This window comes from Natator depressus, chromosome 5 (assembly GCF_965152275.1).
Source record: "Natator depressus isolate rNatDep1 chromosome 5, rNatDep2.hap1, whole genome shotgun sequence".
NCBI classification, from domain to species: Eukaryota; Metazoa; Chordata; order Testudines; family Cheloniidae; genus Natator; species Natator depressus.
The window spans coordinates 98,742,595-98,960,042 of NC_134238.1; the positions used below are offsets into that span (position 1 = coordinate 98,742,595).

Sequence of the window (217,448 nt, forward strand, 5' to 3'; positions counted from 1 at the left end):
AGGGGCATCTCCCTAGGCCAGACTGGCACTGATGGAAAGATTCACTCCTACTGCCTGCTCTCCTTCTTTCAGCTAGTGTGAGGCATCCTTAAGTTCTGCTGGGAGACCCAAAGGATTGCTCCCTGCAGAAATGGCTGAGGGAACATGGCAAATTGGACCTTTCCCACTTGCCTTGGCCGTACCATCTGCCCAGGCATTCCACCTGCCTTCATTTGGGTGGGGCCGGTGCCTGGCAGATTTCCAGCAGGAGAGAGGACGTTGTGGCAATTTTCTACCAGTGTAATCGTCTCCCATGCAGACTTCCTGCTGCTGGGGGATTCCACCAGGGTTTATGTCAGCTCTTAAAAACATAAGACTTAACAGACTGGTTCATTCCCGTGATCCATCTAGTGCAGTTCCTGTCTCTGAGGGTGACCAGCACCAGAAGCTTCACAGGAAAGCGCAGGAACCCCACATGAGGCAAATGTGGCCTAAGCTGCCCCTTCTCACCCTCATCCACACAATGCTGCTGTAGATCTCACAGTGATCTGTGGGGCACAAGCTTCTCGTACTTCAGAGCTAATCTAGTGGCAGCTTCTTTCAGGGCAGGTTCCCACAGATCTACGGAAAAAAGGAAATGAGGAATCTATTCTTTTCTTGATTGGTTTTTTTGTTTTGGACTTTGGTCAGAGGTTAGAACTGAATCTTCATGATTGAATCCTAATTACCCAATATAGGGTTCCTTATTTATTGAGCCTGTAGTGGAAATCAATCAGTAGGAAAGAAAAATGAACAGCTGGCCTAGCCCAATGCACCACCCTTTTAATTAGTTTTTTTCTTCAAGAAAGGCCTTCTCACCTACTGATATGTAATGAAAGAAATGTTCTGATGTAGTGTTATCAGAGTCCACTTGTGGACATAAAGCTGGGATAAAGTTTGGGAAATCCTGTTCTAGAAAGATGAACAACAGCTTGATGAGCATGATGGATTAATTGTCCTTAGTGAAGCCAACTTATCAGTTATACAAACTCAACATGTCTATGCACAAAGATCCCTGCCAGCTTGGGGTCTGGGTGAAAATGTGCATTTTAATCTGAGAATTCCAAAATACCGATATTTGCTAAAGAGCAAGAATGGTAGGAATGGTAGGAAAAAGATCAAGGTGATGGTGAACTTTTTCACAGCTTGATAGTGAAAAGAAACAGTGAATATGAAAACAGGAGTAAAATACTGGGAAAAAAACACAAATCCTGTGAAGATTCTAACTATTGTTACAGAGTTAATTCCTGGGATAAGAACTTATTGTACATTCAGAGCAAATGTGAGGAGGGCTTTAAACTAGGGTCACCGGGGGAAGGAGACCAAAGCCCTGAGGTAAGTAGGGAAGTAGGATACCAGGAGGAAGCACGAGCAGGAGAGCGCAAGAGGTGAGGGCTCCTGCCTCATACTGAGAAAGCAGGAGGATCAGCGAGTTATCTTAAGTGCCTATACACAAATGCAAGCAGGGAAACAAGCAGGGAGAACTGGAAGTCCTGGCACAGTCAAGGAATTACGATGTCATTGGAATAACAGAGACTTGGTGGGATAACTCACATGACTGGAGTACTGTCATGGATGGATATAAACTGTTCAGGAAGGACAGGCAGGACAGAAAAGGTGGGGGAGTTGCATTGTATGTAAGAGAGCAGTAGGATTGCTCAGAGCTCCAGTATGAAACTGCAGAAAAACCTGAAAGTCTCTGGATTAAGTTTAGAAGGGTGAGCAACAAGGGTGATGTTGTGGTGGGAGTCTGCTATAGACCACCAGACCAGGGGATGAGGTGGACGAGGCTTTCTTCTGGTAACTAATGGAAGTTACTAGATTGCAGGCCCTGGTTCTCCTGGGAGACTTCAATCACGCTGATATCTGCTGGGAGAGCAATACAGCGGTGCATAGACAATCCAGGAAGTTTTTGGAAAGTGTAGGGGACAATTTCCTGGTGCAAGTGCTGGAGGAACCAACTAGGAGCAGAGCTCTTCTTGACCTGCTGCTCACAAACTGGGAAGAATTAGTAGCGGAAGCAAAAGTGGATAGGAACCTGGGAGCCAGCGACCATGAGATGGTCGAGTTCAGGATCCTGACACAAGGAAGAAAGGAGAGCAGCAGAATACGGACCCTGGACTTCAGAAAAGCAGACTGACTAGCTCAGGGAACTGATGGGCAGAATCCCCTGGGAGAATAATATGAAGGGGAAAGAAGTCCAGGAGAGCTGGCTGTATTTTAAAGAATCCTTATTGAGGTTACAGGAACAAACCATCCCGATGTGTAGAAAGAATAGTAAATATGGCAGACGACCAGCTTGGCTTAACAGTGACATCCTTGCTGATCTTAAACACAAAAAAGAAGCTTACAAGAAGTGGAAGATTGGATAAATGACCAGGGAGGAGTATAAAAATATTGCTCAGGCATGCAGGAGTGAAATCAGGAAGGCCAAATCACACTTGGAGTTGCAGCTAGCAAGGGAAGTTAAGAGTAACAAGAAGGGTTTCTTCAGGTATGTTAGCAACAAGAAGAAGATCAAGGAAAGTGTGGGCCCCCTACTGAATAAGGGAGGCAACCTAGTGACAGAGGATGTGGAAAAAGCTAATGTACTGAATGCTTTTTTTGCCTCTGTCTTCAAGAACAAGGTCAGCTCCCAGACTATTTCACTGGGCAGCACAGCATGGGGAGGAGGTGACCAGCCCTCTGTGGAGAAAGAAGTGGTTCGGGACTATTTAGAAAAGCTGGACGAGCACAAGTCCATGGGGCCGGATGCGCTGCATCCCTTGGGGGAGGGATAGCTCAGGGGTTTGAGCATTGGCCTGCGAAACCCAGGATTGTGAGTTCAATCCTTGAGGGGGCCATTTAGGAATCTGGGGCAAAAATTGGGGATTGGGCCTGCTTTCAGCAGGGGGTTGGACTAGATGACCTCCTGTGGTCCCTTCCAACCCTGATATTCTATGATTCTAAAGGAGCTGGCCGATATGATTGCTGAGCCATTGGCCATTATCTTTGAAAACTCATGGCGATTGGGAGAGGTCTGAGATGACTGCTAATGTAGTGCCCATCTTTAAAAAAAGGAAGGAGGAGGATCCGGGTAACCACAGGCCAGTCAGCCTCACCTCAGTCCTGGAAAAATCATGGAGCAGGTCCTCAAGGAATCAATTCTGAACCACTTAGAGGAGAGGAAAGTGATCAGGAACAGTCAGCATGGATTCACCAAGGGCAAGTCATGCCTGACTAACCTAATTGCCTTCTATGTTGAGATAACTGGGTCTGTGGATGAGGGGAAAGCAGTGGATGTGTTATTCCTTGACTTTAGCAAAGCTTTTGATACGGTTTCCCACAGTATTCTTGCCAGCAAATTAAAGAAGTATGGGCTGGATGAATGGACTATAAGGTGGATAGAAAGCTGGCTAGATCATTGGGCTCAACGGGTAGTGATCAATGGCTCTATGTCTAGTTGGCAGCCGGTATCAAGCAGAGTGCCCCAAAGGTCGGTCCTGGGGCCGGTTTTGTTCAATATCTTCATTAATGATCTGGAGGATGGCGTGGATTGCACCCTCAGCAAGTTTGCAGACAACACAAAACAGGGAGGAGTGGTAGGGATAGGATACAGAGGGACCTAGACAAATTAGAGGATTGGGCCAAAAGAAATCTGATGAGGTTCAACAAGGACAAGTGCAGAGTCCTGCACTTAGGACGGAAGAATGCCAAGCACTGCTACAGACTAGGGACCGAGTGGCTAAGCAGCAGTTCTTCAGAAAAGGACCTAGGGGGTACAGTGGACGAGAAGCTGGATATGAGTCAACAGTGTGCCCTTGTTGCCAAGAAGGCTAACAGCATTTTGGGTTGTATAAGTAGGGGCATTGCCAGCAGATTGAGGGACGTGATCATTCCCCTCTATTCGGCATTGGTGAGGCCTCATCTGGAGTAGTGTGTCCACTTTTGGGCCCCACACTACAAGAAGGGTGTGGAAAAATTGGAGAGTCCAGCGGAGGGCAACAAAAATGATTAGGGGGCTGGAGCACATGACTTATGAGGAGAGGCTGAGGGAACTGGGATTATTTAGTCTGCAGAAGAGGAGAATGAGGGGGGATTTGATAGCTGCTTTCAACTACCTGAAAGGGGGTTCCAAAGAGGATGGATCTAGACTGTTCTCAGTGGTAGCAGATGACAGAACAAGGAGTAATGGTCTCAAGTTGCAGTGGGGGAGGTTTAGATTATATTAGGAAAACCTTTTTCACTAGGAGGGTGGTGAAACACTGGAATGGGTTACCTAAGGAGGTGGTGGAATCTCCTTCCTTAGAGATTTTTAAGGTCAGGCTTGACAAAGGCCTGGCTGGGATGAATTAGTTGGGGATTAGTCCTGCTTTGAGCAGGGGGTTGGACTAGATGACCTCCTGAGGTCCCTTCCAACCCTGATATTCTATGATTCTATGAAATGCAGAGTTCTTCTTAAAATGTTACAAAACAATTTAAAGGGAAAGAATACATGGCCATCTTAATTTCCAGAGTCCAGTGAATATACACATAGTTTTAGAAATAACTGCATCCCTACTAAATCAAACCCTCTGCAAATCACAGTCTGGGTTTTGATAGGATTCCTTAAAATCACATTGTCCTGTGCACACTAAAACAAAAAATGTTAGAATGCAGATGCTCCTATTGTCAGACAACTGACAAGAGATGCCAAGCAAAAGTGGAACTTTATGTAGGGACTGAACCTTTCCATACAGCTAAATGCACACTGATTATAAAGTTTAGTGTTTGATGGGTTTTTCACCCTTCTAGGGGCTTGGAGCCCTGGGGAGTGAAATTTTCTCTTCAGTGTTTCAATAGTGAGTTGTAGATTAAATCTAGATCATAAGAATCTGGAGGACTTTCCTCCAGAACTTTATAGTAGTCAAACTTTATTTTGCAGGGCAGGGGGAGGGGAGCTAAAATATTGATAGTACTCTTTTAAAGACAGGAAGACAGACAGGAATTACATTCCACCTAGTAAATAATTTCTGGAGTTGCATTCCTGTGCACTCATGCAAAAATCAAGTACAATGTAGAGTCACGAATGTGCATAAGCCTAATGGTGAGATCTGAGATAGGATCTGGCAAACTGCACAATTTACCCTGAAGCACTGAAAACCCAGGTACTAGAAAGCCAGCCATATACTAAATTTCACGTCCTTTTGGATTGAATGACAGGCACACACATGCAGCTCTTTAAAGCTAGCCACAGATATAAACATTGAAACAGTGTTCAGGGAATGCATTGGCTTCTTTTGTGCTTGTGAAATCCCTCCTATTAAATTTACATGCAGAAACATGAACCTTGCAGTGTACTTTACCAGTGGAGTGCGGTACTGGGGCTGGAATATAAAAGAAGATTAAGTATACTTTCAGAAATAACTGCATCCTTAAAAAGCAAGCAAGCACAATAGGAAAATGACCAAAGCTGGGCTTAGAGGCTCTTAGCTTTGGAACTATCCTATTGTTAAGGTTCTCCACCACTGCCCTACACATTGTGCAGTCTTTTACACCTGTGCAAAGTGAATGTAAAATAAGACACCTCATTTGCGCAGGTGCAAATGACTACACCTCATTCAGGGTGATGACGAGTCAGCCCCTTAGCTTAGTTGCTGTCATTAATGGCAATACTGATGTAATGCCAGATCTTCCCCTGGTGCTAATGGAGTGACAGCCATTTCCAGCAGCTGAAGAGCTGAATCCTAATTTCCACAGTGCACCTCCTGTCTACCTCCTCCATAGGCACAGAAAGCCCAATAAGCAGCAAAACAGGTAGAAGCAGTACACACAAGGCAACCGTGATTAGGAGATCTGTGACTAAATGAAATCTTGGGCCAAATCCCTGTATAGGGGATGGTGCAGGTGCAATCTGAGGCTGCAATCGCAGCCATTGAGTACTGCAGCTTGTGGTGGAGACGTGCAACGCACGATTATATTAATACTTACGCAAGCCTGCTAGGTGAATGCTAAGATATTTATTAGCAGCCAAAGATACTTAGGGACCCGTTCCCACTTACCCCTTCCCTGTGCTTGTGGCACAGGCTAAGGAGGCTTCAAGCAATCTTTTTATTCCCTAAGCCAGGCTCTCAGCCCCAGCTACAGCTGCTTAGCACTGCAAAGCAACCACAAAGCTGCCATAAGGAGCATCTGAGGAGTCTCCTGACCAAAGCCATCTGCTGGTAGTATAGTCCTGTCCGACCCAGTCCCCACATAGAGGGAGTGCCATGGCAGGAGAGGGTGGGGGTGGAGTGGACTGCAATCTGCTTCACCTGATCCCTGGCAGCTGCAGTGATCTCTGCGGCACTGTTACAGCTGGTGGACTTAAAGTAAGCCAGGACTGGGGGAGAAAAAGGATGGTTTAGACTCCCCTTTACTCTCCTCAGCTGTCCTGGGGATCTGCCCAGGCCAACTGTTACTTTGGAGGCCGGAGAGGCATCCCCTCGGTGTAAGTTAGAGAAGTCTTAAGGCTGCTGTAAATTGTTTGTTGTTTCTCAGTCCCTTAGGGTTTGGGAAAGCAAAGAATAGCCATAGCACAGTGTGCTCTAGCTCTACCCCTGCCCTGACTGTGCCCCACCCCTCGCTTCTACTCTTTGCCCTTAGGCCATTCTGAACACTGCCCCCTGGTATTGGCTGGGAGCAGGGCCCTTCTACCACCTCTATGCTAGCCAAGGAGGTCCTTTGCACACGGGCCATTTCCACTCCTTTGTGTTGCCACAGTGGCATAAAAGGGCCCGAGGGTGACTAAGACTCAGGCCCTCACACTTCAAGCAGCATCACTTAACAATGCCTTCATGTAAACTGTATGGACTATTCAGCAAGAAATTGCATTCAAATCAAGTTAACATTAGAACATAAAGCAACAGAGGCCTGGAAAGTGCTAAAGACAAAAGAGCACTTTTGAAATTAAAGTAAATTAACTCCTGAAGTCCCATTTTTTATAGCTAATCTCATCTGTCTCTTTCACTTTCTTCAGTAAAACAACACACCAAAAGGTAAATAAAAATAAGTCTTTCATAGCGATCATAAAACACACGGTTTATCTAACATCCTCTCTAGTTTCTAAGATAAACATTGTGTGTGTTTAGACTTTTATGTGTATTGTTTGTAACTTATACTTTAAAACTAACACAAAACTTTGCCAAACCATACATAATATTTACATGGATCTGATCCAGTTTATGGGGAACTATATAGTCTCTATTTTCAGCATTAGATTCACTTACTTCTGCAACTGCATAGAATATCAATTACTGTTATTGATTATCTGGTCTACCCAGCTGTCTAGTGTCTACCCATATTAGACACAGGGCATGCGTGTGTGCCATCTAACTGTTTGAACCCTGAATGGGTCATTAAAAAGGACTGGCTGACCCTCTATCAATGGCAAATTGGAGAAGACCCAATGGAAAATCCAGTCACCAGGATATTGACACCTACCAGCCAATGACCCAGAGGGAGATGGATTTCCCCACCTCTCCTCAGGGAAAGACCCCATCTTGAGAACAAAGGACTGGAAGGTGTGAGGTGGGGCCGGGTAAGTGTTGGCTTCTGGAGGAAGCTGGGAGTGCTCTCAACTGAGAACTAAGGCAGAGAGATTAAGGTCTGGTCTACTCTAGAAAATTGTCATCTTAATTACATTGCCCAGTGGTGTGCATAATCCTCAACCCTGAGTGGCGTCGTTAAGAAGACCTAACCCCCTATGTAGACAATGCTAGGCTGATGGAGAACTCTTCCAACGACCTAGCTACCGCCTCTCAGGGAGGTGAATTACCTATGCTGATGGGAGACCCCCTCCGGTTGCCACAGGTAGTGTCTATTGCTGAAGAGCTACTGTACTGCTGTAGCATTTTAAGTGTAGACATACCTGAGAGACACACACAGCGCCTGCAGATGAGGTTCACTACAGCTTGGCTGGGGCTCTGGGCTGACTAGAATGGGCTACATTTTAACCTTCATTTCTCTATGCTAACCTAAGGCTTCCAAAGTTGTGCTCCAGCTGATTAATAACCCGCTGGTTTTGAAAACGCTGAGTGTCACTGTACATGCTTGGTGTGGTGCTCTAATCCCTGGAAAGTGTACGAGCCTTTACCAGGAATCTGGTTCAGTTGGATTTGCTGAACAGAGCTCATAGTGTGAAGCAGGTGTGCTGAAGCCCAGAGATTCAGTCACAGGAAGCGGTGAGGCCATGTGACCTACCCTGAAGGAACAGCCAGACCCCTTGGGGGTCTGGCACATCACAGGGTTCCTCCAAGAGACTTTTCCAATGCTGGGAGCGTAGCTCTGATCATGTGGAGCTGTGACACCAGCATCCTGGTCCATAGGGGAAACGTATTTTATCTATCTTCCTTTCTAGCATGCCAATGGTGTGCTCAGTCCTGTAAAGATTAGAGAGGAAGATAGGGTCCCAGCCCCAATGAGCTTATACTTTCTAAAGGCCTGATCCAACTCTTGCTGGAGTCAGTGGACACACTCCCATTAACTGCAGTGGGACTTGGCTGGAGCCCCAAATTAGCCATACAAAACAGTACAGACACATAAACACCAGGTGCAAAGCCTGCTGGTTTTGCTCATACAAGCAGTGATTGCTGAAAGATGACAGGATTTGACCTTACAAGACCGAATGCACTTTAGTGCAACCTGCATGGGGCATCTGAGGGTGGAAAAAGAATAAATGAACAAGTACTTATTTCTTTGGGCGATCACGGAAAGGTGCCCAGGAGAAGGGAGGTTTTTAAGAAGTAATTTGGAGAGAGGGCAGTGGTTTGTATAGATAGAATATGACTAGTGTCTGTCAGTGGTCGTTAGTTCTCAAAATAAGCAGTGGGGCTGCAAGTAGCAACTCCTTGGATCATATTTTACAACTGAAAGCTGGGACCCTGTGGCGAATGTGTTGTAGGAAAGTGTTTGCCTGGGGAATACGGGAGATTGGTGGGAAGAAAAGGTTCCTTTTTCCCTCTCCTGCACACTTTCAGTATGAAAAAGTAGTACACTCCCAGTAAAGTGAGGGGGAGTGGGGGAGGGAAGAAATAAGTATTTATCCGTGTCACCTCTTTGCTGTTTTTTCCAAGTCCCAACCTCTACCAGCTACTCCCCCTCCACACCCCCAACTAGGGTGACCAGACAGCAAATGTGAAAAATTGGGACAGGGGGTGGAGGGGTAATAGGAGCCTATATAAGAAAAAGACCCCAAAATTGGGACTGTCCCTATAAAATCGGGACATCTGGTCACCTTACCCCCAACCAATGTGCCCACCAACTCTTTCACCAATTGGTTGCTCCCCCTTGACAAGCCAACATATTCCCTTGGCTTAGCTCAGAAGGTGCCCAGACCTTATCATTTCCCTCCAACCCAATCCAAACCCAACTGTCATCTTAGATCTCCTCCTCCTCCTCATACGTCTGCTGAGACCCTCCCTCTTCCTACCTATCCCCGCCCCAACAGAGAACTCTCCTCAGCTCTGAACCTCTCTCACCCAACACTCCTAGTCCAGGAACATCTCTCCCTTATGTACATGCCACATGCACGCCAGGCTCCGAGACCATGTTTATACATTGTTAAATGAGCAAACAGAACAAAACAAATGCAAGTGCAATAGAGACTCTCACAAATAATTCATAGCAAGATAATTCATCTTGTGTAGCCCTCCCCACCTCTTCAGGCTGCTTGCAGCCCATGTTGCAGAGCCAGGAGTCCCCTGCTGGCCCTTAGATGAACTGCAACTTGTAGTTCCAGCCCCTCCCCCTACCCAGAGTCTCCCAGTGCCAAGGGTAACTCAACTACATTACTCTGCTGTGATATTGGTGAGGCTTAGCCTCATTAGCCTCTAATGACCAGCCCGGCCCTGATATGCATCAATGATTTAAGAATACATATTGTCCCTAATGCTTGGGGCTAGCCTTGTTCTACCTTGTGTCTGGGAACTAAAGAAGCTGTGCTTCCCTATGCCCCAGAGGCCAGTTCAGGCCCAGGTGTAAATTAGATCAGCTTCACAGCTGCTCCATGCTGGTAAGGAATCATTAGTGTAGCTCTTACCACATGTCCCCTCATGTCTCTGCTATCCCCCACATATCCCCTCTGCCCAGGAGCTGGGATGAGTGGAATAGAGCGGGCTCTGCTATACTGGTGCTTCCTCAGATGAGGATTCCCCCATGTCAGGGAAATCCTCAGCTTCCTGTTTCATGCACTTTACAAGCCCTGTGTGCTGCCATAGTGGTGCAAAGGGGCTCTGGGGTGGGCCAGAATCTGGTCCATTATACTCAGATGCAGAAAAAGAACAGCACTGTCTATTATATGAGTCTGTTCCTGAGCTCTTGTGAAGGCAATGCTCCAACTGACTTCTTAAATTTCATTCATTTAAACTGTCACCTGCTGACAGCTTCTGAAAGAAAGGATTGAAAAGCAGAAGAAGGAGGAGGGTGTCGTATCTGCCTGCTCTGCTCCTTGCTCCAACAAAGGATAAAATTAGATTGTAAACTCTTTGGGGCAGGGACTGTAGGTTTGTTCTGTGTTTGTACAGTGCCTAGCACAATGGGGTCCTGCTCCATGACTTGGGCTACCATCATACAAATAATAAATAACGTTAAGATTCAGTTCATTCATTAAACTTAAGGCCTGACCCTGCCACTCTTACTCATGTGAGTAGTCCGTTAACAGGTGAGTAGCCCATTGACTTCTTCTGGGTTACATGAGTAAGGCCTGGAGGATCAGGCCTGTGTTTAGCTATTATTTGGGTTGAACAGTTGATGTTAAGGAGCTGGCTGTTGCTCTGAATATATGTTTCTGTTAGCAGTGGATTTGCAGTGCAGGCTGATCATACTTATGTCAGCATTTCTTTTCTTAAGCTCCAGTTTTTCAGGGGTTGATAACTCATCCATAAAAAGGTGTCCTGGGCTGAAGCATGGCACAGAGATTACTCATGTAAGTAAGAACTGCAGGATCCAAACAAAGTGTCAGCCTGGAAGTGTTCTAAAAATAGGTGCTGCTGATTTAAAATGTATAATGTATTTAAGTAGGGTTTTTCTTGTTTTTTTTTTTTTAAATAAAAGCTTAATGGTTTGCGAGATGACTTGTGCCTGTACAACGTCACACCAGCTTTACCTATTAAAAATAAACACTGGTGTGGTATCTAACGTCTAAAAATAGTCTAATGGGTTTGGGGAGTTTGAAAACAAAACTGAAAATGATTTAGATGGAAATACTTTCATTTCGGTTCTGTAAAGCCCCCCTTTTATAAAACCAACAACCAATTTAAATTTGGAGCTTACAGTAGTGAAGTGTAAAATGAGTGAGAGTGTAGACTTACTCAGATCCTTTCTGCTACATTCTGGAATGAATGTTAATTGAAACAATCCAAACCACTCTCAATTCAAAGGCTGCATTAGTTTTCAGGTATTACAGGTGCAAAAACAGCTGAAAAATTGCAGGATTTCCAGTGAATCCTCAGAAGAAAGGTAGAAATAAAATAGAGAGCAAGAGAATGAAACAACCAGGGAAGGTCATGAGGTGTCAAACACTGAGACTGAAGCAGAGAGAGAAGCCCAGGAAGCCCAAAGAGATTATATGTGCAGTGCAACAGTTGTGTCTTTGTGTGTTGTGAAATAACACACCATGGCTGATCAATGAGCAACATTATGTGTCCAAATCTGGAAGGAAAGACCAAGTGTCCTCAAATTGTTGGCATTTGTTGAGTCTATTGTGTGCCACTTGTTCCAGGCCTGTGAATTCACTTGTTAACCACTCCTTAATTCAAAGAGATTGTGGAATCAGAGCTATAAAATCAGTCTCTCAGCTATCAGAAAGGCACTCTGAAGCTATTGCTCTGAGGAGCTGAGAGGCACAGCATAATACAGAAGCAGTGAAAGGAACTATGGCATCCATCCACACTGAAATTTCAGGTTGGCTACCAAAACACTGAAGAATACAAAATAAGTGAATGCTTTTAAAACTGGTTTCAGAGTAACAGCCGTGTTAGTCTGTATTCGCAAAAAGAAAAGGAGTACTTGTGGCACCTTAGAGACTAACCAATTTATTTGAGCATAAGCTTTCGTGAGCTACAGCTCACTTCATCGGAGGCATACTGTGGAAAGTGTAGAAGATCTTTTTATATACACACAAAGCATGAAAAAATACCTCCTCCCACCCCACTCTCCTACTGGTAATAGCTTATCTAAAGTGATCACTCTCCTTACAATGTGTATGATAATCAAGGTGGGCCATTTCCAGCACAAATCCAGGGTTTAACAAGAACGTCGGGGGAGGGAGGGGTGTAAGGAAAAAACAAGGGGAAATAGGTTACCTTGCATAATGGCTTAGCCACTCCCAGTCTCTATTCAAGCCTAAGTTAATTGTATCCAATTTGCAAATGAATTCCAATTCAACAGTTTCTCACTGGAGTCTGGAATTGAAGTTTTTTTGTTGTAATATAGCAACTTTCATGTCACCTACTACAGGACAGGCCTAACAAAGAAAATAACAGAACGCCACTAGCCGTCACCTTCAGCCCCCAACTAAAACCCCTCCAACGTATTATTAAGGATCTACAACCTATCCTGAAGGATGACCCAACACTCTCACAAATCTTGGGAGACAGGCCAGTCCTTGCCTACAGACAGCCCCCCAACCTGAAGCAAATACTCACCAGCAACCACATACCACACAACAGAACCACTAACCCAGGAACGTATCCTTGCAACAAAGCCCGTTGTCAACTGTGCCCACATATCTATTCAGGGGACACCATCACAGGGCCTAATAACATCAGCCACACTATCAGAGGCTCGTTCACCTGCACATCCACCAATGTGATATATGCCATCATGTGCCAGCAATGCCCCTCTGCCATGTACATTGGTCAAACTGGACAGTCTCTACGTAAAAGAATAAATGGACACAAATCAGATGTCAAGAATTATAACATTCATAAACCAGCCGGAGAACACTTCAATCTCTCTGGTCACGCGATTACAGACATGAAAGTTGCTATATTACAACAAAAAAACTTCAAATCCAGACTCCAGCGAGAAACTGTTGAATTGGAATTCATTTGCAAATTGGATACAATTAACTTAGGCTTGAATAGAGACTGGGAGTGGCTAAGCCATTATGCAAGGTAACCTATTTCCCCTTGTTTTTTCCTACCCCCCCCCCAGACGTTCTTGTTAAACCCTGGATTTGTGCTGGAAATGGCCCACCTTGATTATCATACACATTGTAAGGAGAGTGGTCACTTTAGATAAGCTATTACCAATAGGAGAGTGGGGTGGGAGGAGGTATTTTTTCATGCTTTGTGTGTATATAAAAAGATCTTCTACACTTTCCACAGTATGCATCCGATGAAGTGAGCTGTAGCTCACGAAAGCTTATGCTCAAATAAATTGGTTAGTCTCTAAGGTGCCACAAGTACTCCTTTTCTTTTTGCTTTTAAAACTGTGGCCTTATTAGCTGAAAAGGGATTTAAAGACAGTTTTTCTGGCCAACAGAGTTTTGGCAAAACAGTTTTAAGACCATAGTTTTTAGATGTGTTATAGATTGAGATTTTCAAAGCACCGCAGGGGATATAATCACACATTTGCTCTACTTTGAAAATCTCAGCTAAATACTCCATCTACTCCCTGCTGAAAAGGAAATACCAAATACTGTGGTCAACAGCTAGTCCTAGCTGGCAGGGGGGCACTTTGCTTCTGATCTGCAAAAACCCTTGCACTTCACAGCGAGGCCCCCACAGCATGCAGTGAGGAATCCTGCCCTGGCTGACAGGACTCCCTTGGCACAGGGCATGCTCTTGCTGTGCCAGCCATGTCAGGATTTGGAACTTGATCCAAAACCCACTGAAGTCAGTAGACTCCCATTAATTTCAATGGGCTTTGGATCCATCTTTTAGCCCTTTAATGGAGGGAAGACTTCCTTGTCTAGATTACAAATATGTTTTAGACAATTTTTCAAGGATACTGTAGTTTTATTATAAAGATCAGTTTGAACACTCCTTCCCCCTCCACCCCCAAGTTTTAATTTTTATATCCAAATGATCTCTCTACATCCAGTCCATACAGCAGAGAGTCCTAAATCAGACATGCTGAGATTCAGAACCTCCTTGTTGCCAGGGGAGAATGAGTTGTGCTCAGCATTTTAGCCACAATGGCAGGTCAGTCTAGTTAGAATTGTCTCAAGTTAGCACCCCCACAAACTCCAGCATGCTTTATCTGCAGCTGACTCATGGTTCAGCAAAATTCTTTCCTACCTACCCTAAAAAAGAGAGAAAAAAAGAGAAATTATCTGTACAAATGAATGCTTCACTGGCAGAGGCAAACACATCAGCACAGATGGGAAATAGTTTTTAAACAGTCTCTTTTGAGCCTTATGACCAAAAGATCACTACAAAGGAATGATCAGTAAAAAATGAAACCTACTTCATGTGCCACTAATGATAACGGGTTCTAATGCCTCTTGACACGTGTATAGCAGCATTTCTTTCTAGGATCTCAAAGCACTTGACACACGTTCCCAAACTAAGCCCCATAACGCAGCTCAGTACATGCAGCGCCGAGGCTCGTGAGTGGAAATTCTGTCCATTTGTTAATATTGCAAAAAGTAAATTGCAAAACATTTTATTTAAAATGCTTGAAAGAGGCCGAGCACTGGGCATGCTCTGAATAGATATAAACAGTAAAGCAAATAAACATGCCTAGCAGGTGTCATTACCCCATGTTACAGATGGGAACACCAAGGCACAGAGAGAGTGATTTGACCAAAGTCACACAGAAAGTCAGCGGCAGGTCTATATAACTGAGCTGGACGATCAAATCTACCCAAGCAACACCCAGAAGTTCAGTCCTCTGCTTTGTTGGCATCAACATATCGCCCTCGCACTCTTGTGATTGAATGCCCCTGGTCGGAGCTAGCGCTCCCGCTGAGCGACTCTGCCCCTAAGCCAGCGCCCCCCGCTAGGCAGCCAGGTCTTTGCCCCTCCGCGCCGTGCACCGCCAGGCTGTGCGCTCTACGCTCAGCCCCAGAGCCCGGCTCCCCCCGCTGCTCCCCCCGCCCCTCCGGAGCCCCAGCGGGGGAGGAGGGTTGCATTGTTGATTTTGGGCAGCGCGCAGCCGCAGTGCGGGCGGCCGGCTGCGGTGCCTGCTCGCTGGTACAAAGAGACACGAGAGGGGAGTTTGGAGGCTGCCGGGAGGCGGGTGTCGCTGTCGCCGCTGCGGGCCCGGGTGGCGCGCCGCTGGGGGGAAGCCGCGTGCCTGATGCATCCCCTCCTCTCTCCCGTCCCGCCTGGGTAAGGTCCTTGCCGGAGCCGCCTGCCCCGCGGCGCGGGGGATGCGAGCGGAGCGGAGAGGTGAGCGGAGCGGCTCCCTGGGGATCGCTCGTGCCCGTGGGTCTGGGAGCGGGCGGCTGGGAGGGGTCCAGGCTCAGCAGGGCAGCGCTGAGAAGGGGGAGGAAACTTTGTCAGGACCCTTGTCAGTGTCAAGTCTGCTCCCCGCCCCGGGCGCACAGAGTTTTAATCCCCTTCGGGGGGTCCCCAAGCAAACTACTTTCCTCGGGGCTGGGGGCGCCAGGATCGTGCAGCCCCAGCGACTGCTCTGTGGCCGCTGCTTTTTCCCTTGCCCCGGGGCTGGGTGAGGCGGTGGTTTGTGGTGCAGCCGGCTGGCTTCCCCTGCCTGTGCCCTGGCTTGGGAGCAGGGGGAGGAGCGGGAGGAGGGGCGGCGTGGGGTGTCTGAACCATCTCCCTGGGGACATTTCCTTGGGAGGGGGAGGGTGGAGCAGGCCGGGGCTTTAGTTGTGCCGCTGCATGGCCAGCCCCCGGCCACAGCACGTTGCTTCGGGTTCCCCTTCACTTGACATTGCAATGGCCAGGGCTTCCCTCTCCCTCCGCTTCCTGGCGGCTCTCCCCTCCCCACCGGGTGGGGGAGGCTTTGGGTCCTGAAACATCAGTGGTACGAGGAGCTCATCACTGTGAGGCCAAGGTGATGGTCTGTCACCCTGCTGCGGGGGCAGGATCCCTGCTGGGTCCGGTTCAGCCCCTCCTTAGCACACCTCAACCAGCACTTTAGGCATAGTTAGAAGCCGTGTGGGATTATAATGGGAGGTCTGGTATAAAGGACTAGTTGGGAGCCTGTGGAAACATGGCGGTACAAGCGTTAATTTCTGTAGCTGATAATGTAATAACTAAATGCCAGATCACTCGCACATTAGCTTGGGAAGGGCTGTCGGTTGCAGGGAGTCTTGCTTGAATAAGTATAGTGGAGGTGGGCCCTGGTGCTGAGTTTGAAGCAGAGCTGGATGTCCGCCTGGGAGTAAGTCACTGGCAGGGGACTCCTTTTCAACGTGACCCTTGTTGTAGAGTTGATAGGGCATTCAGGCCAAAACTGTATTAGACTCTTACTCCCCCCCACGCCCGAAAATCCTGCCATTGCAACCACCAATGACGCGTTCCAGTGGAGACGGGCCACTGGTGTATGCCAGCAGTCAGCACTATGGGCCAGATTTTCAAAGGAGTTTAGCTCCCATTTAGTCACCTGAATAAGAGCCAGCTTTTCAGAAGAGCTCAACACCCTGCAGAAATTGTGAAATTTACGGCCAGATTTTCAGATGAACATAGCTGAGAGCACTTTTGAAAACTTAGTTCTGCTTGTGGGTGCTGAGCACCCTTGAAAAGCTTGTCCTCCACCCTCTAGTCCAGTGGTTTTCAAACTTTTTTTTTTGGCGACCCAGTTGAAGAAAATAGTTGATGCCCGTGACCCAACGGAGTTGGGGATTTGGGGTGTGGGAGGGGCTCAGGGATGGGGTGTGGAGGTGAGGCCTGCAGGATGGGGCTGGGAATGAGGGGTTCAGGTTGTGGGTGGGGTTCAGGGCTCTGGGCAGGGGGCGCAGGCTCTTGGGAGGGGCTGGGGATGAGGGGTTTGGGGTGCAGGAGGGGGCTCTGGGTTTTGGGGGGGCTCAGGGCTGGGGCAGAGGGTTGGGGTGTGGGAGGGGGTCAGAGCTCTGGGCTGGGGCCGCAGGCTCTGGGTTGGGGATGAAGGGCTTGGGGTGCAGGAACAGGCTCTGGGTTTGGGGGGGCTCAGGGCTGGGGTGTGGGGTTGAGGCATGAGCTTACCTTGGGCGGCTCCCGATCAGCAGCACAGCAGAAGTGTTAAGGCAGGCTTCCTGCCTGTCCTAGTACCACAGATCACGCTGTGCCCTGGAAGCAGCCAGCAGCAGGTTTGGCTCCTAGGGGGAGGCTCGTAAGCAGCTTTGTACTGTTCTCGCCTGCAGGCACTGCCCCCAGCTCCCATTGGCCGGTTCCCAACCAATGGGAGTGCGGAGCTGGTGCTCGGGATGGAGGCAGTGCACAGAGCCCCATGGCACCCCTGCCTAGGAGCTGGACTTGCTGCTGGCCGCTTCCACGGCGTAGCGTAGTGTCAGAATAGGTAGGGACTGGCCTGCCTTAGCCAGGCAGCGCCACCGATGGGACTTTTAATGGCCTGGTCGCTGGTGCTGACCAGAGCCGTTGCGACCCAGTGCTTACATTCCACGACCCAGCACTGGGTCACAACCCGCAGTTTGAAAACCACTGTTCTAGTCCTGCATTGAGCATAGTTAGGTGATGTGGAGTTTGGTCTACACATTATTATTTATTATTATTATTACAGTAGCTCATAGAGGCCAGGAGCCTGTTGTGCCATGCACTGTACAAACTTAAAACAAAGACAGACTATGTGTCAGTGAGCCCTGTTACCACTGCTGCAGCTCAACTGGTGGAAAATTTTAGGGGGAAATGGCTGGTCTCCAATAGCCTTTGGTTGCTGAAAATTAACTTAAAGCCCCATCCTCAGAGGGCGTTTAATTGCACTTAAACTGAAGTCTGAGTTGTTAAATCTTGATTCCAACACAGTTAGACCTGTTCGATGGGTTGTGTGTGTAAAGATGACGTTTTGCCCAGGTAGGCCTGGACCAGAATACTGTTCCTCTTCAGAACAGACTTAATTTTACTTATTTCTGTTTCAGTAACACTCACAATGTGCTAGCCACTCAGAGAGACAGTCCCTGTTCTGAAGTGCTGGCAAAGACAAACACCATTCAAAGGGAGCGGGGGAAAAAGGATACAACATAAAAATGAAAATTATGTATTTAAAAATCAACAAGTCCCAAGTGCCCCTCAACTTACCAATGCTAATTGGTTTCTTGGAGGATTCATGACAGCAGTGACTCTTGAGGGGGAGAGGATAATGGCGTTATGTATCTCTTCAGAATGGGCATTCCATGTGTAAGGGGACGGGGGAAGAAGGTGTGACGCAAGTGAACAAATGGGAGAGCTTGGTCCCACCTACACAGGCTAGGGTGTTCGTCAGCATGGGTATGTTTAAGCCACAGTTAAACTTGTAGGTCCACGTTTTCAAAAGTGATGAGTAACTTTGCCCCCATTTTTGGGTACCCAACCTGAGACACCTTAAATGGGCCTGACTTTCAGAGGGTGGGTGCAGGCTAAAAATCAGGCCCCTTGTTAGGCACCCAGAATCACAAGATACTTTTGAACATAGTGTGTGGGGCTACAGTGTAACAAGTATATATTTAAAAAGTGTTTCAGGTGAGCTTTAAAGCTCTAGTGTAGATGGTGCTTTACTGTGACTGCCATGTTAACAGAAGTTTGACTTTAGATAAAAGCTAACAGTTTTGTTTGTCTCTTGTAAAGCTAAGACCTGTTACGGTTGTGATTTTTATTTAAAATGAGAGCTCTCTTTACATGTTTTAATTAAGAGAATAGCTTGTCTGGCAATTCTTGTGCTTAGTCAATCACCTTGGGTCTTAGCTAGCTGAGAAAGGTGGCATGCCAATTTGCTAATTGAGAAATCAGATTTATCTTTGCCTCTGTAACTCTTATTTCAGCCTCTTCTGACAGGCTCACTTTGGGTGAGATCAAGGGATTGGAGGTGTATGTATGTGAGGAAGGGAATAAGGACAGAGGTAAAGATGATACAGTGTAAAGTGCAGAAGACCAAGCTACAATTATTTAATATGCATGAAAGATATGTAAAGAAGATCCCACTCTTTGCCAGGATGGGGGTGTCTTCCAGTGCCCCGGTCCAAAGACCCGATGACCACTTATGTGGGTCTGTAATGCCTCAAGTAGGTCATCTAGTTCAGGGGTTCTCAAACTTCATTGCACAATGGCCTCCTTCTAACAACAACAATTACTACATGACCTCAGGAAGGGGGACTGAAGCCTGAGCCCAAGGGCTTCAGCCTTAGGCAGTGGGATTTGGCCTGGGCAGTGGGGCTTGGGCTTCAGCCCTGGGCCCCAGAAAGCCTAAGCCAGCCCACTTTGGGGTCCCAACTCACAGTTTGAGAACCGCTGATCTAGTTCCTTCCCTGCATCAGGACAGGATTTGCCAAGTAACCCCTCTCCACTTTGTAAACTGTGTTACACTGCTTAGGCCTGAGGATGGGTGGGACTCAACTGGGAAACATGTCGAAGTTGTCACCAGTAATTTGATGATGACTCTAGACTAAGCATATCGCTTCTGTAGCACTCTAAGCTAAAGTAGGAGACCTGGGGCTGAATTCCATTTTAGTCTAGACACATGTAACTCCTGTTAACTTCCGTGGAGTTATTCTGGATTTATCCTGAGAATAGAATCAGGCCCTTGGACTGGAAATTAAACCGAGGTGTCTCGGGTGGCATGTCAGCAAGCGTGGCTTAGACAGATCACTGTAGATGTTTTATTTGCACTGATGGAAATGGAAACTGCTTTGTTTCTCATATCCAGGAGTGTCCTCTAAATGAGACCAATCCATTACACAACTTCCTTCCCCTACCCCCTTTCTGGCTTCTAAACTCTAATACCTATGTGTGTCTCAATTCCTGCTGTGCATTATATATCTAAATAATAGATGCGGGAAGTGAAATTAAAACTCTCTAATGAAGAATCTGTTTTGTAACTGATGCGGGGTCTCTCTTTGCAACCTAGGAGAAGCTGTCAAAAGTAGGCAGTAGCTTGTGCTTTTTGGTTACAAAAGCACAATCTGTTAAGTGGGCACAGATGCAAATTTGTTATGGTGTCAGCACCCACAGTGACTGTGGAGCAGGGATGAGGCACCTTCTGGTCAGTTAGTAGAATTGAGTAATAGTGAAAGTTTCAAGCATCAACACATGTTCTGATCAGAAGCACATGATCTTATAGAAAACAGACAGTCTCTTGTAGATTGCCCATGTAAATTTGTAAGGAAGCATGTGTATAAATGGTAAACTTGTATATAATACACACATTAGTGTAAATTGTAAATGTATTTGTAAACACTTGTGGGTTGTGGTAAGGTAATCCAGCACATATTAAATAAGTTATTTATTTACCCTGTCCTAATAATTAGCATACTAATTGTTGTGATTCCATGGGTGAATTTAACAAACATTTGTGAGACACTTTGACTGTTTATCCTCTCGGTCATCCAATAAATGTTTCCATGTTACTTAAAATAAAAATGTTTACAATACTGTATAAATAGATGGAGGGCTTCATGGCTGAAAATTTTACTTGTTTTTATTTTGTAAGTAAACCCTGTGAAAATATGACTAATCAAATATTGCTTTTTTTTTTTTTTAATAAATCTCACTTAGCCTTTGAAACTAAAATTTGCCTTAAATAACCATTTAGGTTTGTGATCAGACTTACCATGTACTTGACTCTAATGGGACATAATTCATTTTAAGTATCTTTAATAGTGTCTTTTTGTAGCTGAGTAACTGGCAGTGGTGTAGAAGAGCATTTTAGATTTCTCATGGAATAATCAAGGCAACAACTTAGAGTTGTCAGCACTGGGACTCTGCAGTTCTCTCTTACTCCCATTAGAGATGCTATATATTGAGGTGTGATAACATGCAAATTATATTGTGCCAGCTGTGAGAAAGCCAGGGCCTGAAAAGGAGGGTGATAGTACATGTCAAGAATGAACAATTAACAGAATTCATTACTATAAGCGATTGATGTATACTTATGCAGATTACCTCAAAAATGTTCCTTTCCTATTGCCTATGTGAATTGTATCTTAACTTCCAACTGTTTCTAACAAACTGTAGCACCTAATGTCATGCAAAAATGTACTGCCTTAGGGGAGCTCTACTTGAATTTATGACAATATTGAGATTAAGGCAATGTCAAGTAGCTAAACTCAGATGTCGTGCATTTCAGATTTCTACATTAGGTGGGAATATTTAAACAAACTCAATTAAAAAAAAAAAGTGAATCCCTTCTGCAATGTCAGAAGGAACAACAGGACTGGAGTAGTCATTAGAACCAGACAGTGAAAATAACTATTCTAGTGTTGCAGTACAAGCCTAATGAAAGGTGAGAGAATGTCTCTGAGCTTTACTAGTGAGTCATAGACCAGAATGATAGGATCATCTAGTCTTACCTCCTGTATATCACAGGCAATTACATTTCCCCCCGTGACCCCTGTGTTGAAACCAGTAACTTGTGTTTGATTACAGCATGTCTTCCAGAAAGGCATCCAGTGTAGATCTGAGGACTGCAAGAGAAGGAGAATCCACTCCTTCCCTTGGTTGGTTGTTCCAGTGGTTACTCATCCTCCATTGGTGGTGAGGAAGGGAAATTGTGGCTGTTCTTTAATTTGAATTTGTCTGGCTTCAGCTTCCAACCATTGGCTCTTGTTACGTCTTTCTCCACTTTGTTACAGGTCATGTAATTGGGATTCAGATGTCCCTTTTAATTCCTCGCATACATGAACAGACTAAATGAAAAGTGACTAGACAAAATTGAACTAACTCTGTGTAGGAGCTATTAAGACAAAATTAGCCTTTGGTCTTTTGCCTGTTTTTTGTGTGGATAGTAAAGTAGAATAGCTATCAAACTCCCCACCCCTGGAGATTATTTACTCCGTATAATAGACAGTTTTAAGAATGGCTGCTCTTTGACATCTCCTATGGATACCAAGAGAATTGTCACTTTGCTATGTAAAGAGGGAAGGGAAAGAGAGGTTGGCGTCCTGCACTTTTTCAGACTTTGCCAGTAAGCTTGTGTGAAGATGGTGGGGTGAGGGGAAAGAACTAGGTAAAGTACAGAGTCAATGATTCATTTCACCTACTTAATAGTCAGAGCTATTCTGGAAACCCATGCTTTTTTATTTTTTTAAAATATTTTTCCACTTCCTTCAACATTAGGATTAGATAATTAACCCTATTGACCTATCATGCCCTGCTCAGTGAGAATTATACAGGTATGGCCTGCAGGCTCTCTAGTGTCGGGGTTAGTTTTGAGTAGCTGTTGTGATTTGTTGAGAGTTACAGTAGGATTGTTTCTCATGCTGATGTGAGGTTTCTCTTAATAAAGTATCCTTGTGAAAGTGACTGTATGACAGTGGGATTGAACGAATACCATTGCTTTCTGTTCTTGCAGTGTTTTACATGAGGGTGATAATGGCTGAACATCTGAATGGAGGCTGGTTATTACCCACAGAGAGAGGTTATTCTATTGAAAGGTGTATTAGATGGTTAATAGTGTTACAGAGGGAATAATCGGAGGGATGTGAGAATCTCTGTTACAAGCACCTTCTCAGAGCTGGGACAGTCTCTTGATATTTGGTTGAGTTCACTACTTTTGCACAAAATATCTTCCCCTGACTTCAGTGACTGGAAGTACAGAAGTAGACCCTAAAGCCAGATCCTCCAGCAGCCTGGGATTTAGGAAGACAGCTTTCCCATCAACACAAATATTCCATAATTGTACATCATGGGGTTTCTTGGACTTTCCTGTGAAGCATTTGGTACTGGCCATTGTCTGAGCTAGATGGATGACTACTAGTCTGAACTGGTAGGCCCATAAAAGTTGTCATGTCTCCTAGAGCTTAAATATTAAGAATATATTTACCTACCTCACAGACGTGTGGTAGGGTTCGGTGTTTGTAAGTGCTTTGAGAACCTTGGAAGGAAGGTGCTGAAGGCAATGACAAGTATTGGTGGTAGCCTGTTATCACATAAAGACTAAAACTAAAACTATATTCAGGGAGTTTTTATTAAACAAACACTTCAACTTCTTGGTCCTAACAAAACCCAAGCTCTTTTCTGTCTTCCTTCTCCCTTACTTCTCCCCAGTCCTGAATATGATGAACGGGGTTACTGGAGATGTTGCCACTCTTGAAATAGTAGTGAGAAAGCAAAAGTGGAAAGCTCTGAATGTGCTGAGTTCAGAAGGGGTTTGATATTACATTCTCTGAAGGAACAGAAGAGTGACCATACTGAGAAGCAAATCCATTACTTGTTCTGTAGCAAAACCAGTTCAAGTGAGCTCAGTGGCTCAAGGGGTGTATGCTTGGGCACTCTTTTTCCTGGGGTCTGAATATATTCTTGTCACGTGTGCATAATGAGTTTAGTAGTTTTAGGGCTTGTCTAGACAGCCCTGCAGTGTGGGCTACAGAGGTGTGAGTTACAGCATGCATTAAAGTGTTATGCTGTAACTGATCTGGACCTGTGTAGACCCCCTTTCCGCCAGGACTACATTAATGTGAGCTAGGTACCTTTTAGTTCACGCTAGCAGGGTCAACAAGGAGCAGTTATAGCACAGCACTTCAGTGCGTGCTACAGTTCACGTCCCTGTGATCCACGCTGTGGGGCCATGTAGATAAGCCCTTAGTTTCTTCTCCATTTGTGTGCATCACAGGTACTGCAAACATGGCCACTTCTGTCTGAGGGGCCAGTACTAGAATCAGGGTGGATTAAAATATTGATTATTTTTCTATTTAAAAAAATTGGATTTTTTAAATTTAAATACTCTTTTCTTTTTTTTAAAAAAAGCGGTTTAAAAATAACGTGTTGTCATAATGTCAAATTGAACACCTAAACTTCAAAAGTATATTAAAATTATTTTTTAATTTAAAATTTTTTTAAAAATTGAGCCTCAAAGCCCGCGCCACTTCCTGCAGCTCCCATTGGCCGGGAACAGTGAACTGCGGGCTACTGGGAGCTGTGGGCGGCCATGCAAATGTAAACAAACTGTCTGGCAGCCCGCCAGTGGATTACCCTGACAGGCCGCAGGTTTTTCACCACTGAGTTAAAGGATGCTGCCTTTTTAATTATATACAAAATTAGGGGGAAATAGCATTAACATTTTAGGGCCGCTCAAACTTTATAATGTCACAATGTAATGTAATGCATTAAGTATCTATATTATTTACATTCTTTACAACGGTGTGAGTGCTGGCACTTACATTTTTCCAAATGTAAGTACTTCCAGTTTCTTTCGTGCAGAAAATCTTTTGCCTTAGTTACGTTTGATTTCAGTGTAGCTACCAGATGCAGAAAATGGAGAAACTGATCATGAGTTGAAAAAGCAGGGAAGCTTGTTTTCCTCAGCCAATTTTATGAATAAAAACCAAGTGGAAGAGGGTGAGATCTAGTAACTCTAAAAATCTGAAGGCCATGGGACTGGATTTTCAAAGGCATTTAAGGTGCCTTTAAGATGCAGATAGGCACCTTTTGGGATTTTTTTCAAAAGTGCCTAAGCCGGTTGGGTGTTTAACTCCCACTGAAATGAATGGGAGTTAGGTGCCTATTGCGCTAAGGCACCTTTGAAAAAAATCCCAGTAAGCACCTAAATACTTTTGAAACCCTGGCCCAAGGTGATCAGAAACAATCCACCAGTTCACTAACTACAGATATTTGATTGTTAATAAATCCGTTACTTTTAGATGCAACACATATGTTGATACGTTTTGATAAACATACTGTTTTCCCCTTATGTATCAGCATTTCTAAGGTAAATTTATTTAACTAATAAAAATAAGTTTTTTAAAAATGCTGCAGCTCAATCTATTTTAATTGTTACCAACCAATGGGATTCAGCCTTTCTTTAGGAAAATAACAGAAGTAGAAGTGAAAAACAAGATTTAAAATCAGTGATTTTTAAATCAAAATTTCCTGCTTGCTGCTTTAAATCATGACTAAAATCAGTGTTTTACATTGTTTTGATTTAAATTAGTCTGCCCTGACCAGAATGGGGCAGAGTGTGTCTTGTCAGAACTCTACATAGGAGCACTAGATCACACTATACTTGGATAGAGAATTGACTCTCTCATTTGCAAGAGAACTCTATTGAAACATTGTGGGTGTGATGGGGGTGAGAAGGAAACAAACATGCAAAGTCTTAGGCTATGGCTACGCTACAACTTAGATCGATATAACGTATGTTCAGGGGTGTGAATAAACCACATGACGTAAGTTACACCGACCTAAGCGCTGTTGTGGACAGTGCTGTGTCGGCGGGAGAGCTTCTCCTGCCAACACAGCTACCACCACTTTTTGGGAGGTGGATTAATTAAGTTGACGGGAGAGCACTCTCCCATCAGCTTAGAGCATCTGCATTAGCACGAGCATTGGTGCAGCTGCGCCACTGTAAGCTCTGTAGTGTAGCTATAGCCTTTGTCTCTGGGCCAAATTCTAGCCCTAGGAAAGCTGCTTTATGCTGAACTGATGATGTAAGGCAGCCTTAAAGCTGACTTAAGCAACTTTCTAGGAATTCTTCTGTCATGTGGGGGAGGGAAATCCAGGGCTGGCATAAGAATGTTGTAGCTGGCTCTCTGCACTTCAGCTATGACTTCCACCCCCAACATGGGCACGGCCGGAGAACCAAAACCTCTGGCTCATCTGTCTCTGCTATGGAGCCACAGTCATCTGAGCATAATAGAGGGTGACACTGAGACAACTCTGTTGTGTAAGAGACAAGCCTCTGGAATAGGACACTGCAAAAATGGCTTATCGGCAAAGCCAGCTTTTGCCCCCCTTCCCTAGTTCAGAAGAATAGTCATGCTGGTTCAGACCTGTGGCACATCGTCTCCAATATCCTGTCTCTGACAATTGCCATCACCCGATGCTTCAGAGGAAGATGTAAGAACCTTGCTGTCGGCAGATGTGGGATAATTTGTCCCTTACCATTGGTCTCATACTGATCTCTAATGAGTAGACATTGACTTAAATCCTGAAACGTGAGGTTTAATTCCATTCAACCTTTTTGTTAGCATTAAGTCTGGTTAGCATTTTGTTAGCATTTCTTGTTATCCATGTAAATTGCTAATCCCTTGTTGAATCTTGCTAAATCCTTGGTCTCAATGATTTAATGTGGCAGTGAGTTCCACAGTGTGTGTGTGTGTGTGTGTGTGAAATCCCTATTTCCTCTTCATCAGTTTTGAATTTCCCACCTCTAATTTCATTGACTGTCCCTTGTTTTTGGGTTCTGAGATCTACCTTTTTTATATCATTACTTATTTCATATGCTTTTATCATGTCCGCTTTCTTTTTGTCTCCTAAGAGAACAATCCCAATGTTTTCAATCTATCTCTTCATACAAAAGTTTTCCTATGTCCTGGATCATTCTTGTTGCCTTTCTCTGAACTCCCTTCTAGTTCGACAGTATCCTTTCATAGATGGGGTAGCCAATGCTGCACACGCAATTCCGGATAAGGCTGCATCATTGACTTATATGATGGCATTATAATTGTTTGCATTTTATTCTTCATCCCATTCTTTATGCATCTCATTTATTCTTTTTGACCACAGCTGCACATTGAGCTGTCTACAATTCCTCCACCCCCATGAGCTGTGGGAACCCAGGATTGATCCAGGATTTGGAAACAGTGACCAAAAACACTGTCCTGTTGTTAGAGTTGTGAAAAAGTCTCTCCTTTCAACTTTGTTTTTATATTGATATATATAATATATATATATATATCAATCAATATCATTAACTTTGACATAGCTGCCTCTTCATGTCAAACTCTGGAGCTTGTGGTAGGTTGTGAAGGGAGTGGATAGTTAAAATTCAATTCTCCTTGCTCAGTGTGTTCTATTTATTTTAAACTGCAATTGTTTACCTAACTTAGGGGTCTGGATTCTTCCCACCCACCCCTGGAGTGATGAGGTATTAAAGGTTGGATGTGTATGTAGGTGCATAAACATAGCTATATGACTCCACAGCTTCTGTCAAAGTTCTTTGCCTTAATTTCATGAATTCTTAAATAGGAAAGAAGGATGGAGGCAGAGGACTTCTTTTTGGGGCCAGCTGTGACGAATCCCCTCACCCCCCAGCAGACAATAGTTAACTATATATAAATATTAGCTTTTCTGCTCTGTGTCAGCATATGATAATGCAGAGGCTCTCTAGAAGGAACTCCAAACTCCTCTCTCTGATTTGGAAATAGCAGGAAGGCATTTTGGCTGCCCTTGCTCTTCCAGGTGGGAGTTCTCTTCAGAGCCTTTCAGTGCTGCTCCGAAGAGCATTAGCCTCATAGGAAAATATGTGGGAATCCCTACCTACAAGGAGTATTTATTTTCTCATTTATGTGGGAGCTTTTTAAATAAAATGTTCTCAAATATAATATGAAAATATTAAAGGACAATGAAACGCGTATCTGGATGGTCTGACAATAAGAACATGGACTCAGTTACAGTTAAAAATAATGGAATTGTGAAATTCCATTTTGTGTCTCAATTATTTCCAGGTTTGTGTGGTTTTGTGGGTGTTTTTAATGAAACTGAAGTGAAGAGGTTTGGTAGGTCTGTATTGCTGTCTCCCAACTCTAAAAACTCAACTGGGATTCTGAAGTCCACACTATGTTCTTTCTCATTTGTGCCTCATTACCAGTCCTGATATTCTGCACTCTGTTCCATCTCATTCTCTTCAGTGTCCCTGGAAAGAAAACATCAGTTGACTTGTAAACCAGGATACAATGCACCTCACGCTTCACACAGCTGTGTTTGCTCTGCAGCGCCAATCTGGAATAGAGGTTTGCTCTTCCCTAAACAGATATGACAGAGTAGACACAAGCAGAAGATCTGTTGAGAAAGAAGGTGCTTAATTTAACTTATTTTCTACTCTGAAAAGAGATTGCGTGCTGAGGTAAAGCTTAGTGCATTGTTTGAGCAGAGTGAATAACTGATAATGACTCATTGACTGGAATCTGCTATCTTTCTGAGTTCAGATTATCCCCAAATAAACAAAGATTGGTCATTTTGAAATTTATAGCCTCAGGAGTTTTTTGTTCGGGTTTGATATCTTAATTCTGAAATTTGAGCTGCTGCTTTGTTTTGACTTGTCGCATAGTTGCATGCAGGGTATGTGCACAAGTGTGTGGTGTACCTACTCTGGCTTCCCTTAGGATGAGCTTGCTTTGTAGTTGGGTTTCTGGTGCCAGTATTCACAGGCAGTGAATATAATTTTAAGAGGATGAACTTCTGAACAGACTTAGCTTTTGGTTTTTGGTAGCACAACACAATTACACGAATGTATGCAGAAAGGAAGCCACAATAGTACAAAAATGGCTGGAGTAATTAACAAAATCTTGAATACATTTTAACTTCTGTTTTTCATTATTAGTCCGGCTCTAATCATTAGACACTTCACACTGATTTATTATTAATAAAATTTTAAATTTTTTTTCAAATTCCTCCTCTCTGCCCCCAATAGAACTTCTAAGACAACTTTGCATTCTCCAGCTTCTTATTCATCTGCCGAGTAGCATTTATTTTTCCAGAAACTGTTTGCAAACTGGACTTCTTCCTGGGAAGTAGAGTGGAATAGCAGTTATCTCTGAGGCATGCCAAACCATTCAGTGGTGGGATGTTAATAAAGACGGGTACTTCCGAATGTTTAGGAATTATAATTCCTAGGTAGCAAGGTTGAGAAGGGGTTTTCATTCTTAACTCCAGGCCTTTTCAGTTGGTCATAACTAAGTCCCCTGGAAGCACTGGGATAGCTTTGAGCTTCCATAGAAATTCTTGGAAACTTGCTGACTCTGATTTTTAAGAGTCCAAGACATAGAAACATGCTAATGGTAGTGGGATTTTTATATGTCGGGGTGTATTGACTTCAGTGGGAGACAAATTGGGCTACTGCTGAGCACTTTTGAAATTCCCATTTGTTCAGTAAATAAACGTAACTGTCTTTCACCCAAGCTAATCTTTGGCTTAAAAAAAAAAATCTTCCTTCACCTCCTTTTCTTGAATTTCCATTCCTCCAAGATACTGGTCTGGAACTAATCACTGCACTTTTCCTTTTGAACTTGTGATTTTTATAGTGAGCAACACAAGGTAGCAGGCTGCTTTGGAAGTATGCCAGTCCTATGCCAGCTTAAGTTAGTGGCTGATTCGTGGGAGCCTGGTCTATACTTGTAGTTAAACCATGTTCAGCGGGTAATGGGTCCAGCTAGTAACCTTCCTCGTGTAGACAAGGTTTGGGACTTCCTGTAACGAGGCCATAGGATTGTCTCTGAAGTCAGATAAGAGGAGCTAAAATCCTTATGTATTTTATAATAGTGATAATATGATTACTATAAAACTCAGCAACCTATATTTTTTGTTGTCATGGTGTCATCAGTACACCACAGTTGGCTAGTGTTTCTCTTCTCTGATTTTTAAAAGGACCTAATATGGACCAAGTTTTGGAGTGGAAACTTTTTCAGCCTTCAGTTGAAGGCTGGTGGTGTCTGTCTTTCATAAATATTTCTTGTCTGCCATGAGCTTATTTCTCTTGAAGTGTCCCACCATTGGTTCACTTCCCGCAGCGGTAGCAATGGTGGGAGTGCTAGTATAGCCCAGACTTTGGCAGCCCCTGGCATTTTTAGTTCCATGTTGGATCGGTGGCTCTGCTTGAAACACCCGTGGCTGCTAGGGTTGCCACCTCAGAGATACAGAAAAAATCAGCCACTGGCCACCCCACCATCGAAACCCAGCCATGGTCCACCCTCCCCCCCACACCAGAAATGGTCCTAGTGTTGACTATAGCTAATTATTACTGAAATATTAGAGAGAGTCATTTTACATGCCCACAAAACCCCCACAATACTTTATCCTAACATGGCACCACAGTCCAGACCAGCAGGGGTGTGAATTGTAGAGCACTCTAACGTGTCCCAAGTGGAGATACTCCCCCGCTGTCCCCATCATGTTCCGGCAAGGCAATACAAACCCTCCAGGTGGCTCCCTGCAGCCCTCTCCGTTCTAGCAACAGCGGAGAAACTTAAAAACCAAACGCAATCTGTGTGTACGCACTGGGATTGATTTTTATCATGAAGTTGTAGAAATAAGTGATCACGAGCAATCTGTGCCCCACAGACTGTCTGGGTTAGGGAATGACAGAAACAGCCATAGTCCTGCAGTACACAGCCGTGATCACCCGCTGGTGGACACAGGACTTGATTATGGTCTCATTCAATGACTCCTATTGGCTAGAATAGTGCAGGATCAAGCCTCCTGAGACCACAACATCCTAGGAATGAGAGGAATTTATTTGAGAGCAGTTCTCTTTTTCCTTTTATTTCCAGGATTGTCGTCCTGTCTCCCCCCCCCCCCCCCTTGAGAAGCTGGTGACTGCACAGACTCCATTTGGTGTAGAGAATCCTTTTTTGTATGAAAACAGAAAAATATCTTTAATTACCTTCAAATGTAAGTGCTCTCTGTTAGCTGGAGACTGAAAGGACAGCAGGAGCCGAACAGTAAAACTCTTGGTGCCTAAGCTGTGACAAATGGGCAAAGAAAGGGAAATCCAAGATGCTCCCTTGTCTTATGAGGAGCAAATGTTAGGTGCATGTGGGTCTTCCTGTGAGGCAGTTCTAAACGCCTGCCTTGTCTCTGCTTCATGTGAAGTCGGTGGTAGACTGAAGTAGCTTACAAAATCCTAGTGAGCTGAAGGGGAGGAAGAGTGACAGCCTGGCAGCTGTTGCTGCTTTTGAAGTGAAGGCGCTAGAGGCTTCTGGGGGAGGGGAGTCAGAGAGAATACAATACAAAGCAATATGTTAGAACAGAAATAATGGAAGAGGCCGAGGATTATTTACACTGAGCCCTGGTGTCCTCCAACTATTAGTTGAAAAAAAAAATTGTGAACTTTCTAATGACTATAGATATTTTCCCCCTCCTCCAAACAACTCATTTCTTTACATCAAGCTGTCACTTTACATTACAATGGTCCTGGAGTGGTGTTTATTGAGCAAGTTGCAGAAAATGATAACCTCTCTGCAACCATCTGGGTAAGAAGTGAATAATTGGGGAGTAGTTTTGTATTTACTACGACTTCATACAATTGGCACACCATAGTTATGTTCCACGTTAATGGGACACCAGACATATTTCTCCTTGTGTTAGCATTAACACTGAAGCAGTACTAAAGGGAGTGGTAGGTAGATTCTAGTTCTCTAGTATGGGAGAATTATTTAGGCATCTATAGCCTTGCCTGTCAAAACAGTATTGAGTGCTTATGAAGATGCTCTGTAGAAAGCACCCCACAACTTCTTAAATTGCTTTTAAGCATTCTTCTTAAATTATCTAAAATAATCCTCTATCCAAGATACTTAGTGTCAAGAGGGATAAAGACCATGATTAAAAATAACTTTTAAAAAATTGAAATCAGTGTTTTATTTACAGGTTTCAAGTTCTTTACTTCCTATTTTATAGCCTTAATTTGGTAGAATGGATGTTTTGTATTTGCTTCTCTCATTTGTTTCCCAGTTTCTAGTAGAATTTCAAATTTTTACATAGATCTTCTCTAATAAGAAGTTTCACACTTAGCACGCTCACTTGTACTAAAAATAAGTCCAGGTCTTCATTAGCATCCTTGCTGTGAGAACAACGCAAGCCAAAACACTAAACTGATAAGCAAATAGCCCAGGTTGTAATTGGAATCGGTATCACCTTCTGATATGTTGCACTTCCACAAGTCAGGAAAGCTGAAGTGCTTGGACCAGACTACATTCCAGTAGGGTTTGCTGTTTGAAGTCGGTGGGACTTGTGCTCCAAAGTCATTTAGATGCTTCTGAAAATCCCACCATAGGCTCTTGTGTCTGGGCATAGGCGCCTAATGTTTGGTTAGCGTGACTTCTTACAGGTCAGAGGCAGAAGGCGTGTGGGGTGGAGGGGTGTGTAGTCTTGTTTTATTTTTTGTCTTAAATAGATTTAAAAAACAGCCTCCAAGCCGTTAAGTACAGGGGCCTATTATATTAAGCCCTCAGAGTGTGGGTGGTGGAAGTTCAGACTCTGGTGTTGTGTGATTGGACATACAAACATGAGTCCTACTGGAACGTAATCCACTCTTCCTTCATGCCCTCAACTGAAAAAAGTGTGGGGGGTTTTTTTTTGGGTCAGTTTGCTCAGAAAATGAATAATTTCCCCTTCCCTTCCCCTCCCCCCGAGTTTAAAAATATTTAATTTGGATTGATGCTCCAATACTCAAAACTTCTGTTGCCTTAACTTCAGCAAAATCTGTTCAGTCTCCTTTCAGCCAAAGTTGGGGTCTAATCGAAATAAAGCCTCACATGTGACCAGCCGCCTTTCTAATCCTATTGCTGCCTTAAGAATTCTTTTACTCACTAGGAGAGTTTTCAGTTTGCAAAGCAACATCTGAACCTGGATTCAGCTGAAAATAATTAAGGCAGCAAGCTCACATGTGAAGACTTAACTGCACAACATCCCAGCTCTTGCTAAAGGGAGACGGGTTTTGCTGAAATTGAGAAAACAGAAATTTGAAATATTAACTGGCAGTTTCGTGTCCACCCATGATGGGTGCAGTAGCTTTTTAAAAACCTGCCAAAGACACAGGTCAAATGGCGTTCCACCTGGTCCCACTTACTGATAAGCTTCTGAGTACACCATCCTATCTATCACCTCTCCCTCTCTGTCTTAGTGGTCTCAATCGTGTTTAGTGTGAGCACCATCTTGATTGAAGGGATTAGGGTGTTCTGAATCTTTAACACTAACTTCCTTTATTCCTATTATTAATTGGCTGTTGAAGTTAAATAGGTTTTAAAACCCTTGTTAAATGGTCCGTCAAAAAAACCCCAACCCTCAATTCCTGTGAGGTTGTCATTTCACTAACTCTTAGTGTAGATATCCTAGCTTTCCAGGATAGATGGGCCTGAATTTGAAAACAAGCAGGATTTCATTTTTCAGGTGGTATGTTGGAGGAAGCTTTCAGGCCTTGCTCGTACATAAATAAACAAAAGTGGCATTAGCTCAACTTTTTTTTTTTCTTCACTAAAGTCATCTTTCAAAACCTTCCAAATTTCAGAAATTATGAAAAAGCAGAATCCCTATCCCTATCTGCCATCCGACCCTAGTTAGACTATCCAGATACCTTAACACCATACAGCTTCAACTTCTGCACTATGAGCCACGCTGTGTCTGTACCAATCTACTACATACGTGCTAGTAGCTTGATAGGAAACTAGCCTCCTGTTTACCCTCCCTTGACAAGACAGCAGTTTCCTCTCTCTGGGGAGAGGAAGGATGGCCTTGTGATTAAGGTAGAGCTTGGGAGATGAGAGATCTGGAATTTATCTCCTCGTACTTAGAGATGTATAACTTCATTGTTGTCTATGGTGTCATCTGTGATATACACGAAAACATGGCTGCCAGGTTTCCTTACTTGTGACATGCCTGACTTTGGGCAGGTCACTTTGGCCTCTTTGGCTCCATTTCCTTATCTGTGAAATGGAGAAAATATTCCCCAATGTCTCTTGTAATTTAGTCTCACTAGATCTCTGTGAAGGACATAGACCTTAACAGGAAGGGTGTTCGTATATATGAAGTATTCTTGCTGCAGCATTACTTACACCATTTGACCTTTAGATCCTCTTCAGTGCCAGTTGTTGCAAATTGTACAGCCTTTTAAACTCAGGGTAAGTATGCTCTATGTAAACCAAGACAGGTGTAGTTTAAAGTTGCATGTCCCTTCTCTATGTTCTCTTCCGCCTGGAGGCAATTCCAAAAGAGTTTTTAGTTGTCATGTTAGTTGAGGCAATGTCTGCTTTGTATGGAGAGTGCACCAGGAGCTGAGGACAATGCTAAGGCTGCATAGGTTGCTTGAACTCTCCTTTTCCATACTTCCCAATTTCTGACTTGTGGTTTTATTTGTGAAGTGTAACCCTAAACTTGAATTTCCTAGTTTTTGTGTGTATGTGTGTATACGTGTCCCTTTTCTTCAGTGTTCTATTAAGTCTCTCCTTTTCCCCCTCTCTAAGTTACTTATGTATTTACAACTTTAATTCCAGCTTAAAGGCTTTTGAGTGTCTGGGAATTGTAAATGATTTGCATCACAATACAGGCCCATGAGAGCTTTCAAGAAAATGTTAGAAATGCTAAAGAAATCTACCTGAACTTTACACTGTGTGGTTTTTCTTGTGTGTCTTATTTTAAAACATGGATCCAATTGGACCCTGACAGAAGTTGGCAACACTTTTTGTTGAGCTGGCTACCAAAGATCACTTTAAATTAGAAGTAACTGCAGAGTAGCAAGTGCATCCCCAGTGGGAGTGTAAGGAATTTAGCTCTCTGCAGCCCGCAGTGAGAGAGATTCAAGGACATCCAGAGAACAAATGCTTTACTATTTTGAAGCCTGTGAATAAACACTCTTAGTTTCATAAAGATCTTAGAAACAAAGAGCTTGTTGGGTGAATTTGCCCAAAGGTCAACATAAAGTCTTTAAGGTAGAATGAGAATGGAAACTTGTTTAACAATTGACTTCTGTGGAATATTCCTTTCAACACTCTAAATCAATCAATTGTTGTGTCTTTTAATTATGGGCTCTTCACAGAGGAGAACCACTGTGGATTTCTTAGCTGGTTGTGCTTTAGAAGTCATCCTAGAAGAAATCTGTCTGAATTGTTAAACACTATGCTAATAGACATTAGTACTGTGAACGCGTTAAACTATGAATGCATCTAAGCATAAGAGTGAATGATTAGAGATGCTGACCCCTGAAGCATGTTGAAAGGGGTGTACTTGCATAATATTTTTTTAGTGGGATGGGGATAAGGAAGCAAACACTTTATATTAAAAACAAAAAACACCACCCCTTCCTTTAAACAAATGAATTCAACAGATTCTTCATTCTCTGACATTTAAAAACTTGTTTTACATACTTTTTTAAACCTCTTTGTTTTTTATATATATAACATTTTGGTATTTTACAGAGAGAGATGTAAGTTCAGGATCCTATTGACTGAAAGATGACCAAATTATGAGTTCTGCCGCACCCTTTAGAATTAACTTTGTTTCACCTTTCCCCCTAGACATCAAAAATCGGCTTCTTGTCTGTCACTGGCAAAGTTTCTCAAAATGCATTATTGTATCTAAGTTTGAGGCCTTTAACAAGTAGCTTCAGAATTTTGAAGAACAAAACAAAGAGGGGGGGGGAAGTCTTAATTTTTCTACTATTTTAAAAAGCTATCACTGTAATTCTCTGCTGATGAAAATGTCCTGCAACTGCTTTCCTGCCTGATAATAAACTTCTATCCAGTACCAAGAGAAGAAACAAGTTCTGTAAAACCCTCCTGTTCTGTAAAACTATGCCAGACTGTAGGTGCAAATAGGCTATTTTCTCTTACTCTTCCCCTGCCCTCACCCTGTTTCTCAAGATGTCTGGAATTTAATGCCAATTCCCAATGCAACTGTGACAGCTGCTTGGTGTCCATAGTCCTTGTATGTTTAAACTTTGTATCAGGAAATGATTTGTCAGAATATCAAAGCACTGGTGGGGTGAATGAACTTTTTTGCCAAACCACAGGTTTGGCCTGAATGTAAATATTGTCTGATGTTTAGGAGGACTGCCAGTGCTCTTGATGCGGGAGTGATTTCTGGCTTTCACTCAAATTACGCTCTGGTTTACATGACTAATTTTATACAGCAGTCTGAGTGGACTGTCAGAGCTTGTAATTTGAAGTAAGACTAGATGAATCGGTAGTTGCCTGCAGATTGGCAGAAGGATAATGACATCTCATTTAATTTATCGTCTCTTGAGTGAACTCTTAAAACTCCAGTCCAAGTTTCCTACTGGTGGCAATGCTTTTTATTCTTAAAGCCCCTGCACTTGAGGGTCTCAAAGAGCAGGTAAATAACTTTCATTACATCACCCTTGGGAAGTTCTGTGATCCCCGTTTTACAAGTGGGGAAACAGTTTAGCTCCTGATCCTCCATCAAAGTTTGTGTGGGCACGGCCGCTTGTGAGCACTCCATTCCAGGATGCGAGTATAAGATGGGCATGCACAGAACCCTTGAAAGGCATTGTTGATTTGCACAGAGCATGCATATGCTGAACAATGGGGATGCACAAGCGGGCTGAGTTATGGATGAAACTGGTCAGCATTTTCTTGAATGTGTTAGAAATTTCTAAATTTCAGAATGTGAAAATAAACTTAAAAAATCAGGGTGTTTGAGGGGTGGGAGTACAATTTTTTTCAATCCAAGTCTCTACCTGTGGGCATGGCTCTGTGGCTGAGCACATGCAGATTATCTCCAGAACTGTGTAGGGCCAGCTCAGGCCAAACTAGGAGTGTATATACTAGGGATAGTTGAAGCAAGTGTGAGCCAGGAGGCAAAGGCAAGGGTGTGGTAGTCACTTAACCTCCTTTGGCTGATGCATCAACTACTGGTGTACAAAAGAGAAAGTAGCTAAGTTGGGGACTCTTATAACTAAGGCTGCGAGTCTTCCATGGAGGTCCTGGAAAGACACAGAATCCATGATGTCCGCAGTGGCCAGTGCAGCTGATTCCCAGGGCTGCCCGAGCAGCTGGGGCGGCCCTGGGGCCAGCTGCACTGGCTGCTGCTTGGGCGGCCCCAGGCAGCTGGTCCCTGGTGTTTCCTCAGAGCAGCAGTCCAGGAGCAGCGGTGGGGCCACAGCCACACATGTGCGGGGCCCCCCACCCCCCTCTCCAGCAGCACCTAAGATTTAGTTAGGGGTATTTTTAGTAAAAGTCATAGACAGGTCACAGGCCGTGACTTTTTGGATATTGCCCGTGACTGGTCCATGACTTTTACTAAAAATACCCGTGAGTAAATCGTAGCCTTCCTTCTAACCTTGGAGACTTATTTTGAAGCAGAGGTCTTGAGAGAGGAGATTGGAGATAGCGGCTTGAGAGGCAGGTGCAGCATCAGGTTGGGAGGGACTCTGTGCAGTGGCCCAGTTCCTAGCTGTTCTGGGCCTAGTAAACTGCACCCACAGCACACTCAGAGTGAATAATGTGACTGTTCCAAAACCCCTCCAGCAATACATAAAAGCCAGTTTCATTTTGAACCTGCTGGCTGTATGCCAGGAAGATGCTGAGTGCTGGATGGCCCAGCTCCCCAGAATATTATATCTTAAAATGCGTAGGATGCTGACTCTCATCGGGGAGCGCAGCCTAGCTGAAGAGTGCTGACATAGGCACCTTGCACATACCAGACAATGCCTGAGAGGTCTTATCAAGGCAGAGCCCCTCATTTATAGGAGGCAGAGGCCTCCCCTTGGCTCATGACTTCCTTTCTTCACCCCCAGGCCCTGGTAGAGGAGAACTGTAGACAAGCCTTACAGCCCACCAGATCTCTCAAGGCAGACAAAGGCTCTTTCTACAAGATGCCGTTCAGGTTGCCCTGATCAGTTAGTGAGACTGTTCTCTCAGGCAAGGTGAATAAGCCTCCACAACACTGCCATGCCTCTGGGGCCTGGCACATCTGAGGGCAAGCCCGGATTGAAGTGGCACCGGTGAAGGCGAAAGGCATCAGGAGCCCTGGTTGCTGAGAGGAAGAAGTGGATCTAAGGGTGGATGGAGGCTCACAGAAGAGAACATTTGAGCCTCCATCCAGCCTCCATTAGGTGAGATGCTAGTCACTAATAAGCTGAATCATCCTCCTGCTACTTGTGGTGCAAAACAGAGGCCTGCATTAAAGTAGGAGGGAGTTAATGGTAAGTACAAGCTGGGAAAGGAATAGCCCTAAACAGTGCAAACAGGAAGAAGGGAGACTGAGTGGCCTGTGGTATTTTATTGCTCCTTTGGAAGGAGCAGCAAGTTGCCATGGCAACAGGGAGAAGGGTGGGCTTTTTTGATGCATGTGAAGATTTTTACTGTGGGTCTGGTCTTCCTTCAGTCTGATTCTGTCAAGGGAGCCACATGCTGAGAAAGCCCCTCCTTCAGTTTAGCCAAGAGGGTCCTGTGCAACCCAACCCTATTTACCAGTGTGCCGCTCAAACTGTGGTATTGGTGAGGTCGTTCACTCTTGTGGAGCAACCAGGAAGGCTACAGCTGAGGTTTGTCAGCCTCTGTAGCAACTGTCTCCAAGTTTAGTTAAAATATGGCTCTAGTGATATGTACAATTGCTATGGCTCTTAACTTTGCCCCCAGCCCTTTTGGTTTATATTTTAAAATCTTCTTAGCTTTCTGTTTGTATTACAGTAGTGCCTACGGGCTCTAGCCCCATTGTGCAAACATGTAAGAAAAATATGGTCCCTGCTCTAACGAGCATGTTCCTTAATGTCTAATATTAAAATGGGTTATGTTGGCATCTAAACTTCTAGAGTCCTGTTTGCTTAACTATGCAGTTAATTAACTGATTGTACCTGCAAAATAATTGACAAAGACTTTTGTTTTCTCACTGGGGTGCACAATTGAGAGGGTAGGAATAGAACTTGGGTCTCCGAGATTCTGTGTGTCATTGTGTAACTCATTTTAGGAACAAAGTTTCAAAGAAATTTGTGCATGAAATGGAATTTATACATTGACAGTTCTGTCTCCAGGGGATTCGTGAGATGTACACATGGACCTGGACAGTCTGGAAAGCTAACCTATAATAACTCTGTGCAACTAGTTAGGTCTTTTTCTTTTTCTTCTTTTTCTCTCTTTAAAAAAACAACAACAAAAAAACTTAGCAAAGAGTGCTGCTACTTCCCTCTTACCAGGTCTTGCTCCACAAAAAAGAACAGAAAATAAATGAGTCTTTCCAAATAAGGTTAAAGACAGTTTTGATGGTATTTTCAGAACAAATTGGTTCTCTGTTTCAATATTATCAAACACTTGTTCCCAGATTAATTGGTACTATGCTAGCTTGACATTTAGCAATACTCTGGGGGAGGAGGAAAGATGAGGGAATTAATTGGCAGCCTTCCTGCTAGCTGGTGTTGTCTTTCTTTCTTCTCAAATTACTAAGTGTAGGAGTGATTAGGAAATGTTCATCTGATCATTCTGTATTTGTCATGGCCTGATATTGGCCATCGTGAAACTATTGTACTAAGTGGCATTTATTTAAAGCTTTCATATTTAGTTCTCTTAAATCCCTAATTCTCCCCCAAGAATTTCCACCAGGGAAAGGAAGCTGCAGTGTCCTTTCTTCAGTCTGTTCTGAGGACAGACCCAGGAGCCAGGGAGCATCAAAGACAGTCTCGTCACACAGAATGATTTGTATGCATCTCCCCACTGAAAGATAAGAACAGTTGTTACTTGTCCTTTGTGCTGAAGAAGCTAGGAGCTATAGAAATGAAGTTTGGACACCAGGTTAGCTCTTACTAGTCAGATTCCATCAGTTAGGAGTTGCTGTACTGAGAGAAAATACTGTTTATTCACCATCTGTGCATACCAGTTAGTAACACTCCTCTTTTCTGTGTAAGACCCTTTCTCTAGGCTTGCCTTTTAGTGATACCCTCCTCCTCCCTACAATTATGTGTCTTATTCTTCTTTCAGTTTTGTCTTGGTTCCACAGTGAATCCTTTTCGAGGAAAGGACTCGGGAACTAGAGTCTCGAGGGGCCAAATTTTTCCCTCTTTTAACCCCACTGACATCAATGGGGGCTTTAGTAAGGCAGAACTTGACCCATTTCTTGCTTGCCAGTTCCTTTTTAACTGCACTGTGAAGCAGAATCCTGATGTACAGGCCAACTCCTCCTCTCTGGACACATCTAAAACTATACACTAAAAACAGTAAGCACAAGAGGTATTGGCCTGACATTTTTGGAGATGAGTCTCCTGTCTACTCATAGCTGGTTCAACACAGGCAGTGGTGCTGGAGACAGACTTACCAATGTGCTTGAACTTGGCAGGACAACCAGGAATTGAAAGTTCAGCCTTGCTGGTTTGTGGGGTCACCTGCAAGTACTCAGTTGCTGGAACTTATTGTTGAGAACACAGGAAAAAAATACCTGGCCTGGGAAAGAGATCCATAAACTACCTTGATTTTTTAGCAAATCTGTATAGAAGATTGAATATTTCAACTACCTTGAAAAAGTCCCTTTTACTTTTACTTTTGTGTGTGTGTGTGAGAGAGAGAAATCTTTTTTGTGGCAGTTGAGGAAGGCCCATAGGGTAAGAATATCAGATTTTCTTTCATTACAGGTGTACCTTGACAGCATGGATGATGCAGTAAACCAATATAGAAGTGTTACACTTGAGTCTTGATGTCTTTAGGAAAGTCATCCTACAGAGGCTTGAATTTCTATATTAATCATACTGAAGCAAGGTATCTATATTGGTTTTTCCAAAAGATTAACAGAGTAATATATTGTAGCTTTGAAATCTGAGCTTTAAAGCATTTGACTTTTTAAGACTATTTTGCTACTTTTATGATGATGTATTTTTAAAGTATGACCTGCTTCTGTTTTAAAAACCTTATAATTACTACATGCTGGAATAAAATGCGGATTATGACCTATCAAATCTGTCTGCTGCTGTTTTCCTTGATAACACCAAAAGCTTTAAATAGCTTTTGTGGAACACGGTAGGTGGCAAATAGTGTTTCCATGATTTGTGAAGAACTCTGTCTTGAGCAAGAGTGGAGAATATGTATGCAGTATCTTAGTTCTGTGTATTTCACCAGAGACTGGGTGATGGGTGCCTCCTAGAAACCTAAACCTAAATTAATGAAATAGTTGAATTTGCTAGGGAGAACTTGCGGACTTTTTTTTGCAGTCTACTGTAAAGATGTTGTTAGTGCCATGTGAAGCATTAGGGAGAGTGGGGTGTGCAAACAAGCCTTCACCCAGATTAGCTCCTACTTGCTCAGTTAACATAGCAGGTAGCCTGCTGGCTCTGGTAGAGCTTCATTGTTTTGGGATCTTTGTAAAGCAAATATTTTGATATTAAGCTATCTTTCTTGCAGTATGTTTTGTAATAAACATCTGCTCTGTGGCTGTTAACACTTTTTGGAAAAATGAATTCCAGAACAGTTGATACAGCTTCATGTGTTTGTGATATATTTGTTTTTTTAACTCTTACTCCCCTCAAGAAGTGTGACCTTTATACATTTTTGGTATATTAAAGCTTTTTAGCTTCAGCCAGCCATAAGCACTTGTGAACGTGAGCAGTTCCTATGTCCGCTAAAGACTAGCATAAATACAGTTCAGTGTCCCTCCCTGCAACAGTGGTCTGGTATACAACCTGTAAAACAACTCTCCCCCGCCACTGGTCTTCTTTGCTTATTAATTACGTTGGCATTTCCCCTTCTCCAAGGATAAAACACTGATAAGCAAAGATGGGGAAATTGTTTTTGTAGTTAAATCTGCAAGAAAGAAATGGATAGCATTCCTCTCTCATCTTCATCCTGAATCATCCATGCTATGTTCAATCAAATATTTCAAACCTTAGTACATAGGTGTTTACTGGAGAGCACCAGATAGTTTAGGGAGCAGCAGCATTGGACTGGAAGCCCCTAACAAAGCTTTCTGTTTGCTAGAGAACAGGTTCTGAAACAGTGGCTTGAAGATACCCTTTCAAATTTTTAGTAGATATTGCAGATGTTTATGTAACATGTCTAAGCTTGTACTGGAATACAAAATATTTGTAGAAAGCCCTGAGGTCTAACCACAGGTGAGCTGCTCACGTGGCTTCTCCAAACAAAGCAGAGAACCTTGATAGCTAAGCCAAAAAATACTTCTGCACTATGACTTTTCCTTAGAAACCCTTCAAGTTATTCTCCTACCAAGCAGTTTTCATGCTAGAATTAAAAACCCAGTAGTAACTCAGTAGTTAGAAACCTCTTCACTTGAAATATAAATGCAAGAGATAAGCCTACTGCCCCCCCCCATAACTGCAATTAAAGGGTTACAACTAGAGTTGGTGGGGTAGTATGAATTCCCCTCCCTATAATAATTTCCATAGCCTCTTGTTTGAAAACAAGTACTTCCTACACAAAAAACCAACCAAACAAAAAAATGCATCTAAAATATTGGATGAAAAAGCTTCAAATCATATGGAAGTTGCTCTTTTTTTTTTTTTTTAAATGGAAAGTTTAGACAAGGTTTAAGTGTGGTGACTTTTCAACTTTGGCAGATAATTATGAGAAGTAAAATTCCCCACAGACTTAAGTGAAAAAGGTATGTAAGGTTTTTGTCTCTGGTGAAGAATCGACTCTTTCCAAAACCTAGAAAATGCATGGTGCATCATGCAATTAACATCTTATTAATTAATACCAGTCTGTTTTTACATGCTACCCTGGACAGACCACCTCAGATATACCTTTCCTCCAATCCCACTGATACCATGAATCCTGCAAAAGATCCATCACAACAGGGCTCATCACATCCAACTGGCCATGACAGTTCTTATTCTCAGACCACATGAGGATTTCAACCTGTCTGCCCGTCAACATCTGATTATTTCTGTATCAGCTGACACAACACAACTGTATGATCAGGCACTCCAGCACAGGACTGCTACTACTTCCCCCCTCCCCCTTTCAAAACCTCATGCCTGTGATTAGAAGAGAAGGTTTCACACTCTAGACATCAGATGTGCACTGGCCTTTTATCTACAGAGAACAAAAGCAGTTAGAAAAACACCTAGTTTTTTTTTTATCACCCTGTCTGCACAGAGATTCTCTTTTTCAGGGGATCTCTGGCTGCATCAGTCTTTATTACCAGTTAGCTAACATATCCTTTTTTGCCCCACCCCATCCAGAGGGGTCGAGAGCCCATTCCGCTAGAGTGTAAGCAACCTCTGCAGCATCTCTGTGAGCCATCTCCATACACACCTTTACGAGACATTATGCATTGGTCCAGACTTCTACTGCGGATACAGCTGTAGGGATGGTGGTACTACAGACATCCATGCCATCTGCATTCTCTCATCTGCCTCCTGTTCCTATCAATTCATGTGCCTGAGTCCAGAGATTTTTTTAGTCAGCAGTGTCCATTGGTCCGTGGCTGCGCAGTTGTTATCCTCCATGCTCCAAACTGAGGGCAGGGATATAGAGGGCAGTATGGATCAATGTTTCTCTAGTTATTTTCCTTACCATGAATCTGAGAGATCTACAGCAGAGGGGCTGGAGGTCAGGTAGTGGGATACAGGTAGGGACCACACATCTAGAAGAACCTCCAGTTACAGGTAAGTAACCTCCATTTCTGAGGGAAGTCTAGAGGATTCTGAGTAATTCCAGACCCAGGTGTGAGGCTAGCTAGTTATCACAAGATCAGCTTACTTGAGTTGAATAAACAAGGTAAAGCTTCGCAGATTTTCTGCCCAGCGAGACATAGCAAACTCTGAGTTAGACTAACAGGAGAACTTGTTACAGAGAAAGAAGACTGCACCCAAAGATTTCCCCCATCCCCAGCCAATTCCTTAGGTCAATGGTGGAGCTAAGGAGCTCGATTTAGTCTGCCTCTACTGTGGGAAATCTTTAGATGTGTAGTTTTCCTTCCCTTCCCTTCCCCAAGCCCCACCCAAGAGTATCACGCATGGGTATCTCCTACAGGATAGGTTTCAACTTCACTTGCAAGTTCTCAGCCACTGAGTTAGTGCACATTACTCAATCTCTCTCAGTTGCTAGAAGGACTAGAAGGTCTCATTCCTTGTAAGGACAAATGTTAGGAGTTGCATATTCAAGTGTGAATTAAAGTGTTAAATAAATATAACCAGAAACTTAAGGAAACTCAGTCTGAACTGGTTGCTCATGAATTTGTTAGCAAGTGCTGTGTCTCCTCCAATCTGTCTCATGAGTGCTTCAACAGTATGTTCCCTGTAAGCACAGCAAGACCCAAAGATGGTATTTTTCTCACGTGTTCTTGGCCTCTCTGAGTTGGAATTCTGAATTAAGGAGCAGAACAGGAAGTTGGGCATGAGTGCGCTGAAGAACATGTGTGCCCTCTCAAAAGTGTGGAAGGGCTCAGAGCCACAGAGAGCTGCCCTCGCCACTGCCCAGCAGCTGTAGGAAAGGGTGGACTGGCAGGTTGTCCTTGGCAGTGCTGCATGACTAGGTGCAAAAGCTTCTGTCTCCGTGTGTATTCACGGGAGAACAAAGTGACTGAATTTTGTGTCATGGCAGGAAAGGCTGCAAATCCCTGCTGGAACACAATGCTGGCTCTGTTTGAGCTGACAACACTACAGGGGAAAGTTTAAGTATAAAAGTTCAATGAAACTTTTTTTGAAGGTATGAGAACTTTTCTTTCACATTGAATCACATAAAAGTCCTCTTAACCGATGTTTTGGATGTAATTTGAGTCTGGAGTGTCAAAGTAACTTTTCTATTCATACTGGACTACTTTGTTCATGGATCAAAGAATGTGGCAAATACCCAACCTAATTACGCATAAACTTTCTGATGTTTCAGCTTGTGTAGCACCACCCACCTTCCCAGGCAGGTCAAGTTACTGCTCCAGGCATTATGGTCTAATGATGTACTGTGTGCTAGAGAGGAACTGGATTAGCAGCCATGTAAATTTAGTTTTACTTTTCATGAAATAATGAAATCCTATAGCTTTTTGTATTGGTGGCCATATTGGTATCTTGGAAAGTATTTTTGTATTTAAAGAACATCTAGAAAGAGCTAAATGGACAGAAAATAGTGACTGAGATCATGTTGTTTAAAGGGTAGTGCTCTTTAACACCTTAGAAACCTGTTGTTAATACAGTTGTGAACTTCCTACATCAATATTTCTTTCTTTGGGGAAAATAATGTACAAACTGCTATAGCAAATATGAAAGTTCTGCACAAGTGACTCTGTAATATGACAACGAGTAAGTCATCTGGAATGTCCCTAAGCACTCTGAATCTTCCCATTGATGTGATAAAGCAATATTGCAAAGCTTTACATTGGGTTTCTTGTGCCCTTCCTTTCTGGTGGTTACACTTGTTATGGAACTCTAGCTCTTCAGCCAGAGCTGGTTTACATTGCATTGTTATGTGACCTGCATATGTTATAAACTGTGTACATAAAGGGGCTTTTGCAACTTTAAGTATTTTATTAGAATACTTGTATGTCATTAAGGAAAACCTACTTAACGGGCCATACAGTTTATGGGAAGTTTCCTGTTTGTTTTAGTTCTTTAACTTTCGCTTTTGGGGGTAGCACTTAACCTAGAGCTGCTAACTTTGCTTAGTGTGTTAGAACTGGATCTTGCCGATGGCTATTATGTCTGCATACCATTGTAGCCTCCTGGGTGGCGCATTCACTAATAATGTTTGTGTTTCCCCTAAAACTGTTGATAGCAACCATGTTGGTCCTAGTGTGATCGAGGTGTTGGCAACCACTGGTATTTTAACCATGGTGGTGTCTACTGCTGTTCTTTCCTAGCCTATACAGTAGTTAGAATCTACCTATCCTCTGCTTCCTTGATTGTGGTGGGAGAAGCTAAAGAAGGGAGGCAGGGCAAGAATAGTGTGCAAGTTTGAGAGGAAAGGTGTTTCCCTGGAGAGAGTTAAATTGGGTTGCATAAGAATGGTCTCCTCCCAACAGCCCTAATTTGTGGTGTCCTGCTGACAACCAGACACTGTCCCTGATTCAGCACCTCTGGTGAGCCAGCTATTGTAGTTCTTTTTTTCACAAAGCAGCAGCATTACCACCACTAATAACCATCATCAGTGATACATGCCCCCACTTGCTTGTTCTTACCAGCCTTCTGGAGCAAACAGACAAACATTTTGCAAAATGTTGCAGCCTGGAGCTTATTGAATCCAAAAACTACTAAATTAGTGCAGCTTTAAAATTTGACAAATGAGCAGCCCCGCTCTTTCTGCCTAGGTTCAAGTTTGAGCACTTCCTAGAGCAATGTGGGGGCTGGAGGAAAAAAGGGAAGGTGTGTGTTTGGAGTGGGGGGAATGGAAATGAAATTGGATAAATTTCTGAGAAGCACTCCCAAATTTACCTGTCTTTCGGAGGCTTATTTACCATAATTCTTCAAAACTACCTCAGAGGAAAAGGTGAGATGACGCTCAGACATCACATATTAAAGTTGAAGATCTCAGTGTTTTACAAAGGCAGCTAAGCATCGTTATCCACATTTTACTGATAGGAAATCAGTCACAGAGGCTGAGTGACTTGCCCAAGGCTCCCCTGCAAGTCTGTGCCACAACCAGATGTTGACCTCCGATCATGTGAGTCCCATTTCCCCTGTGCTAACCACTTGAGGGAGGAAGTTTGTTCTAATGGGGTGTGTGTCCTGCAGATCTGAAGTCTTAAAATTCCATTTGTCCTGAAGGAAGGGTGAGGTCTGTCTGTCTCTCCAAGTTCCACTCTCATGTGCCCTGCAGGAAAAGTGAAACTTCAAAGCTCCAGGTCTGAATCTGGAGAGGCTGGTCTTTTGGATATGAATCATCTAGGATGTGATCTTTTTATTCTTGGCACTATTTGTATTGTAATGAAACCAACTGCATATGCAACACTTTATTGTTCAGCCACGTCCAGAAGATGGTGTGTAGGGCTCCCTTTTGCATTTCACACACAGGGGAGAGCGCAAAAACGAAGGCTGGGATTTTCAAAGGAACTTGAGGGAGTTAAGTACACAAATCCCCTTGACTTTCAAGCTCTTAATGTCTTTCTCTCAAAATCCCAGACCAAATGTATTAGGTCACATACATCCCTGAGGTAACACCACTGACTTCCCTTGATTTACACCAGAGATGAATTTAACACACAGTTAGCTCTCCACAGATGTGCTCCACCTTAGTTAAGCTTCAGCAGCCTAGAAGCTTATTTATAGTGCACTTTTTTTTTAACACTTAAGAGACTCTCTAAACTGCTCCACTTACAAAGTTGACTGAAATTCAAGGTTATAAATGGACAATATGGAATTTATGAGGCTAATAATAGTGCATGAACTAGCTATTTATTGCTGCTGCCTTGTGGTCTTGAGGCTTTTTCCATGGTCCAATATGACTGCAGCCAGTGTATTACAGATACTAAACAACTGCTTCTCATCAGAGCTGTTTGCAGTGTTCTAGCTGCATTGGTCTTAGGATATGAGAGAGACAAAGTAGGTGAGGTAATTTTTTTTTTTTTAATTGGGCTAACTTCTGTCGGTGAAAGAGACATGCCTTTGAGCCCCACAGAGCTCTTCTTTAGGTCTGTGGAGCAAATGAAGCGTGTCTCTTTCACCAGCAGAAGTTAGTCCAATTAAAAAAAAAATATTACCTCACCTGCCATGTCACGTTCAGCAGAGCAGCAGTCTGCCTGAAGGTTGCCCACCATAAGTGGGTGAGTGGCCATCTGATCTAGAAATGGAAAGAGCAGAATGAGCTATGGTTCCTCTCCCACCCCCAACCTGATCTCTCTATTTTATTTTAAAAAAATAAAGGCCCTCAATCTGTCACCCTGAAATAGCAGTGAAGAAGTGATGGTGTGTGGACTGTACAGGCCTGCCCATATCCCACCAGATCGGTCTACACTGTTATTTAGTGCAGGTATGCCTACCCAAGCTGCAGTCACACCTTCGATTGCAGTGTAAATCTACCCTTAGTGACAGTGTTGCGTGAGTGGCTGGTTGGAAGGCTGATTGTTTTGGTTCCGTCCTACCTCCAGAGAAACTAGCAAGTATGCTATGAAGCTCAGTCTTAATTTCCAGGTAAGAATTCTGCTTAGCACAATGGTGAGATTGTCTTAATATGTAGCGCGTAACAAAGTGATGTTTGCATGCAATTAGATACCATAAAGGCTCTATCTCAGGCTTAAATGCATAGATTATAGAAGGAGTGAAGTATTTTATAGCCTCTTTTTAAGGCAGCAAATTCCAGGATAGTGAATTGTCAGACTGTCTGTTCAATTTCGGTATTAAAAGAAATGCCAAGTTAGTCCTCCTGATAATTAATGAAACCCTAGTTGCAGTTTATTCTTTGTACAATCTATTGTTTTGACCCAAAAGTTGGAAACTTTTTTCAGGGGTAGAGGAAAAACAAAGGATAGTCTAAGTAAATATTCTAATCCATAAATATAAAGCTAGTTGAACTTATGACATCAAAACTGCAAAAAAAGAGCTGTGTTTTAAAAGGCTATCCACATACACCCGTACCATTTGCCTCTCCTCAACATGTTCTTGCACCAACTTCCATTCAGTAATTGTATACAGATAAAATTTCCTACCCATCTTGAACGGTCATGTATTGAAAGCTTTTGCTTTTGTGAATCCTCCTCCTGTTTCATGAACTGATCCTCTGTGGATCTGAACCTCAGGCAAACTAACTATTTTAACCATAAATAACATTTATTTATTAAATTTCTTGGTGCGGCAGTGACCAAGGACGCAGATGCCTGGTGAATTATATGGTTACATTCTTTTTGACACTCTTCAGAGATTTGCATTCAGGTGTACTGGTATTTGGCAAACCATTTTGTGGTTGGTCTTCATAGCCCTCCCCTGGTGATATTATTGAGTCGATAAGAGGGGCGTTCATGTTGCCTGATAAGGGTGGTCCCTCTTTATATACAAGTAGTGTGGCTACCTGGACTAGAAATGTAACTTAAGTGCCCTTTTCGGTTATTGTTACAGGGATCAGGAAGGTGGCTGACTATTGCTAACCATGTTCCAATGTTAATCCTAAACAAGGTGCAACTGTCTCTTCCCACTCTCTCTCAAACCTCTAAGTAAATGAACTGAAACTTGAGAACTGCCTCTTGTACCCAAGGTCCTACTTGAGTTTGTGTAACCCTTTTACCAGCTCCATTAGTCTTTGCTGCTAAAGTAACTCATGCATTAATTCATGTAGCTGAGCTGTGCAGAGGACGTCAGCTGCACAGCCTTGAGAGAGACCATAATTAAAGTCATGAAGTAATAAGATCTTCCAGGTAAAAGGTTTTCTCAATTTAAATAAGAGGATTTCTGTGGAAAGAAACCATGTTTGCCACTAATATTGTTAACACAATATCTCCGTACAGCCAGTGACTACCCAGCATCTGAAACTGCCTGTTCACAGGGGGCCCAGGCTTGTCACATACACTGGTGTAGTGTGGAGGTAGTCACATTACCATTTTGCTTTGTTAGCCTCTTATAACCACTCTGCACTGGGGGAAACAACTCCCTGTTGTCTTCCACCTTGTGTAATGGGACCTCATGTGTCTGGCTGCAGGTTGTAATAAATACGTATGCAATAAAATTATTCTAACTTTGTACTACGCCACCCCACCGACAACTATTCTTGTTTTAATAGGTGGGTCAGTCAGAAACCAAACATGTTGTTCTTGATCCTGTGCATCCCGTCAAGTCACAAAAAGCTGAAAGTCCATTCGCATCTTGTGAAGATCTTTGTACCAAGAGGCAGCATCAGTGATGGCAGATAAGGTAGCCTTGGCTTTAAGCAAAAAAGATTTGCTTTGTCATTGAAACTTCAAAAAGAAACTTGTCAAGTTACTTTGACCCCAGTTCAATTTGCCTCTTAATAACTGAACACTTATGAAAAAGGGGCTCCACTGCACCTTTTATCTGAAAGTCCTGGAAGGATTTTTTGGGATAACTTAAATAACTCTTCTCCTTCCCTGGTATTTAAGTGCCAGTGTTAAGACCAGAACAAATGGATAGAAACTGGCCATCAATAAACTTAGGCTTGAAATTAGACAAAGGTTTCTAACCATCAGAGAAGTGAAGTTCTGGAACAGCCTTCTCGGGGAGCTGTTGAGTGTAAAAATCCTAACCTGCGCTTGATCAGTTTAAGGAGGGGATGGTGTGACGAGACTGCCTAAAATGGCATGTGGCCCATCTGCGACTGCAAGTAGCAAAAATCTCAATGGCTAGAGATGGTGCACTAGATAGGGAGGGGGCAAGCTCTGAGTTACTGCAGAGTGTTCTTTCCCAGGTGTCTGGTTGATGGGTCTTGCTGACCTGCTCAGGGTTGAACTGATTGCCATATTTGGGGTCAGGAAGGAATTTTTCCACTCAGGTCAGATTGGCAGAGACCCTGATGGGGTTTTTGCCTTCCCCTGCACCATGGGGCATGGGTTACTTGCTGGTTTAAACTAGAATAAATGGGAGATTCTCTGTAACTTGAAGACTTAAAACCAGGATTTAAGTACTTTGGTACTTTGGTAGCTTAGCTGGAGGGTATGGGTGTATTACAGGATGGGGTGGGTGAAGTTCTGCGACGTGTGGGAGGTCAGACTAGATGATCATGATAGCCCCTTCTGGTCTTACTCTATGTGTCTATGAGTTTTGTTTGTATCAAAATGGGGTTAAGATTGGAAAACTGGCTGTGTAAAAATGGCACATTAATCAACAGACATGCTTCCTCTGTATCTAGTATAGTATCTGGACTGTTTTGAGCATGTTTTTGTTTCTGCTACTCTTTATTCCAGGTAGCTGCAGTGGCTCTGAAATGCTATGGTGGAGTGAACTAGGTTCTCCTCTGGTTTGTACATCACTAGTGGACTTGTTAACAAAGGTCTGATCGTAGATTCTGTCACTGGTAGTGTAGTAAGCCAGGCTGAGTGACAAAGCTGGCAGTTCAGAAGTAAAAAGGTGACTTCTTTGACAAATTAACTTTGATGTGGAATTCTCTTCTGTGTAGATTTTTATAACACAGTAGTATCTGAGCACCTTTCAGTAGTACATTAAGGGACATGACTAATATCTGTCAGGTATGATTCATTCTCTCTCTCTCTTTCCCTCATCTTCTCCCCAGGGGGAGAATGATGTGGGTTTTGTTTTTTTTTAAAATACGTATGCACTGTTTGTGTGTTAGAGAAGCCACAGTCCAAGGCGTGTGCCTTGCCCTTGTGATGAGGTTTGTGATGGTCCTTAGTTCCTGTGGGATTTTGCCTTGGACCAGCCCCTGAGAGAGCTCCATCTCTCACACCAACAAACTTTACCTCGATTTTAGAAAGTTCCACTGGGCCAGAGAAGCAGAGTTATGCATCATAGTCCTCATTGCAGAGCTTTAGGCGATCTCTTAGATATACTTTGCCCAGGCAATTGAGTGCTTTGAAGATAAGAACTAAAACCTGGAAAATTGACTTGATATTCTGTGGAAAGCCAGTATAGAGAGCAGAGGACAGGATGCTCTCAGGACTAGAAATATAGAACTTCATAATGCCTCTTTCGGAATATAACCACCTTGTGTCATCTCACTTAGCTCTTCTAAATCACTGAATTTTTTACTTTTTATTTTATTTTTAAGAGGGAGAGAGAGTGACAGAGGAGGGGGATTTTTGAAAACACCCATAAAATCCTTTTGTAAGGGAAAGTAGTTAATGGAGCTACAAAACACCATAGTTCTATAAACCTAAAATCATACAATGGCTTAGATAAAGTTTTGAATGGATGTTATAGTCAAGAGTAACAACACCAAAATAAAACCCCTTTCAAATGTGCTTGACTTGATTGGAAGTGTTTGACAAACTTGAAAATGTGTATGGTACATTTAAATAAATATGCACAGACTTAAAACATGTTCAAATATAAGCCAACATTGGTATAGAGAACGATAAAATGTTTTTTCTCTTTCTAAATATGTTTAGAAAAATAAATATCTGTATTACCTCTGAGCTGAGAAGAAATGCCTTTTAAACCTCTGACGCTGAAAATGGAGTACTTCATCCAGTGTGTCCGTTAGTTCTTGTTACTAATAGATGTACTCCTACTGCTTTCCTTTGTATTTTGAAATCATTTAGAAGCTATCCTGAATAGGTAAATGTGTAATGTAAACAAAGTTCATTATATCTGACAAATTTGAAATGTTTATCAAACCTGAGGGATTGGGGGAGGGAAAGAATCCGCATCTGTGTTTTATTTGTTTCCCAGCTTTGAAACAGTCTTGAAGTTGATTAAAGGCTTTACAGTCACACAAGGGTATAGTTTTGCAAATAGTTTATTTTTTGGTTTTAAACAAATAATGGGGCTACTTCTTGGTCTTTGTTAAATATTGGATCTCCTATATCTTACTAGAACGTGAGGAAAATCAAATGTTATTCTAAGGTATGAAAAGTTGCCTGTCATCGTAGTTTTTTATTTATTTAAAGCAGCGTTTGAGAGGAAAGAACAGTTTTGTAGGTTTTTAATTTTTTTATTATTTATTTTTTAAAGCAACCAGGCTGAAAACAATATGTGCATATTAACAAGAAAATAGCAATTGGGGCATCAGGACGTGACTTAATTTGAGTGCCCATTGATTGTGAAGAGTTTTTAATCTTGCTTGGACTAATTCCCATGTATTCCATGAAGGTTAGATCAGGTGGTTTAGCGACTAGCTAACAATGGCTTTGTGACTTTCCACATGAAAGTATAAATATGTAGTTGATGATGATAAAGCCTTCAAAATTAAAACCTGGATGCAAACAATGTTTCTTCCCCTCAAAATGTTACCCAAAACTCTTGCTTCGTTTTGCTTTGTCTTTTCTTCCCTCTCCTCCTCCGGCACCACCTGCCAAGTGCCCCTAAAGCTGTATCAGATATTCATTCTGCACCTGTATCAGATATTCACTCTGTACTCTTCACTTAGCATGTCCTCAGTAGGCGCTCCAGAATGAAACTGACTACAACTTTGTCCATTTCACTCTGCTGTGGGGACTGGAATTGTGGGTGCCTAGAGCTGCACAGGTCTTTGTGTGACCCTCACTTGCAGGACTGCACCACAGGCAATTTCAAAACTTCAGGGGAAGGTATAGGAGAACATTTTGGATCTCTTAAACTGTACATCAATTTTAACTCCACTCCTGTTCAGTATTAACAGAATAAAACCAGATATCTTAACCTTGGCTGAAAAGGTTACTTTAAAACAAAAAAAAGCTTACAATCCTAAGTGGAGGATTTATTTGTTCAAGGAGTTGAATTTTGTACTTGTAGCAGTGCATCGTTCCAGGATCATCCCCACTTCCTTTTGTCCCACAAATGATCTATAATTGAATAACTGGTATTTGAACATAAATGAGACTATGTTTTAGTCACTGGTATTTTTAGTACAAGCCATGGACAGGTCACTGGCTTTAAACAAAAATTCACGGGCCATGACCTGCCCATGACTTGTACTAAAAATACCCGTTCTGACTAAAACTTGGGTGAGGGGCTGCGCGGGTGAGCATGCCACGGGTGCTGTGGGGGATGTGGCCCAGGACCCCCGCTGGTGCTGGAGGGGGCGGGGTTGGTGGGGCTGGCAGGAGTGTCCTACCCGGCTCTGCGTCCCTGCAGCTCCTAGGCAGCAGAGGCAGGGGTAGGGGCTCTGCTGCTCCTGCCACAAGCACCAGCTACTGCGGCTCCCATTGGCCGGGAACCGCAGCCAGTGGGAGCTGCGGGGGCGGGGCCTGCAGACATGGGCAGCGTGTGGCGCGGAGACAATACCCCCCACGCGGGTCCCTCCACCACCTAGGAGCTGCAGGGGGGGGCATGCCAGTGGGAGCCAGGGAACCCCATATCCCGAGGTAAATGCCCCCCGCCCCTAGCCCTGAGCCCCCTTCTACACACTCAAACTGCTGCTGTTGGCCCAGAGGCTGCCTGGCTCGGGCAGCCCCTGAGCCAGCACCAGCTGCTGCAAAAGTCATGGAGGTCACGGAATCCGTGACTTCCGTGACCTCCTTGACAGACTTGCAGCCTTAAACATAAGTGACCAAATTACTTTTAAAAGCCTTACAGGGAGAGAGCTGTACTACACACTAGGGCTCTGATACTGCAGAGGCTTAGGCGTGTGCTTAACTTCATACATTCTGAGTAGCTCTGTTGACTTGAATGGGAACTACTCATGGTGTGTGTCACAATTCAGAGCAGCTGCTCCTGTATTTCCCATTAGGGGTTCAGCCAGGGCACCCACTCTCAGACTTCTGGCATCCCCAGTTACCTGATCTCTCGGGTGGAGACCTGCTTCTCTCTCTTTTCTGAATGGGTTATTTCCAGGCCTTCACTTGGTTATTCCCAGCAAAAGACTGCCTAAGCAGGCCTGCTTTGCTTCTCTCCTCAGACATGGTACACATTGTGATTGGCACAGTTAAGAACATTGGTCTGTCCTAGTATGGCCATTCTTATCATCCATCTAGCGCAGTATGCTGTCTTCTGACATTGGCCAATGCCAGATGCTTCAAAGGGAGTGAACAGAGCAGGGCAATTATCAAGTGATCTATCCCCTGTCATCTGGTCCCAGCATTTAACAGTCAGAGGTTTAGGGACACCCAGAGCAAGGGGTTGCAGCCCTGACCATCTTGGCTAATAGTCCTTGTTGGACCTATCCTCCATGAACTTATCTAATTCTTTTTTGAACCCAGTTATGGTTTTGCCTTCACAACATCCCCTGGCAATGAGTTCCACAGGCTGACTGTGTAGTGCAAAGTAGTACTTCCTTTTTATTTGTTTTAAACCTGCTGCCTATTAATTTTGTTGCATGACCCCAGGTTCCTGTGGTATGTTACTACACAGCTGTTTCTAAGGTCTAGTCTACTGGAGAAAATTAGGTCGGTTTTAGTACATCAGTCAGGGGTGTGAAAAATCCACCCCTCTGAGTGGCATAGTTAAGCTGACTTAAGTCCCCGTGTAGACAGTGCTAGGTCGGTGGAAGAATTCTTCCATCGACTTAGCTACTGCCTCTCGAAGAGGTGGATTACCTACACCGATGGGAAGCCCTACGGTAGCGTAGGTAATGCCTATGCTGAAGCACTACAGGGGTGCAGCCGCAGTGGCACAGAGGCGCTGTTGTAGCGTTTTAAATGTAGAGAAGCCTTAAGCAAGCAGATGTATTCTTACAGTGAAAGCATCCCGGAGCAAACATATTAAAAACATTAAAAGAACCTACACATCTGACAAAAGCTCTGATTGGCGATTAGTTCTTCAAACCCCACTCAGGAATGGTCCCTGAGGTCATAAATTCATCACAGCTGCAGCTCAGAACAAGCACTCAGTTTTGAGAGGCCTATGTGGGCCAAAGTCCATCCAACCCTTCCCTGAGGATTTGGGCTTCCCTAGGACCAGAAGTCCTGTCCATTTGCTGGAGTGGAAAGGAGGCCCTCAGCCAGTTTAAAGCAAGGCTATTTATCCAAAAATCCTTTCTATGTCTATTGGTCACTGGAGAATCCAGTCTGAATTAGTATATGTGGACCTCTCCGTGTGTCTGTTCCTCTTGAGACATTATAATCTGAATGAATTTACCTACTAAACCCCTGCTGTTCTCCTATTTACCCTTCCCATGGAAATCATAATTAATAGTGTAACACTTCCACCTAATGCTTCTAAATTAATAATCTGGATTGACAAAACAGTAATTTGGGTGAAAGGATACTTTTAGTTTTCCCTAGGTTTTTATTCTTAATGTTGGCAGCATTGATTTAATAGTTGACACATATGGCATCCTTATAACTTTAGTACAAGCTCTCCTTTTTGTTTTGTTTATGTTCATATTGGCTATTGCTTTAACTGAGGTGAGTTAAACTGGGAAACCATGTCCTTACACTCTTATCTTTGTTTGCAGAGATCCTGTAACCAAAAACCTCACAAGCTCCTTCTCACTGACTTTGCTCACTGTTTGTGAGCATGATCATGTTACTTGGTGACAGATGACTTTTAGCCTTTAAAAATAACCGATTGTTTTAAAAAATTTTAGGGTTGTCTAACAAATCTAAACTGTGAAATAATTAGATGATAAATGTATGGTATATTAAGTGCTCAATACTACTCTTGTGGATCATTAACAGATGCTTTGTTTTTTGCCTCCTTCCTTACAGAATGACTTTCAAGGATCTGGATGTACTGTTAGATGCTGAAGTGTTGCACTAGCTGAATCTCCTTTACTTTTATTTCTGATCCTAAAAAACGCCTGGAGGAAACTAGAGGATTGTGTTCGGTACAGATTTTTTGAGGTAAGATTTAAACCACTCTTATTAGATCTTCAATGTCAGTTAAAGCATGGCTAGTTTCACTGAACTAATGAGGCTTTATTTATTTAGCATTTTTTTAGTGGAAAAACTAGGCTTCTTAATCACTAATTCTAGGCTCGGCACTTGTATAGTTCCTTCCATTAGAGTATCCCTAAGTGTTTGTGGGTTTTTTTTTTTTTTAAGCCTCTGTCCCCTTGGGATGTTAAGTATGGGAGATAATATCCCTGTTTTTACAAGAAACTGAGGCATATAGAGGTTAAAGTGCAGTTCTGGTCTGAAAAGTGACTCCCTGTTCTCCAATCTTTGAATAGAGCTGCTACTATTATAATGTACTTGTATTACTGTACCACCTAAAGGCCAAATGAGAGTGGAGCCCCTTGGGGTAGGCACTGTATAAACAAGGTACATCTTCGCTGCAGAGTTAACTTAGGTGATTGACGCCTGGGTTGACCGGGTTTGGGGGTGAATATCCAAAATGCAAAGCCGTATTTTGTATTTTGCAAAGCCATGTGTGTTCTTGGTGCTGCAGTAAGTTGAGCTGCTGTATGCTCGTGAACTGTGGGAGAACCTGCGTGTGCTTCTGGGCGCGCAGGGGGATTGTGGGGAAAGCACTGGACTGTCGGCACTCGACTGGTTTAGTCTGTTCTCACTGCAAAGCAGGCAGGTTACCAGCCTGAGTAAAAGCATCACTCAGGCGTTAGCCTATAGCCCAGCCAAGCCAGCTAGCCTAGGTGTAAAGCATGCACTACACCTGAGTGAGAGGTTTTTGTGTGTGGACGGAAGTTGGCTTAAGGGCAGTGATGAGCTGCCAAAATCTTAACAGTGGGTTCCCTCCTCACCCCACGAGAGGGTCGTTGCCCACCCCTGCCCCCCGGGACTCCTGCCCCATCCAACCGCCCCGCATTCCTTGACGCCCCCCCCAGCCCCATCCACCCCCCTCCCCTGTCCCCGACTGCCCCCAGAACCGGACAGGAGGGTCTCATGGGCCACCGTATTGGGTGCCCACCCCAGCCCTAAGAGCCAGAGGCACCTGCTGGGGGGCGAGGTGGGGAGTCCCGGAGGTGCTTACCTGGGGCAGCTCCCAGGAAGCATCCGGCAGGTCCCCCTGGCTCCTAGGGGTGGGGGGAGTGTAGCTGGGGGGGAGCAGGGGGAGTGGCCGCTCCCCCACTGATCACATCAAAAGTGGCACCTTAGGCGCCGACTCCATGGGTGCTCCAGCCCCGGAGCACCCACGGGGAGAATTTGGTGGGTGCAGAGCACCCACCGGCAGCTCCCCACCCCGCGCCTGGCCCCAGCTCACCTCACCTCCGCTCCGCCTCCTCCCCTGAACACGCCGCCCCGCTCTGCTTCTCTGCCCCCTCCCCCTGGCTTCCCGCGAATCAGCTGTTCGGCGGAAAGCCAGGGAGAGCTGAGAAGCAGGCGGTGGCTTCCTGCTCAGGCCGAGGGTGGCGGAGGTGAGCTGGGGAGAGGAGTGGTTCCCCTGTGTCCCCCCACCCCCCCCGGGTTACCTGCTGCGGTGTGGGCAGCCCTCCTCGCGCCTCCCCCCCGCCCAAGCTCACCTCCACCTTCCTGGGCCTGAGCGGGAAGCCGCGGCCTGCTTCTCAGCCTGCCCCAGCTTCCCGCGTGAGCAGCTGATTCGCGGGAAGCCTGGGGGGGCGGAGAAGCAGAGTGGGACGGCACGTTTAGGGGAGGAAGTGGGGGCGGAGCAGAGGTGAGGTGAGCTGGGGCCGGGCGCGGGGCGGGGAGCTGCTGGTGGGTGCTCTGCACCCACCAAATTTTCCCCTTGGGTGCTGCAGGGCTGGAACACCCATGGAGTCGGCGCCTAAGGCGCCACTTTTGGCCGGTTAAATTTAGAAGCCCTTTTAGAACTGGTTGTCCCTCGCGGAACAACCAGTTCTAAAAGGGCTGCTAAATTTAACAACTGGTTCTAGCGAACTGGTGGGAACCGGCTCCAGCTCACCACTGCTTAAGGGCAATACTTTGCAGTGAAAACAAGCCCATAGAAACAGTCCCTGCCATGAAGAGCTTACAGACAAGACACAGGGTGGGGGAAAGGGATATAACATACAAGTGGCATGAATGGTATGATGGTCTGTAAACGTCATGCTAGAGCTCCAACGCACTCTGCTCTGAGAGACTAAGGTTGGGCCTGGGGAGACAGCCCAGTTTCCCATCTCTTTTTAAAACCAAGCCAAGGGCGTGTGAGGAAAAGAGGCAGGAGGCTAGCAAGCTCTGAGGGCGGGCAGGCAACATCATTGGGCTGGTTTCTGGTTTGACTGCTGGGCCTGCTGATTCTTCCCGCCAGCTATCTGTCTTGCTGTATGTGTTCTTGTTTTTAGGAATACAGTTTTGGTGATGGGGGAGCAACATGGTACAAGAGCCATCCCTCTTCTCCTCCATGCCATAGATCTCCCTAGATGGTGACGGTGGCTACGGTCTGAAACAGCAACTGATCTCAGGCCATTGTTTGCCCACCTTCCCAGAGACCCTAGAAGAAGAAACAGTTAGGATGAGAGTTGCTCACAGCTTAAAACTAAACATGCCTCTTAAATCTGAAAGATGAGTTCTTGCGAACCCTGACAATTGGAGTTTGGTTGCCATGTTTTAAAGTAACGAAGAAGAAATGAGCCACACCTGGTCATAGAGTAAAATCAGTCCAGATGCAGAGGTCCAAACAAGCCATCCATACTGCTTAGGCCCTGTGGTTTCTGTGCTTATCCTGAATTGCCAGCTGCAATGAGTACTGTTGGGATAATCAGGGGCTACTGAATCTAGTGGCCCAAAAACATCACAGGGGCAGCAGCCACTATACCAGCCGCCAAAACTAGTCACTCAGGGTGTGGGGGAGAGATTGTGCTACAGCCATGAGGCCTGGTGTGCAAGTTTGGAGATGCGCGCAGGTTCCATTGGTTCTCTCCCTTTGGAGTTTATTGCACAGAGTTCAGTTCAGGGTTGGTGCAGTGAGAGGTGAACTTCATCCATGCTGAGCAACTGTGACATCCTCCAGAGATGAAAAGGAAACGTTTGCCTGCATTGCCTGTATGCATATTAAACCGATGGGTTGTAGGGATGTATAGGGTGTAGTCTGGGCTACTGATAATCCATGGAGTGCTTCCTTTAGATCTCTTATGATGTCTGGGTTACATAGTAGTGCTGGCTTTCCTCTGTGATAACAGGAGTTCAAGCAGTTTCTGCAGTGAAAAGCATTGGGGCTTGGAAAAGCAGCTGATGGCTGGCTCCTCCTTTGCTGCTAGTAAAGGCTACTACTCAGAGGAGGAAGTGAGGAACATGGAGCTTTCTTTGGGGATCAAAGTTGGGACTGGAGCTGCCAGCCACCAGTGGGAGAGAGAAATGCCCAGGGGAGAAGAGAATAAGGCAGCTGGTTGACTTGTGCAGGGCAGAAGAGGAACTGGTGGCTGGACTGGATGTGCAGGGGAGAACAGAACAAGGAAACATGCACAGAGGGAGGAGAAAGGGATGAATGGAAGAGAAGCAGGGAGACTGGAATGGTTGCTGAGGAGAAGGGGGACATTAAATGAGCAGCAAATGCAGCCTGTGTCTGACTGTTCTTCACAAAAGACAAACTCTTCACACCAGACTGCTAAGAAACAAACAAATGCTAATTCCATATAAGGTGTACGCTATTGCTTTGGTTGCCAGGTGCCACAAGGGTGTTAGCTGAGTGCAAGTAGGTGAGGAGTGAAATGCTCTCTTAAATGTGGCCCCCGCTGGGGAAAGTTTGAGATTCCTGTATTGCACTGCTCCTTGTTAAGTTGCTAAACTGAGTCTTCCCCTTCCTCTCTATCCCACCCTTCCTAAGTGTAGTAAACACTCCTTGCCTTTTGCACCTGAAAGGTGAAAGTAAAACATGTCATAACTAAGTGGCTACTTAATTGCTGGTATGAATAAAGCACTGTAGTAGTAATAGCAGTGTGTATTATTAAGGAGAGTTTTACTAAGAATTAAAATATAGTACAGCAAGACTATTCATTTAGCAGAAACATATTTAAGAATTTTTCTTCTTTTAATGAAATAAGTTTGGAGTACTGTGTATATATGTAACATGTTCAGATCAATACATCTTTATTTCTTTGTTACTTAATTTAAAAGGGTTAGGTGTATATATACAAAAAATATAACAAATCTTTTTTACATGAGCTGTGCTGTATTAAAAGAGTAACTTAAATGCAGAAGAGTGCTCATCACTGTGTAGCAAGAACATAAGAGTGGAAGGGACCACGTCTCATAATAGGGCACAGTGTGCACTCCAGAGCAATGTTCTTCTCTACCTGAAGAATAGAGATCAAGCATATTACGTGTATATTTTTATTTTGTGTTATTTTGTGCAGCTCCTGAAAGAAGAAATGAAAACCTTTCTAATTCCAAAGCAAACTTCTTGGCAGTGCAAGATGAATAATAGGCTTCTTAAAACTGATTCCATTTTTTTAAACAACCAAAGGAAACTGAATCAGAGCGTTCTCATTTTTCAGAGCTCTGTCCTACTGCTTTGATTTAATTGAGGATAATATTTCAGTCTCCACAAATCTTAAATGAGCAGCTGCATGTTCTATAGCAGGAATTCTTGGACCTATTCAAAAAACTTTTTTTTATTTTAGCAAATCAAAATCCAAGCATTCAATAAATGTACTTTTAAAAATCTTACTGCATGAGAAGTGGCTAAGAGACTTTTACATATTCATGGGGAAACTAGATTTATGTAAAGGATGTGGTTGAATTACAGCTGAATCTGAACTGGAATAGCTTTTGCCTCTGAGATAGGAGAGATAATCTCTTAATCCTGTACCAAGTGTACATGTTGACCCCATGACAGAGATGGAAAGAATGTCTGAGGAGGGACTTTGGTTTCGTGGCTTTCTTTTTGATATTGTGGAATAAAACTCTGTCCTGCCACTGCTTTCTGCTCTTTTAGCAGACCAGGGAACTACCCGAGGATGTCTCCTGGAATTTTTTGACTCCATCTATCTGGGGGTGTATCTACACCCACCGTACTGCTTAGCATTGTCTAGTGATCTGAAGAAGAGCTCTGTATAGCTCAAAAGTGTGTCTCTTTCTCCAGCAGAAGTTAGTCCAATAGAAGATAGTACCTCACCCACCTTGTCTCTCTAATATTCTGGGATGAACTCAGCTACAACAACACTGCAAACAACAGTGTTGTCTAAATGCATTCTGGGAAAATCTGCATAGCTGTCCCATACTGCTTCACTGGCGTTCGGGTACTGTTGGACATGCACACAGAGTGGCACCAATAGCATTGCTCTCTGGATGGCATGCCACGAGGCTGAGATGAAGGAGGGCCAGACCAGTTACACTAGGGGTTCTCAAACTGGCAGTCAGGACCCCTCAGGGGGTCGCGAGGTTATTACTTTGGGGGTTGCGAGCTGTCAGCCTCCACCCCAAAGCCCACTTTGCCTCCAACATTTATAATCGTGTTAAATATATATAAAAAAGTGTTTTTAATTTATAAGGGGGATCACACTCAGAGGCTTGCTGTGTGAAAGGGGTCACCAGTACAAAATTTTTGAGAACCACTGAGCTAAACAGACAGTTTGCTGTGCTGACAGCTTATGGAAAGGCAAACATATTGCTAAAAGCAAGGCTTTCACAGAACCATCGGTGTCATTGGTATTTCTTGTAGAGGGACAATGGGTCGGCAGTGACTATACAATGCCAGAAGCAATGAGTTTACAGTGGGGCAGAGAACTACCTTCTTGATGGTACCGCCAACCCTTTCTAAATGACAACACTTAAATCTGTTCACTCTGAAATTGGAACCATAGCAAGAACTATGCTGAAGTGAAGCTTCAACTGCAATGTGGGCAGAGCCTCAATAGAACTGATTCACATGCAAAACTCAGAACTGTAGTGTTCTCACTCTTAAGGGGTGTCTGTTATCACTAACTGCTCCTTGCTTTGTGTTCCTTAATATTTTGAGACCACAGTATGATATCAAAGGATACAACTGACTCTAATCTACTTCTAGAGCACTGGTTCTCAACCAGGAATATATGTACCCCTGGGCGTATGCAGAGGTCTTCCAGGTAGGGTTGCCAATTCTGGTTGGACAAATTCCTGGAGGTTTCGTCACATGACATAATCTTTAATTAAAGATTCATCTTTAATTCCTGGAAACTCCAGCACAATCCTGGAGGGTTGGTAACTCTGCTTCCAGGGGGTTCATCAACTCGTCTAGATTTTGCCTAGTTTTACAACAGGCTACATAAAAAGCACTAGCAAAGTCAGTACAAACTAAAATTTCATGTAGACAATGACTTGTTTATACTGATCTACATACTGTACACTGAAATGTAAGTACAATATTTTATACTCCAGTTGCTTTATTTTATAATTACATGGTCAAAATGAGAAAGTAAGCAATTTTTTAGTCATAGTGTGCTGTGACACTTTTATGTATTTTTATGTCTGATTTTGTAAGCAGGTAGTTTTTTAAGTGAGGTGAAACTTGGGGTTCTTGGGGGTATGCAAGACAAATCAGACTCCTGAAAGGGTACAGTAGTCTGGAAAGGTTGAGAGCCACTGTTCTAGAGTACAAGTATATCATCAGTTGAGCCTGCAGAGTGATGATATAACCTCTGATTTGCTGTTGGCTTTATAAACTCTATAAGGGGATTGCAGTACAGTAATTAGTTTCCTAATTAGATTTGATTTTTATATGTTACTGAAAACCTGGTGTGTGCTTTCTGAAGTGTGTGACCTGAAAATAATGTTTTAAAAATGTCCTTTACTCATTGAACTTAATTTTTTTTGTTTACACCTATTAAACAGTCTAACTAAAACCCCTTTTGTTTCTTGAGTCTGGTGGTGTCATAACTTCATGAGTTTAGCATTCACCATAGAGTTTTTGGAGGTAGGCAACACTTTTTAGTTTGTTGTGTAGAAAAGAAATTTTATTTTCTACATGGGTTTAAATTTTCAAATTTTAAGTCAGACCTTATATATATATATATAGCAATAAATAAATAAAAGGGGCGTAAGTGGAGGCGCAAGACCAACTTTTTTCCTTTTGCTGATCATCTTCAGGAACATGTGTGCGAATGAGTATTTATTTTGTGTGGGTGGGTGGGTGGGTGGGCAGGAATATTCGGTCCATGAGGAGTTGTGTGACCCAATACGCTAATAAAACTCATAAAATGCTTCTAAAATGTTTATTCAAAGTGGCATGTCTGGCTTACAGTAGCTGTGTGGGTGGACTGTCCTTGAATTTTGTAGACTTAATTTAGTACTACATAATACCCAGTGATGGAAAACAGCTATAAATTGTCTGTGCGCAGCCATGCATTATTGATAAAGGGTAGAATAAACTCCACAATTTCTTTATTTGATGTTGTCAGCACAACAGCTGGTTGATTTGTTTAGGTATTTTTCTATATGAAGATTTAAAGTGGCACTGTCAACTTTACCTTTTGGGCCTAAATTTTGCTTTTTTGAAAACAAGTTCTTATAAAACCTAAACAAAATATTTATATAAATTAGATATAACAGTACCATTGAAAACAGCTTGTGTGTGTAGGTTTTTTTAAGCAAACGCTTCCCTGAAGGGTTTGAACCCCAACTATTGCAGTACTAAACTTGACCGTAAACTCAACAGTAAACAGTACTGAAATTGTCTTTAATTGTCCAAACTGATCAGAAGTGCAAAAAGTAAATGGAACAGAGAGTGACACATTAACTGGATTTTTAAAATTCTTCCTTTTAATCATATAAATTGTTTGGAGCATGATTAAATAAACTCCTTCAGAACATATTTCTGAAAATCACTGAATAAATGTTCAAGGATCTGTTCAACAGACTGGAAACTATAAAAACTTGCTAACAGAAAACTTTGCAGGTGCCCAGTCTTACAACAGAAATCCAACTTAAAATATTCTTTTTACACTAAATGTCCTGAAATCATAGTTTTCCTTCCTGATTTCAAATTCCCTTTATCTTGTTAGAATAGTAGTGTATGGTAAACAAACAGAGAGAGACAATCCCATGTTTGGAAAAATAATCTCCCCTCCATATTCTAATATAGGAAACTTCAGAATAGTGTTTTGTAATTGTGGAATCATATGCTGGCTGCTTCTGTCAAAAATGTATAAGGATAGTGAAAGGTGAATTTAAATCCATTTGAGATCTTAATACACTATGCTTTTTTGTGAAGGCTTTCCATCATTGCTTAAAGGAACTGCTGAGTGTTAACTCTTCATTTTAGCTTTCCATATTTTTCTGCCTTTAAGATAAGAAGTCACAAAGCAATTAAATTGGTCGTGTAGTTTCAATCAGGAGGCAGGAAAAGCTAACCAGAGAAAGGGCTAACATGATTGACAGAGGCCTGCAGAAGATTTACATTGAGAATAACTCATTCTTCAAAACTTTTTCATTTTCTGATGGAAATTGTGGGGTAAATCAAGTACAGTGGCTATGAATGATTAAAATGCAGAAGTTATGAATTCTTACTGACTTTGTAACTCCTTCACCTTAACATAACATCATTTCTTTCAAAGGGGGTATTGGGGCTTTGTGGATTTAAATAGAGCATCAATATCTTGAAGTGAACTATTTTAACAATCAAGATTATGAATTTAATGGCAACACTTAATGGAGACAAAGCTAAGGTTGAGAAAGAGAAGGAAGTTTTTCATGGTTTATCCAGTAAGTCTTAAATATCTATTGCCAAGGTATGTAATGTGCCATAATCAACTGTAAACAGCCACACAGTATATATCGCCTCATGCAAGCCAGACTTTCTACTGGCAACTAAAAATTGTGTGTTCATAGAAGCAGAGGGATTTAAATGTGGTCTAACAAAAGAGCAGAAATATTGGTTTATTCATACATTATAAAACAGTTTTGGTTTTTCTTCCAGCAAACCTGAAACTAGTTGGTGCCCCTTTGTAGGACAAAAAGAATCTTAACTGTCTTAGGGTATGTCTACACTATGAAATTAGGTCGATTTTTATAGATTTTTTTTCCTGGGTCACCTGTGCAGACGCCATACCACGGCAAGCATGGAGCCCGCTCAACTCACCGCTGCTGTTGCGAGCATTGTAAACACCTCGCGCATTATCCTGCAGTATGTGCAGAACCTGGCTCGGAGCCGCCAGCACGAGGATGATTGTGAGGAGGACATGGACACAGACATTCCTGAAAGCACAGGATGTGGCAATTGGGACATCATGGCGGCAGTGGGGCTGGTTGATACAGTGGAAGGCTGATTCTGGGCCTGGCAAACAAACACAGACTGGTGGGACCGCATAGTGTTGCGGGTCTGGGATGATTCCTAGTGGCTGCGAAACTTTCGCATGCGTAAGGCCACTTTCTTGGAACTTTGTGAGTTGCTCCCCCCCCCCCCCCCCCCCCGAAGCACAGGAATACCAAGATGAGAGCTGCCCTGACAGTTGAGAAGCGAGTGGCCATAGCCCTGTGGAAGCTTGCAATACCGGTCAGTCGGGAATCAATTTGGATTGGGCAAATCTACTGTGGGGGCTGCTGTGATCCAAGTAGCCAATGCAATCACTGACCTTCTGCTAACAAGGGTAGTGACTCTGGGAAATGTGCAGGTTATAGTGGATGGCTTTGCTGCAATAGGGTTCCCTAACTGTGGTGGGGCGATGACTGAACGCATATCCCTATCTTGGCACCAGACCACCTTGCCAACCAGTACATAAACCACAAGGGGTACTTCTCAGTGGTGTTGCAAGCACTGGTGAATCACAAGGGACGTTTCACTGACATCAGCATGGGGTGGCTGGGAAAGGTGCATGATGCTCGCATCTTTAGGAACTCTGGGCTGTTCGAGCAGCTGCAAGAAGGGACTTACTTCCATCCCCAGACATGTTAACAGACTTTTCCAGTAGCTGTACTGGCCACAGATGCATCCCGATTCTTCAGAGCAAATCAAACATTAAACACAATTGCTTTTAAACCCTGTAGTGTAGATACAAATGTGCACTCACCAGAGGTGACTTGTCCGGCTTCATGGTCCAGGAACCTGCCTTGGGAGGGTATTGGCTCCAGGGTGATGAAAAGGTCCCAGCTGTCGGGGAGAACAGATTCTCTGCTTGCCTGCTGTGCATTCTCCTCCTCCTCCTCCTCTTCCTCATCTACAAAATCCTCCTCCCTGTTGCGTGAGACTCCCCCCTTGCAGGTGTCCACGGACAGTGGTGGGGTAGTGGTAGGGTCCCCCCTTAGAATGCCATGCAGCTGATCATAGAAGCGGCATGTATGGGGCTCTGACCCGGAGTGACTGTTTGCCTCCTTTGTCTTTTGGTAGGCTTGGCTGAGCTCCTTAACTTTCATGCGGCACTGCTGTGTTTCCCTGTTACAGCCTCTCTCCGCCATGCCCTGTGCGATTTTGGCATATATATTAGCATTTCTTCTTTTTGATCGGAGTTCGGCCTGCAGATTCTTCTCCCCATACAGCAATCAGATCCAGTGTCTCCCTTTCGGTCCATGCTGGCGCTCGTTTGCGATTCTGGGAGGACTGCATGGTCACCTGTGCTGCTGAGCTCGCCACACTGACCAAACAGGAAATGAAATTCAAAATTTCCTGGGGCTTTTCCTGTGTACCTGGCTAGTGCATCAGAGTTCAAAGCTCTGTCCAGAGCGGTCACATTAGAGCACTCTGGGATAGCTCCCGGAGGCCAGTGCCGTCGAATTGCGTCTGCACTCGCCCAAATTCAACTCAGCAAGGTCAATTTTAGCATTACTCCCCTCGCTGGTGAGGAGTGCAGCAATCGATTTTAAGAGCCCTTTAGGTTGACGGAATGGGGTTGGTTGTGTAGACGTATTGCTTATAAAATCGACCTAACGCAGCTAAATTCGACCTAACCTCATAGTGTAGACCAGGGCTTAGTATCCTTCTTAACTTGTTACGCTGAAATCTTTGGAATCAAGAGAAATAGTAGAGGAACAATCTCTCAAATAATATGGGAGTCCAGTTCTTTTCCCTTTTCTAAAGATGACTAATTAAATGTTCAGTATAATTCTGGTGAAATATTTTGTTGGCAACAGGACTCATTCCTCCTTTTTATAGCTTAGAGGAAAAATAAGAATTGCCCTCTATGGCCTAAATTGATCCCCTTGTAGCTTATCTTGCAATGTAACTCTTACCTTACAGTTAAATCAATATAAGGATAAACTCATAGTGAGCATGGAACAACCTAAAATACAATGGGCCTGATTCACCTCTCATTTACAGCTATTTAACTCCATTAACGTGAATGGAGTACCTCTGCACTTACCTGTTGTAAGTCAAAGAAGAACCAGGCCTCATTTGTCTTTAAAGTATTGAAGATAGTTTTATGCTTCCTCATGTAACTTATGAAATATTTCCTTCCCAAGTCCAAATGGCTCAGTGGTTATCAAAAATGTGATTAGATGCTCAGTTACATGGCAAATAAAACATGGGTTGGAAATCTCATAGTGAACTGTATGGAGGTCTCATTTTACATCAGTGACAGCAAATGGAAGGGCTTGACAGGCAGTGTAGCGTAGAACCAGCTATCCTGTGTTTGTCAGTGTGATACATGGACATGATGGAGCTGTCAGGCCAGTCTTGTCCCCAGATTTGTTTTGTGAAATTGAAGATTAACTTTTTCATTTAAGTCTATGAATAAATAATACAATACTTATTAAAAAAGTGAAATTCTGCTCTGAAAATGGCATCATGAGGGTTTCGTGTCTGTCTTACTGGTTTCCATACCATACTTGCTCAAGTTACAAATGATGGGTATTTTTTTTTATTTGTTTAAATTCCAAGCCTTGTGAATTCAAGTGGGGAAGCTGAATGTCAAGAACTACCATTGTCTTCAGTGAGATAGAATTTAGGACTGCAGTTAGAACTGGAACAGCATCTGTGCTCTGTCTGCAAAGTTTTCTGTAGTGCTCTAAGTGTAGTTTCTAAGCACAGCAGGTACAGATGTGTTTGGGAACATGGTTACAAAATAGCGTGTGGAAATCAGGTGCAAGGGATCTCAAGTCAAGCATTAAGAATCAGTGACCGCTTCTGAAAATGCTGGCATAAGTGGCTGATCCTGGAAATACATTATTACTAGTGTGTAAAATGTTTTCAGGGTGTAGTCCTATACCTTGATGAGAATATCAGGAAAAGGAGAAAATGATGAGAGATGATAGCATGATTAGCTGTGCACTTGGGAGACCATGTGTGTCTAGAGTTAACTGTGTGGGCAAGCTGTTTTGTAGCTTGCTTCTTTCAATATGGTTGTATCAGAAATGATGTGTCCTTTGTTAACAACTCTGATACGTAAGAGAGAATTTGTTTGTGTCAAAGTGAGCTGTCAAAGTGAGCTAGTTCATATATTTTAAAAGGTACAGCCAAAGCCACATATCCAGTGTACATGGTGTAATGTAAAGAGAAAATACACGTTGAAGAAAATACACGTTGAAGGGGTGATAAGGGATAACAGACCTTCTTCAGAAAATGTTGGGCCAAACTATTGTCCCATTGTGAATGTTCCTCCAAATCAGTGTATGATCTACGATGATGCATAGAAAATAATGGGGATGGAACTAATGTGTTCAGGCTTCTGTTAGATGCTTTGTGTGCGGGAAAAAAAGAAAGGTTTTAGATACCTGGAGCAGAAGTTAGTTTGAAGAAAAACTGAACAGAGTTAATCTAATTGCCTTGAAGCAGAAAGCTTAAATCTGAGGTTCTCAACCAGAGGTCTGGGGCTCCCTCGGGGACCGCGAGCAGGTTTCAGGAGGTCCGCCAAGCATTAGACTTGCTAGGGCCCAGGGAAGAAAGCCGAAGTCCCACCATGTGGGACTGCAGTCCGGGCCCCCGAGCCTCATCACCTCGGGCTGAAGCCGAAGCCTGAGCAACTTAAGTTTGCGTTGCCCCCTGTGGTGTGGGACTCCAGGCAATTGCTCTTCTTGCTACCCCCCTAACACCAGCCTTGGCTTTTATATGCAGAAAAACAGTGGTTGTGGCACAGCTGGGCCGTGGAGTTTTTATAGCCTGGGGGGGGACCTCAGAAAGAAAAAGGTTGAACCCCTGGTTTTAAAGGTAAATTTGAAAACTGAAAGAGACATGGTCAACCTGAAACCTGCTCACTCTCAAAGTGATTCATAGGTAGTTTCTCATACTACACTAATCATCTGCAAGTCTGTGTCCCTGCCAGTTTTTATGGTCTTCTCAATCAAAGTTTATATTTTTTTAAAACACTGTTCTCTCCCCTGTTGCTATGTGGAGGATCCATACAAACAAATGGGGAAGTGAATTGAATGATTACAGGGAAAATGGACAATTCACAATTTGAAAAGAAAGAGACTTTTGCCTCCATTTCTGTTAGTATCTCATAAGACACAATAAAAGGTAAAAAAAAATTTGGACAGCAATGTGACTCTTTTTTTCTAAATTGGAAGTACTCATTTTAAGATGGGAATTACTTTCTCTATGTATGGATCAACAATATTAACAAATCATAGGAAAAAATGTAGCTGCCTTGCTTTTTAGAGTGTAAATTAATGAAGTAGCTTGCCAAATATCTTGTGAACACTGGCTTTGCTTCGGATGCCTGGCAGCACTCTAATTGGTATGACTTTCTGCTGATCAGGTCAGGGCTAGAATTGAAAAAGGAGGAGGGGATGAAAACATGTGAGTCAGTTGGTTAGTCACTGGTATCTTAATCCAAACTTCACAATTTTCTTTTCCTCAAGAAGGGGAAACTTTGAGTCTTTGTAGTAACATTATTATGAAGAAATCTAAAGTAGGTGCAGATGTTTGTGTTTGACTAATCCAGACATGTACTTAGCTTGAAGGTTGGGTTTTTTGGTTTGGGGTTTTTTTTTTTAAAGCCATGAACCTTAGTAACTTCCACAATTACGCTATAAATCCTAGAGATATGTGAATACGTTTGAGAAAGCAAAGAGTTGCTGGGAGAACACAAAAATCATCTATTTTAGGGTGCACCCAGTACATTTGTTTTGATGCAGATGTTTTTGTTTTCTTAGGGGTGAAAATGGAAAATAATTTTTCACAAATACGTCTGTATTTTCACCACCATAAAAGTGTTGTTAAGGTCTTCTAACTCAGTAACTGTATTGTGTCATGGTATTGTTGGAGAGTTGTCAGTGTTTCCTTTTCGAGCAGTCTGCAGCAATGATCCCAAAACAGATTAGCAAATAAGTAGCAAGGCAGTCATTCATAAAGCAGCGTCAGTAAATCCCACACCACTAAATTAATGGAAAAAAAGGATTCTTGAGACACCACTTAGACCTTTCATAAAAGACAAATGCTGTTTCTTGAGTGGTGTGGTGTTTTTCCTTTCTTGCCAAGTATTATTTAATCTGAGACATTTTCCTTCACTGAAAACTCCTGTACTTTCAAGACAGTAAGGAAAACACTGGTCTCAAAGGTCAGCCTTTACTTTAAATTTTTCAGTGGTTGCTTGGATGAGTAATGTTTGGTGATGTTACACAGCAGATACAAAAGAAATACAGTCTGCTTCATGACTGTTCCATGAATTTGGACTGTAAAGAATAATGATACCTAACAGCAGAATGTGCTGCCATTCCGATAACATGGTTATTGGGATGGTAATGAGTGTTTTTTGCTGAACAACTGGTTCTTTAATATTGTTCTCTGTATGAATATTTAGCAAACTAGTGTTTTTAGGTAGAGAAGCTGTTCATACAAATGTTGCTGGTGCACGGTTTTGATAATTGAAATCTAGATTATAATAGAAGCATGCCTTTTAAAATAATAGAATTAACAGCTGTGGGTAGGGTGGGGATGGGACACGTTACCTGAAGTGAAATGGGATTGCCAGAAAACAGTCGGTGGTTAATGAAAATCAAGAGAGGAGGATCTGAGCTTGTCTAACTCCTCAGACGCTTCCTGAAAGACTTGCCGAGTGAGTGAGGAATGTGTTCACGTCTAAATTTAAACTCCAGTCTGTTTCTCACGTTCAATAATTTGTGCTTCCTGCGTTCAAGTCTTTACACGGACAGACCAGTTAAAATAACTGAAAAATATATATGAATGAGGGAGAGGGGGCAGCTATATTGTCATTAGCTCTTTGTTTGCTGATTACTGCTCCTGGTTGTGTTAAAACAAGAGCTTGTACCCCCATATCCTCCTCTTGTTAATCTACAGTAAAGTCATTATGCTAAATTTGTGAATTCACAACTTCCTTGACAACTTGTTTTGGTTCTGTAGTGACAAAAGGAGAAAACTAGTCAGAGGAAGTGGATAGGAGCCATTATTTAACACATGTGTATGATCAATAATTGCAATGGGAAAGTAGAAATACTGGCCAAGTAAATAAAGTATACATCAAGTCTTTATCCCGTTTAATGAAACGTGGTTAAGGTCTATTCTACACTACAAGTTGGATCAGCATTTTGATGAGGTTCTTTGACAACAATGGTATAAATGTCACTGAATCTGTCCTCCAAATGCAGATGGGACCCTTAAAAGAATAGGCTTTCATAGTCTGGTTCTAGAGTGATTGGTCCCACTTACAAAGAAAGGACCAAACCTTTTGTGTAACAAAGTTGGTGTCTTGAGCATGTTAAACAGTGGTGTTATGGCGTGTTTTTTTTGTTTGTTTTGTTTGAACACAGTTTCATAATGTAACTCTATTTGACTGACAAAGGGAATTGCTGTCCAGAGAAGAGTGGTTTAGGGAAAAAACCCAAAATGTAATCGGATAATACCCTCATCCTAGGTTGGTAAACTCTCCTATACCCTTTATGGAAAAGATCTATGCTTTTGACAACTGTGATGGGTGTTTCCTAGTGTCTGAACCTAGATCCTTTAAAACAGTGACTCTCAGCCTTTCCAGACTACTGTACCCCTTTCAGGAGTTTGATTTGTCTTGCGTATCCCCAAGTTTCTCCTCATTTAAAGACTACTTGCTTACAAAATCAGACATAAAAATGCAAAAGTGTCACAGCACACTATTACTGAAAAATTGCTGACTTTCTCATTTTTACCATATAATTATAAAATAAATCAATTGGAATATAAATATTGTACTTACATTTCAGCATATAGTGTATGTAAAGTCGTATGAAATTTTAATTTGTACTGACTTTGCTAGTGTTTTTATGTGGCCTGTTGTAAAACTAGGCAAATATCTAGATGAGTTGATGTACCCCCTGGAAGACCTCTGCGTACCCCCAGGGTAAAAAGACTGATTGCTTTTGAAGAGCTTTTTTATTCAAGCCCATAGGATTTTGGCAGATAGCCAAGCACAGAACACTGCAGATACAAACAAAGCTAAAAATGCTGTCCCGATAAGGAATGTTAACAGAACTTGAGTCGCTGGTACCTTGCACATGTGTTTCCCTGAACGTATGCTTTATACTTTAGAGGAGACCTGAAAAGCTTTTAACCTTGCTCTGACTGATTTGTGAGTTCTGTGCTTTTATTTAACTTTGTTGGAAATCACTAACTCCTAAAGCAGAACAGGTTTCAGAGTAGCAGCCGTGTTAGTCTGTATTCGCAAAAAGAAAAGGAGTACTTGTGGCACCTTAGAGACTAACCAATTTATATGCCCAAATAAATTGGTTAGTCTCTAAGGTGCCACAAGTACTCCTTTTCTTAAAGCAGAACAGAAATGCAAGAGAATGCTGCTTGCTGGGTTTTAGGTACAGTTGCAGGGAAAATACAGAGCAGAATCCTTAGTTCCAGACAAGGCAGATAAGTGAAAAATACTGTAACTTGATTTGCAGAAGCATTAGTAGTTCACGTTTAAACATGTAAATGTAGTCCGTTTAAAAAATACACTGACAGAATGTTCATGTTCTGTGGGTCAGTCCTTTTTCCTGGAACTCAGTGACTGGGGAAGAAGTTGTTGTCTTCCAGCTTGTTCCTGCAGATTTCAAAGTACTTCATGGATTCCAAGGCCAGAAGGGATTGTGATAATCTAGTCTGACCTGTATAACACAGGCCATAGGGCTTCCCTAAATACATTTCTATTTGAACTTTGAAAGAGCATCTCTTTTAGGATTCAGAGTGGTAGCCATGTTAGTCTGTATCAGCAAAAAGAACGAGGAGTACTAGTGGCACCTTAGAGACTAACAAATTTATTTGAGCATAAGCTTTCGTGGGCTAAAACCCACTTCATCAGATGCATGCAGTGGAAAATACAGTAGGAAGATAGATAGATAGACACACACAGAGAACACGAAAAAATGGGTGTTGCCATACCCACTATAACGAGAGTGATCAGTTACGGTGAGCTATTATCAGCAGGAGAAAAAAAACCTTTTGTAGTGATAAAAAGGCCCATTTCCAACAGTTGACAAGAATGTGTGAGTAACAGTAGGGGGAAAAATAAGCATGGGGAAATAGTTTTACTTTGTGTAATGACCCATCCACTCCCAGTCTTTATTCAAGCCTAATTTAATGGTGTCCAGTTTGCAAATTAATTCCAATTCAGCAGTATCTCATTGGAGTCTGTTTTTGAAGTTTTTTTGTTGAAGTATTGCCGCTTTTAGGTCTGTAATCGAGTGACCAGGGAGATTGAAGAGTTCTCCGACTGGTTTTTGAATGTTATAATTCTTGATGTCTGATTTATGTCCATTTATTCTTTTACGTAGAGACTGTCTGGTTTGGCCAATGTACATGGCAGTGGGGCATTCCTGGCACATGATGGCATATATCACATTGGTAGATGTGCAGGTGAACGAGCCTCTGATAGTGTGGCTGATGTGATTAGGTCCTATGATATATGTCCCCTGAATAGATATGTATTATCTAACATAATAAATATCTATATATCTATATCTATCTATAAGATATGTATAGATATCTATTCAGGGGACACCATCATAGGACCTCATCACATCAGCCACACTAAATCTGATTCATACCCATACACTGTGGGAAAAGGTCCAGAGTTTATAGCTCAGCTCCAGTATTCTGTTGGTTATAGCAGAGGTTCTCAAACTGTGGTCCGCAGACCACCAGTGGTCCACGAGCTCCATTCAGGTGGTCCGTGGATAGTTCCTTCTAAGGTGCATGTCTGGGCGGCCGCACACAAGAGAGTGAAGGGTCACCCACCTAATTAGTGGAGCTGCACAGACATGGCTCCACTAATTAGATGCCTGGACCCTGGAGAAGATGCACATGTAAGGTGAGGTGGTGGCCTCAGGGGGAATAGGGATAGGTGGGAGGGTGAGATGGGGGGAAATAGGAGGTGAGGTAGGTGGGGGGGGCAGTGGGGTGAGAAGAGGGGGTGGGGGGAATTTGGGATGTGCAGGGCTGCAGCAGTCAGAGAAAGAGGCCACTTGCTCCAGCTCCAGGGCTGCAGCTGCTGGGAAGAGAACCCCCTCCTTCCCAGCCCCAGCTCAGGAGCTGCCGTGGCGGGGAGAGAGGGAGACACCCCCCCTTCCTTCCCAGCTTGGTGGCTGCCACGGCGAGGGAGAGACTACTGATATTAAAATATGAGTTGTGTGCTTTTATTTGTAGAACAAAAACACGTTAATTATTATTTAGGTTTTTTTATATAGCACTTTTATCCAAAGCGCTTTACAATACTTAGCTAACGGTACAAACAACATTTGGAAAGATCATTAAGTGGTCCGCCGAGACCCTCAGCAATTTTCAAGTGATCTGTGGAAAAAAAAAAGTTTGGGAACCACTGGGTTATAGGAAGCATTTGTTAGAGGTGTGCATCCATAAGTTTGAAAATATACCATTCTAGTGTACATGATTGGTTTGCCTTCCATTGGTTAAACTGTGTGTCTATCACATCAGCACACAGTGTTTTGTATCTTTCCTTGCCTGGCAGCCACGGAATTCAACAAAGAGAATTGGGGCATGAGCAAATTCGTGATTGCCTGGGTCATGAGCCTCATAACAACTCACTTGTGAGAAGATGAGGACTATTCTGTCAGCTAATGTATGTTTCAGCAGAAGTTTTTCCAAGTGACAATATCTGTAATGTTCATTAGGTGGCTCCATGCGTTAGCATTTAGCACACTCTTCTACTAGTGTGTGTGTGTGTGTGTGTTGGGAAATGGAAATGAGCCCAATGGCTACCCCAAGATTCCTGCAAGGAGGGGTCTCTGCCAGATGGGTTGGGCACAAAAATGGGTCAGCTGCCTCTGCAGCCCCCTCCCCTTACCTTTTGGGTCTGGAGATCTGCAAGTTAGAATCATAGAATCATAGAATATCAGGGTTGGAAGGGACCCCAGAAGGTCATCTAGTCCAACCCCCTGTTCGAAGCAGGACCAATTCCCAGTTAAATCATCCCAGCCAGGGCTTTGTCAAGCCTGACCTTAAAAACCTCTAAGGAAGGAGATTCTACCACCTCCCTAGGTAACGCATTCCAGTGTTTCACCACCCTCTTAGTGAAAAAGTTTTTCCTAATATCCAATCTAAACCTCCCCCATTGCAACTTGAGACCATTACTCCTCATTCTGTCATCTGCTACCATTGAGAACAGTCTAGAGCCATCCTCTTTGGAACCCCCTTTCAGGTAGTTGAAAGCAGCTATCAAATCCCCCCTCATTCTTCTCTTCTGCAGACTAAACAATCCCAGCTCCCTCAGCCTCTCCTCATAAGTCATGTGCTCTAGACCCCTAATCATTTTTGTTGCCCTTCGCTGGACTCTCTCCAATTTATCCACATCCTTCTTGTAGTGTGGGGCCCAAAACTGGACACAGTACTCCAGATGAGGCCTCACCAGTGTCGAATAGAGGGGAACGATCACGTCCCTCGATCTGCTCGCTATGCCCCTACTTATACATCCCAAAATGCCATTGGCCTTCTTGGCAACAAGGGCACACTGTTGACTCATATCCAGCTTCTCGTCCACTGTCACCCCTAGGTCCTTTTCCGCAGAACTGCTGCCTAGCCATTCGGTCCCTAGTCTGTAGCGGTGCATTGGATTCTTCCATCCTAAGTGCAGGACCCTGCACTTATCCTTATTGAACCTCATCAGATTTCTTTTGGCCCAATCCTCCAATTTGTCTAGGTCCTTCTGTATCCTATCCCTCCCCTCCAGCGTATCTACCACTCCTCCCAGTTTAGTATCATCAGCAAATTTGCTGAGAGTGCAATCCACACCATCCTCCAGATCATTTATGAAGATATTGAACAAAACCGGCCCCAGGACCGACCCCTGGGGCACTCCACTTGACACTGGCTGCCAACTAGACATGGAGCCATTGATCACTACCCGTTGAGCCCGACAATCTAGCCAGCTTTCTACCCACCTTATAGTGCATTCATCCAGCCCATACTTCCTTAACTTGCTGACAAGAATACTGTGGGAGACCGTGTCAAAAGCTTTGCTAAAGTCAAGAAACAATACATCCACTGCTTTCCCTTCATCCACAGAACCAGTAATCTCATCATAAAAGGCGATTAGATTAGTCAGGCATGACCTTCCCTTGGTGAATCCATGCTGACTGTTCCTGATCACTTTCCTCTCATGTAAGTGCTTCAGGATTGATTCTTTGAGGACCTGCTCCATGATTTTTCCAGGGACTGAGGTGAGGCTGACTGGCCTGTAGTTCCCAGGATCCTCCTTCTTCCCTTTTTTAAAGATTGGCACTACATTAGCCTTTTTCCAGTCATCCGGGACTTCCCCCGTTCGCCACGAGTTTTCAAAGATAATGGCCAAGGGCTCTGCAATCACAGCCGCCAATTCCTTCAGCACTCTCGGATGCAACTCGTCCGGCCCCATGGACTTGTGCACGTCCAGCTTTTCTAAATAGTCCCTAACCACCTCTATCTCCACAGAGGGCTGGCCATCTCTTCCCCATTTTGTGATGCCCAGCGCAGCAGTCTGGGAGCTGACCTTGTTAGTGAAAACAGAGGCAAAAAAAAGCATTGAGTACATTAGCTTTTTCCACATCCTCTGTCACTAGGTTGCCTCCCTCATTCAGTAAGGGGCCCACACTTTCCTTGGCTTTCTTCTTGTTGCCAACATACCTGAAGAAACCCTTCTTGTTACTCTTGACATCTCTTGCTAGCTGCAGCTCCAGGTGCGATTTGGCCCTCCTGATATCTTTCCTACATGCCCGAGCAATATTTTTATACTCTTCCCTGGTCATATGTCCAACCTTCCACTTCTTGTAAGCTTCTTTTTTATGTTTAAGATCCGCTAGGATTTCACCATTAAGCCAAGCTGGTCGCCTGCCATGTTTACTATTCTTTCGACTCATCGGGATGGTTTGTCCCTGTAACCTCAACAGGGATTCCTTGAAATACAGCCAGCTCTCCTGGACTCCCTTCCCCTTCATGTTAGTCCCCCAGGGGATCCTGGCCATCTGTTCCCTGAGGGAGTCGAAGTCTGCTTTCCTGAAGTCCAGGGTCCGTATCCTGCTGCTTACCTTTCTTCCCTGCGTCAGGATCCTGAACTCAACCAACTCATGGTCACTGCCTCCCAGATTCCCATCCACTTTTGCTTCCCCCACTAATTCTACCCGGTTTGTGAGCAGCAGGTCAAGAAAAGCGCCCCCCCTAGTTGGCTCCCCTAGCACTTGCGCCAGGAAATTGTCCCCTACGCTTTCCAAAAACTTCCTGGATTGTCTATGCACCGCTGTATTGCTCTCCCAGCAGATATCAGGAAAATTAAAGTCACCCATGAGAATCAGGGCATGCGATCTAGTAGCTTCCGTGAGTTGCCGGAAGAAAGCCTCGTCCACCTCATCCCCCTGGTCCGGTGGTCTATAGCAGACTCCCACCACTACATCACTCTTGTTGCACACACTTCTAAACTTAATCCAGAGACACTCAGGTTTTTCCACAGTTTCGCACCGGAGCTCTGAGCAGTCATACTGCTCCCTTACATACAGTGCTACTCCCCCACCTTTTCTGCCCTGCCTGTCCTTCCTGAACAGTTTATAACCATCCATGACTGTACTCCAGTCATGTGAGTTATCCCACCAAGTTGGGAGGAAGCAGGCCAGGGACAGACATTGTCTTCTCATTGGCACTGTGGAGATATGGCACAGCCTTTAGATTTTAACTTTCCATGATGGAGATCTCCTTTCAAAGTTGTTCCCTGTAGGACCCACTGCTGAGGAAGTCTTGAAAGCGTAGCTTTAGTGGAAGGCTACAAAGGACCAGGGTGGGGCTTTCTGTGGATATAGAGCTGCTCATTGGCATGGAATTCCTGTGCCTCTGAACTCAGCCCTCCTGCTGGTCCTGCAAATGCTGTGAAGCTTAGGAGTTGTTCTGTGTGTAGGCAACCCCACCCCTCCTTTCCAATAACACAGTCAGGAAGAAGTCTCAGTTAGGAAACCCTTATTGCCACTTCTTCCTCTGGGCCCATTTTATCAAAAGTCTTTTCGGGGAGAGCAGGGGTCCCAACATAGGTCTCTGAAAAGGAGAGGAGATGCTTACGAGGGATTGAAAGATCTCTAGGGTCAGGGAAGAGAATGGGTAAATAGAAGGGTGACTAAACAATGTGAAGATGAAAAAGCTTAAATAGAATGAGTCTGTCTTTTTTTTTTTTTTTTAAATCAAGAAAGCACTTGCTGAACAACTTATTGGTGGGTTATTTAAGTAAATTTGCTTAACAAAGCAAATATTCTAAAATATTTCTGCAGAAAACGTTTCGGACGAACGTGGAGAAGAAAGGCGAGAGTGCGAGAAGAATGGTGGATGTGTTGTGATCGGCGCAGTCTTAATGACAGCTGAAGACCAATTGATCCAGGTGATTTCTTCAGAATCTGGTGTGCGAAATTCTCCACATAATTTCCATGGCATTAGCCATAAATATATATTGTTTTGCAGTATTGTAAGATGCTGTTTACTTACCTGAACTAGTTTGGACTCTAAAACGTAGCTTGTGCAGTGTACGTTTATTTTCCACTTTACCTGAGAGGTGGGTTTGGCTAGGAATAAAATGAGTATCTTAGCTACCAAACTTCAGTCATCACAAATTAGGAATTGGCAACTATTTTACAATTTAATCACGCTGAATAGTGTTTTCCTAGTGATGGTCTAGTTTATGCTTGAATGCATTCTAATGCATATAAGCACCTATCAAGTACATATAAATTACAAAATAGAAATGAAAACCCTTTTGACTGACTATAATCATGGGCAGATTAGCCCAAAGGGTAATTCTTTGAGTGCTGGTCCCTACATTTATTCTGCTGTGGGTATGCATGCACTCCATGCCTCCCCATAATGGGATACATGTAGGGACCACACATCTTTAAGAACATTCAGTGACTAAGGTAAGTAACTGCCTCTTACCTACACATGAAAGATATTTCAGCTGTTTTTATCGTGCTTGGGATGGGATGAAACTCATGGCTTCTTTTTGAAACTTCATACTTGATACACACTCAGTTCTTAAGGAAGGCAGGTGCCTCTGACATGTTACTTTGTCAGAGTAAAGGGATGCATCTTATTAAATCTCATACTGTATACATATGTCGTGTTTTGGTATCATTTTTATAGATCAAAGTACACTTCTTCAAGTTAAGTCATGCAGAGTGTGCATAAGTGGTGCTTTGCACTTTAGCAAGTCCAGCTACCATATCTCCATTTAATTTACCTGCTAGGTCCCATCAGTTCAGTTACACTCTTTTGGCACTCCAGTGGTATTTATGCCCAAAAGCACATCTTGCTTCCAAAAATACCAAAGCTCATGAGACTTGACTGCAGGATTTTAGATGTGTGATTCACTCTAGATTGTAGTTCAGAAGCAGGAGGGAAGCCCCTACTGGGAAGGTTCTTGGGTTGACCACATCACAGGAAGATTTTGTTGGGAGAAGAAGGAGTGGACAGCCCCTAGGATTTCCCTAGGGATCAGACTCAGGTAAACTCACTATAGCCTGAAACAAACATTTGGGGAGTGTGCAGGCTAGCCTTTTCCAAGCTGTTGACTATCTTGAGTTAATTGGCAATCCCTTTAGCTCAAGGTAAAAAGCTCTAGTAGAAACAGGCTCTAAGACTCTTCATTATGAGAAGTGTAATGGAAGGACATTTTATTACACTTGATTTCAGTACGGGGAAGTTAGGGTAAATTCTTACTTAACCTGTACTGGCTTTCACATCGCTGTGGGCCAGTTCTTAACTCTTTCCAACAATCATCCCCAAATTCCTTTGAGCATTCTTTGGTGGAATAAGTTTTAGCACCTCTCCTCTGAAATTAAATTGGTGCAAAACAGCTACTAGAAAAGCAGTTTCAGTTTCACTAGCTTTTTCTTTTTCTGAAGCATCCAGAATTTTGTCTAAAGATTTGTCTCAAATATCCAAAGTAGCTACCGATAGTAATTTTCAATATTCCCTTATTGTAATGTCATCTGGATTCTTCCACTTCCTTGCCCCACCTGCAGAATTGTCTGTGCATGCGACAAGCTTATTTTTTTTTTTTCACAATTGGTGTCCATGTGTGCTTTTTTCTTTCTGTAAAGTTTTGGTTATTATGGCCCTATCCTTTGTTGACAGTCAAGTACACAACCATGTCTTCTGTTGTCTCACTTGCGCATATAATTGGGTCATTACGTGTAATGGTCCACCCCCCAAGATTCATTAATAGATTTTCCCCTCACACCTTAATTTTCTTGTCCTACTGAATCCAACAGCCTCCCAGTGACATCCGCTGAATTGGGTGGTACGTCACCTGGTCATAAAGCCTGAGTAGTCTCAAACTGTTCTGAACAATTTTTGTTGCCTGTGTGAATCAAGTTATTGGTTTTTTTTCTTCTGTGGCATCCCTCTGGAGTTTGAGTCAACCAAAACAGGACTAGCAGAGTTTTGACCTCCATGGAAGAGACTACTCTTAGTTCAAGGCTGTAACACTCCTGTTCTGGATAGCAAAAAACATACAGTAGTATCATTGGACAGAAGTCATTCTGTTGTGACAATAACACTGTATTACATGCAGATGAATGAATTTACTTGTTTAAATTATTGTAATAGTTTTAATCTATAGTATATAGGAATTGGGTAGTATCCTTTTAAATAGTTTGGGAGCCCTCTAGTGGGCTTGTCTATATTCTATAGCAGAAGCTGCCAGAACATAGCAGAGTGGAAGTGTACATCTGCAGCTAGGCCTTGTATGTTTGCATATAGCTAGTAACTTCTGTTGTCTGAAACCCAGCTGTCCCTGCGGCTTCCTTATATTCTTTGTTTTGTGTTGATAGCAAGGATGTGACCGAGTCTAAATTAGAAATGGGAATCATGCCTTGAACTCATGACCCTCAAAAAACAGCCTAGTTTAGGACTAAACTGTCTACTAGATCTCTCTGTATCTGCATGAGAGTGTCCTGAGAGATGTTCTCTTGTTGCAAAGGAGACCTTCCTGCTGAACACAATGTTTCTGTTACATGCCATGCACATATATAAATGTTAATTAAGGTGAGCAGACTTGCTTCCACCAATTTGAAAAGGATGCATTTTCTGGCCAATTGTTGGAGTGCAGAAAGGACGTTTACTTCAGAGTTTTGTTTTCCCTGGATTTGTTCGGGTTCTCGCAGATGTGTGGTTTGATTTGGGCACTTTGCCAAGGAATTCCTTACTCAGGTATATAAGCACATTATCCCCAAACAAGTTCTGTCCTGGGGCACTCCCACATAACGTGAAGGGAAGCTGATCGAATACTCCCACGCTTTGATATTTAGTTGGCAGCTGTGGATATGTTTTGGCACATGCGTATAGGGAGGTGGAATCTGCCATCATTTGAGATATAGTGCCAAATAATTAGCCAACACTAAATGAGGATTAATTCTGATGAGGTTCCCAAGCTGACTGGCCTTTAGACTAATGGTCTGGCATTTCTCTCTCTTTGGTTTGAGGTATTTACCACATATTTGAACATATACAGATTAAGTAACACACTTAAGGGAACACAGGCAGCTTAAAAACACTTTTCACTAATAATGTGGTGCACAAACAATGTAACCTTTCATTTATGGGGTTTTTTTAAGGTGACCTATGAAGATTATTTAAAAAAATTTGGGCTTGTGCCATTTTTAACAGCTTTATGTAGAAAGAAAGTCTGAAATGTGTTGCCTTTTACAATCAGAAATTTCTTTTTAAAGTTTGTATTGAAGTTTGTGTGTGTTTTAAAATTTAAACACCAGGAATAATGTCTGTCTTCCCTGGGTTTGCTACAGGGCCTCTTTGTGGAGCTAGTCAAAGTAGTTTTGGAAGTTATGGAAGTTTTTGTTGAAGTTTTGTCAATTTTGAAATTTTTTTTGTCCAATGGTGAATGTGAGCTCATACACTTTAAATATCCCTAGCTTTTCAATTAATCCTTAACAAAGGCTTCTCTTTTTCCAAATGTTCAGTAGCCATTGGGGTAAATTTGTGTGCATGGGGGTGGAGGGAGATAAGGAGGGAGACATTCTAGAGTTTTAAACAGCCTGATTAAAATTCCCTTCCTTGTGTTATTCAGCTCTCAGTCTTCTAACTCTTGTGATATCATGACACCAATTCTCCCATGACCACAGTGGCTTTCAGAGAAGAAGAGACCTGCCTTTCTAATCTGGGGGAGGGATGGAGGAGAGGAAAAAGTCTAGTCATTTTTTTTATACAGCTGTAAGAGACATAAAAGGGCACAGGCCCAATATGTCTCTCTTCCTTTACAGGTCACCTTTCAACTATAACTTTGGCAGGACAAAATTTCAGATAAAGCTCCCCTTTGTATCGAACAACAGTAAGTACTGCCTGTCTGTTTCCATGAGTTCTGATCAAGTGGTTACCAGCGTAGGCTGGCTCCAGTTAGCCTGAGCTCAAGTACAAGAGAATGGGGGTTGGGAGATAAAAGTAAAGTACTTGTGACTGTGCAAGAGAGACTGTAGAGATTATCATCTGAGCTCCCAAAGCGTAGTGATTAGGAGGCTAGTACTGTACACTCAATAACCTTGTTGTCAGTGGGATTGTACCCTCCACCCCACTTTTCAACACTGTGTGCTGGGCAGAGAGAAGTCGGATTGTCAGTAATGGGTCCCTTCAACTATACAGGGCAGAAAAGGTGAGGGAGTAGCACTGTATGTAAGGGAGCAGTATGACTGCTCAGAGCTCCGGTACGAAACTGTGGAAAAACCTGAGTGTCTCTGGATTAAGTTTAGAAGTGTGTGCAACAAGAGTGATGTAGTGGTGGGAGTCTGCTGTAGACCACCGGACCAGGGGGATGAGGTGGATGAGGCTTTCTTCCGGCAACTCACGGAAGCTACTAGATCGCATGCCCTGATTCTCATGGGTGACTTTAATTTTCCTGATATCTGCTGGGAGAGCAATACAGCGGTGCATAGACAATCCAGGAAGTTTTTGGAAAGCGTAGGGGACAATTTCCTGGCGCAAGTGCTAGGGGAGCCAACTAGGGGGGGCGCTTTTCTTGACCTGCTGCTCACAAACCGGGTAGAATTAGTGGGGGAAGCAAAAGTGGATGGGAATCTGGGAGGCAGTGACCATGAGTTGGTTGAGTTCAGGATCCTGACGCAGGGAAGAAAGGTAAGCAGCAGGATACGGACCCTGGACTTCAGGAAAGCAGACTTCGACTCCCTCAGGGAACAGATGGCCAGGATCCCCTGGGGGACTAACATGAAGGGGAAGGGAGTCCAGGAGAGCTGGCTGTATTTCAAGGAATCCCTGTTGAGGTTACAGGGACAAACCATCCCGATGAGTCGAAAGAATAGTAAACATGGCAGGCGACCAGCTTGGCTTAATGGTGAAATCCTAGCGGATCTTAAACATAAAAAAGAAGCTTACAAGAAGTGGAAGGTTGGACATATGACCAGGGAAGAGTATAAAAATATTGCTCGGGCATGTAGGAAAGATATCAGGAGGGCCAAATCGCACCTGGAGCTGCAGCTAGCAAGAGATGTCAAGAGTAACAAGAAGGGTTTCTTCAGGTATGTTGGCAACAAGAAGAAAGCCAAGGAAAGTGTGGGCCCCTTACTGAATGAGGGAGACAACCTAGTGACAGAGGATGTGGAAAAAGCTAATGTACTCAATGCTTTTTTTGCCTCTGTTTTCACTAACAAGGTCAGCTCCCAGACTGCTGCGCTGGGCATCACAAAATGGGGAAGAGATGGCCAGCCCTCTGTGGAGATAGAGGTGGTTAGGGACTATTTAGAAAAGCTGGACGTGCACAAGTCCATGGGGCCGGACGAGTTGCATCCGAGAGTGCTGAAGGAATTGGCGGCTGTGATTGCAGAGCCCTTGGCCATTATCTTTGAAAACTCGTGGCGAACGGGGGAAGTCCCGGATGACTGGAAAAAGGCTAATGTAGTGCCAATCTTTAAAAAAGGGAAGAAGGAGAATCCTGGGAACTACAGGTCAGTCAGCCTCACCTCAGTCCCTGGAAAAATCATGGAGCAGGTCCTCAAAGAATCAATCCTGAAGCACTTACATGAGAGGAAAGTGATCAGGAACAGTCAGCATGGATTCACCAAGGGAAGGTCATGCCTGACTAATCTAATCGCCTTTTATGATGAGATTACTGGTTCTGTGGATGAAGGGAAAGCAGTGGATGTATTGTTTCTTGACTTTAGCAAAGCTTTTGACACGGTCTCCCACAGTATTCTTGTCAGCAAGTTAAGGAAGTATGGGCTGGATGAATGCACTATAAGGTGGGTAGAAAGCTGGCTAGATTGTCGGGCTCAACGGGTAGTGATCAATGGCTCCATGTCTAGTTGGCAGCCAGTGTCAAGTGGAGTGCCCCAGGGGTCAGTCCTGGGGCCGGTTTTGTTCAATATCTTCATAAATGATCTGGAGGATGGTGTGGATTGCACTCTCAGCAAATTTGCTGATGATACTAAACTGGGAGGAGTGGTAGATACGCTGGAGGGGAGGGATAGGATACAGAAGGACCTAGACAAATTGGAGGATTGGGCCAAAAGAAATCTGATGAGGTTCAATAAGGATAAGTGCAGGGTCCTACACTTAGGATGGAAGAATCCAATGCACCGCTACAGACTAGGGACCGAATGGCTAGGCAGCAGTTCTGCGGAAAAGGACCTAGGGGTGACAGTGGATGAGAAGCTGGATATGAGTCAACAGTGTGCCCTTGTTGCCAAGAAGGCCAATGGCATTTTGGGATGTATAAGTAGGGGCATAGCGAGCAGATCAAGGGACGTGTTCGTTCCCCTCTATTCGACACTGGTGAGGCCTCATCTGGAGTACTGTGTCCAGTTTTGGGCCCCACACTACAAGAAGGATGTGGATAAATTGGAGAGAGTCCAGCGAAGGGCAACAAAAATGATTAGGGGTCTAGAGCACATGACTTATGAGGAGAGGCTGAGGGAGCTGGGATTGTTTAGTCTGCAGAAGAGAAGAATGAGGAGGGATTTGATAGCTGCTTTCAACTACCTGAAAGGGGGTTCCAAAGAGGATGGCTCTAGACTGTTCTCAATGGTAGCAGATGACAGAACGAGGAGTAATGGTCTCTAGTTGCAATGGGGGAGGTTTAGGTTGGATATTAGGAAAAACTTTTTCACTAAGAGGGTGGTGATGGTGAAACACTGGAATGCGTTACCTAGGGAGGTGGTAGAATCTCCTTCCTTAGAGGTTTTTAAGGTCAGGCTTGACAAAGCCCTGGCTGGGATGATTTAACTGGGAATTGGTCCTGCTTCGAGCAGGGGGTTGGACTAGATGACCTTCTGGGGTCCCTTCCAACCCTGATATTCTATGATTCTATGATTCTACAGTCCAGAGCAATTCTGTTGCTGAAGAAAAAGCAGTAGTAAGTTCAAATGATTACAAGCATGCTCTCTTTGTCACAAGGCAGGTGTCAACAGTCTGGGCTACTTTTCAACTTTCTTTTTATAATGCCATCCATCTTCAAAGTGAACGCTCTGCTTTTATCAAGTGAGAGAGGTATTTTTTACTTCCACTTGAAAGCAAGCGCTAGACAGGGATTTGCCCAGGGATCAAACTGGGATGTACCTCTTATCTCTGTTTAAAAGTACAGCCAAAGTTAGGTGACACAGAAAACAGATGTACGGCAAATCACACATTGAGACAGTGTAAAGAGAATGTGTTCAGGCTTTGGTGACTTTCGAAAGCTTTGCAATACATGAAACTCCAAACCTCACAAATCTCCTTGAAGCATGAATTTCTTTCAGATTGTGCCAAAGATTTTGGAGTTTAAAGAACTTCAGGGCCTTTTTTTTGCCAATTTGCAGGTCCCTGACCAGACCATTCTGGTCATTTGAATGGAAGTGGAAAACTTTTTTTTTTTTAATAGATGAAAATTGCCTTTTTCTAGTTAAATAACAAAACCCCTCCATCCCATCCTGTTACGTAAGTTAGCAGAGAATATTGCTGGCTTCCTGCTCTCTCCATCTCCAGACCTGCATATCTAGTAAACTCCGGCAAAAGCTTAATGTGGTTCTCGGGAGCATTGTCTCTTAATAGCAGGCACTATTAAGAGACTATTATCAGTCTGTTGATCTTAAACAAAACAAAAACGAGCCATGTGAGCACAAAACTTGAGGTGCTTCCCTTATAACAAAAAGTCCGTGGGCACAAGATTTCCTTTTACACAATTTTTATGACCCATTTGAAAAGCAGAACAAAAAGTTAGTAAATGATCACCATCTTAAATTTTTTAATACACATGCAGATGTCTCAACATGTACAGGCACAGAATTCTAAAACCATGTGAAGCTTTTACACGAGATAGGTGGGCATATATGCATGTGCCTTTTATCCAGAAGGACCCCAAATTTAACTCTTAAAAACCTATTACAAACTATACAGTATAGCTTCAGTATAGCAGAAGCATAGTTGCATGCTGAGTGAAGTGCAGACTGTAGCACATAGCAAGAGTACACAAGTTTTTTAGGGTGGATAGTGGTCATCTTATCCAGTTGAAACTGTAGGGGGCTTTGTTGCAATGTGATCAGGACAAAGATCTCTTATTAACCTCTATTGACCAAAACTGGTCCAAACGTCTGCTTTAATATCTTCTGTAGCTCAGTGCCCCTTAACACCATGCTATGCTGGAGTATTGGTGCAGTGCTGAATTACCAGTACCACTTTCTGCACTGGCATCTCCTTGGAAATCTCCCATCCAATAACTGTCTAGGTCTGATTCCTATCCAGTTCATCTCGGACAACAATCACAGCCAGAGGTGCTCTGGCTTCAGACTGAGCATAATTATTGGTGTGAGATACAAATGATAGTTTGGTCTTAATGTTTGCTGCCTTGTTGGGGCGAGGTTGCATATTTTCCCTGTGGGCTGACACTTGCTGGATGAGTTTCATTCTGTTCCCAGACACACCTTGGTTTCTGTATAATTAATTGGTGCTTATTAAAAGAAAAAGATATTTAAGTTTCCAATGTCTTAATTTAGGCGAGGGGGGAAGCATTTTTCTTTTAATCCTTTTTCTATCCCTAGCTTTGATCCATGCTGTATTTCAGGACATTGTTGTGTCTGCAGAGTACAATAGAAGGGGTTGCTAATGCAGGATGATCAATAGAGCAGTTGGGAAATGTCCAAGTTTCCTATTTTCCTTATCTGGTATGAAGAAGAGAAACAGGCCTACAGTTCCTTCTCCATTCTTAAGAGCAACTTTGTTCACTAGATGGCAGTATGGACAAGTTATATGAAAAGCTACTTTAATTCTAAAAATCAAAACAATGTAGCTTTCATCATACAGTTATTTCAGCAGTGATTATAGGGTGTGATTGCTGAACACTGCATATCAGGAGAGAGCTTTCGTTTTACACCACCTTCATTTTCAGTTTTTCACAGCCTCTTTTCTGAGTGGCAGTCTGAGAAAAGGACATTCTTCAGACTGAAAAGCATTGGGCCTGGGTGCCTTGCCTCAAAATTGCAAATGGTTAAAGTGTCTTTTTTTTAAAATTCTCTAATAGTGGGTTTGAAGTGTGGCCCTCTTATGCCTTTTAGATACCGAAGTGCTGGAATACATAGCACATACTCACTCTTTGCAGATCTATTGTTATCAGAACTGCCCCTAACACACTGTACTGTTCTTGTGGCTTCTACTGAGAGAATATTGGCAAACGTCAAGGGCTCAGAAAACCCTGTGCATAAATCACTATGGTGAAAAAAATTACTAATGGATTTCTACTTAAAATAGATACTGCCAATCTTCAAAAATTTTGGAGAAACTAGTCCAGTAAATTGAATCTCTCTTCCACAAAAATATGCCAGCATCCTATTACAGGAAAAAAAACAAAATTTCACCAAATAGCTAGAGGTTTCTCATACATTTAGCATTATACCCACGGAGTTCCAGTCCTCGATCTAGAAAGGAATTCAAGCATGTGCATAATTTGGAAGTCAATTGGACTGCTCAGATGTTTAAAGTTAACTGTGTGTTTAAAGTAATCTGCTGGATCAAGGTCTTAATCATTTTCAGATTTTTACTGATTCATTTTTTAACCTTCCTATTACAAAAAATCCCTTCAAATAACAATTGAATTTCTATGAAGCGCAAGATAGAAGCAGAGTTACCCCCAGAAGAAGGTGGTTTCAGAGGGGGACGAGACACGTGATCAAATTGTGAATATCCGTTACATTGAAAAGAGCTGGGAGCATAACCCCTCCTTGATTGTGTTTCACTGCCTACTCCAAATCATTTCATCCCATCCAACATAACCATCTTTGGAGAATACTGGTGCCATGGGGTTTCCAAAGCACCTCAGTGAGCTCATTGCAAGTCTCTACTGACAACAACAGACCACGGTGGAAACCACAAAAGGCGGCGAGTGGTTTCCCACTGGGCAGGGTGTGAAACAAGGGTGCATTCTGTTCCCAAGTTTTTCCAACATGTGTGCAAATGTATTATTAGGCAAGCTGTGGAAGGAGCTGGGATGTCCATTGGTAGAGACCTTTTAAATGACCTTGGATATGCTGATACTCTTCGCTGCAATATCGAGGCAATGCAACCAATGTTGGCATCTGTAAAAACAGTTACTGAGGAATATAGTCTATCCCTGAATGTGGCTCAACCAAAATGTACATACGCTGACATGATCATTAATAACAGGAAGCAAGTGCACACCCTGATTGACAGTCAAGCTGTGGAGACAATACCTGAATTTAGTTACCTGGGATCCATACAGAGCCAACTGAGAAGGCCGCTCCAAAAAAAATTGGAAGAACACTGGGGCTGGCTTGCTTAGCTGTGGCCTCCCTTATGAAAGTGAGGGAAAAACCGTGGCATCTTGAAATGTACAAAGGTTTGGCTGATGAAAAGTGTTATGACTTTTTTAATAGGAACTTATGGATGTGAATCCTGGGAAACTGTGATGCTTCTGACAAGAGGAAAATTAAAGCCTTTGAGAAATGGTGTTGGTGAAGACTTTTGTGTATCTCCTGGGTGGGAAACCAGATGAATGCCTATGTTAGAAATAGTCTTGGAGAGACATGGACTCTGTTGTCAGAAATGAACAGGCCCAAACTTCTGTATTTTGGTCATATAAGGAACAGAGATGGAAATAACCTCAAGAAAGTTATAAGGAATGGTGGCGGGATAAAGTCCATGACTAGAGCTGGTTGAAGAAACTTTTCGATGGAACCATATCCCATCTGTATATGCAGTTCTGTTAAAATCACAATACTTAGCAAAATTTGGTCAGTTTTGCTGGAATTTTGTATCTGAAGAAAACTGGCAAAAAGTTCCAACACATTTGACGTGTCCTGTTTCAACATTTTTCTGAACTAAATGTTTCAATTTTTTGTTGAAATTACTTTTTTTTAAATTTCTTTTTATTTTATTTTATCTTAATTTTGGGTTAATTATAAAACAGTGGAAATTGAAATAGAATGTTTTGATTTTGTGAAAATGAAAATGTTTCAATTTTCTTTTGTGGAGCATTTTGGAATTGTCAGGTTTTTTTTCTGATGTGAAAAAAAAAGCCAAATTTGAATCTCTCAGTCCTTCATGAAACAGAACTTCTGTCCTTTGCACAGTTCTATCCACTACTAGAGCTTGTTAGAAAATGGATTTTCTGTCCAGTGAAAAACCGAGATTTTTTTCATCCTGAATTGGGATGAAAAGACAGTATCAAAACTATTCACAGAACAAAATGCATTTTAGGTCAGTCTAAACAATTTTGACACTTTTTTTAAATTTGTTTTATGTAACGTGGACATTTTAACACTTGCAAAACTTCTTTCCAGTTATTTTCAAAATGAAATTTTGTCAGTGACTTCCCAAAAAGTTTTGATTTCGCTGAAACAACATTTCCAGTGAAAACTTTTCCAACCAACTTTTCCCACTACCTCTACAGTTTCTTCAACTTTAAACTCTCAGGTAGTTTTCCAGTAGGAGAGTTGGATCCAGCTTCCCTTTCTAGCGGCAGCACATTGTACAATCCGTTCCCTGGTCCTTTGTTAATGGATGGTGGGAAGTATAGTAAACTTGTTTCGGGTCAGTGTGTTTATTCCTGTGTGAAGTGCTTTGGGTTTTCTGTTATCATTGTGATAAGTGCCTGGGAGTTGAAACACAGAGAAAGTGACAATATATAGAAAACAGACCAATTCTTAGGTTAGTAATTGGTGCTGCTACCTGCCATTCAGGGACATCGGATCACAACACGCCAATCCTAAATTAGTTGATTTTAGGATGCAGAAAACTAAGGGTGAAATCCTGGTCCCGTTGACGTTAATAGTTTTGTCACGGATTTCCGTGGGATCAGGATTTCACCCTAAGAGTTTCTCACTAATATTCTTTCTGTTTAAATTCACTAGTGGTGGTGTTTTATGTTGAAAGGATTTTAACAGGGGGTGGGGATAGAGGGGAGTCAGAAGTCCCTTTCCAAGTTGGATGGATCTACTGCATGTGTATATAAGCAGTAAGATAACAAATGTCCGTGCCCTCTGACACTGTTAATGCCAGAACATCTTTTAGTGTTTTTATGGGTGCAGCCTAAGGACTTCTTGCCTATCAGCGCTTGTACACCCAAGGAGGGAGAGACAAGAGGTTCCTTTTCATAAAACACGGGGCAGCGAACTATATAACCACTTGCATTTTTGTTCCAAGTTAAAAAAACAAATTACTGGCAGGTGTAACAAATTTGTGCCTAATTACTCAAACATATAGTAGTTTTAGTGGAAAAAAAAAATCACTCAAGCTCTTAAGTGAAAAATAAAATGTGCCTTAAATACTTTAAGCTTAATTTCACTAAACATTTTGTAGTAGTTACTTACTAGGGCCATATACCATAAGCTTTTCTAATTAGTAGTCAATTTTTTTATTAGACATGACACACTCAGAGGTCAGGTTAGTTATACGGAGCAGAACTGATAAATTATGGAAAGCTGTGTTAACTATTTCAGACTGTAATGAAGTTCTTAGAATTCAGGTGTCTTTAACCTAAAGCAGCTGCAGAGAGAATCTATTCTGCACATCTATATGCTTCTAGAAAAACAGGAGACTTAAGTCTTAAAATGTGCCAGGCAACTATCAAAAAAGAATAAACCTTAAGTTTCAAGCTTCACCTTCTCTAACACTGTTAAGACAGTATCTTCAAAGCAAGGGCTAGCTAATAGTACAGCCAATGCAGTATATTTAATGAAAGCTTTTAATTTTTAAAGACACCCTCTTTTATAGTATTAGGTGGAGGTGAAAAAGTGATCTTGGAGAAATAAAATTGGATTTAATTACAAGTGTCCAACTCTTCTGCTCCTGGTTTTGCCAGGTAGCAGTTGTTTAACTGTACAGGGCATATATTAGGTTGAGTACATAGAGAATTCCAAATTTACAGCAAATATTCTCAATGCACTTTAAATAACTACAGTGATCTTTATCTGAGAGCCAGTTAAATAGTACAGAAATCGTCATATTTTCATGGAATAAATCTGGCAAGTTTATTATTTGTGTGTGAGGTTCTTAATTGTTCATGAACATTCAGATGACTGCTGGTTTCTTCATTGAAAAAAAACATGAATTTTATTATAATTGATGATTCATTCACAAATTTATATTGGAAATGTTATTTTCTGTTCATTTGCCTGTTTACAAAGTTTATCACCCCATCAGGTTGCAGAAACAATACAGTATGATTTTGATGGCCAATAACACATAGATGAGCCAGAGACTTCGCTTAAAACAGACAAGTGAAGCATCTCCTGAGTCCTGTTCCCACTCTGGCTTCTGTTTCTGATGATGGACTAGCTCCCTTGTTTGGAGAGCATCTCACTTTTAAAAGCAGGATCTGACACTCTTTTCTGACTGGGATTTTCCATTTTCCATCAGTTGCCGGGGGCAGAGTTGTTAAAAGTCAGCCTCTCTGCCCCTAGGAACCTAGTTTCAGCTTCCCAAACAGTCTTTCTGCTCCTAAATGGAGGTTCCAGTCGACACCAAAAGTTACAATTATAAATGCTGTTCATAAAACAGAATGGAATTCATAAATTGACTTATTCCCCAAACTGTCACAATAGTCTGATAGTCTACTCATGAGTATAACTTGACCAGCTGTAATCAAAACAAAGACAGCTCTATTATTTGTTATCTGAGCATTGTGATTGTGTTTACTCAGTAAAACATGGTGTGATCCCTATCCCAAATATCTCACATTCTAAATTAGACAGGTAAGTGGTTTAGACACAAGGCACCACCTGACCAGATAAACATAAAAACTGAAGATGGTGCAAATTTATTTAAGTGTATACACTTCTTCTGAAATTAATTATTATTGATAGGCTTCAGAGAAGGGAGGGGTCTGAGTAGAGAAGGGGAAGTTTCCTGGTACCCAAAGAAAGGGGGAGAAGTCTAAGATTAGGGGGAGGAATGGACAAAGGCATGAGGATGCAAAGGAAGCATTTAAGAGGACTTCATTTTCTGACTGGCAAGTCAACAGTATTCATAGGCACTAAATTCACTAATACAAACCCAAGCTGGCACATCTTGAGGTCCTTTTTATTATATTATAAAGACACCCCTGGATTTTATATTTCCTGACAGAACTTTAGAGTCTGTTCAGTTTTCACTACTTATGTGGTTTGTTTACTTTCTGCATTTCTCCCAGACCAGACAATAAAAATATACTAGTCAGTTTTCCTTTTGTTTATTATCAATTTCTATTTCATTTCACCTTCAGGTTCTCATCCACTAGCACAGTCTGAAATATCTGAGTTGCAAACACTTCAGGGAAATGTTTGCTTTGAAAAACAACTTTCTCTAGAATGTTTTGTTTTTAAATTGAAAGCACTGCTACTTGTCTCAGATCATAACATTTACAAACCCAAATTTAGAGCCACAATTGACCCTGAAAAGATAATAAAGTTTCAGTGAAAACATTATACTCCACCAAAGATAAATGAAAATATATAAATACTGTAATATAAGTTATTTAGGAAATTGAGTAATAACTAGTTTACATAACTTGTATAACCACTGCACTGTTTGTTCTCTCTAATTTAAGTCAAAGCATTTTATTATGACCAAGAGAAGGGAAGTTTATGGACAGTAACAGCAGTTATACTCAAATCCTTGCAAGAAGCAAAAATAAACTTAATTTGCTGCAGTTTTGACTCACAGTATCTTTTCAGATAGTAGAGTCTCTATAGAAAAATGGTTTGGCCTTTCAAAGACACCTCTGCTCACTTTTTACAGTATAGCATTCAGAAATTCATGTGGGAAGATGGATCAGCCACCAATTGCATGTGAAATTGAAGCTTTTAATTGAAAGGAGCATATGAGTTTCCTTGATGAGGCAGTCATATTGCTGGAATGTGAGACTTGTGATGCTTTACCTGTGTGGCTTGTAAATTATGCAGTTCATACCAGTAAGTGAGCTTTGTGTCAGACCTTACAAGCCAGTTCCTACACTGCTTTAAACATCTACTGGTTCACTTTAAACACCGCTTAAAAATCATTATTTTTCCAAGACTGACCCAGGTACAGGTATGAAAACAAAGGGACCGTTTTGGTTTTCGTTTTTTCAGAAGAGCTGAGCACTTATAATTTGAGTGGGGAGATGCTTGGCACCTCTGAAAATCAACCCTACGTGTCCCCAGTTGGACACCTAAAATTAATGGACAATTCTTTGAAAATGCTGGCCCGGATAATGTGTCCAAGGCCACATGATGAGTCATTAGCAGAGCTTGGATTAGAACTCAATAATTCCCTGTTTCTAATTCTGTACTCAGTCTATCAGGTATGCTGGTTAACACTAGGAAGTTATTTTTCTTAATGTAATCTTGCTAAACTTTAACTTTCCATGGAAATACCAATAAAATGGTTATGAAAACTGAAATATCTTAAGTTCACCAATAAGAAAACTTTAAATAATCAGTTTATTAGGTTGAGTGAGCATAGAAAAAAAAATAGAGAGCTTCCCATTCAATCTAAAGATTTCACCCTGTCCAGAAGGGAAATTAATTTAGAGGGCAGAATGCTTTTGAAAACACTTGTCTACAATTTTCTTTCTACTAAGAAATGTAAGGGAGGTGAGGAGATAAACTATTTGTAACAGATTAGTTAAGTATTTAAAACATTTTAGGAATTAGCTACAAACCGAGAAATAGGCCCATATTAAGTAAGGCAAATAATTCGCCTAAGTACTCAGATCCAGCTGAAATACATGCACAGCAACTGCACTGACCTGAACTAGATTTTATTGTGAATTTCCTGAAGCAGTTGCTTGTTAGCTGGTATGAGTCAGGTTTTCACATTTTCACTGTTAATCCGCAGGAAACTTGGGTGTTCATGCATCCGGTAGTCACCTATTGTTAATGTTCTACACAATATTTCTGTAAGTGATAACTTGGTAATAACAATATGTGGGTGTTTGCAACTGGCTTTTTGTTTTGCCCGATTACTGACATTCACTGACGTAATGTAAAAGAAATAGCTGCACAAGCACTAAGAGCCGGCCCTTAACAGTGGCGTTCGAAACAAGGTGTATGCCGAACCGATGCTTTATTTCAGCAAGACACACTTGTCAACTGGAAAAAACAAAATCTCTGAATCCTTTACTTACTGTTCTTTACTTGTAACACCTGAGAAGGCTGTAACTGAAAGAGATTAGAGAGGAAATGTGTTTCTACACACACACACACACACACGTTAATGTACTCTGTGCATTTGACAGCAATTAATGCCTTTTTTGTGCCTATCACACAGCTCTAGGAGAGGGCACATTTGAAAAAAAGAAAAACATAGTTGTGAAATCACAGAAATTGAAGGTAGGTGTAGTATCTGCAATTGCTTTTTAAGTCATGTTTTGAAATTGGCTAGGTTTCAAGTTGGCGATGTCCATTTCATCTCCTGGCGCTCGCTTGTTTCTCAGGTTCAGTTCATCGGGAATATAGATGAGACTGGTAGCGCCACTTGTAGTTGAGATTGCCCACTGTTTTTTTTAGTTGCCTATAACTCTGCCAGACTTAAACCATTCTGGCTCAGATTTTCCATGCTGTGTATCTGCTTCAAGCCAGATTTTTCTGGAAGGTTTCCGGTAAAATAGTTGAGAACAAACTTGCCCATATTTGTTTTTTAAAAGTGTCACAATTTGTTGAGAAGCTCTAGTACCTCTGTGTTTTGGAGCAGGGACTTCATATTTGGTACAGGGGTCCTCCTGGTGTCAGAGATGTGCCTTATGTTCTCCTGTGAAAATCTATTCCAATTTGGCCCACTTATGAGCCTCTGAAAATTCTTGGTTTGCATTTGCTCGGTAGAGACTTCAGTGTTCTGGCAGTGAAATTCTTTAAGGATTCTGTCTGTACTGAGCGTGCTGCAGCCCAGGGCTGCAGAGGCTGACTAGGATTTTCCTTGCAGTTGCTCCTCCTGGTGCCAGGGGCAGGAACTGCAAGGACATCAGCTGTCACTCCTGTGGTCTCAGTGCTGCCCTTGCTGGTGCCCAGGAGGAGGAAGCATTCAGAGTTGATTGCAGAGGTGAGAGGTATTGGTGTAGGGAGAAGGGTTGCAGGAGCCAGAGCAGAAATGGAAAAAAGGAAGTAGGAGATGTAGGAGGAATGCTAATAGAAACAAAGGGGAATGGGAACAAGCTGTGAGCACAGGGGCAGAAGGGTTCGTAATGACCAGAGAACACACGCTTCTACACCCTGGAATTGAACCAGCAGTCCTGAGTTTCTACATTCTGCTGCTGTCCTCAGTAGCTGAGACACCCTCTGGACAGCGTGGGTGTCTTATCTCTCTCTCTCTCTAGTGCAGTGGTTCCCAAACTTTAACAGCCCGCGAACCCCTTTCACTAAATTGTGAAATCTCGTGACCACCCTCCTAAAAATGAATATTTCAAGGGATTTAAGTTTAAATTTCCTCAGTGTGATGGATGCACTTGCTTTGCTCTGCATAGCTCTTGGAAGTCCAGAACCACTGGAGAAAGATAAAGTCTCAGGTCTGGTTCGGCATCAAGTCTGTTTCTGCATTTGGTTTTCAGATGCGCATACGAGGAAAACGCTTTCTCGCATAAGTATGTTGTTGAAAATAGGAACAGAACTGCAGCTTTTTCTGCCAGAAAGGGGTATTCGTTTCTTAAACTCAGCCAAAAGTTGATCAATGACAGATTTCTGAAAACTCCTTTTCAGTTCGTAATCACAGGAGATCTCAATCAATTTCTTTTTCCCCAGTGTTCAATATCTGTGTTGAGAAAGTGGTATCATCAGAAGGGTTGCAAATCCAGTCATTATTGCCTGACATAGCTGGAAAGTATTCCCTGAAAGTTGTGCAAAGTCCTTTTAGGTGTGCAGTTATATTGGTTTTAGTGCACTGATCCAACTGAAGTTTATGTTCTGCCAGGAAGTCATGAAGATTACAGAAACACTCAGTTTGATTGTTTTCCAAACAACTTTCCCAGAACTGCAACTTCTTTACCATGGATTCAGCTCACTCTTGCACATTGAAAACTGTTATATTGAGGCCTTGAAGAGAGAAATTTAGGTCATTAATTCTTGAGAACATATATGCTAAATAGGCTAGGCTCTGGAGCCAGACATTATTTTCCATATAGCTGGCAAGGTGGAAAGGGTGGCTGTTGGAAAAAAAAAAAACCTAGAATTTCCGTTCTAAGCTCAAACAGGTGCACAAAGATTTTGCCCCCTGAGAGCCATCTAACTTCAGTATGGGTCAACAGACAGTTGTGTATACTACCCATTTCTTCACAAAGTATGTGAAATATTCTGGAATTTGTTGGCCGGGATTTTATGAAATTCTCCATTTTCACTGCATTGTCCAGCACTTCCTTCAGTCCCTCAGGCATGTGTTTTGTTGCGAGGGCTTGTCTATGGATGCTGCAATGAGTCCAAGAGACTTTTGGTGCAACCTTTTTTGTTCGAACTACAAATCCAGTGTACTTCCTCGTCATTGATGTGGCCCCATCAGTGCAAATGTCTAGGCAACGAGACCAATCTATTTCCTTTTCTTGAAAATATGCATCAGTCAGATTGAAGATATCTTCTCCAGTTGTACGTTCTTCCAATGGTCGGCAAAACAACAAGTCGTCTTCAACCATACTTTCATTCACATAATGTACAAACAGTAGCAAAATAGCTAGATTAGCTAAATCAGTTGATTCATCCAATTGCCTAGTATAGTATGGACTATTTTTCACTCTTATGTACAGTTGTGGTCTCTGCATTATTTGACATGTCATTAATTCTTCGTGATACGTGTTATTGGATAAAGGTACCATGTCAATCCTTTTAACAGCCTTTTCTCCGAGCATGCAATGAACTACATCTTCTATACATGGACCAATCAAGCTCTCTGCTATGGCATGGGCTTCTGATGCTTTTGCTACTCGGTAGCTCACGCGGTATGACGCTTCAAGTGCATTTTCATTATCAGCACTTGCTTTGGATATAAAACTGGTAATGTCACTTTTCCTCTCAGCTAATTTTCACTGGAAAAAATCAACAGGCTTGTCGAGTTGTGCAGGACGCCTAGTTTCTAAATGGTGCCGAAGTAGAGAAGGTTTGAGGCTGCTGTTTGCTAGAACGTCACCACAAATCACACTCTGTGGTTTTGGATGTTCTTGATCACCAATGCATGTAAAGCCATATTTTATATAATCATCATCATATTTTCTTTTCTTTCTTTCCAGGACCATCATGATCATTAGACTTAGATTTTCCATAGTGTGGACTTGAGGAAACACTAGCTGATCCTTGCGTCTTTACACTTTTTCCTTTTTCAACCACTTATCCATTGAACTTGTGTACAAAAGTTCTAATAAAAATAACACAGAGAGACTGCTAGCAACCAACAAACTAGAAAACGAGAAGATTCACTCAAGTCTCACTGAGGCAAAATAGCACTTCAGAGAGAATGACAATTACTGAGGCACCTTAACACTGCTACACTGGCTGCAACGTGCTTCCAGCTGGTTTGGCTCGCAAACAGCTTTTCTTCCGCCACGAGGTTTGTCCCTATGAGGGTGCCTGCGAGGGACAAATTAGCTTGGACTATCCCCCACATACAGCATGGCCCCTGCTCACTCTGCCCTCGATGCCAACTTCCCCTGTCTGACAAGGACAGGGGTCTGAGCTGCCACCTGCGCGCCTGGGGTCTCTGCTGCTGCCCCGGTCAACTGAGCTCAGGCTGCAGGTCCTGCTGACCGCCGGGGCTCGGGCTGCCGGCCCCAGCTGCCCAGCCCCACTCTCCCTGGGGCTTGGGCTGTCAGCCCCACGCAGAGCGCTGGGGTTCAGGCTGCCGGATCCCCGGCTGACAGGGGCAGGCCTCGGGCTACCAGCCCAAACTGCCCTGTCCTGCTCTCCCTGGGACTCGGGCTGCCAGCCCCACGCAGAGCGCTGGGGTTCGGACTGCCGGCTCCCCCGCTGATGGGGGCAGGGCTCGGGCTGCCAGCCCAAACTGCCCTGTCCCGCTCTCCCCGGGGCTCGGGCTGCCAGCCCTGCAACTGGGTCCCACCTGCTGCCTCCAGTGCCCGGGGTCCTCTGGCCGCCATGGGTGAAATTTTTCTGGTGAACCCCCTGTAACGTTCTGCGAACCCCCAGGTGTTCGCGAACGCCAGTTTGAGAACCACTGCTCTAGTGGTTGGTGCACACAGAGGATAACAGCCTACTACTGCTACCAGTTTCTCTGTTAGTTCAAGTGGTAGAGGTCTCTTCTATGAATATCAAGGTGTGAACCCCGCTAATGATCCAAGCGGGGGGTCTGTATAGCACCACATGATAGAATTTCTATTTATTCGGGTTGCTTTTAAAGGCCAAAACGATCAAAACATGAATGGGTTTGTTTTGTTTTACTGTGCCAAATGTAAAGGAGTGACATTGCGACCCCATGCACCCAGTCACAGCACTACTCGCTCAACTTTGCCCCGGCTTGCCACGCGCCCCTCCTCCCCCAACCCCCCCGCCATAGATAGACTTGGAAGAATGTTGAAGCTGCTCTGCTTGAAGGCAAGTACAAGCCAGCCTGCTAAGAAATGTCGCAGTCATCAGTTGTTGTGATTACTTTTTCATTTTCCTAATACGAGAAAATCAGCAGTTAAGTTAAGAAAATGGTTGGGGGAAGAATACAGGTGATAATTAGCACGGGAGGAGTTAAAACAAATAAATTAAACCAACTGAGTTAATGAGAGTTACTCTTGCTTATTATGTTGACAGGAAATAATTTAAAAACAGGTTAGATTAGATTGGTGATCTTATAACATTCCTAGTAATCATTACTCCTGCATGTTAACTAGGGTAAACTTACACCCGCATTATAACATGTTTTGCACCAAACCATAAACAGCTTACTACTTTTCAATATTTCATCAGTGAGAAGAGCAGTGGAAGTTTTCATCACACTATCCTGCTAATGTTCCTCAACCATCCTTTAGAATTACCAAGAGAAGTAGGGAGTTCAATCTTTATGCCCTTTAGACATTGGTGCCTCTACTGAGATAGCCAAGAAGTGCCACTTGAGTGTTGACATGACTACCTGTACTAGAAGCTGAATTAGGACCACTTACTCACTTCACATAGGCCACCAAACAGTTAACTGGTAGGCAGTACTTAAATATTATGGCTTGACGTCTATGCAGGTGAATTTTATTACCATTAATCAGTATTCATAAAATGTGTACAGCTCTGTATCTGGGGAATCTGATGAGGTTATTAATGAGGCCACTACTTGGATTTACACAGCAAATGTGATCAAGATCAAGAAACAAGGTTTTCTGTATAAATGATAATTACAGTAACTTGATTTGCTCATAAAGACAGGCTAACTAGACTGCAGTTTTGCAGTTGTTTCTTGTTTTTCACTATCCTGAAGTTTACATAAATCTTCCACTGAATTGCCAACTTCTACACACCTGTCTTGTTTAGGTATTTTTGAATATATAATATAAATATAACTAAACTTTATAACTAACTCAGTATTATTGCCCAGAATTTTAAAGGTCATTATATGTGGAAACCCTATGCAATTTTTGAAGAGGTGATGATGTCCCCTGATCCAAGATGGAAGTGGATAACAGTGGTGCTCTTGACACTGGAAGTCTGTCTCTCCACTGATAAGGCTGGCACTCCCAGATGCCAGAGAGAGGAACTGATAAGTGTGTGGGGGGGTGGGGTGGGGGGGTAATCGTTCACTGAGTAGATAAGATGGGTATTGTCTTATGGGCCAGGCTCTTCTACTGTATTTCTCTCTGGATGACTGTTTGATGGAACTCATGGCGTTTGTGAAGGCACTTCCTAAAACTTCCTGTGCTGCCTGTATAATCTGTTGTTTGTTTTATTTTGTCATCTTTATTAACATTTCATTTCAGATCATTCAAATAACAATCCAACTTCTAAGGCTTATTGTTTTAAATGTAGCTGAAGTCTGTAGCCACTCAAGATTTGAAATTAATTCACCCCTTAGAAATATTAGACAAGCTCAGGCATGAATAAATAATATAATGTTCAATGTTTTTCTGAAATTCTTAAGACAAAATTTGTTGCTATGCTAACTGATAAAATGATTCGCGTGTATTGGGTGGTTACACTGTAATTCTTAAATTATCTCAGATTTTCTTTTTCTTTTTAATTGATTTTGTACTATATTTTATTATTCCAGTAAAATAAATATAATAACCTCTCCAGCTCTCATAGGATATGCTCAGTATGTTCACAAATCTAAAGGAGATGAGAAATGATTCATAGACATTCTGTTCTAATTTTCTGTAATTATCCGTATGCCCAAAGTTAAATTAATTCTACCAGTACTAGTCCTTGCATTGTTGTTTATTTGCTGTTGATCAGTAAAACAAAGTGGAATCCCTCCAGTCTTTTGCACCTTGAATTACTCTTCTTTTGACCTCTGAACAGGTGCAAATTGGCATTGCTTTGCAGTGTTGTTTTCATGTTTGTAGACTTCCTAGGCATGGGACCCAGGTACAGACAGACTGGTCCAGTAGCAGAGGTAATAGAGGGTGAGTGTGGATGTAGTGGACTATGATTTATTGGAGTGTGCAACAAAATATGCAGACCATGTTCTCAAAGCCCTTTCCCAGAATGCGCTTGCATAGCTCAACACACTGAGCTCCCTTTTGGAGTTTGTGATGAAGCACAGGGGTTGTACAGCTGTGTTATGCAGGATGGCCACCTATCTCTCCGTGCACCTGGAGCTCTGTACTGCAAGGAACTGAGTGCCCTTTTCCACTGACTTTAGTGTGAGCTGGGAGCAAGCACCTTGCAAGATCAGGGCATTAGAAAAGTCAGCTGGAACTTGGATCTAGATCTGCAGTTTTCCAGGGCAAATTTTTGTAAAGCCTTCAGATTTTGTTCCAAAGGACTATGTTCTGTTTTAGGTAGAAATCTGATCTGAAGTATAGGGAGATATGCGGGTGTCTCAGATTTCACAATGTGGTGACGAATGAGTTACTTTTTAATAGTACTCTAAAGCACGAATTTAAAAAAAAAATATGCTCGCTACCACAGGGTGGTTTGATTTAAATCAATGTGATTTAATTTGCCAATTTTAATCATTATTTAAATTATCAAACAGGAACCCTTGATTTAAAGAATCAATTTTAATCTTGTTTTCTATTTCCTAAAGAAAGTTTAATTCTCATTGCTTTGGTAACCATTAACATTAAAACATGTTGATTTGCAACTAAATATAGCCTTTACACTACATTTGGTGGTACTTTTAGCTAACCAGGAGGTTATACTATATCTATACACATTTATTTAAGAATTATACAGCTTACCATGCATTGATTCAAATTCTTAATGTTTACTTTTTTGTTACAAAATTGTTCATGATGCATTTCTTATTTACTAGAGGACTAATTTTTTATTTGGGACTTCTGTCAAGCTGTATTTGAAATCTAATTTTCATCCAAATTTAAAATGTTTGTTCATTTTTTGATCTTTATTAGTCAAATAAATCTACCTTAAATGTGCTGGGTACATAAGAAAAAAAGATATGTTTGTGAAAACATATTCTCCATTTGAAACTGGTTTGTTAAACAAAGGAAGTATTGTTTGTGAATAGAACTGATTGTTTCTGGTCACCATGTCCTTTGAGATTTTTTTAAACTAGTAGATCTCATCCTCTCACCCATTTTTATTCAGAGATGAAAAGAGAAAAACAATATTTCCTGCTTTTTCAATTTTGTTTCTCAATTTTGAATGAATTAATCATTGAACTGAATTAGTTGAATAAGGTGAAACAAAGAAAATATTTTCTCTGATCCCGTAGAAGAGGCTACTGTTGTCAAATGCTGGTTTTAGTATTTCTACAGGCTCTGTTTGCAGGTGCTTACCCAACGGCATCTCACAGTTCTGTGCTTTGGCTCTTTTAAAACTTTGGCAGCAAACACGTACTGCTTATTTTTATTTATATATGGAATATTTTAATTTAAATGATTTTAATAGATTATAGTAAGGTTAGGTCTCATCTTATAATTTCAAATTTAATTTTAAATATATTTTTACAAGTATTTTATTTAAATAAAAACACCTTTTTTATCATTTGGTTTTGTGACTTGGGCTCAAAAAGATAAAAATGTGACTGCCATGTCTTTTTAAAAACTAGCTTTATTTTTACCACAGCTCTCCTGACCTGCCTTGCGTTTGTTCAGTCAAAAGTAGGAAGGAAAGGGAGGAGTAGCTGATCTGTCAGGTTTTACGCAGCAGGTACAGTACTTGGGTTAGAAATAAGTATAGATTGTGCTTCTCATATCAATAATTTGCAATTCAGTTGTTGCAAATTGAACTCTTAACTATTAATTGCCACATTCATTTGTAAAAATATGTGCTCCCCTGTAAGGCTGACAAGCAGCTTCGATCTGTACACTTTGACCATCTAAGTATCTTATTATTTTTTGGGAATGGGAATAGTGTAAATTAAAGAGCATTTCCAAATGAGTTTCGTTATTTAAATGCCATCTGCTGTTCCTAAACTTGGCCTCTCAGGAGGTAAATGCATTACTTCATTTCCTTGTGGAAACCGAACTTGTCTGTATCTCCTTTATAGGTCGTGTGGTATAGCTATCATATGATGACTTTTAGCTAAACTTAGACGGGGGTTATCTTTCAGTATTTTAAGAACTTTAGTTTGGTTTGTGATCCTGGTAGCTTTTACTCCTTGCTGATAATTCTCTATTTTTATATGTCAAAATTCAGTATGATGGCAGCAGGTAAGAAACTTAACTGAGGTCTGTTCATGTCTGAGTAACTTTTATGTTTTGTATACAAAGTATTTTTACATTTCCCTTCTCCATCTTTCACGTGCTGTAAAACATTAGTCTGCTGCAAAAGTAAAGACTTAAATTGTAATCTTTCTGCGAAGTATGGTCTACTTAATTATCCGAAGCGTAAAAAATATATTCAGGCAGTAGACTGAGTATTCACAAGTATTAAATATGCTCCGTATTTCCTTCTCCAAAGCAGGACTTGTTGAGTGACTTTTTGAATTTCTTTTCTCCTCTCTACTTTCCTGTTTATCTCAAATGAAACAAATGATGTCGTTCTTACTATTAAAGTTATTTTGGGGAAAATATGTTGTCATATTTACAGACCTACATTGGTGGTACCGTAAAAAAATTTTATGGGTATATATTCCATACCTATTCAACAATAAAAAAAGAGGTACTGCAGGCATCTGGTACTGCAGCCAACATACTGTATTCAAATATTGGAAGAACAATGTAGCAAGAATACAAGCAGCATTTATAATTTAAAGGATATTGCTAATGGAATTCCTTTTTGCTACATTTAGCCAACAAGTATAAAAATACTTAAGAAAAAGGATCGTTATGGTAGTAACAATATGTTAAAAGCTTCTTGTACATATCTTTACACCACCAGAGTGGCATTATTCTTCCTGAAATTAACCAAAGTTGGCTTAGGCACTGTAGTGTTACTTTCTGTATGGCAAAGAAGTCTGTATATTAAATTAAACCCAGCTCCTGCAACCATTTACATGTGCTCAGTTTTTACAGGAGTGAGATCTAAAACAATAAAAGTTTGTAAGGCAAAATAGCTTAAATTAAAAACTGTATATTTGTAAACAAGGTACAACAAATAGCACAGAAGCTCTCAGAGAAACTATACCTAGTAGCTTGGGCAAAACGAACACAGTTTCAACTTTCATTTTCTCTTCCCTTTCTTGTATCCTGGTGGTCCAATCTGTAGGAAAAATTAACTTTCATCCTGTAATAAATACATCTCTTTTTTGCCTGGGCTTGAATCAGCAACATCTGCATTGTAGTGGCAGAAATGTGTAGTTAAAGATAAATATCCGCAATCATGACTTTGGCATTATCTTTAATAAACATAAATAAAATAAATCAACATTTCCCACACTTCCATATTTTATTTTACTGCGTATTTCTTGTATTTGGCATAGGAAATACAACAAACACTGGCAAATCTAAACTACCATGGGAGGTGAATAGCTTTTGTACTTTGCACTTTGTACACAGAGCGTTCTGTGGTTCATCTGTCTCTTGTGTAGGAACAATTCTGAAGAATTCTCAGCTTATGGCTTCATTCCTGAGGTATAAAATAAAATCACTTTTGGGGTGGTAAAATATAGAAAAGCATTAAAATAGTTTGTAATCATGTTAGCTAATCCCTTGTTTATAATGCATAGTGATAGACAGAGGACGGAAAGGTTTGGCTCACATGGGAGACAGACCATCTGTAGCCACAGATGGTAGAACACCTGTACTCTCTTAAAATGGAAGGTAAAAGATTTGTGTCCATACTGCCTTTGAAACTTACACTCTTACTTGTCTGCTTGTTAACTAATACCAATGATTCCTTTGTATTGCACTCTTGAGAAGAATGCTGAATGGCCTTGAACTGTAGTGCAGCCATAGGAATTTTAGAAATAGAGCTAAAATGATTAATAAAGGAATCAATAGAAATTTTTATTAAAACTATTGATTTGGTTTATAAAGGAAGGGCATTATAACTTATTTTTGTCTTGCCATTTTATTAGAAGGAAAAGTGAGAATAATCCCAGTGCAATATGTAGATAGGTGCAAATCAATACTTTCTTTCAGTGCTTGTTACATTTCCAAAGCTATACAAGCATTAAAAGAAAGAAATATGGTAAGGAAAAATCTTAAATTAAGAGGAAAATAGCTAGCCACAAAAGTTTTAAATCCAGCTTGGTGTTATTATCTTGTAACGTTTTTGCCTCTCTTCCTTTCCTCCCCTCCCAGGGAAAATTCACAGAAGTGTAACAAATCCCTTGTGATACCTGCTTTTGGCACTGACTTTATCACACTCAGTAACTGGAGCTTGTGGAAAATACAGCTAGCTCTCAGTAATGCTTGCGCTTCCTTGACAATAGAAACAGAAGTGAAAGCGATGAGTGCTGCCAATCAATGCACTTGCTCCTCCCTGTCGCAGAGCCTTTAAAACCAGAGAATCTCTAACATAAAAACAAACAGAGAAAATAAAAACCCTCATTAAGAGGCAGAAAGCCAGCTAAGAGTCAGCGGCACTAAAAACTGAACCCCTATATGGGAACAGAGGGCCAGATGCAATACAGAATCCTCCTAAATCACCCTACCCAGTGTTACCAATCTTGGTTCAGTGGCTTAGTATCTAAACATTTTCCAAACTTTGTTTCTGTTTGGGGTTGGAGTGGATCAAAGACGTTCCCCTGTTTCATTCCAAACTGCTTTGGTGAGAAGGAAAGGGGGCAAGGTGCTAACGAGTCTGGGATTTTCTTATCCCTGGTTCCTCCAGTAAGTGGACAGAGAGCACTGCTGCTGCCTCCTTTATGAGTTCACTTCCTGCTCCTGTCCTGGACTGTTCTTGGACTGGGTTTCTCTGTAGCAAGCTGTTACTATGGAGTAGTGAGAAGGGCTGTTAGCTTTTCGGGGAGCTAGCTTTTTAGCCTGGAATAAGCACAGCAAAGAAAATATTCTTCTGCTCAGGCATCCTGAATAGTTTGGGAAGAGAGATTACTGACTTATTTTGTCCTGTGGGCAGTGTGACTGTCAGTGAAGCCAACCTCCCTTATAACTAAAAATATCCTATTTATTTTTAGTATTGTACACGATACAAAATTGCCTGCCTACTAGGCAGCCCATACAGAGAAACCAATAATAAATCACATAGCAGATGTTATTGCTTCACAGTTGTAAACAAATACAACTCTGGGAGCATTCTTTTGAAAGAACCCCCCCCCACACTAATTTATTATGTATCTCTAGGGTTTTCCACAGTACCTTTAGTGGAGCATATATGTTACCAGGAGTTTGTATCATACTATGATTAGCACACAAAAACTTTATTTTGCTGATTTTCTTTTAATGTTTTTGTAGCTAAATATTGAATGAGGAAAAAACAAATCAAAGATGGTTAATTAGTCACATTATGGGTCCTTTACTGATGTGTGGGGTTTTGGCAGCAGTTACCTGGATTGGGTTTGGTCCAGTATTTCAGTGTACTGGAATGTGACCTTTAGATCTAAACTTCAGTTAGAAAATAGGAATCTGATGATAGCTTGGAATGCGCAGTGAGATACATAGTGAGCCGTCCAGATAACGTCTGTTTGCTCATGTCAGCATAGAGCTGTAGCCTTGACCCGTACACAGTTTGCATGAAAGTCTAGTTTTCTGGCACTTGAATGCTGACTGCTTGTTAAAAAGAGAGCTGCTGTGCTGTAGACGGGTGGTACTGCAAATGCCGGCGGTACTGCTTGCTTACAATTAAACACCTCTGTGTCAGCTGAAGTAGAAGGTAGCATGTATTTAGCTCACTATTAATTTTTGTTCTCAATAAAGGAACGACTTTTTTTTATAAATGCCTAGCACAATTTAAGTCTATCCACTCCGTGAAAAGGACTGGTCTCTTTGTGGGGACTGCTTCTTTAATAATATGCCGTACAGTGTCATTGTATTTCCCAGCAGTGACTGAGCCTCAGGAGGCAGACTGGGACTGAGAATCTTTAAATACCACTGAAAAACTGGAGCATTTCAAAACTGTTGTAAAACGCAGGCTACAAAAATAATATAATTTAACAATTGCAAACACTCTCTTTTAAAATGCCTAGAGCTTTTCCCAGTCTTTTTCCTGCCTGGCTTCCTGTGACAGCTATAACGAAACAGTACACACCATACTAGGGGCTAGGAAACTCTTTCACAACAGTCATGTAACCCAGAGCTCTAATCTAGGGCTTAGAGATGAAAAATTAGTTCATGAACCTGCTGTGTCTCTCTCAGCTTGTTGTTGTCAGTTTAGTTCTGTATTAGAATTAGGGTTGCCAGGTGTCCGGGTTTTGACCGGAACACCCAGTCAAAAAGGGACCCTGGCAGCTCTGGTCAGCACTGCTAACCGGGCTGTTAGAAGTCCAGATGGCACGGGGCTGGCAGGCTCCCTGCCTGGCTCTGCGCAGCTCCTGGGAAGCTGCAGGCATGTCCCTCCAGTACCTAGACATGGGGTGGCCAGCCATGGGGCTTCCGCGTGCTGCCCCTGCCCCGAGCACCGACTCCGCAGCTCCCATTGGCTGGGAACCATGGTCAATGGGAGCTGCGGGGGCAGCATGCTGAGCCCCCTAGCCCCTCCACTGAGGAGCTGGACATGCCGGCTGCTTCCAGAAGCTGCCTGAGATAAGTTGCCGTCCGAACCCCCTCCCGCACCCCAACACTCTGCCCCAGCCCTGAGCCCCCTGCCCCAGCCTGGAGTCCCCTCCCGCACCCTGAACCCTTCATTTCTGGCCCCACCCTGGAGCCTACACCCCACAGTTAGAGCCCTCACCCCCTCCCACACCTCAATCCCCTGCCTCAACCCAGTGAAAATGAACAAGTGAGTGAGGGTAGGGGAGAGTGAGCGATGGAGGGAGCGAGCGATGGAGGGAGTGGCCTCAGGGCAGCACAGGGGGCGGGGCAAGGGTGTTTGTTTTTGTGCGATTAGAAAGTTGGCAGCCCTAATTAGAATTGAAAAGGGTACATTGGAATTTATAAAAAAACTGCTCTGCCTGTCTCCAAATAGCAGCAGCAAAGGACTGCACCTGTGCCTCTATTGTTTCTGTGCTGAAACTTCTTCGGGAAGCAGAACACTGCTATCATTGTCCGTGTACTGCTGCTCGGTTTTTGACAACAGTAGTGGAGAAGCATGATAGGTAAAAGCAGTGGGACAGGCACAATCCCGAGGGGGATTTAAACACTTGGGGTGTGTAGGGAGTGGGAAGGTAGAGGGTTCCCACAGCCCTGTGCTGAATTTAAACATCTGATTTCTCAGAGGCAAAGTAATTATGCAGTGATGCAGTGTATTCTCATGTGTACAGTAGTGGAGGGTGTGTTGCTAATTTAGCCAGTACCAAGAGGTTAATAGTGCTGCAGCTATTGAAAAGAATGCAGGCATCAACCCTAAGAAAGATCAGCATGCTTCAGACAACTGATACAATTGCTATGTAAATCCCTCTTGGAGAGAGGGGGAGAGCCTGAGCTAGACCTGAGCGTGGCCGCTGCCTTCCAAAACACAGGCCTTTACCACTTGAGCTAAGTGGGAAATTCCACAGCTGGCATTAGAAGCAAGTTCCTTTACCCTCTGTGTGGCCAGCTGCTAGAGAGTAACCTCGCACTCTCCTAAATGGAAAGCCAAGTGCATTATAGCACGCTGCGTCCTACCTGCCTTATCTGGGTCCGTTCTGTTCGTCCCTGTAACCATGCACAGTGATAACGTCACCCATATGTGAGGCTGAGGCGGTGCAGCTTGCAGGAAGTTGCCAACTTTTTAGTGACCCACTAAACATAAAGTATTGAAAATACAGCTGCAGTCTCCTAGCTGTCCTGAGCTGCAGACAGTCTCCTGGTAGCCTGTGTCAGCTCTGGGTCGAAACACTGAGTGAGGCACTGTAACTTGTCACATGTTTTTTCACTGAAGGCAGTTTTGAAAGTGCTGTGTGGGAGCAAACAGGCTCTTCAGTTAAGACTCGATGCACTTGTGGAGCCCCCCTCCCCCCCCAGGAATGTCCACACATGCGTTATAGAGGCTGTGACGCTAGAACAGTTGCTCCACAGGAAGGGCTTGAAAAACCCACTTGTCCAGGATGAGTAGAAATTTTACCTGAGTAGATGGGGCTAGGGAGCTGCTGGCTCCTTCCTTGGTGGGGTGGGGGAAGGCCTGAATTTCATGGTCTCTGAGCCACTTCCTCTTGTTTGGGAAGGGGGAAAAGCTGCACCAGTGTTTTAAGGAAAGGGAGGAGAGGGAGAGCAGCATAGGCGTTGCTTTTCTTGTACAGGGTGGGGAGCAGTGCGTAAAGAAGTCCATGTGGAGAAGAGGTGCTGGAACACTGAGGGTCTCCTCTGTATCCAGGAGAGTGGTAACCTAAGAGCAGGCTGCAAAGAGGTGAGGGGGACCATGTTCATTTGTTTGGGGGATAATGGAGCCCAGTATTCAGTAATGGTGGCAGTGGGGTGTGAGGAGGTGCACTGTTTCTTTAAATGTGTATCAGGAAGCCAGGCGAGGGGTAAGGTGCAGAGTGAGGCTTGGGGAGATTCTGGGCAGGAGCTCTGCAGTGAAGCAGGGAGACAGCAGCTTTAGGGTTAATGCTGTCACTCTGATTCCAATAGTTCCACGTTCAGCGCTGGAAGAAAGCGACTCTTTGTGATATCCTTTATTGCTGCTGCATGACATGAGAGAACCTAGAGTTTGTTGATTTGGTGGAGAGATTAGATCCCCAGTATTAATGGGGAGAGTGTCAGTGTGTATGTTGGAGAGAGCGAACAGAATTTATTTTATCTGATGGGGAGCAGAACTGATGGGGCTGCGGGATGAGGATAAAGATGACTTGGTGCTGAGGAAGTGAAGAAGTAAACTAAAGAGACATGGCTTTAATGGATGTTGCCTTAGGAGTGGTGATGGAGCGAGTACTTCTCACCTGGCCAGGTAGGTTGATCCTTGGGCAAGAAACTGCTGGACATTTTCAAGCCCACAGAGATTAGTCACCAGGAAGAGCTGTTCTGTTAAATTAACTTTGTGACTGTCATGCAGTATTAGGATTAAAGGAAATATGTCACCTTTTTACCAGAATGGATGCATCTGCCACTGCTTTCAGTAGCTTCTCAGGACTCCTTTTCTGTGGCCTAACTTCCTCATCAGATGGATTACAGCTGTAGGCTTCTTTTGAGAAGTTGCTGTCATAAAGGGGGCACCAACTGCAGCATCTCTAACCCATAACCCTTCTCACCAATATGCCATTTTATACCAAGCTTCACCTAAAGTTCAAGGTCCAGGCTCGTTGGAGCTAAATGTCTCTATTTACCCAGGATTGGACTTAAAATTCTTTGACAGTATGTCTGTAAGCAATTGCCAGAGTTGCTTTAATGAGCTTAACACACTGTCCTGACTGCATTTATTGCTACCAACTTATCTTAAACCTTTTGAAGAAAAACAGTTTTGTGTTGGTAAGATCTTGACTTGTGAATGTTATGAATGAACATTTAATTATATGCTGTATTTTGTCCTATCCTGTGGAATGCAAAGCTCTGATTGTCATAGTCTGTTATGTGCTGTGAGAGGGGATGTGTGGAGGTTTGCATTGCTTCTTGTGCCAGGGAGAGCCGTTCCAGGCTTTTCAGTGTTTGCAGGCCAAGGCCAGTGAACGTCTGACCTACATACAGAATCCTGAAAAGGCCTAGTGTGTGATTTGTGTATTGTCTCCTCCCCACCCCTCTCCAGTTAACACCTGCTTTGGGAGACTTTCACTCTGTATTGGTGCTGGGTGATTTTCATCTCAGCTAGCAGCTTTGTCCGGGTGGATGAAAACATTTTTATTAACGTTTTCTTTTGGAGAATTATCAATAGCTTTGCATTTCCTGACATTTAAAAATGCTAAGTAATGGCTGTTTGGCTTCCCATCCCTGACCTTTTACCTGAGTAGAGAACATGATTATATGGCAGTAGTGCACAGAAATGTTTCCTAATTACTGTAGACACTTTGAACAAACCTCAATGAATATTCTTATCCCAGGTAGTTTCTTATCCCAGGTTTTAGCAATTCACTATAAACACAAAAGAGAGCAGGGAAGAAAATGTGAATGGAGGGAATATTTCCTTTTCCTCATAGTTCCTTCATAATGCTGACACTAGGGAGAGATGAGCATTTCCTTTTCTCTACATTTTATATATCCTGGGTGAGAGAATTAATAACTGCTCACAGCTGAGCTGTGGATACTGAATGTAACTAGAGCCTGCTGAGATAATCACAGTTAACACACGGGTCTGTAACCCAGGTCCTAGTCTGAGGCCAGATCCACACTACCAATTTACATAGATATAACTATGTCGCTTTCGGGGGGGGGGGGGTGAAAAATCCACCCCCCTGAGTGATGTAGTTATACCGACCTCACCCCCAGTGTAGACTGCACTATATTGAAGGGAGACAGAGCTACCACCACCTTCCGCAGTGGTGGGTTAACTATGTCGATGGGAAAAGCTCTCCGGTTGGCACAGTAGCGTCTTCACTAAAGTACTACAGTGATGCAGCTGCAGAGCTGTCTGTGCAGACAAGCCCTTAGTGGGAGAATCACGTAATTCCACTCCAAAGGAGGTGATGGCTGGAGGCTCGTTGCCTTTGCAGATGCACTCAGAGTGGACAGTGGTGCAGCTAGCCTGGTAACTGAAGTTAGCTGATGATGAATGACAAAAACGATGCTCAGGGTTTGGGGATACTTAATGGATGAGAAATAGGGTTTCGCAGTGCTGTGCTAAATTCACAGTTAAGCATGGCCTTAGACGAGGCATATAAGGACCATAGCCATGCAGACACACTGTAGGCAGTGTGCTCATAGAGGTATAATTGCCCCTGCACCAGAATCCAACTGCATGATCTACCAAGAGGCAAGACTATGGCAGGTGTGTATGCCCTTTTCTCTCCTCCCACTGTTCCTAAGGTGCAGCCAAAGCATTACTTGATGTGTCCTCTTAACTGCACACAAGAATCATAGGACTGACGGTTTGCAAAAAAATGTAATATATATCTGGTAGATACAGAAAAGAGGACCTTCCGCAGAGCACCTGCCACAGATCTTAAAGGGAGTAAAGCGAGTTTCAATGATAGGCCCTTATGCAATAGGAACTGAAAGAAAAAATGGGGTCACTCCCACCCAGTTATACATAAATGTATTTGGCTGCTCCTTGTAGGTGAACGTCAATTGTTCAGCTTCATAAAGTCTAGCAATAGGCTATGGTGTTCTTGGTATTTTAATTATCGGAATCTAGAATTATGGAATATTTTATCCTCTCTAAGTTCTTCTTCTCATTTGACTCTCACTGACATATCTCTCCTTCCTTTAAATAATTCTTCACAAGATTCTGAGACCCATTCCCTTTGTGGGGTCTCAGAGCCTGGGAGCCAGCCTGAATGTGTACACTGCTATTTTTAGCACGATAGCATTAGGCCAGGTGGGTTGACCCAGGCTCTGAGTCTTGCTGCTGTGTGTCTTTTTTTGTAGTGTAGATGTACCCTATGAGTCCCAGATAAACTGAGTCCCAGCTTGTGAGTTTCCCTGCCTTTGCACAGGAAAATCCCTTCTAAGGCATCTGTCCCTAATTTGCAGATTGGAGATTTATAAATTAAATATGCTAGAGAATATTCATTAACAATCTTAACTGAGAATTTCTGAACTTTAAAAAAAGTAAAAGTGTGCGTACACACTGTGAAGTCTGCACAGCTGTTTTAGCAAGTGAAGAATTAATAACCTTTAATAACCTTTAAGAATTAATAACCGTTAATAACCTTTAGTTAAAGTTAATCAGGCTTTTGGTACCGAATACTTTTGTTGATATTGTAGAAATCTTCTATTCCACTTCTGGAGACCACTTACACAGAAAGGGAGTTGCTTTATTAAGAAGCAGTATTGACCATTTCTATCAAACAACCTGTGCACTATGCATGTTAACCTTTGAACCCGTGAATCTGCATCCCCGCTTCTTCCACCAACTAAGGTGTATGAGCAGTTTTCTAAAATTCTCTCAAAGCTGCCCTATCACCCACACTAATAATGATGGCAGTGCTAAGTAGACAGGCTACCAGATTTTTAACCTTCAATGATCCATATTTACTTTGAACAGCTGCCGATGACATGGTGAAAACGCCAGCAGCTGCTCAACGTGAGCTGTTTCACTATTGGTGGAGCGGCACTAATGCCAGAGCAGTGGTGGGAAAATTTCAGAATATAGCCAGTGTAGGCACACCCTTAACTTACTATGTGAAACACCCTTATTATAAACAGCATCTCCCAAAATACAGGCCAACTGCCAAGAACAGCTTTATGTAAACAGAGCAAATGCTTGTAAAGTACAGCTGAGTCTGGCTTCAGTAACCAGCTCCTCTAAAGGAAACTAAAGCTTTATTTTTATTTGACAGACATTATTCAAACCAGAATTATGTCAGCCAAACTCATCTGCAGTACAGCAAGCAAGTAGTTTCCCCCGAAACAGGCTAAGGTTAAAAACAATCCCTAAAGTGTCATTTAATATACATTAGGATGAGTAAGCAATAACCCTGTAACCTAAGTCTAGCAGGACTAATCAGCAGGGAGAATGCTCTTCAGTGTTGAAGTGTAGCAAGGTCTTTGTCTTTGAAGTGTAGAAATTTCTCTCTAGTAACCAGAAGCTAAGCTTTTATTTAAAAGAAAAAAACGGTTTCTAGAGCTCCTGGCAGTGAAGATATCCTAGTTACGTGAATTAGTGTTACCGTTTGCTTACTTCAGTGTGTTTGCAGACTCAGTAGTATTCACCATGTCTAAGAGTGGGAATTTCACTTAACCCCCTACTCATCTTCATCAGGACCATTTGTATGCTGGTGACACACAGGTCCTAACTGTACCAGGGCCTCACAATTCCTGCAGCCCCCCAGTCAGTTCTGTAGCAAATGGAAAATTCTGAGGCAATATTGATGGCAAAAATCATTCCAAAGCATGTTTTTGTTGGATCAATTTAAAAAGACAATTCTACAAATTGCTCATCGTTATATTTTAGAAACTTTTCCTATTTGCATCGAGGTAGAATAATAACAATCCAGAGTAGGACATGCTATGTTTGACCAGAAATTCCCAGGGAATGATGTGGAAAACACTCCCTTTCATTATGCATTGGCTTGATGAGCCAAAGTCACAGGGAGATGTAGGATTCCTTGCCAGAAGAGTGGTGCTATGAGGAATGCCAGCTGCGACAGGGAGCCCCAAAGGGCACAACTGAGCTATCCACGTTTTTCTTGGTTCTTCGCTCAAATTTTTTTGGGGAGTGGGAGGAGGGTCGAACCAGTGACAAGGGCTTCTACCATTTTAAAAAGTTCTGCTAAACATCAAAACCTGCTAGACTTCCCCTATTAGTGTTTATTGCATGCTCTTACATAGCTTGTTATGGGAAAGTTTGTTTACTGTGTGCTCTTACGCTGTACATAATTTTGCCCTTTTATTATTCTGCCCAGGCTAGTTTTAGCTCCATACTGCAAGCCCCACAACCCCAAGTCAGTTGACACAGGCTCTGAGATTTGCTGCCACAGGTCTCTTTATTTTTTGTCGTATAGACATACTCTTATTTGTGGGGAGGGGTAAAGGATCAATAGGAGCAATAGATGCTGCACCATTGATGTAGCTGGGAGTGTTCCACTCTGAATCTTGCTGAATCCTTTTAGAACCTAGAGGCCTTGGGCCATCTCACTGGCTCCCTGCTTCCAAGCTCAGCTCCTGCAGGGGCCATACTGTAAAGGTCTCCATATAGGCCAGTGCTGTAAGAAGAGGCTGGGAGGAAGGCAGATAAGTTAATGTGACATGATTAGGATCTGCATTTACTTGCCTGAAAAAGCTGAAAGGATTTCCAAGGGAGCTACAAGGCTTCCTTTTTCACCCCTCTTCCCATAAATCCTGCTGAGATGCTTCTGTGGGACTTGTGGGAGGGGGGAAGGTGTCACAGTGGTGGATGACTTTGTTGAAATGTTCAATGTAGTCCCAAAGCAAATACCTGCAGTACAGGATGTGGTTAGCTGCTCATAGGTGACTGTGTAAATCATAAAGGGTCATGTTGTCATCTCTGTACAGGACTGAATCACAGAGGATGCCTCCTTGGGGCAGAGCACATGGGTACAGGCTAGGAGAGTGATGCCATCAGAGGATTGTTTCTTTTGCAATGTGGGATGAGCCAGGCCAGCAACAACTGAGTGAACAGCCACTATCACCAACTTAATTCCCCCAACCAACCAGACTTTAGCAGGGAAATTAATTCACTTATGCATTTTCTTCACCTGCAATGTGGAAAAGCTTAGCAGGATTAAAAAATGAACTGGGTGTTTATATGGAACCTGTGAACATTCACGGTTACATGAGATGGGATTAAAAAGAAATTACAAGGGATATAAACCCTCATTCTCCAGGGAATAAGTCAATCACTAACACGCTGAGTTTAGGAAGAATGGTGCTATCATTAATCTTGCTCTGGATATACATCTCTATGTATCTTAGGCCCGATTCTTCACTGCCATGTACCTGATGTAGTTACCTGCTGTCATGATTACAGGACTAGCTACATCTCTGACTCATTCCCTGGTCTCTGAGTGCACGTTCCAAGCATGTCAGACCTTTCTTAGGATGGAATCCTGCAGTTCTCCCACTCTTACATGACGTCCTAGCCCAGTGTCCTGTGCTTACCTACAACAGGTCCAACTGGGTTCAGGTACCTGTGGTTTTTCCATTCGGGAGCTTGTGACCAGTGGTTAACAGAGTGACCGGGCAGCCTTCTTAGACCAAAGTGTCCTTAATCTTAACAGTAAGAACAATGCATAGTAAAGAACAGTGTTATCAGACACAGAAATGAACACCATTTGTTGGGGAAGAGTCAGCACAGTGTTTGTAAAGGGAAATCATGCCTCACCAATCTACTGGAATTCTTTGAGAGGGGTCAACAAACACGTGGACAAAGGAGATCCGGTAGGTATTGTGTACGTAGACTTTCAGAAAGTCTTTGACAAGGTCTCTCACTAAAGGCTCTTAAGCAAACTAAGCAGTCATGGGATAAGAGGGAAAATCCTCTTAAGGATCAGTAACTGGTAAAAAGATAGGACAGAAAGAGTAACAATCAAAGGTCTGTTTTCAGAATGGAGAGTGATACACAGGGGGATCCCCCCAAGGATCTGTACTGAGATCAGTGCAGTTAAGCATATTCATATATGATCTGGATAAAGGGGGTTAAACAGTGAGGTGGCAAAGTTTGCAGACGATACAAAATTACTCCATGAGAGTTAAGTCCAAAACAGACTGCAAAGAGTTACAAAGGGATCTCACAAAACTGGGTGATGAAGTTCAGCTTTGATAAATGCAAAGTAATGCACATTGGAAAACATAATCACAACTATATATACAAAGTGATTGTGTCTAAATTAGCTGTTAGCACTCAAGAAAGAGATTTTGGAGTCATTGTGGATAGTTCTCTGAAAACATCTGCTCAATGTGCAGCGGCAGTCATAAAAGCTAACAGAATGTTAGGAACCATTAGGAAAGAGAGAGATAATAAGACAGTAAATATCATAATGCCACTATATAAATCCGTGGCCCATACCTAGAATACTGTGTGCAGTTCTGGTTGACCAATCTCAAAAGAGAGAGATTAGAAATGGAAAAAGCACAGAGAAGGGCACAAAAAATGATTAGGGGTATGAAACAGCTTCCATATGAGGAGAGATTAATAAGATTGGGACTTGGAAAAGAGATGAGTAAGAGGGGATATGATATCATAGAGGTCTATAAAATCATGAATGGTGTGGAGAAAGTGAATAAGTAAGTGTTTGTTTTACACCTTCACATAACTCAGGAACCAGAAGTCACCAAATGAAATTAATAGGCAGCAGGTTTAAAACAAACATAAGAAAGTATTTCACACGACTCTCGGACATCGTTGCCATCAGATGTTGTGAAGGCCAAAAGTATAAGTGGACTCAAAAAAGAATGAGGTAAAGTTCCTGGAGGATAGGCCCATCAGTGGCTATTAACCAACATGGTCAGGGATGCAACCCCATACTCTAGGTATCCTTATGCTTCTGACTGCCAGAAGCTGGGACTGGAGGACAGGGGATGGATCATTCGATAATTGCCCTGTTCTGTTCATTCCCTCTGAAGCACCGGGCATTGGCCACTTTTGGAAGACCGGATACTGGGCGAGATGGACCATTGGTTTGGCCCAGTATGACTGTTCTTATGTTCATAAAGTAATAGATAAAGTTTTTTCAAACAACAAATACTCTATATGCATGTCTCTTACCCTATCACCATAGGATGGAAGGTCTAGCTTCAGACCCCTAAGTGCATGGGTGTCTGTCTGTTCCCTGCAAACTGCTCCGAAACAACTGCCTACCTCCTCTGGGCAGACAGAGACCTGAAGGGTTTATAGCCTTTTGATCTGTTGGTTCTCAGCACTGACAAAACAAGCTGTAAAACCTGAATGGGGCCAGGCGAGTAGGATCTTCCCAGTTTATAGCCCAGACATTGTCTCTTAACTCCTGAAGTGTTTATATAGCATTCAGAAACTATTACAGAACACCCCACCTATTTCACATCTACATCTATGCAAAATGTCACCAACAATGTAAGTCAGGGGATAATTCTAACTCGGTAGGGTTTGTCCGGGTATAAATGACCAGGCAAGGTGCAGTGGAGGATTGGGCCCTTTGGTCTTTCGTGACCAGTAAAGATTTTTAGCAAAGCTTTGTGCGTTAGTAAAGAACCCGCTTTCTGAAAAAGGTGCAAAATTGAATCTCGGGGCAGAGGAGAGCATCTAATTCAAAACAATTTAAAAACTGCTTCATTGAGCAATATTACTTTATATAGCTAGTCTCTGCTTGTTTTGCATTTACCCTTAAGACTTTAGTTCATAGTATTCACACGCAGGCATGGGATAAACATGTAAAAACATGGGGCTAGTAAGGGCAGAAACCTTAAGGGTGGGAATGAAAAATGTAAGCTCCTTTTCTAATTCTCTTTTGTACATTCTCTCTATTAGAGGGTATGTGTTGTGTTTTCTTCCTCTTTATGGAGTTGCATTTTTCATTTGAACTCTCCTGTCATCCATAGCTTTGTCCATGTTAGGAAAGCTTCTCACTGACCGTGGTGCAGCTGAACATGGTTTATTTTGGCCTGCATCTCCAAGTAAACCATGTACAGCACTGTTCCAGGAATGGTTAAAACCTAGTACACCACATGTTCTGAATCTGTGCCTGTTAAACACAATTGAGCATCGATTTAGCTGATCTGCACCTATGCAGACAGTACAGTTCAGCATGTATTGTGAAAAGAGAGAGATGTTAAAACATTGTTTTGTAGAATATATTTGGCTTATATCAAGCTAGGCCAGCTTTTTCCATTTTGGGACAGACACTTGACAGTTGCATTCCATTTCAGAAAGTCAAGAATCAATTCTTAGGGCTTGTCTACACTGGCACTATACAGCACTGCAACTTTCTCGCTCAAGGGTGTGAAAAAACACCCCCCTGAGCGCGGCAAGTTTCGGCGCTATAAAGTGCCAGCATAGATAGTGCAGCAGCACTGGGAGCTACTCCCATCGTGGAGGTGGTTTTCTAGAGCCCTGGGACAGCTCTCTCCCAGCGCTCTGCCGCGACGGCAGCGCTTCAATGTTTCCAGTGAAGACGTGCCCTTAGTGTTTTTCCATAGTACCGTGGTTAGGTGTCTGGGTTCTCTTTCCCAGTCACTGTGCTAAATTGCTGCAGTGATTTCTTCTTGCTTCCTAATTCTTATTTTATGCACAGAAGTACACCAGTTTAAAGGTGCAATTTTAAAATGGATTTAGTTAAAACCCTGTGCAACTTTGGAATTGATACATGTGTGGCCATACAGGTTTTGCAGCAGCTCAGCTTGGACATGAGCTACACGTACATTAGGTCAACATAGCTCTGATGGGCAGGGGTATGAAAAAAATCTATGCTGACCTAACTGCCAGAGAAGACGCAGCTCTGTAGATGGAAGAGGGCTGCTGTCGTTTGGGGAGGTGGTCTTTTGTGCAGCAACAGGGGAAAAAAACCTTCTGTCAGTGTAGGCTGTGTCTACATTACAGGGTTATGCCAGCATAGCTACAGTGATGTGGCTATGCTGTTATGGTCTCTCTAGTGTAGACCTACCCAAAGGCCTATGCTGGTGTACTGCCATAGTGTAGACGCTTCAGAGACAGAAGGAGTTTTCCTGCTGGTGTAGTTAATCTGCACCCTCAAGAAGTGGTACTTAGGTTGACGGAAGAATTCTTCCATGGACCTCGTGGTGTCTACACCGGGACTGGGGTCAGTTTAATTAGGTCTGTCTGGGGTGTGACTTTTTCACACCTCTGAGCAATGTAGCTAGGTTCACCTAAGGTTTTTGTTTTGAGCAGGCCCTGGTCTACACTTAAAATTTAGCTCACTGTAGCTGTGGCACTCGGAGGGGGAAGGGAGAGGGAGGGGGTGAGTTTAAAAATCCACACCCCTGACCAACATAGCTAGCCTGACCTAACTCCTGGTATAGACACGGTTAGGTCAATGAAAGAATGTTTCCATTGTGGTGGCTGCTGTCGCTCAGGTAGGTGGTGTTCCTACAACAGAAAACCCCTTCTATCTCCTTATGCTGCAGCTATGCTGTGGGGTTCAGCTACATTTGAAGCTGTGTGTGACAAAGTTCCTGCTCTACCTTGGTGGGTCTTGCGCTTATTGGCGGATTTGCTCGCCTTGGAGCTTCACGATAGCCCTCAGCTTGGCCGTTTTTCTGAACCCACAGTCCAGGTCGATGACTCCTGTGTCTGACCAGGAGTTGGGAGGATTTGGGGGGAACCCAGGCCCGCCCTCTACTCCGGGTTCCAGCCCAGGGCCCTGTGGAATGCAGCTGTCTAGAGTGCCTCCTGGAACAGCTGTGCGACAGCTACAGCTCCCTGGGCTACTTCCCCACGGCCTCCTCCCAACACCTTCTTTATCCTCACCATAGGACCTTCCTCCTGGTGTCTGATAATGCTTGTACACCTCAGTCCTCCAACAGTCCGCGTTCTCACTCTCAGCTCCTAGCGCCTCTTGCTCCCGGCTCCTCACACGCACACCACGAACTGAAGTGAGTTCCTTTTTTAAAAACCCAGGTGCCTTGATTAGCCTGCCTTAATTGATTCTAGCAGGTTCTTGATTGGCTGCAGGTGTTCTAATCAGCCTGTCTTAATTGTCTCCAGAAGGTTCCTGATTGTTCTGGAACCTTCCCTGTTACCTTATCCAGGGAAAAGGGACCTACTTAGCCTGGGGCTAATATATCTGCCTTCTATTACTCTCCTATAGCCATCTGGCCTGGCCCTGTCACATGTGATTTTAGGGTACAACATACAGTTTTTGTATCACTTGAATCATGTATGTTTAAACACCAATGCAGTTCAAGTGGTACAACCCCCAGTGCGGATGCAGTTATACCAGTATAAGTAGAGCTCTGCATGGATACATGTTTATATCTGTGGATGCGGTTATAAATTGGAATCTGCTTAACTGCAGGGCTCTCCCAGGAACCACAGCGGCAAAAGTACCAGAACGTGGGGCCGCCGCTCCCACAAGCCAGTGCCCCGCACCGGAGGAGCTGCTGGCATGGCTGCACCGACCCTAAACAGGAGACGCAGACAGCTGCGTGGAAGGGACAGAAGCAGGGTTGGGAGCGGTACAGCTGCTCCAGGAGAGCTGACGGCACAGGGCGCTGGCTCCTGGGAGCGGCGGCCCCACTTTCTGCTCCTTTCGCTGCTGTGGTTTTTGGGAGAGCCCTGCGGTTCCACGGATATAAATTTGTATCCATGCAGGGCTCTAAGTATAAGGGGAAGGGGAGGAGCGGGCGTGTTATACTTTATAGCTATCTGACTAGACCTGTATAACTGGTAAAACTTTCCTGTCTTACCAGTTATACAGGTGTAGTCAGATAGCTATAAAGTATAACACACCCGCTCCTCCCCTTCCTCTTCCCCCCCCCCCCGACACTTTTTATTCTGATGTAAAAGTGGGGGAGAGCATGGGGGTTGGTTTATCTTAAACCCCTTCCCAAGTAATGTAAACTAAACTGAAAAAGGCCCTTTTTTATACTGGATTAAGACCATCGCCTATGGGGAGAGGAGGGAGTGTTATACCTCAGTAACACTAATTGGCCTAATTTCATGCCTGAGCCTATATCATAAAAGCTTTTCCACATAGAAAAGACCTAAAAGTGTGCTTATATTGTGCATAGACAAGACCGCGCTGATTAGGCCTCAACTGGAGTATTGTGTCCAGTTCTGGGCACCTCATTTCAGGAAAGATGTGAACACATTGGAGAAAGTCCAGAGAAGAGCAACAAAAATTATTAAAGTTCTAGAATACATGACCTATGAAGGAACACTGAAAAAACTGGCTTTGTTTAGTTTGGAAAAGAGAAGACTGAGAGGGGACATAAGTTTTCAAGTACATGAAAGGTTGTTACAAGGAGGCGGGAGAAAACTTGTTCTTAACCTCTGAGGATAGCACAAGAAGCAGTGGGCTTAAATTGCAGCAAGGGAGGTTTAGGTTGGACATTAGGAAAAACTTCCTAACTGTTAGGGTGGGTAAGCACTGGAATAAATTGCCTAGGGAGGTGGTGGAATCTCCATCATTGGAGATTTTTAAGAGCAGGTTAGACAAATACCTGTCAGGGATGATCTAGATGATAGTTAGTCCTGCCATGAGTGCAGGGAACTGGACTAGATCTCTCAAGGTCCCTTCCACTCCTATGATTCTAAGACCTCAGAGCTCCTCAACAGATGTTTGCTTTGGATTTCCTTGATACAGATTCAAACTGAATGGAAAGCTGCAAATTGACATTCTCTGTGTTAACAAAGAACAGGATGCCTGATATTGCAATGGATATATTAGAAGCTGATAACTTTAAGCTTAAACATGCAGCATGGCAAGCTAAAAGTTGTCTTTTTTATTGACAAACTTTTCATGGAGCGTACAGTATCTAAGGTATCCTAAATACAGAGGTGAACGCTGTGCAGTTGGAAGATGGAACAGTGCTCTAGGTTTTGTTCTTTGGGAGGAAAATGGTTATACTTTATTAAAAGCTTTCATATTTTAAACATTGGCTCTCACTGCAAATTTGACAAATTGGATGCATTTTCTTTTGTCTGCTGTGCTTGTTGATTCAGAAATCTGATATCCTGTTATGACTGACATTTAACTGTACAACAGGCCACATCTGGGACCTCAGAAGCTGTGTGTGTTTGCTTTGCAGGCTGTCTAGGATGCTTTCATTATTATTTTGTGATCATAACCTTTGTTCATTTCGCCCATATAACAACTTTTTCACTTCCCTGCTTATTACAGTATTGCCCTAGTCTGTAGTTCCTTCCACAGAGGAGATCATAAATGGTAAACACTTGTTGCAGTGAGGTTCTTTTTCTTTCTCAGAAAATGGATGGCTAAGTCCGTTTATCCCTCTCTTTCTAGGTATGCAACAATAAGATACATAAGCCCTATTGGGAAACAACATACTTGCATGCACATCACAAGGGACAAATAATTGCTAACACAACTGTTGTAATTTTCACTAAATGTAAACAAGTGTGATTTGCCTGTTTCATGCTTCAAATGAGTTTCTAAAGCATCGTCTGATTTTTTGCTTGTTCTGATTAGTGTTCTAAAACTTTACTCATGTAGCAAAGTATTTAAAACAAATGTAACTGGAAACATATGACTAGTTTACAGGGGACCTGTCAGTAGGGGGTCAAGGAAAGGTATTTGTGGGGAAAGTGGTGGTCGTGCTATATCTTGACTTTAGCAAAGCTTTTGATATGGTCTCCCACAGTATTCTTGCCAGCAAGTTAAAGAAGTATGGGTTGGATGAATGGACTATAAGGTGGATAGAAAGCTGGCTAGATTGTCGGGCTCAACGGGTAGTGATCAACGGCTCGATGTCTAGCTGGCAGCCGGTATCAAGCAGAGTGCCCCAGGGGTTAGTCCTGGGGCCGGTTTTGTTCAACATTTTCATTAATGATCTGGATGATGGGATGGATTGCACCCTTAGCAAGTTCGCTGATGACACTAAGCTGTGGGGAGAGGTAAATACTCTGGAGGGTAGGGATAGTGTCCAGAGTGACCTAGACAAATTGGAGGATTGAGCTAAAAGAAATCTGATAGGGTTCAACAAGGACAAGTGCAGAGTCCTGCACTTAGGATGGAAGAATCCCATGTACTGCTACAGACTGGGGAACTACTGGCTAAGCAGCAGTTCTGCAGAAAAGGACCTGGGATTACAGTGGACAAGAAGCTGGATATGAGTCAACAGTGTGCCCTTGTTGCCAAGAAGGCTAACGACCTATGGGGCTGAATTAGTAGGAGCATTGCCAGCAGATCGAGGTGAGGCCACATCTGGAGTATTGCGTCCAGTTTTGGGTCCGCCACTACAGAAAGGATGTGGACAAATTGGAGAGGGTCCAGCAAAGGGCAATGAAAATGATTAGGGGGCTGGGGCACATGACTTATGAGGAGAGGCTGAGGGAACTGGGCTTATATTTAGTCTGCAGAAGAGAAGAGCAAAGGGGGATTTGATAGCAGCCTTCAACTATCTGAAGGGGGGTTCCAAAAAGGATGGAACTAGGCTGTTCTCAGTGGTGGCAGATGACAGAACAAGGAGCAATGATCTCAAGTTGCAGTGGGAGAGGTCTAGGTTGGATATTAAGAAACGCTATTTCACTAGGAGGGTGGTGAAGCACTGGAATGGGTTACCTAGGGAGGTGGTGGAATCTCCATCCTTAGAGGTTTTTAAGGCCCGGCTTGACAAAGCCCTGGCTGGGATGATTTAGTTAGGGTTGGTCCTGCTTTGAGCAGGGGGTTGGACTAAATGACCTCCTAAGGTCTCTTCCAACCCTAATCTTCTATGATTCTACTCCAAACTCCACCCGTTGGAGACGACAAAATGAGATGGCACTCTCAGATTGTGCAGATGTTAAAAATGTGATCACACATGCTGTGCTCTTTTTGGTTTCTCCCCCTTACTGGAGTTCTAATACATCCATTGGCTTTGCTGGGTTCCTCTGTGGGACTCAGTCAGATGCCCTGCTGAACTTCTGCTGGCTTGGCTCCTCCTTAGCTGGGGCCTGGGAGGGAATAAGTGGTGGTACTCTTGCCAAACCTACTCAACTTGTGGGGCCAAAATAACCCTAGCACACAGAGTAAATTGTGTAGATTTTGGTAAGAGTCTCCCCTCTCCTCCCCTTTAATATACCTTGATGAGTAGCAAAATAGCTAACCATGTTGACCTGTAAATTATCATCACTGGCACTTATTGAAGTGAATGGAATACCTCACCTTACAGCTATTGTTCCATGCAGTGGTGTTGTAGCCGTGTGGCTCTCAGGATGTTAGAGATACTACCTCATCCGCCCTGTCTCTCTAGGTGTTGTTTCAGGCTGTCTGCAAACTCCGTTACCTCTATATCAGTGGTTCCCAAACGTGTTCCGCCGCTTGTGCAGGGAAAGCCCCTGGTGGGCCGGCCGGTTTGTTTACCTGCCGCGTCCGCAGGATCAGCCGATGGTGGCTCCCACTGGCTGCGGTTCGCTGCTCCAGGCCAATGGGAGCTGCTGGAAGCGGCATGGGCCGAGGGACGTACTGGCTGCCGCTTCCAGCAGCTCCCATTGGCCTGGAGCAGCGAACCACAGCCAGTGGGAGCCACCATCGGCTGATCAAGCGGACGCGGCAGGTAAACAAACCGGCTGGCTCGCCAGGGGCTTTCCCTGCACAAGTGGTGGAACAAGTTTGGGAACCACTGCTCTATATCACTGGCACTTTGGTCACGTTTTCTTCACAAACATAACAGCTAGAGAGATGTTTCTTACCCTCCCTCCCCCCCCCCCCCCCCCCCCCCGCAAAAAGCTGAAATTATAGAACCAGAAGGCAGTATGGGAGAGGAGACAGTATGCTATTCCAGCCCTGGCCCTCAGGTTAAAATTAATGGCCCAGATCTTCTGCCGCAGCCAAGGAGGGCGTTTGCAACTGAGGGGGGGCCCAGAATGGACAGCCAGCTTTAAGCCACTTTTGCGCTTTATTGAATCTGCTGTGCATTAGGCTGGTCCCTGGTGTAAATCCTTCCTAACTTGGTACATTTACCCAGTACATTTACCCAGGGATCCGTATGGCATGGGTGATTAGCAGTGGGTAGGGGTATCCCTACCTCACATGTCTCCTGGCCACCTCTCCTGTGCTGAGACATGTAGGATCCTCTTTTAGGCTACATCTGCACTGAGAAATTTCAGTCATTCTCCCACAGTTTGTCTAGCACAGGTGCAGCTGCACTGATGCCAGCAACTGGGGGAGCTCTAGCATTCATGTGCTCTAGGTGTTTTTACCACCAGGTTATCTAACCCTGCTTAGACAATGGTGATAAAAATCACCTGCTCGGTCGACACCCTTCCCGCCGTTGCCAGCACTGATGTTGCTGCTCTGGTGCTAGACCAGCATGGGAAAATTGCTAGAAATCCTGTGTAGACAAAGCAGTTAGAAATCCTAATGCTTATATTTTAACCCTGAGTCCACATTGCATAGTGGTCCTGTTTATAGTAGATCATGTGTTGGCAACACCTAGGCTTCGGCCTATCCCACCTGACAAGCCAGCCAACTTTGAATTAAAACACCACCATGCTTGAGATAAGGGTATCTTGGGTGGACTGGACTCCAATCAGGGGCAACACTCAAGTTAACTTTTTAGTGAAGATAAGCCCTCGGACACTCAAAATGATCAGCTATTGGATCTATATACTGAAAAGGAGACTCCATACAGTGCTGTCTAAAACTGTCAAATTTTAACTGCCTTTTTCTTGTTGTTTCAGGTTGCATGTCTGGTTGGACTTGATGCATGAAATTTGCATGACTCCTAACAACATATTTCTGGATTTGTCAGTGAACAAACATGGCCTACCCAGCGAATATTAGTGGCAGTACCTCAGGTAACTAACGTTGGGACGCTTTTCCCTATTGCGTTGTGTTTTTAAACTCTCTTTCTATAAAATTGTGAATCTGTGAGAAAGATCAAGGTGCAAATGACTCTAAACAAATATTTCGAAGTGTTTTCCTGATAGATGAATGTTTGTTTTTTTTCTCCTTAGTTATTTTTGTTTCCTCTTTTGAGGTATTTTGCAAATAGCTCTCCTAGCTTGAACATATGAACTAAGGTTCTAGTGACAGATCCTCACCTGATGTAAATCAGCCTAGCTGCACGGAAGTAACTGCACTGCACTAGTTTGCCCTAGAGATGGATCTGCCTCATAGAGTTTCACTGCAGAAAAACAAATGGATATTATGCTATAGTTGTAGTGGAGTTTTAGGCCTGAAGAGCTCTCATGTGTGACATCGGAAGCCTATGGTGTTAAACATCCCTTATGTGTCTAACTAGTACTTCTTTTGGTTTCCACCATCATTTAGAATAAATTTTAATTATTCATTTTACTTTCCCTTCTTTGGGCTATGAAGATCCATGCACATTTATTTGGGTCTGGGTACTCTTTAAAATTTGAGTCCAAGGGATGTTCAAGGGTTATTGATAAGGTTGATAGATCAGAAGGGGTCAGAGATTAGAGGACAGTTGATAAAAGTGCTACAGCGCTTTTCCTCACTGTTCTGTCAATATTTTCTTGCTCTCTGGAGCATTCCACAAACATGACTTTAGCATACTACGGTCAGGCCTTCAGCACGGACTACATGGAGAATTTCGGGTACAAGGCAGAAACTTTAACACCAGTGCACTAAGTTTTTCTAATGTATGTATGTATGTATGTATGCTTGCAGCATGGGCATGTAAATTGAGGTTTGGGTAGGTGGGAAGGGTGTTACGGTTTTTTCCCATGGCATTCATGTGAAACTGTAAACATCTCTTTCTGGTGAGTCAAAAATCAAGTTCCTCTTATTGTAAAGATCATACAAAGTATTTACTGGACTCACACGTGCTTGCTGAAATGTAGTCTAATAGATATTGACAGGGACAGTATTTGTATTTGATACACATGTTGTTTGGCAATGTCCAACTTTAGAAACTTCTGTTATAGGACTAGTATGAAATCCATAAGGTACTGGCTGCATCAGTTATATTTGCTATAGAATTTTGCTATAGAATTCATCAATACAAAGGACTAGAAAGTTTTTTCTCTGGGCAAAAAGGAGTGCAGTTGTCTTTGGTTGTGCAAAGAGATGAGAAAGGATGGCCCAATCCTAACAGACTGGTAGGATAGATGGAAAACTTTATTGAAAGTGAAGCTATCAGTAATTTCTGATGATTGTTTGTCACTGGTAAACTCAGCCTTAAAACACAGTGATAGCAGAAACTACTTCATTTTAAAAAAATTTTATTTTGAAAAGATTGACCCACATTCAAGATTATCACATGATAAGAGAGGGTTTTCTCTTGTTATATAAAGCAAAAAAGTTATATTGTGTGGGTGGGTAAAATTTTCTAAACATAAATACAAAGTTAATTTTTAAAAAGCTTTATAAAAGTCTTGCATCCTGAATTAGACACAAGAGTACAGGGTTAGCTCCTCACCCTCGCGTGTTTTGGCTTTTTTTTTTTTTTTAAATGCTCTTGATTCAGGCCAGGCAGAATTATTCACTCCTAAAAAATGTTTGGAATGTTCTGTATAGATTCAGTGCATCAGCCTTACTTTTGACTATAGCTAATTGACTTTTTAATTATTTGTATTGTAAAATTGTCTAATAACAGAAAATGGTGATAGTCTGTTGACACTTCAACTTATAAGAAGCTAAATGTTTGAAATGGGGATATATTAGTACAAGAATCTTTAGTTTTGAGACTGGTATGCAAATAGGACTCAATGCAGAGTAGAAACGGTTTGCTCCCTTACTGAGAGCAAGTATGATCAATTGTGTCAAAACAAAAAGTTAGGTTGTATACTGTTCCACTGCTTCATAAAGGACTGTCAGGACTTGTCTGCTTTATAAACCCTTGAGGCCACAATTCTAATGTGTAACACTTAGTTTTGTATGTGCATGCTTCTCCAGTCCTTGAGTATTTCACAATGGGTTAAGCGCTGGACTACAGACATATATGATTTGCTATTCTGCTGTGCTGAGTGAGGGAGATTGCCTTTAACTCCTGCTCATCTGGGCGTTGGACATATTAAAGCAGGTTTCTTAATTGCACAGTGTTCTAAGAGGGAAAAGAAACTTCAGAGGTGGAGATTTTCTGCACACAATACCCTCTGAATCAGTTGTCACCAGGAAAAGAACTAGGTAGATGTGTAATGAGCTTCAGCACTAGATTTATGCTACTTAAATAGTTTGACTGCTTTGAGCTCAAATTCAACCATCATCATCTACAAGGTGATTAAAGAACAGTGCTTTGCTTTAGCTGCTAATTTACCAATGTGAGTACTGAGACTACTAAATGTGTATGCCTATTGTGTCCTTTTGGTTAATTTTCTGAATACTTGAGCCTGTCTGGTATACTACAGATTGGCAACTACAGACAAGATCTTGAGGGAGTTTTCAGGTTTGTTTGTAGGAAAGGTTCACTCTATTTAGCATGTATATACAAGTACTCTGAGAACTTTTTTGAAAAATATGCATTGAAATGAAAATACATTTAGTTATAAATATTTTCTGTTTGTGCATGTGAGGCCATCTACAAAACAAATGATAATTTTATCATGAAAGCTAGCTGTGAGAAAGGTTGTTATTTATAAATTTTAATAGTTCTAGTATATTTCAGCAAAGATGGTGTACTTTAAATATGGCTAATAAATAACTGGCACTGTAATGGAATTCAAACCTGTCTGTCAGTGGTTCAGTTTGCTGATAAATTACTAAAGTCAAGTTTAATTATTCCTCTTTTGGTTTTGTTGCACAGTATTCATCTGCATTACAAAAGATTTTTTGCATGAACAATAAGCTTAGTTTATCATCCTCTGATGTTAAAGGAAATGAGTTTTTAATAGGGATTCGCTTTTAATTCTTGGTTTAGGTCTCACTAACATCAATGTATAGTCTGTTCAGGAGCCTGATTTGCTGCAGATGACCATGAGAGAGATACATGGCTTTCTTTTCTCTTTACAGGAAGTAAGTTGTCTGTTTTGTTTCACTGAGGGTTCATGTGGGGCACTGAGTACTCTCAACTCTTCACTTTGTAGAATCCAGTCCTAAACTGGATTTGGGTTTCTGTGCTGACTGAATAGGTCTCTAAACTCAGTGGGTATGAAGGTGCTGGGGAAGTGCATAGTGGCCTAATGCACTTGTCAGAGCAGCTGCAGCAGGCACTCAGTTGTGAATGTCATGCTTAAGTGGGGAGCTATGTGGAAGTTTGGCCTCAGTCAGTGTCCCTATACCAATCAGTGACTCTAAACAAAGTTCAAGCAACTGAAAGGCAGGACAGTTAAAATGATTATTTGTCAGATTCGTAACAGTGTCTTCACCACCCTCTGGGTTCAGTTTACAGCAAATATTACTTGGTTTATGAATCAGCCTTAATGGACACAGAAGCAATATTGTATGGCCCCACCAGCACTTTTGCAGTTAAGTCTATCAAGGTTTCCACTAAACCCGTTAATGGAATGTCACAACTCATTCTAGACTGAAACTTACAATATGGGGGGTTCCTTGGAAGTAATTCCAGTGCCCCTCACAGAAAAACCTTTAATGCTTTATTTTGAATACAAAAGTCTTGATTCTTTTAGCTGCTTTCTGATCTGTTTTAACTTAAACAAATTAGTTTTGGTTCAGGTACACTGATGAGCAACAAATCCCATAATATGAAAGGGGATTTACTAGTGCAATGAATACCCAAGAAATTACACTATCCCTACAATGCAACAAAGCTAGAAAACACTGCTAGAGAATTGATCAAGGGGATCATGATTCAACCTTGTGCTCTCCTCAAAGACAACGAGCGAAACTAATCATAATTCTTCTTACTGATACCTCTGCAAATTTGCATGTAGAGCTTGCAGAAGCATGCCATGCACCTATGCTTAGCAAGGAAAATATCTTTCCTGCAACCCAAAGTCAATTTGAGAGGAACTGTTAAAATTTTAAAGGCATCCTTGTATTGCTGTGCAATAGGTAAAGCCACAGGAATCTGTATAATAGTATGGTAGCATAGGCTATGGGATATGTACCCCACAAATGCTGTGAATGGTTTAATATGGGCCTGAGAAGCCAATTAACCCACCTGCTTGTGTAACGCCAACAGACCCTGGTTGTCAGCGGGCAGGATCAAACTGGGGTCTCTGAAGCATAGTGCATGAACCTCTACCACATGAGCTAAAAGCCAGTCCCCGTTAGCTAAGGCTGTAGAACAGACTCATTTTATCTCTCTCTCTAAGTGGTCTCAGTGCCACTAGATGGGACAGAACACCAAACTCAGAAGGTGTGTGGGTTACACTTGCACCCGTTTGAAAGGGACAGGCCTACCTAGAGAGAATGCCCAGCTGGAGAACAGCTGGTTTGTTTTCCCCTTAAAGAGCTGGGTGAGCCCAGTTCGAGGAGGAGACCCAGAGGAGAGGAGGTGGAGAGTTCCCTCCCTCTGGGAAGCAGCCCAAAAGAAGGCTGTGAAGCAGAGAAGAACTGACAAGATTCTCAAGCTGGAAGCTTCACTACAGATAAGGGCTTTGGAAAGCTGTAGCCGTTCTGAACCCCTGAGTGAGGGGAGGTATATCCCAGCCACTGGGCTGTGGGCTTGATCCAGGCACAGAAGCCTGTGGTTAGACAGGAGGACAGTCTAGAGCAGCAGAGATTCCTGAGGAGGTGGCTGCCAGCTGTGCCCAGCTGGGCTTAAGGTTTGGTTTGTATACATTTGTTGGACTTTTTAAAGGACTCTGTGGCCTTGGAAGGGGCCTGGTCTGGCTGGAGGGTCAGGACACGCCTATGGCTGGAGCAGGACAGTGGAGGGGCACTGAGGCACAGCTGCCTCAGTGCCACATCCAGCCAGGAGGGGACGTGTTGGGGCAGCAATTTTGCCACAGCCCAAATCAATTTATTCTTTGCTTTTAATCTTTTTTTCTGGGGGGGCTTCAGTGTCTTTAGTTTTTCCATTGTCATATGCAGTGTTGTTCCCAGATAAGTCCCATGATATTAGAGAGACAAGGTGAGTGAGGTAATATCTTTTATTGGACCAACTTCTGTTAGTGAGAGAGACAAGCTTTTGAGCCACTCAGAGCTCTTCCAAGAAAAGATATTACTTCACCTTCCTTGTCTCTCTGTATTTTTTCCTTCAGGCTAAATTTTTTCTATAACTTTTCATTGTTTTTAGAATATTTTTCCTCTAAAAACCCCTTTCCAAAAGATGTGGGGATTTTCCAAACTTATCTGACCTTCTCCCTTGCCTGTTTTACTTTCAGTGCAGGGTTTTCTGTCTCAGGTATTTACAGGGCCCTATTGCTGTAGAATCAGAGTGCCTCAGTCTTAATGTTAGTACTCAGCTCTGTAGTCTGATTTGGAACATCAACATCACTTAAGTGATGTTCCAAATCAGACTACAGAGCTGAGCACTAACAGTGAACCAGAGAAAAAGAAGAAGAAGCTGAAAACATAGCTGCATTCAAGCACCTAATAAATAAATCAGTCTTAATGTAGTTATCTTCACAGCCCCTGGGAGGGAAGGAAGTGCTGTTATCTCCATTTTACAGATAGAAAACTAAGGCACAGGGAGATCAAGTGATATATGCAAGGTCACACAGGAGGCCTGTGGTTAAGCAGGGAATTAAACTTAGATCTCCCATGTCTTGGGCTAGAGCCCTATCCACTGGATCACCTCTTCCTCCTTTCCCTTTCCCCCTCTCCTTTTTCTGCTCCATGCCCACTTTCCAGTCTTCTTGGGATTGGAGCTGGAGCACAGGTGTTGTACACTCTCCTGGGTGTGGTAAATTAATTGGAGGGTTGTCTTCTACATGCAAGTGAGCTGAAAGCTCTGAGAATATGGATTAGATCCTGTATTGAATCTTTTTGGTTGAGTGAAATTTTAAATATAATCCCCCAACTGACTTTCCTCCATACGTAGAGGAATATACCCTTGGAGCATTCAGTGTAATCCAGTGAGAGTTAATGATGGGTAACCTTAAAAAGGTTTGGAGACCTACTTCATATAAGCAACCAAGCCTTTATTTAGAGCTCTAGAGTACAGGCTTCCAAACAGCAGCTTATCCGGTTCCCCTGACTTTATTTGTATTTAATTTTAAATATTGAAATCTGATAGTCAGCTAGCTCTCAAATACAACTGATCGAGGTTCCCGACTCTAAAGGGAAAACAGTAAAAACTACCAGCCCACTTGGCAGTGTTTGTTCTCTAATGGCTTAATCCAACACCCACTGAAATCTCACATTGACTTGAGCAGGACATGGATTCAAGCCCTAGGTTTTAGAGACCTGATTTTGCAGGAGCACACTGGCACACTCTAGATTTAAAGGGGCAGCAGGGCACAAGTAGTGCATGAGGAAAAGAGCAGCCAGCTCTGCAGGAATAAACTGTTCTACAGGTTTGGGGAAGTGTTACCAACTCTTGTGATTTTTATTCCAAGTCTTGGGAGTTTTTCTAAAAGCCCCATCTCTTGGGATCATCTGATTGGGAGAATTTCTGCTTACTTTTTTTAATCAAAAAATAATCATAATAAAGTTTCAAGCCCTCATGGTTGCAAAAAGAGGCTTGAAAATTTGAACCATAAAGGTACCCAACGCCAAAAGAATCCAGCATTACTTTATAAATCTCATCTGTTGGGCTCTATAACAGTGTATAATTGATCAGCCATTGATTAAAACGTCTATTAATCATTTATTAAGCCTTTACATTAAGGCTACATTTACAAAGTATGGCTATTTTAAAGGAACATTTGCACTCTTTTTATCATGCAAAACTTCCCACTGATTTCTAGGAAATTTTACAAAATATTAAAAGGCATGTTCTCCATTGCTTACAAGTTTGCTTGAGCTACCAAGGTATTTTTATGATAAATCATTACAGTAGCTTCCTGGTTATTTTTTTAAGCCTACAGAAACTCCTCATAAAGAATATAATCTTGGACCATGTACAACTAAGCACAAACCTCTGGCAGACCCTGCAGGGTCAGGACTTGTAATGTATGCTAGTTAAGGAGAAACTAGGTTGTAATAGAACTTCAGAGTGTTAATGGAATCTGTTATGTGATGATTCTCTTAGGAAGGCAGTTGTTTTTCCTGTCATCTAGGTTAAAGTTAAAATACATAATTTTTTTGTGAATTTCAACACTGAATTGAGGTTAGCAGAAGTGAGTGTTCAAGAGCTTAGCAGCTCAAGACATCTGGCTTCTGTAATGAAGTCTGCAACTTCAGTACCATTTTTCACTAATATGAACATCATGGATGACTGCTGGGAATGGCAGGCATATAGACAACTGCTAGCATTCTAGGGATGGTTTCCTGGAGAACAGGCTTTTCCAGAGTAGTGTTGCAGTGCTACTGATTCTGCAAATTTGTGTACCCTTAGTTCAAATGCCATAGTGTTTGCTTAGTGCGATTGTTATGAGCTAATTAGGTTCAGATGAGTTCATATTTTTGTTGAACCCAGTCACCCAACCAGTGCTGGTTTGGTTCAGTGAGACAATGTGACTCACAGTATAAATATGTAGCTACGGCTTGCCTTTCCTTCAGCATTCAGAGTACGATAGGCATGCATCCTATCATGATTACAGTGAAAGAGAATAAATTGAATGCTTCCTCTTTTTTTGGCTATTGATTTGTCACCTTTGCTTCCAAGCAAGAGAACAGTGCTGAGTTGCTGCATCTCTTTCTGTGTTCCATGGATGGGCAGACTGCAGCAATACCCGCAAGATTTATACAGCGGTACCTTATCAGTGCCTCACCTATGGAGATGTGCTGATTCACCTTGATGCACACCACTTTAAAACAAACTAGGGTGGAGACCTTGACATTAGTGGGGTGGAGGGTTGAATGCACCTCAAGCAGTTTCAACAGCACAATGTCATTACAAAACTTACCTAAACTTTCATAGACCCAACATCTCTTACATAGCAATTCCAGATCTTCCTCAGGAGCAAATTTCAAACAATTCTGAATGGACACATGTTTTAATAGCTGACTACCTACCTGTCTATTTGGGGTGGATTTATATTAGTATCTTACACACTAATTATTTGACTCTAAGGGTGCTGTTGACACGACTGCATCCTCTCCAGCAATATATTGTCATGGCATTAGCCTGACTTTGCGCATGCATTTCTGATAGACCACAAAGAGTCATAATGGGCAACGGCTTCTCTTTCCTGAGAGCTCTCACCGAAGGACTGGGGTCCCAGGACTCAGTCCTGGTGTCTCTCTCCTCACCTGCCTCCACTTCCTATGAGTGTTGTTTCTCTCAAGCTTCCCCAGTAATTTTACAAACAAATGTCATTAGTTGCTGATGACACTCTAGGCTTGTCTACACTTAAAATGCTGCAGCAGCTCAGCTGTAGTGTTTCAGTGAAGATGCAACCTACGCCGACGTGAAGGCTTCTCCAATGGGCATATCCATAGGTACTCCACCTCCCTGAGAGGTGGTAGCTATGTCAACAAAGCCCTCCTGTCGACAGAGCACTGTCTACACTGGGAGCTAGACTGGTGTAACTGCATCGTTGCTCAGGGGTGTGGAAAATTCACACTCCCGAGCAGGGCCATCCTTACCCATACACAAAGCACACAGCTGCGTAGGGCATTTCCTGGTGCCCTGCGCAGCTGCATGCTGCTCCAGCCCCTGCTCTGACTCTTCCCCAGGCCCCCACCCCTGCTCTGCCCCAGCCCCGCCCCCACTCCCCTGAGGACTCCGGAAGTGGCCGGGCCTCACCGGTAAGTGGAGCAACCCAGCCCCAGCCTGCTCCACTCCCCTGGCTCCTAGCTGCGCCACCGGTGAGTGCTGGGAGGTGGTTCCTCCCTCCCCCCAAGCCTGGGAGCCAGGGGAGCAGAGCAGGCTGGGGCCGGGTCACTCCACTTCCTGCAGGAAGTGGCCAGGCCCCATCCCCCATGGAGGCCGGGGGCCAGCCCCCCCACTCCCGCAGAGGCCTGGGGCGGGGCCCCACACAGCCCCCCCTCCCCCCACAGAGGTCTGGGGCCAGCCTCACCCCCCCTCCCCCACGGAGGCCTGGGGCGGGGCCCCACACAGCTCCCCCATGGAGGCCTGGGGCCGGCTCCCCCCTGCGGAGGCCTGGGACCCCATGGGGGGGTGTTGCTTAGGGCACCAAAATACCTAGGGACAGCCCTGCTCCCGAGTGACGCAGTTATATTGACATAAGTTGCTTGTGTAGACCAAGCTCAGCTGTTTCTTCATGTGTGGATAATACTCTCCCAGATGTCCCTTTATTTGGGAGGAAATTGAAGTCTGGATGAAAAACAGCTGGCTGAAGATAAAGCCAGATAAGATGGTATTGATGCTAATAGGAAGGACAAAGCACTGTGAGAACTGACAGGATCAGTTACTTAACATTCTATATCAGGGAGCACTGCAGCCAAAGTGGAGTGCAGTCTGTATCTTGTTGAATTGCTCATTTCTCCTGGACGCCCAACATATCTAGGCTGTCTCCAAATACCTTCTATCTTTGGTTAGCCAAAAGACTACTCCCCTTCCTCTCTAGTGTGGATTTACCTGTGGTCATCATCCTCTTCTCACTTCTCAGACTTCTGCTGTGTACTCTGCCTGGTCCTGACCATGAAAGCTGCATGGAGATTGCAACTGGTCCTTCTTGTGTGCCTCTTAACAGGATGAACTGGATCCCTCTCCGATTCTGAATCCAGTTAAAGATGCAGGTCCTTACATTCTAAAATCATTAATGGTCTTGGAACGGAAGTATCTGAATGACCACCTGTCCCCTATCCCCATCGCAGCGGTTGTGATCAATAGAGGCATGGACGCTCACAGTGCCTGGTGTGAAACTTTGGATAATTTATGTGATTCTCACTTTCGTATGACACTATGGCCCAGATTCTACTCTCACTTAGACTAGTGTAAATCCAAAGTAACTCCACTGAAGTCAACAGAGTTACTCCAGATTTGCACTGATTTGAAAAAAAGAATCTGGCCCCGTGGTGAAGTGTGTTAACTCATTTGTTTCCATGAGCAATCTCGCACACACAGGAGACAGCAGTAGATGTGCATGCAGTTGTCTCAGAGGAAGCACTAGAATAACCTCTCCTGAGACTTGCAGGGCGGGGAACAAAATCAGTGATGAGCTTTTACCACCTGACAATGTTAAGTGCAGATACAAGAGTCCCACGTCTTCCTGTATCCATTTGATACAAAAATATTTTTCTGGCACTCTTCTGTAGTATTCCTGACACTTTTCTCTGAGCTTCTCCTGAGAAAAGAGGTTGGGAATTATCTGTAGGATTGTCACTGTTTTCTAGCTTTTTAAACCCATCGACTTAATGGAAGTAGTTAGTTGACAGCTTGTAATTTAGTGCCTGATGTCTGAGTTTAATCTCGTTCCAGTTAATAATTCTGCAACAGAAATGAATGAAAGAATGTCCTTACTTGAGCTATTGTAATAATTTACTCACTCCACACCCTTTTGTGTAGTACATAAGACCAAAGATTACATAAAAACAGCCTCTACCAGATTTTGCTTTCTCAAAGGTACTAGGGAGTAAGTTAGTTCTCACACTGCATACTTCAGCATTACCCCCATATCTTGTAATCTTTCCTCCTAAAATGAAATTCCACTTTGCTCCCAATGGGATGTAACTTTGTATGTGAACATACTCATGCTTCCTTCTTCTTTCATCCAAATTTATAACTATCACAGTTATTGAAATAAATGGTTGAACTTGTTATCAATATGATACACATTACAGCACATGGTGCTTAGAATAGTAGGAATGTCTGAATAACACAGTTCTTAGTTGGCTGGATAGACTTTAAATTACAGACTTCCTCCTGGAGACTTGTTCTGATGGATCCTGGTCTGAGCTTGGACACAACCAGTTTTTTAGAGATCCCAAAATTCGGATTTAGAGTGACCGATGCTGGTGTTTCACATCCATCTCGCTTCATTTCTGTCCAGTTACAAACATCTAGACATCTTTTCCCTCCAAAGTGGACAGTATTGCTATTGCCCTGCTGATAACCCTTCCCTAATTGTCCTGTCGTTTGACTTTTTATGAATGTGACTTTTATTGCATTTTATTTTATTATACTACTGTACTGTACCCTATATGCTGTGTGTGGTAATTTACAGAGAACAAATATTTTGAATATGGAACTTCCTGGAGCTCCTCTTTCCTTTTCATTCACAATTTTTGCCTGCCTTATTTGAATAAACAGGAACTTCCTATGGTCAGTCAATAGATTACCTACCCCTAGAAATTTGCTTGAAAATCCACTTCACATGTGTTGTCCCAAAAGTTTATACTTGGCTGCCACATTGTTCAATATAGTCCACCGATCATCCATGCTCATAATAATATGCAGCCTTTGCATTTAATACGATGGACTCCAAAGATACTTAATTCAATAAGATCTTCCAAAGGTATTGCAGGAAATTGTCATATCTGTCACAGGCATGGCAGCGAACATAGATGTGAAATTATTTTACATCTTTCCCTGGAAAAGCATTGTGGAAAAAGCCAGTGCATATTTTTCAAGGTTCAATAACTCATTCCTTCCTCACTGCAACTGTGGATTTTTTTTTTTTAAATTCCCACACACACACACACACACACACACATTAGTGTTAAGTGTCTCCGAACCTTTTACATAAAGGTGCTGTCACAGATCCACAAAGCATGCTATGACTCTGGCTTTTATACAGTCTCTGGAAGTGTACCCTTCTCAGTGCTAGGCCCTGAGGCTCTGCTTTTTACAAGGGTGAAGCCCCCGTGGCTCTACAACTCTGAGACTGAGGCTCTGGTTTCAGCACATCTGTTTCTCACAATGGCTCCTTCCACAGGTCTAAAACTCTGCTGGAGACTTGCCCTCTTGTGAGCTCTACAGCCAGCAGATGTGTTGCAGCGACACAGGACAGCCTGTTCAAAACATGATGCCACTTATTAGTGAACTGCAATACAGTATGTAGGGACATTGAGTTAGAAAGGTAAAGCAAAGCTTACCTGCACATGCGTGATCCAGCACAGTCCACCCGTCTCGCCCAAACATCCAGGATTCCACCCCCTAGTTCATTCGTTAGCAGCATTCTTACTACAGTCTGCTAACATGTCTGTTCTTTATCTCAAGCTCCAGTCATGCTGTTTCCACATGTTCTGCCCACATTGCAGTTAATATCCAGTCCTTCATCTTCCATTGTATCTCCAAGGTAACTCCATATATATGTTAACTGGTCTTGACAGACCATTCATACCCACCCCTACCTCAGCCCAATGTCTATGTGGTGAACACCCAGCCACTTCGTTGCTTTCCCTCTGCTGTGTCCCAAGAAAGAAATTACCTCCTTCATTCCTAGTGGGTAACAATACAAAAGGAAATGGGGGAAATTGAGTCTTATACTTACTTTTCATAAAAACAGTCCAGAAATTTCCCATGTTCTCCACAGGTGTGCTCAGAGGGTGTCATGAGCAAAGATCATATGGTATCTGAGTCAAAATATGATGAGCCATGACTATCCTGCTTACCGAAAAAGGGCCTGCACTGCATCTGATGGCATAACAGCCACTTCACCTTAAATGGTCCCTTGAAATATGTGTTAACTACTGATGCTAAACAATCTTATGCTAAACAACATTGCATACGTCTTATGGCTCAAATTAGTCTCCTCTCACTTAAATTGGCATTCCGGCTTCTGTAATAAAGACTCCTGCTAAGGTTTGTTTTAAAAGGTGACATTGAGCCGTGAGTGCACAGCACTGGTCTGGTGTCAGAGCAATTACATTCTTGAAGGACACTCATAAATTTTAAGGCCAGAATGGACCATCGTGATCATCTAATCTGATCTCCTGCACATTGCAGGCCACAGGACCTCACCCACCCACTCCTGTAACAGACCCCTAACCTCTGGCTGAGTTACTGAAGTCCTCAAATCATCGTGTAGAGACTTAAAGTTACAGAGAATTCACCATTTACACTAGTTTAAATCTGCAAGTGACCCATGTGTGATGCTTCAGAGGAAGGCAAACCTCCCCAACCCTACCTCACCCCCAGGTCTCTGCCATTCTGACCCGGGGGGAAATTCCTTCCTGATCCCAAATATGGCGATGAGTTAGACCCTGAGCGTGTGGGCAAGACCCACCAGCCAGACACCTGGGAAGGAATTCTCTATAGTAACTGGGAGCCCTCCCCATCTAGTGTCCCATCCCCGTCGTTGGTGACATTTGCTGCTTGCAGTCGCAGATGGGTTACATGCCATCATAGGCAGTCTCATCATACCATCCCCTCCATAAACTTATCAAGTTCAGTCTTTAGGTTCTCCCTCCCCGCCCCCCCGGCCAGCTCCCATTGGAAGTCTGTTCCAGAACTTAACTCCTCTGATGATTAGAAACCTTCACCTAATTTCAAGCCTTCTCTGTACCTGTTCAAGTTTGAATTCATCTTTCTTAAACATGGGAGACCAGAACTGCACACAGTCTTCCAGATGAGGTCTCACCAGTGCCTTGTATAACGGTACTAACACTTCACTGTCTCTACTGGAAATACCTCGCCTGATGCATCCTAGGTTTGCATTAGCCTTTTCCACACCCGCATCACACAGTCATCCTGTGAACAACCAATACAGCCAGGTCTTTTTCTTCTGTCACATCGAACTGATACGTCCCCAGCTTATAGCAAAAATTCTTGTTAGTCCCTAAATGCATGACCTTGTACTCTGCACTATTAAAGTTCACCCTGTTTCTATTACTCCAGTTTACAAGAGTTTGAACAGGGGAATCATTAACAATATGCTAATAGCTCTAATCATTTATTGACACTAGCTCCCCAGCTTGGCCATCAAAAGTGCATGCTCAGTTTATACAGGCATGTAAGGAAACTTAAGTGGACATTTCATCACATAAAGAGTCATGTTTTCAGCTGTACTTCTCTATGGGCACATGCAAATTGATGTTTGCACATGCAACTAGAGTAGCTAAGTACCCAGTCTGTTCACTTAAATTGTTATTTGCATACTTAAAAGCAGTTTTTGCATGTGGAAGCTTAGAGGCTGAGTTAGGGCTGGCTGGAAAGGTGACCATAAATCTGCTTCGATAATTGGTATATCTGCTAAAGTTTAAAGTCTTTAAAAGCAATTATTTAAGACAAAAATACATGTTTGACATTTTATACACTAAATAGGCACAAATTTTAGTGAGATGCTCCTTTTAAAAAGAGGTAGGGAATGGGGTATTCTGAACAACATTTTAAAAAGCGAAAACTTCATCTATATTTTTCCATCCGTGGTGGAATAAAGACCCTCTTGGACAAATGTCGGAGGTGAATCCTGTCCAGCTTGCACTTGGACCTGTGTCTCTTGCTCTGTCTGGTTTTTGTTTTGGAAGAGGGTGCGATATAGTCTGTTGTTCTATGAAGCCAGAATGGCCACCAGTAGACACCTGTCTATACACTGGGTCCTCTGTTTTCTGCTGACAGATCAGGTTCTCAGTCATTAGTGCTGTTCTCTGGCTTTTTTTTTTTCCTTCCACTGTAAACAGTAGCTGAATGTTTTTGTTTGGCACCGTAATAATCTGGAAGGTCAAGAGAGTGAATAAACACATAATCTCTGCCTTTGGTTTTAATATTCATTAGTCCAAATAGATGTCAACATGTGCAATCAACCTGTGGAGGAAATTCTGACACATTTGCAGATTTTTTTTTCTCCTCTTATGTTTATGGCAGAACTCTTGGGTCTGGTGAATTACTGAGAGAACTTTGAAGAAGGTCTATTATGGGTGTGTGATCTTGGATGGGAGAGTTCTCTGTCAGATGTCAAGCACTTGAAACCACAAAATAATTATAAGCAGATGGAACGTGTGGGTACAGCTGCTGTTCTCTTTCCCTTTCCAAAATGCTTTGCTATCCTTTAATATGTGTTTTCATTACTCAGTTTTTTCCAAAAGAATTTTGACATCTACTTTTGAGCATAACTTCAAGTTTGGGGGGAAAGGAGGGAACTGTTTCATTTTCATGCATGTATTCTATTTTTGTGATTTTTCCTGTATCCAACAAACTCCTATGGAAAAAAACTAAAGATGGGCTGTCCTATTTTTCTTTTACCAATCTTAAGAACCTGTTGCTCAAACCAGAGATTTGTACTAGTAGTTCAGAGGCTTCCTGTGAATTAGTTTTTCTTAAATGAAATTGGTAACTGCTTGAAAGGGACAAATTTTAGGTCTGATTTCTCCCCAGGCAGGAATCCTGTACAGAAGAACACTGAGAGCAGCATTCTACATGGAATGGGTGATGCAGGGTTTGGCCACCTTTCTAACTGGGACTATACTCTGGAGTACTGTAAAAACCAAATGTGGGCATGGTCCCAGCTGCCTACGTGCTGCTCAATTAGCTGAACACAATGAAGAGTGAGGGAGATTGTGCATTGACACATCAGCAAGAGGCGTTAGTTGTTTGGTTTTCACCCAAGATTTGGGCACATTCTTCTGCTTATTACTATGGGCAAAATTTTGTTTACTCTGTCTAGATACTTATTGTTACTTCCTCCTTTCTTCTTGAATCAACTTTAGATCTGCTCTGCGTTCACCTGACAGTGGGATGACAGCTGGGAGAGGGCTGGGTTGCAGTATGTATATAGTGACCACCTGTATTTCAAGGAAATAAAAGACAATTGGACAAAGCTTATTTTTAAGAGACCACTCCCCCAAAAACATTTTTTCTTCATGTTAGAAAATCCTGGATTTATATTACAAGGGTGTGAGTCTACTCATGATCAATGCTTGAACAAATTCTTTTTCATCTCGTTAAATATTACTTTGCTCCTTACTGAATACAGGTTGATATTAGGCAACAAATACAGGATGTCCCTTAAAATACAGCTCAGATAGTCTCCCTGCGGGCTAGTTTGTGTGTGGGGGGGGGGGTGTTCATGTTGGTGTGTCGCAACTTTCATGTCAGCGTACACACACAATACTGGTACAAGGCCCATTTTCAACTGGGGCCATGAGTCTACATTATACGTTCATGTCAGTGCGGTTGCACCAGTGCAAAAAATATTCATGTAGACCAGGCCTGAGCATGTGAGATGTGCAATGTGACATACTGCTGCCTCTGTGGCACAAATGTAGTGACTAGAGCGCTGAGATTAACTCTCTGTTTTGGTTTGGTGGCAAAAAAACTTTAGCAAATGGAAAAGGAAAAAACATAACGTGTTGTGCATTAAAACATTTAATTCAACCTGCAAGGCAGTGTTTTATTTGGTTTTTGAGCTTTTTTTAAACTTTTTAAAAATAAAATTCAAGTACATTTTTAAACAAAACAATTTTGTATCAAAAAACTGAAATGTTGCATGTTGAAAGAAAACATGTCAATGTTTTAGGAATATTTTTTTAACCCAAATCGTTCACCAAATTCTACATCAATTCACTAAATATTTCATGTGAGCTGAATCTGCATTTTTTGACAAAAGTTTTTTGGCTAAAAAATTTTCCTCACTTGTCGTGACATCTCTCATTTTTGAGGGTGAAGTACAGCAGTAGGATCCAGTAAATAGAGGGCAGAGGCATTCAGACAGAAACTGGGGAAACACTACTGATACAATATTCTTCTAACACAGTTTCTAATGCTCAGCCTGCATGGGATGCTGCTGCGAGGGGTCTCCACTTCCCTTTTCTTCTAGAGCAGTGGTTGGCAACCTGTGGCCCCGGCAGGCCACACGCAGCCTGTCAGGGTAATCCACTGGCGGGCCACAAGACAGTGTTTACATTGACCATCCGCAGGCACGTGCCTCTTCCTGCAGCTTCCATTGGCTGGGAACGGTGAACCGCAGCCACTGGGACTTGCGGGCATCTGTGCCTGCGGACGGTCAATTAAACACTGTCACGTTCGGACATCTGGAGGAACTTACTCTCTGCTGTTCACCACAGTTCCAGCCCCAGCTGACAGTAGAATGTATGGATGGGTATGGGTATCGTGTTTTACTGGTATGTATTCTGTTCCATTGCTGGTGAGTATCATACCACTAGAGCAGAGGTTCTTAACCTTTTTGGGCTTAGGACCCACTTTGATTGCCTGTCGCTACCCAGTAAACAAGCTTTAGTGGAAAAAAAATCTGGATTACTAAATATTTCTTACCCACAATATATAATACACATTAATGTAGTAAGTACACCATGTGTACCATAGCAGCAGCTCCTGTCCTATGGAGCTGGCTGGGCCATGCTCTTGGTTTTGTGATCTCAGAGATCACAGCACACCACAGGTTTGGCCTGATCCCTTTGATGGCGGCTAGCCATGTCAAATTTGTGTGAGTGGCATTGCAACTTTATGCATGGGGTTCCAGTACCACTCACTCAGATTGGTGCAGCCGGAACCCCTTCCCCCACCCCCGTTATCATGACGGAGGGGTGGCTTAGCCAAACTCAAGCAGGGAGCCAAGCGCAGCCACCCCTGTGGGACCGGAGCCACACAAGCCACTGCTGCAACATGAGTGTGGGGGCAGGCTCAGCAATTCCGCTTTCCCTACCAACAGACTCACAGCATTGCCAGGTTAGATTTAAAAAAAAAAGAGCAAAATCAAATTTTAAAAGAAGCAGCTCAAGCCCAAAACAAGCTCAACCAACTCACTGCCCCTTTATAAAACAGATCTCGCTACTCCATTACTTTAAAAAAAATACTACTCTGGTTATATTATTACTGCACCAGAACTTAGCATCTGCCTCGTGCTCTCATTTGTAAAGTGTCTGAGGTCCATGCGCTGTGCAGGTGGCCACGGCCTGTCCCTTTCGCACCACTTAGCTGCCTGTGGCTACTGGGTGTTTTTCACACTCTTCTGTGTGTTGAGGAATTTCCAGCATGGTAGATGTACCCTGGAGAACTACACAAGGGAGTCCAGTGAAGCTGTGGAGCACATAGAGGCATTGTCCTAGACACGCTTCCCACATCCACTGTTCCTTTCCAGGGAAGAACAGAGTCTTCTCCCTGAATCCTACAGAGGCATAGAAAGGTTCTTTTTCCTTCCTTAACAATTGGGGGAGGGAGGAGCCTAACTTGGGAATCTTTGTTTAGTCAACCGGGGTTTGTTGTAGTGTAATCTTGTTCGGTTGATGTTTACAGTCTGCATTTTAGGCAGAGATGAAAAGAGGCTTAGCTGAGAGATTCAGGAATCTCTTTAAGGGCTTGTCTACACTGGCGCTTTGCAGCACTGCAACTTTCTCGCTCGGGTGTGAAAAAACATCCCCCTAAGCACAGCAAGTTTCAGCCCTGTAAAGCGCCAGTGTAGACAGTGCACCAGCACTGGGAGCTACGCCCCTCGTGGAAGTGGGTTTTTTTAGAGCGCTGGGAGAGCTCTCTGCCACGGCAGCGCTTTAATGTTGTCAGTGTAGACTAGCCCTAAGATGCTGTGAATTAAAATGTCTAGGCTGATTCCCAATTACATTGACTTGAGTTTGGAGGGATATCATATTGCTATGAAACCAAATAAGCTTATGTATCATTTTAAAACAACTTGTCTCAATGAGAAAGGCACCAACTGTAGTTTGACCATTTCATTGAAAAAGAAAAATGCTTGTGTCTAATTTATATAGAAAGGTTTTATTTTTATCCTTCAAATTATAAGTTGTATTAGACCAGAGTAAACAAAAGCAGAGTGCACTAGGATGATGGCAGCTACAACAGAGATAATTATTTGCCCAACTTATCTCTGTGTGTCTGTGTGTGTGTGACAGAGAGAGAGAGAGAAACCAACAGACAGCAGGGAGGAGAGGGGAATGAGTAAGAGAAATCATCACAGCTTTTCATTCTTTCCTAGTTTGACATCATCAGAAATATTTTGTCCTTTTTTGCTTATGTTTTAGTACAGTACGTTTGTCATTGTTTGTTTTTATAAATTTAAATCATTGTGAGGAGTAGTCCTCAGTGTCAATTATCACAGTCTATAATGCAAAGAAAAACATTGGAACTAAGCTTCTATGGCTGGCAGGCAGACTAGAATTTTGTCAGGAAATTCCAAAAGAGTATAAATAAATTCTCTGTAGCAAACCCTGGGCTCCTTGCCTGCTGATGTGTCAGGAGTACGCATTCCCTTTAAGGCTGAGGAAAAGTGTGCTTCAGACTTAATTTCCTGAAAACGAAACACTGAAACATTCAACAATTACCTCTTCGCGGAATGGTAAGTAAGGCTGTCAAATAGAGGAGAAGTTAGAGGGGAAAATGGATGTTAGCTTTGTTTGCCATTGGTAAAAAAAAAAAAAAAAGAATTAAAAAAAAAAAAATCCCCCCCTCCACCCCCCCCCCCCCCGGCAACTGGTGTAATTGAAAGCCAACCACCAAGTCCTGGTACATGCACATTAGTTGCATACATTCTTGCTGTGGTTTGGTCAGTTTGTTTTAACATAAAGTTTCGACTGTTCTCTTTGACAGGGTGGCATTGTGTTAGGCTGCACACTGAAGAAAGTTTGTGTTTATGGTTTGCGTCAACTCTGGTCAGGGTTCTTGTTGTTTTTGTTGTCCTGTGTTTGTTACACACTGAGTAGTTAGTTTCTTGAAAGGATGCATATTTTCTGTTCAGAGATGTGCTTATATATCAGGGTACTTTTTATCTTCAGGTGCATGAAGCGCCAGACATACTTACTTATATCAAGGTCTCGACAGCAGAAGTAGCAAAATCTCCTTTGGGTGGCTTGATTGTGCTGCTAGTGATCTACTTCTAAACCACTGTTTTCAGCTATTTATAATTTGCTCATAAAACTACCTTTTAGGCAGATATTTTATATACTTACTCTAGCTGATGCTTAACTTTATAAAAAAAATAAAGATTGAAAAAAATCAGGTCAGCAGTCGGAGCTATCCAAGTATGGAGAAAAGGTGTTTTTTGTTTTGTGGGTTTTTTTGTTTTGTTTGGTTGTTTTTTTTGTCTTGTTCAAACAATGGTTCAGATATTTTGTTTTCAGATAATACAAATGGCTTTTGTTTTAAAGTATCAAATGCAGCACGTATCTAATCCCAAGTGAGGAATCTGTGCTGGATTTTCAAATGGAAAAACAAAGCTAAACTGTTTTTGAAATTGCATACTGAGAGCATGTAGAGTATATCACTTTTCTTACTGGCATGAGCACTTACCAAAAGTAGCTGTCCCAGTACTTACAAGTGAAAATATTTGTGGAATCGTTATTGGATAAGACAGGTTTTTTCCAGTTGACCTTACAGCTTCAGAGAGGGGTGACCTGGAAATGGGGGTCTCTGCAATAGTTTCATACAGTAAGCTTATATATCCTGAAGAGATTGGACACTTTCCTTATGGTGACCCTTTCCCTATAATAGTAACCCTGTTTAACTGTTCCCAACTGCTCACCTCTTCAGAGGTTAATAAACTTAGAAAGGTAATGACATAATAAACTCAATCTGTTTCTCTGAGTACACAGCTGTGTCTGGGTAGGAGACAAATGCAGCTGCCTTTGCTTGAGTTTCAGCTGATGTAATTGATTGAAGTGTTGGTTTGAGGGTTAGGTTTGGGATATAGATATGGGATGGGAGAAGCTCTCTAGTTAAGACCTGCATTTTATCTGTGTCCGTCCTGACTGGCAAAAGCTAGCAAGAAGATTCTGGAGCCATTGAAGTTGCTTGTCAACACGTTCTCTCTTTAAGGAAGCACTAATTAGACCCTTTTGACCGATATTGTGCCCAGTCTCATTACTCTCTCTTTTTGTTATGGAATGTTATTGAGAAGGCTGTGTCAAGACCTTTCCAGCAGAATCTGAAGTAGTGTTTGTCCATGATTTTAGCTGATTCGGCTTTAGGTCTGGGCTGGGTTGAAAGACTGCATGAATGCAGTTGGTTGGTAATCTGTTGATGATAGATGGGAGGTGTGTGTGCTTATACAGACGACCAGAAGGAAGTGGTGACCTGCCTTTGGACTCCAGCAGGAGTGGATGAGTGGCTGTGTTCCTTTCGTTTTGACAGATTCAAGGGGTTATTGGTTAGCTACTTTCCTCTGCATCGAGACCTTTCTTGGGCAGAGTTTCACAGGGTTCCCTTCTGTTGCCATCCTGTTCAATGTGTGTATGGGCTTGTGTTTGCTAAGAAAAAGTTGTATTCTCAACTCAAGTCAGGTAACTCACAGTAACAAACCTGAGGTGAAATCCTAGTGGCGACCAGGCAGATTGTCTTTTAACTTGTGTTAAAGTCAGTCTGCCTAGTCTTCACTAGGATTTTACCTCATGTTAGTTACGGAGTTAACTAACGTGAATTAAGAATGCAACATTTTTCCTAGTAAAAATGCACCCAATAGGGTAACTAGGAAGGAAACATGGGCAGCTTCATCCTCTGTCATCAGTTCTCAACCAGGGGTCTGTGGCCCTTTGGAGGTCCCCAGGCCTTTTCAGGGGGTCTGCCAAGCAGGGCCGCTCAGAGCCCCAGCGGCTGAAGCTTGGAGTCCTGAGTCCCCCCGCCCCTGCCTTGGGGGGGTTAAAGCCCGGAGCCCTAAGCCTCAGCACCCCATGGGGCAGAAGCCCCGGCAGAAACCGCCCTGCAGGGCAGAAGCCACCCCACGAGGCTAAATCCCTAAGCCACCCCCACCTCCCAGTGTGGCTAAAGCCCCGAGACCTTGAGACCCCCCCTCAGCTCCACAGAGCAGTAACCCCCCACACACACAGCTGAAATCCAGAGGCCCCCACAGCTGAAGCCTGGTGCTGCCACCCCTCCCCGCTTTCCCCCCACTCAAACCCCCCAGCCGCAGGGCCGTGGAGTTTTTATAGTGGGGGGGGGCTCTGAAAGGAAAAGGCTGAGAACCCCTGTTCTCTGTGCTGCTTGTCACCCAGCTTGATATCTCCATCTCCCTCAGACTAGTCTGTGTGGATGAGTGATTTGCCTAGTGCTAAGTGGCAATCTGTGGCTTTCAGGCTGGTTACTTGACTCAGTTTAGACAAGACTTAGAGGAGCAACTGGGAAAAGTAACAAGATATTGTTGCCCCATGCCTGCCATTGGTATACAAAGCTCACAACCTGGAGGTGTTGTGGTTGCTGAAATCAGCTGCGGCGCTTAAACTAGTCCAGTCCCCTGTGACTTAAAGGAAGGGGCAGTTGGCATTCTCATGAAGTTACCTGCCAGTCCAGCACTGGCTTTTCCTCTACTTCAGCAGCGCCAGAGTCAGTTGACAAGGCAAACTTTAAGGCCTTTTTCCATTCAGGCTTTTGAGAGGTGTGTAATTGTGGGGAGGGGGGGGTGTTGATCATCATGACAGGTTAATATGGATAAGGTGGAGTTTATTTTTTCATTGATTGATCTTGTACATTTTATACGTTAGTTTTTATGACACATGTGCCTAGAACAAGTGGGTAGGCATGTCATAAAGTGAGTGGAATAAAATAAATATTATCAGATGATGGAGATGCATCCTCAAGTAGATAAATCATGAGAGATGCAGAAAGTTGCAATTTTAGAGTATGCTTGAAAATAGCAGGGCGCCTGAACTTGCTTTGTTTGCGTCTGGTTTTGCAAGCAAAGTAGGCTGGATTGGGATGTCAGTGCTTGGATATGGAGATCACTAAAGGCAAAAGGAGCCTGCAAATTCACCAGGTAGTTCTTATGCAGCAGCACAACATTTGAGAGAGAGAGAGAAAGTCAATTTGTTCAAGCAGCTTTTCTGAAGGCAGAGAGACTGTGATGAGCCAAAACTTGCCTTCTGTGACGCTCCCTCCAGTCTATGAGAGCTTCCCACTTTCTTCTGATTGCCCTTTTTCCAGGGAGCGCTGGAATTTGGGGGGGGGGGGGGGAGGAAGATGCCAGCTGATGTCTCTGTGGGCAGTGAGGACTAGTGGGGATTAGCCATTGTGCTGAGGCATTAGTGACAACTAATGAGAGAGAATGCACAATGGCAGCTTTAATAGAGGCCTCCAGCAATATTTCCTGCCCTGGGAACAGTTTGGGATATAGCATCTGTATTCCTTCCCACCCATGCTCTGTGTTTCCTGCCTACTGCTACTCCACTTCCCTTGATGTCTCTGAGGCCTTGTCTACACTACAGGGGGGAGATTGATCTAAGCCCTGGTCTACACTGGGGGGATCGATCTAAGTTACGCAACTTCAGCTATGCGAATAACGTAGCTGAAGTCAACGTACTTAGATCTACTTGCCGCGGTGTCTTCACTATGGTGAGTCGACTGCTGCTGGTCCCCCGTCGAGGCTGCCCGCGCCTCTGGCGGCAGTGAAGTACAGGCGTCGACGGGAGAGTGCTCGGGGGTTGATTATCACGTCTAGACTAGATGCGATAAATCGACCCCCCACTGGATTGACCCGCCGGATCAGTGGGTAATGTAGACATAGCTGAAGTTGTGTAACTATGGGTATGTGAATAATGTAGCTGAAGTCGACGTACTTAGATCTACTTACCGCGGGGTCCACACTACGCTATGTTGACGGGAGACGCTCTCCCATTGACTCCCCTTCTCGTTCAGGTGGAGTACAGGACTTGATGGGAGAGTGATCTGCAGTCGATTTAGTGGGTTTTCACTAGACCTGCTAAATCAACTGCCGATGCATCGATTGCCATGTGTCGATCCTCCAGTAAGTGTAGACAAGCCCTGAGACAGAGATGGGAAAGGGACCAGAACAAAGCAACCTTAGGGCTTGTCTACACTTACCAGGGGTTCGACGTGCAGCGATCGATGCATCGATGGTTGATTTACTGGGTCTAGTGAAGAGACCCGCTAAATCGACCGCAGATCGCTCTCCCGTCAACTCCTGTACTCCACCTGAACGAGAAGTGGAAGGGGAGTTGATGGGAGAGTATCTTGCATCAACATCACATAGTGTGGACCCCGTGGTAAGTAGATCTAAGTACGTCAACTTAGGCCTTGTAGTTGAAGTCATCTTTCCAGTAGCCAGAAGGGTTGATTTGGTACACTTACAAAGTGTCTGTGCTACAGTATCACCAAAACTAGCGCTGTACCAGGAAAACTAGTACAACCAGAGAGTAGGCTTCAGCCTACAATTTTTAGGCCTCAAATGAGGGGATTACTAACAGAGAAGGTAGATTGATTTGAGTGTGATAAGAACCATATTGCATTTGAATGCAGACAATCCTAGTTCAATGTTTTGTGTGTGTGCGCAATGATTCCTTATAAATAAGCATAATCCTTTATTTAGTGTTAATTAGCATGGGTGACTCCTTATATCCTGCACTCATTTTCCAGACTAGCCTCGTCACCCTTTATTTATTCTTACCAGAATGCTCTTACTCATTAGCTGTTCTTGATTTTAAAATCAAAATGTCTCCTCAGCCAGAGCTAACCTTAGAGTTGCAGTGGCATATAACTTTACAAAGTTGCCACCTTTTGGGCTGCAGCTTCTCAGGTCGGAGGTTTTTTATTTTTTAAAGAAAAAGGAAGTTCAGCTCAAACGTATAAGGATCAAACATTCAAATAAATGCATGTAACTGTTTTTGGCAAAATACTTTTAAAATGCACTATTTATACTTCATCTTTCTTTCCTCTTCCCCTTTGAGAGATCTCTTCCCCACCCCCCCCACCCCAACCACTGTTTATTGCCCTTAGTTACTTCAGCATGAATGTAAAGTTGGAAAATTCCAAGATAAGTCTTCCACAGCAAATTTAATTCTGCCCCCTTATGTGTGTCTGTTGCATTTGCGTCTTTTTGTTAAATAGCAACTTACAGCATGTGCCTTGTAGACATAGTTATTAGGCACATTTTTTACAAGTACTAAAATTAGACTTGGCAGAATTCAATTTTTTTTTTATTTTACAGATATGATGATTTTTATTGATTTAAATTTTCACAGCTTTGGGGAATTGTGGGGTGGGCAGACAGTTTTTTAATGATAGCAGATGTTGATATGCAAAAAGTTAGTTTTATAACAGTTAAAACACCAATTGTCAACCTCGCATGTCAAAATATGTAAAGTAAATATTCTTAAATCAAACTCTAATAAAAGTTCTTAGGCAAAGTTAGAAAAATGCTGCTTAGCTGTACATTTTGATGATTATTGATCGAAACGTTTTTTAATCAGTTTTTGTGTGTAGGGTGAGATCTACATTTGCCAATACTTACTAATAAAAATCTAATCCATGCACACCTAACTGAAATGTAAATTGCGGAAGTCACCCGCAATGGGTTGTGTTAATTAAAATAACCACAGTTACCTCCAGAAATATGTTGACATTTGTGGTGAAGATAATGTAAATACAGATATGGAAAAGGTGTCTCACATAGTGTCGTGAAAGTCACCAAACTGTGTTGGACCATTACTCTGAAAGTAAACTTTTTTGTAATTGAACGATGTTACTAAGGTCCCAATCCTACAAACACTTATTTATGCCCATATATAACTTAAGCACATGCGCAGTCAGGCTGATTTCAGGAGGGCTCCTCACATGCATGAAGCTCTGCACATGCGTACATGTGTGCAGGATTGGGTCCTAACGTGGCACTTGAACATGCTTTCAAAAAATAAAACTATTACTACTTGTACCGTGGTCAGGCACAAGTAGTCAGAACAGGGCATAGAACTGCAGAGGACTGGACGAGATGACCTCTCGAGATCCCTTCCAGTTCTGTGATTCTATGAAAAGCCAAAGCTTCTGTCCTGTGAGCTAAAGAAATGGTTCCACTATTTTAGGAACTAAAAATGGAGCAGTAAATAGTCATGGGACATGTATAAACAAATGAATTTATTTGATCACTTAGAACCAGACCACAGTGCCACCACTGACACTGTTCCTATGATGTGGTGATTTTTTGGGGAGAAAAATTAATTCAGTTGAAGAAAGCCTGTTCACTGTGGGCCTAATCCAAAGCCCAGTGTAGTCAGTGGAAAGACCCACCTCTTGACTTTAGCAGATTGTGGATCATGTCCTATATTCTTTGTTTTCTTAATGGGCCCACTTAAGATAGAAAGAGTAAAGAGTTAAGGCATATGATCCATCTTAACTATACCCCATTTGCCAAAGTATTGTGATGTTTACAGTAAATGTAATGGACTGCTCAGGTCTAAGACCCTTCACATGCAAACACAACATAGTGATTACGAACAGTCTTTTGTTTAGCTCACTTTCCTTATGCTCGTTGATTCGAAGGCTTGGTCTTCGCTAGTAAACCGTCTAACTTCTAGTGTAGACAATGGTATGTCAACAGAAGGGCTTCTTCCATCGACATAGCTATTGCCTTTTGGGGAGGTGGATTACCTAAGCTGATGGGAGAAGCCCTCCTGTCCATGTAGGTAGCATGTTCACTGAAGCACTACAGCACAGCATAGCCACTTCAGCTTTTTAAGTGTAGACAAGCCCTAAGGCTGGGTCCTTAACTCACCACTATGGGATTAGGTACTGCGGATATCTAAACAATATGTAAGACTACATATTGCGTGAGTTTACCCTTTTTTGCCAACATAGAACAAATTAACATAATATACAAATCTTCACCATCCTCTTCCATCATGAGGGCAGTGTTTTCTGTGGAAACTTTTATAAAAGACAGCAGATATAGCGGTATTGGAGAAAATATAGAACAGTCAGCTACAGCATGCAAGTGTGTGGGTGTTCTGCAACATCCAAAATGGAATAAAATGCTATTCACTGCAAACATTTGTATTGTAGCCTTCACCATGGTGTCTGGGTGTTGGATCTTTATTGCACTTTATTAACATCAAAAAGAAGTTGCTATCCAAAAAGCTCTTAGTGTTTTTCCAAAATGTAAAATACATATATGGTTTAGATTAAGACAAATTTTGTTTTAGTTTAAGAATATTATATATATACAGGGCCGGCTCCAGGCACCAGCTTTCCAAGCAGGTGCTTGGGGCGGCATTCCGAATGGGGGGGGTGCAGTCCGTGTCCCATGGCGGCAATTCGGCGGCAGGTCCTCCAGGAACCTTTACTGTAAATGGAATTTCTCTATAACAGGAGAGCCAGGGCAAACCCTTCCTTTTCATTTCGGAGTGGTAATGGAGTCTCTCATCGTCTTCTGCAGTTGTGGTAGTTCAGGGTGGGATGGAGAGTAGGTTCTGGAAGTCCATAGCTTTACTCTCTATGGGAAGCAGCTGTAGCTAAATCAGCTCCTCTTCGTTTCCAGTTGGGAGCAGTTGTAGCAAGGCTGGAAACAAGAGAAATCTTGTCTCTCTCCAGGGTAGTGGTTCCTTCCCTGCATTTTCCCTGCTTAGCTAGAGTAGGTGATGAGGGGAAGGTAATATTGTAAAACTTATTGCCATGCTTTTTAAAAAAATCTGGAAAGGAAAAAAGAGATTTGGTGCTGCTTTAAGGCATCAGGAAGGCCTGACAGGCTTTTTTCCTCTCCTTATTCACTTGATATTCCTCAGATAGAAGAAGAAGAAACGGGCGGGGGTGTGGGGAATCAGAAAACCCATTAAGTTCCTTGCAAACACAACAAAGAACCAAAAAAGAGACCCCCCTTTTTTTTTCTCCCTTTTCTGTGTTACCTTTTAAATCTGAGTCTGGCACATAAGAATATTATATGGTTTCACAGTTATACCAATGTTCTGCTTCTTTGCAACATTCCTTATATCTTTTTTTATGTGATAATTCTTGGAGAATGTATTATTCATAACATTATTTCAGTTGAAAGGTTTTTTTTAAAATAGTTATCAGACTAAAGGTAAAATGCTTGAGCACACGTATCCTAAACATATGGAGAGAGAACCTTTTAGATGCAAGCTGTATATTCTTAAAGGCATCTTAGATTTAGAATAAGCTTTTAAAATGTTTTCAGGCTGCCTTTCTTCTCTTCTATTCACTACTTCTTGACCCTCCCAGGACACTATACAGTAGTGATTTTTTGTCTTAATTAGCATGTTGAACTGAAACTACATCTGTCCAAATTCTCCCTTTGTCTCCTATTGCTTACGCTTACATGATACCAAGGCTTTTAACTAATTTGAACCCATCAATTAAACATTGTAGTCTTTGAATCTCCCATTCAGGGAGAAGAAGCAATTTCTGTGGGCTATGCTAGCTCTGACTCAGTGCTTTAATATACTGAAGTTCTTGTGCAGTGCATCGGATAGGATATAATTTAATGGAAATTGGCAAGACTGCAGTGTTTAGACAGAGCTGGTCACAGCAGTTTCAGGAAGAGAGAACAGAACAGTGTGTTTGTTAAATGATGCCTATGTCCAGTTTGTGATTATTATTCAGCAGGGAGACGGAAGTGCAATTTGTGCACACTTCTAGATAACTGAATTAATGGTGACAGTAACACAACGAGGCCTCTACAAATTAAAAAAAATTCCAGAATACCTTGCTTCACAACCACTTGTCCAAAATGAGCACATACAATGTAAAGGTTTAGGTTGGATATTAGGAAAAACTTTTTCACTAGGAGGGTGGTGAAACACTGGAATGCGTTACCTAGGGAGGTGGTAGAATCTCCTTCCTTAGAAGTTTTTAAGGTCAGGCTTGACAAAGCCCTGGCTGGGATGATTTAATTGGGGATTGGTCCTGCTTTGAGCAGGGGGTTGGACTAGATGACCTCCTGAGGTCCCTTCCAACCCTGATATTCTATGATTCTATGATTCTAAAGTCCAGCTTCTAACGGTTGAGTGTTCAGCAGATGAAATAGCAATGCATATTAAATTCCCAAGCTGATGACTTAAGTCTGTGTGTGTGTGTGTCTGTGCGACTGTGTTAAAGTTAACCTTTGCAAATCAACACGCAAAGAAAAGAAGTTCATTGTGGCGCAGTGGTGTAATTTATGGTTGTCTGAAGTATTGCAGAGATCTGTGAATGTCTTTTATTTGTTGCAGTGCCCATGTTCAGCTAGCCAAGGACCAAATAAGAGGCTCAACAGGAATCTCTTTAGTGTTCTCTGTTGACACTCTTTTTAGTGGCAGTGGGATTTCTTGCTCACTCAGAGTCCCAAGATATGCAGACCTTTCCTCTTGGCTGAACGGCAGATCAATACAGCTTCCTCAAAAGTTAATCAGTGCTGCTTTGTGCAGCACAATACTACCCACCAAATGCTAATGGAGCGAGTGCATTCATGGTGCGTCCGGTATATCAGGGCTAGGAGAGAAAAGAATAACGTTCTCACAGGGTTTTATTTCCTTTCCTTTTTAGTAGATTTTTGAAACTGGCAGAATCATTTTCCATTTCCCTAAAATAGCAGCCCACTTCACTTTGTTTTTGTACTTTGAAACTTCACAGCAAAGTCTGAAATGGATGTGCCTGTAAAATGTGTAAAGGCTTGGCACAGCTCTGACATGGTGCATCATAGATTTTTCTTTTCTCCAGATTACATAACTTCTTGTTGTTTATCTGTAGCATCAACAACCATTGCTGCAATGATCCCCCTACAGTGGTGTAATTGTGCTAGTAAAGTGTACCCAGTGTTATTTTAATGAAAAATTGTGTGTGATTAACTGCACACAACTCTTAAAAAAAATACAAGTAATTCTTATTATGGGCTGTCAGGTGCAAAATGTCAACATTACTAAGATAGCCAGTTTAGCTAGAGACCACCAAATTAGCCACAGCCTTAATTGCAAAGATGCAAGGAATTGATATGATTTTGGAGAGGCTTCATTTCGGTAATTTCCACCTGAATTGTTTCAGGGAGAAATATTTGACAGTTTAGCTCTTATGATTTAAACTTAAATGAGCTGTCTTCAGAGGTTTTGAGTAATTTTCCACTGATAGGTTAATTCTGGAATCTTGGGACTTTCCTGCCACAAAAGCACAATGCATGATATGAAGGGTTAAATGTTTAATGAAATTCTTACTACTTTTTTTAACCTTCTACCTTTATGGTTTTGAATTTGACAGAAAAATATAAGTGGTTAATTTTGAAAATAATACAATCTTTTCTATAGTTTATGCCAAAGTTCTGAGTCTTTGTAGCAAACCAAATGCATCTGCTTTCTATAAACTGGTTTTACAGAGAAGAAAGTCCGTAAGAACATCTGGCACTTAAACTGACATTGCCATCTTGTTTTTTTAAAAATACAAAAGCTAATTTTCTGAGATAATCCTTTAAATAATATGTCATGAATACCGGTCTATTATTGGAGGGGGGCAGTGTGGCTGGTAGCAATGTCTACTGTTAGGGTTGCCTGATACTTATCTTTACATCTCTGTTTTCAATTGCTTATAACATTGCCAAACTTTAACTCTTTGGGCTGAAATTGTCTATACTGGGTGTTTGTCTCAGGTTAAATATTTTTGGAAATATTCAGCCAAAAGGCTTCAACAGTTTTTGAGAACAAGGCCAGAAAAAAAAATCATTGTTTTGCCCATGTGAAATTCTGGCAGCCTTTTCTCTGAAAAGCTCTAGAGTCCTCTGCCTTTAACAAATTCCATCCCTGCCAAATTTCAGGGACTTACCTTTTGCCTTCCTCATGAAAAAATGTTGCTATTTGACCATGTTATAAGCCCTTTTGAAAATCATAATTTACACATGCTGAGTAGAGACTTCCCAAAGCTATGCAACTAAAAATGGCAAATATTCAATCCACACTGAGCATGCCTCAGGGCTGCAGGAGGCTGAACAGGATTTTCCCTGTGACTGCAGATCTCTGTGCCAGGACTGTGCATAGAAGAGGAGACAAGAAGGGTGTCTCTCCTGCATGCTTATTGACCCTTCTGCTGGGTCCAGGGATTGTGGAGGCGGAAGTCTCCTGCATCAACTGCACGGGGGGACAAAAGCCAGATCTGAGGATGAGATGGGGGAAGTAGGTCGGGACAAGGAGCTGGAGTTGGGTGGGAGGCAACTGGGGCTGAAGGCTGAGAGGGAAACTGAAACTGTAGTTGGGATGTGGAGAGGAGACTGGGACTGGCTGGGCAGGGAGATCGGGAATGAGAGCCAGGCGGGCAAAGAAGACTGGGACATGTTGATCAGGAGATTATGCCTGCAAGGCAAAGTATCCCTGGCCTGCAAGCCAGTTGGCTGAAAGAAAGGAGTGGGGGAAGAGGGAGGGGAACAGATCTGACAGGCAGGGAGGGAGTTTGGGGAGAACTGGCACTGGCTGGACAGAGAGACTGGGACAAGGAGCCACAGGGGTTGGGAGACTGAGATTGGATGAGGAGCCTGGGAGAGAGAAATTAGGACTTGGGAACCCATGGGGGAGATATGGAGATCATGGGTGGGGAAGCAATTGGAGGCCAGTGAAGGGATCAGAATCAGATCAGGGAGAGGAGCCGGTAGGGGGGAAATCAGGAATGGGGAGGATAGGCAAGGAATGGGACTTGAGCATGAGGGGTGAAGGAGAAGACTGTGACTGCACCTGGGAGTCTGGAAAGGGAGACTAGAACTTCCTTGGCAATGAGAATTTATTTGGTTGAGGAGAATGGGACTGGGAGGAGAAGGCAGCAACGGGAAAGAGAGAGGACAGGAATGGGGCAGAAGGGATCAAGTGGGGTGAGAGGGGAGGCAGAAGTGTGTGCCCACTCAAGCACATTTCCCAGCCTCCTTCACTACACACCATCCACGTTCTGCAACAAATGAGGCAGAGATCCTGTAGAGAACAGCCTCCTTCAGTACACAACCATGATTCATCTCATGTGGAAAAATAGTACATGCTTATGTAACTAAAGACTGAATTGTTACCCCTTGTGACCAAGCTACTAGTGAAAATTTTGGGATCTTGTGAGTTGTTCAGTCAGGAGGAGAAATTGATGATGGAGTCAGGTATTTCTTTGATGCAATCCTGTTTATGTACAAAGAATGTACAGAAAGTCCTGTTTCCCTGAACACAGTAGGAATAAAACAACAAGAGAGTATGTTAGCTCCCATTTCCAAGCCCCCTTTCCAGTCAGCACTTAGCCCAAAATCTCCCTCATAGCTTTTCTCAGGGCCATGTTCCCAGTGCTTGTCTCCACTCTGTCCTTAGCTTTTCTGCTGTTTCTTAGTTCTCTGGTGTTCATCACTGCTTTACCTTCTCTCTTTTGCACAGTCACACTTTCTATTAAAACAATACCCAGTGACTCCTCTCCACCCACATAGTTCAAATTCCTGATCACCCTCACCTGTTCCTGTGTTTGGTTGGAGATCCCTATTGTTTCAGCTGCCTGCTTCTCTAAAAGAGCTTAATGACTTCTTACAGCTATCTTAAATGAAGGGCAGCAATTATACCCTCTAGATTCAATGAGGTTTAACCCAACAGTAGCCTAACAGCATCATCATGCATACACCCAAGGGAGCTGAATTAAGGCTGCACATGCAACCTTAATTCTGCCACTTGCTATCTTTTGAGAGCTTGAATTTGCAACCTTAATAATAATCTTTGTAGTTTTTGTGTGTGTAATGTATATAAATACATGGATATTTTTGCTGCTGTTATTTAGAAATTTATTTTGGGTAAGTCCATGAGTAAAAACACCAAGACCCCATTCTGAAGCTGAAGTGTTTTATCTGGCAGTCCACCCCCACGCTATCAATTGCAGGACTGGCGCCTCTCCTTCCTTTTTAGTGCACACACCCACCAACTACAAGCTCAGTTTTGCTGCTACGACTGCAAATCACCCTTTTGCAGGACCATTGTTAAAGTATGAGTTCTCCCCGACCGTAGAGGGAAGTGCGGTGCCCTCAAGTTGCTGCAGGAGTCAGGAAGCACAATTGACTGAGATGAAGGATGGTCCAGTAGTTAGGACAGTACCCTAGGAATTGGGAGATCCAGGTTCAATTTCTTGTTCCTCCACAGACTTCCTATTGTGACCTTGGGCAAGTCTCTGAGACTCAGTTCCCCATCTGTAAAGTGGGGATAATAACACTTCCTGACCTCACAGGGGAGTTCTGAGGATAAATGCATTTAAGATTGTGAAGTGCTTTGGAATCTGCTGATTAAAAGTGCTATTAAGAGACAGATAGTATTATTGTCCTCAACAAAACAGTGAAACTGACTAGTATTTATTTGTATTACTGTTGCACCTAGGAGCCCTAGTCATGGAACGGGACCCTATTGTGCTAGGCTCTGTACGTATGCAAAACAAAAAGATGGCCCCTGTGTTGAAGAGCTTACAATTTAAATAGACAAGACAGATCCATGGTGCGGAAAGGAGTGTCGAGCAGGTTGAGTGAACAATGTGATGGCGTCAAAAGTCATGTTAGTTCCACAATTTTTATTTATTTATTTTTTGGTTGGTTGGGTTAGTGAGGAAGGGAGAGTGACTGAGGAGGACAGGGAAGGGAAGAATAGGGTAAGAGGAGTGACTCTCTGAGCCCTGGTCTACACTAGGACTTTAGGTCGAATTTAGCAGCATTAAATCGATGTAAACCTGCACCCGTCCACACGATGAAGCCCTTTATTTCGACTTAAAGGGCTCTTAAAATCGATTTCCTTACTCCACCCCTGACAAGTGGATTAGTGCTTAAATCGGCCTTGCCGGGTCGAATTTGGGGTACTGTAGACACAATTCGACGGTATTGGCCTCCGGGAGCTATCCCAGAGTGCTCCATTTTGACCACTCTGGACAGCACTCTCAACTCAGATGCACTGGCCAGGTAGACAGGAAAAGAACCGCGAACTTTTGAATCTCATTTCCTGTTTGGCCAGCGTGGCAAGCTGCAGGTGACCATGCAGAGCTCATCAGCAGAGGTGACCATGATGGAGTCTCAGAATCGCAAAAGAGCTCCAGCATGGACCGAACGGGAGGTACGGGATCTGATCGCTGTATGGGGAGAGGAATCCGTGCTATCAGAACTCCGTTCCAGTTTTCGAAATGCCAAAACCTTTGTCAAGATCTCCCAGGGCATGAAGGACAGAGGCCATAACAGGGACCCGAAGCAGTGCCGCGTGAAACTGAAGGAGCTGAGGCAAGCCTACCAGAAAACCAGAGAGGCGAACGGCCGCTCCGGGTCAGAGCCCCAAACATGCCGCTTCTGTGATGAGCTGCATGCCATTTTAGGGGGTTCAGCCACCACTACCCCAGCCGTGTTGTTTGACTCCTTCAATGGAGATGGAGGCAATACGGAAGCAGGTTTTGGGGACAAAGAAGATGATGATGATGATGACGAGGTTGTAGATCGCTCACAGCAAGCAAGCGGAGAAACCGGTTTTCCCGACAGCCAGGAACTGTTTCTCACCCTGGACCTGGAGCCAGTACCCCCTGAACCCACCCAAGGCTGCCTCCTGGACCCAGAAGGCGGAGAAGGGACCTCCGGTGAGTGTACCTTTTAAAATACTATACATGGTTTAAAAGCAAGCATGTGAAAGGATTACTTTGCCCTGGCATTCGCGGCTCTCCTGGATATACTCCCAAAGCCTTTGCAAAAGGTTTCTGGGGAGGGCAGACTTATTGCGTCCTTCATGGTAGGACACTTTACTACTCCAGGCCAGTAACACGTACTCGGGAATCATTGTACAACAAAGCATTGCAGTGTATGTTTGCTGGCGTTCAAGCAACATCCGTTCTTTATCTCTCTGTGTTATCCTCAGGAGAGTGAGATATAATCCATGGTCACCTGGTTGAAATAGGGTGCTTTTCTTCAGGGGACACTCAGAGGAGCCCATTCCTGCTGGGCTGTTTGCCTGCGGCTGAACAGAAATGTTCCCCGCTGTTAGCCACGGGGAGCGTTGAGGGGGTAGCCACGCGGTGGGGGGAGGCAAAATGCGACCTTGTAACGAAAGCACATGTGCTATGTATGTAATGTTAACAGCAAAGTTTACCCTGAAAGAGTGTCGCCAGTGTTTTATAAAATGTGTCTTTTTAAATACCGCTGTCCCTTTTCTTTTCTCCACCAGCTGCATGTGTTTCAATGATCACAGGATCTTCTCCTTCCCAGAGGCTAGTGAAGATTAGAAAGAAAAAAAAAACGCACTCGAGATTAAATGTTCTCCGAGCTCATGCTGTCCTCCCACACTGACAGAGCACAGACGAATGCGTGGAGGCAAATAATGTCAGATTGCAGGAAAGCACAAAATGACCAGGAGGAGAGGTGGCGGGCTGAAGAGAGTAAGTGGCGGGCTGAAGAGAGGGCTGAAGCTCGAATGTGGCGGCAGCGTGATGAGAGGAGGCAGGATTCAATGCTGAGGCTGCTGGAGGACCAAACCAGTATGCTCCAGTGTATGGTTGAGCTGCAGCAAAGGCAGCTGGAGCACAGACTGCCACTACAGCCCCTGTGTAACCAACTGCCCTCCTCCCCAAGTTCCATAGCCTCCACACCCAAACGCCCAAGAACGCGGTGGGGGGGCCACCGGCCAACCAGCCACTCCACCACAGAGGATTGCCCAAAAAAAAGAAGGCTGTCATTCAATAAATTTTAAAGTTGTAAACTTTTAAAGTGCTGTGTGGCATTTTCCTTCCCTCCTCCACCACCCCTCCTGGGCTACCTTAGTAGTCATCCCCCTATTTGTGTGATGAATGAATAAAGAATGCATGAATGTGAAGCAACAATGACTTTATTGCCTCTGCAAGCGGTGATCAAAGGGAGGAGGGGAGGGTGGTTAGCTTACAGGGAAGTAGAGTGAACCAAGAGGCGGGGGGTTTCATCAAGGAGAAACAAACAGAACTTTCACACCGTAGCCTGGCCAGTCATGAAACTGGTTTTCAAAGCCTCTCTGATGCGTACCGCACCCTCCTGTGCTCTTCTAACCGCCCTGGTGTCTGGCTGCGCGTAACCAGCAGCCAGGCGATTTGCCTCAACCTCCCACCCCGCCATAAACGTCTCCCCCTTACTCTCACAGATATTGTGGAGCACACAGCAAGCAGTAATAACAGTGGGAATATTGGTTTCGCTGAGGTCTAAGCGAGTCAGTAAACTGCGCCAGCGCGCCTTTAAACGTCCAAATGCACATTCTACCACCATTCTGCACTTGCTCAGCCTGTAGTTGAACAGCTCCTGACTGCTGTCCAGGCTGCCTGTGTACGGCTTCATGAGCCATGGCATTAAGGGGTAGGCTGGGTCCCCAAGGATACATATAGGCATTTCAACATCACCAACAGTTATTTTCTGGTCTGGGAATAAAGTCCCTTCTTGAAGCTTTTGAAACAGACCAGAGTTCCTGAAGATGTGAGCGTCATGTACCTTTCCCGGCCATCCCACGTTGATGTTGGTGAAACGTCCCTTGTGATCCACCAGAGCTTGCAGCACTATTGAAAAGTACCCCTTGCGGTTTATGTACTCGCCGGCTTGGTGCTCCGGTGCCAAGATAGGGATATGGGTTCCATCTATGGCCCCACCACAGTTAGGGAATCCCATTGCAGCAAAGCCATCCACTATGATGGTCACTACCCTTGATATCAGCAGATCTTTGATTGCGTGGGCTACTTGCATCACAGCAGCCCCCACAGTAGATTTGCCCACTCCAAATTGATTCCCAACTGACCGGTAGCTGTCTGGCGTTGCAAGCTTCCACAGGGCTATTGCCACTCGCTTCTCAACTGTGAGGGCTGCTCTCATCTTGGTATTCATGCGCTTCAGGGCAGGGGAAAGCAAGTCACAAAGTTCCATGAAAGTGCCCTTACACATGCGAAAGTTTCGCAGCCACTGGGAATCGTCCCAGACCTGCAACACTATGCGGTCCCACCAGTCTGTGCTTGTTTCCCGAGCCCAGAATCGGCGTTCCACAGCATGAACCTGCCCCATTAGCACCATGATGCATGCATTGGCAGGGCCCATGCTTTCAGAGAAATCTGTGTCCATGTCCTGATCACTCACGTGACCGCGCTGACGTCGCCTCCTCGCTCGGTAGCGCTTTGCCAGGTTCTGGTGCTGCATATACTGCTGGATAATGCGTGTGGTGTTTAACGTGCTCCTAATTGCCAAAGTGAGCTGAGCAGACTCCATGCTTGCCTTGGTATGGCGTCCGCACAGAAAAAAGGCGCGGAATGATTGTCTGCCGTTGCTCTGACGGAGGGAGGGGCGACTGACGACACGGCTTACAGGGTTGGCTTCAGGGGGCTAAAATCCACAAAGGGGGTAGCTTTACATCAAGGAGTAGTTCAGGCAGGACTTCACGGAGGGTTCCAATAAGAAATGGGGCACCTAAGTTATTGTTCTTATTGGAACAAGGTGGTTAGCCTGGCCTCTGATTGATACATGGCTAGATTTACCTCGCTGCACCTTCTCTGTGAGTGACTGCAGTGTGACCTAGAGGAATGAGTCCCCTAGACAGGGGAGAAGGCAAATGAGTACAAAACAAATCTGGTCTATTTCTTGTTTTGATCCACTCCATCTATCTTTTACATCTTTGGCTGGCAGCAGACGGTGCAGAAGGACTGCAAGCCATCCACATCTCATGGCTGCTCGGCAGAAGATGGTACAGTACAACTGCTAGCCATCCTCATCTCTTGCCTGCCTGGCAGAAGATGGCACAGTACGATTGCTAGCCATCGTCATCTCTTGCCTGCCCGGCAGAAGATGGTACAATACGATTGCTAGCCATCGTCATCTCTTGCCTGCCCGGCAGAAGATGGTACAATACGACTGCTAGCAATCCGTATTGCCTGCCTGCTCACCATTAGACGGTTCAATACGACTGACTGCAGGACTAAAGAGAATGACCTGGTCAAGTCACCAAAAATTTAGTCCCTGCGCCCATGTCTGCCCAGGCGCTCCCAGCCAACGTGGCCAGGAGCACCTCGGACATGACGAGGACGGCTATCAGTCATACTGCACCGTCTGCTGCCAGAAGGCAATGGGTTGCTGCTACTGTGTAGCAATGCCGTACCGCGTCTGCCAGCACCCAGGAGACATACGGTGACGGTTACCTGAGCGGGCTGCATGCTTGCGGTGGTATGGCGTCCGCACAGGTAACTCAGGAAAAAAGGCACGAAACGATTGTCTGCCCTTGCTTTCACGGAGGGAGGGAGGGAGGGAAGGGGGGACTGACGATATGTACCCAGAACCACCCGCGACAATGTTTTAGCCCAATCAGAGTGCTCCATTGTGACTGCTCTGGACAGCACTCTCAACTCAGATGCACGATTGTTTGCCATTGCTCTGACGCAGGGAGGGGCGACTGAGGACACGGCTTACAGGGTTGACTTCACGGAGGGTTCCAATAAGAAATGGTGCACCTAAGTTATTGTTCTTATTGGAACAAGGAGGTTAGCCTGGCCTCTGATTGATACATGGCTAGATTTACCTCGCTGCACCTTCTCTGTGAGTGACTGCAGTGTGACCTAGAGGAATGAGTCCCCTAGACAGGGGAGGAGGCAAATGAGTACAAAACAAATCTGGTCTATTTCTTGTTTTGATCCACTCCATCTATCTTTTACATCTTTGGCTGGCAGCAGACGGTGCAGAAGGACATATTGCCTGCCTGCTCACCATAAGACGGTTCAATAGGACTGACTGCCGGACTTAAGAGAATGACCTGGTCAAGTCACTAAAAATTTAGTCCCTGCGCCCATGTCTGCCCAGGCGCTCCTGATCGACCTCACACAGGCGACCAGGAGTACCTCAGACATGACGAGGACGGCTACCAGTCGTATTGTACCGTCTGCTGCCACAAGGCAATGGGTTGCTGCTACTGTGTAGCAATGCCGTACCGCGTCTGCCAGCACCCAGGAGACATACGGTGACGGTTACCTGAGCAGGCTCCATGCTTGCGGTGGTATGGCGTCCGCACAGGTAACTCAGGAAAAAAGGCGCGAAACGATTGTCTGCCCTTGCTTTCACGGAGGGAGGGAGGGAGGGAAGGGGGGACTGACGATATGTACCCACAACCCCCCGCGACAATGTTTCAGCCCCATCAGGCATTGGGATCTCAACCCAGAATTCCAATGGGCAGCGGAGACTGCAGGAACTTTGGGATAGCTACCCACAGTGCAACGCTCTGGAAGTCGACTCTAGCCTCGGTACTGTGGAAGCACTCCGCTGAGTTAATGCACTTAATGCACTTCTGTGGGGACACACACACTCGAATATATAAAACCGATTTCTAAAAAACCGACTTCTATAAATTCGACCTTATTCCGTAGTATAGACATACCCTGAGATGAAGAGACTGTGAGGGAGAGGGAGGGTTGGTGCAAATAACCAATCAGCACAGGGCAGAGAAAGACCAGTCAGAACTATGGAAAGTTTTCCAAAGTACCAAAAGTATGCTTTGGTCAAATTCACCAATTAAATTGAAAAACCTAGAGATTTCTTTATTCTAATCTTTGTTACAGCATTCTTAGGTGTCACTTCTAGCAATAGTAGATTCAGGGTGATTTGGGTTTTTTTAAGTTGTGTATGTACCTTTAAAAGGGACACCAATTTAAAATGTAGTTGTATTCAAAAAATGAGCTAGAAGTTGTTTTCAGGTACTGTGGCTGCCTGCAGTAGCCTGTGTTTCTTTGTTGAGGGAATATTGGAGGGGTAGCCAGTTTAGCAAACATACAATCGTAGCTTGTAGTCCCAAGTGCCAGATCAACTTTATATGCACAGAGACTGTGAATAATTGTTTTTAAGGAGGAACTAAAATGCCGTAAATATATACAGTAAAATGAAATGTATACACAAATTAACAATGGTTCATGGGTGGGGAGGGAACAGAGGAGAAAATGGGTGGAGATTACTGCACCTTTAAAAGACTAACAGTTCTCTTATTATTAAGACGATAGAGCATGGTGACTGCTGAGGTTCCTTATGGGTGCTAAAAAGGCAGTAGTTTTCAGTTCTGCTGTAGAACAGAACTCATTGGTGAAAGCTCAGCCTATGAAAATGTGCTCTGCTTGGCTAAGTTTACACTAATGTGGACTTTTTTCCTTAAGGGGTGAAGAATGAGAAAGTTGAGAGGCAGGGCTTTAGTGAACAGAGAGCTTGTTGAAGCTAGGACGGCAAGGAGAAAAATCAGAGGCCTTGTTTTAGTTGGATGGAAAATGTATGGTCTGAGAGCAGAGACATGTCGCTAATTCAGGTAACTGGAAAACTAATGTTTATTGTTTGCCCTGCAGTTCAAAAGTACCTGATTCCTCTCGTGAGTTATGAATTGTTTTTGTGGGGAAGGAGGAGCAGGCTCTGCAACGACCTCATGTATAAACTTTCTGTCTGCAGAAGCACAACAGATGTGGCAAAGTTTTATTTAGAATGCTTTGGTGGCATGTGAGTCCAGTGTCTGCAGGAAGCTGTGCCGTCCTGACATCTGAGCTGGCGGTTTCTCTTTTGGCTGTGGAATTTTAGACTGCATTGGAAACAGGTCTCGTTGCATATTTTTAGTGTATGGGCTTCATGCAGGATTGAAATATAAAAGAGACAGATTCACAGACACACATCAATGTGCTCCCATGCAAGAGAGAGCTTGTATTGCTGCTCCAACTTAAAACTGATCTGAAATTATTTTAACCTTTTTAAAAACTGTTGCCTGAAGTCTAACTGCATTGGTAAATTAGGGAGGAAATGATTTCTGCGTAACCCTTTTAATACTCCCTGAAGGAAGCACTGTCTCCAGATGGTTCACTGCAGCACAAAGAATCACCTGATCCTTTCATGACGGACTAGCACTAGCCTGTGTGAAAGTTTGTTGTGATGTGGTAGTACTACAGGAGTTCCTCGAAGTATCATTTCATGCGATCAGTAAAGACCTTTGCGGTGCCTTCATAAATTAAAGCAACATATTTACATATGTTTACTTACGATTTCAGCATTAAATCTGTGTGTGCATGAGAGAGAGGGAGAGATGTTTTTCAAGGTAAATTAAGATAGACAAGTAATATGTCTTCCAAGTTATAATGTTTAGTCTGTGCTATGAGTAGAGTGTAATTATCTTTTGCTTTTCCGCTGTATAGTTTAGCCAGAAGTAGCTTGTTTTATTTTATTTTAAATGTATTGATTTTGGGTTTTTTTCCTACAGAAAAAGAGGAAGCTGTTCTGAGTGGAGATGATGACAAAGAGCATAAAGCTCCCTATTTTGTGGAAACTCCTTACGGCTACCAGTTAGACTTGGATTTTCTCAAGTATGTGGATGATATACAAAAGGGAAACACGATCAAGAAATTAAATATCCAGAAGAAGAGGAAACTAGTACCAACTTTTACAGGTACCAAGAACGCCAGTGGCCAATACAGTGGGTGGACCTCAACAGAGTCTCTCTCTTCATCAAACAGTGATGAGAATAAGCAGTCCTCCTTTGCAGCAAGGAATCAAGTAGCATCGTCTGTCACTGCAAGGCCATCAGTTTCCTTTGAAGCCTCTCCTACCTTCTTAACCATTCCCGAGAGCAGACAGCTTCCCCCTCCTTCACCACAGCTTCCTAGGCACAATCTTCATGTAACAAAAACTCTCATGGAAACCCGGAGAAGACTGGAACAGGAGAAGGTTATAATGCAGGTGACTCCAGGGGATGTCCGCAGGCCCAGGATTTCCAGCTTTGGAGGCCTGGGCTCAGCAAGCTCCCTTCCTTCCTTTGTAGGATCTAGTGGGCACAATCAGATGTCTCAACAGCTTCAAAATGGGTACCAGGGTAATGGAGACTATAATGTCTATCTTGCTTCCTCTTTGGGCAGCTCCATCCGTCATAGCCCATTGAGTTCAGGAATATCGACCCCTGTGACCAATGTGAGCCCCGTGCATCTGCAGCATATCAGGGAACAAATGGCAGTTGCCCTCAAACGCCTCAAGGAGCTTGAGGAACAAGTCAAAACTATTCCTGTGCTCCAGGTCAAGATTTCAGTATTACAGGAAGAGAAAAGACAGATGATGGCGGAACGCAAAAGCCAAAGAATACCCAATCAAAATGACACTTATGGCTTCAGAAAGCGATCTTATAGTGCGGGAAATGCAGAGCAATGGGGACATCTGTCTCAGGTCAGAAGAGGAGGTGAATTATATATAGACTGTGAGGAAGACATGGAGCAGAACTCGCAGAGGACAGAGGAGTTTAGGCAGTTGACTTTTGAAATGCAAGCACTGGAGAGAAAAATCCAGGACAGCAACTATGAAATCCCATCTAATCTTCGGATGAACAGAGAAAATCTAACAAAAGAAAGCAGGTCGGTTGCTGTGGGTGCTGATGAAAATATGAATGATGTGGTTATATATAACAGGTCTTCCCGACCATGCACGGAGGTAGCAGTGGGAACAGAGAAAGAAACTAGAGATTCTGGAGTTGGGGTGACAGAGTTGATGCTTGGCATCACCACAGAAGCTGACAAAGAAATAGAGCTTCAGCAACAGACCATTGAAGCCCTAAAGGGGAAGATCTACAGATTGGAGGTTCAATTAAAAGAAACTACTCATGATAGGGAAATGACCAAATTAAAACAAGAGCTGCAGGCAGCTGGATCTAGGAAAAAAGTGGATAAAGCATTGATGGCTCAACCTCTGGTTTTCAGCAAAATGGTGGAAGCTGTAGTACAAACAAGAGACCAAATGGTAGGAGATCATGTGGATGTTGCTGACTCCTGTGTGGGGAACCATCTACAAATGAGAGATATTGGAATCTCCTGCAGGCCTAATTTGCAGAGTACAGCTGTGGGTCCAGAACTGCTAATGAATCGGTGGCTTGTGAAGGAGAGAGCAGACATGCGTGACCAATGCATTGGGAGATCTACTGAGATGTGTGACAAGAATGTGGGCACAGAAATGAGTGTTTGTGAAACTGGCATCAACACAGAGGAGTCTGTGGATAATTTGAGTCTCTGCAAGACAAAAGCGGAAATCAAGGAAGTACGGTCGATAGGTTGTGGAGACTGTTCAGTGAATGTGACTGTTTGTCCGCTAAAGGAGTGTGTGTCCTGCAGCACAAACACAGAGGTTGTTTGCACAGTAGAATCTGCAGTTATGGCAGTGCCTCAGACAGCTACCCAGCAGACCAGTACTGTATTGGCAATGGTGAACCAGTTCACCAATACAGAAACAGCTTCTCTGATGGATTCCAGCACAAACACCACTTTGAGCACTTACGATAAACAGACTAACACTGTGAATGTCGAGATGCGGACTGTAGCAGTGGGAGATGGTCGGGTAAAGGACGTAAACACATCTGCCAAAACTCGTTCCATTGGAGTGGGAACTTTGCTTTCTTGTGACTCTAGCTTTGAAAAGACCTCTGTGATAAAGACCAAGGACTGTGCAGTAGGGCAGATAAACATTCATGAGAACTATCTAGTTGGTCTTAAAATGAGAAATATTGCGTGTGGTCCCCCGCCATTGTCTGTTGTGTCAGCCAGTACCAGAAGCATTGGTGTTGGGGATGAGCCTGTGTATGAACCTGTGAGCATTTTAGTGGAAAGTCCTCTCCCTCCACCTGAAATGAGGACTGGCTTGGATCACTACATTGAGCAAGTACAGAAGCTGCTGCAGGAACAACAGATGCTGCTAGCTGAAAACTACAGTGAACTGGCAGAAGCTTTTGGAGAGCCTCACTCACAGATTGAGTCTCTGAATTCTCAGCTCATAAACACCCTTTCGTCCATCAACTCTGTCATGAAATATGCAAGCACTGAGGAGCTGCGGAACTTAGATATCCAGAAACAGTGTATGGACAGAAGTGCTACCCCAGGTATGTTGAGTGTGTGCATTCCTGTCACTCTCAGAAGGTGGAGAAGAATAGTGCTGAGCTTGGTAGAAATTATAGATAGATAGATAGATAGATAGATAGATAGATAGATAGATAGATAGATAAAACATCCAGTGATTGGGTGATGTGACAGAATTTAACTTGGAATATTTATCCATTTTTATAATTTAAGATTATTCAGATTGACATAGTTTTTGCTCCCCTGTCCCTCTTTAATGGCAGAGTGCAGCTTTTTAAAACTATGGCAAGGCATGTTTGACTTTCTCCTAAGTCACATTCATCTTTTATAAGTTGAATATTCTAGCTGATGATGAGGTATCTTCAGCCTCTTTCTCAAAGGTTGGTGGTTTTGCTTCCACATTCTCCATTCATCTTCTTTTCTCCCAATTAGACCACTGTTAGGTACCGTTCCCCACTCTGTTAGCGTTGATTACCAATGGGTCAGTAAGGAATATTTAGTAACAAGAACAACTATGTTTCAGTAAGTGTTTGTAATAGTCTTCAGTTACAGCAGCACATTTACATGGCATAAGTAATATTGACTACTTGGGTTTTAGTGGTGCTCGGGAGGGGTTTAAATATTTTTTTTCTTTGTGTCCTGTTTATTTTAGAATTTGCGTAATTAACTTAGGGAATTTTTTTAAAAATTCTTTTGTACCTCTGCTCACAACTTTAAAGCATGGTGTCAGCTACAAAAACGTAACTAGATATTTTTCTAACAACTTATGTCTGTGAATGCCAGCTACGTACTACTGAATTCATAATAGTTGGCTTCTTAGAGATTGTTATGAGATCACCAACCAACAGTAACTTCTGCACAATGCACTCTTCCCACAGTGAAATAGTAAAAATAAACAGTCTACTAGAAAGATAGGAAATTTGTCCAAATAGACGTGAATATCAGTCTCCTAGATACTGAGTAGGAAAAATCCCTGTAATAAAAAGTCTATTTAATAGTGATTATCTAGCACACTGCTAAATGAAGCTTTTATAGCTTATATACTATTTTAAATAAATTTCTTCTTGTAGATTTGTAAAGACAGCTGCGTAAATCTAATATTTTTCCTCTTATGCATTCATTGGAATCATCTATTAAAACTTTTCATTTACTACAGTACAGCAGTAGGCAACATTTACGCTGGGATAAAGAAAATATACTATATCCTGTCTATATCCATACAACATAATATTTTATTTACACTATTATCTTTCTAGTGTACACATATCATAAAGGTAATGGTACTATAATAAGAATATCCAACAGGCATTAAAATGGCACTTAAAAATGTCAACCAGAATTTTAACAAACTGTTAATCTGCCACTCTATCCCTCACTTTTAATATATGATGTCAGACATTTAGTCTGAAGAACCTAGAAACTATCTAGGCACATGTAGAGTGGTGGATCATCTTCTAATAAAAGCATTTTTACTAGGCTTTATATTTCACATTCTTCCCAAAAATATTTAGGAAAAATGTTGTTTGAGCTTGTAATGCCATTATCTTTAGCACTGAGAGCATAGAGTAAAGTCTTTATGAATGTGATCAATCACATTCCTGGTCAGAATTACATGCTACCTCTTTGCACAGGTTTTGAGCTATGAATTTGTCTCTGATAATTTTAACTGTTGTGTAATTAGGTTAGGAGGTCATCATCAACTTTAAATCTAGTTGTGTATTAACTTTAAAAAATTGCTTCTATTGTAAATGATTTTTCCTGGCAAAAATCTGTGTACAGATTGTGTACAATATCTGAACTTGCTGAGCAGCACTGTCTATTAGAGTGAATTTGGTAAATCCCTCAGTTCCCCCACTTCACCATGACGCATGATGTTCAGTGCAATGAATTTACTCTGAGTTCAGCTCCCATGGTAACAGGCACATTTATAAATATCTAATTTGGGTGGATTCCCATTTTCCAAGAAAATACAGATTCAGTTTAGCTACAGTAAAGCTTTAACCTAACTGATCAAGTCTCCTAAGCCAGAGAAAAGAGAGCTTTGGAATGACCTTTTCTGCCACGCACAGCATCATATGATACTTTGATTTGACATTCAGCAGCAGCATTAATAGTGACTTTAACTTGACTTCACCCATTTTTTAATGAAGAAAATCTTTCTTATATAAGCTGATCGGCTGCTTTTCAGAAGCATTATTTTATGCTCCAGCATCTTCACTTCGAGGGACCTGCATTTTCTTCTAGTTTTTATGTACCAGTCTCATTAACTGGTCTAATAATGGAAAGTAGCCTCTTAAAATAGAGGGGCCAGAGTTAAAACAAAATTAGAAATAGGAGATCATTGTCTAAACTTGAGCTAAAGTCAACCCTGTAAAAGGATGCGTCTCCCCATATATCTGTTTGTGCCTGGGCTGCATTTGGCCTAGTATGTTAACAATATAAATCCATCACGCGTGGCTGTTTGGTTTGACTCAAACTCTTATCTTGAAGTGGGTAATGGTTTAAAAGTATATTTTAAAATAACATGACAATCGGTCTTGTGACGCTAAACTGTATCTCCAGTGTATTCATGAGGTAATAAAGAAATTATGAACGTTCCTCCAGTGCTCTGGCATGAGTGATACAATGAATAACCTCTTAAAGTGCAGGTTTATTCTGAAAAGGGACTAAAGTTACTAGTGCTTATTCTTATTGCCTTCCAGAATCAGCATTGCTGAGAGGTGAGTTGGGTTCTGTTCCTCCTTGCCCATCAACAACAGACTTGTTCATCAAGTTCCAATCAGCTACACCTATGCAAATCCATTATAGGCTGTGGTGTGTCACTAAAGGCATAATTTGATCTCTAGAACCTGTATTATTGGTGATGATTCATAGATTCATAGATATGATGTGCAAGATGGAAAGAATCCAGCTTGTCTCTCAGATCCCAAGTTGAGTTTGAAGGGCTAGTAGTTTGGAGGGGAGGTGTAAAGTAAACTTGGCACATTTGCCATGTAACTCGCTGCCAGCCAGTAAATACAGAACCCAGCCTACTAACTGTAGAGTCTCACTTTTCAGAGCAAATTTGCACAAGAATACTAATGGCTTTCCCTTTCCAGTTTTGTCAACTAAACCAAGTCTGTGTCACAAGCGAGTTCCCAGCTGATTAAATTGGAAACTCCAGAAAAAGGACCCACACCTGTGAGCGCTTTCTAGACAAAAGCACTGTCATATACCATTATAACTTAGTCTTCACTCTCAAATGCTTTCATATTCCTCCTTTTAAAGTGCTGGAGGTTAACTAGGATTCTTCTAGCTCACTTGAAGCTACCCGTGCCCCAGATAACATCCTCACCAAAGGGCAGTATTTCTCACCTGTGAGGAATGCGGGGGAAGCCTTTTGGGTTTTGTTGTATCAGTGGTGGTTTTGCTTTGTTTGTGGGGCGGGGAGGAGAGAAATTCTGGAAGTGGAGGCAAAGATCAACTTTCTTTCTTCCCCTTTCTCCCTCCCTGTTCCTGCTGCTCCATCCCTATCCCTACCCACACAGCCCTCCGTTCCAGGGCAGAGGAAGAGGCATGCCAAAAGGCTGTGGACCTGTCTCCATAGTCTTCTTGAAGCAGATTTCCCAGCCTCTGGAGTTGAGCACTGTGTGGGGGAGGAGTAGCCAGGCCATCCACACCCAGCTCCCAGCCATCTCAAACCAGGACCAGAAAACTTTCTGCAACAGCCCCACCAGCCATTTTGAATCTCACGCATAGTGGGACCAAAATCACACATATTTTCTTACTGTGACATGGATCCCAAATCCTGCTGCAGCATCTGAGTTCAGTATGGGATTGTGGGCCATGGTTCCTCTCCTGCTCCATGACAAACACCCCTATTTGGCCTGGCCTGGCCCTGCTGGTAGCACAGCATGCAGCAGAGTGGGAATACTACACTGAAATGAAGTGCTACAGCGCATCCAGGTGACACTGTTCAAAACTACCCTTCTCTCATGGTCCCTCCAGTAGCCCCTGTCCATCACTGCAGTGAGGAGAGAGATGGGGTTGGGAGAAGAGAGGACTATAAGAAGGAGAAATGGGGGCTGTATGCTATATATATCACACATTCTTTCTGAAAAGCTGACAGTCTATGACCCAGTGTTGCTGAGATTATATGTTGTAACCCACCCTGCCGTGCACACACTTCTCTGACTTTCTATTGAGCTCATAAACCACTCGCTTCACAAACCACTCACTAACCACTTATGTGGTGCATTATCAGTCCATGGAGCACCTGACCAAATAAAAAGTGTTCCTAAAACAACCTCTTCAGGAATTAACGCAAACACCTGAGTAATTGAAAATCCTATTTGTTACACATGCACTGGAACTTTCACTACTCCAAAGCCGGGGAGGGGGATTGTTTTTTCAGCCAAGGGGTTGGATAAAGTTTGTGTTAGTTTTGAGGGGAGGGGAGTTTGGTAGCAAAACAACTGGATGTTTTTAAGCAATAATGACCTCTCTGCTGGCCACTTCTAAGGTCATCAGGACCAGCTGATGAGAAGTGATGTTAACCCACCCAGTCACTGAACACCAGGAAATGCCCTATGTTACGTTAATTGTTGAAGCCATACAGTGAAAATTTGGGATATGAAAGGACTTTATGCAGAAGGTTTGAATTTGTTTGTAAGGATGACCGTTTCAGTTGGTGTGTGCAGAACATTTCTGGAGGGTTAATTCCCTGCATCTGGGGCCATCAGATTGTTTGAATCCTCTCCCAACATTTCATTCAGCTTGTATTGCTGTTTCAGCTAGACTGGCACCTTGCATGTGCATGGTGGTTATTCATTGGTATTCATGTGGGCTTGAAAAATCCACTCACCCAGACTTAGCAGGAAGCTACCCAGAGGAGTACCATTAACTTTTGCAGAATATAAGCCTTTATTGAAAATAAAATATAACTTTTCTAGTCCTTATGGTAACAAAGCATTCTTCCAAGTATGAACTATGTATAAACTGGAGCCATGCCATATTCTTTAATCTGCAGATATTTCTGTGACTCAAAAACGGGGGCTGATTGAGAGGTTAGAGTAGAGAGACTTCAGAGCAGCTAGGAGACTCTGAGGTAGGACAGTGAGCAGAAAACAAGAGAAGAAATGGCCACAAACTGATATTTCACTATTATTATTATTTATTATTATTATTGCTGTCATGCTGCCTAGGAGCCCATTACGCTAGGGGCTATACAAACATCATATGCTATTATAGGAAAAAGAAAAAGTGGAGTGAAGCCAGGGAGGAAAGACAACACAAGGAAGGAAGAGGTAGTCAGGTATATTTTTAAAAGCTGACTAATAGACAGTCAAGTGACACTATGCAACTGTTAAATGTAGTGTCATAAACAGTACAGTTCTCTTATATAAATACAGGCTTCATAACTTTGTGGGGAAATGAACTTTGGGTGTATGGAAGGACAAGTATTTTTCTCTCTGACTGGTATCCTTTAGTCCTTGGACTAGTGGATTTTAGATACATTTTTGAAACCCTGTTTAATTACTGAAGGCAAAAATTCTTTATAATGGGGAAGGAATTGGATCCACTGCTTTCTCGGTGAAGAGATGGCAGTGTTAGAATAGATAAAAACACATCCTCTCCTTTGCATTGCTGAACAGTTTACTTAAGTGGAGATATATGGAAAAAACCAGCACCACTGCAAACAGAGCATGCTTTGGTGGTGCAGCCTTTCCAGGCCCATCACACTAGTGTGGATTCCATGTTTAGACTGCAGAGGGTACATGAGAGGTTCCAGATTGTAAAAGAGAAAAATAACATAGGGACTACCCTGTTAACCTGGGAGGAGAAATGGGGTCATGTCAGACACCCTTTTCTCTAGGCCAGTTAAACTTCTGGAAATTTGTGGTAATTTGACTTGAACCAGCTCACCAGAGCCTAATGTGGTGGTTATAATTGCACTCTCCAGAAATGAATTTGGCAGGTGGAAAAAGGCTGTAGTACCTAGACAACTAGACAAGGTACAGAACTCTCAGGGTTACTGGAAGCCTGAGAAATATGGAAATTTAACTTCTGAATTGCTTTCCTGGACACTGTCATTCCCTGTAAAAATTCCTTTCAGATATGACCCTGATCACATAGGAGCAGACTTCAGAGCAGGTAGGAGAGTGAGCATGATGCTGAGAGCTCTGGCAAAGGAGCAGCTGTGGTAGTTATTGCCACAGATCTGGGGGACAGGGATTACAACCTGACAGCAGCTCTGGCTGAGCGAGAAATCCTGGAAATAAGGAATGGAGTAAATCCAGGGTTTATGGAAGGGAAAAGGGCCACGAGCATGCATACCCCCAGAAACACTTGCCTGGATGATGGCCCTTTACTGCCTGGATCTCAGTAGTTGTCTTTGTATTGTGTACTTTGAAAGAGGGAAACAAATCCTTTGAACTGATTAATTTTTAAACTTGTGAAAATCATCATGCTCTTTTTTTTTAATGGATTTTTATCACTGAGCAATATAGCGTACAATTTATTCAGTGGTGCAGCATGATAGTTTCCCTACTGGTACAAAGCAGTAATTTTGGTTTGACTTCTCAGTACTAATAATGTTCACCCTCTTTGCTGACAGATGCTGATCTGGAGTACATCCCGCATGGTCAGCTTCCTAGTGCATGCTTGACTTCTAGCTCCCGGACATTGAAATTTGAACAGGAGGCTGGGACCATCCAAGAGGAGAAGATGATTGCCACAGTAGAAAGAGGATGGGGAAAGAAATCCTTGTCTTCTCAAGACAGTGCAATACCTCCGATTAATCTAACAGATGACCAGCTTGCGTCTGGCCTCTATGGTAACTATCTGCAGAGACATAACTCTGTTAATTGTCTTTAATATTCAAACACAGTTGGAATAAATCACATGGCTCCTCATGTATAATTATAGAGGTAGGAGGAATATTTCCAGAAGAAACAGAAGTGAAGGTGAGGGACATTGTGAGTGCTATCATGTCCAGTCAATATTTAATTTTTAAATGGTAGGTTACAGTGTATTGTAAAATGGTTGAGTGCAGTTTGTTAATGACTTATCAGACAAAATCTAATAAGAGATAAATGTGGCTTAACATTTGCTACCCTTTAATGCCTGGTGTGTATATATATATTTTGTAATCATAGTGTGTTTAATTTTAAACTAATAAGTTGACTTACTTCAATGAATATTTAAAGTTAAATTCACCAATCTAAATAAACCTCACGCCCTCCTCGGTTAAATGAGTACTTGTCAAACATATTTCCCGTGCATAGATGTTATATATCTAACCTTCTGTTCCAACAAATTGGCAACTTCAGTGTTGGCACTCAAGTACTTGTCATTTGGCACCAAGAATTAGGATTTTCTTGACAGACTAAATTAACCAGTTTCAATGGTTAGAAAATTGACACCGGCAACAAAACAGTAAAAATGTATCTGTCTCCAGGTTGCCATCAAGCAAAAAAACCCACCCCCTTAGATAACCTTATCTCTCAGTTTTCTGCTTCTGGACCTGATTTTCTGGATAGCTTTTTGTGTTTCCTGCACACAAACAACAACAGTTTGTTTGTAACTTTAATGTGCCAATGGCTCTGTATATAGAAGGAATAAGACAAATCCACCTTAAATCTACAGATTAAATAAAGAGCTGTTTGTTTTAAGATGATCTAAAACAAGCAGTTACACCCAAAGATGGTGCAAAACTTGTACTGATGCATGCATTTGGCACTCTCTCCAACAGTATGTGCAAATAATGAAAGTACACTGAAGTCCATCATGAAGAAAAGGGATGGGGAAAAGGATTTGAATGGTGCAAAGAAGAATCTGCAATTTGTCGGTATAAATGGAGGGTAAGAGGAATCCTGTTTTCAAAAATATCTGACTATTCAATCAAAACACTTTTCTTCCTTTTCCCAGGACAAAACGAGGGAAGTGTACATAGTGGTACAGCAATTCTCTCAGAATTTTGAGAGCAATCCTGAAGGGTATGAATTAGAGGGGGAGAGAAATGAAATTTTTGTCTGGGATGATCTTATTGAGATCTTTCATTTCTGTGTTTTTTTGTTTTTATGGAAGCTACCATGTCACACATGGTCCCAAAGCTAAGTTTTTGTATACATAAGCTTTTAAAAAACTTAATACCAAGCAAACAAAGACCCATGGGAACACTTCTAATTTCAGTGGAATTGTTTTTCAACACATGCAGTTTTAATAAAGTGTGGACAATCAAGATATTGCAGTATTGTGCTGTCTGTATAAGATCAAGAAGTGAAATTGACTAAAGTAAACATAAGTAGTGAAAAGCAAATTTTAGTTTAAAAATCTTTCCATTTTAAAATGTTATCAATTTCAGAACGTTACATCAACTTATCAGTTAAAGAAGGAACTTTCAAATAGGCACATCATTGTCTTTTTAAATGCTTTTTTGTTATAGAAAAAACCAAATACTTTAAAGGGAAATTGAAAAGTAAAGCCTGAACATCTTACCTACACATTAAACAATTACTTACTATTGTATATATTGGGCAAAATTCTGACCCCGTTGTAGTTAGAGTTTTGTCATTGCAGTGGGGGTGAGATTTCACCTATTTCTGTAGATGTGAGAATGTATGTGTAAACAATCACTGAGCATCACATGTGTTCTTTAAAAACTCAGTAGATCAGGTAGTTCATTAGAATCAGCTTCAAAATGGTCTAACCCCTATTTATTTTTAATCTAAAAAGACAAAAGTTTCCCCATCATCATAGCACCCCAAAAAATGTGTGTGTGTGTGTGGGGGGGGGGAGATTGCTTCTGGTCTTAGGTAACATTACCTTGGCAGGGGGAAAGGATGGAAGTGGAGAAGCCCAAGGCAATAAATTCCTCTCTAAGCAGGAGTAGTTTGTCTTTCACTTGAGTGGCTCAGGTAATATTTGGGGTTGTAAGAAGGTTTCTACTGTTAAAAGGGATGTTTCTCTCTTTTTTTCTCCTACTAGCTGCATTGCACAGTCTCAGTCATGGGACAATGTGAATGTAATGGTCAAAGTGTCAGAGAGAGAATATGGTTTAGCAGAGATTTATTTAGGCATTAACTCTTAAATACGTATTCTAAAAATCTTTGGAAGACTTTTATCCTCACTTTTGACGATCAAAGAATGTAATGATCAAATCTAATCAGCTGCTTCATTCTCTTGAGATAATGAAGAATTACCCATTAATCTAATATTGGATGTCTTACTCACATTTTTCTATTATTTCAGTTTTTCTGTGTATGATTGGAATTATCTTCAGAAGTTGTATCACTGGCTGGCGTCATTCTGAATTGCTATTTCAGGTCCTAAGCTAAGGCCCCAATGCAGGAGAGCATATCTTTTTAGCAAAACACTAAGAATGTGTCATGGGACATAAGCACATAATTAAAGTTAAGCATGTGCTTAACTGCTTTCCTGAATTGGGGCCTTACTGTGCAACCTTTTGTCAAGCCACTTAATTTCTTTGCATCTGCATTCCCCCATCTATGTAAAATGGGAATGATCTCTACCTCAGAAAGTTGTTTTGATGCTTGATTAATACTTGTAAAAGGCTTTGAAATTCTTTGGATACCAATGGATAGTAATATACATGTGCAAAGTATTAGTTTAATCTGGCATTGATCAAATATCAAATGTCACTGAATGAAATCTTTCATGGACTATTTCTACAACTCCCGATTGCCATCTAGGTATGAAACCACATCGAGTGACGAGTCTAGTTCAGAAGAGAGTTCTTCCTCAGAGTCAGATGATGAGGGTGAAGACGATGAGTATTCTCACCAGGAGGAGAGGTACAGCCTGCATAAGATGGAAGGAGGACATCATGAGCTTAATGCTGAAGATGTTGGGTGTGTTGGTATGGACGAGGAGGTGCAGGCTCAAGAGAGTGAGCCTGAGAAGGCTGAAATCAGAGAGAGGTGTGGTATATTTCCCTGTTTAATATATAATACTGCATAGAGCGGGCTTTTTTATTTTCAGTAGTACATCCTCATCATTGCTAATTACTATGTTCTGGAAAGCACAAACCTAGACTCTTACTGGCATGCTACCCACTTCCTGTGTCACTAGGTCAATGGAGACTATCTTTTAAAAACTGTAATTTTAGACTTGTTTTGAGTACGCCTCTTCCTGATCATGTATTCTTCACTGTTCTCCATTCAACGCTTTGAATACTATATTCAGCGGGATCCCAATATGTAAATACTAAACTTCTCCCAAATTTATCTGCATATGCTTGCTAAAAACGTAGCCAGGGATGGTAATCTTCACTGACCAGAAGAAAGGGATTGTTATGGTAAGAGGATTCTCTGTGAATAGTAAGAACATATCAGAGGACTATAGTTTCTTGCCACTTTTATTGCTTTTAATTGACTATATTCTTATAATATACATGCTCGCCCCATATCCAATTTAAAATAGTCTGTTTATAACTAGGTCCAGGTTATTTAGTCAGTACAGGCCATCCCCTGATAACCAATGGCACTCATATTTAAAAACAAAAAAGAATAACACTTTCCTAACCACCTCATCAGAATAAAGCCTGCGAAAACATATGAATATTGCACCATGCCCTGCAGGTCAACAAACCGAACACTTACCACTCATCCATACTAGTCTTGAACTTGAGCCTGTCATCAGAAATGCCTCAGCTGATTTCAGCTGCCAGGGTGATGCATTGGCGGGGTGTGGTGTGTCAAATGGATCAAGCCCCAGACCATGTAAATTAAAGCTTCCGTCATGCATTATACAGCATACCACTACCAAGCTTCTTTTTAATAAGGTTGCCTGGTGATGAGCTAGGTAAGATCGCATTGGACAAGCAATACTTACCCTTTCCATACGTCTGCCACTGTACTGTGTTGTGGGTTGCTGCCTCCTACATAACAAGTACTGTAAGAATAGAGAGAGTGGTCTTAAATATGAACCAAGATAAAATACCCATTTAACACACAAGGTTTGCTAAAATGTAAAATGGTAAAAGTGCACTTGTAAAAATAAATAAGTGGCATCATAATGGCCACTGTGCTGCTCCATGTAGACAAGCCCGATGTGTCCTACGGGGCTGTGATTTCTAAAGCATTCTAGTGTGTTGTGCATTAATTGGTCTGTGCAGACCCTGCTGGTGTGCACTAAAAGTACCCTAGTGCGCTGTAACATAGTGCTGTTTGAAACAGCACTACACTGAAGCACAGTTGGGAACTTTTAGTGCTCACCAGCAGGGCTACATGGGCCCATTAGTAAGCAGCACATTAGCGCGCTTTAGAAATCACATCATCCCGTAGGCTGTGTTGCTGTTCCATGTAAACAAGCCCGTTAGATAATAGTTATTCAGCTGTGGTATTTCAATGGTGATAAAACTTAATAGCAAAACATATGTGTATTTATCTCCTGCTAAATAACAAGTATGCACCACTACTATAAATAATTAAGGGTTTTTAATATACATGTGTTTAGACGGTGACTTTTAAAGTCTTCTCTATTTTATTTATACAGTGCCAGAGGTAGGTGTGACATTTTACAGACAAAATAAAAATAACAGGTCTATTCTGCAAGGAACTTGCATTTGAATTTCGATTTAATACGTAGCAAGGGATGATAAAAGGTGAATGAAGAAGGAGGAAGGTTACAGTGGTGAAGTGTATAAGATAAGTCTTTTTTTTTTTTTTAACCGGATTGGACTGTCTAGATCAGAGCCCCAGGTGCTATCCTACGAGCACAGGATGCAGTAGGTGTGCAGAGGCATAACCAAAGTGTGATTTTTTTTTTTTTTTTTTTTTACATCTGATTTCACGTGAAGTACCAAAGCTAGGAAAAACTGCTTTATATCACTGAAAAGCTAAAACCCCTAACTTTCCCGTGGATGTGTCTTCTATCCCTAGTGCTTCATAAAAGGCTATTGCTTGAAATTGTCGCTGGTCTCTCAGACCGTGCAAAAATACAGGCCATTTTCCACAGACCAGCATGCGATCAGCAACCTGGGCAATTCAACCCCAGTTGCTACATTCACATCTTTTAGTTCTTCTTTTGATTTTAAAATAAATATATTGCAGTTTGGGAACCATGTCAATAATAAGGGATGGGGAGGAGGTCAGTGATGGAAAAGTAACAGGGATTCGAAGGAGTAGAGTGAAATCACATGTTGAACAGGGATTAGCAAGGGTGTTCCTGGCATCTGGGGTGTAATGAGAAAAGGCAAGGAGCCAGAGCTTACATTGCTTCTCCCCCATTAGTTCTATTTCCTTTTAATGCTGGTAACCGTTACCTCTGACAGTACAGAATGTAATTGGCATTTCATATAAAGGGTAAGTGCATCTAAAACTCAGGAGTTAGATGTTGCTCACCTTTATTAGTACTAATTATCCTGCTAGGTACATCTGGGAAACCTACTTTTTGTTCTGTTGTTGAAGGGCAATGGTGCAGCCTGTTCTTCTTTTCGCACTTAAAACTGCTGCCAGAATGGATTCCACATTTCAGCATTTGTGGCAGGGATGGAACCATTTGCTCCTTTGTAGCTTTTTGAAAAGTTACAAGGGAAACCATTTAAATCAAGAGGAACTAATTTACAAATGCCTTTTTATTTTGATTTTGCTCCGCAGATACGAATTAAGTGAAAAGATGTTGTCTGCATGTAATCTACTTAAAAGCAACATAGATGATCCCAAGGCCTTAGCCAGCAAAGAAATGGTAAGCCCACTCCAGTGTAAAGTCACTACTCTGAAGGTTTCTCACTCATTCAGTCTCTTTTAGCACAAGTCAGGGTAACTTCCTGTTTTCAGGACTGTAAATTAAATAGTTGGGCAGAATAAAGACTGTCTTTAGACAGTCTCCAAATGTCATTTCTGGTCCCACATCAGAAGACTTTTGTCAACCAACCCATCCATACTACTTCATGCCAGAAATGTATTCATCCAAAAGACAAGCACATAAAAATAGTATTACTTATTAAAGGGCAGTTTCATTGCATTAGTGCATTCCACTTATATTTTAGAAAGTGCTGTGCTAATGTGGCTGGCAAGTTTGGATGTGGATCTGGTAACCACACTCCTGTGGGAAAATATATGGCATTGGGAGTTAGCATTCCTTTTGATTACAAAAGTACAGAGTATGTTCTGATGTGGAATGTGCTCTGCCTCTTTCCAAACATAGAAGTACGTGCTGTTTCTTTCTCACTTGTGAAAATATTCTTAATATAGTACAAACAAGCAGAATGAGGTTGCTGTGCTAATATTATCTTAGAGAAGTAATGTCACTTGTTAAATATGGAAATTACCTCCATCATCTTTGTGCATTTTGTGAGGGTTTTCTGAAGATGAATTAATGTAGATTGCTGTAAATATAATGTGAAATTGTGTTCTGTACTTACAACTACAGCTTTATAATTGGAGGAGGTGTGAAATACAATAATCAAATGCCTGACTGCCAGTAATGGGAAGCACTGCAGCTCCTGATTTCCAGGTGTTCAGCACCTCTGATAATCAGGCCAAAGGTCTCGAACCTGATGTCTTTCTAATTCTGATTTGGGCCTGACATTGTTGGTTAATGTTTGGGTGACATATAGTTTTAATCCCTGTATTAGTCCTGTCTGCTCTGATAGTTTTTCATGAAAAGAAAAAACTTTCAAGCCTAGTGGGTGTTGAAAGTGTCCATAGTGGGATAATCAGGTGATTATTTTTGCCCAGCAAGGGTAATTTGAACGTGTGCATTATTTTTCATGCTCAAACTGTTTACAAGGACAAGTGGGTTCTCTGTAATTGAGAACTCCAGTCTAATCAGCTCTAGTTCCCTTTATCTATGAGTTGGAAATGAACCTTGTGCAAAATGTTCAAACTTGGGCATCCAAAGTTAGTCACCTAAATAAGTGGTATGATCTTTTATCAATATATTGAGCATTCTCAGCTCCCAGAGATGCCTAAATATGATGCCTAAATATGATGTGCCTGAATGTAGACATCCACATGTAGAAAGCATGGTCCTTATTCACAGTTTGATATTTGCTATTTACGAAATAGCATATTGGTGAAATTTTGGTGCATACTGCTTTCTAAAATAAGAAAATATTTCTATGTGTACCACTAAAGGGCATTCTGTATTAATAATTATTGTTTGATTGTTTCTCTTTGGTAGTGCCCACAATATGCTAGGTGTTATATAAACAAAAGGGACTATACTAACAGTTTACACCCTAAAAGTTGTATGTTATCAAGGATAATGGCATGGCTTAGGTAATAAAACAAGACATAAAGGAAGCTTACAATCTCTGGCCCTGGTTCTGTCTCAAGATCTGCTAACAGAAGTGCCAGGGGCAGCACCAGCAAATACTAATGCAGCATAAGGGCCTAAAGAAACACATTGAGTGAATACACCATTGATTGCCCTGGGATTTCTTGATGAGAGTAGGTTTCCCTGCCTGTGAGTCTTTGTATTGAAGGGAGCAGAGCTGGGGAGAGACCAGAACTAGAGAATGGAGAGGGAGAGAAGGGAGAAATATCTGAGTCCTTCCAGGTTAGGACGAAGACACCTTGGTGAGGCAATATAGGGAAGCTTGCACTGTAGCTGTGCACTTGAAAAACTTCAGTTTTCATTGCTGTCGGTCTGGGACGCTTCCCTAAAACAAGACTAATATATACACTTAGTTAACTATGTAAGGAGAGAGTTACCATTGCAAGCCCTGCTCCTATCAGTCAACACTTGATACCTGTGAGTTCTGGTGCCAGTCATTTGTCAAACTTAGGACCACCAGAGAGACAGGCAAGCTTCCTGGAAATGAGGTGAAATAGGTAGAAATTAACAGCCTGAGTTTCACATGGAGATTTGTGGGAGGAAAAGATTCAATTTTTATTTCTTGGGTTTGAGTTGAATACTTTCTGCCCACATCGGACTAAAGAAGTCTTGGTTTCCTGAACTGCCACTTTGTGGGCCAGAAAACACTATAAATAGTACATGCATCTAAAAATCTTTTTGTCTTGTTTTTGGCAGAGATTTTGTTTAAATACCATCCAGCATGAGTGGTTTCGTGTATCGAGTCAAAAGTCAGCCGTTCCTGCAATGGTTGGAGACTACATAGCTGCTTTTGAAGAGCTTTCTCCCCCTGTCCTCAGACACATAATCAACATGGCAGATGGGAATGGCAACACAGCTCTCCATTACAGTGTATCACACTCTAACTTTGAGATTGTAAAGCTGCTTTTGGATGCAAGTAGGTTGGCTGTTTTTGAGGGGATTTTGGGATGGGTTGGTTTTTTGTTTGGTTTTTTTTGTGTGTGATCCTCACAGGTAACATCCCGCCAGTCAGCTCCAGAATTCTGGGTTTGGGCTTCCTGCAGCAGAATCCCTCCAGAATTTTAATTCTAGAACAGTACAGTGCAACTTCACACTAAAACAGCACTGGGAATTAAGGATTCCAGACTTGCTTTGCGGGTGATGGTTTTTGCTTAACTTGCAGAAGAGAAGGCAGTGTTGTCTAGTTGTTAGACTAGGCAACTGGCATCTAGATTCCTAGGTTAGATTCCAGATTTTGCCAGTGACTTGCTGAATGGCTAATCTAGCCACTCACTTAGGGGTTGAGCCTGGCCACCACCTCAGCACCTATGCGCTACCCTGATGGCAAATGGGGACTATAAAGGTGCTGCAGCAGCCAGGGGAGAGTTTCCCTAGCCCAGGAGCAGAGTGGGGCTGCCACATGTAGCCCTATACTGCCCCCTTTCCAGCCCAGTGTAAGGGGGGGAGGGAAAGAAGTCGTGGTAGTAGGGAGAGTTGGCACAGTGACTGCTTTAGGCTGCAGTTCAGGCAGTGGACAGCCCAGCTAGGGCTGCTGTAAATTAGAGCTGGCCCCTGGCAAAAGGTAGATAGTGTAAGGGTAGTCCAGAACCCACCCCACCTCACATGGGCTGTGCCCCAAGTGAGGTACAGAACAGAATTTGTCTCTGTAAAATAGCTATAATACTTACCTGCTGTACCTCAAAAGGGTGTAGAGAGGCTTGATTAATGCTAGTAAATTGGTTTGTGGTTCCCAAATGAAAGGTGCTATACTAACGATTGTTCATCAGCAAAAATAGAAACACCAGCTAGAGAATGAACTTGGTGTAACAATGCAGCACATCCAGCACCAAAGACTTCCTCCTCCGTTGACAGGAAAACAAGCACTTCAAATGCTGTAGGCTGGCTTGAACACAGGCCGGGTGGAAGCAATGAGTCACTGAAGGAGAATGTGACAGGACTGAGTTCTGATGCAAGCTCTAGACTGTTGGAAATAATTTTCTCTCTTACCTCCCTGAATATCTCAAAGTAGCATGAGCACGCTGCTGCTGTGTGGGAAGTCATTGTTTTTCAGTCCACAATAGCCAGTGTAGTTGCATTAGTAATTAAATGAAGTGACTGGAATTGGAAATGCCAACAATTATGGGCAGGGTGCGATGTGAAAAGGACTGTTGTGCCAGGCATCCTGTTAAAAGGTTTAGAATTCCTTCCTAAGTGTCAGTGTGGACAGCTCTTCCTTTACTTACTGTATGTGAATGGTCACTAGACACATGAAACAGTGAACTTCCCAAATCAGCTATGTGCATAGGTGCAAAATCTCCAGCTGGCAAGGATGGAGTGAGTTGTAATAGTGCAGAGTGGCTCTCAACCTTTTGCAATCTGTCACCCAATGTTACAACAGAAAAAAGGTTCAGGACCCTCCCCTCCCATCCTGCTATAAAGAAGGGGAGGGTAGTTGAGAACGCGCTTCCTAGGAGGCATTTAAATGCCGAGGTAGATCAGTCAAGTAAGAATGGCTTCAGCTAGCACTACCACAAGGTGTAGCATTTCTCACCTGCAGCAGAGCAGCACTTAAAAGGGGTCAGATACTTTTCTGCCCTTTGAAAATCTTTGATCCTTTCAGCTGAATTCCCCAGTGGTAACTGGGGGGCTAGCATGTTGGCACTGGAAAGCAAGCCTGGATCTCTGTAGCTGGTTATAGCTAGTATAATTGACTGCCACTCCTCTGAGACATGGATGCATACATTTTCTGACACCTTCCCATCCTGCTGCTTCTTCCCGCATCACTTTTGCGAATGCCATTTTTGTTTGAAAAGCAGGGAGAAACGTGAAGATGTTGCTGTGAATTTTTTTTCTGGTGGTAAATCTGCAGTGGAGCTGAAACTTCAAACCTCTTACAGAAACCTTATATAAATCCCCTCTTGCCCTCCAAATGATAATTAAAATATGAACACATTCGAAAGCTATTGGATTCTAAATGAGTACTAGCCACACTGAACTCAAAAATTTTAGGAATAGAAGACAGACTGGTGTATTAGGTTGGAACAAAAAGATTATTAGATCCCGACACTTCCTCAGCGACCTTACTGTATTGGTTCCCAGACAAGTAGTTGTTAGAGCTTGAAACCTTTTAACTGGAAAGCCTTTTCTAAAGCTCCAAAACAAGTCAGAGTATCTTGTGCAAAACTTTAAAATGCACCAATATAAGTAGCTAAAGGAAAACGTGCTGTGGGGAAACCTTTTGGTCTTGAATTTCATTGGCCATAATCACTAATTTAATTATATTTAGGGAATCCTCATTCCAAAAAAGAAATAAAGGCTCACCCAGCTAGCCTGCCCCAAATTCCAACCCGAGGCTGGTATTGTATGTAATATTCTTGTAAAATTTCCATCATTTTTTAAAGTTTAACAGTACCTCAACAGTGACAAATTAATTGCTTTGTATCCTTTCTGTGGCAAGTATGTCATACATGTAACGAAGAAGAATGATTTTTTCTTTGGTTCAAGAGCACCCTTTTTTCCTCAGCTTTCCTTTGAATTGCTTTCATTATGTGAGCGACTACTGCAGATTCAATAGGCCGTTCTCATAGCAATTTATTCAGTTCATTAGTACAATTCCTGCTTTCCAAAGAAACTATCTCATTCCTCTGCAGATGTTTGTAACGTAAATCATCAGAACAAGGCTGGCTATACCCCCATCATGCTGGCTGCTCTTGCAGCTGTGGAGGCTGAGAAAGACATGCGAATAGTGGAAGAACTCTTTGGCTGTGGGGACGTGAATGCTAAAGCCAGTCAGGTCAGTACTGTCGCACTCAGATACCATTCAAAGCTGTTTTGCTTTGTAAATTGACTATAAAGTTGCCTTTATTGCAACCGCAGAGCAGATGTGTGACTTTCCATTAGTTCAGAGTTTGCACGGACTGTACGCAGCCAGTCACTGCCTCTTGACATCTGTGTGTATGGTTTTGGTTCCTGTTTACAAAATGGAGCCATGGAAAAATATTTGAGCTTTAAATAAGATGTTTCTTTTTCAAGTGCCTCAACTGTCCTTTTAATTTTTTGGGGCACTGTGTGGAAAAACAAAACTGAATTTCAGGAGAAGTTTGTAAACTCTGTAGAACTCATAGTTCTTTATACTTTGTGAGATATTGTTACCCCAACTTTTCTCCTAAAGCAGATCTTCTCTTGTGATAGTTTTGACTTCTTTCAGCAGTTGCAGATGAGAGTGAGTGTATGCATGTGCATGTGTAGGAGCTAGAGGACTCAAACAGGTGCTGTATGACAGTCCCTGCCCCTTGGTTAGTTGTTACTTTAGCTGTGATTTTCCTTTCAGGCCGGCCAAACTGCTCTGATGCTGGCAGTAAGTCATGGACGGATAGACATGGTTAAAGCTCTGCTGGCCTGTGGTGCAGATGTCAATATCCAGGATGATGAGGGCTCTACTGCTCTGATGTGTGCGAGTGAACATGGACATGTAGAGATAGTAAAGCTCTTGCTGGCTCAAGCCGGATGTAATGGCACCCTACAGGACAATGTGAGTTGCCTTTCCAGACACTGCTCTACCTTTCCACCAGATAACTTTTGGAATGTTGATTTATTTTTACTGAATGGAGAGATTCAAAGATCTACTTACGTGAAATTTATGGCTGACAACCTAAAATAGAAACGCCAGAATCTTATTAGTCTTAGTGCATGCTGTGATTGTTTTTCTTTTAAATACATGGTTTTCTGAGCACTTCCAAAAATCAGGGCTCCCTTATTAAGGTGCCTAAACTTAGATGCTTAACTTCACGCATACAAGTTGGGGGGCGGGGAGGCAATGTGTGTGCTCAACTGAGAATGATATGCTTGTATGTTTCTTGGGTTAGAAAAGATCACTGCACCCTGTGTGAGTAGACAGAGCAGGGGTTCTCAAACTGGGGGTTGGCAACCCTCAAGGGGTCGTGAGGTTATTACATGGAGGGTCACGAGCTGTCAGCATCCACCCCCAAACCCTGCTTTGCCTCCAGCATTTATAATGGTGTTAAATACATTTAAAAGTGTTTTTAATTTATAAGGGGTGGTCACACTCAGAGGCTTGCTGTGTGAAGGGGTCACCAATACAAAAGTCTGAGAACCCCTGAGATAGAGGATTTGATCAATATATCCTTTAAAACTTGAGAATGTCTTGACTGAGTATTATGGTTGTGTTCTTGGTGACAGTATTGTTCCAGGGTATGTTTGGATTCTAGCTATTACTGTCACCCAGTTATTCACTTTCAACCCGTACACGGTCTGGCTTTTTTTTTAATTTGGGGGTTTAACTTCCCTGTACAACAGTTATAACACTTTCAGTACATAAACCTTAGTCAGGAAGCTCAGTTGGTTTTACTGCTGTCAGAGTGAGTGGTGTACAATAGCTGGCCTCATCAGGCATGTCTACATTGAGATAAAAAACCCATGCCTGGCCCGAGTCTGCTCGCTCCGGCTTGTGGGGGTTGGGCTCTGAAGCTGAAAAATTGCTGTGTAGGTGTTCAGGCTCTGGCTGGGAGCCCGAGCTGTGGGACCCTGCGAGGGCGGAGGGTCCCAGATCTCAGGCTTGAGCCCAAGTCTAAACATCTACACAGCAATTTTTAGCCCCACAGCCTGAGCCCGAGTCAGCTGACCCAGGCCAGCTATGGCCATTCCGCGAGGCTTTTTTCCCTGTATAGACGTACCGATAGACATGTGAATGAGGTTACCTTGGTGTCACAGGTCCCTTCTTAAAGCAGTCTAGGGCCACCGGAGACAGGTGCTAATTTTAAGCAGCCTGTCAACATTCTGTCGGTCACATTGGTGGTGCCTAAAATTTAGGTGATGCTATGGCACCAACCCTGACTTAGGTACTATGGTGCTGTCACTTACACAAGCCATTGAGTTGTAGATCTGTTGAGATTAAATTACCTCCAGTTCTTTGATATGGGCAAGTACCTTGCTTGGTACTTTGGCATTTTTAAGGAATGATTATATTTCTACTGGTCCCCTTTTATGACCAAGAATTTGGTTTCCAGCTGCCATTATGGAAATGAGCTCTGTGCTATTGATTTGTGCTATCCTGCTAATGATTCAGGAACTTTGCTGAACACTTCCTGCTTTTCCAGGACAAATCTGTGTACACCCCAAATGTACCAGTGTTCCTCTCTCAGCACAAATATCCTAGTGGTTGACCACCCCACCCACTGTCCATTCAGTAGAATTAAACATGGCAATCACTCCTCACCACCTGATAAGGAAGCATTTCGCTTAAAGGTGGCCCATGCAAAGATCAAGGCTGCACCTTCCTTTAGGTTGGTCTTGACTGCTCTAATACCAAATGCCACAGCAATGGTTAACAAGTCTGCTCCTCCCAAACATTTAACTGTGATGCCAGCTTTAATGCTGGTGTTGTAGTGGAAACTTGTGTGGACAAGGGAAGAAGAGGCAGGCAGCACAATAGTGAGCACTGGTGATATCAGTGCTGAACACTGTTATTGGCAAATCCCCTCGTGCTAAAAATCACTGGTCAGCAGGTGCTACGGCTGAGTGATGCCTGCATCCATCACAGCTTGGCCTCAGGAGGGGAAGCAAACACTAGCTCCACAGGAGGGAGTGTCAGGGCAGGGAGAGCTTCTCTTGACTGACTTGTGTGCTGTGCAGGAGAGGGTCAGAGATAAGGAGTCAACTGTCCCGCTGTCTGGAATGGCACAGGACTGTGGGTGCCACCTTTAGGGCAGACTGTCAAGAGCCAGGGCACGAACCTCAAACAGGTTGTGAGCTCGGGCACTATATCAGCCTTAATAGGCAGCCCTGGGGATGCCAATCTATCTTGCCACCCAGACAAGCTTGCCTCAGTGATAGCTGGCCCCTTACACCAAAAATCACAACAATATTCCGGTTAGTCACAGTCCCAAAGGACCAATCACTTACCAAGGTCCAGTGCAACCTAGATCTCTCACTAAAGACACTTGTAGCCAATCCTATTGTAAACTAATTAACAGTTTATTAACTCGGAAAAAGAAATAAGAGATTTATTTACAAGGTTAAAGCAGGTAAACACACACACAGAAATAAGGTACAGTCTTCCGTTCTCCTATGATTTTGAAATAAATAAAATATTTTCTGACGCAAGAAAACAATATCTGTAAAGAACAATATTCGTGGGTAGACTCTCAGCCAGGTGCTTTTGGAATTAGGAATGCAGCTGCTCTTACTCTTAATGGGAGTTATAACACAGCTAATTCTCATTGTATCTGATTAACTTTTATCCCTCCCTTCACTTCTCTTCCCCTCCCCACCAACAATACAATTTCTCTCAAGCAAATTCAGACCAATCTCCTGAAATCACTGGTTTTACACAGAATTACTTGTAACGTTATTGTAATAATGGCACACTCATTCTTTCTCAGCTATAATCCAATCCCCTTGTTGAGAGAAATTATGAGGCCTCTGGCACTTGGATTGCCTCATAAAACAGAAGCACAAGGCTTGTTGTCACTTAATTATAATAAAGGAAATTAAACAGGACCCTAAATTAGGCTGGCTGTTGGAGCAATAGGGCCTCATTTCAGTAACTTCTACTCTCTGTAGACTGAAGGAGCTTTTAAGGGGCTTGGTAATGCAAATGAACATTAATTTCTTTTTCCTTTTCATTCTTTAAGGATGGCAGCACAGCACTTTCCATAGCCCTGGAAGCGGGACACAAGGACATAGCCGTTCTTCTTTATGCTCATGTAAACTTTTCCAAACCCCAGTCACCGGTTAGTATGTTAAATGTTCCAGGTCGCTGAACACGGAGTTTACATGGTATCTCTCTGTTCTTGAGACTAAACATGGGAAAAATCATGTGGTCAGTGTCTGGAGAGGCCAGGCTTTAAGCAAAGAACTTTTTAGAGAGGCAAGGTGGGTGAGGACCAACTTATGTGACCTCAGCCACCTCTTCTTTCTCATATCCTGGGACCACCATGGCTATAACAACACCGCATACAAAGAACTTTGACAGCGCTATGTAGGTCATCTGTCTGTGAATATACTCCCTCTGACTGCACGCACAAGTGCATATAGCTTGTGGGTACTTCTTGTTTGATAAATACTTAGCTTCTGAAAGGTATTGGGTGGGCAGCACAGGATAGGACAATCTGTGTTTATTCACAAGACAACCTTTAAGCAAATAGTGCAATACAGACCAGGACAGCCTGGACCCTGGCGAGAGAACACTTCCTACCCCTTTCTCTCTGGGTGAGGACAATTCATCGTCTGTGTTAAATCAGAGATCCACGTAGACTGGCCAATGTACAAAGTTTCTTTTGCGTAATTGTGATGCCTATGACAGAGCAAGTCATCAAAGCAAGGCCAGCTCTAGTTTTGTTGCAACCCTAGACAAACTGGCAAATATCCACCAACTCTCACAGTCTGCACTTGTCTTCATGATAAACAGTTCCTAAATGCTTTACTACCCATAATACTGTGCTGCTTCAGACACTAGGCTATATGTAGCCAGCATAGCTGCTCCTGGACTGAAACAAAACACATTACCTGTTCTATATAGGTTGAATTTTAATTGCTGCCTTCATAAACTGAAGGGACAGTGGTTCATGTGCAGTCTGTTTTAATCTCTTTATTTAATTAGCTGAATTCAGTTAACTAACTGTTCTTTCCTTTCCCCTTTCTAGAGTACACCTAGGCTCAGCAGAAAGACATCTCCTGGTCCTACCCGCAGAGCCACGTTTGATTAGTAATGCACGAATATCTGTAAATCTTAATGCCATCTCTAAGCTGCTAATTGTTACTGTATTACAGAGACAGATACTGAATGTAATTGTCTTGTGCCTGAACTCACCAGCAAATTGAAAGCAGAACCTAGTGCTAAAGGTAGAAGACTATAAACTTGAAGAAAGCATACAGTTAGATAGTAGTCTGCTAGGAACATAGCCAGAACCATTCTTTTGTCATCTATCCATCGTTGCAGGATACAGCATAAATCCTGTTTCTCTTTGCTGTAGAGTCTATTCTGTTGAATTATGTACAGTTTAGGAATTTTAAGCTATCTTCATAGGTATGAGTGTTTTTGCCCCCTTTGGACAAGTGTCATAGTCTCCAGGGCACTTTTTAATTGTTCTCTAAAATATTTATATTTACTTTACATGGAGCTATTGGCAATTATTATTTTCATAAATGTCATTCCAATACGGTTTTGAGTTTTTTAATTTTAAAATTATAAAAATTGTAATTTCTTATGTCGTCAGCTCTTTGGAGCTTGGGCTGGTGGGTTGATGGTTTAGAAATAGAAGAAGGGCTCTCTGTCAGGTCTGAAATTAGCTAAATAAATGAGTTGTCACCAGTTGGATGTATTGTATAACTTTTATATTAAAGATAATTGTATCTATAAAATTAAATCGCACAGTATTTTCAACATTTTATATTCTCTAGTAATTAAAAACTACATGAAGAATTACATGTATTGTTACCATATTTTTATTAACTATGTGTCAGTGTCCATAGGATCCATACATAATGTTTATCAGAGAATAAAATTAGAGGCATTAGCTGTATGTTCCTCTATAGTGGAATTAAGTAGTTCTCAGTGCATATTTATGGAATGCTGTTACCTTGTCACGTTCACTTTAGTCATATGTAGTTAAATGTTTGAAGTGCCTTAGACTCTTGCCATATTTTCAAAATAAAATTTCATTACGCTGTTTTACTCCTCTGCTGCTTTAGTTGTGATCTACCATCATCCAAAAGGCTGTGAATTACAAGTGTAGTAGTGAAGCATGCTGGATTGATCAAGGCTGAGATGAGTGGATAGTTCAACACTCTGGGGTTACTGAGGTGTTAACATTGTCAGCTGACTTCACTCATTCATCTCCTATAGCCCTGATCACGTTGTACTTGGTAGCTACAGGTTTTAAGAGTTTCACTAGGCAAACAAGTCCCTGTCTAGCCATCTCCATGAGATGAGGGTGTAACATGGAACCATTTTGTCTCAGATTGCTGTTGTCATGAAACTTATAATTGAAAATCTAGTTTCACAAGTTTTAAACTGTTATTGATGTTGGTCAATTTTCACATTTTGTACAGCTAGTCTTTCCATTGAATGTCATTATTAATAATCCTTACCACTGACATTGCCAGTGCCTTTTATTTGAGGATCACAAGGCACGTCACAGAGGGGGACAGATGTTCTTATCCCTTTCTACTGGACAGGGAAATTGGGGCACAGAGAGAAATGAAGTGACTTGCAGCAAGTCAATGGCAAAGCAAGGGTAGAATCCAGGTGTGCTGGCTAACGTCAAGGCTATGTGGCCTAATATCACTAATAAAGGAATCTTATAGGCTTTTTTAATGGTGTTGCTAGGGCAGGATAATGGCTGGAATGAGTCATTCCTTAGAGCGTGAAGAAAGAGTTTGAAATTCTTCAACGGCAAGTCTTCTAGCTGATTAACCCTACTGAGGTGTCTTCACCCAGGTGGTCAGCACCCTGTATCTGAGCAGCCACACTGCAAAGCCCTACCCCATCTCCTGTGTCGTCACTGGTGCTGCACTCACCTGTGCGTGTCATTAGCACTTGCGGGAGCGTATCCCATGGTTCCTAGTGCTGCAGCGAGTTGAGATAATCTGATTCTTTCCCAATGAATCGTGGGAGAACTTGTCTGTCGTGGGCACATGGAGAGAATTGTGCGGAGGCACTGGACTATCAGCACTCAAATGATTTAGCTTGCATCTTCACTGCAAAAGGTTACCAGGCCCAGTGCACGCAGCAGTCGGGGTTTAGATTATACCCCCAGCTAGTCTGGGTTGAAAGCACCACCAAACTCAGGTGAGACAGCTTTGTGTGTTGACAGAAGCTGGGTAAGAGGCAATACCCAAATAAGAGCCAGAGTTAACTCTGGAGACAAGACATATGCTAAGCCAGTGAGAAGGAATATACTTGAATTTCCCCTTCAAAGTACCTGTCCTCTTCTCTGCTCCTGTTCTTTACTTTTCCCCCAGCTTTCCCTGTGAGTCTTGAAAGAGGACCCTCTTTTTAACCCACCTCTCTCCTCTTTCCTTTCAGCTAGTCTGATTGCATAAAACCAGTGTGAGTCCTATGTGAAAAATGATTTACTCCTGCTGTTATGGTGCCTGCACTATGCTCCTTCCCACTTTAAGGGGAGGGCCCATGCCTGGGGAAGGTATGATGGGACTTATTCTTAAAAGTCCCAAACAGGCCCCACCCTCCAGAGGTTAGATTCTTCTTAGTACATCACATCCTTGTGGGTCCCTCTTTCCCCTCCACCCACACACACTGAACAACAAAAAGAAGCCACCAAAAATCAGCCCGTGCCTGGGTGATATCCAGCTGAGAAGGAGGCAGAGAGGAGCTAATTTCCAACGGGTTAAGGAGCTGTGTAGATGTATGTTCTTGCTCTCACTACAGGTTTATTGGAAATGTAAGTCATTTAGTTACATTCCAGCCCGCATGTGAGTTTAAACTGTGTATCACTCATTCTGCTCTGACTGAAATGCTCACGGTTCAGGCCCAAACAGGGCTCCAAATCCAGCTGTGTTCTTATGTCCTACCTATTCACATTCATCGCATAGGATTAGACAAGGACTAGCATTTACTTTTTTTTAAACGTCAGTTGCATTCTTTTGCCTGGTGACTTTATCTCCAGAGAGGTCAGGTCTCCAGTGAGTTCATTTGAACACAGATATGTCCCATGCTGAGAAAACCAGCTAATAGTCTTTCCTTTGCATGACTAAATGAACTACTGATGTGATCCCTTCACAGATTTATGCTCTGAATGTAGATATGTGCACAACATCGAGACTGCCATTCAGGGTTGTAGCCTTGGAGAAGGAAAGGTACCGAAACCAAGATCAGCACAGGATCCCAATAAGTAGGTATGTTTCAGTGTAACTAGTACCCTTTGAACTGCAGCAAAGGACAAAGTCTCCAGTAGGGTCACACCACTTGCTTTCCAATTCCCCTAACCTACTGCTCAAGGAAAGTGAATCAGAAAGCCAGACCCTGAACAAGGTTGCAGAGGTCCTATACTTGTGGTAATTGGATTTGTAGATGGAGTTTCTTTGTCTCCCTAGGATACCTACAGAAGTAATGTATTAAAGTCTTTCAGCACAACCACAGGAACTAAAGTAGAGAAGGTGCTCTCTGGAAGACAATCATCGTGTGCTTTACTTGGCCAGACAGAGGATTGGGACAAAATATTCCATCTGCTTAAATGGTACTTTGTGTCTTGATTTGTAGGTACCTAATTGTGAAACTATTTTGAATAGCAGGCTTTTAACACTTCATCTGAAAGGTTGGTTATTTTCATCCCCTGCATGTGATTTTTGGCAGGACAGGATGTTAAGTCAGGAAACAAAAACGTGGGGTATGCCATCTGATTAAATACAGAGGGTGTGGATTCTGTTCCACTGACTTCAGTGGAGTTACTCCAGATCTATAGAGGTTTAACCGAGCAAAATGTAGCCCAAGATGACTTTTACCCTGTCTTTTTCTCCTTCTCGTTTTTGTACAAATGACAGGGATGGCAGGGAACTTTTCAAAGGGGAAAAGTAAAAAAATGACACTCTGCATGGTTTTCTTCTAATTACTTGCACATACTTTTCAAACCACCTGTTAGGTAGAACAGGTGTCTCTCTCCCAGTTTCTTGTGGGAAAGACTCATTCAAATCCATTAAGCAGAGCCAGTCTTGAAAGTGCCTTCATCACTGCAGTACTACCCATGATTTACGAGATAGAGTTAATGCTAACAGAGTATTGGAAGGGAGGTAAAACCTTATGTTTCAGGGCCTAAAATGATCTCTAACTCTAACAGTATTAGGAATTAGGATGAGACCTTGGGGGTAGGGGGGCAGATTTCCCTACATCTGCATACTGTGGGATTTCTTGCATCTTCCTTTGAAGTATGTGGGGCTGGCCACTATCTGAGACAGGATACTGGACCAGGTGGAACCATGCATCTGAGGTAGTAGAGCAATTCCTATGTTCTTCTATTCCTAAGTGACTCTTGTGTATAAGGTCCACATTTCTGCACCATCTACTTCCAGCAGAAGTGATTGTTTTAAGGGGAACTGAAGTTAAAACTTGTAACTTGAGAGCGCCAACACTTCAATCATTTTTTTAAAAAAAGTCAACTGGGCTGAGGCTCTGGGTGGCTCAAGTGATTGGTAATAACTATTATTTCTAACGGGATTAAGAATGTTTTCCTCTCCAGCTCAATAGCTCTGATCTAACCCAATTTAGTGGTGACTGAAAGCCCTGCTGAGTGACTGGTGATTTTGTCTGTATGAAATTAGTCTAAGTTCTAGTTCCCAGGGAACAGGTGTCTATGCCACACAAACCACAATCACAGTTGGCTCTTACTAGCACCCTCTATTTATCAGTCACAACACACACTAATGTCACCATTACTTTCCTGCCCGCAGGGGGAGAGAGATACTAGAAGTTCTAGCCAACAAGAAGGAGGCAGAATAGAACTCTTTGAAGAGTCTGCCACTGTCATGACAGGTCCACTATCTGAGAATGTATGTCCAAGTAATCTGAACTCTAAGGATCCTCTTGGGCTCTTCACTGACACTGGGCTCCTAGACAGCAGATGTCAGTCACTACAAAAAGCATACTCTCTCCCCTACAATGATTGAAGAAATTGCTCTCTGTCCTCTGCAATGATAACTGGGACTGCACCATATGCTTCTCGCTTCCATTGAGATTATCTCAGCACAACAGACATTATTCTGGAAGCATCATCTTTGAAAGACAGATTTACAGTGCAGCATCGTAACTGCCTCAATAGAGGTCACAAGGAGCACATCACGCTGTGCTTGCTTCTGGCTCCGTACTGAGGCTCTCTGCATGAAATCTTGGCCGCACTGAAGTCAGTGGAAGTTTGCCATCAACTTCAATCGGTCTGGATTTCACCCTCCTTCTTTATTTTCAAGGATCTCCATGGTCTGGGCCTAGGTTATCTAAAGAAACAGCTTACCCTCTGGATCTCAAGAGTTTTGCTTCTGAAGAACAATACAACTGTTCACCACAGGAGTGAAGCTTGTGTATGTAACAGATAGGGCTTTCTTGGCAGCAAGCCCGGTGTTTTGGAATTCACTCCCACAGCAAATTTAAAGACCACAAGCCCCACCACTTTCAGATCCAAATGCAAATCCCACTTCTTTGACCTTGATTTCCCACACAGCAATTCAGAACCCAGTATCACCTCTGAAACACAAACTAGGATAAAAGCCTGATCCTCACAAAACTGACTCCCTTCAGGAGGGGTGGGAGACAGCGGAAACATTACTGCCATGCCTCACCTTATATATCTCTAACTCTGGAAGGTGCTCAGATGCCACTGTGATGGGTGTGGAATAGAACAATTCAGGCAAAGAAGTCTGGGACGGGATAGACTTTTAGGTTATGTCCACTCTGCAATTAGACACCTGTGCTTAGCCCATGCCAGCTGACTTGGGCTTTCAAGGCTCAGGCTTAAGGGGCTGTTTAATTTTGGTGTTGACTTCTGGGCTCTGGCTGCAGCCAGAGCTCTGGGACCCTCCCACCTCGCAGGGTCCTTGAGCCCAGACTGCAGCCTGAGCCTGAGCATCTACACCGCAGTTAAACAGCCTCTTAGCCTGAGCCCCATGAGCCTGAATCAGCTGGCATGGGCAGTGTGGACATACTATCTAAACTACCCTACCACCCCTCTGGCTGCTGTGTGATTCATACCACTGGCCAAGACTGCCAAGGGCATATTAGGCTAATCAACATGGTGGAATTGGAAGAAAACTAGGATGCTTTAAACACCCTGCTTTAAAAAGAAGTGCTGAGACATTTGCTTTACTATAGTAAATATTTTTTTTAATTTTAATTGGGGTTTAGGAACCTACTGATTTCATGTAAAGAGGCACCTGTAAGCCAGTCTTATCAGGTTGTTTGCAGGTTTGTCTTCTATTTCCCTTGACCTAACAGCAGGTACTTGTGCACTATATATGGTAGAGAGCCACTGAACTGCCAGACAATATTTGGACGTGGGACAACTTTCTATTTTCTGTTTTACTGAGAACAGGATTCTTATTTAGCCTTGGTCTGTGGCCAGAAACCATTTAGCTGTGCTTCCTGCCATAAGGAAATTACTAATCATATGTTTGCCTCTTGCTTATTTATCATGGCAGCACTTTGAAAGCCAGTGGATCATATAAAAAATACACTTTGCTAAAGATTACACTGTGCTGTGAAGTTACTGAACCAGCTCTCCATAGCTCTTGAGAACCTGGATATGCACAGTAAGTACCCTCAAACTGCTCTGGTGCATCTTACTCTGTAGCAGGCTCCATGCACATTTAATACATGTCACAGCGCTAGCCACAAAAATCATTTTTTTAATATATATTTCAAACGAAAAATGCTAGGGTTTGTCAAAGTGAAGCCACACAGGCAGTTTAGCGGTTTCTCTGGGACTGCAGACACTCGTTAAAATTTCCAAACTTGAGTGCCCTAAGTTAGGCTGCCTAAATAAAGTGTCCTTATTCTCAAAGGAGCTGGGGATCTGCAGTCCCCAAGGAAACCAGTGGGAGCTCTGGGTGGTCAGTGCCTTAAAAAAATCACACCACTTGTTCAGAGGGGTAATTATGGATATGGGTGTCTAAAGTTGGGACCTAAATTTAGGAATTTTAGCCCCAAACTCTAAAGCATGGATGGTGCTAGTGAGGTGAACGTGCAGGCCTAACTCACAAAGTCTAGATCTGAATCTGAATGTCCAAAAGTTTGGAGGAGTTTGGATACAGGTCAGAACCTTCCCTAGTGTCTTTACATGATTATGGTCTGGTTAGTGCTAGAGATGGTTCAGAATTTGCACATAGATCTATAATCTTCTCCAACCATGGGGAAGTTCAGATTCAGAACCAGACTCTGTGACTCAAGTCCATGTCTGTGCAGTAATCTTCAACTCAACAAAAGCTAATTAGCACTGTCTTCTTAGGCCATCAAAAAGACAGCTTTTGTTATGCTGGGAGCAGGGCCTGCTCCCCCACACAGTCAGAAGAACTGCCAAGGGTGGCAAAAACGTAGCCATCCATGGCTGGCACTTGCTCTCACAACAAGCAAACACTAAGAGTACATTTTCCAATTTGCCAAAGGCAACAAAAAGCCTACAGCCTGTTTTGACCTGCAATTCTGTTGTCAGATTTAATTAATTGAGCAGAATAAACAGTTACAAAAAAAAAGTAATTTATTCCCCTGGACTTCCGTTCTCTTGATGCACCTCCTGTCTCAAATAGCTTGAAGCCCTAAATAGTTCACACCTTGAAAGCCACGGCCTCAAACAGGAAATACTTTGGAGTTCACAGTAATGCCTACATCCACTGATGCCCTTCGCTAGCAGTGTTTAATTCCATCTGTCAGCATTGGATGGAATTTATCACAGATGGTTGGATTAAGGGGTTTACCATACATACCAATTCCATATTGGATATGTGCTGAGATCACCAGTGGTTAGTTTCTCAATCCAGGTCAGACAATAAAGTCTATCAAAATCTGAAATTGTAACCACCTTTGAACCCTTGCTCTGTAGAGAAGTTTAAAAGTTCCATTGTTCTTGGGGAAACTGCAAAATACCGCACTGCGCGTCGCAGACTCCACTGGTGTGTTCAAGCAGCCCCAATGTAGACGAGTGACACATTCCATTTCATTTAGAGCCAGACTGTTGACTTGTTTTATAGTAATATATATAACATAAATGTTAGTCCAAAAGAGAGGAATTATGAGACTGTTTCTGCAACCACTTGCATTCAGAAGTTTTTCACCTTATCCAGTTTTCTGCTGGAGGAACTTCAGTCATCATGAAGGTATATGATATGTATATAGTCAGTGGGGGACTGTCACTGGTATGGTACTTCTGGGTGAGAAGCCTAGATGCTATGGGTCCATTTCAACCCTGGTGTGAGTAAGCATATGCCAACTGAGTTGTTTCCCTGACATGCAAAGATATGATTCACTGGTATGGAGGGGGACTGGGATTATGGCTCTCCCCATGCCTTTGGAAAAGCTAATGACAGCACCACCGTAGTGTAGTGCTTGCACACCCTAAACCAATTGTGTCTGACCCTTTACAGAGGCATGGGGATACGTGTGAGAAAAAGACTTCATCCTCTCCCACTCTTGTGACTCCATCCAGAAGCAACCTGGACCTCTCCAAATTAACAGGTTTAATTAAAAACAATTTCCTGGCTCAGAGAAGTCTCAGGATTTAAGATGGACTCCTACCAAAACCCCAAATCCAAGCCCCTCTAAGTCTTGAGAAAAGTTCAGATCCTGATCCAAGCTTTGAGGCTTGGGCCCATCTCTGTAGGAGATCCTGGAAAACAAGGGTATGTACACATTTTGGGGATTCCACAGCACAAATTGAGAGGAACTTTATCTCAGGAAGTTTGAGTTCTCATCTCTGAGACTGTAATATTAAAGAAAGCAGCTCACATTTAGAAAAGAGCTAAAAGGATCCCAGAGTTACAAGCTCCAGAAGCACCATGATTATCACTCTGCTAGAAACAGGGAAAAACTGTAAGCTCATTGGGGCATGGATTGTGTCATCCAATGTGTTTGTAAAGTGCCCAGCAAAAAGGGAACCTACTCCTGATTAGGGTCTGTAAGTGATACTGTGATATAAACATCTAATGTGGACCTGATACAGAGGAAAGGCTTTGTTCCTCTGAAACACAACTTTGTAGAGGCTTCACTCAAAGTCCCAGCAAACCTGAGGGTGTCACAGAACAAATACCTTCTGGGACCTTGCCTCTGTTTTTGTTTTGTTTTGTTTTTTTAAAATCCTTTTAGAAAAAAAAAAGAGAGCGAGAGACTCTCTTAGAAATACTGAAATGAGGTCTCAAGGAAGGAGCCCTCAGACTCATGTTTGCTCAGTTGAAAATTGTAAAGCTATTAGACTTCCCTGCTCAGGGCCTACTCCAAAGACCATTAAAGTCAATGGAAAGACTCCTATTGATTTGGCACCCTTTCCTCTTGGTCATTTCTTACTGGGAGCTACCCCTGCCCATTTTCTGTTCAGGAAACCATCGCAGCTGGTACCATAGATGAGAAATTGCCTTTTGAATACTTTGTGTTATATAATCAAAAGTACCCTTTGGTGGCCAAGAGGCCTTTCTATACTAAATGCCTTGTAAATACAGACATGGCTATGCTCTTAAATGGAGAATTATTAGATAACTTTTCCTATTGCTAGCATGAATCTCTCTCCATATCTTCCAAAAGCCAATACATTCTATCCCTGTCTTATTCTATAGACAATGAGAGGTAAGTTTTCAAAGCAATGCTAGGAATTTTAGCTGAGGAACTCCCATTGAATGGAAGTAGCAGAGAGAAACCTTTGGGATGTTTACTTAGTTTACTTCTAATTATTTTTATCTGCTGTTTCTTTAATTACAATGGCCAGAGTTGAAGAAGCATCTCATTCTAAGTTACTACTGCATTGCGTAGGCTGACCACAAAAATCAAAGAATGTGTCCAGAACAGTCAATGAGAGATTCATCCCTGGTAAAGCCCCATTGGCTTCCCTATAAATGAAGGGAAGAATTTGACTTACTCACTTCATTTGCATCCATTCTTCGCTCTTGTACAGAGCCTTTCCTTCAAGGTTCTCCAAGTGCTTTCCAAAGCCTCCTGTTGCCTCTGGCTGTCTGGAGTCCTGTGCAATATCTGTGTCCTCAACTTTAGCCACCACCCCCCTAAATGTAACCCCAGACCTGACGAGCACCTTCCTTAGAGTCCATGGGTGGCTGAGAGGCTACTGTGGACGTGGCTGAACCTCCTTTCCATAGGAGAGAGGGCGTGCCATGTGGATCAATCAGGCCCTGAGTTAAGGACTTCAGGTTTGGAAATTACAACCAAATTACAATCATAAACCAGTCTTGCAAATTTGTCATGAGCTCAGGCACAAAATCTACTCCAGTGCCCTTTGCTGTGGTGATTAACGATACTCTTCGGCCCTGGAAGAAGGCGTAACCGACATGTTAATCACTTCTGCAGATAATACTAAATGGGGAGGAGCTGCAAACAATAGTGAGGGCAGAGGAATAATACAAAGGGATTGAGAGAGATTAGAAACATGGGCAGAGAATAAAATGAGATTCAGTTTGGTAAAATAAAAATACAGCTCAGGAAAAAGAATCTGAACCACAGCTAATCAGTGGGAGGAGAAGCCTTGAAAGCAGTAATGCTGAAAGAGAGCTGGGCGGAGAGCAAACCGGGCAGGTATTTGCAAGGTGTTGGGGGCAGTGAAAAAGACCTCTGCAATTTTTTCTGCTTATGCATGAGTCATGGAGCAAGGTAAACATCCCTCCCTATATACTGGTAGCTCTGATGCAACTGCATCTGGAAGGTTGTGTTCATTTCTGGCCAGCCATTTACTGGAAAGAAAATGACAAATTGGCAGGAGTTCTGGGCAAATCAACAAAATGATCAGCATGCTGGAGGGGTCAATTTATGGAGAAAGGTTAAAGGGGAAAAAATATCTGTAAGGCAAGGAGACAACTGCTAAAAGTGGGGAATGTGGAAAGAACTATAAATATTTGAAGGGTTTAAACATCAAGTAGAAAATGAAACTAAAAGAGAACAATGAAGTAATTATTTGCAATTAATAATAAGAGGCTCTCTGTGACTAACGGGACATGGCAAGGTACCTCTGGAGAACTGAGTCCAGTTCTTGGAAAGACACGGATCACAATATAAGTGAACATGGTCTTATGGTGTCACCATTGACACACATGACAAAACCACAATGGTGTTGTATCTGCTCAAGATCAGGCTGGGAGTAGAAAGCAGGGTTTTCCAGATAAGGATCCACATGCCTGGTAGGGCTGCATAGGGAAAATTGCAGAGCCCCAGCCTGCAGCGTGCCTGCCTTTAGTCTCTTTCGTTAATGCTAAATTTAGCCACAAGCTTTAAAAAAACAAACAAAAAAACAGTCTTGAGACTTGGGACGTCTGCTTGGCTTCTCTCTTAGCTCCTTCATGCATGATTAGACATTTCTCTAAGGAGAAGGGAGACCTCTGTTGGCAGGAAATGCCAAATACTACCAAGATTTACAGCTTTGCAGAAAATGCATTCTTGCCTTTTACAGAGTGGTTATTCACAGCATTTTTCACAAGTCACCCACAAGTATTCTAGTCTGAGAGCTTGTCTCATTCATTTTCTGGGTTTTAAAACCATTTTCAATGTGTAAAGTTAAGGGACCATACATGTGACTCGGGCGTTTCCAAGGATAGATGATGTGTCTTAATTCACTTTGGGTTACGAGTCCAGTACCTTCCTTGCTTCTCCATCTTACTGGAAAGTGCAGTAATACTCTGCAAAAGGCAGAGACCAGTAGCTGGAAGGAAGCCGTGGGGCACCCAACTAGCCTAGGAGGACTGTAAAAAGGTATGGAAGGGCTGAGTATGGGTGAAAAACAACAACTCAGGAGGCGCAAGCTCCATGCACAAGAGGAAAATTTTTCTTTATATATAGACCCTCCAGTAAAAGCAAAAGCACCAAAGTCCCATTTTCAAAAGTGACTTAGGCACTTGGAAGCCTAAGTCCCACTGACTTTCAGGCTCCTAAGGGCCAGAATTGTTAAGGTATTTAGGTGCCTAAAGATGCAGATAGGCACCTAGTGGAATTTTCAGAAGGACCTAGGTGCCTAACTCCCTACCTTGGCACTTTTGAAAATACCACTATATGCCTATGTGCATCTTTAGGCACCTAAATACCTTTTAAAATGTGGTCCTAAGTGCCCAAGGCTCCGATCCTACCACTGGGAGTTAGGTGCCCAAAAGCCTTTGAGGATCTGGGCCTTAAATCACCTTTGAAAGTGGAACGTAGTCTCCTAAATCCCTTGAAACCATTACCCGTAAGCAATTAGCAACCTAAATTCCATTGACTTTCTATGAGACCTAGGCTCCTATGCGCCTTACGAAAATGGGAATTAGACCCCCTCCCCCTAATTTTCCCATTAGGAAAAGTCAATGCTTTGATACGGCAAAGAATTTGGCCAACATGTACTTTTTGTTCTTGTGAAGTCAATTCGGTCAAGAATGTGAGGTATTCGGAGTGTATGTGCCCAGCACTGGGGAAAGAGAGAACATGAGAACGTCTCTGAGTACTTCATCAGGGGGTTGAGATTCCACTTAATCACTCCCCCCCTTTCCTGTGCTTCAGCCTATTCTTCTACAGAAGCACAAGGCAGAGCTCAGTCCTTCCAGGACAAAGATTTGACATCAGACACAGTTACATTTCTGACTGAGAGTGTGACACAATTTCTTTTGAAAGTAACATGTAATAAGTATGAACAACCTTCAACCGATGTTTGACTTAGTTGTGAATATTTTTCGCTAGCAACTAGTATGTGATAGCTCTTCTCTGGTGTTTCTCATCCAAATTGCCACGTTTGTTGCTATTACAAAATATTGAGGAAATATGTATCTTGTAACCACACATATATATTCACTTCCCTCCAGTGTCCTCATGGGGTGAGCCCTCTGCCTTCTCTGGTTCCCCCTGAGTTGTGGAGTACACCGTCTGGATCCAAATGGAGTGGCACAGTCTTTAGATATAGACCATGCAGTGGTCATCTCTTATCACTGCATGATTCAGCTACTAAGTTCTCCCAGGCTGGCTCCAACTTCCCTTATTTATAGCCTCCTCCTCAGGGACCTCAACTGGCTCAGTCTTCAGTTCAGATGGTTACTTTTGGTATGTCCTGCCAGTTAGCTTGCCCACAAAGTTTCATATATAGCTTCAAAATGGCTACCGGGCATGTTTAGTGATGCCGTACCCAAATTTTGTGGATATTTCTAGTTCCGCCAGCAGAGTCTGTACAGGCAAGGCTGTACAGAGTCTTCAAAATAAAAACAAGAAACTATGTGTTCTCCCTGCTGTTTCTTCCCTTATTTACACCACTGAATGCTGTAGAGCGTGCATGTGGGTGAGATCTGCTCCCATCATTGGTTATTTTCCTTACATGCCTGAATTATTTTTTCAGTATGCCACCAAAACTGATGGTTTCTATTTAACGGCCAGGGAAGCTTCTACTGGGAAAATGTCTTCAAGGTCACCTAAAGAAGTCATCTTTGTTCCAAGTGCAACCAGCGCTAAGGCCTCAACAGCACCTGGGACACTAACTCCATCTTGTGGCCTGGGGTAAGTAACCTAGCCTCAATTTCTGCACTCACAAAACGTGGCTAATGATACATCCTCGCGTGAAGTTGTTTTGCAGATCAATTATTGAATACACTGAGCTAGGGAGCTCTCAGAGGCAGGGACTGTTTTCTCATTACTGTGTGTGTACAATGCCCAGCACAGTGGAACTCTGAAACCCTACTGTGATACACATAATGATTATTTGTTCTTTGCCTATGAAAACACAAAGTAATTGCAAAATATTACTGGTAACGTTCTCATGTTCTATGAGAGCTCAGTCATAGCTGTGTTAGGGAACTTTGGTATCACAAGCCCAGAGAGATTAATACATTTTTTCCAGATGTGGGTTTTGTATTTAATTTTCTTTGTGTGTTAACGTTTGGTTTAAAAAAATGAGAAAAGCAATTTTACTGAAGTGTATGAGAATAAATAGCTATTTTAAAATTGCTTAAAACATGTATTATTTACCCAGTGGACCGTAACAACTGCAGTCTGATGGTCTATCAGGTAAATATACATCCAGACAGTTTTTAAAATGTGTATCATTTACTTGATAGACCATAGCAAGTTCTACAGCGTGGAGTTATGGTCTATTGTGTAAATAGGTATTTGGACAATTTAAAAAATGTATCCTATTTACCTCAATGCGCTTGGTGAAAATTCTTCTGAGAAGTCATTAACGTGCTTGCATAGAAGTTGCTTTTCAGCATCTAATAGCTTGGTTGCATTCAATGACTTTACATATAAAAACGAGAGAAGAAAAAATGATGTGTTAAAGCAGGATCCTTGCAAAGTTATTGCTTATTTAAAAGGTTGATTTCTGAGCCTGCATCTATGAATATTGGTTTTTAATGTACTAGGACATCAATCTCCTAGGTTTCATTATTTAGTCTTGATTCGGGCAATAGGACTATTTGCATGAGCTCTGCAATGTAACTAGGGGCTGCTGACTTGCACCCAAAATACTTTTTTGTCAATTGCAAGGGAAGGTTTCCAAGGGGTGATAGAAATAAAAACAGCTGTGTTTAGAAAAAGTCACACTCCCTCTAATCAAAATCAATAGTCTGCCAGTTAGGAGACTTTGTAACAAAGTATCATCTTCTTAAGCACCACCTAACCAATAGGAACATAGATGCTCATATGGTCTTTAATTTAGCCTATATGTGTATATTTTTAGGGAGTACTAACCTTTACATTGCCGGACTGCAATATTGTGCAAAACACACATCTAACAACAGAGGAAAACTGTTACTAGGGCTAAACAATTATCTCGATGTATTGAGTACTCTTACATGACACAACAATACCTTGATGTCCATATAAAACCTTATACACCAGCAGACCGACTAAAGACTTGAATAACAGTAATATAATAATAACAGTATTAACAGTAATAACAGAATAACAGTAATATAGCCCTCATCAAAATGTTCTAAGTGGTCCAACTCTATCCAAAGTGGAGTCTGGCCTATCTCACCTACACAGATGATTTGAAAGAGGAAATAAATAGGGGGAAATGGGTGGGGGGTGGGGGGAGATGCACAGAACTCACGGGACAGAATTAAAAAAATAAAATAAATAAAGCAGGGAAAAATTTTGCTCTTGGACCCAGGCTGTTCCAACTGACTTCAGTGGAAAGTCAATCAGACTGACATCAACAGATGTGTGTGTGTTTGAAAGCAGAGTTCAGCCCTAAAGAATTATTTGTTATTTATTTACAGTTAAATGACAACAACAAAAAAAACTTCTACAAAAAGCTGTAAGTGCTCAAACAATTAATTAGACTTCCAGTCCCAAATAATTGCTCAGCAGCAAAAAATAATCATATCCAAATAAGGAATTAACTCTGCCAGCCAATAAATCAAAGCTGCAAAACCAGTCCCTTTAACTCTTGGTACATGCCCTCAGTCTCCCCTCCCCCCACTACAAACCTCTGTGCAATAAATAAATGGCTTTCACAGTGTGACTGGAACACCATCAGTTTTTGCCTATTTCAGATGAAGAACTTTAAATAACTGGAACTTGAGCAACTTTAAAAATTGCAGATAATAAAGCAACTGCTTTATAATTTGAAATGATCTATTAATTCCTTTAAATACGAACTAATGCAGTGGCTTTGTTCACTGAAGTGGAAAGTCAGCTGTATCCAGTGAGAGATTAAAGATCATAAATAAAAGACATAGCAATTAATTGTGTAGCTGTAAAAGATCGGAGTTTACTTTGCCACAGTCTGGAAATCTATCAAATTTCGTTGTCTTACATGGGTTGTCTTGTATCTCAATTGATGTTGGTATTCAAATCTGAAGGCACTGAATGCAATAGCACTGTTCTCTGATAAAAGAGCTCAAACATATAGATTGCTTATAGGATTCTATCATTCTGATAGAGTGAATTACAAATGTTAGAAATGTCAGTTTAATGAGTCATGCAAGCGACCTCAATGTTCTAAGTCACTGGTCCAATTAATTTTTTGAGTGTGCCTAAAATGAATGTGAAGGCTGCTCTGGTTTCCTCCTGCATGCTCATCTACCTTTATTTTATAAGTCAAGCCTAATAATGCTTTGAAATAGCTATCAAAGTAAATTATTAACAACAGCTAAAAATTCCAGGGAGCCTGATAGCTCATGCCCTTCCCCCGGTCTTTAAATCTGGAATGAAATGATTCAGGAACAAAGGAGAAAAACAAAAAACAGACTTTGTTTCTTCACAGGGATAAAAGTGTTGTTTTTCACCTCCCCCCCCCCCATCTGTTACTAGTTATAATAATAATCATCCCATCTGAGACTTTTGAAGCTCTTAACATCTGAAATGTTAACATCTCTTAACATCTGAAACAGGTATGAACGGTTCAATTTAATTTGCTTTGCCAAATTTGCAAATTGTTTACTTTTTGCATTTTACTCAGCACAGTTTGGTAGACTCACTTTTGTTTCCAATTTCATTTTTGTTTAAAGCTACAGCCTAATATTGTTGGGTAGGTTGATACCCTTGGAGGGGACTGTTTCCAGGTAGGCACTTTGGGATTTATTTTGAAAACATTTTTTAACATAATCCCTTAATTTCTGGGATCCTGTAACCCACATCTACCCACCCACCCAATACATGTCTACTCATACTGATATTTCTAGTGGTTTCTTTAACAAGCAATGTATCTGGAGCTACTGATGCCTCAGCTCCCTGTATGAAGTGCTGGGAATGGCGCTGAAAGCAAATTCCATTTGTGTTTGAGCTGACACTTCCCACTTCTATGTCCATTCAGGGATGCAGCATACTCCCCTTGCTGCTTCAGGCCTGAACTATGAGTTGGAACACAGTCCCACACGCTGACCTTTCCTCCGCACTTTGGGACGACGTTCATGCCCAGGTGCAATGGAGGGAACAGCTCCTGTCCACTTGGGATTGAGGTTATGACTGGCTCTTTTATAGGGCACAAAAGAATGAGGCGAAGACTCCCAGCATAGGCCCCTCATCTGCTGGCCCCTGCTGTAAGGGGCAGTCACAACCTGGCCTATAATAAATAGATGGCCTCAGAAACACAGACATGATACTTATCCTTCTCCACTAAATGGGAAAAACTAGTTCTTGGGTGCACAAATAAATTATAAGTGGAAATTGATAAACTGTAAGAGAAGCACCACGCTTCAAAATAGTAAGAAGGGAGCTCTTTGGCATGCTGTAGGTTGGAGGGAAGGGCATGTTAGAAAGAATTACTGAGGCCAACTCTCTTGACTTTGGTGAGAACATAATGGGGTCATTGCACCTTAAATGTAATTGGCCTTGAGTTGTACTGTAGAGTCAAAAAATTTCACACAGAAACATTCCAAAACCTGTACAGAAGAGCTGGCAACTTTGGGTCTCCCTCCAGAATGTTCACTGAATTCAGGACCAGTGACTTCTGCCAGCAGATGCAAAAAAACCCTTTCTGGTTGGAACACAACTCTGTGGAGTTTTGTTTTGGCGTATATGCAATGTGATCCCATTGCCTAGACTTCACCTTCCTTATAAATTAAAGAAAGCTCAGATTAAGGCTCCAGAGACAAAAACAAATGAATAAAAAGGGGAGGGGAGCGATGCAGTACAAAAGATGAAGAAAACTGCAAAAAACATGCATGGCCTATTTATGCCACCTACTGGATTTTTACTGAAGTATATTTTCAGTGGGTTTGGGTGGTACAGTCAGACACTCTGATCTTGCAAGCACTTGCACGTGTGAGTAAAGTGACTCATGTGAGTAGGCCCATTGACTTTGATGAGATTACTCACATAAGTAAAGATACACATATGCTGAAGTGATTATAGAATTGGAGCCATATGTCTCTTTATTCTGCTAATTTGATGATCAGGCAGCAGCTAGAATACTTAGGGTTTATAGCAAGGTGCAGAGGTGGGCCCCTGGGAGGTCTAATTGGGTCTAGCAACGCAGTAGAGGCTGATGGCATGTCAAAGTGAGTCTGCCAAACTGACACATCATGATGTGCTCAGTGCTGTCAGCAGTAGCTAAAGATCCTAGTTGGGGAGGGCGCGGGGGAGTTGGAATTTCCAGCATAAGAAGGTACAATAACATCTCAGATAAGCCTGTCTCATAAACGTTTCCCTCTGTACATAGACTATAATGACAATTAAATGGGTGCTGTGGGTGTATTGCTGTCTGTATTGTAGTACGTCATCACTGTTTCAATTTGGGAGCAGTGCAAGCAATGCCATCTAGCAGGCACTCTTGGTGGGCTTTGTACCAGCATTTAAGAGGATGTGGTGTAGCAGGCTCTGCCTTCTTTACCATCTCTTCCCACCCCCTGTGTAGAGATTAGCATTGACAGCCGCCCAGACCAACATATTCCATGTGCTTCCTGAGCACAAGGACTCCCACTAGAGTCAATCCCCTGTGAGTGATGTTCCAGGTGGGGAGAGGGTCCTAGCATCATCTCCCTCCCCTATACATCATACATGAACCTGAATGGTGGGGCCCTGTTTTACACTTTGTTCTGAAGGTGCTAGTGTTCATGGACATTCTGATCTCATCCATTGCAAGACCCAGTTGCTGTGAAAGCCCTGTCTTCTTTACCCATGAGTCTCGCCCCTCAGGTTGATAGTTCCATCCTCTCATTGCACCATAGCTGTTGCAGGAAGCTACAATCATGCAGTGTGAGGTGGTCTCTCAGGCAAGGAATCACTATGAAGACTGGGACCAACACCTGGGTTTGCCCCAGTATTCAATGGGGAGCTGGTAAAGGGTCACCGCGAGTGCCTGTGTAGTAGCTAAGCATGTTGGATGCTATGTTCTCTGACCCAGGTGGAGGTAAGAACCAGTGAATCACATTCATACACGTACAAGATGTAGGCTGTTTTTTTTAACTGTGGCAAAGAAACAAGCAAGATTCTTCATTTAATCATAGAATATCAGGGTTGCAAGAGACCTCAGGAGGTCATCTAGTCGAACCCCTTGCTCAAAGCAGGACCAAACCCCAATTTTTGCCCCAGATCCCTAAATGCAGTGGTGAGCTGGAGGCGGTTTGCACCAGTTTGCGCAAACCGGTTGTTAAATTTTGAAGCCGGTTTAGAACCGGTTGTTAAAGGGGTGGGCAAACTCCGGCCCGCAGGCCACATCCGGCCCGCAGGACCGTCCTGTCTGGCCCACCTGAGCTCTCAGCTGGGGAGGCTCCCCTGAGAATCCCTTTTAAATTTTTACTCACCCGGCGGTGCTCCGGTGGCACTTCGGCGGCGCGTCCTTCACTCGCTCCGGTCTTCGGCAGTGGGTCCTTCACTCGCTCCGGTCTTCGGCGGCACTTCGGCGGCAGGTCCTTCAGTGCCGCTGAAGACCCGGTGCGACTCAAGGACCTGGTGCTGACGTGCCGCCGAAGACCCAGAGCAAGTGAAGGAACCGGTTCTTCAGCTTTTGGCAGCCCATCACTGCCTAAATGGTCCCCTCAAGGATTGAACTCACAGCCCTGGCTTTAGCAGGCCAATGCTCAAATTAGTGAGCTATCCCTCCCGCCTTAATAAGGAGTCCAAATATAAATCAAAACAAATTAGACATTTCAGAATAATATAGTCTTTGGAAAGAGACTGGTGCTTTAGAAAGTTGTCCGTTTTTCCACAGAACCACTACAGCACAGACAAGAGCAATGGAACCTTCCTCCCACTGCTCTCCCAACGTGAAGGGCCATCTTCAGTGGGTGAGAGGATAAGTCTCAGTGCTCAATCCAGGACTCAATCCAGCAAGGGACTGAATGTACCTCACTCCACTGTGTTCTATGGAGCTGATAGTCCCTCACTTCACAGGAGGGGCAACATCGCACAGAACTGGGTCCTTAATTCTTGGTCATCAAGACTAGTAATCAGTGCCAAATCTGGATGTTTTGACACGTGTCTGCTGGATCTAGACTGACACCCACCCATCAGTACAGTGGCTCCAATCAATGCAGCAAAAGCATTCAGCCATACTCAGTGGTCTGCCAACAGGCTGCATACTCAGTAAACAGTGTGAGGGATATTTTTATACAAGGTTAAATTTTATACTTTAAATCTCAAGCAAATGTTAAAGCTAAAGGACAATTACAGAGAAATTGTTGTTACGCAAGAGCAAAAATATCCTTTGCCTCCTTTACTTTTTGCTATTTCAGTGGAGCCATTAACATATTTCTGAAGAACTTATTTCACATAGGCCATCTAACAGCCATCAGACAGTAGCAATGTTTGGTCACTGCTATCATGGGCTGGATTCAAATAGGCCCAGAGATGGGGGGAAACTTGCACCCATCAGCAAAGTCCTCTTCATCCCCAGATGAGCCAGTAATGCCCCCACCACTCTCTTAGTTACACAAACAACTTTTGGGCCTTCCAAGACACCATGAAACTCCTGGCAGCATCCCTCCAGATCCCATTAGAAGAGGTTCAAGTGTGTCGCCAGTCTGTGGTGGACATTCGGAAAATCACCTAGTCTTTGCAAACCCCTGCCACTATCCAGCCCACCTGTAAGCAGGCAGATAAAAAAAGTACCATATTCCAGCCAAAGGAATAGAGCATTTCTTTTCCCATCCTACTCCCAATTCCCTAGTGGTGGATGTGGCTAATGAAAGAAATCGACAAACCTGCTCCCAACCTTCTCCTTACGATAGAGTTCAAATGTTTAGACCTCTTGGGTAGAAAGAGCTATTCCTCGGTGGCTCTCCAATTTCGGGTGACAAACTACCAAGCTCTATTGGCAAAATATGCTTTTAACACGTATTGCAAGTTCACACATTGTATTGAACATCTTCCATCGGACCAGAGAGAACAATTTCAGGCCTTCATCTTGGAGGGTCAATTGATAGTTAAAACCTCCCTTTAAGCTGCCCTAGATGCTGCACACATGGCTTCCAGGTGCATAGCCATGGCTGTGGTTACATGCAGAGCATCTTGACTCCAGTCTTCTGGTCTCCCGACAGAGAAGCAGAACTCAATTGAAGATCTGCCTTTGGAAGGGCCTTAGCTCTTCAGTACTGACACATACTCCTCCCTCCATACCCTGAAGGACTCAAGGACAACCTTACGGTCTCTGGGAATTTACATCCTTGCAACAAAAAGAGCCTCAGAAAACAGGACCTATCCATGCCAAACTTTTCCCAGACCTTCAAACTTTCCGAGGAGGAGATCTAGACTTCAGAAAACAGGACCACACCCCCAATAACATCATCTACACCTCCCTCTAAGAAACAGTTTTGAATCTCAGTCGAGGGCTGTAAGCAACCTACTTTCTTGGATCCTCTGCTACACGATTCCATCCATCCCTGTATGGAGACTGACTATTCCACTTCCTCCCTGCCTGGGAACAGGTTACTTCAGACAAATGGATCTTGGAGGTGATCAAAGGAGGCAAGAGCTGGTAGGCTTCTATCCCTAGTTCCCAAGTGGGAGAAGATGGAGACTGATTCTCGACCTCAGAAACCTGAACACCTATATCCTTTCCCAGCACTTCAGGATGGTGATGCTAACCACTATAAACCCATCCTTAGATCTGGTTCGTCACCCTTAACCTCCAAAATGCCTACTTTCATGTAGCTATCCCCCCATCCCACAAATTTTTCCTATGTTTCATAGTAGGCTCAGAACCATACCAGTATCAAGTCCTTCCCTTCGGGCTTTCCACAGTCCTGGGGGTATTTACAAAACTTATTTCAACAGTGGCGGCCCATTTATGTCAATGGAGTGTAGCAGTATTCCCATGGCTTTTTTTAATCTTTTCTCCTTTATTTTTTCTCCCCCTCTCTTTTCTTTGTACCTCCTCTCTATTCCCACCTGTTTTCTGGCTGCTTTGCTTTTTCATGTGCATCTTGAATCTGACCCAACTCCCCCTTTCCGAGAGTCAGAGGGAGTTTTCCATTGCCTTCAATGAGAATTGTATCAAGCCTCTAGAGATCAACAAGTGCCAGCCTCAAAAGCATATAGAACATCAGAGACTGGAGCCTGTTTGTTTCACTTTGCTGCTTCACTTGTACATGGACTAAAACATCAGAGGACTGATCCAATGCTCCTTGGAATCTTTTCATTGACTTCAATGAGTGTTGGATCAGACTTCAAAATAGGAAGCAGGGAGCAGCTCACTCCATATGAACCTTCTTCAAATACTGACTATAAGGAACATCATCCATTTAACAGACACATTTAGTTCTGTCCCAAACAAACGTTTGTTTTCCTCTGTACTATTACTGTAAGTATATTGACATCAAAAATGTTGAACCATTAAAGTGAGGTTAGAGAAAATTTTCATTCACATCAAATATATAATTCTTGTATCAAGACAACCTATGTTTCCTCTGCTTTTCTTTGTTGGGCACCTGATTTGGGGGTTATTGTCACATATTTGGGACTCAGGAGCTATCACTTAGTAACAGTGATTTCAAATGTGAAATTCCTAATTGGAGGGAAAGCCACACAAGTATCTTGAAGCTGCATCCTGAGGTAAATAATTTGTTGCAATGTACTTCGCAAATAATAATGCAATATTGCCCCATGGATATATATGGCACTCTATTCACATAGGGCCATGTCACGGTTCCTTCCCCACTCTGAACTCTAGGGTACAGATGTGGGGACCTGCATGAAAACCTCCTAAGCCTATTTTTACCAGCTTAGGTTAAAACTTCCCCAAGGTACAAACTATTTTCCCTTTTCCCTTGGACTTTATTGCTGCCACCACCAGGCGTCTAACAGATATATAACCGGGAAAGAGCCCGCTTGGAAACGTCTTTCCCCCCAAAATCCTCCCCAAACCCTACACCCCCTTTCCTGGGGAAGGCTTGATAAAAATCCTCGCCAATTTACATAGATGAACACAGACCCAAACCCTTGAATCTTAAGAACAACGAAAAAAACAATCAGGTTCTTAAAAGAAGAATTTTAATAGAAGCAAAAGTAAAAGAATCACCTCTGTAAAATCAGGATGGTAAATACCTTTCAGAGTAATCAGATTCAAAACATAGAGAATCCCTCTAGGCAAAACCTTAAGTTACAAAAAGACACAAAAACAGAAATATACATTCCATTCAGCACAGCTTATTTTCTCAGCCATTTAAACAAACAGAATCTAATGCATATCTAACTAGATTACTTACTAAGGTCTAAGACACCATTCCTGTTCTGTCCCCGGCAAATGTATCCCACAGACAGACAGAGAGAGAGTTTTTTTTCTACCTCCCTCTAGCTTTTGAAAGTATCTTGTCTCCTCATTGGTCATTTTGGTCAGGTGCCAGTGAGGTTATCCTAGCTTCTTAACCCTTTACAGGTGAAAGGGTTTTTCCTCTAGCCAGGAGGTATTTTAAAGGTGTTTACCCTTTCCTTTATATTTATGACAGGCCAGATTCAGAGGTGAGTTTAAGGGTATGTCTATACTACAATGTAAGCCCAGCATTCAAATTCAGGAGCAAGACTAATCCCCCGCTTCCATCTACACACAATTTGCACTAATCAAGGGGCTCAGATCTAGGGTCCCAGACATAGGTGCTAGAACGAGGGATGCTGGGAGAGCTGCCGCACCCCCTGGCTTGAAGTGGTTTCCATCATATACAGTGTTCACAGTTTGGTTCAATGGCTCTCAGCACCCCCATTATACAAATTGCTCCAGAACCCCTGGTCCCAGGACCCCACTGGGGTGGAGGGTCCGAAACTGAGTCAAACCAGGACCCAGGGTTCAAGTTGCTTTGCAGTGTAGACGCAGCCCCACTGGACTTGTGCTCTGGGAGTCTTCCCAAACTATTCCACCTGGTTAAGGCAGTGTTTTCCCCAGGAATTGAAATTAGAGAAGGTGTTCGAATTTACAGGGGAATGAGAGCTGAGGGGTGAGACTGTGAGCGTGAAGGTGGGCTGTTTGGCACAATATTAAAAACCGAAAAATACATAACTGTTTTAGATTTCTAATAAAAAATTAAAATATATTTAATTTAAATTGACTTTTGAAAAAGTAATTAGAATATATTATTAAAAATGTTTAGTACAGAAACTCCCCAAGATAACGATATCTCGAGATAGTGACAATATGAGATAATGACCTTGGCAAATACTGCATTTTAAAAATCTTGGCCTACTAGGAAACCTATATTTATATAAGGTTTCACAGTAGCAGCCGTGTTAGTCTGTATTTGCAAAAAGAAAAGGAGTACTTGTGGCACCTTAGAGACTAACAAATTTATTTGAGCATAAGCTTTCGTGAGCTACAGCTCACTTCATCGGATGCATCCACAAGTACTCATTTTCTTTTTCTATTTATATAAGTTTCCCAGTTGCAAATCCAACATTCTGGAGCAAAGTCACTGAAACATACTAATCTAGTTGTCCCAAGAATGAGAAATTATATTAATTCCTCTTATATATGCATGAACTTTCATGAAATTTCAATTAAAAAAGAGGAGTTAAGCGTACTGTCTCTGTCCGGTTGCTGTCAGTAAGTTTCATACATTTTTGTTGGCAAAGCGCTAACTTTCAGCCCCACATTTTATAACACCAAAACATCATAAAACAGCAATAAACATCATATGAATTTATGATGATTTACTGATGTTTATACATCATAATTTGAAATTATTAGGTCAGTCAACATCATCAAAATGAATGCGCTGACATTGTCATAACAAACACAGCTGTATGAGGAAGCTAGTCTTTGTTCATACTTTTCAAACTTATTATGCTTTTTCAGGTTCAAGTATTTTATCATATATATGCTTTTAAAGTGTGTATTAATGGTTCAATTTCAATTCAAATTTCCAACCAACAACTAAATGGACTTTTTTTTTTCCTAACTAGAAATTTTTTTAAACAACTAGATCTAGGTGGAAAATGACTAAATTGGCCACACTGCGATGTAACTAATTGACCACTAGGAGGGAATGGGTGAGTTAGGGAGGATGTAGGGAAATCCGTAAGGGGAAATCGAGGCAGGGAGTGCCTGGAGCACCCAGCGTGGCCAATAGGGAGTGCTACAGGGCAGCCATGCCCTATGACATGCACACTACCGTTGCGCAAGAGATTCTATATGGTACCACTTTATAAATAATCTCT

At 42.8% G+C, this 217,448-nt stretch overlaps 1 protein-coding gene across 4 annotated transcripts; it reads left to right on the forward strand.

Moving 5' to 3' along the window:
- The first annotated feature begins 15,138 nt into the window (after positions 1-15,138).
- Positions 15,139-193,377, forward strand: KANK1 (KN motif and ankyrin repeat domains 1). 4 transcript variants are annotated; one of them, XM_074953289.1, is made up of 14 exons: positions 15,139-15,353; positions 55,611-55,745; positions 78,321-78,427; positions 125,898-126,014; positions 166,858-169,506; positions 176,079-176,297; positions 177,216-177,324; positions 179,176-179,403; positions 182,083-182,170; positions 184,463-184,682; positions 187,396-187,538; positions 188,076-188,276; positions 191,398-191,496; positions 192,409-193,377. In XM_074953289.1, the coding sequence occupies exons 4-14, from the start codon at positions 125,978-125,980 to the stop codon at positions 192,469-192,471; spliced, it is 4,056 nt and encodes a 1,351-aa protein (XP_074809390.1). In that variant the 5' UTR covers positions 15,139-15,353; positions 55,611-55,745; positions 78,321-78,427; positions 125,898-125,977; the 3' UTR covers positions 192,472-193,377. The 4 variants fall into 4 exon arrangements, with proteins under 4 accessions (XP_074809390.1, XP_074809391.1, XP_074809393.1 ...); XM_074953290.1 differs by lacking the exon at positions 15,139-15,353 and adding an exon at positions 49,133-49,263; XM_074953292.1 differs by lacking the exons at positions 15,139-15,353; positions 55,611-55,745; positions 78,321-78,427 and adding an exon at positions 104,538-104,608.
- Positions 193,378-217,448: the final 24,071 nt, after the last annotated feature.

Bases quoted from the DNA above. Each gene is read 5' to 3' on its own strand.
- KANK1 (XM_074953289.1), top strand. From the start codon at position 125,978: ATGGCCTACCCAGCGAATATTAGTGGCAGTACCTCAG. The intron at 126,015-166,857 runs GTAACTAACGTT...TTTTTCCTACAG, and splicing joins TATTAGTGGCAGTACCTCAG to AAAAAGAGGAAGCTGTTCTG. The intron at 179,404-182,082 runs GTGTGGTATATT...TTTGCTCCGCAG, and splicing joins AAGGCTGAAATCAGAGAGAG to ATACGAATTAAGTGAAAAGA.